We start from the raw sequence: 263,895 nt of genomic DNA, 5'->3' as shown, positions 1-263,895 counted from the left end.
ACTCCTCTGAAGAGGTCTTTATTTTACTTGGGCTTCAGCTTTAATTTGATAGGCACTCAACCATAACATCATGATTATGAAGCACTTAGAACTGTGCATCTACAAGATGCTTTCTATATATATCTTGTGCTTCACCCTCTAAAGTCTTTAATCTCAACTGTGCTCATGTTTTTAACCCATTTTGAGAAAGATCCTTGAGCTGCCATGGAAAAAAGAGGCAATTGGATTTGGGAATTCAAAGATATTTGTATATTTTACTTTTTTTTTTTCATTAATGTGACTGACAGATTCAGCTCTAGTGTCAGATAGTTCTCTTTCAACTTCCTTCCTGTGCCAATGACTGAGGTTTTAACTTGCTCGTGACCTGTGGATTCAGAGGACTGAACCCCCTTGCCCTTTTTCTTTGACAACCAAAATGGGTTCTATCATTATGAAGATTAAGCAAACTTTCCTAGACTCTGTCCACAAATTGAGGGTTTTCAATTATTAATATTCTTTCCAAGTTATAATGGCATTATTTGCAACCACAGCTATTCCTAATGGGGCAGAATTTAACTAATGATGGGAGATCAGGGAGAGTCACAAAGGTCTTAGACAGCTGCAGAATCTACCAACACAGTAGTCAGGCATCAATACAAACAGGAAGCTAGGGAGTGAGTGATCTCTCTTATCAGAATATAAAAGCTATTTGGATGCGTTTACCTTAGTTCACTTTCTGGAACAAAAGCTCTTTGACAAAGAGTAAAGCCTTTTTCATCTTAGTGTATGTACAATGCCTAGGACACAGTTTTTAGTAAATGTCTGTTGACTTGTTCAGAATTGTCTCAGAAACTTGTGCACAGCACTTTGTTTAACTTGGAATCTATTGTCAGAGAAGTTCAAGGAAGAAAGAATTGAATTTTTCATGTGTGATTCAAACCTCCCAACTTTCCAGTTCAGTGCTTTTTGTTTTAAATCATCCTTAGCATTCAGGGAGCTAAAATGTATTATACAATAGCTGTGATGTACTCATTGTCCTCCTGAAAAACTTTAGTTATAACTCATCTAATCTCCTTGAGGGCTCCAGAGCTATTCACAGTACCTGGCTCATGTAATGGACACTCAATATAATTTGCTGAGTGATTACAATGACTGAAACATCCATCTCATTGGGAAAAGCTTTGCTATCAAGGCCCATTTCAGTGGCAGAAGCTGCTCATTGAGTCCTATTCTGGATGAAACTGCTGTTCTTTGCAAATACTTATGATATGCATGCTTCCTTGCTTGCCTTCAGTTTTTTCTTCAGAGAATACTGCAAGGGGTTGGAGGCTAGCCTTTTGACCTTTTAAGGCCTGCTAAATGTAGTTTTTAATCCTGGATTAAAAATATGCACACAAGAAAAGAATTATCTTAATCTCATAACAGCACAAAGAAAAAACTCAAACTAGTAAAGAAGAATCCATGTTAGGGTCTGGAATCCTATGACTAACATATAGCTAGGATTTATGGGAACTCAAACATATTGGAGCAGATAATTTATCTTGGTCCTTCTCACTATAGAGTCTTCAATCTCTTTGCAAGTCGCCTCCATCTTCCCTGGGGGAAAAAGTTTGTTTATTTTTGTTTGTTTGTTTGTTTTTAGGGGCTGCTTCCCTGTACCTTCAGCTACATTTAACTTTGGGGTGCTCTAAAGCCAATTCTAATACAGATTGAATATGTTATCCAAAATACTTGAGAAATGTTTTGGGTTTGAGCTTTAAAAAAAAAAATTTCACATCTATATAATGAAATAGCTTGAAGAGGGAACCCAAGTGTAAGTATGATATTCACTTATATTTTATATACAACTTATAAATACAGGCTGAATGCAATTTTAGGAAATATTTTTAATAATTTTGTTCATGAAACAAAGTTTTATGGTGGGAGACTCTCTATGTGGCCTCATGTTGGCATCCAAAATTTCAGACTTTAGAGCATTTCAAATTTTGGATTTTTGAATTTGGGAGGCTCAACTTGTACGAATTCTATTCACTGATTTATTCAATCTCTATGTTTCAACTTCCATATTTTCTGGGAGTTAGGATTCGAATGACTCAATTGACTTACAGGTCCACTTTTGGTCTAATTACCAATGGGACAAGTTAAACCTTTTTCAGGCAGGGTTCTTAGCAGGAAAAGTTTTCAATTAAAGAGTGTTGGCAAGAGGAAATGATGGACAAATCTTCAAAAATTACCATATAAATCTATCTTTGCTAGAAGGTGATTTTGAGTAGATTAATCATCATGAAAACATTTAAAATAAAAATAATGAAAATTAGTTTCAATCTTTGTACCTAATACTACCTCATTTTTTATTGCTAAACTACCTCTTTATCTATGAATCTTCTAGTTCTCTCTCCAAAATTATCTTTAAGAGGATAATATTGTGAACCTTGACCTGAACGTCTTATATTAGAAGCCAAACAATAAGGATAAATCCTTTGAACATTTCTTGTTGCTTCTGGTAGCTTCATTTGTAATGACTATTTGCCCTAAATTAAAGTGAGGTTGGGGAAAGTAGAAATCAAACTCCAGGGAAAAGATCTGAAAAACTGGGAATACTTTTGAAGCTTAAGAAGATGAAAGAGATTGTAAGTAGCCTCAACCTTTTTTTGATAATTTACTCATGTAGAAATCTGCTTTCTTCAAAACAATGCATAAATTTATTGAAAAATGAACTTTGAAAAGTATGGGTAATCTTATATCTTAACAATTTAAATAAAGATGGCTATAAATGAATGGCAATTGAATTTTTAAAAAACTTTAATGGTCTTGATTTGATTTAATTTGATGTTTAAAACTAATAATGTAAATACCCTATTACCAAGATTTTGCTTCAGTTGTACCCCAAATTTACCAAGCTTGACATGTTTGCAGCCCCTAGCGAGGTGAGCTCTATTGAGAGAATGAGAGCGCATGTGCGAGGGGACAAGGGCGCACAGTCGGCAGCCATGTTTCCATGCTCAACTCTTCCTCACCCCCTGATGATTGGACAAGGAGAGCGAGCCCAGCCCAAGGCTAGCCTATATATATATAGGCATTGAGCCAATCAGATTCTCTCAAAAATGTGAATAAATGACAACAGAAGAAGTCTAGGAAATATTATTAAGAGCAAAAGGTGGCCCATTATGGTATGTAGAGATTTGATTTCCATTGGGCTATGCAAAAGCCAAACAGAGAAGAAAAAATGAATCAACAGAGGAAGCCCACCTAGAAAGAGAGAAAAACAACTTCTTAGTGATGTAATCTCTTTTAAGAGATGGACAGCCCGCTGGTCCCTGGAGCAGCCCTAGTACAGTTCATGTTTTAATGCAGGTGGAGACTTGCAGCAAAACCTCTGTTTTCTACAACTCTCTTGAGTATCTCTGTCCCTTATAATTCAAAAGACCTAACTTCAACACCATCTTATCCGGGGCTCATTATGAAGGCTAGGGGCTCCCAATTTGCATTAGGCAATGGAACTCAATAATTTGACATTTAGGAAACTGACATGGATCCTCCCAATAATGAAATTTGAGCAAATTTGGAGTTAGCAGAGATGAAAATATTTGCATATTGGCTTGCTTTCTTGGGTCAAGTTTGTCTCTCTCCCTCCCCAGTACTAGTGTAGGCAAGTCTAGCTGTGGTCTAGGGCCTCATCAACAGAGAACACACACCCAACCTGTGTCACTTGGAGGTCCATTCCAGTCCAGGGTCTATTGAGAATTATTTGGGGGATAATTTGGGTGGCATTTCCTCTCTCTGAACAAGGAGGGTGATTCCTCAGGAAGGCCAGGAACTCTGGTCCTCAGTGAGAGGAATTGGAAGGGCAAAGTTGAAGAAAGTTTTTTAGTCACCTTGCATATAGCAGAGTCAACTTTAGTACCTGGGCTGGAGGTTATCTGGGAATGAAGCTGTGACAGTAAGGAGAGCGAATGACTTTTACACTCTCTGTGTGTGTGTGCATGTGTACACACATATGTATGTTGCTGAGGCAGCAGAATAATGAGCAGAGATGGAACTTTGAATCATGCCTTTCTCAGGAGAGGGATGGCTGCTGGTGAGCTCAGGGAGAGTATTGGATGCTTAATCTGGCCTCAGGAACTTGAAATTCACTGGAGGGTTGACCAGCACAGACTATGATTCCCCCTTACAGTGCCTTCAAACCAACATCAGAGGCCCTGTGATTTTTGTTGCTTTGGAGCAGGGAGATACAGTAAGTTGGTTTAACAATCCTTCCTGCTAGTGTATTATGACAAAAACTGATGACTATTGTAAACATATAAAGAACATGCAGAAAATATTGCCAATAGGTATCAAGTAAAAATACAAAAAGTTTTTAAGAGGTGCCATAGCATATTGTTACAAAAGGCATGAATTCTGGAACCAGACATGTTGGGCCTAATGCTGAGTACTATCAACTTATTAGCTGTGTAACTTTTAGCAGGACACTTAAACTCTCTATGCCTCAATTTCTTCTTCTCTGTAATGGGGGCAATAATAACAATAGCCAATACTGCATTCAGTTATTGTAAGGATACATGTAGTTTTTGTGTGAGATATGTACATGGCTGGTACATAATAAATATTCAGAGCTGGGCACGGCGGCACATGCCTGTAATCCCAGTGGCTCAGGAGACTGAGGCAGGAGGATTTTGAGTTCAAAGCCAGCTTCACCAACAAGGCCCTAAGCAACTCAGTGAGAATCTGTCTCTAAATAAAATTTTTTTAAAAGGGCTGGAGGATGTGGCTTAGTTGCTAAGTGGCCCCTGGGTTCAATTTCTCATAGTAAATAAATAAATAAATATAAATATTCGGTGTTAGAGATGTTATTATTTACTGCACTTCAAGAACGAGGTATAGAGCTGGGTACAGTGGCATACACCTGTAATCCCAGTGGCTCAGGAGTCTGAGGCAGGAGGATCCTGAGTTCAAAGCCAGCCTCAGCAAAAGTGAGGCACCAAGCAACTCAGTGAGACCCTGTCTCTAAATAAAATACAAAATGGGGATGTGGCTCAGTGGTCGAGTGCCCCTGAGTTCAATCCTTGTTACCTGAATGCGGCATAGAGATACACTTGTTGAAGGTCATGTGGTGGTCCCCTGCAAGGTTAGGAGGAATTTAAATTCTGTTTGACACTGGTTCTTTTTTTTAAGACACTACTATAAAAACCAAGCTTTGCATGCATCTTGAAGGAAATGCAATGTGGACCCACACTTTATCCTCAGTTCCAGGTGAGAAAACTAAGAGAATGAAAAGTGAGATGTGTCTCTCTGATGTGTCTATTTCCGTGTCGCTGTGTGGTTCTGACTTTGCTGGTGTTCTCTGCAGTAACATGTTACTGTCTCAGTAACATGCAGCCCTGGAATCCTTTGCCCCACCCCACCCATCCTCCAGGCAGCACATAACATGCACATGCTCTAGAAGTTCCAGTTAAATAATCCCAGGGCTCATCACAGGGACCTGGCACATAGTGGATACTCGAGGAGTCTTCATTTGACATGAACGAATGTCAAATTTGCTCTTGCCTCAGAAAGCTTCCACATGACCCTTCTTCTTCAAAGTCAACCATTCTTCCTATGTTTCAGTTCTTTTGGTGGCTAGCCCTTCACCATTGTTTACTTACTTCAGTGAATGAATCTTCTCTGACCATGTTCTTCTTACCTATCTTTATCCTTCACATAGTACTAAATATAACTCCTATGCTTTAACATTTCAATATCCATACTTCAATATTCTGCTTTCTTTCCATTGGAATTATAGTTGGAGTGGACAACTTAGAGGTGTTTTCCCAGTCACATATGGTCTTCTCTAAAAATTGCTCTCATGGTAGCTATGTTTGAACTGCATGACCATGACGCTTAACCCTAGCTAATGGGACCAGGAATGACCACTTGGGCCATGCTAGGCCAATCAAATTCTCTCCTCCTAGAATCTGGAATAGGATATGAGAGGAACTAAGCAGTCTTTCTTCATCACAGGAGATAAGGTCATGTAACCCTGGAAGTATAAGGTAAGGCAGCCATCCTCTGTCAGGTAAGTGGAGAAACAGAGAAAGGTGACTGAACAGAGATAAGAGAAAAAGAAAAAGAAAAAGAAAGAAAATTCATGCAGTCAGTCTCAGAAGAAGACAGAAATTAGCTGCCTTCGTTGCTGGTCAGATTTTTCATTTTCTGATTCCATCCCCGAGGATGCCCAACTTCGCTTCTGCCCTTATTTTCTGTAAACTATCTACATAACCTTGTTATAAATTCTATGTTTAATTTTTTTCTCTTTTTAAATTTATTCTTCTTAAATGTATATGACAGTAGAGTGTATTTTGACATATTATACACACATGGAGTATAACTTATTCTAATTAGGATCCCATTCTTGTAGTTGTACATGATGTGGAGTTTTCTATGTCTTTATTTAAGATTGGCTAAATAGGTAGTTTTCTGATACTAGTCACCAAAGACCCTTAAAAAAGACTATAGTAAATAGAAGGATAATGTAACTTATCTTGTTTCTTCTGTTACTGGGTTATAAATCACCCCAAAAGTTTGCATATAGAAAACAGTTCTGAGACTAGGGGTGTAGCTCAGTGGTAGAGCATACACAAGACTCTGGGTTCTATCCTCAACACTGAGAAAGAAGAAGGAGAAGAAGAGAAATAATTCTGTAGATCAACAAATAGTGCTGAGATCAGCAGGATTCTGATGGTCTTACCAGGGAAATTTCATACAGTTGCTGGCATCTGACTGTTGTAGAGGGCTGCACTTGCATGACTGGTGTTGGTATTGGCTGTTGCCTGGGTGCCTCAGTTTGTTTTTGTGGGTGCTCATCCTTCAGTAAGCTAGGTCAAGCTTCCTCTCATGCTAGTGGAAGCACTCCAAGAGCAAGCCTAGTATGCAAGATCTTCAGAACAGTAGCCACTGATCACAAGCAGCTATCAATCACTTGCAATGCAGCTACTATAACTAAACTACTGAATTTTTAATTTTATTTAAATATAATTCTTTTTCATTTAACTGGATTCATGGAGATAATGGTAACTGTATTAGACAGTGAGACTAAGTAGTTCTATTTAAAAGCAGAAATTGACAGAATGGTATAAGAAGACAATACTATTGCTGCATACAATAGACATACTTTTATATAAAGACAAGTTGAAAGTAAATGAATGGAGAAGATTACAGTGTGCAAACAGAAGCATTTGAAGACTTGGGCAAGTACTTTAATATCAAAAAAGATACAAAACAAAAAGTGTTCCAACTTCAGTGCCCTTTATAGCATATCAAAACAGACCCCTTATAATGATAAACATGACAATCCATCAGGAAAATATAATTCAAAGGTATATGCACCCAATAACAGAACACATGAAGAAAAATGACAATATTAAAGGGAACTAGACAACCCTACAATTACAGTAATAATTATAGTAGATTTTAACAGTATTCTTTGAGTAGTCGAGAACTAGACAAATATTAATATAAACAACAGTATCAAAACTATTGAGCTTGATATGGTGGCCCATGATTATAATCCCAGAAACTCAGAGGGCTGAAGCAGGAGGATCTTGAGTTCGAAGCCAGCCTCAGCAATTTAACGAGACTCTCAGCAATTTAGCAACACTCTGTCTCCAAATAAAAAATAAAAATTGCTAGGGATGTAGGTCAGTGGTAAATCCCCCCTGGTAGTTTTCTGATACTAGTCACTAAAAACCTTTTAAAAAAGACTATAGTGAATAGAAGAATAATGTAATTTATCTTATTTCTTCCTACTACCAAAAAAAATAAACTTAATTGACTACTGCATCTAGTAATTTCATATACATTCTTTCAAAGTACACAATACATTCTCCAAATAGAACATGCATAGAGCAATAAAATAAGAACAATAAGTCTCAATATACTTAAAAGAACAAAATAATAGAAAGTGCTTTCTCAAACTACTACAACATTAAATTAGACCTTAGTAAATACATATTAAGGAAAACCCTGAATATTTGAAAAATAAAAATTTTAATTATTTATTATAAATAATTCATGGCTCAGACAAAAATATCATAACAAAGTTGACATGAGAAGAAATACAAAATTCCAGTAGTTCTATGTCAAACAATAAATAAATAAATTTGTTATCAAAAACAAACTTAATCCCAAAAGACAGGTATATGCCCAGATGACTTTATCAGTGATTTTCATCAGATACTTTGGAACAAAACAGCATCAATTCTACACCAACTTAAAAAAAAATAGATGTGGGATCACTGTATAATCTGTTTAATGCAATCATCATAGCCTAATTAAAAGTCTGATAGAGACATTCCTGAAACAGAATTACAGACCAATTTCTCATTAATATAGTCGAACAGATATGTAACAAAATATCAGCAGATTACATTCAATTATATATAAAAATAATAATATAACCAAGTGGGACTTATTGCATACAATCAAATTTAATTTAACATTTGGAAAATCAACCAGTGTAACTAGTATAAAATAAAAAAGAAAAACCATAAAATCATCTCAATAGATGCAGAAAAGGCAGTTGATAAAATTCAATGCTGTACTTTAAAAAAAACTCCCCCCAAAATTAGGAATAATAGGGAACTTATTAAAACTGATAATGGGCACCTAACAAAAAACTTCAGCTAACATTATATTTGATTGTGAAAGGTCCAACTTTTTTCTCTTGAGGTCATGAACAAGGTAAAGATGCCTGCTTTCATCACTTCAACCGTACATTTTCTTAATGTCATTGCCATTTCAATCAGTCAAGGAAAAGAAATAAAAGGCATAAAGATTAAAAAGGAAGAAGTAAAATTGTCCCAATGGTAGATGATATTGTTTACACAGAAAAATTCAGAGACTATAAAACAACTATTAGCACTGATAAGAAAGTGTAACAAGTTCAAAAGTCATTATGTAATATTTTTTAAAACAAATTTCATTCTCAAATATTAAAAAATTTTAGAAAATCTTATTAACAGTTGTGCTGAAAAGACCCTTACAGTGCCTGGGAATTTTTTTTTTTAAATCTAACTAACAGAAAATAGTGCTCAAATGAAAACATTGCTGAAGAAATAAATCTCAAGAAATAGAAAAAGAATCATGTCTATAGATTGCAAATTGAACTATACAGGTTTAACAGGATACCAACCAATATTTCAATAGGATATTTTGTAGAAATTAACAGGGTAATTCTAAAATGTATATAGAATACAAAAGATATAAAATAAATCAAAGTAATTTTTATCTGGAAAACTTTTCCTATCTAATTTTATGACTTACTCTTTAGTTAATCAAGACAGCTTAGTATTGGCAAAAAACAGACATACAGGTCAATGGAAAAATAGTCTAAATAAGGACACATGCATACAGGAGCAATTCATTTTTGGACAAAAATGGTATGTAAATGGAGGGCGGGGGAAGCCTTTTCAACAAAATATTTCAGATCAACTAGATATCCGAATGGGAGGAACAAACATTAACCCTTACCTCATACCATATAAAAAATTAACTTGTCGTGGATTGGAGACATAAATATGAAAGTTGAAATTGTTATACCTCCAGAAGGACATCAAGGAGAAAATATTTGTGACCTTCAGATATGCAAAATGTTCATATCTTTCTTCCTGTAAATAATCACATGCAACTAAAAGAAACCAAATGATACTTTTAACATTCTGGCTGGAAACTTCCTTGGCTAGATGCACAAGTTCATTAGGTACATTTTTTGTTTGTTTGTTTTTAGTCTTCCAAGTTTCCTTGGCAATGTTTTTGTGAAGTGTTGCTGCCACTGCATGATGCTGTTTTGTCCTTTCTTCCATCCTCGAAGAGTACTTTCCTCATTGCTATTCTAGCCTCCACTAACAGCCTCCTCCCAACAGCCTCTTCCTTCTGTCCTCCTAGATTTTGTCTTCAGTCCAGTTCCAAAGCCATGAGCTTTAAACGTTTATTTTGGCAGCACCCCACTTACAGATATCAATATCTTATCTCACTCTTGAACTTGGAACTTCATGGCTCACCCTTTTGGAAAACTGTTACCTTATAAAGAAGCCCAGTAAGTGCCCTTGAGGCTGAACCATCTTGTGGAAAGAGAGACCACACTGAGAGAGAAAAAAGTCCCACCAGTGACCTCTTCTAGCCAATCCAGCTGAGGCTCTGGACATGTGAGTGGCATCTGGGACATCCAGTACCCAGTTGACCAGCACTTGACTGTAAATGCAAGAGTGAGCATCCACAAAGGATGGGAGCAGATCAACCAACCAGCTGAGCTTGGTCCACATTTCTGACTCAGTCTCTCATGAAGAAATAAATGGATTTTGTTTTAATTTGGAGAGTTTTGTCTGCAGTAATAAATAATTGATGTAGTCATTATCCTCAAAAGTTGCTTAATGAAATCTAACTGTGAATAAAAATTTACTTACAGCATATTTCAACTTAATATCCATATGATTTTATTGTGAAAAGATTATTGCAAGAACTTTCTCTGCTGAATATGATCTATAGTACAAAACATATGGTAGGTCTGTGATAAGCACAGAAAGATTGTGAATTTTAAAATGCCTAGAAGAGGAGAGAGAGGGGGCAAGTTTTGAGTTTTTAAGTTTGAGTTTTTAAGTTTTTTTTTTTTTAAACTGGCTTTTAGCATTTGTTTTTCTGGATGCAGAAGAGGATAGAGCTAATAAAATGTTTAACATTTAATAAAATGCTCATCATTTCATAAAAGAAATAGATTAGCTCTTTTCTTTCAGAAATGAATCTCTCTTAAGTCTTGGAGCTCAGTTAAGAGATTTCCCCTTCCTTGTTGCATATTTGTAACTTGTTTTTTGTCAACAGCAAATCTTTCTGGCATATTGACTTTAGCCAATCATGACACAAGAATAGAACATAGGAGGGGAAAGTCTCCTCAGACAATTGACTAGTTGCCAAGTGAGAAGAAAGGCAATAGGAATTTTAATAGGAATTAAAATTTACCAGGCAAGTGGATGTTTTGTGAATTGACAGTTTTGATTTTGTGGATGTTAAAGTGTTTAATTTTCCCATTATTGTGGTTAAGCTTCAATCTTGGCTTAAGTACTTTCAAAAAGAATGAAAATGTCATTTTGTCTTACTATTTATCTTAAGGGAGTAGTTATACCTTCTACCTGTTATCTGGTGCTCATTCCTACTTTAATGGTTGACCATAGGGGTCAGTTCCATCTGTGCTGAGCTGCGTGTGTCAATGTGCCCTTGGATTTTTTTTTTTTAATGTGAACTGGCACATGGGAATGGAGATTAGGTCACTCTGGTTGGTATGTTGGTTTTGCAGCTAAACACACCCACTGGCTTCACATGTGCATAGTAGTGGTTGAATTGAAAAGATTATAGAAATGTAAGAATAAAATGATTGGATACAGCATCATTTAAGGTCAAATGGACGTTTATTAGCTAGGTGGAGATGACCGATGTATTGAATCAAAATTTTAGCTCTAGTTTCCTGATATAAGTTGATCTCTCAGTACTTCCTCATCATACTATTGTATTTCACCTCACAGATTAGAAAGTATTCTCATTTGGATTCATTACTTTCTTTGATTCTGGAACATTTTCACAACTAGCAGGAAAACTACAAGATTGTGTGGATTCTGCCAGCCAGAGAAAATTAAATTATTTCAAAATGTAAATGACCTCAAAAATATAAGCCCTTGGGACTCCTAGATAACAGCTGTCTTATTTGCAGCTGTATTGTTGATGTAACTATCACTGTGCCTCCAACATCATAGACACTGAATAAACATGTATTAAGTTTGCTTATTATTATAGGGCTACTCATTATCAGTACAAGAAATTTTCAACACATATTTACTAAAATGTTATTGTTTAATAGTCCCACATATTCTTTCCCATAATGTTGTTCATATAATTTTATTAAACAACAATAATAATATACACTTTAACACTTTGCAGTTCAAAAATTACCATCACATGCATTATCTTATTTGATTTCCTCTAAAACCCAGTGAGCTATATTACTACTATTTCACAGATGGGATAACTGAGGCAGGCATAAGGAGATTAAGTGATTAGAACTGAGTCTCTGACTCTGAAGCCAAGCCTCTCTTCCCTTTATTAGGGTGCCTTTCTCAGTGGTGAAGATAAGGAAAGCTTCTCTCAGTACCATCTCACTGTTACAAGTTTGTTTCCTTATTGGTGGTAATTTTGGCCTTGGGCTAAGAACATAAGAATGAATTCCTTTATTAAAGATAGTTTATTATGTAGCTTCTAAAATGTGTACCCTGATTTCAGCAGAAGCATTTTATGGTTTTTCATGATATCTATGTAGGTAAAATTGTTAGATGATTTTTTTTAGTGTTTAAATAACTATACACAACCCTTCAGTGATTTCCAATACAAAAGGGAAACAAATTGAGTTGGCACATCATTACCCTGAAGGCTCTGTCTGGTCTGGCTCCTACCCACTTCTCCAACTTTATCCTATGTTTCTTTCCTGCTCATTCAGTGAACTTCAGCAACATGAATTTTTTTCTTTATAAAATATATGCCAAGCTTGTTCCAGTCTCAGGGCATTTGTACTGGCTGTGCTTTCTGTATGGAATGTCTGTAGTCCATCAGATCTTGCACAAGTAACTCTGTTGTATCATTTTCTCATCTGCTCAAAGGCATCCTTGGAAAAACCTTCCCAGTCTCCTTGTTGAGTGCAAAATGCTAGGAACATAACAGTGTGCTTCCATGTCTGTATCTTTTCTTAAATGTTCGTTATACAAACATATACACATACATGGAGAATATTGCTGGAAAAATACACAAGAAAGAACAGTGGTTTTACTACGGAGGAGAACCATAGGATGAAAGTAAGAATAGGTATTTTTACTCTTTTGTCTTATTTGAATTGCTTATCATCTGTATGCACTAGCTACTGAGATGACTAAAACATCTTTAAAAGAATAAAGAAAAATTCATCGGTTTGTCTGAGACTCAAAAATTGGAAATAGAAGAAGAATAAATGTTTAATATTTCACTTAGATTCAATAATTCAACTGTGTAAGATCTAGTAAGATAGATCATGTTTAAAAGCTATTCATTTAAATTAAACTAATATTTTATTAACCCAACCACTTCACTGTGTTGAATGTATCAGCACCAGCAGCATACATGTTCTTTTCAAGTGCACACAGAACTATCTATAGGAGAGATCACATGTTTAGGTCACAAAACAAGTTTTAACAAAAAATTTTAAATATATATATTTTGTACCAGGGATTGAAATCAGGAGCACTCAACCACTGAGCCACATCCCTATCCCTATTTTATTTAGAGACAGGATCTCACTGAGTTGCTTAGCACCTGCCTCACTTTTGCTGAGGCTGGCTTTGGACTTGTGATCCTCCTGCTCAGCCTCCAGAGCCGCTGGGATTATCCATGTGCCACCACGCCTGGCTACAAATTTATAATTTAAAATAATGCCAAATATCTTCCCCAAACACAATGGGGACACACTAAAAATCAACAGCAGAAGGAAAGTTGGAAAATTCACAAATAAACATGTATTAAACAACGCACCCTTGAACAACCAAGGGGTCAAGAAGAAACCAAAAGAGAAATTAGAAAATATTTTGGGACAAATAAAACTGAAAACACAACATACAAGACTTATCGTATACAGCAAAAGCAGCACTAGGAATGAAGTTTATAGCAGTAAAAACCTACATTTAAATATAAGGTTCTTAGATAAGCAACCTGACTCTAAATCTCATGGAACTAAAAAAAGAAGAATGAACCCAAAGTTAGCAGGAAGAAGGAAATAATGAAATTGGAGCAGAACTTAATAAAATAGAGACTACTAAAAAGTGGGGGGAAATAAAACAGAGTTAGTTATTGAAAAAATCAATAAATTGATAGCTAAATTTTTCTAAGGAAAAAAAAAGAAGATTCAAATAAAATCAGAAATGAAAGAGGAGACATTACAACTGGTGCCATAGAAATGAAAAGGGTTGTAAGAGCCTACTATGAATACCTGTACACCGACTATTTCACAATCTTATGGTTTAGATGTGGAATCCCCTGAAAGCTCACATGTGAGACAATACAAGAAGGTTTGGAGGAGAAATGACTGGTTATAACCTTATCCTAAATAGTGAATTAATCCCTAATGGAATCAAGTGAGTGGTAACTGGAGGCAGGTGGGGTATGGCTGGAGGATGTGGTTCTTTCCCCCAAAGAACCATGGCTATGGGAGATATATATTATCTCTCTCTCTTGCGCACTCTCTCTCTCTTCCTCTCTCTTCCTCTCTCTCTCTCTCTCTCTCTCTCTCTCTCTCTGTTACCATAATGAGCCCCAAGGAATGAAGTCTGCTGTCTATGAATTGAGATCTCTGACACCATAACCCCTAAACTTTTCCTCCTCTACAATTGAGCTCATCAGGTCTTGTAGTTACAGCACAAAAAAAGCTGACTAAAGCAGATGACCTAGAAGAAATAGCCAAATTTGTAGAAACATATAATCTCTACCATGACTGAGTCATAAGGAAATATAAAATCTGAACAGACGTACAACTAAAGTAAGGAGACTGAATAATCCAAAACCTCCCAACAAAGAAAAATACACCATCATAGGCTTCACTGGTGAATTTTACCAAATAATTTATGAACCAATGCCAACCCTTTCCAAAAAATTGAAGAGGAAAAAATACTTCCAAACTCATTTTATGAGGACAGCTTTACCCTGATAGCAGAGCCAGAAAAGCATATAAGAAAAAGCAAACAAACAAACAAACTATAGGCCAATATCGCTGGTGTATATACATGAAAAAATTCTCAACAAAATACTAGCAAATTGAATTCAATAGTACATTAAAAGAATCATACATCATGATCAAGTAGGATTTACCTATGAGATGCAAGGTTTTTTCAACATATAAAAATATTGTTTCAGAATTGTGTTACAGAATACATTATGTTACAGAATACAAGACAAAAATCATATGATCATCTCAATATATGCAAAAATATGAAAAAAGTCAACACCCTTTCATGATGAAAACATTCAACAAACTTGGAATACGAGGAAACCATCTGAAGCTATAAATAAGAAAATAGTAAATGGAAAGTAGTAAAATTATCTCTGTTCATGGATGACATAACTTTACACATAGCAAATATTAAGGATGCCACAAAAACAGCTAATAAATTAATTCAGTAAAGTAAAAACCTTAGGAATAAACTTAATCAAAGAGGAGAAACACTTGTACGCTAAAAACTATGAAGTCACTGAATAAAATTACAGAAACAAAAGATATCTCATATTCACGGATTGGAGGATTTAACTTTGTTAAAATGTCTGTATTACCGAAGACACAGATTCAGTGAAATGCCTATCAAAATATCAATGATCGTTAAATAGAAAATAACAATGCAAAATGCAAAAATTTATATGGAACCACAAAGGACCCTGAATAGCCCAATCCGTTTTGAGAAACAAGAACAAATCTTGAGGTCTCACAATTCCTGGTCTCAAAACATATTCAAAACAATATGGTACAGGCATAAAGATTGACACATAGACCAATGAAACAGAAAAAAAGCCCAGAAGTAAACCCATGTGTTATGGTTAGATATGGTATGTGTCCCCCAAAGGTGCATGTGTTGGAAGCTCAGTCTCCACTCAGAGGTGATAGAATCTTTGAGTGGGAAGGCTTACAGGATCCTCAGAATAGATTAATGCTGTTCTTTCAAAGAAAGTCCTCATGGGGTGGTGGGCTGTTATAAAAAGAGCAAGATTGATTTTTCACTACTTTCTGACTTCCTATCTCACCATGTGATCTTTTCCTCTTGCACATGTTTACACTATTGTAATGTCATATCGCCAGGACTAAGGAGAAGCTGGTGTCAAGCTCCGGGATCTCCAGAACTGAACGATAAGACTCTTTTCTTTACAAATTATCTAGTTCATGTATTTTGATACAGAAATGGAAAACAGATAAATACATAATGTGGACCATATGTATTTGGTCAGCTAATTTTTGACAAGGGTGCTAAGAATACATTCTAGGGAAAGGACAGTCTCTTCAACAAATGGTGTTTGAAAAACTGGATATAGAAATTCAAAGGAATGAAACTGGACTTCTTATCTTACACCATTTACAAAAATCAACTCAAAAAGGATTAAAGACTTGAAAGATCTCAAACTGTAAAATTCTCAGAAGGAAAAAGTGGGAAATTTTCATAGCATTCATCTTGCCAATGATTTCCTGGATTTTGACACCAAAAGTACAGGCAACAAAAGCAATAATAGGCAAGTGAAACTCTATCAAACTAAAAAACTTCTGGGAGAAAATTTTTGCAATCTATATATCTGGAAGGGGTTAATTTCCAAAATATATAAGAAACTTCTACAATTCAATAGAAACAAACTCCACCAAAACCCCTCCCAAAAAAACCTGATTGAAAAATAGGCAAAGGACTTAATAAATATTTCTTTGAGGAAGACATATAGAAAATAGATATATCAAAAAATGCTCAATATCTTTAATCATCAGGGAAATATATACAAAAACACAGTGAGGTGAAGCCTGGCATGGGGTGCATGCCTGAAATCACAGCGGCTTGGGAGGATGAATCAGGCAGATGACAGGTTTGGGACCAGCCTCAGAAACTTAGTGAGACCCTGTCTCAAAAAAACAAAAAAAGAAAGGAAAAAAAAAGAGTCTGGGGGATGTAGGTTAGTGGTAAATTGCTCTTGGGTTAAGTCTCCAGTATCACTGCCCCCCACCAAAAATCCACAATGAGATATCACCTCAAATCTGTTCAGATGGCCTTATAAAATAAAACATAACAGATAATAAATTTTCTTAAGGATGTGGAAAAATTTGAACCCTTGTACACTGCTTGTAAAAATGTAAAATGGTTTATCTACTATGGAAAACAGTACGGAGGTTCCTCAAAAAATTAAAAATGTAACTACCATATGAGCCAGAATCCTCACTTTTTGAGTTTTTATCAAAAAATAATTGAAATCAAGATCTCAAGGAGATATGTGTACTCCCATATTCATTGCAGCATTATTTACAAAAACCATCCTAAATGTACATCAAAGATGAATGGATAAAGAAAATGTGGTGTATACATACTATGAAATACTATTCAGCCATGAGGAGGAGGAAATCCTGTCATATGTTTCAACATGAACGTGGAAGCCATGTGCTCAGTAAAATAACCTATCCCCAGAAGGACAAATACTGTGTGATTCACGTATATGAGGTATTTAAAATAATCAAACTCATCAAAGTAGAAAGTAGAATAGTGGTTGCCAGGGGCTAGAGGGAGGGAGAAAAGGAGAGTTGTTGTTCAAAGGGTATAAAGATTCAGTCATGCAAGATGAAAAAGTTCTAGAATCTGCCACAGACTATGGTGTTGATAATTAACAAAACTGCAGTGTACACTTAAAAATCTATTAAGAGGGTAGGTCTCAGATTCTGTATTTTCTTTACCACAATAAAAATAGTGAATGCCCTGCACAATAATAATCACAGAAATGCAAATAAAAAATTATCACCTGTCAAATTAGTAAGAATTTTAAAATGCTGGTGAGAGTTCCCTCAGGCAGGTTCTCATTTAGTGCAAGTTACAGGATAAATTGGCAGGCACAACCGTTTTGAAAAACACTTTGGAAGTACACATCAAAAGGTCTTAAAAATGTTTATACCCTTTGATGTAAAAATTTTACTTGTAGAAATCTGCTTTTAAGAAATAACAGCAAATATAAATACGTTTATTATTTATAATAGCAAAATTTAAAATTACTCCAAATGTCCCATAAAAGGAACATGGTTAATAAATGTTGATAATTACTATTTTAAAAGTTTATGAGGTTTTAGTGACAACAGAAAACTTTTTACAGCATAACACTAAGTGGAAAAAGCTAGGATAAAAAACTTCATAAGAGATATTTACACATAGTATTATCACCACGTTGTCAAAGAAAGAGAAAAAGATGTAGAAAATACACAGAAATGAAAAAAAAGGGGGGTATTTCTGAGTAAGGAGGTTATGGATGGTTTAAGACAAGGGTTTTAAAAAATCCTTTTCCCATGTTTCCCAAACTTTTGACAAAGAACTTATATTACTCTTTCAATCAGGAAACAAACAAAAAAGATTTTTCCATCTTTTTGTTTGTTTCCTGATTGAAAGAGTAATATAAGGTTTCACAGAAAAATATATTATATCCTGATCAAATCTATATTTTTCAAACTGTATTTACTCTTTACTCTTTGCAAACACAAATATAGGAGATAAAATGTACAGTGACCAAAAATTAAACTCTTCATGCTAGAAATACTTGGAGGTATTTTACTTAAGTTGGTTAAAATAAACAAACTTTTTTACTAAATCTTTGAATTCTAAAGCAAAAGAGATAGGCATATCAGGAGAGAAAGCAAGAGAGAGCATTACATTGTTTGTATAGTAAACATATGGCTTCTGGTAGCCCAAGGAAATATCATTGGGTCCCTGTGGGATACTATGTGCATCCTCTTCAGGAGAGTGGTCTGCAGGGACGTTAATGGCATGACCAACAGGAAGAGTAGGGAAGGGTCTGTCCTGGCAGCAAGGACAGCCAAACCCACCATGGCTTTCAGTGGATTGGCAGATGGCACAGCCAGATTGTCCCACCAGCCTGGAGCTACTAACTAAAACAATTACATTCAAGAGAGGATAAATTCATGCTACAGATTCCTAATATTAGCTGGGATGGTGGGGGTCATGTTTCAATTGGTTTGGGTTGTGAGCAGATAATGAATAAAGGATGGGCCAAGAGAGGTGCAAGCTGGCTTCTTTAGGGACATAAGCCATTAACTCTGAGAAAATCAAGTTTACTGCCATGGCCCCAGTCCTCCTATTTGATGCCACTTGAGAAGTGTTCTTTTACTTGTACTTACATGTTTCCTTGAAATCAGAGAAAGTCAATTTGGAGATTTTGGGTACAACTTAGAAACTTGACATGGTTTTGGTGGGCCTATGAGATATTTAAAGGTGTGTGTACTGTGGTTGGTGGTGGGGAGCTTAAATGTGTTGCTGACAGTTCAAAATTGAGAAATTTTGGCATAATCAGGATTTGGAGTTCTTAAACAAGATTAAATCTATCAAGGGTAAGCTGTCATTGCCACAGACCACCAGTATACCACAGTTTTCACTCAGTTCATTATCTCATTTGGATTTTCATGCATGGAGTCTGTATGTATTCCTAAACCCTGATCAATAGGCTTGCTCTTACCAGTAGGAAGCTTTCATCGTTCAGAGAGACTTGACAGAAAAGGTCTACTCATAAGCTCTGAGCTGCCTCTGATAAAAAGCTTCCATTGAGAGAAAAATTCGTTCAAAGCAACACTACCTGTAAGTAACTCTGATAAAGACAAACCTGATGAAGCACTATAAAAATGCTCAAAGACTCTCTGGGGGATAAGAAAGATGCCCCTCTGGAAGTCATGGGTGCCCTATGCAGGTAGTTAGAATGGACAGGGCTTTCAAGGAAGATTGGGACAGACTGTGGGATGCTCACAGTTTAGTATTTGGAACTTAGTAGGAGGTTAATAAATATTTGTTTCCATCTTCCTAACAGCAGATGCAGAGCACAGCAAGGAAGAAATGGAGCCAGAACATGTAATGCAATGCACAAAAGCACAGCATGCCAAGAGAGAAGGAGGTAATTGTAGCCTAGAGATCAGTAGATGCACTAGAATAGACCTCTAGTAGTTAGGATGACAGCTCCAGGTACTGTAGTGATGGGGACTGCAAAACTGCAGCATGATTCTGACGGATCTTTGATAGTTATACATCTACATGGTAAGTTGGAGCATAGGATAGATGAAAACAAGCAGAAATCAAGCAGAAATTTAGGTAGAAATCACACCAACACTGGTGTGAGGAGAAAGAACTCAACCCTTCAGTGAATGATGGTTTGTTAAAATCATAACAAACTCTTTATAACATAAAAATATAAAAAGTATGTAAAACATGCAGGATAGACATATTCAGTTTAGGTACAGGATTCCAGTAATTAGTGGAAATAAGTTAACTGTTTAATAAAATTTATTTTTGGCTTATTGATGGTGCAGCTTGTGTCACTTTGGAATGATTTATTCCTAAAGCCTCAATTTAAAAAAAATCAGTTACTAACTGAAATAAAACCATCAAAAGCTTCATTGTTACTACAGTAATAACCTGTCAGAGAATGTTACAGGAAGGGTGTTGAACAGCAGAATGGAAGGTTACAGATGCAATTATTTCTTCTCTAGGTCATAGCCAATCAGTCGCTGTTTACACACAGGGTAGCTTCTGCACTATTTATTTCTTTAAATATTTAACAGTTTTGAGAGGCAGTGACTGACAATAGTCTATAGAGTTTCTAGCATGTTATGAGTGTTTAATAAATGTTAAAATATTTAATAAAATTCCCTATGATGAAAAACAGCAGTCAGTAAAACTGTTATAGCCTACAATATTTTAATGCCATAGTAGTAACTATTTAAAAATATAAAAAGCAAACAGTGCATTGACTAAACCATAATAAAAAGGAATATTTAGAGTCACCAAAAAAAAAAAAATCCACCTAGGTAATTTCCTCCTAAATTCCTTTGGGAATCATAGGAAAGTGCATAGAAAATGGATTTAAAAAAAAAAAAAAAAACTTCTTTGGAAAGGAGGTGAGTGTGTGCGACACTTCCAGATGTAAGCCGGGTCGCAGTGACACGCAGAAAGCCAATGCTCTGACACAGCAAGGAAGTTCTTTATTTCCGTCTAATCCTGGGAAAACGTCCGCTAGGCTTGGTAATCCTGACTACAAGGTTCCCGCATCTCCTGCGCAGCCCTCAGCCGCTGAAGTCCGGGGCGGCGAGGGCTGAGGACCCCGCTCTCTAACTTTAGAGAAGGAAGTAAGGGGAAAAACAGAGCTGCTCCTTTAAGAACTCCCCTTCCCTTTTACTCTATGTTTACATAACACGGGGCCAGTCCCGGGCCGCCCGTGGGGGCAGGGAGGGGGCGCGGGCGGCCCCACGCGCTGGGGGCGGGGTCGGAGGGCGGGGGGGCGTCGGCGCTCGCGAGGGCGGGGCCCCCCACCTGCCCGCGCCGGCGGGGCGGCTCCGCGCTCTGGCCCCCGCCCACCCCGCCTCTCGCGCTCGCTCGCTCCCTCCCTCCCTCCCGCGGGGCTTCGGCGGCGGCGGCTGCAGTGGCGGCGACGCTAGGCGCTCGGCGCGGGCAGGTCCCCCTGCTGCCCGGTCCCATTTGTTGCCGGGTCTGGCTCGGGGCGGCCGCGGCGCGCGGAGCTCCGGGGAGCCAGGCGGGCAAACGCGCAGCCACGACGGAGCAGCCGCGGGACTGGCCGCCCCGCGCCCCCTTCGCCGCGGTGCCCTTCCCCGGCGCGCTCACCCCCTTCTCGGGATGGGATTGTAGCGGCGGCGCGGACTCGGCGGGGATCGCGGCGGAGGCGGCGGCGGCGGCGGCCGAGCGGGGCTCCATGTTTTCCCCGGGCCAGGAGGAGCCCAGCGCCCCCAATAAGGAGCCGGTGAAATACGGGGAGCTGGTGGTACTGGGGTGAGTCCGGGCAGACGGGCGGGCGGCGAGCGTCCCCGAGTGGGGCCGCGGGGTGGCTCGGGCGCTCTCTGGGGACCGTTGAGGCGGCGGGAGCGGCTCGCCGGAGGCCGGGATGCTTTGGTCCGCGCGCGCGGGACACTGCGGCGGGCGCCGGGATGTGCGGCGCCCGCGGAAGCGACTCTGGCGACCCCGCTGGGCACTGTCTGGCGCTCCCGGACCCAGTCCTCGGCGGTTCCGCGGGGGCCGGGGCTTGACTTCTCGCCCTGTGGCTGCCCTCTCAGGGACCGGGGAGGGTGAGCAGGAGCTCGGGCACCTCGTGGAGTCGCTTCCCTAAGCTGGGGAGCCAGCCGTCGCGGCCCCTGGGGGTTCTTAATCTCCCGAGGACCGTTGGCCCCGAGCACCCGTCTTCGGAACCCCGAGTGCGGGCTGTGGGCTCGCGCCGCCGCGGACAGTGGGGCTGCGTTTTGCATATTGTTATGGTGACCGCCGCGGGCGGTGAACTGTCTGTGACCCAGGCTAGCAGGCTAGCCCTGGCTTCTCAGAGTAGGGAGGGGACGAGCAGGGACGCTGCCTTGAGGGGCCTGGACACCGGGCGCGGGACCGCACTCCTCCAGCCCCCGGCCCAGGGCCTCGGCCTCGTGGATGCCCTCCTGGCGGCTGGGCAGCGGCAGGGAGCGAGCCAGCCGCCTCTGCTCCTTCTCCGCTGGTGAAAACCACATTTTGAAGATAGTAATTATCTACAATCGTTAAACGGCAGCAATTAGAGACTTCATCTACTTCCTGATTTTCCTTGTGACATTTCTATTGTTTACCCTTAATAAACCAGGAGAGAGGCTTCGCGGGATTAAAGCAGGATAAAGTGGGCAGTGAAAGGGGAGTGGAAGGGGGAGGAGAAAAGTGCAGGAAACTCGGGAGAAGGAGCAGCTTGGCTTTAGTGTTGGAGGAGAAAGGATTATTTTTCCCTTTGGATGTGCCGCTCCTGGGAACCCGCGCTTTTGTCTTCCTCTGTTGAAAGACTTGTATTCAGAGCACCGTGAGTGCTGATAGGTGGGTTTAGCACACATGTGAGGAGTCCTAGCTATGGAAAGACTTATGGGACTTGGAGAAACGTGTCTTGATAACTTGAAGTAAATGCCAACTTAAAGATAATTTTAAAGAGAAGCTCCCAGACACAGCTGCCTACTCTTCCTCACTTTGTTGCTAGAGTAGTAAATGGGATAGTGCTGGAAATCCCATTACTGGTCTCGAAACTGTCTGCAGCTAAGCGTTTTTCACACCTGCATAGTAATTGCACTTAAAAAGACAGATATCAGGGTTCTCTAGACAGAAGGAGGAGTGACAGAGAAAAAGCCACAGTTTGGTCTGTCTTATGTAACTTCAACCCAACCTAATTTTGTGAAGTTTGGATTTATTTGTGTGGCTGGCTTCAAAGTATGTTTAACACTGTGAACTTGACATGGAAGATTAACTTATGCCAGAACTTTATTTCATTATTTCCTTTTGAGGCAATCATTGTTGAGATGTTTCAGAACAGCAGTGAGTGGGCCTGGAGGAGATTTTGTGTTCATAGTTGGAAGTGAAGGGCATTCCAAAGCCAACAGAAGGATTTATATTCTGGATTGTCCTGGTGTCATAGGCTTATTCCAAAGTAGGCTATGTAAATCCATTGCTAGTTGCATATGAACTGCCTTTTACTAATGCTTTCCAAGAGACATTAAGTCTGACATTGCTGCTGTTTACCTGACAGTTGGGGTCAGACAGGCAGAAGTTATTTGTGCACCTATTTGTGCCAGCTCTTTGTTTAGGCATTGAGGATCCAGCAGTGAACCAGGAACTTTCAGTTTAGTGTGGAGTGACAGGCATAAACAGGACCAAAAAAAAAAAAGTGAATAAATTAATAAATGACAACTTCAGGTGTTGCCAAATTCTCAACAGAAAATTGGTTAAAGAGTGACTGCTGGGTTTTGCTTTCTTCAGTTAAGTCAGGGAAGGTCTTTCGGAGAAAGTAAAGTGTGAGTAGAAGATGCTAGTTGTTTTTTATATAACTTGAATTGTCTTTGTTTGAGAGTAGGTTTCTGACTCTAGCAATATTAAACTTTACAGAAAAGGTAAAATAGTGAATAAGTGGGTATTTTAAAGAGGCTCTTATTGAATTATATCCTAATCTCAGGACTTGAGACAGTGTCTTCCCTTTTAAAACAACAATAACATTCAAAGAACAATCACTATCACCATTGCATGTCTGATCTTCTAGGATATATATATATATATGTGTGTGTGTGTGTGTGTGTGTGTGTAAATAGTCTATTAGATTTTCTTGTTATTTTTGAGGTTAAAAAATGCTTAGTGTTTTATATTGATGGAATTCTTTGCTTATACAGTATATTGTTTTTTGTTTGCATTTTCTAAAAGTTGTTGTGACTGTCCCTCTATGCTGTCTTCTGAATTTAATAGTAAAATCTTACCAGGAAATTCTAGAGGTCAGGCCGAAAGGTTGATAGATATCTATATCTTTATATAGTATTCTGCATCTTTTCATATGTTACAATATTAATTAATCCTATGCAGTTAGGATTTTATTGGGTTATAACTTTTTGTCAGATTAGTGAAATTTAAATTTTTTCATAATTCCAACCAGTTAATGTATCACAGCCACACTTTTTTGTTGTGCCCACTAATTAATTGAATGTGCAGGAAAATGTCTACTCATTGGGTCTTTCTTGCTCTTAATTTTAAACTTGACTAACATTTTAAGGTTGGGGAAGTGGCTTAGGATTTGAGAGGCAGTTGAGTGGGGTGGGAACAGCATACATTCACAGTTAGGGAACCTGATTCAAGTCCTGCATTCTTGTCAAGTGGCTTTGTGATTTTGACTTACTTCCTCCCTGTTTTTTTAGCAATAACAAAATATGATTGGATTAGATTTTCATCAAAAACCCTTGGTCTGTACTCTGGAATTTTGTCATTGGCTCAAATGTAGAAAATGTATAGTTAAGTTACATTGTCCAAATTGCTTGACATTTGTTGATTTTTATGTATTAAAGTGATGGTACTAGAATTCGAATAGGCCCACATCCTGCATCTGTAGCAGAAAGGCTAATGCTATGTTTGTTTTTTATGAAGTAGACATACATAAAACAGGCTTAAAAAAGTAATATTACACATATACTTGATTTCTTGGTGGTAGGTTATGCATGAGAACATTCAAATTGGGTAAAACTTGCTGTCTCAAATTTAAGAAAGGCAAAGATGGTTTGAAGTCAAGCTAAATAGATTGAAATTCTAGCATAAGGAGGAGATAATCTAATGGTAGAATTTAGGACTGGAACGGGCCTAAGAGGTATTGGTATATATTCAGCCCTTTTATTATTCACAAACTGGGGATTTGGAAAGGAAATTTTTTTCGAGTTCCTACTTCTTCCTATCTGAGCTGGGTCACTGTATATACTGTTTCCCAGTGCTATCAGCCCCTCAAAGTACCCTTTTTGGATTCAATTTGAAGCATGCGGCTCTCTTGCTGACTAATGGCCCATCATGGTTTTTGGAAAAATAATGCTTAGTTCCCCTCACCTCACAGTTGAATGGATAATACATTTTGTAATACATTTTCATTAGATGCTTCACAAAATATATCTCAACCAAGGGTTCCTAACTGAGGGTCCACAGATGGAATTCAGGGAATCTACACATGTGAATAGGAGAAAAACACATCTTTATTTTCATTGAATTTATTAATTCAGACATTGTATTCAGATGTATGTAGCATTTTGCTTTATTATCAGCATATGAGACAAAAAGGTCTACTGCTAGACTTGTCATTTAATGCCTCAACATAGAAGTACATGTATGATTTTTTACAATTTAAAACTACTTGGATAACTCGGTGTAACTGATTTCTTTGGTATTCTGTTTTATACATTGAAAAAACCCATTTGTCTGAGCAGAGTTGAATAGGCTTCATCAGACTACCAAAGAGATCCTTGGCACAAAAAGAACTTAAGATCCTTTACAAATTAAGTTTATAAATATTACTGAAAAAAGAAGTTAAGTATCTTAATGGAAATATTAAGTATTACTAAAGAGGGGAGATACCTGCCTTGTTTCCTTTGGATCATGCAGTTGCCTGTTAAATAAAACAAAAAGGACTATTGCTTGAAGAAGTTATGTGTCTTTCTTTTTAAAAGGTGGTCTCCAATTTTTATATGTTTTTCTGTTGTTCTGTAGGGACTTTGCCTTGATTCTGCCTCCCTTTGGTGATAATAAGGAACCTTAAAATGTATCCTGACACTTCTTATTTTCTGATCCTCCACTCTAATTTGGGCACATAGACTTCAAACACTAGTATCTTTTATAGACTTAAAAGCCTTTGAACTGTTTTTTTTTTTTTAATAAAACAAAATCTTTTTTGTCACTTAGCATGTGGGGTGATCTGAAGAGTTCAGATCTGTTTATGTGGACATAGTGTCTCATTCTGTAGGGCTATTAAGGGTTATGATGTTACTGACTTTAGGTTGCTATATTTTTCTTTACTAACTTTAGCCTTGTTTGGAATATGTTGCTCTCTGTGTGACTTTGTGGCTTCTGGTCTGACTTTCTCAGATTTATTTGGTTCTTTAACACAACAACGCTGGAATTTTTATTAGGACTTTTCACTTTGGGTCATATTTCATCATGTGGGGATGCTTTTTATAAACAAATAAAAGCAGCTTGATTCAAGTTCTAACAGCTTGACCAGACATTTTACCTGAAAGATAAAATGCAGACACAGAAGACCAGAACAGAATAAAACATAGCAGTTGCTGTATTGGGGTGACACTGATGTTTTGGACCTGGAGCCATTGTTCTGTGACTGCTGTGCAGGGGTGGCAGTGTGGCCTCCCTGAAAAGAGTATGTGAGGCTGTAGTTGGCTTTTGAATGGAGACAACAGCAACTGGTGGACCTCATTGGTATGGGAGAAAAATAACTGTGAGAAGGAATTTCTAACATCTTTGAGTTATTGAAGGTTTCTCCTGGGGTGTGCAGTAATCTACTTTACAAAAAGAAAAGTGAAGGTTTGAATGATTCAGTTATTAGTTCTTACTGAGCTTATTGTCACCATCTTCTGGAAAATAAAATAATAAGAGCAGAAAGTGCTTCATATTTCTTAGCATTGTCTAAACCAGCTGTTCTCAACCACTATCTCAGCCATCTCATGATCAGTCTTGAGGTATGTAGCCAGTAATTTATGACATGTAATAAAGTATGGATCTTTCAAATGATTCAGGGATGTTTTAGTAATGGCATTTTTACCTACATGCATTCTGATGTTTTCTCAAGTGGGAGAGAAGGGGTGGAGTCACAGTAGGCAAGCTAGAAATTTATTCATTCAGCATATATTCACTGGGTATCTTCTAGGTTCGGGGAATACAGCTGGGACAAGGCAGACGGATTCACTGCTCTGGTGAATTGCTAGATGTTCTTGTCATAACCCTTAAGTGAGCAACTGCTGATGTATAGTGTGTATGTATTACCCAAATATTCAGTATATATAAATGTTTGTCAGGTTTGGCATTAAGGGATACACAGACAGGCATGGTTACAGCCACTGTGGAATTTACAGCCTAGTTGGGGAGAGCGAAAGGCTGTGATCCTGGTATGTCAGTAGGCTCACATAACCTCTGCCTGAATGCAAAGGGGGTGGCCCACATGCAGTTTCATGGGCAAGAGAGCTCTAGAAAGAGTATGCTAAGACCTATGGGCAAGCTGCTGCATGTAGCTCCTTTAAAAAGCAGGGAGGAGCCCTGAATGCTAGAAAAGTGTTGTTGAATAAAATAATGGGAAAGATGAGACGGAGGTAGGTGAGGAGGGGCTTATAAACTATTGGAAGGGTTTTGAACTTCATTCTAAGGGTGTGGGAGACTATCACAAGGTTTTCAGAAGTGAGAGGGGTGCAGGCAAAGCCTTCAACCAAGAGGACACAGTGGAGATGGAGGGAGGAACTGGGGCTGGAGCCCACCAAAGCAAAGAATGGAGTGAGCCAGAGGCGGCTATCTGGCTTCCAGGTCCTACTGCCTGTCCCTCTTGAGACTGAGTTGCCTCTCTTGTGCCATGTTTTGTGTGGTTTACCAGAAAGTGCTGGCTGGGGATCAGTCCTGTTCTCTGATCCTGATGCTGGGTTACAGGCACTGTCCCTGCCTGCCTTCATTTATCTCACCTTTATTGGGAGAGATGGCAAGCCAGCAGGTAGATAGAAAGTGGAATTTCAGAGAGTGCTGTGAAGAAAATACAGCAAGATAGGGAGAAGGAAAGCTGATGGGAAGGGCTGAGGGGACTAGCAGGGTAAAGTGGTAGTGATAAGGTTGCGGTGCTTTTAAATAGAATTATCAGGAAAAGCGTTCCTAAGGAAATAATCCTGTGTCTTTTGGGAGTCTCCGTCTTTTTCAGTGTTCATTTACACTTTTTTTTTTCTGGTTCAGCCACTTAGATGGGGTTCTGCTCTTACAGCCAAAAGATACTGAATATTCCATTAGTTAAGAAGCAAAATGTATAAGCAGTTTACAAAGGGAATATAGAAGAACAAACAGATGTAAGGACAGATAGTTACTGTTCCTCCACATAGACATGGTTCAGTGCATAGTGCCACCTGCCACCAGCCCAGAGTGATAGTTACATTCCACCAGAGTTCATTGAAACTGTCTTCCCTTGGAGTTTGCCCTTGGGGTCAGGGATGCCTGCCTGACTCCACCCTCTGTGGATTGTGGGCACACCTTTCTGGCACACAGTGAGCATTCATGGATGTCTTTAGGAAATGGATTTTTAGGGACACACCCCAGCACCCTGCTTGACACAAGTGACACCAGGTTTAATAGATGTTTCTTAATTTGGAAGGAACACTGCTTCTGTAGTACAGTTGCGGTTCTATGAATAATCCTGCCAGCCTATAGGGCTCACGTTAAAGATTCCTCAAGATACTAAGCTACTTTACTGACATCATCTATTCCAATTTCAACTTCTGTTTGTTTTTCTTTTCATGAGTTACCTAACAGTCATTTTGTCACCTGCAGAAAGTTCTGCCTTGAAGGGAAGTGGGCCATCTGTTCTAATTCCACCAGCTGCTGTGAACTGCATTGCAGTGCCACGGTGGCATTGAAAGGCTGTGGCCATTAATGCCTGTTAATGATGGCTGGAGATACTGTGGCATACAAGACTCTTAGATGACAAACCTAATAAATATGCATCGGGTATTTTCAGCAGTGGGTTTAAGTCTCGATTGAGGTTTTCTTTGCAGCCATCCACATAATGCTTCTCACTCTCAAACACTTAACTCTGCTTATTCCCTGCTTTTCTGCTCATGCAGAATCTGTTTTTAGGATAAGAAATCATTATTTCAAGCTTTGTACTTCCATTCTAATTAGTACCAGTTTAACAGAATCCAACCACAGCAGGCGGTTGTATGTTTAGTTTCTAGACTATTGGTAGGAAACGGGGTTTACTATTGCCAAGTGCTTCTGAGGAGCCTGGGCGGCTCTTCCTCCCTCCTCATTTGTACCTGCTTCTCCCGCTTCCTGCTCCTCATTTGTAGAACACTCTCATTGTAGTGAGAACTTGTGATAGGTGTGCAATTAAATTTTCCTGAGGCACTTGATTGATTACTTTGAGTAAAGGTCATTTCTGTACAAGGACCATAGACACAAAGGAATATATGCTTTCACACCAGATCCCAGAAAATTATGCAGACTAGATTCTTATACTTCTCAAGATAGTTTTTCACACATTCAAACTATTTTCACTTGGTAAGCATTCAGTTGTTTGACCCTTCAAGCCATCTGTGAAAGAATTGTAATAAAGGCTGAGTTACTAAGGTGGAGATTACCCAGTTTTTCTATTTGGTGTTGTTGTAGATGGTTGGAGATCATATAGGCAATTCAGGTTTTTTACTTCATCTCATGTTTTTCCCAGCCACTGAGAGTTCTTCCTATCCCTGTGTATGCATTCCAGACCTCCCATCAGAAGAATCCTCTCTTTGAAACAGGTCTGGTTCTGAAATTGCATTGATCCCTCCACTTGGCACAAGTGATTCTGTGTGGCTTCTGGGTGTTGCCTTAAGGGATGTTGTAGCCTGTCTTTGCCCTCCATATCCATAATAAAATACCACTTGCTGGGGGCTTCAACAACAGAAACTTATTTTCTCACAGTTTTGGAGGGTGCATTTCAAGATTAAGGTGTCAGCAGGCACCTGAGACCTCTGCCCTTGGCTCACAGATGACCACTTTCTCACTGTGTCCTTACATGGCCTTTTCACTGTGCATGCATATCTGGTGCCTCTTTTCTTATAACACTAGTTATACTGGATTAGGACCTTCCCATGTTACCTCATTTTAACTTTGGTTTTCTGAGAGTTAATACTTAATAAGAATTTTAAGGGGTTACAGTTCAGACCAAAATGTTCTGTTAGAGGGCAGCTGACTTATCACAAAAGTCTGACTACCTTGCTGAAGGTAGTTGCTCTGGCAGATGAGAGATTATAAAAGGGGAGGAGAAGTTCTTCCATCCCACAGCCATTCCAGCCATCTCAGCTGAGGCAGCAGACCTGTGATTGAAACCATCATGGGTCCTTTGGCCCATCAAGCTGCGAACCCATATCATACAGAACAAAGATGAGCTCTTTCCACCACCCTCTACCCAAATGAAAGCATCATGAGCAGATAAGCAGCAGTTGTTTTAAAACACTTGTTTACAGGAGATTTGTTATATTGTAGTAGACAAAACACCAGAATACTATGTATGCAAATGGTTCTGTGGTCAGATTTGACAACTCTAACATGAAATAAATTACTCATTTCTTATTGAATTTTTTTTGCTTCTTTCAGATTATTAATTACTTTAATATGCACATTTTCAGCCTTTTGGATGAGTTATTCCAAACATGTACTGTGTGGTTTGAAAGTCTTGGCTGACAAAAGCATTTGTGGAGTGATTTTATCACATGCAAGTCACCTGCAGGTTTCCGTGCATTCCCCCTCCATAATCAGTACAGTCTCCCACAATTCACTGAGCAGTTGAATAGCCCAGCTGAGCTGAGAACCCTGATTCTGGGAGACTCCCACATAAGCAGCTTTCACCCAGGACAGCTAAGTGCATGACACAGATTTTCAGGCTATTAAAGGTCACCTGACATGAAATAATAGAACTAGCAGAAATTTGAGTAGGGGAAGTAATCTATATCAGCATTCTGCAGGTATAGGGTGCCAAGTAGACCAAAGAATGTTTTAATACTGCAGTCAGGTGGTTAAATGACAGGATGAAAAGCTCATTTATATTGGTTGTACCTGTCTGTGACTGCAGGCAGTAAGAATGTAGGATAGCTCCTGAAGTACTTCACATGTCTCATGCTTGAAATGGAGAACAGTTTTGTGTCAGTTAAGAAGTAAGCAAAGGCAGAAGATTGCTCTGGTGCTCCCAGTTTTGGGTGGGCCAGTATACTCTGTTCACAGAAGCCAGGTGTCCTAGCAATGCTGCTGCCAGCCATCTGCACAGCATCATGGGTGGAAGTACCTGCAGTCATGGGAGTCACCACCTCCTTCCAAACTGGACATGTCACCATAGAAAGAAAAGGGACTCCTCTTGTAGTTAGCTGATGAGACAAATGTAGCTTCTAAACCTTTCCAATGGGGAAATTTTTCATTTTTAATCAGAGAGAGTGAGAAATGCAAAATCCAGACTTTGCCTTTAAAATCGATCAACTATGTGTTAAACTTCCAGGGATGGAGTGTGTAACTCAGTGGTAGGGCACTTGCCTCACAAGTGTGAGGCACTGAGTTCTGTCTTGGCACCACGTGAAAACAAATAAAGGTACCAAGTCCATATACAACTAAAAAAATAAAAATAAAAATTTAAAAAATGATAAATTAAACTTCCAAATCACATATTTTGAAAGTTTGAAGCTTTCATAATCTTTTAGATTTTAAAACAACTATGGTAAGACTTTTGGGACTATATCGTCGGTTGTGAATGGGTATGTCTAATTAAAAACGGAATCCACTGTACATCCAGAAATTGAGCAGTCTAAACATGTTCACCAAACATGAGCCACTCGGTTTGTGCTAGGTGATGCTGTTGCTGCTTCATAATGATGATTAGGGGACCAGGGGTGCCAGAACTCACATGTCATATGAGGAAATGTGGAGCAATAAATTGTGGCTGGAACAGAGGAAGGATGGTTAGAGGGAGCCGCTATTCTGGGAACACTGTGTGCCAGGTTGTGTTAGGTGTTTTATGTTGTTGTTCCAGGAACTGTTTTTTGTTATGTGGGCAGTGAGGCTCAAGCTTAGTGACTTGTCCAAGTTCATTCCACTTGTGGGTGGCAGAGCCTGGTTGAAAGGTAATCTGTGTGACTCTGAAGCTGATTCCTTCTACCAGGTGAAGGTGGGAGGCGTGTATATTGCTGGGAGATTGGAAAGGATTTCCCAGGGCAGCAGGCTTTGAGCAGAATTTTGAAGGGTGACCTGGATTTTTATAAAACAGTAGTTATGAAGGCAAAGGGCTTTTGGAACATGAGGAATTTTGCTCGTGGTTGAAATTGGGAAGGAGATGAAGTAGGATCAGGGTGTCAGCAAATTCTTGTGCTCTTTGTGCAGACCATCATTTTGGTCTAGGGCAGGTTCTTTCCTCTGTTGCAGGTCTCCACTGCCTTCGCTCTCTATTGCTGAGCTGTTATAGCAGTAGTGTGGGACATGTGGGCCTGCTGTCTCACCCCCAGACCAGCCCTCTGATGATATAACGGAGAAAATTTCTCGTTTTTGCCATTTGCTTGCCCTGGCCGTGTACTCTGCTCAACCTCTGCCTTATCTTGTGGTGTGCCACTCACTTTTGAATTGAAGTGAAGCTTCCTGAGTTTAAAATCGTCATTAGAGAGGAAGTATTAGGATCTGAGCTTTTTAATTTATTTTCCTACTGAAATGAGGGAATTCCAGTTAGAGTTGCTCCTTAGTGGCCTGATTCTGCTTCCTCTTGGAGGTGCCTAGAGGGCTGGCTCACACAGGTCATGATGATGGCATCTGTCCTTCCTTGAGAGCTTTCTCTCAGCCAGGTCCTGTGCAGAGTGTTGACTTCTCTGTACTATAAGGGAAGTGGATGCCATCACTTATCACTCCAAGTGAGGAAACTGAGTCATGGTGCCTGAGAAACCTGTCCAGATCCCTGGACTGACATATGACTAAGCTCTGATTTGAACTTAGGCCTTTCCGACTCCAACACAGTGGTTCTTAGATCCTGCCTTTACTGTATAGGTTCAGGAACAGTTTTGCACTATTTTAATTACCTTTTTTTTAGCCAAATACTTGCATCCTGGGTATTCTCATTAAACACATGACACAAAGCTTCCCACCTTTAATGAAGTTACTGGCAAGGTTACAAAAAAGTTTTTTTTCTTATATTCACAGCCGAGATTAACTTTTTGGGAAAAAAGTTTGCTTTTTTTATTGTGTTTTTGTATTGTATGTTTAAACATTATTAAATGTATGTTTTCCAGGGAATAAAAACTAATCCTCATAATATCTGCCTTCTTATTTTTCTGAATGTTATTACAGTTGAATTAATACTTCAAGAAAGACCTGCCTTGATCATGTAGAGGAATTCAAAGTTTATTCTCCTAGTTTCCAAGATGATTTATTGAGTTATTCTTCCCCGACAGAACAGCTCTGTGATTGCACAGTATGGCACAGCCCTTGAAGTCTTGCCTTTGTCTTTGTTGGTGGTGATAACTTAGGGATTTCAATTTGACCCATAGCCTGGAGAAAGAGCTGTGAGGGTTTTCCCTCTCCAGTAAAGCCTGGGATCTGCCTGGAGACTAATGCTACTACATGTGGAGTTTTCTCTTTCTGTCTCTTGATCTTCCTGTTAGTATTGATTAAGGGGAAAGAACTTCACAGCTTCTGTCTCCTTGCTCACAGTACTTTGTACAAGTTGTTCCAGTAATGGCACTCATTCAGCTAATCTAAAAAGTACAGGCCAACAACTGTCCAGGAAAACTGCCTTTGTTTGCTTATACTGAGTGTTAACTTAGACCAGATGAGAACTTCAAGGCTTTCATGAAATTCAGTTGATGTAGACCCTTCTGAAAGCTGGCATAGCTTTATGTGTTACAGTTTTAACCTTCCTGTGATGGCAGTGAAATATTTTCAGTGACATATGTTGGGAGCTGCATATGACCCAGGGTTTCTGAAAAACATTCTTAGCAAACAGACATCCTAAGATATCAGATGGTGAAATACCAGAGGACAAATACAGCATCTTGATAATCAATATTAGATGTTATATGGGGAAAAAGCAGAGACCTGAAGCACTGCAGGGAAGTAATTCAATCAGCAGATTCTGATAATGTAATAAACTACACAGGGTGAAACTTGAGTGGTTTACACACACCAGAATGCCCTTCAATTGAATTATTGTCTCATAATACTTGTCTGCTCATGTACTACTATTTTAAATATTAAAAGACAATGCAAGTAACTTTTCCCCCTCAGATGAAAAAGAAGACACAAATCTTCATCACTTTAATAATTTATATGCCACCCCCATGACCGTCAGAGCTCATGTTTTGGATTTATTAGTTGGAAATCCTGTTTGGGAGAGCAGAGCATGCAGACTCTGTATTGTGTTATTTGTAAATCTGCTCCTCCATTGTGCAGATGCCCTGGAGAGTTGCTTCTCTCTTGGTGAGGAGGACAGAGTGGAGGGCCCTTCCCTCACTGGGTTTTCTGGCTCACGTATAGTTTGCAGCTAGGAGGCAGGCATAAAGAACCTCCTGGGGCAGTCATGGCTTGAGAGGCATACTAAAAGCCTGTGTGGCTGCCACAGGCTAGGTGCTCCATTGCAGTCCTGGAGGAGGTGATGGAGGCAGGGAGGCTGAGACCTTGAGAGATTTAGTGTGAGGATGCACATGACTGTAATGGATTTTGAAGTTCAGGAATTTGAGTCTGGATCTCAAATTCTAAAGTTCATGCATATTCTGCTTCTCAAAACTGTAGATACATCTTAAGCTTGTAAAAGGGCTTTCTAAGACTGGACACACTGCACTCTGAGGCCATGTCGTTATCAGTGATAACTTTTGAAAATTTATTTATTTATTTTAATTAGGTATATATAACAGCAGAGTGCATTTTGATTAATCGTACACAATTGTAGCACAACTTTTTATTTCAGTGGTTGTTACATATAGCATCATACCACACATAGCATCATACCACACATGCAGTCATATCTATACCTAGGGTAATGATGTCCATCTCATTCTGCCATCTTTCCTGCTTCCATGTGCCCTCCCCACCCTCTCTCCCTTTTGCAGTAATAACTTTTGATAATGACCAGAAAGGTATAATTCTTCAGGTCTGGCATTAAGTACAAGAGTTGTGATTTTTAACTAGAAATGCTGGTGTAGTCCCCACTGGACCAGGGATGAAGTGGGCTGCAGTATAGGCTGACAGTCCTGTGGAGCAGCACCTCCCCTTTTGATGGCTCCACCTGTTTACATTTCCCTTTCTTCTCTTGCCTGAGGCCAAGGAAAGGGTTGGAGGATGCCTGCCCCTGTTTTTCCGGTTACCTCCACTCACATCCAATTCGGACAATAGAGCTCAGCTCCCTTGGGAGAAGAGCTTTCTGTAGTCCTTTAACTCAGTCTAAGTGAATCTTTCTCTGCTCTAATTGGGTATTTTTATCCATTTGAACAGCATCATGATAATTACACAAATCACACCCTCTTCCATTGGATTTGTAAAAAATTTTTTATCCCAGTTTCTTCTAGGTTAAACTAGTTTCAAGTTATATATCATGAATTCTTATAATTTTTAGATGTTAACATTAATTTTTAACACTAATTATATAGCGTTCCTTCACTGAAAAATTTGTAAATGAAATTTTTTTTAAAGGTAGAACATTTGCATTCAGGTAATATGGTATTAATTTAAAAAGCTGTATGCTGAAAGCATATATAAAGAATATTAAAAAAAATTTTGGAAGAGGGAAGAAAAATCACCCATGATGCTAATATTCTTTTCTTTGTTTTCTCACACACCTACCTCCATTTATGATCCATATATGTCAATATTTTTATATACTTCATGTTATACATGGTGCATATGCTTATTTTTAAAGTATCAGCTAATTGACCTTCATTTTTAGGAGAATTTGATTACTAAAAAAAAAAAATTTAAATAACCAAATATATTTTTTTTGATCAAATCGGGTATGTGTTAATTGGTTATTTAACACAAATTCTGCTCTTTTGGAGGGGCATCAAGATTTGCTCTCTGATTTTAAAGGTCTCTATCTGTTCTAACAATGTATGGAAGGAGAAACAGACTGGTCTCTGTCTTACTTGAGGTCCCCAAGTAGAGCAGCCTGTATGTGAAGGGCATGGCTCCTGAAAATGTCTCCTAGGTGCTGAGAGGAAAGGACACTTTTGAGACAGTAAATTCTATACATGTGTTGTCCATAATAACTTATTTCTTGTCCTTGGAGCTTTCCCCTGGACCTCTGTGATGTGTCTGTATAACTTTCTTCCTTCTCTTTTCTGCATCTTCTGTGCTTTTTGCACATATAGTTCCCTCTGCCTGCCTGCGGTTCAGTTCTTTCTTCCGCGTTTTGCTCACCTGGTTATGTAATTCAGGTGTCACCTCCAGCAAGCTGCCCTGGTTCTCCTCTGTTTTCCTCCATCCAGAACCAGGGATTTGTAGTGTCATTCTGTGCCGTGGAAATGTCTCCTCCTTATTGGGCTCCTTCAGGGTAGGGCCTGGGGCTTGCTCAATGGCTCTCCTTCTCAGCCCTTGGTGTAGTACCTAGCATTGGGTGGATGGAGAGAAGGATGAAAAGATGTTCTCCTGAAGGAGGAACATTCTACTGGGATGGTGTTTTCCCCTTTCCTTTGCTTCCTGCTCCATTTTAAAAGAATTCATTGTTAGTTCTAAAATAGGTATTTGGTTTATTGGTATTTCTTTAATAAACTTCCTAAAGTATTCTGTTTGTGTCTTCCAACGTAAGCTAGATTATCAATTTTTTCAGCACACAAACATAATGGGTGTTCATTTATGATTGGCTGACCCTGAAATGAGGTGGTAATGACTTTAAAATTTTTCCCTTTAAACTTTTTTTTTTTGAAATTTTTTGTAGTTATAGATGGACAGAATGCCCCTATTTTGTGTTTATTTTTATGTAGTGCCAAGGATTGAACCTAGTGCCTCTCACATGCTAGACAAGTGATCTGCCACTATGCTACAGTCCCAGCCCCTTTCTTTAAACTTTTAAGAAAGAGAAGGGTTAAAGCGGGTGAATACAGGATATGACTGGAAGCTGACAGTAATTTAAGCTTTTGACTTAAAATGGGCTTCCTTACTGTGTAGTATTAAAAATCTCTCCAGAAAAATCAACAAACCCAGTCACATTTTGACAGTGATAAATCTTTATTTTTATTCAAAAGTTGTTGCTCTGAAAAAAAAAAGTTAGTTGCTGTGGTTTCTTATCTTTTCACTCAAAAGTAACAGATAAATATTTTTTCCATTATTTTTTCTTGATTCTTATCATAGTCGCTTTTGGGTCTGTGTGCTGGCTGGGCTTATTTGTGTGTGCTTTCACTCTGCATCATCTACATTTCAACTTCTCTCCTTTGATTCTTAGAGAACTCTATGCTTGCAGTGCATATGTGATGTTTGCTGTTCATCCAGTTTCCAGGTATTCTTTTTTCATATCCTTACAGACACACTTGCTGTTGGTTGACCCCCTCTCCCCCATAATACTGTGTTGAGTGCCACTTGTTATATATTTGCAGCAGGACAGCTGGGGTACTCTGAAAGCCAACTTGAGTTTGTTTCTCCCTTTTTTTTCCTTTCTTTTAAAAAACATCTTAAACATTTTAAAATGTGAAATTATTATATAAAACTTAAAAATTTTGTGATTTTATTCTTTGACTCTAAGAAAATGTTTTTATCAGACAACCTTTCCTTAATTCCCTGTCTTAAATTTTTAAAAAAATGAATCCATAAAAACATATACAAAAAAGAAAAAACCCTCATTATTATGAGGAACCAGAGATCTGGGCATTAAACTATTTATTTTTGCTAGAGAGGGTTATGTGTAGCAGCGAAATATAAGGCATCTTTCCTTCTGATTTTCCTTTTTTTGTCCCCCTTCTCCCCAGTGCAGTCTCCTACCCATCCTCCACTTTGTAGAATTCTCAAATGAATATTCATCTCCTTTCTCCATTCCCACTCCAGTTCTTATAAGCAACACAATATACAATGAAATGTCTAAAATTTAGATTATTCATGGGATTTATAAGAAATAAAAAGAGAATGTGATTTTTTTTTTAAAAAATTACATATACATTGGAGAGCAGCATAATAGCATAAATTATTGTGAATTAAGGTTTTCGTTCCTAGTGGTGTCGGCAGCCCTGAAGCTGTATTCTAAGTATAAAACAGACACAGACACAAACCAGCCTCTGTGAGCACGTGCACTGCCTCATGACGTGCCAGCAAGAAGAAGGGAGATGGTCTGCTGCTCAGTGTGTGTACAGATCTTTGGGAGAAAACTGCAATCCAAATGATTTGTGAACTGTGGTTTTGTAAAGTGGCTTAATGAATTTGTTCATTTGGTTTGATTGGATTATAAGAGACTGTCTTATAGTGTGGATCTGGCTGATTATTTTTGCCTTGTATATTTTCTTTCTGGGATATTATGGGCACATGCTCAATAAAAAATGACCCAGAAATTGCAGGTATTTTCTCAAACTGAGAAATAATGCTCAGGGGTGGTTGCCCAGAGACTTGGTGGAATATTGGTGGCCAATGAGTCAATTTATTGCTGATGATCTCTCTAAAGTGAGATTTCTCTAAGAGCTGACATTTTTTGGCTTTTTGTTATAAATGTATTAGCTACATATGATGACTATTATTAAATTGAAAATAGCCTTTATTTTTCTGATAGAATATATTTCAAAATCTGAAACACTTATTTTCCTGAACTAAAAGTAACTGGAATAAAAAAAAAAGACCAAGGCCAAGAGTATAATATGCTGAATATATTGCTCACTATTGAAACTGAACAGTCAATAGCCTCAGTGTTACGTAGTAAAGACATCCAGTTAGAAAATGCTACAGGAGTGGCCTGCTTGTGGACCATTGAAGTTCACGTTAACTGATGATTTAGCAGAAATTTCTGTAGAGGATTATTATTATTTTTTAAATTGGTTCTTCTCTTTTTCAGATACAGCATTTGGAGTTTACTTGAGACTTTCTTTGATACATGGGGCTTGTCTCATTGACCTTTCTGCACATTAGGGATCTTTGAATAACTTTGTAAATTTAAAAAACAGAAAACTGGAACTCAAGAGAATCCAAACATTTCATTCTACAAATAAAGTTAAAAAGTAAAAGTTAAATGTTAATTACAAATTTGATCTCTGTAAGGGCAGAATGTGTGGAGGGCATTTCTGTCACCCAAGGGTGTCATTGGTTCACTCATGTTCTTCACAGTTGAGTTTTTCACTGTCTCTGAGGGGGTGTAGTAGAGTGTTGAGTCCGCAGTGTCTTGATCATGCCCTTAGATAGTGTGGCAACAAAATAAACATGTTTGTTTAGTCCTTTTGTGGAGCATACAATTTAGAAGCATCATTGTTAACTTCTAGATTGTATTTTTAACCTTTTGAACTGGCAGTTTCTTGGAATGTGTTGAGCTTTTGAAAATGAAATTAAATCAAGGTTTCAAGTAAGAACTGGGACCAGAAAGCAAAGCTGTAGATTCCATATGTGATCTACCATTCTCTAGAATTGTTCAGTCAGAGGGATGCCTTTTGTTTAAATAAGAAGAAAAATAATAACTGACTACTTTGGCCTGCTGACCTTGGTAATTATTAGCTCCTCTGATGTAATTTATTAGTGTAATTTATTGAGTGCCAGGGGTTTCAACTGATGTATGAAGCACAGATTTATATGGGACTCCTGCCAGGGTCTCACTCTAAAGTCAAATACGGATCTTTCTTTTCTTTCTCTCTTCTCTTTCCCTCCTCTTTTTCCTCTTTTTTCTCTTCTCCGCATTGTAGGTATGCATGCTGACTGACATCATTTCTTTCCAGTAGACTTGTTGGTTTGCCTTTTGCAACTTCTAGGAGTCTTACATGGAGAAAACCTTACAATGCAGAATTTGTTTTCCAGCTCCCCCTTTGAAAAACCTTTTCACACTTCTTTGCTTTCTGAATAGAGGTGGAAAGTATTTTGCCTGACTGGTGTGTGGTCCCACATGAAAGGTTTGTTTGGGCATTTAGCAAAACAGTGATTTTTTTTTTTTTTTTTTACCTTCCCAGTAGAGACTTATTTTCATTTACTTATACCATAGGAGGTGGCAACATCAAGTTTACAAGAAAGAGTAGAAAATAAGTTTATAATACCTTTCAGAAAGTGTTTTATATCTTATATTAACATAAGAATCCCATGTAATTTGTTTCCTTAGAAGGGAGATACCATTGAATGTGCATAGTAAGAGGATTTTCTCCCATGAAATTTGAGAAATTGCTTTCTTAGTCACTGATATAAGCAACAGAGGAGAAAGAGCTTTTTGGATCTTGTGACATGTAATTGCTCTGTGTCTGGATTAAGAAGCGGAGTAAGAAAAGGCAAGCCCAAACTACCTAGAGCTTAGCAGGTCATTGGATCCTGTTTCATTGTTAGGATAGCAGACTTTTCTAGGTCCCTTGTAGGGTGTCCTGGCTCTGGTTCCTTGTTACCTCCAGAATGTTGCTGACCTGAGAGTCTTAGGTTTGATTCTTCTGCTGCAGGTAAGGCTTGTGTGTATACAAAGGAACAGTTTGGGAAAGGTGGGTTTGTGCATGCCTTCTCCCACTTTGGGATATTTAGCAGTACAGTTAATACATGATAAGTGATCATTCAACATTCATGTGTGGGGTTCTGACTTTGTCATCCATTTTTTAGAAAGCAAGACTGTGATCCAATTTAAGGCTGTTGGTTTGAATTGAAGATATTAAACTGTTCCGAGTTTGTATAAGTTGCTGATGTGCTGTAGTGAGTAAAAAATAGATAATCTTTGCAGAGGAGTTCAGAAACTATATGGTTTGGAGCTAGTGTTCCACAGTCTCGTGTGTAGAAGGTTGATGTCTAGTCTCCAAAGCTGTAATGTGCAAAGGTGGAGCATTTAGGAAATGATTGGGTGAGAGGGCTTTAACCTCAACAGGAGGGATTAATTGATTTGATAGATTAGCAGTTTGGATGGACTACTGGTGGTGCGAACTGTAGGCAGTTGGAGGAAGTTGGTCACTGGGGGGCATGCCCTTGGGAACTACATCTTATCCCTGGCCCTTTTGCTTCCTGCCCTATGAGCTGAGCAGCTTTCTTCTGCCACGCCCTTCCTTGTTTCTGCCTTGGAGTCAGCCAGCCATGGACTGAAACCTCTGAAATTGTGAGCCAAAATGAATGTTTCCTCCTTTAAGTTGTTTATGTCACATATTTTTGTCACAACAATGAGAGGCTAACACAGAAACATTTACATTAATGCTTGGGTCATTCTCACAGAAAAGTTATTTGATTCTGAATATTAGTTCTGAATATTTCCTCTTGAAATGGGACAACAAACACACCTTCTTGGGCTTCTTTCCTTGCTGGATGTCACTTCCTTACCTGTAGAGTTACCTGGGCTCTAGGAAGTGTTTTCTGGGAGGTCTTGGGGGCTGCCTTGCTGGAGGCATCCACTGGAGGAGGCTGCTTCATGAGCTCTCAGAGGTCAGAGATGAGAATCGGCCAGGCCATGTGCCCTGCCTCATGCTGACCCCCTCCTGCGCCATCTCACACTGACTCCTGCCTCTGTTATGTGCTCACCAGAGCATTGCAGTGCTCAGAAAATTGCTTTCTCCAAGAACTGGCTGTTTTTGTGTAAGGTAGTCATTTTTCATGAGGAGGTAAAAGTAACTTCAGGAATATTCTTTGAAAATTGCAGATGTAGTTAGCAAAAATTGCAGTCTCAAAACATAGTATATTTTTACATAGATTTTGACACAGCACAATACATTTGGAGTTATGGCCTTATTGTGGGATTAGAAAAGGCATTTTTTTTTTTTTTAGGATTTAAGCATTTCCTGGATTCAGAATTTTCTGGCAGCTTTTAATTAAATATAAGTACAGATGTCACTATGGTTCTTTTTGTCTTTCAAAAACTGGAAATTATCATTAATTTTCTATAATGCCTATCTGTAGCAAAACACTAGGGTGGCAGCTGCTGAACAGGGGTGTTACATAATAAGGAATTTGCTCAATTTGAATTTGTCAAGTTCAGACTTTAGAAATTCTGTAAAATGTCCTCTTTGGCACATTTTTAAAAAAATCAAGTTTTACTGTTAAAGATATGGGAAAAATGATAGCATATTAATTTTTTAAAGATTTGATTCACCAAACTAATCTTAGCATTTATTCCATTTCTCCCTGTAAATGATTTGTGACATCACTGAAAGAGCAGATTGTTTTTAATCTATTGTCGATCAAGTCTGTGCATTCACTCAATTTCTTTGAAATGTCAATAGTGGGATTGTGGAGACCTTTAGTTCATGTTGAAACAATTCTTTCTCATGTGTTGTTGGTGAGTTTGTTTTCTCAGATGTCTTTTCACAGCCTAGCTTTGGTTCTTCCCTGCTGACATAATTGATGAGCATGTGGGGAGGTGGTAGGAAAGAAGTAGGGTTATATGTGATTCAAGCTGGTCCAGCTGATAGGGACAGGGATATGGAGGGATTTTCAGAATGTGGCAGCACATTTAGAGGGACAACTGGGTAGAGGTGGAATCATTGGATAAGCCACAGAATCCTTAATTATCTAACCTAGTGCCTTGCCTCTGGGATACCCCAACTGGTAGGGTATTACATAGAATGGGGAAGGTGCTGACCGGGACTGGGAGGGAAAAGAAGGAAGGAAAGAAAGACAGATGGGCCAGGGAAGGGGGAGGAGAACTGGCAAAGGATGTGACAGGAGGAAGTCTGGGTCTGCTGAACAGAGTGGGGTTTATTTGTATTTGGTAGTTTCATGATTTAATTGTCTTTGACTAATTATGAAGCTATGTGAAAACTGACCACTATGTATTTTGTAGGCAATTGCTTATTTTCTAAGTAGAGTTCACCCTGTGATTTCTTGCTTAGAACCATTGAAGTTCACTTCTTACAGAACCTCACTCCCTGACTCTTCCTGTTGTTGCTTCTTTTATCATTGTTTACCTTTCCTTTTCTATCTTCTTCTTTGGGTACATTTTTGTTTTGGTTTATTTTTAAAATCTTTGATTTACTTGAGTCAAGTGTCTGAGAGTTTTTTTTTTTGTTTTTTTTTTTAATGCTGCCTTTAATGCTTGAGCTTGCCACCCCCATCCCCCGCAAAGTTGCAAAAAAACTTTTTTAGAGTTAATTTTCTAAAAATATGATTCTGGTACCCCATGAGACCCTACTAGCACAACTGAGAAACAGAAAAGCTGGGGCCAGCCAGAAGTCCTGAAAATAGACCTGTCACAAACCACTCCTATGCTGCAAGGTTCTATTTGGTAAAATCTGGCTCCATTCTTTAAAAAGGGTGGTGCAAACCAACTTCTTTACCAAAAGGAAAAGGTGGGATTTTGATATTTGAGCCTGGCCCTTGGCAAGGCATTTAATTGCTGCTAAAATTGGCCTTTATTGAGAATGGGTCTTTCCTCCTTTATGTATGGAAATGAATATGCAATTCAGTTGATTATGGCTAAATCATGCATTGTGCCTTAAATCTGTTTAATTCAAAACTGAGTGCCTTAGTTGAGTGTTCTTGAGTCTGAAAGATCTGTACTTTTACAGAACTGATGCATCCCTCTCATTAATATTTTTAGGACTTGTAAAGAACATTTAAATAACAATCTACTTTCTCCAAAACAAACTCCTACCCATTTGTAGTTATTCATTTAAAATGAGTTAAACAGTATCAATGTTTGCTTTAAATGAAACTCATTTGAACATATTTGTTAATTGCAAATTAGTTTTTCAAAAGTAGAGCAATAGTAACCACAGCTATAATATATCCTTAAGTTTTTTTTGCCTTTATGATATCTAAAAAAACATACTAACTTTAAGCAAACCTTTGAAAATGACTCCTTAGAAAAGAAGTTTCTTTTGAAAGTTTCTTAGTAAAAACCATTAGATTAATGGGTTCTGTGCAGATGCAGCACAGCCAATAGAATCACTAACTACCTATGAGGGTAGTTACAGGGTAGTTTACAATGAAGATGTTTAACATTCTCCAGACATTAATCTGTCTGTAGTGTGTATTGTTGAGTGCAGTTAGCCTCTGTTTATGAATAGCAGTAGGAAAAGACAATGTTGAAGACTTAAATTTATTTATTTAAAATACAATTTATTTGTTTTATTCAAAATTTTCCTATATGGAGATGCAGGATGGCCTTAGAATTTTGCTCTTTGGCTCATTAAACTTATTTTTAGTTTTTAACTTTATGTTGAGGACCTGATAGTGTTTTCGTTTTGAAATTCTGATTTAACCACAAGAAGGGAAAAATTGATGATGTAAGATGATGAGATCAGTTGGACAGGTAGAGATTGACTTGGTATCACAGGAGCTTTCTAGTATATTCAGAGGCCCAAGAGGGATGGCTGAGTGTTTTAGTCAGCTTTTTCATCACTGTGACCAAAAGACTTGACAAGAACAACATAGAGGAGGAAAAATTTATTTAGGGTTCCCAGTTTCAGAGGTCTCAAACATAGTTGGTAGAGTCCATAGCTCTGAACTCTGAAGATGAATATGAAAAGAAGAGCAAGGAATAAGAAAGTAAGCTTTGGACATAACAATCAGAAAGTAGAGAGAGAGAAAGACAGCTCTGCTCATGAAGGACAAAATATAAACTTGAAAGGCATGCCTCCAGTGACCTATCTCCTTCAATTACTGGAGACCTGCCTATATTTACAACCCAGTTAATCCATATCAGTGGACTAATCCACTGATTAGGACCCCGTTCATTAATGTAATCATTTCATCTCTGAAAATTCTTGCATTATCTCACACATGAGCTTTTGGGGGACACCCCATATCCAAGCCATAACACCAAAAGAATGGGGCAGATGTGTTGAGCTGGCAGCTTTGCTGGCCAGAGCATGTGGATGCTGACAATGCAGCTGAGCACTGATTTCTAGCCTCTGTTCCTTGACACTTTATTATTTAGTTATCCTCTTAATCAAGGAGAACTTGAGTGCAGTAATGTACAACTGGAGTTTGGGCTGGTTGGTTTGGAACTTCAAAGGCTGTTGGCAAGGCTTGGGCCAGCAAGCGGGCAGTCACATAGTTCTGAGCTGTTTCCTAGTAAGTCTGAGCTTCCCATGGGTGAGATGAAAGTATAACTTGTTTTAATTGACTTAAGACAGAGGAATCATTTGATTTACAATGAAGATGTTTAACATTCTCCAGACATTAATCTGTCTGTAGTGTGTATTGTTGGGGAAAATTAAGTGGAGGAAGAAATGTTGTGAGACCAGTGTCTTTTGTGGTGCCAATGTGCCCCTGTTGGCTGCCTCAGAAACAATCAGAGAACTGGCAAAGGCTCATGAATGGCAGATAAGCAAACCAGTATCTGCTCCTCTGTGTCTGCTGTCATCTTTCTAAGGCAGAATTTGCCTCATAGTTTTTGGGAGCTGATTTGTGTCATGGACCATATTCCTGTATTTGAAGTATTTCATTACAAGGAAAATGCTTTGTAGTGTTGTACAAAGGCATTGGCAAAGCTTAAACAAATGCAGTGTGTGTTGCGTCGAGTCATGCAGTACAATGTCAGCATAGTTCTGATTGTTTCCAGTTCTAGAGGGTTCTTTCATGAGTGCTGATCTCTTAATTTACTGTGGCTTGAACCTGCCCATCCTTCCATAGTGGCCTTTACTGTGGATTCATGAGCAGAGCTTCAGATACTATGCTAGTCTCTATTTTGCCCCCAATTTTTTTGCTTACTCTTTAAAGTTTAAATGAACTCAACTTTTCATCAGATAATTAGGCAACAGATATATCACTCATTTATAAATCTGTGGGCCTTTCTGCATTCTGAATGATATTATTTCTAATAGGGTCTTGGTCCACTGCACAATCTGAGGGCAGCTTTCAAGAAGAAGCTTCCACCTATCATTGTACTCTCACTTGCTAGTAATTGTCTTGGGATATCTCACAGTTGATAAATTTTCAGAATTAGAAGTTTAAGGCTTCGAAGTGATAATTTTCTCAACTAACTCTGACCTTCTTAGCTAAGAGGTATTAGACTTTAGAAACTTCCAGAGTGTATTTCATATAAAGTCATTTATTTCCAAATATGAAAATGAAATAATTTTCTGTTTTATCAGGCTCTTGAATACTATTATTAGAGAAAAAGGGCTATAATAGAAAATCTCAAAGTTACTAGAAATCTATAGTTATAGCAATGGCAAATTGAGAGATCTCCATTTTTTTATACAAATAATTATCTTTCCTTAAATAAGCTTTAACTTGTTCATTGTTGAAGATGTGCTAAATACAAAATTATATGAAGAGACAGACCATAAGTCAACCAGAACCCAGCTCTTGGAGGAGGCAACTACTACACTGGAAGTGTTCTTCTGGCCAGAATGGGTTTCTTCCTGCTCCCCTGCTTTGCTGTACTACAGGGCAGCTTGGAGACCCTTTCAGAAGTTGAATCAGATCTGGTCATTTGCCTGCTTAGCTAGTCGGGCTCCTAAGACCCTGGTGACCTGACATGTATTGTGTATTCTCTTGCTGGCCTTTCGGTCTATCACAGCATACTGTGTCCTTAATAGACCATATCTTAGTTTGTGAGTTTTTTTTGCTTTTTGTCTTTCTTTCTCATTGAAATGTGAGCTCCACAGATTTGGGGAGCATGTCCCAGTATTATCTTTGGCAAATATCTGTAATATTGTAGGGGCTTAGTAGGAGTTTATTAAACAATGAATGAATAAATGACTCCTTCAAGCCCTTCTCTTTGTAGACACATGTTCACATAATTACTTATACATTTGTCCTTTACAAAATTCTCAATTTTCTACTATAGTCATATTAACTTGGCATATTACAACTGACCATCCCACCTATTAATCTGCAAAATGTGGTTACAGAATTATTAATATTTATGGATATTACTGTAAGATTTTATAAAATTTTAAAGAATTATAAAGGTTACAAACTTGTTAGAATCTTCATTGTCTTCCCTATTTATGATTGTTTACTGTTTCTTTTCCTCACTGGGCTCCTATCCCTCTTTTCATGTATCCCCAGCACTTAACTAAGTGCCTACAGTGGCTACCTGTTGAGAGAACAAATTGAAGAAGGCTATCTGTTCTAATATTTCCTTTGTACCAACTTTCTCCTTTGCTAATATTTCCATTAAGATAGAAGAATGAAGTGGAAGAACCAATTTATAAAGAGGTTAGAAAGAGACCAAATGTGAATTTAGGTTAAATCCTGGATCTCAGGTAAATGTTTTTTAAATGTTCTCTTCACTTTGGGTTAGTATTGAAAGAGTTCACTGCCTGTTTATCCTCCCTTGCTCACCGCTTCCCACCATCCCTTCTTCAAGTTCTGCTTGGTTAGTGTTTATGCCTAACTCCCAGAGTTTTAAAGCTTCAAAGTAGGTTAGTTGAGGCCAGTATTAGGTAGTAGCATTTCACATTTTTGTTTTGGAATAGGAACATAATGCAGACTCATTTATTCAACCATGTTTTATGAGGGCTTTTCTTACACCATGCATTTGGGCTATAGAGAGGAAAAAATACAGACTCTGCTATTGAGGGTACTGTATTGTAGTATACTGCCTCTCTAATTTGAATAATAAGTGGCTCTGTTTCAAAGGGGGAAAAAGTATCTGAAATCCCTAGTATTGACATAGATTACTTTTGTTATAATGTTACTTAGATATGCAGAAAACTTGTAACTAGAAATAAACACCTTATGCTTATATTTCTTTTACAACTATAAACAAAAGCCAATGCATAATGAAATCTAAAACTATAGTCATTGAAATCCAAATTTACCATATTAATTTAATGTGACAAATGATGTTGTTTTGCTAAAATAAAAACACCGTTTGCAATACAGAATGCTGTGCTGACTGTGCAAGCAGGGTTTTTAAGTTTGGCCTCCTCTGCTGCCACAGGCTGCCACAGGTTTCCCACGTCTGTCTTGGAACTGCTGAAATATTGGTTCTTGGAGAATGTACTATGGTTTCATGTGGCCTTCTGTAACCCCAAATGCATCATATGTCCAGTAGGTCTGCTTCTGTTGTTTTCTTGTTAGTGCTGGACACTGAAAGTGGTAAGTTTGCCTCTCCTCTATTCAAAATGCATTACAAACTGGGATGTTGAAAAGAAAATAAAAAATGCTTCTTAACATATTGTGGGCCTCTAGGAACATGTCCATGAATCTGTCTTGGAGAAATATTGGTTCAGTAAAGAGAGGGATAGGAACACATAGGATACCACATTATGTGCTCATTGCTGTATCAGAGTGTACAGGTGCCATGTGGTGGTAGGAGAAGGTGTTAGATTTTATGTTGAAACCCTGAGGTAAGAGAGGAGTTTTTGTGGTTGACAGGTAGGGGAGGGCATTTTACACAGAACTATTGGTCTGTGCAAGTTATGGGCACAGAGGCTTGGATATTCAATTCAGTACTGTTTGAGTATCCTACAAAAGGAGAACTTTTGAAGTTGAAGAGAGCATTCTCACACATTCTGCATATAACATTCTTAGATTTACATGCTGACAGATGAATTTTGCTTCTGTTAGAACATTATAAGATTGAAGTCTTTATTTTTTGAGGTATGATTTATATGTCACACAGTTTATCCAGTGTACAGTTTAGTGGCTTAGTAAAATTACATATCATTTATAAATTCACCACAGCGAGGTACAGAATACTTTCAAGTTCCTCAGTGCTTCTTCCTCCCAGTTTGTAGTTAACTCCCATTCCTAGCCTAGCTCTAGGCAACCGCTGATGTGTTTCTTTAGTTTTGCCTTTTTTTTTTTTTTAAGCAATTTCATATAAATAGGATCATATAGTAGGTAACCTTTTGTGTCAGGCTACTTTCATTTAACATAATGTTTTCAGTGTTCAGCCATGTCATAGCATATATCTTTGTTCCTCCTTATGACCAAATTATATTCCATTACATGGATATACTGCATTTGATGAATTGACCAATTGATGGACCCTGGAGTATTTCTAGTTTTTAGCTGTTATGAAATAATACTTTTATGGACTTTACTTGTGAGTCTTTGGGTGGCTATGTTTCAGATTTTCTTTGGTAGGTACTCAATAGTAGAATTGATGGGTCTTTTGAGTGTCTGCTAAACTTTTTAAGAAACTGACAAATGGTTTTCCAAAAAAGCTCTTGCATCTTGCTGAGTGTATAGTCTTATTGGCAGCAAGCCATAATGTTGTCATTTGCAGTTAGGATGAACAGCCACATGTGTATTTGGGGTAGAGGAAAGAAGATGTGAAAGTTACTGTGGTGGGTTGGGTTCATTCTTTGTTTCCTACTTGGTATTTTTAATTTCTATATACCAGTGCCAAAAAGCATGGAATGGTGTTCTGAGGGTATTACTTTCTTAGTTCTGAAGTTTAATGTTAATAATAATTCCTTTTATCTTTATGAGCTCTGGTTTTATGGGAACTATTTGTTAGTCACTGAATTCTGGAAAAATTCTTCTGTAGTGATCCCCAACTGGGTTAAAACAAGACCCCCCATAACTGTCTTGTGATGGAATTTTCTGGCCCTAGCTTTTAGAAAGTTAGAGGAAAGCCATGAAGAGTGAAAGAGAAATAGCAAATATTTTGAAATATGTGGTTTGGGTGTGTGTCAAAAAGGGAAACTAGGTTACTGTTACATTATTACCCATGTGGTATTTTGACCACAACATTATTGGTGTGACAAATGATCTTGGAATCAGATTTAGGACAAGTCTGAATGTTCTGTGTGTAAGTGGCTTAGGAACGGACAGGTTTAGGATGGTGTTGTGGTATTGTTTGATGGAAGTACAGACTACTTCATACCTTTGGTCACATGTGAAGTTCAGCACCAAAATCGTTATTTCTCCCCCATAAATCTGCCTCCTCCTTCTCAGTTCCCTCCGGGCAATTAGAACAATTCTCTGTGCCAGCCAGAAACTGGAGGTCAGCCTGGATCCTTCTCTCACCTCTCACAGCATGTGTGTGCATCATTGAGTTTTTAAAATTTTCTTTCTTGCAGTCTGACTTCTCCTTCCTATCCTGGCTGTGGCTGTAAGTCTCCTAATTCCTTTTCATCTTTTCTCTATTCCAGTGTATCCTTCACTGTGCTGCTGGAGAGATCTATATATCAACAATGAAAAACAATTTATATGACCTTGTTAGGATTTATGGAAAAGTGTGTGTGTATGTGTGGGGGGGTGTTTTCTCTGGGATAAAGTGTAAACATTCTATGATGTAAAAGGGCTTCATGGTGATGGCATGCTGTCCTCATCCTCCTGCATCCTCAGTACAGTCTGCAGCCTCATGAAATGCTTGGGGCTCCTTAGTTGTTCCCTGCTCTCTCATTTTCAGGTATTTGGGAATCCTGCTCTGGTTGTCTGGGAAACCTGCTCTTCCCCCACCTTTGTCTGCGGTGAGCATGTAAGTTCATGCTTCCAAGACAGTGTACCTCACCTACCTGAAATCTTCACAGACTTCACCTGGGTTCTTTTTCTTCCTGGGTTCCCATGGTACTTTCCCAAACTTTTCTACTCAATTTTGTCCCTGAGTAGTGCCTTTGCTCAGTTTCCCTGCTGGACATACACTCTTTGGTTGCAGGTACTTCTTCTATATAAAAGAAGTGCAACCCTGGCACCTAGTGCAGTGCTTGCCACCAAGTGTGCACTTAATAGGGACTTGCAGATGAAGTGGGAAGAGGAGTCAGAGCTAAAGGGAGGTGGGAGCTGCAGATACTTGTGAAAAATGAGAAACAGTCTGTGAACATCAGAGGAAGTGTGTGGGGTCACTGTCTTCCAGGAGATGGAGACCCAAGCCATACACTGATTGAGAGAGCTTCATAAGAGATACCACTTTCTTAGATGACTTGTTTCAGCAACCAGAAGAACTCATGCCTGGAAAACAGACTGATACTTTACCAAAATCCTTTATACCAGGGTTTAAGCCTTAGTATATATGGATCCTTCTGTGAAAGCAGAGCAAACTTGTAATAAAACTTGAATCAGACTTGTAATAAAATTGAAACAAGAGTTGTAAAGTTAGATGCCTAAGTGTGTGTGAACCTACTAGATGAGATTTAAAGCACATGTCTGTGCTGATTGAAAAGTGAGTGCTTTGCAGCAGTGTGCTTTTCCTGCTGAACTTTTCATAGTTCTGCTGTGTGTATTCTGGCTAGGTAATCTGCATACTGCAGTTCACTCTGTCCTTTTTTTTATTTCTACAACTTGCCAAGTGTAATCATGCGTGGAATTATGCTTTATAAAGCAAGAATGCCTGCCTGAGGAAGCAGGGGAGTCCAAGAAGAAACATTGTTGGGGAAGAGTATAGGGATATTTTCTCCATTTTAGTCACATAGTTCAGTTTCCTTGGAGATTGGAGCCCACCTTGTACTTTAGGGTTTTTTTTTGAACCACATTGCAGCAGTGATGGCTTTTTATCATTCTCCATGGCCTTCAGGACTCATGTCACCTCTATTTGTTTCTGGATTATTTTCATTCTGCAGCAACTATGAATAAGATGTTGAGATCTCTACTTGAAATATTGTATACTTTGTATTTTTGTTCTTGTCTAAGAGCTCAAGTCTTTCATGGAATAATGCAAATATTTTGTGTTTTACTCTTGATATTTTAAAAAGACATTTAACATCTTCCCTTCCATGATCGGAACATGCATTTTTCCTGCCTCCTTCCTTTTTTGGTGCTGGTGAGAGTCTCAACAGGTCCTGCTTTCCTATGATTTTTTTTTTTTTTTATGCTGGCCTCAGCTGCATTGTGACAAGATTGATGACTTTTCTAGAACTCTGTGGCATCGCCAATATTGTCATTAAGAGGAAATTTGAATAGCATAATCCTCCCTGATTGCACTTGCTGCCTTCCTTCTTAAGGCAGAGGTGATAATAATTGAAGAAAAGTGTTTTGATAGCTTCAAAAGCAGAATATTTTAAGGAAGAAATATTGTAGGGATTAAGTCCCTGGCAAAAAGCACAGTGTAACTTTAAAGTGTGGCTGGTGGTTAACATTAAGATCTAGTGTTAACTGCCAGCAAACCAACATGAAGGAAACCATTTCCCCACATAGAAGCCAAAATAAAGAAATTCATTGAAACAGATTTTGAGAATGAAGATGTATTTCACAGAATGCCCTGTGTGTTGATTGATCCAATGTAATCTCATTATTGATTCCATTATCTGTTACCATTATGATTATTGCTATCATTATTTTATCATTTTTAAATGCTTTCAGTAGTCACTTTAAGATAAGCAATTTTTTTAGATTAGCCTACTTTCTAACATAGTAGAATATTTATGAGTGAATTTTAAGAATATGTAACAATGTTTAAATATCTGATTACACATATTTGGAGGTTTTATAGCACTTGGAAAATACCTTACAACCTTTTATTTTTAAGATTCTAAATATTTGAAGGATCAGCTTATATTAAAATAGCAAACTCATTTTTGATTGTTAAAAAGACTTGATACAAACACCAGGAAAATTACAACAAAGAAAGCAAATTGAATTTAACCCAAGGAAGACCCTTTCCACAGACTTGGGCCCCGCCATGAACTGGCCTTCCCTGTGACTGTGTTCCAGTAGGGATGGCTGGTCCATCCTCTGTCTCAGAGCTAGCAGAGTGGATACATGGTAGCACTGGAGTGGCTGGACCATGTGCCACACAGTTCCTTCAACCCTAGATCCTGAGAAACCTGATAACCTGATATCGGTTTATAGATAAGGTTGAACTCTATTCAGATTGAATGATTTTGCCTTTCAAATATAAGAACTTAAGGAAATGAGAGGTTCAATCACCTCTGGTGATTTTGTAGCTATTGTTATGGTTTAGATATGGTGTCCCTGATGTTTGAAGCTGGAATTTAGAAAGAAAAAGTTAAAAATGAGATTTCAGGTTAAGTCGGCACTGCCTTCCAGTATTCTGGCAATGTTATCTGCTCCCCCCCCTCCCCCCCACCTGCAGTACCCTGTGTAGCCTCTTTTAAGCATCTTTGGTAGTTGTAGGAGCAACTGTAGGAGTTTAAAGCCTCATAGCCTTTGCCTGTGCAGTTCCTTCAGTTTCTACTTCCCTGCCACCTGGTGATTATTATTATTTTTTTTTAATTTGCATCCAGCACGTTGCACTAGGGTCATCTCCTCTTTTGACCCTTGTTTATCTTTTCTGTATGCTTACTGGTTGTCCTTAATGGCCCCAGGTGCTCTGACCTTGGTGCTCCTTTAGTGTTGTACATAGAGCTATTTGAGAAAATCACTCTGTATTTTAAGTGTTGTACATTTCTCAAGGGGCTGAACTTCCTGAATAGGTTTCACGACCTTGTTGGTACCTCAGCCATTCATATATACCTGTTCAGCTATGACTTGAAGTGAGAGTGTTGGGTTTCTATTCCAGCTCTGCCACTTCTTACCTCTATGATGGTGAACACATCATCTAACTGGTGCCTCAGTTTCTCATCTGTTGGATGAGGATATTAACAGGTTTGTTATGAAGACTACTGCTAAGTTGAAAATCAAATTTTATTAAGAAACAAATTATTAGTAGAGTTAAAGAAGGGAAAGAAAGTTTGGAGCCAAACAAAATGAGATTAAGCGTCTTTTAATAGATATGCCCCAAAGTTACTGAAAATGTATTAGGGTTCTCTAAAGGAACAGAACCAATAGAATATACATACACATTATAACTGTTTTAGTTAGCGTTTTCACTGCTGCAACTAAAAGACCTGACCAGCACAATTTTAGAGGAGGAAAGTTTATTTGAGGGATCATGGGTTTAGAGGTCTTAGTCCATAGAAGGTCAGCTCCATTCCTCCAGGCTCCAGGTAAAGCAGAACGTCATGGCAGAGGATTGTGACACAAGGAAGCAGCTCACATGATGATCAGAAAGCATAGAGAGAGACTCCATTCTCCAGTTAACAAAAGAAATACCCCATAGCCAGGCCCCCAGTGCTCTACCTCCTCCATGCACACCCCACCTGCCTCCAGTCACCATCTAGGTAATCCCATCAAGGATCAATTCACTGATGAGGTTAAGGCTATCACCCATTCATTTCTCATCCAAACCTTCTTGCATTGTCTCACACATGAACTTTTGGGGGACTCTAAACCATAACAATAGCTACAAGAGGGGATTTATTATGTTGGCTCATACAATCAGAGGGTGGATGGTTCCACTGTGGCTGTCTGTAGGCTGGAGAGCCAGGAAAACTAGTAGCTGTTCAGTCCAGGAAACTGGAGCCTCAGGGCAAAAGGGACCAATGGTGGAGTCCCAGTCCAAGGCTGAGTTCTTGAAAGCCCCCTGGAGAGCTGCTCCTGTGAGTCCATGTAGGCTGAGGAGGCTGGAGTGGATGTTTCTTCTGTGTGTCTTCTGGACCCCCCCAGCATGCTGGTTGATGCCTCCCACATTTAGGGTGGATTTTAATCCTTTAGTTTGCTGTCCCGAATGCCAGTTGTCTCAGGAAATATGCTCACAGACACACCCAGAAGGGATCTTTATTTATTTCATAGCAATCTCTCAATCCAGTCAAGTTAACAAATCAAGATGGACCCTCACAAGTAATATAGGTGGAATTTCTTAGGTGTTTCCTCTGTATGAATTAGTCCAAAGTTTAGCAGTCCACTGCTGCTGGCATCTAGAGGATCATTCAGATATTCTGCGTCCTTTAGTATTGTTACTTTCAGGAATTTGGTCTCACATGGTAGAAGCTGTCAGGTCGCCAGTCTGTTCCAGCCCGCAGGGCAAAGAAAAACCAGAGGAAGTGGTTTCAACCTTAAAGAGAAGAACCAGAAATTTGAAGTGTCACTTATGGTCAGATTATCCCATATAGTCACATGACCACACCTAATAGCAAGGAAAATGAAGGGCATTTCTTTCAGATGGGCTGGTTAAACCTGGGATTTGGGAAAATTTCTTAACCTCTATGCCTGTTTTCTTTTAGAACTGGGAGCCAGTAGGAGTACCTGCCTTATAATGTTATGGTAAGGATTACATTGTTAATACACATGAAGCATTCAAGACAGGGCCTGAAACAAGGAAGCATTAGATAAACATTAGTGATTTTGATTATTGTTTTACTTAAAGGAACAAGGGAGAATGAGCATTAGGGGACAATGAACAGTCTCTCCATGGGAGAAAAACTGGAGGCTGGTGGCCACAGGCTTATAATTACTGTTGGTCCCAGGAACTTTTTGTTTCCTCCTAATTCTGCCTTGCTGTTAGGTCTTATGTAGGCCTCCCTTGGGTCCATAAGAAAAAGGTTTATCTGTTGTTTATGGTTTTGACCTCTCAATTTTCATTTCTATTTCTTCTCTCATTGTAGCTTGCCATTAGTATACTAAGGAAGTAAATGAAAAGAAACTTGCTATTTGTAACTATATTAATTTATAATTATAACTTTAATTCTTCCTTATATGTGTAAAAAGATGGCTATAAAGTTAAGTTTTATATATTGAAACTTTTTTTTTTGTAATGGGGATTAAGCCCAGAGGTAATTTTACTGCTGAGCCATCCCCAACCCTTTTTATTTTATTTAATTTTGAGACAGAGTCTCACTAGGGCCTAGCTAAGTTGCTCAGGCTGGCCTTGAACTTGTGCTCCTCATGCCTTAGTCTCCTGAGTCACTGGGATTATAGGCATGTGCCACCCTGCCCAGTTTTGAAACCCGTTTCAAATTGCTATCAATGACAGAATGTGTATTAGTAGGCAGTATGCAGTATAGTTGTTTCTAACTGCTGCTCTCTCTTTAAAGCAACATCCCATGCCTTTGTAGTAACATGGTGGACTTCATAGTATATATACACACCTTTCTGACAGTCCCTAACTTCACTGTTGAGAACACTGTTCTAGGAATGCACCATGGTAGTAGGATAGTAAGGCGGGTGAATTTGGTGTCTTCCACTTGGTGGTTGGTAGAGTATATTAGCATTTGTATATGTTTTTAAAAAGCTGTGAAAAAGATGATAGAAGAAAAGTCTGTTGAATTTTGTTTAGTTCATTCCACACGCTCATTTGAAAATGAACATGTTTTGGCTTGCTGATTTGTTTTTGAGGTGCACCAATGGGACCCTTCTAGGAAGCATGCTTTTTCTGTGTGCTGGTTTTGGCAGTGTGAGCAGTCCTGATCCATCTTAAGATGTTGTTCATACCACACTGCTTACTCTGAGTTGCCTGCACTTTCTGCCCTTGTCGTTAGAATTCTAGTAAATAGAAAGCCCATACCCTGTTCATCTAGAGAGGGCATCAGGAAGGTGGTCACTCATGAGAAAGATGGCAGTTTGAGGTTACCCAATTTCAAATGATGAGCATTCTGTTCTAATTTTAGGAACTAAATGGGAAGCACACTTTTCAAAGTATATCTTTAGACCCTAGAAAACAACTTGGTACTCAATTTCAAATTACTGAGTTAAAAATTTGACTAAGATTCTATATGATAGAATGAAACATATTCACATCAAGCATTATCTGTGGTAGAGGCTGAACATTGGGGAGTTTATTTGTTTATTTGAAAAAGAAAGTATGAGAACAATAGATGTGCAGAGTTGTTTTTGTTTTTTGTAGAATAACCATTTTTCCAATGGTGTGGTATGTTTAAAACGGACAGCATCACTGTCCCTTATGCTCTGCTTGTGTGCCAGAGGTTATCCCTGTGTAAATGGTGTTAGTGAATGTGGCCACTTAACCACATGTAGAATGTGGCATGCTACAGTGTGGAAATTGAAATTTTCTTCTCATTCTAAGGGTTGATTGTATTTCTGGGTTTTCTTTCAAATCTCAGATGAGTAATACTTAGAAATTTAAACAGGACACCTTATTTAACAAAATGCACATTTTAAAAAATGTTCTAATTTAAAGAAATATACTAAATATAAACATTTAGAAAATCCGGAAAAATATACATCAAGTAGAGTCACAATTCTTTCTCAACCACAGCTAGTATTTGGCATGTTTATTTCTGTTTGTCCTATGCACATTAAACATTTTCAGAATATTAAAGATACCATACACATCTTGTATTCTTGGGTTTTCATAATCTCTTTTCATTACTATTAAGAATTTATGGTATATATTTTGTCATGTAGAATTATACAGCCTAATTAATCTGTCGGGGGGTTTTTACCCCCCCCTCCCCGCGGGTAAAGCTGGGCCCACCACCCTCCCTCCATCGCCTGAGGATAATCAGATGCTTCAGGGAGACTGGTGGAAGCAGGATCTCATTTATTGAGGAAGTACACACAGCTTATATACTGCACAGGAGCCAATCAGGATAAAGGTCAGAGGGGTGGAGCGAGTTCACGTGTACACCCATCCCATAGTCCATAAGGGAAGGCATGAGCTGTCCACGAGGGCGGAAGAGTCCTGGACCTATCCTGGAGGTGGTCCACCTTTTCCGTCACCGCCCATAGCTCCACTTCCTGGCTGATCGCCAGGCGCCATCCCAGCCACTTGTGGGGCCCCAAGACTGGGAAGCGGGCAGCAAGTCATGCCCTACAATTAATCCATTATTATTGAGCATTTTTGTTATTTGCTATATTTTTCCATTACAAATAATGACATAATTAAACCTTTGTGCCCAAAACTTGGTTTTCATTTCAAAATTATGTCTTAGATGATCCCTCAAATACATGGGTCAAATACATGAATACTTTTAGAAGGGTGTTGATGTGTGTTTCTAAAATATTTTGTGGAGAGATTATGCCAATTAACATTCTCTCCAGTGGCATAGTAGAGCACTGTGTCATTTGAGCAGAAATTGGTAATTCGATGGGCAAATAATGCATTTTTTTTATTCCTGACAAGATTACACTTTAAAAAAAAATATGTCCACCTAGTCATTGTTTTTTTTTCTTTTCTTTTCTTTTTGGTACTTGGTATTGAACTCAGGAGCATTGAGCCATATCCCAGCCCTACTTGTATTTTATTTAGAGACAGGGTCTCACCAAGTTGCTTAGCTCCTTGCTGTTGGTGAGGCTGGTTTTGAACTTGCTATCTTCCTGCCTCAGCCTCCTGAGCCTCTGGGATTTCAGGCATGTGCCACTGCACCTGGCTAGTCATTGCTATTTTTTCTTTTCCTCAGCTAATTGTTCTTTGAACATTTTTCTATTGTGTATCTATGGGGATTCTGTGTTTTCTCATCCTTTATTTGTAAAAACATATACCTATTAAAGATAGTATTTTTGTCATATTATTACCAATATTTTTTCTAGCTTTGTTGAATATATAGTTTTATAACATCTGATAAAGAAATTTCATAATTTTTACATGTTCAGGTGTACCAATTCTTGATTTTGTGTTTAGAACATTACATCTGATTTAAGAGTCACATAATCAACTTTGTTTTCTTTAATTCTTTAATTGTTTTTATATTCGTCTTTTGAGTATTTTAGAAAGTATTGTGTGGTGATGTAAGATGCAGCTATGAGTAGTGTTTTTTTCTTTCTTTCTTTCTTTCTAAGGAGCTTCAGTTTCCTCAGCAAAGTTGATTGAATTACCCAAATTTATTTCTCACTGAATGGTGGTCCTTTCTTCATTGCATTACTTATTCTAGGGTCTATTTCTGAAGTATATCTTCTGTTTCATTGGCTAGCGATTTTTCTTCTCAAGTAATACATTGTTGTAATTATTGTGGCAATAACACTAGTTTTGTACCTTCTTCACCACAGTTAATACTTTTGCTGTCTTATCCTTGAATAATTATGTGAAAGAAGTATTCTTTTAGTCTCTTAAAAACATTAATCTGGAAAGGTAAAAAATTTTATCAAAAGCCTTTTTGGTATTTGTAATAAGTATGAATTTGGAAGTTGTTTATAAAGTGAATTTTTATGTGTGACTCACACTTTGTTAGTAACTTACATTGTAAATTCCAAAGTGTATCCTTAGAGGAAAATGCTTTGGCCCCAAACAAAATATATTTTTTGATGCCAGAATATTTCATTTCCTTCAAAAGGTAGGAGAACATTTTCTTAATTACCAGTCAGAGAAAAAACATCTTCAAGCAGAGAGATGGAGTTTGAGAATGTCTTCCAGCCCTGGCATTTTTCCAAGGAACTTGTTTACAAGTATAGTGTCCAAAGACTGTCAAATTCTAGAAATCTTAAGGATAAAATTGAACTAGCATTCAGGGTCACTCTGCTGATTGGCTCTGTGGCCTCAAAGATGCCTCTTTACTTGACCTGCTTGAAGGTGGATGCATGTGTATCTAGTAGGTCTTTTGTTGAAGATGAAAGTGTTGAATCTGTCAGCTGTCCAGGGAGGTAGCCATTGGCCACGTGGCTCTTGAGCACTTGAAGTGTAGCTAGTATGACAAACTGAATTTTAAATTTTATTTGATTGTAACCAATTAAAATTGAAATAGCTACATATGGCTTTTGAAAAATATAGATCTATCAGTAAGTCTCCAAGGTCATATACAATTCTTGAACTGTGCCTGTGAACACTGGGAAGATTTTCTAAGAATCTTCTTGTATTTTAAGAATTTGTAAATTGGAAGATTTGGGGGAAAAATCTCTCGAATTGGTAATATGCATAATCTATTCAGATTATGTGCATGGTTGTTGACTTCTAGTAACCACATAAATATATGATTTGTGATAATTGATAATTAATTCTATATTTATTTTCATGGTGAACATGAAAGGTTTTTTTTTTCCACTTTTTGTAGTTGATGTTGTTGCAGTCATTGGGTTAATGCTTCAAACGAAAATTAACTTCTAGGTAATATGCTTCTGTAGCACTAAAGAGTTGGTTGCGGAAAATGCCATTTACTACTGAGAGGCTGAAAGCACTTTTATGTAGTTAACGTTCTTCACCTGCTACTTTGCAATTACAAAATGCAGCTTTAAAGAGTGCTTCCATTTCTTGAAATAAACTTGATTTTGTATATATTTTTATTTCTAATATTTTCTAATCTCATGGTTCTGCTATTAGTTATTTGTAAATGTTTTGGAAGTAGAAAAATCTTCTTTAGAAAATTCATGAAAGGGAGTGACTCCATGGAGCATCAACATGCTTTGTTTAAAACCATGAATGGCTTTATGCTTCATAGCTCATTAAAAATATTTATTTGGTATAAAGTAACTTTCCCCCCTGAATTCTGCCGTGGATAATTGAACAAAGCTAAAATATCTTGTAACAAATTGCCTTGAGAATTTATTTTTACATATAGTAAGCAATTATCTATTTCTTTAGTAAATAATTAGGGCATTGCCCTGTAATGTTCAGAGTTGAATTTTCTTGCTCTGAATTGTATGTATTTCTAGCAATTTCTAAAAATTGTTTGTGCTTACATTAAAAATTTGAAGTAAATAGATATTAGTATTATTATTTTAAGAGTAGCAAGAGGGGCATGCCTTGAAATTTTTAAAAAGGAAGTTGGAAGTAATTATTTTAATAGTTTGGATTAGGATACAGAGATTTTAATGCTAGTTTAAATTTCTGGCTTACTACTTACCTTCACACTTTTTGGTTTGGGGGAGTAATGAGTTTTCTTGATACCATTAAGTTTCTTTATTTGAAATATCTGTAGCTTAATACATGTTAGATGATGAGGCCAATGCTAATTTAGGCAGCTTTTGAGATGCTTATTTTTAGAGGTTTCTTACTATAGTAGAAATTGTATATACACGGATTTAAAAGAATCAGTGTTTTGCTAGATAATTACTATCTTAATTCTTTTGTCTAAATTTGATATTTAGAGATTAAGAACTTTGTAGACACATTATTTGTCTTATTTGAGGAAATGCAGATTTTAATGGACAGATTTCAATAATGATTTATTGAAAAGAAAAATAAAATACATACAATTTTGTATTGCCATCCTTTTTCTGTTTAAACAAGTATGCATTTTTATTTTTATTTTTTGTAATATTGGGGATTGAACCCACACATGCTGGGCAAGTGCTTTACTATTGATCTATATCCCCAGTGCTTTTTAAAAAATATTTTTACTTTGAGACAGGTTTTCACTAAATTGCCCAGGCTGGCTTCAAACTTTTGATCCTCTTGCTTCAGCCTCATGAGTAGTTGAGATAAAGGTGCATACCACCTTGCCTGACAAAAATTATACAATTGCAAAATCTTATTTTTTATAACTCATTTTAAAAGGGATGCATTTGAAATTAACTCCAATTTTAGATTTCTTCCGATTCTTTAGATTTCAAAAGCTATGTAAATTTATGTTTATTTAGCCCCAAATATTTAGGTACTAAGGGAGTTACTTAAGTTAATTTGCCTTTGAGATGCACAGTATCAGTTAATTATTGCCGTATGCTCTATATAATCAATCATCCCAAATCTCAGTGACTTAAAAACAACAATTATTCTCATGTGTCTGGGGCAGTTGAGGAGACTGCTCTGGGCTATGGTGAAGTGGCTGTCCTCCACATTGCATTTCTGTGGTTTGGTGCTCCTCCAGGTTTCTCTCATTCTCCTTGGCATGGCAGGCTGGCTGGACAGGTTCTCTTATGGCCATGGCAGATGTGTTGGAGCATAATTTCAAGTATCCAGCACATTTCAAGCCCTGTGACCTCACTTTTGTTGGTATCTCATCTATGGACCACAGCAAGTCACATGACCTAATCCAAAGTCCTGAACAAGGAAGTGATAATGATAAATCTACCTAATACGTGAGTTGTACAAGTCATATACTATCAAGTCCATTTCTAATTATGCCTCATTTTTTTTCTTTTGGTGTGATATTTTCTCTTCATGAAATAAAAAAATTACTGCAAGCTGAGCGTGGCAGTACATGCCTGTAATCCCAACAGCTTGGGCGGAGGATCGAAAGTTCAAAGCCAGCCTCAGCAACTTAGTGTGGCACTAAGCAACTCAGTGAGATCCTGTCTCTAACTAAAATACAGAAAGGGACCGGGAATGTGGCTCAGTGGTTGAGTGTCCCTGAGTTCAATCCACAATACCTCCTCCCCAAATTACTGCAGGATAGTACTTAAAAAGTAATTTTTATTCATATAATACTCTTTGACATAAAAAATGTAATATTATATTAAAAGAGACTTAATTGGAGATATTTTGAATTGTTGGAGCCAAAGGTAGTATAAAAGTAATAGTCTTGAAGTAGTCTTGAACAGTGACATAAATAGCCTTCCCCATTCCTGGCAGTTTGCCTGTCTTTAGGTGTTCATTGAAAACTATTTGCTGTTGGCTCTCCAGCAGTGCTCAAAAATCAAAGATTCAATTCATTAAAACACGCACACACACACACACACACACACACACACAAGTCAGTGACAGTCCCATTGTGAAATGAAAAAAGGAGGAAGAAGACTTCAAAAAAGCAAAGAGCTCAATATAAGATGATATTACTCTTTTCATAGACTGTTAATTTTTTATTTTAGGTACACTGGATTTGCTTTGCATACTTTTTATTTTTGGTGGCCTGATTAGAAGAAGAAGTGGGGAAGTTTGACCTTCAAAAATCAATAGGAATTGAATAAAAGCAGGAAAGAACACTGTGTTTGCCCTGGGATCAGTGTAGGTGTGGTGCTGATGAGGCTGGGGTCAGGGGTTGAGGCTTCTCATGAGCTGGTTAGCTTTGCCCTCAAATCCCACCACCATACCATGCCAGAATCCAAACTAGAGAAGGTTACGCCATTCTAGTTTATGGGGAAGGAAACTGAGACTCTCAGAAGCTAAGGGACTCACACGAAGTCAGATAGGAATTAGAGGTAGCACCAGGCTACAGGCTTTTCCCCCTCACATAAAGCTTTTTGACACAAAGAGCTGTTGAGTAAACCCAGGAAGAGTCCATGAAAGTCTGCTGAATGCGGGTCCAGTACTATATTTTTGATATCAAAAACTTTTTAATGGCTAGCCTTAGGAAATATTTTGGCACAAGGAAACTAGAAAACTTCAAGATAAGAAAAAAGACTACCTATAGTAAACTGGCATTTCTCATTTGTCATGAAGATATGGGAGTCTTCTGTACAATGTGATTGCAATATACATCCAAGATGAACTTTACTCTTTTTAGGCAGGATGCAGGTATTTTAGTTGGCTAGGAATACCTTCTGTATCCATATTGAGAGAGATTTGGGAATCTCTTTAAACACTGTATTTGTAACTTTGAGGAATCAAAGGCCCATCTTAATTAAGATTAGGTACCTTCACATCCCTAGCTTAAGAAAAGACCCAGGGCTAGATTTCCTTTCTCCATTCTTCCTGCACTGATGTAGTCACCGTTATTATTGAGTCATTCTCTGCTTCAGGGTTCCAGGTAGAGGCAAAGGGGGATATGAAAGAAACAGGGAGCTGCTCAGAGAGCACCCAGTTCAGAGGTGGAAGGTAAGTGGAAGATTAGTTTCTGTGGTCACACAGGTCTGGTATAGAAGACTTTTATTAAGGTACCATGGACTGGAATCACATGTGTAGGACATGTCAGTAAATACATCTTCAAAGACACCAGGGCAGTATCCTAATTCAAAATTCAGGGTCTGTGGTGTAGCCCAGGGGTAGAGCAGTGCATGTGTGAGGCCCTAGGTTTCATTGCCATAACCAAAAGGCAAAACATAATAAAACCTAAAAACAAAACTTGCTGTTCTGATTTCTCTTTTATTTTTTTTCCTATTGTGTTTTCTAAACCATTTCTGTCATCATTTACCAGGGTTGGTTTGTATCTGTCACCTTGGCTGCCTTCCCACATGGCTGAATTCATCAGAAGACACGGTGTCTTTGTGTCTCCTTAGCCCTCAGCCTGACACACCCCATGCACCACTCTGACTGATTCATTTTGAAAGAATATATGTATCTCTCCACCGCCCCCCCCCCCCCCCCCCCAATGTTCAGTAGGTCGTAAGTGGCTCCTTGGAGCAAAGACCATTTCCAAACATAAATGGGGACTTGAGAATCTTCCATGTAATGCCAAGGCCAGGCAGATTTTCTGAATGAATTGATGTTTACAAAGCTGTAATAGGTTATCTTCAAAGGGGATAGGCTGTTATGTTGCTGACATAATTAGTTCTTTGGCTAGAAATCAAAGTCTGCCTTTTATTTTATGAGACTCCATTGTGAGGCATTTCTTAGTTAACGTTGTTGTGTCCCTGAGCTTTATAGTTCACTGGGGCAGGGAAAGTCCACATATATGATAGATTAAATAATGAGGGAGTTGGAACTATAATTATGTAAAACCAGTGTTAGGTATTTATTAGTTTATGTGCATTTTCTTACGGTTGCATTTGTACAGAAATGGGAGTTAGTTTGAGCTGCCTTAAGACAGGTGCCACATCAGACTCTGTGCCCTGCCTTTAAGTCTCTTGCTTCTAGAGTCACATCCTGTTTATCTGGAATGTATAGTCTCCTTTGGGTACAGTCGTTGCCTGTGATTTATTGGTGTAAGTGATAGAGATGTTGTTTCTGAGGGAGGGCAGAGCCTTCAGTCTATAATGAAAAGCCTGGCTGCTTCTGGAACAGGCTCATTGGATGCTGATGACACCTCCACTGTTGGAGCCCATGGCTATTCTGTTCCACATGGATGCTGCTGTAGGAGCTCAAGCTAGTTAAGATCATATGGAATGTCTCAGATGTGGCCAAGAGTCCTGGCATTCCTTCTCTTGTTGCTGTTCCCTGTAGGAAAGTCTTTCTGTCAAATGCATTTTTGGTGGCAGGCATCTTTTCAAGACTTTATCTTTGCATCATATGCCAAGAATTGCAGTGTCAGTGTTGTCTTCTAGAAAAAAAGTATGAAATTTGGTGTTCCACCAGACTGAATATGGCTTTGGGTCTGTCTGGCCTTTCCTAGCTGTGTCTGTGTGTTTCAGCATTCTGAATCTTTCACATGTCTACCAGGAGCAATACCCCTTAAATAGTGTTTCTTGACCACAGCAAATGTTATTTTTCACATTAATATGTCAACTCTAGATTGTTGATCAATAATAATTCTGTATTACTTGGCGAGGTGTTTTCATTATTCTTTGCAGGTTCCAAATATTTCTACTATTAAAACCGTTTGTTCTCCACATATGAAGAATTAAGTTTTCCTCACACATTTACTAAATAAATGGGTATTTTAAAAAGTCTTCAGAATTAAAAAAAGAAAATTGAATCTTGAAAGTACCCCCCCATACCCCCCAGCTGCTCACAAGCTATGTCAGCAGCACATAGAGATTTTATTTCTACACATTTATTGACTAAAAGCTTGCCAGACCAGGGAACATTCTGACCTCCTTTTGTAGAACAATAATTTTTTGCCTTTGTAAGCAGAATTTCAACTTTACACCTGGACCGTACTCTACAGAAGATGGTCCTTCTGTCGGCAGATGGTCTGGAGATTTCAGTGCCTAGTGTGTAACCCTCTGCATTGGCCAGGTACCTTACTTTCTTGGAATCAGGAGGCAGATGGGCCAGGTGGGGAGGTAAGGAGGACAGAGGGGAAGAGCTGGTGATGGTCATCAGGAGTAGGTGACTTGGCTTCTAACATATCAGGGACCAATGCAGAGGCTGTGGAGCTGGGGAAGTGAAAGTGTGCTGAGGATTTGGGGCTTGTTGTTCCAGGGATCTATTAGTGCATAATCAACTACCCCCAAACTTAGTTGCTTAAAGCAGCCACCATTTTATTTATTACACAGTTCTAGTCAGGAATTTGGGCAGTTCTCTCATTTGACGTCATCTGAGGTCACTTGGTAGTAATCAGGATGGACTTATATGGGGAGGCCATAGTGGCCTCAACCCATTGCACACCAGGATCAGCTGGGACTGCAACTGAAGTGCCTTTGTGTATCTTTCCTAGCATGCCACTCCCAGGGTAGTTGAGTTTCTTATGGGGCAGCTCAGAGTCCTAAGAGAAGGACTAAAGCAGAAGCTACAGGGCCTTTCCACATCTGGTTGTAGAAGTTTAAGACCACTGCTTCCTCTGTATCTTGCTGGTAAGCAAATCACAAGTCATGGGGGTCAGTACATATTTAGAAACAGCACATATTTAGAAAGAGGAGAATTTGATTCCATCGATTCGCAGAGGTAATGAGGAATTTGTGGCCCTTTTTCAGCTGCCACATGGTGTTCCTTGACGGAAGATTCACTGCAAGAGACTTTAGGAAGTGATGGAGGGATGCTGGTGTATATGATCAAATGTACTTTTCACATTTGGTGGCCAAGATCAGAAGACTGAGGCTGAGGAGTAGGCAGAGGCTGCGAGTGGGATAGCAGGCAAGGATTACTTTTTCAGGATTCTTGGTTGTATGTGGAAGATGGGAACGAACCTGGAGGCTCAGAGGAAGGTCTGGGTTTGGAGGGCTTGTGTGCTTGACTTTGTTTCATTTGAAGATGGGTGAGGTCACCAGTGGCTCATTGTTGCAGATTGTGGGTGTGCATTTTCATTCTCATGGATGACTGCTGAACCGATGAACCCTTGAGGGAATTCTGTCTGGTCTTTGGTGATATAACTTTCTTCTGGTCCTAGTCCTTCTGCCTGTGTTCAGGAAAGGGTTGTTTCTTTTAATGGTTGTATTTTCTAAGTACTGTCTCAGTCTTCTTGCTTCCTAATTCTGTGCCCTTTCTTTGAAGTCCCATTTATTCCTATGATTTTAACAGACACATATGATGAAGGCCCCCAAATCTTATTATGTCCAGAACTCTAGCTCTGCCTATCGAGTTGCCTTCTGCATGTCTCCCCTGAATGGCCCTTTAATTCCTGTTCCTGTTTCTAATAATTTCATTACCTTGGCCAGGCCAGATGCCTCCTTGATTTTCCTTTTATCTGTCCTTCACCCTCTGCATCCAGACAGGTCACCAAGTATTGTTGATTTTGGGGTTCTCAATTGTGGCTGCACAAAAACATTACCTGTGGGGTTTTGCAAATGCAGACCTGGAGTCCATTCCAGACTTCCTGAATCAGAATCTCATGGGATTTAACTTTCCATATTTTTATAAGGCTTCCCAGGTGATTCTGATGTTTACCTCACATTGAAAACAACTCTAAAACTTTTCTTTTAATACGTCAGCTCATTTCATCATCAGAGCTTTAATTCAGATCTTTTTAGTTTCTTGTGGCTCCTATAACAAATTACCACAGTTTGTTGGCTTAAAGAGCGAAGTTGACCAAACTATGCTTTGCACATTGAATATATTAGAATCCATTCCAATTTTGTATATAATTATAATGCACCAGTTGAAAAATGAACAAACAAAAGGAAGACCAGTGGAGCAGAGAATGGGAATCAGGAGGAGGGAAGAGGGAGGGAAAGAGGAAATTGTTGGGATTGAAATGGAGAAAACTATTTATATGTATTTATGAATATGTCAAAATGAACCCCATTATTATATGTAAGTATAATGTAATATTTAAAAGTAAACAAACTATTTTTTCTGTCACAGTTTTGGAGACCATGAGTCTGAATCAGGGTGTTAGAAGGGCTATGCTATCTCTGAAAGTTCTAAAGGAGAATCCTTCCTTACCTATTTCAGCCTCTGGTGGGTCCAGGTACTCCTTGACTTGTGGTTGCATAACTGGAGTCTCTGCCTCCATTTTCACATGGTCACTCCTTTGTTTCTTGTGTCTCTTAGAAGACATTTGCTGTTGGATTTATGGCCTACCAGTAATCCAGGGTGATTTAATCTAGAGACCCTTAATTACGTCTACAAAGACTTTTTCTAAAAGGTCATATTCACAAGTTTCAGAACATGGTCATATCTTTTTGAGGGCTAGCATTTCCACTACCACATGCTCCCTCTGGCTATGATGGTTCTCCCAGCTGATCATCTTGCCTCTAACCTGGGTATATCCTCAAGTATATTCATCATGTGATCCATTTGCTTACATCTTACCAGACTTCCCATTCCCTTTGGGGGCGTAAGTCCTTTATCCTGGAGAACCTGGCGTCTGTCTGCCTTTCCCATCCTTTACCATTGATTCTTATGCTCTTAAACTTCAGCTCATGGCATTGAACTGCCTTCATCCTCCCTGCCTTATGCAGGCACTTGCCTCACACTTACAAGTTCAGAGTTCTGGTTAGATTCAGGACAATGCAAGCAGCATCTTCCCATGAAGCCTTCCCTAAGTCCTCTCCTCTGTGCACTGTGCTGCTAGTGCCTCGTGTTCTGCGTGTTTTTTTTTTTTTAATTTTTTTAGTAACATTTGTTTTTGTGCCTTTTTCTCTAGGCAGAGAGCTCTGTGAAGGCAGGAAAGCTGATATTCATCATTGTAGCTCTAGTACTCGGTACTATAAATATTGAATAAATGGTGCTGTAGCTTAACCTAATTAGCTGCTCGTCTCATCTTGATTCTGGTTTTGCCACCAGTACTTTAAGTTTTCCATAGGATTTTTCACCTAACATTATCTAGACATGTAAGTAAGTAGGCAACCTATAAGTAGACTGACTTTTTTTATTTCTTTAACATGCAATATTTGTGCACTTCTGTGTAAGTAATTTAAATTAAAATGTTTCTGCATGCATTAAGGTTGACATTTCTGGACCCTCCTTCACTTTATGTTAGAGATGGCTTTGGAGTTGTTAATAGCAGAAACAAACTTGAGTTAGCTGAAACTAAAAAGAAATTTATGAACAAGGATCAGAGTACAACTGGGCTAATGGATTCTTTCTATCTCTTTTTGCTTCTTTTCTGTATTCATCTGCTTCATTCTTCAATTTATCTGCTTTTTCAGCCAAATACAGGTTGGGACATGCCCATGGCCCCCATGTTTACAGAGACAAGCAGCCACCCACAGAGGCTGGCTTGGTTAGTTGTTTCTCTTCCCAGTTTTGTGTTTTCCAGGATGAGGATGTCATTGGCCAGCTTGGGCCTTATGACACCTCTGGCCAGTCAGCTGCAGGGTGGTGGAGAGGATGCTGGCAGGGCTGTCTCTTCTAAATGTGGTGCTGGAGCTCACCCTTGGGAATTAAGGGCTGGATTCCAGAGAAGGAAGTGCTATTGTGAGAAAATAGCCTAAAAAGAGCTGGACCAGAGGTGTGGTTGAGGGAAAGTTGTAGCAAGGGCTGGGTTAAAACCAGGGGCACAGGAAACATTTCTAGATCTTGTCTTAATTTTCTGTAGACCACAGTAGTGAAAATGGTTTTCAATTGTTTACTGTCTTGACTTCATTTGGTTTGCATATGTTTCCTTTAACAGAATGTTCATCATGAATAAAGTGGTGTGAAAATATCTTAAAACAAAGTGGGTTTATGATGTTTGTTTAATTATGGATATTCCATAGTAGTGATCACAAATATGTTTAAGAAAGTAATGTACATTTTTCTGTCTTGCCTGAAAAGGAGAGTAATAAGACTTGAAACAAATATCATTTATTCTAGAGACATTTTTATATAGCTGACATTCCTTTTTGATGGGAATGGAAACAGATTACAAACACAGTGGGAATAACTTCTGCTGATTATGTAAAACCATTGTCAGACTGCAGATACTGACTCAATTCTTAAAACACCCTAAATTCCTTTGTTCCAAAGTCTGTGGTTCCCAGTGGCCTCATGTCCCCTGTTCTCTACCCTGGTGCCCATCTCCTCTTCTGGGTAGAGCTGGAGAAGTGGAGAGAGCCCAGAGATCTGCTGGACAGGACCCTTAGGTCAGAAACAAGCTACCAGAACCACTGTACCCTGACTTTGGTATTCTGAGGGAGCTTTGGAACAGCCATATTTATCTATGTGCATTTTAAATGATTCCTTTCCCTTTTCTTTTTTTGAAAGGAACTTCTGCCAGTGTAGGCAGAGAATGAATAGTCATGTTAGTGTGGCCATAGGGGACAGTGGTCTGAATAGTCAGGGACAAGTTAATTCAAAGTTAGAATATGCAGTCAAAAATTTAACTAACTGCAACCTTGCCTTTCTTTTAAACTCTCATATTAGCAAAATATATAAGAAATCTGTTTAAGGATATTATGTGTTTTCCTGGTGACTCTGTAAATTTTTGACAGTTTATGGACTATAAAATTCAATGCATAATTTGTATATAAGTTATTTTTTGCTAACGTAGCATTGTAGGGTTCAGTGAGAAATGTGAGTGAATATATTCAGAACTTTAAAGAAAGCAGGTAACTATATTTGATCTTCTTACAAATAAAAATCTTATCGACAACATGATTTGAGAATGAGGTGTGAGGTTTAATTAGTATGCTATTTTCTAACTAGTTCATTTAAAAATATTTCTTAAGTTTCTCTGGGGTCCATTAGAATGGTGCTAGCTGAATTGAGCCTTTTCTTAATATGGCCTCTGCAAAATCTGCTTATTTATACTCTGTTTCAAAAAAGATTGGAAGAGTGACTCCATAGAATAGGAAATTTATAATTACTTGTACATCTCTCTTAAATTAAGTTTCTGGAAGTGATTTGAATTTCATTACAGCTAAAGTCTGTTTTGTAACCCTTTCCTTTTGTGAGTGGTTTGGTGGGCAGTTCTTTAATCCTGTCTTTTCCATTATTTCATCTAACTTTCATGCCTAAAACTTTTAAAATCCACAAATAATTGAACTATCTCATCTCTGTTCTTAGGTACAATGGTGCTTTACCTAATGGTGACAGAGGAAGGAGGAAAAGCAGATTTGCTCTCTATAAGCGGCTGAAGGCTAATGGTGTTAAACCTAGCACAGTCCATGTGATATCCACACCCCAGGCTTCCAAGGTAGGTGACTTTGGCCTATTTGGGAGGACCTTGCAAACGGTGATTTATGATTATTCCTTATTAGCTGCTTTCTTTCCTTTACTCCTGTTCTTGTATAGGACATTTTCTCAACCATCTAAAGCAGGGTATATGTTGGGAGGGGCTGTGCTATGTGCTATAGAATATTTAGCAACATCCCCAGCTTCAACCCACTAGATGCCAGTGGCACTCTCCTCTCCCCACCCCTAAGTTGTTCAAAACCAAAACAACTTGACATTGTAGGATGTCTTCTGACGGGGGGTTAGTAGGTAAAATCTGCCCCATTTTGAACCTCTGCTTTATGATGAAAAGTAATTACCATTGTATCAAGTTAGAATTGCTGTGACTGATTGTATATTGTGTGCATGCACAAATATGTAACAACAAATCCCATCAGTGTGTACAACTAATGCTCCAATAAAAAATGTGGGGGGGGGGAGGGGAGGAATAATAGCTGAAAGATATATAATGTTCTTTATTCTAAATAGTTTTTGTATTGAATCTTGGTATAAACTGCAAAGATTTGTAATTTTCATTCTATTAATTGGATATATTTTGTGTTTTCACATATTCTCCATGAGCATGTAATTAAATTTGTGTGATTATTGGAAAGATAGGAAGAAGACAGACCTAAGTGATGTAAGTCCACTGTACCTATTTGAAATAAATAAAATACTATATTTTAAAAAAGGATTATTTAATTTGCTTCCTGATATACAGCTGGGGGAAAATAGGAGCTTTCATTTTGGTTGATATATTTTTCATTAGACTTAAGAAAGTTTTTTTTTCAATAAGATGAATTATTTGAGGTATATAAAGTTTCGTTTTGTAGAAAATAATTATATGTACCTGTAGTATTTTATATGGGGCTACTAGCTGTACATGTTTATCCTCATGGGTTTTGGTCACTTGGAATAAATCAGACTTGATTCCCATCTTACTGAAAACATGTATTGAGGGAGAAATGATGGCTTCTTGGAAGCAGGCTGGTGTTTATATGGTGATAATAGTATGGATTACCTTTGTGGGTGCTTTTATTTTTAAAAAGCCCTTATTGTTCCTGAAGCAGAGCTATGGAAAGAGTTTGTTAGAATGTACCAGTTAAGATTGTCTTGTACTAATGAGGGAATGACTAGATAAAAAATATCAAGCTCCAGGTAAACAGAGGAGAAGAGTTTAATGTGGGCAAGTTTTCACCAGGGAAAGAGAAATAAAATAAATATTTTAGGGAAGAAAGAATATTTTATAAGGAAAACAAAGGAAATCCAGCTTTACAAAGATTTTGAAAAAAGAAGTCAAATAGCAACAAAATCTTGGAAGGTCAAGAACTAGGAGAAACATTTTATGTAAACAACAAAAATATTTGGTATAGAAGAAAACCAAGACAAATGTTTTTAAGCATGTTTTGAGTGTCAAAACTGTACTGATACTGTAGAGGTGGTACTTATAATTTTGCATATTTGTTGACATTCATCTGTGTCTGTACCTTGTTATTGGCTTTTTAAAAAAAGTCTAGGTCTGTAATAGAATGGCTGACATTTAAAAAGTTAGGAAAATAATTGTTTTTCAGTGAAATATTAAAATTTACTACTATAGGGATATCAGTGGTTTTTATCATTCCCTACCTCCCACATTTCCCATTTTAGCCGAAGTTTCACCTGTATATCTAGATTTTACTTGAAGTTACTTAGATTATACATCTTTTTGTCTTAAGTTTGTGTTTAAACATATTACCCACAGTACTAAGAGTAAGTCACATCAGGTTTTGGTCTTTACCTTTCTTATGTTGTAATCTGGGGAAAATGTATTCTAAGGGTCTTAGATTACTCATTTATTAAATAAGCAGATTGCCTACAGGCAGAAACAATGTTGAAACAGATAATACACTTTGGTTATAAGCAACAGAAATTCTGAACTTAAATAAAAAGCAAAAATGGGGAAATTCTTACGGGATAGAATAGGAATAGCTCTCAGAATCAAGGAAAAGTTGGGTAACCAGGTTTCATTAAGAGGAGAAATGGAGTATCAACAAGAGTTCACTTGGATATTCTTTTCATGTGCAGTGACTTGATTTTAGTCACCTTCTGTCTCCTCAATTTTCCAAGAGAGAGAATCTGATAGACTGCACCTGGGTCACCCAGTGCGGTAAAGGGAGATGGCAGACCAGGCATATTTATTGTGAGTTGACTTCCCAGTGCTGTCCTAACTTCATTCATCGTTGTGCCTCTACCTTGAGGTTCTTGTACTTAGTAAGTACTGAATAATGGTTAGGACAAGGAATAGGTACTGAATCTATTTTCTTCTTCCCTACATGAATTTCTGACCTCAATTACAAATCCTTTCACTTTCTCTGGTCCCTGCCAAACTGGCATCACTCAGCAGCTTGGCCCTACCACTCCTCCTGCTAGGTTTGCTCTCTTGGCCCCTTTCACTTTGAAGCCCCATTCAGATGTAAACACAGCCTCTTGCATATTTAACTTGATCTGATTGTATTTACTATGCACTTCTTATTTCCGTTTCTTGTAGTTCATAGAACTAGCAATGATTCTATTTTGCTACTCCATTCCAGTCTCTTCTTGTTGAGATTATTCATCTAAGCTATCTTTCCCCCAGATTTGTGGACCTTGCTGACCTATAGTTTGCTTCTGTGTATTTTGGTGCCCCAGTGCAGCCCTGTGTCTTTCTCCTGGACCCTGTAGCTTCTCAGATTCATTGTACTTTAACTCTTTCAATTTCAGAAGCTGTCACTTCTGCTCCACTTTCCCACTCATACAGTACACTTTACAGCCAATGTCACTTGGAAGTGAACATAATATTCTATTCATTCTACTTGTGCATACACACTTTCTTATCTACTCTCATTACACATTCCATTCTTCAGTCTGTCCCTATTTGCTATGGTTATTGGTCTACTTGGCTTCTCCAGTTATATGTTAATTTACCCCAATTTCTCTTTCTTTGGTGCTTTTTGGGACCTTTCTCCCTGAGTACCTGGCTCCAGGCTCTATCCAGACTCTGCTGGACTGTTTTGTTTGTCCTGCTTGTTGCTTACACCATGTCCCATGAGAATGCCAGTCCCATGGCAAAAACTATTTCACCTGAAATGACAGTAGTTTGCATGTCCTAGAACTTTTGATTCTTTAGTATTGGAAATAAAAGGTTTATCTTTGATTAGGGCTGTGAAAGTGAAATCTAGAAGGGTGGGTATGTTAGGACTTGAGCACTGTGCCTTTTGTCTATGTTCTTTCTTTCTTTGCCCCATAATGTAGGGCTGAACAAGGATGGATATCCCTTTGATGACTGAAGAAGCAGCTGGGAAACAGGACCTTTTAGTCTCCTATGCATGCCAATGTCCAAGCAAAAGCAGATTAGGGTGGCAAACATGTGCCGCTGTTGTGTAATCTCTGTTTGTATAGTCTTTATTTGTGCACATAATTGTTCTTGGAATAATACAGGTATTTTTCTGATTATTTAATGCATCATTTAAAAAAAAATCAAATGTCCTGTTTTATTTCTGGCTGTTCTGTTACATAGGCACAGGGCCTTTAGTAATGTATTCACCCACTCATTTACTCAACAAATATTTATCCAGCACCTTCCATGACTAGGCATTATGCCAAGTATTGGATAGACTGCAGTGAACAAACACATCAGTATGGAGCTAATCGTCCAGTGAGTAGGAAACAATAAAGAATTATGTGAATACACACGAAACTGCACATTGTGAAAAGAGCTGTGAGGAAAGGGGGTTCAGAATGGAGACTGGGTAGACAAGGAAGGATGTCTGAGCAAGTGGTGTATGAGCTGGAGGGAAAAGGGATTGACCAGGACAGCAGAGGGATTCAGGCTATTGTGGGCCTGGCTGTAGAAGATTTGAGTTTTTTCCCAAAGGGAAACATTGAAGAGTGACATGCTGTGAGTCAATTTATATATGCTCATTTACTTTTTATTATATAGGGCATCTATTTTGCTATTATTACTAGTGAATAGTGAGTGTGACAGTTGTGGTTGTGGTGATGATGATGATGCCTGTGCCTGATAGGGGAATATTTTGCTAGCAGCATGGTTGAAATTTAGCTATGGGAAACTCTCTTCCATATGTTTTTTTTTGTGCTTTTTAAGATATATATGACAGTACAGTGTGTTTTGACATATTATATGTACAAAGTATAACTTACTGTAATTAGGATCCCATTCTTGTGGTTGTACATGATATGGAGTTTCATCGGTGATGTAATCATATATGAACATAGGAAAGTCATGTCCAATTCATTGTACTGTCTTTCCTGTTCCTGCCCCACTTCCTTCCCTTCATTCCCCTAATCCACTGAACTTCTAATTCTAATCCACTGAACTTCTACCCCTCTCCCCTGTTGTATGTTAGCGTCTGCATATCAGAGAGAACATTCAACCTTTGGTGTTTTGGGGAAAACTCTTTATCATGATTTCCCCTTCCTAGATGATGCTTTAATGAAATATCCCTTTTAAAGGTATTTTTGCCTTCAAAAAATAATTGAAAATAATTTTATTCCAGTTAGCATATTTCATAAAGGAAAATATCAGTGGTCTTTAAGTGATAGTTTAGTGAAAGATTAGTACTACTTAATATGATTGCCATGACCAGGCTGAATCCTGTGTCTTTCTACTCTTTGTGTTGCTACAATATAGTACCTGGTACTAGGTACTTTATAAAGAAATTTATTTGGCTTACTATTCTGGTGGCTGGAAGGTTCACATAGTATGGCACCTGCATCCTAGTTGTATCACAACAAGGCAGAGAAGCAAAAAGGGAACCAGCCAAGATATAAGATACAGGCAGGGAAGCAGAGAAGGGCAAGGCTTGTTTGTTTTTTTTTTTTTTTTAATAACAGCCAGCTCCCATGGTCACTAACCCAGTCTTCAAGACCTCATCTACTCTGTGAAACCAGCATTAACCTCTGCCCCAGGTGGTACCCCCATGACCTCCTAATAACATTCTGCTAGGTTCCTCCTCTTAGAGATCCACATCTCTTAACACTGCCAGACTGGGCACCAAATGTTCAGCACATGAACCTCTGGGGAAAAACCACATCCAAACCATAGCAGCCTATTTGAGCTAGTATGTCTCTACTGATTAGTAAAATATTGAAATTCTTCTGCGTCAGTCAATGAATGGTAATAATAGTAACCACAGAAAGTAGTTAAACTAATACAATTTTCAATGTGAACTCATTACCCCAAGCTAATTTTGCAGGATGTAGAGAGGTCCACTTCTGAAGCCCTCATTGTCTCTGCAGTCTGTATGTATCTTGGTGCAGTGGATCTCCACTGCATATTCAAATGAGGCTGGAGCCTTCTATGATTTAGGGCAGTCATCCATTTATCAGTATTCTCAGACTTTCTAATTACTCCTTTTAAAGAATTTGGTTTTATTTTATTTTATTTTTAAAGGAAAGATAGTTGTAACACATACAGCAAAGTTCTTAAATCTTTTTTTTTTTTTTTTTTTGGCAGTGCTAGGGATTGAACCCAGGGTCTTGTGCATGCAAGGCAAGCACTCTACCAACTGAGCTGTATTCCCAGCCTCTAGAATTTGGTTTTTAAATAGTTGTTATTTTGGTTTCTTTCATAGTTCTTGTGTTGTAATTCTTGGGTAAGTAATTTTGGTATTTGTTATTTTTAAGTTCAGTACATAATTTGATGAAGTAAATTATACTTTAAAAAATTAATTTAATGAAGTATTTTATTATAAAAGGGCAATGTTTAGATAAGGTTTATCCTTTTAGATATCATAAATATGAATATTGTGAATCTGTAAGAGAATAAAAAATAATAAAAAATAAGAGAAGAAAAAAGAAAAAAATAATTAATTTAATAATAGTAATTACAGCCCATAATATCTTTTGATTCCATGCAGAATACAAACCTAAAAATAAATCATTTGTATTTCCAGAATGAGAAACAACTATATTATTTCAATAAAAAAAAATAAGCAGTATGGAGATTCCTTGGAAAGCTGGGAGTGGAACCACTATTTGACCCAGTTATCCCCCTTCACGGACTAAACCCAAAAGACCTAAAAAGAGCATACTACAGAGATTCAGCTACATCAATGTTTATAGCAGCACAATTCACAATAGCTAGACTGTGGAACCAACCTAGATGCCCTTCAATAGATGAATGGATTAAAAAAAGTGGCATTTATACACAATAGAATATTACTCAGCACTAAAAAATAACAAAATCATGGCATTTGCAGGGAAATGGATGGCATTAGAGCAGATTATGCTAAGTGAAGTTAGCCAATCCCTAAAAAACAAATGCCGAATGTCTTCTTTGATATAAGAGGGGCCACTCAAAACAGAGCAGGGAGGAAGAGCATGAGAAGAAGATTACCATTAAACCGGGACGAGAGGTGGGAAGGAATGGGAGAGAGAAGGGGAATTGCACGGAAGATGGAAGGAGACCCTCATTGTTTTACAAAATTACGTATAAGATGGTGTGAGGGGGAAGAAAAAAGAGAGAGAGAGAAATGTGTTACAGTAGATGGGGTAGAGAGAGGTGATGGGAGGGGAGGGGAGGGGAGGGGGCATAGGAAGGGCAGCAGAATACAACAGACTCTAGTATGGCAGTAAGTTAAATGTGGCTGTATAACCAATGTGATCCTGCAATTTGTACACGTGGAAAAATAAGAATTCATACCCCATTTGAATCAAATGTATGATATGTCAAGATCATTGTAATTTTTGAGCAACTAATAAAAAAAGAAATAAAAAAATATATAGAAATCGGTTTCCAAGATATTGGAGTAACAACTTTCAAAACTTTTTAACAATGAATATTGATAAAGCAAAGGCAAAAACATTCAGGAACTATCAATATAATATGCTGTGAGTTAAAAATAATTTTCTGACTTAGAGTATATATTAGGACTTAGTTTTATAGGACTGTATCATGTCAGTTTAAATTTATGGTCCTGATTGTAGCAAAACATCTATCTACTGAGATGAAAAAGCACTTTCTAAGAGATTTATGTATCAGGGCAGTAAAATTTAGACATCATTGACAAAGCTCCAAACATTTTACCTAGACATAGTTGAATAATTTACTTAAAATGCAATATTTAAGACTTTGAAGATAGTATGATGGTTTTTGTTGATTCCATGGAGCTAAAAGGAACATCTGAAATATATTAAGCTTTATTGTCATACTCAAAAGAAATTGTTTCAATGAGAAATATTTACATGAAAACCTTATGAATTTTGTACAGATGGTACAAGTATAGTGCTGGGGAGAAGAATTGTTTCAGCTGAAGTTCTAGGAAAACCTTTGGATGTTTTTGTTTGATTATGTCTTATTTGTCATTTTGTTGTCTCTGGATGATTGAAAGTTAAACCAAGTAAACCACTTACCATTTTTTTCTTGAAAATTTTTGTTACCTTACAGCAAATAATTACTAGAGAATTAATTAACATTTTTAAAATTTGAAATTTCAATAATGAAGTATTTGAGCATGTGGTACTACATATAAATTCAGTTTAGAAATTGTGTGGACTTAAATATGTGAGATAGCAGTTGGACAATTAAACATTTTAGAGATTTGGCTTTATCACATGATATTCTAACCAATATCAAGATTTTCCTTGGTTTTAAGAGAATGAAAAATTTCAGTTATTAACATGGACAGATTAGTTGACAAATAATTGTGGCAGGACATATAAACCAAATACAGATTCAATTCTCTCTCCCCCTCCCCACCCCTTATTATGGGTTAACTTCCACATATCAGCAAAAATTTTGACTTTTGGTTAGCTATATAATTATATCAAAATGGATTCTACTGTCATATATATTTAAAAAGAACCAATGAAAAATACAGGAAACCATGATAAACAATCAGAATACTAGAGAAAAACAAATTTAAAATAAAACAAGAGTAATTCTAGGAGAAAGTCTATCAAGTTATCCAACAAATTATAGGAATATGTGCTTATTTGGTGACATTTATGAAGAAAACAATTAATTTTAATAACATACTTTTAATTTATTGATTCTTACAACTTGGCCAGTTTATGTTTTCAAAGCACCATAGGTTGAAACTGAGTTTCATGGCATAGGTGATAACAGAAATGGAAAATATAAAAACCTCAAGCAGGAAAGCTTGATTCTAGCACTCAGCATATTAATTATCAGTGTAATTATCTGCATTACTGATATACAATAATAATTATAATTTTGACTTGATGCATGTATCAGTTGGAAAAATAATTTAATTTGTGTTGTCCTTAAAGCACAATTTTATTAATGACTTGCTTTTAACATGTCAGTGTGGGAGAATACTTATATTTATATTTATAATTATGCTTTAATTCAAACTTATTTTAATTATGACCCTGATTTAGATACTTGCTTTTTTTTTTTTCTTTTTTTGGGTGGAAGAAGAGTCTTTTTGCTATAACCCTTGCTTTTCAAAAACAACATTAAAGTTGGAAGGAGCTTTTATTCAGACCATCTTCTTGAGAGGAACTTTAAAAAGCCCTGAAGAGCCCGCACTAAGCTGGCTGTGTTGCCAAGGACCCAGCAATGTTGGTTAGTGTTGGTTTTGTGTGTCCTCTCCACTGCTGCAGGTAGTAGGTGGAAATGCTCTGAAGGGTGGAACCAAAGCTGGTTCTGTTTCTCTTTCCCTCTTTCTCCCACTTCCTAGGAGTGTGACTTGAGAAACCCATAAACTAGGACTGCTGTAATGATAAAGTTGATTAATGTGGCACTTGTCAGTAAAAATCAAAGTTGCTTTGTAGACTTATGGGATAGTAGTACTGTTTATGAAATCAGGTGCTCTGCAGAGAGCCTTTTCTACAAAAAAGAACGATGATGGTGGCTTGAATTTAAGTAGCTGGTTTGTTTATAGCGGTGGTTATGATAGCATGTAGTGGAAAGTACAGTGAAATAGAATTCTGTACAGTGGAAAGGAAGTCACAAAGGAGGGTCATGGAGGTATCATTAGCTGACTTGGAATTGTTAGTCCTCTCTTTTGTTACTCTTTTGACATTAAAGTGCATGGTGGCCCTTATCTTTTCAAGAAAGTACTGTGAGCCTCTTGAAGTGTACTAGTTATGGATGACTTCATACGAGTGTTTACATACAAGCTCTTGATTGGTTGCACCCATGTTCCAGAGGAGGTGAAATGAGTGGCTTCAGGAATTTTTGGTTTTGTCCAACTCAGGTTAGAGTTAATGGAGGCCTTAGTGAAGCTGGTTCAGGTGCACTCAGATGGGCAGCTCATTTGTGCTTCTTTCTTTGCTTATTCTGCTGCCACATAGTCCCTGTAGGCTTCCCCAATCTTCTGCTCTGTATTCCCAGGTGGCCATGTTTTCCCTCAGCTGCATACCTTTGCTGGTGATGTTCTCATTGCTTAGGATGTGCTCCAGCCTCATATAGTAACCTATACTGCCACCACCCTTTATAACACAGCCCATATGTCCTTTTCTTCCAGAAAGTCTTTCACTCCCAGCCGGAGGCAGTGTATGTCTTCTTTTTTGAAGCTCTAGAACATATTTTGTGTGTCCTCTCCATTGCTCTGATTTTGGGTTAGAAATGTTAGCTGCCTTATTTTGTTATCCTGGACAGCAAGCTCCTTGAAGGCAGCAGTCTTGCATTTCTGCACTTTGGCTGCCTGGCACAGTTGGTTGACCTGCCTTCAGAATGTGCTGGACAGCAGGTGGTCCTAGTAGTAATAGCTAAGTGACTTAAGATAAACACTTGGAACATATCATATGTCTACTACATGGTAGCAACTGATTAATGTTAGATAATGTTATTAGTGATGGTTTCTCTGGAAAGAATTATCTGTTATAAGAAATGATGAATAGGCTCAGGATATAATGAGACATAGCATGCATACTTACTTATTTGCTATCAGTTATACAAAAAACCTTTCTAGCTAAAATACACTAATAGATTAAACATTAAAACTGCATCTTCATGACTTGAATACAGGCTTCCTTTGTAAATTTCACAAGTTAAATTTATTGTTTTCTTTAGATCACAGCAATGAAGCTTTAATAATGAACATAGTTTCTGAATTATTGAGCCCACTGACTTTGAAAGTCAGAGCATTTCCTCACTGGAGAATGTACTTATCATTTAGAACATTTTGATAAGGCATTCTTATTTGAAAATGCATCTGGCTAAATCGGTTTAGTTCCTCATGTATTCTTCAGCTTGCCAGCATTAGTTTCATTCCTTGTGTTTTGAACAAAGGAGTAGTTCTGTAATTTTTTCAATGTAAATTTAAGCCTTTGTTTCATACGAATAGTTAGGTTTAAAATTTTTTTTTCTTAAGTTGTTTTGTAGTGCCTTGTTGAAATTGTTGACATGAATATCAGCAGTCTTTTCCCCAGCATTTAAAAAAAATCATTTTTGTTATTTTCTCCTTGCAATCTAGTATCATAAATCCAAGAATGTCATATTTTAAAACTTCTAAATAGGATTGATGTTATAAAATTAAAAAGTTTTTGCCCAGCAAAGGAAATAAGAATGTGAAGAGAGAACCTATAGAACGGAAGAAAATCTTTGCTGTCTTCTTTTATGACAGGATTAATAATCAGAGTACATAAAGAACTTAACACCAAGAAAAGCAAATAACCCAATTAATTAATGAGCAAATGAATTAAATAGACATTTCTCAAAAGAAGAAATAAAGATGGCCAACCAATATATGAAAAATGTTCAACATCATTTAGCAGAGAAATATAAATCAAAACTACACTGAGATTTCATTTTCCTGTAGTCAAAATGGCAGCTATCAAGAATACAAACAACAATACTTGCTGGAAAGGATGTGGAGAACAAGAAACACCTTTAAACTGTTGGTGGGATTGTAAATTACTACAACCATGTGGAAATCACTATGGAGGTTCATCAAAAGACTAGGTATGGGACCACTATATGACCCAGCTATTCCTTTTTTTTAATATCATCTGTTATTTTAAAAAAAATTTTAAATTGCTTTTATTTTTAAAATACATGACAGCGGAATGCATCATAATTCTTATTACACATATAGAACACACAATTTTTCATATCTCTGTATATAAGGTATGTTCACACCAATTCATGTCTTCATACATATGCTTTGGATAATGATGTCCGTCACATTCTACCATCATTGCTAACCCCATGCCCCCTCCCTTCCCCTCCCACCCCTCTGTCCTCTCTAGAGTTCATTTATTTCTCACATGCCTCCCTCTCTCTACCCCACTATGAGTCAGTCACCTTATATCAGAGAAGACATTTGCCATTTGTCTTTTGGGGATTGGCTAACTTCACTTAGCATTATCTTCAACTGCATCCATTTACCTGCAAATGCCATAATTTTATTCTCTTTTATTGCTGAATAATATTTCATTGTCTGTATATGCCACATTTTTTAATCCATTCATCTACTGAAGGGCATCTGGGTTGGTTCTACAGTTTAGCTATTGTGAATTGTGCTGATATAAACATTGATGTGGCTGTGTTCCTAATGCTGTTTTTAAGTCCTTTGGGTATAGTCCAAGGAGAAGGATAGCTGGGTCAAATGGTGGTTCCATTCCAAGTTTTCCAAGGAATTTCCATACTGTTTTCCATATTGGCTGCACCAATTGATAGTTCCACCAGCAATGTATGAGTGTCCTTTTTCCCCACATTCTCACCAACATTTATTATTGTTTTGTCTTCATAATAGCTGCCATTCTGACTGGAGTAAGATGGTATCTTAGAGTGGTTTCGATTTGCATTTCTGTAATTGCTAGTGAAGATGAACATTTTTTCATGTATTTGTTGATTGAGTGTATATCCTCTTCTGAGAAGTGTCTCTTGAGGTCCTTGGCCCATTTATTTATTGGGTTATTTGTTTTTTTGGTGTTTAGATTTTTGAGTTCTTTATATACCTTAGAGATTAGTGCTCTAACGGATGTATGAGGGGTAAAAATTTGCTCCCAAGATGTAGGCTCTCTGTTCACCTCACAGATTGTTTATTTTGCTGAGAAGAAACTTTTTAGTTTGAGTCCATCCCATTTATTGATTCTTGGTTTTAATTCTTGCGCTGTAGGAGTCTTATTAAGGAAGTTGGGACCTAATCCCACATGATGAAGATTAGGGCCTCTCTCGTTGAAGGAAGAAATATTCTATATATGTCAGTAAGTCTAAGTTATTGATTGTATTATTGAGTTCTATAGTTTCTTTGTTGAGCTTTTGTTTGGAAGATCTAGTGATGAAAGAGGTGTGTTAAAGTCACCCCAAATTATTGTGTTGTGGTCTATTTGACTCTTGAACTTGTGAAGAGTTTGTTTGATCAAAGTAGATGCTCCATTGTTTGGGCATAGATTTTATGATTGTTAAGTCTTATTGGTGTATGATTCCCTTGAGCAGTATGTAGTGTCCTTCTTTTTCCTTTTTGATTGACTTTAGTTTGATGTCTGTTTTATTTGATATGAGGATGGAAATCCTTGCTTGCTTCCACAGTCCATGTGAGTGGCATGATTTTTCCCAACCCTTTACCTTCAGTCTGTGTATGTCTTTTTTCTATGAGATGAGTCTCTTGGAGGCAGCATATTGTTGGGTCTTTTTTTTTTTTTGATCCAATCTTCTAGTTTATGTCTTTTGATTGGTGAGTTTAGGCCATTAACATTCAGGTTATTATTGAGACATGATTTGCATCCCCAGCCATTTTTGTTTAGTTTTGGTATTTTTTGTGACTTGGTTTCTCCTCTGATTTCCTTTAGTGTAATCCCTCCCTCTGCTGATTTTTATCATTGTTTTTAATTTCCTCTTCTTGGAATATTTTTCTGAGGATGTTCTGTAGTGCAGGCTTTCTAATTGTAAATTCTTTTAACTTTTGTTTATCATGGAAGGTTTTTATTTTATCATCAAATCTAAAGCTTAGTTTTGTAATGAACATAGATGCAAAAATTCTCAGTAAAATTCTGGCAAATCGAATATAAAAACATATCAAAAAGATCATGCACCATGATCAAGTAGGATTCATCCCAGGTATGCAAGGTGGTTCAACATAAGGAAATAAATAAACCTAATTCATCACATCAATAGACTCAAAGATAAGAGTCATATTTTCATCTCAATAGACGCAGAAAAAGCATTTGACAAAATACAGCACCCCTTCATGTTCAAAACACTAGAAAAACTAGGGGTAACAGGAACATATCGCAACATGACCCAGCATTTCTATTCCTCGGTATTTATCGTAAAGAAGTAAAGTCAGCATATTATAGTGATACATGCTTACCAGTGTTTACAGCTTCACAATCTACAATAGCCAAACTATGAAACTAGCTTAGTTTTCCATTAGCAAATGAATAGATAAAGAAAATATGGTATATAAACACAATGGAGTTTTACTTATCCATGAGTGAAAGTTGTGTCATTTTTAAGCAAATGGATGGAATTTGAGAACATTATGCTAAGCAAAATAAGCCAAACTCAGAAAGTCAAGGGTACTATGTTTTCTCTTATGCACAGGAGATAAAGAGTAAAAAGGAAAAGAAAGTTATGTGGGGGTCTCGTGAAAATTAAAGAGAGATCAGTGGAGTAGAGGAAAAGGCTCAAGGGGTGGAAGATGAGGCATGATATTGGCCAAATTATGTTTACATTGCGTGCATGTGTGAATATGTAACAACAAATCCCATTATTATGTACAACTGTATTACACCTGTAAAAAATAGAGGAAAATGTTCCAGCAAAAAAGTAAAACAAATAAATGAATAAAGAACATTGATATTTAAGTCTCATAAGCTAGGTAGAACTTTGTTTTTAGCAAACAGGTCTTATTTAGTATTTTTAATTTTTTCTTATTTATTTGGTGGTGCTGGAGGAGTCAAACCCACGGCCTCTTATATGCTACACTGAGCTACATATACAATGCTAATAATTTTTTATTTTAAGACTTTGTTTAAAATACAAATTCTAAAGTGTGGAGTTTGATGAATCTTCATAAAGTGAACATGCACATTTATATATACAGTACTCTGACCAAGAATCTGCGCATCTTACTCCCACTCCTAGTTGCTATCCCTGTCTCCCAAGCAGTAACCAGGTATCCATCATCCTGCCTAACACCAAAGGTTGTTTTTTTCTTGCTTTATATAAATGGACCCATAGTACATACTATTCTGTTTATGACTTCTTTTACAAAGCATATTTTTGAGTGAAACACCCCACTGCTTTTTAATATTCTACTGTGTGAATACTCATTTAACACTTAATATGCTTTAAAGTTTGATAGCCTTAAAACTTCAGTTAAGTTTTTGTAAATTATTAAATATATTCTAAAAAGTTATTTTACTGTAGGATATGAATTCAGAATAAATAGAATTCAATACTAGGTGCCAACATTCACATTTGTAGGTTGCAGCAATTTAAAATCTAGCTGTTTGTTGTGCAGGTGAAGACTGTATCCTCACTTAGAAAATTGGTTGGCCTGCTAAAACAGTGATGATTTTACAGATTTTATAGAATTAAATATTTGGGAAAGAACTAGAATTTTATGCTAACCTTTGAATTTTATGGTATATTTTCTTTTCTGAAAAAAAAAACATATAGCTAATACAATAATAAATGTTGGAGAGGGGACCTGAATATCAAATTTTCCTTAGGTTTTTACATTTGTGAGATAAGGAGGTAGCCTGACAGGGGAGACAGGAATGACATAGACTTTGATGTCAGGTGAACCTGATTGGAGTCTTGTCTCTGCTCTTTTGCTAGCATGAGACCTGAACACAGCCTTTGAGTACAGTCATAGCCTTTTCAAAGTTGCTCATGAGAATTAGACAGGATAGATAGTATACACAGCTCCTGTCTGGGGAATCAGTAACTGTTCTTTTAGTTACTGTGCAAAGATATTCCAAAGATATGATGAAATCATGTGATCTTTTGAAAACCCCTCTATACTGAATACCAACATAAACATAATCAATGCATTGAGAAGACTTCAGACTATTCCCTTTCTAAGTATATAAATTCTCATTCTCGTTGCCTGTGTAGCTCATTTTCAATATTTAAATATAAGCAAATCCTTAATATTTGCTCCCTTGATTGAGCACCAAAAAAAAAAAAATCTTTGAAACTTTATTCTAAAAGGTTAGTGGCAGTCCCCAGAGGTCACTTCCACGTGAATTGCTGTCTTCTAGGGTTTAGTCCCCCTTCCTTTCATGAGGCTTGGCAAATCTCCGTTCCCAGCAGATTATAAGATCTTGTAGGCAGGTGCCTTGAGGGGACTTTCACATAACTGATGGAATGAACAATAGCCACATATGATTTAGAATCTCTTGCTTTTCCCTCAATTGACATGATTTTTAAAGTGCAAAGGAGTTTATTAACTTAGGACCAGAGTCAGAAGTAAGCTGTTCTCTCAGCAAACACGTTTCTAGCGTACCGGACGTTGAATTACTTGAAATATTTTCGTTTTCTTTGTGAAAATTAATCATTGCCTGACATCCATATGAATTCCTCACATGTGAAGGGAGAGTGAAGTATGGGTGGTTGGTAGCAATAATGAGTCACAGGAGGAGGGGTCAGAGGGTTTGGACAACAAAGGTCATAATTCTGCTGTGAATGTGCTGACAGATTATCTAGCTGCAAGGGCTGGGAGGGGTCCTTGCCTGCAGGGTATTGCTAGTACCCACAGAGAACTGCCCTCAGGCCTTGCCTGCTCTCTGTGCTGTGAGATTGGACAGGGTCACTATAAAATTCTTTGGAGCTGCTAGAGCTGCTATGGCACCATCATCTTAGCTTGCCAATCCAAACTGCAATTTGAGAACCTTTCCACTTGAACCATGATACAGAACTAGTTTCTTAAGTTTGATGCTAGTTACTACGTTTTTTTTTTGTTTTGTTTTATTGATGTTTAACAGTGTTTTTGTTTAGTAGAAATGTACATTTGTTTGTTTTTCAAAAATGAATAAAAATTTTCAGCAGAGATTTACTGAACTTTTCCCCACTAGTCTTTTATTATACTGATGCATTTCTAGTGTGTGTTCCTTATTGTTCCCTAAACTGAATCATGCTGAATGGTGGTAAGGAAGACTTGGGGAAAGTTTAGGAATATTATTTCTAATTGAAGGCTGAGCATTTCTTAGCCTCAGCAACTGTTGACAGTTTGGGCTGGATACCATTGTGACTACCAAAAATATCTCCAGAATTTACTGAATGACCCCTTTAGACTCTTAAGCTCTGGTTAAGTATGGAATCTGGTTAATAATTCAGGCCGTGGAGTTAGAATCCCTGTTTGAAATCCCAGTTCTTCATTGGCCAAGTGACAAACACTCTGACCCTCAGTTTTCTCTTCTCTCATTGGGGAAAATAATATTATTAAACTATTAGGTTGGAATAACTGGTTTAGTACACATGAAGTTCTTATTCATAAATAACGGTAGCTCCTGGAGCATTGTCAGTGCTCAGTTAATGTTAACCATGATTATTATTATTACTACTTACAAGAATACCAAGTATCGTAATTAGATCTTTCCTTCTTACTTTTTCACCATGTCACAGAGTGGAAACCTGTGGGGAAATCAGAAGTAAGAAAATTTCTTAGCAAATTCATCTTCATTTAAAAAAGCTGCATCCCCATTCCTTTGGTAGGCAGTGTGGCAGAGTGAATGGATATCAGGCTCATCTGACAAGTTCCTTTTCTCTGAGTAATTCAGTGCTGCTTAGCAGAAACCATTGCTTAAATCAGGCTTTGTGGAGATAAAGGGGGATTCTTTACAATTGACTTCAGTATGGGGTTAATCTGTCTTTGGCCTGAATTAAGAAGCATTGGTCTCAGTTCTGTGAGCCTCTGCCTTCCCAGGGTTGGCAGCACATTTCAAGACCTGTGTTCCTAGCCCAGAACAGGGTAGTGAGAAGCCTGTGGGTGGGAAAAGGAGCTGGAAGGAATGTTGATTTTCTCTATTGCTCAGTCAGTGGAAGCTGCCTCCTCCCTGAATTCAATCCATTATCTGATTTGACAAGGATGAATTCATTTTGCCAAAGACTTGATTGTGGCAGTGATTGCTAATTTCATAGAGTGAAAAGAGAAGGATTGGGTGGAGGAGAAAGAGCAGCAAAGATTATGTGGAGAGAAGAAAGTTTTCCTAAAGTTCAAGGATGGAAAAGGAAGAGGAGAAACTGCAAATAAATATCAGTCATACAAACCAAAGAAGACTTTAAATAGTTTAAATTAGCAAAACATCTCCGATGATACATGCAACTGAATTATACTCTCTAGTTTGAAGGTTCAAAAAATCCACAAGAGTTCACCCCAAATAGGTTAATGACATGTATTCTTTTAAAATTTTATCAATCTTCTGACCTTTTTTTTTGTTAAATAATTAAAATTTTCAGTAAGCTTTTAAAGGTGACTTTTGACTCACACAGCGCTTGCTCTCTCTCTCTCTCTCTCTCTCTCTCTCTCTCTCTCTCTCTCTCTCTCTCTCCCTCTCTCCCTCTCTCCCTCTCCCTCTCTCCCTCCCTCCCTCTCTCTTTGTAAATATAAAGGAGTGCAGTCAACCCTTGCAATCCATGGGGGATTTGGCCTAGGACCCCCCTGCCCCCTGCAACCACAGGTACCAAAATCCAGGATGCCTTTATATAAAATCCAGGATGTCCCTTATATAAGATGGCATAGTATTTGCATAGAACCTATACACATCCTCCTGTATACTTTAAATCATCTCTTAGATCAGTTCTAATACCTAACGCAATGTGTGAAAGCTTTATGAATTGTTGCTGTACTATAGACTATAACAGGCCATTTGTGTACATCATTTATGTGGATTCAAGGTAGTGCTTGAAAATTAAAGTTTTGCTTTTTGGAAACTTCTGAAAAAATTTTTTGTCAAATATTTTTTCCATTGGTGGTTGGTTGAGTTCACAGATATGGAGGACATACTGTATATAATTTGCTCCTGGTTCAGACTACGTTTTTAGAGTGTAACCTAAGGAAGATTCTTGTTCTCCTGCCTATGTTTCCTAGTGTGAAAACTAATGTCTAGAGTTTCATAGACACTTTCTAAGATTGCTTCTCTGGCTTGAGCTTCAGGCTCTTATTTCTGTTAATTTTTTTTTTTTTTTTAATGTCTGGAGTCTTTACTTGGTGTGATAAGTTGATAAAAGTCTTTTAACCACCTTTTTGTTTTTCAAGTAGTAATGGTTTCTAAGCTTTGTAAACCAATATGTGGCACTAAGCTGAATGTGAGGCATTGACCTTGAGCAACACAGTGAACTTACTACTGTAGTAGCAGTGTTTTCAGTGTGTCTCTGCCCCTTTTCCTGCTAGAGCAAGTACCTGTCCCTGACCTCAGCATCTTTGGTCTTTGGTGACTTTTCATCCTGCTTCATAGGCTACATAGGAAACTTGGTAGCATGCTTACAGTTTTCTCTGTCTCCACACCTAGGACCCACCCCATCAGGAAGTCTCCAGACCCTGCACAGTCTGCTTTTACCCTATCACAGTCTCAGGCCTCAGCATTTGAAATGGTAGTTCAAGGATGAATGGATGGTTGAAACCCTAACAATTTTCCCTTTGCCTCAGGACATAGTTTATTCATGTCTATCAGGGGTGACTCTTAAGTGCTAAATATGCTTCTAAGATTACTTTCCTTCACACTCTTCTAAGAACTCTTTCCTTCACACTCTTGTATGTCTTGCCAGGCTGAAAACCTTGACTAATTCTCTGGTATGTACAAGATAGGGCCCCAAGTCCAGGGAATGGCACACAATCTATACCTAAGTGGTCTCATCCCTTTCTGACCTCCTTTTTCCATCATTGTGCCTTTTTGCTGCTTCAGAATTCAGTCAGTGGGGAATTGTTAGAGCTTATTAGTACGTTTAAGATCTACACTTTATGGAGATGAAAATAAGGACTGAGTGTTGTCCCTGTTATTAGAATTCAAGAACCAGCTGTGTGGAATTAAAATACCCCATCCCTCACTTTGCAGTGATGACCCTAATGAAAGCAGCAGAATTCACTTTCCACTGATGGGAATTCAATCTAAAACTATAAATTGGATGTTCATTAATTTAATGCTTTTAATTGACACAGCTTTCTGCAGCTTTTGGTAAGATGTTTTTAGGCATTTGCAGATGGAAGGATACATGCCAGCCATAGGTAAATATGTCTAAAAATGAACAGTGTATCTTTGGTGTTCCTTGTAACCATCCCTGTAAAAGAGGAGCCCCTGCCCACATTCCCAGGGCTCAGTCTTTGCACTGTTTGCTTGTAATGTTGTTTCTTTATATTTGCTTCTTCCATTTTTCAGTTTCCTCGTTTCTGGTGGGGATGTGGACGTGGAGAGACAAACACTGAAAGTCCCGGGGAGAGGTGTGTTTCTTGGCCCCCTCCAATTTTTCTTATTTACCTTTGTTGTTCCATGCCATCATCCCTTTGCCTTTACAATGTGTGTGAGGCCGAGGCAGTTTTCCACAGCACCTGTTCACCACAGCAGTTCTGAAGCTAAGCTGGGCGTTGTAGTGGCCATAAAACAGGTTGCTGTGTGGAAGGCTGATAAGCTGCCAGCTAAAGGCCTTAGAGGCACAGAGATGTTTTCACTCACCAAAATTGGTGCTAGCAAAACAGGTAGGGTTAACTGTCCTCCAGATGTCAGCACCTCCCGTATTAAAATCCCCCATACCACCTGTCAGAAGAAACTCTCCTCCCTTTGTTGTTTCATTTATGCTACAAGGTGTCTTAGGTTTGGGAAAATTCTATGGAGACCTTTTGGTTTTTAAAATGTGGTTCAGATGTCAGAAAGCCTGATCTGTCCAGCAGGCAGGTGGGAACCCCATTCTCATGGGCCCAGCATGTGGCTCTCAGGAGTTGGGATGGCCTCCTCACAGGAGCCACCTTCTCCACTATTCCCAGTTGGAGGAGTAGGACCTTTGATAAATTCCAAAATGTCAACTTGTGATTCCTGGGGGTAGGTGACTCTGATGGGGGAAGTGTTTATTCCACTTAACAGATAAAGCAGTAGAGGACAGAAATGCTTAAAATGCTATGACTGATTTTCAAGTATAATTTCTAGGATTGCCAAGGTGACATTATGTAAATAGGATTAATATCAAGTGAATTTAAAGGTTAAGAGAGAATGAGGAAATTACTTATAAATGATTTCCTTCTTAAAACAACTGTTTCCTTTCAAAGTATGTTTTTGTTGTTTTTTTTTTTTCTTTGTATGTGTATGTGTTTTCTTGTGTGCAGGTGGTAAATCCTGTGTTTTAATTTCTGAAGAAGCTGCTTCTAAACTCGTGTTTCCTGAGCAGTGTGAGCCATAGAAAAGTTTTAGTTCTTGATATCCTGACATCTGGCCTTGGTGGGAGTTCTGTCACCACCTGTGTTGGTCATTTTTCCTTCAGGAATGGTAGATCCTCTGCTGCAGACACACTTTTCATTTTTATTTAAAAAAATATTCATTTTAATTTTTGCAAATCTGATGCTTAAGATTGGAATCTGTTGATCTCCTGGCATTTATTATTCTTTGTCTGCATTTGAACTACATTATTTGACTATTTTTTTGTTTTAATTTGTAGGATCTCTGTTACATGTGTTGCTGTGTTTTGTCTTTTAACTTTATGACTTATTTTTATTTTTTTAATTTTTTATTGTGGGTTGTTCAAAACATTACAAATTTCTTGACATATCATATTCCACACTTTGATTCAAGTGGGTTATGAACTCCCACCTTCACCCCATACACAGATTGCAGAATCACATCAGTTACACATCCATTGATTTACATATTGCCATACTAGTGTCTGTTGTGCTCCGCTGCCTTTCCCATCCTCCACCCTCCCCCCTCCCCACCGCTCCCCTCCCCTCCTCTCTCTCTACCCCCTCGACTGTATAACCCTGAGGGTCTCCTTCCATTACCATGCAATTTCCCTTCTCTCTCCCTTTCCCTCCCACCTCTCATCCCTGTTAAATGTTAATCATCTTCTCCTGCTCTTCGTCCCTACTCTGATCTTAGTTACTCTCCTTATATCAAAGAAGACATTTGGCATTTGTTTTTTAGGGATTGGCTAGCTTCACTTAGCATAATCTGCTCTAATGCCATCCAGTTCCCTGCAAATTCTATGATTTTGTCATTTTTTAATGCAGAGTAATACTCCATTGTGTATAAATGCCACATTTTTTTTATCCATTCATCTATTGAAGGGCATCTAGGTTGGTTCCACAGTCTTGCTATTGTGAACTGTGCTGCTATGAACATCGATGTAGCAGTGTCCCTGTAGCATGCTCTTTTTAGGTCTTTAGGGAATAGACCGAGAAGGGGAATAGCTGGGTCAAATGGTGGCTCCATTCCCAGCTTTCCAAGAAATCTCCATACTGCTTTCCAAATTGGCTGCACCAATTTGCAGTCCCACCAGCAATGTACAAGTGTACCCTTTTCCCCACATCCTCGCCAGCACTTGTTGTTGTTTGACTTCCTAATGGCTGCCAATCTTACTGGAGTGAGATGGTATCTTAGGGTGGTTTTGATTTGCATTTCTCTGACAGCTAGAGATGTTGAGCATTTTTTCATGTACTTGTTGATTGACTGTATGTCCTCCTCTGAGAAGTGTCTGTTCAGGTCCTTGGCCCATTTGTTGATTGGGTTATTTGTTCTCTTATTGTCTAATTTTTTGAGTTCTTTGTATACTCTGGATATTAGGGCTCTATCTGAAGTGTGAGGAGTAAAGATTTGTTCCCAGGGTGTAGGCTCCCTATTTACCTCTCTTATTGTTTCTTTTGCTGAGAAAAAAAATTTTAGTTTGAGTAAGTCCCATTTGTTGATTCTAGTTATTAACTTTTGTGCTATGGGTGTCCTATTGAGGAATTTGGAGCCTGACCCCACCGAATGTAGATCGTAGCCAAATTTTTCTTCTATCAGACGGCGTGTCTCTGATTTGATATCAAGCTCCTTGATCCATTTTGAATTAACTTTTGTGCATGGTGAGAGAAAGGGATTCAGTTTCATTTTGTTGCATATGGATTTCCAGTTTTCCCAGCACCATTTGTTGAAGATGCTATCCTTCCTCCATTGCATGCTTTTAGCCCCTTTATCAAATATAAGATAGTTGTAGTTTTGTGGATTGGTTTCTGTGTCCTCTATTCTGTACCATTGGTCCACCCGCCTGTTTTGGTACCAGTACCATGCTGTTTTTGTTACTATTGCTCTGTAGTATAGTTTGAACTCTGGTATCGCTATACCGCCTGATTCACACTTCCTGCTTAGCATTGTTTTTGCTATTCTGGGTCTTTTATTTTTCCATATGAATTTCACGATTGCTTCCTCTATTTCTACAAGAAATGCCGTTGGGATTTTGATTGGCATTGCATTAAACCTATAGAGAACTTTTGGTAATATCGCCATTTTGATGATGTTAGTTCTGCCTATCCATGAACAGGGTATATTTTTCCATCTTCTAAGATCTTCTTCTATTTCTCTCTTTAGGGTTCTGTAGTTTTCATTGTATAAGTCTTTCACCTCTTTTGTTAGGTTGATTCCCAAGTATTTTATTTTTTTTTGAAGATATTTTGAATGGAGTGGTTGTCCTCATTTCCATTTCAGAGGATTTGTCGCTGATATACAGGAATGCCTTTGATTTATGCGTGTTGATTTTATATCCTGCCACTTTGCTGAATTCATTTATTAGCTCTAATAGTTTCTTTGTAGAGCCTTTTGGGTCTGCTAGGTATAGAATCATATCATCTGCAAATAGTGATAATTTAAGTTCTTCTTTTCCTATTTTGATGCCTTTAATTTCTTTCGTCTGTCTAATTGCTCTGGCCAGTGTTTCGAGAACTATGTTGAACAGAAGTGGAGAGAGAGGGCATCCCTGTCTTGTTGCAGATTTTAGAGGGAATGCCTTCAGTTTTTCTCCATTCAGAATGATGCTAGCCTGAGGCTTAGCATAGATTGCTTTTACAATATTGAGGTATGTTCCTGTTATCCCTAGTTTTTCTAGAGTTTTGAACATAAAGGGATGCTGTACTTTGTTGAATGCTTTTTCCGCATCTATCGAGATGATCATATGGTTCTTATTTTTAAGTCTGTTGATGTGGTGAATAACATTTATTGATTTCCGTATATTGAACCAGCCTTGCATCCCAGGGATGAATCCTACTTGATCATGGTGTACAATTTTTTTGATATGTTTTTGTATCCGATTCGCCAGAATTTTGTTGAGGATTTTTGCATCTAGGTTCATTAGAGATATTGGTCTGTAGTTTTCTTTCTTTGAAGTGTCTTTGTCTGGTTTAGGTATCAGGGTGATGTTGGCCTCATAGAATGAATTTGGAAGTTCTCCCTCTTTTTCTATTTCCTGAAGTAGCTTGAAAAGTATTGGTATTAGTTCTTCTTTAAAGGTTTTGTAAAATTCTGCTGTATACCCATCGGGACCTGGGCTTTTCTTAGTTGGTAGTCTTTTTATGGTTTCTTCTATTTCCTCAATTGATATTGGTCTGTTTAGGTTTTCTATATCCTCCTGACTCAATCTGGGCAGATCATATGACTTAAGAAATTTATCTATGCCTTCACTATCTTCTAATTTATTGGAGTATAAGGATTCAAAATAGTTTTTGATTATCTTCTGTATTTCTGAAGTGTCTTTTGTGATATTGCCTTTTTCATCCCGTATGCTAGTAATTTGAGTTCTCTCTCTTCTTCTCTTCGCTAGCATCGCTAAGGGTCTGTCGATTTTGTTTATTTTTTCAAAGAACCAACTTTTAGTTTTGTCAATTTTTTCAATTGTTTCTTTTGTTTCAATTTCATTAATTTCAGCTCTGATTTTCATTATTTCTTGCCTTCTACTTCTTTTGCTGTTGTTTTGCTCTTCTTTTTCAAGGATTTTGAGATGAAGTATGAGATCATTTATTTGTTGGTTTTTTCTTTTTTTAAGGAATGAACTCCAAGCAATGAATTTTCCTCTTAGAACTGCTTTCAATGTGTCCCATAGATTCCGATATGTTGTGTCTGTGTTTTCATTTATCTCTAAGAATTTTTTAATTTCCTCCTTGATGTCTTCTATAACCCATTGATCTTTCAGTAACCTATTGTTCATTCTCCAAGTGATGTATGCTTTTTCCTTCCTTCTTTTATCGTTGATTTTCAGTTTCATTCCATTATGATCAGATAAGATGCATGGTATTATCTCTACTCCTTTATATTGTCTAAGAGTTGCCCTGTGACATAATATATGATCTGTTTTTGAGAAGGATCCATGTGCTGCTGAGAAAAAAGTGTAACTGCTTGATGTTGGGTGGTATACTCTATATATGTCAATTAGGTCTAGGTTATTAATTTTGTTACTGAGTTCTATAGTTTCCTTATTCAACTTTTGTTTGGAAGATCTGTCCAGTGTCGAGAGAGGTGTGTTGAAGTCTCCCATGATTATGGTATGGTGGTCTATTAGACTCTTGAACTTGAGAAGAGTTTGTTTGACGAACATAGCTGCACCATTGTTTGGGGCATAAATATTTATGATTGTTATGTCTTGTTGGTGTATGGTTCCCTTGAGCAGTATGTAGTGTCCCTCTTTATCCCTTTTGACTAACTTTGGCTTGAAATCTATTTTATTTGATATGAGTATGGACACTCCTGCTTGTTTCCGAAGTCCATATGAGTGATATGATTTTTCCCAACCTTTCACCTTCAGCCTATGTATGTCTTTTCCTATCAAATGCGTCTCCTGTAGGCAGCATATTGTCGGGTCTTGTTTTTTGATCCATTCTACTAGCCTGTGTCTCTTAATTGGTGAGTTTAAGCCATTACCATTTAGGGTTATTATTGAGATATGGGTTGTTGTTCCAGCCATATTTGTTTATTTCTGTTACTAAACATGGTTTGTTTTCCTCTTTGATTATTTTCCCCCCCTTTACTGTCCTACCTCCCACTGTTGGTTTTCATTGTTATTTTCCATTTCCTCTTCCTGTAATGTTTTGGCGAGGATGTTTTGAAGAGATGGTTTTCTAGCTGCGAATTCTTTAAACTTTTGTTTATCGTGGAAGGTTTTAATTTCATCTTCCATCCTGAAGCTTAATTTCGCTGGATACACAATTCTTGGTTGGAACCCATTTTCTTTCAGTGTTTGAAATATGTTATTCCAGGATCTTCTCGCTTTCAGAGTCTGTGTTGAAAGATCAGCTGTTATCCTGATTGGCTTACCCCTAAATGTAATCTGCTTCCTTTCTCTTGTAGCTTTTAAAATTCTCTCCTTATTCTGTATGTTGGGCATCTTCATTATAATGTGTCTAGGTGTGGATCTCTTATGATTTTGCACATTCGGCGTCCTGTAGGCTTCTAGGATTTGGCATTCTGTCTCATTCTTCAAGTCTGGGAAGTTTTCTCGTATTATTTCATTGAATAGTCTGCTCATTCCTTTGGTTTGGAGCTCTGTACCTTCCTGTATCCCAATGACTCTTAAGTTTGGTCTCTTAATGTTATCCCATATTTCTTGGATGTTCTGCTCATGGTTTCTTAACAGTCTTGCTGAGCTGTCTATGTTCTTTTTCAGTTGAAATACTTTGTCTTCATTGTCTGATGTTGTATCTTCTAAGTGTTCTACTCTGCTGGTAGTATTCTCCATTGAGTTTTTAAGTTGGTTTATTGCTTCCTGCATTTCTAGGATTTCTGTTTGTTTGTTTTTTATAACCTCTATCTCCCTGTATAGTTGATCCTTTGCTTCCTGGATTTGTTTGCGTAATTCATTGTCGAAGTGATCTTTCATTGTCTGGTTTTGCTGTTTAATGTCTTCCTTGATACTCCAGATCGTCTGAAGCATGTATATCCTGAATTCTTTATCTGACATTCCATCTGCTGCAGCTGTTACCTCTTCTAAAGTTGCGTTGACCTGCATTGCTTGTGGTCCTTTCTTTCCTTGTCTTTTCATACTGCTTGCGTATCTTTCCTGCAGGCGCGGGCGGCGGCTCTGCTGTCTCCTTACTCCAATTGGGGTGTCGTGGCTACCACGCCGGCAGGTCACTGGGCCTGTTCTGGGCGCTGGCGGCGGCTCTGTTCTGCCCCTACTCCAATTGGGGTGACGAGTGTACCACGCCGGCAGGCCACCGGGCCTGATCCGCCGGTCGGTTGCAGGTTTGCCTACCCTGCAGGCGCGGGCGGCGGCTCTACTCTGCCCCTACTCCAAATGGGGTGACGTGTCTGTCGTACCGGCAGGCCACTGGGCCTGTCCCGCTGGTCGGTCGCAGATCTGCCCACCTTTCGCACGGGTGGAGGCTCTGCTCTGCCCCTACTCCAATTGGGGTGTCGTGACTACCCCGCCTGCAGGACGCTGGGCCTGTTCCTGGCACGGGCGGCAACTCTGTTCTGCCCCTACTCCAATTGGGGTGACGAGTGTACCACGCCGGCAGGCTCCTGGGCCTGATCCGCCGGTCTGTTGCAGGTCTGCCTACCTTGGAGGCGCGGGCGGCGGATCTGCCCTGCCCCTCCTACCACGCCTGCGGACCCCTGGGCCTGATCTGCAGGTTGGTCACAGGTCTGCTCACCCTGCGGGCACGGGTGGCGGTTCCGCTCCGCCCCCACTCCAATTGGGGTCACGTGACCACCACACCGGCAGGGCCTGATCCGGGCGTGGGAGAAGGATCTGCTCTGCCCCTACTCCAGTTGGGGTGACGTGTGTACCACACTGGCAGGCCACTGGGCCTGACCCGCCAGGCTGTCACAGGTCTGTTTACTTTGCAAGCGCGAACGGCGGCTCTGCCCTGCCCCTCCTACCACGCCCATGTACCACTGGGTCGCTGGTCTGCCCACCTTGCGGGTGCGGGTGGCGGCTCCGCTCCGCCCCCTCTCCAATTGGGGTCACGCAGTCACCACGCTGGTGAGCCACTGGGCCTGCTCCAGGCGCTGGCGGCGGCCCGGCTCCTCCCCTCTGGCTCGACGACAAATTGAGGAGACTCGGGTGTCTGTGCCTTACCCCCCCTACTAGAAGACCAACTGTTTCTGTCGCCGCTGGTATTGATGAAGTTCTCTCCTCTGCCGCTTTCTGATGACATCAGATCTCTGCAATGTTGGTATCCTATGCGAATGGCAGCATTTTGTTCCCCTTGCCAGGCAACCAAAGCAACGGGTGAGTCCTGACCGGCCCTCAGCAGGACCCAGACCGAGAAGCAGTTTCTGCGGGCTCCTAGCCCCGGGCCAGGGAAGTTCCGGGAGCCGGAACTCGGCCGCTCCGTGCTCGGTGTAAGCTCCTATAAGGGTAGGCTCCAAGAAGCAGTCCCCGCGGGCTCAGTTCCGGGAGCCGGAATTCGGCCGCTTAGTGCTTGGTGTATGCTCTGATAGGAGCAGGGTCCAAGAAGCAGCCTCCGCAGGCTCCGCAGCCCTGAGCCCGGGCGGTTCCGGGAGCCGGAGCTCGGCCGCCCCGCGGTCGGTGTTCGCTCCGATAAGATCAGGTTCTAAGAAGCACCCAGGCACTGAACCCTAGCAATCTGTCTGCAAGCTGCAGGCGAATGGCAGCCTGAAATTACCTGTTCTATGGCTGAATGAGCTGCGGTCAGTAGAAAACAGGGATGGTGACGTCCAACTTTATGACTTATGATTCCATATTTGAAGATTTTTTTAACCTCAATGCAATAAAACACATTTTTTCATTTATGATTTATTTCCTGTTTTGATTAAGAAATACTCATTGATCCAAAAGGTTATTCTATTTTTAAAATACATTTATGGTTTTAATTTATATATTTAGATTTTTCTTTACTTAATTTTTGTTGTTGTTTATTTAATATTGGTTGAGCATTCCCTGTGTGCCAGACCCTGGGCTCAGCATAAGATTGAAACAAACATAGTCCCTGCACTAGAAGTTATAGTTGCAGAAGCAGGCAGTAAAGAAAGCAAGTAAATATATACTCATTTGTGCTTGGTTCTCTCAGGAAACAGTAGTGGAGAATCCTGAGAGGACCAAGGACACAAATTATGCTGAGTTATGAAGGAGTACACAAAATTTTGTCTTGCAAAGAGAAAGGGGCAGAAGTGTAGCTGGCACCATACTCCAAGACCCTGAGACTGACCTGAGGGCTGGAAACTTGGAGCCTGGGATGAGGCAGGGGTCCAGAAGTAACAAACCCTTCAAGTCTTGGTAAGGGGCCTTGGTATTAATCTAAGGGCAGCTGGAAGCTGTTGGTGGTTACAGGGAGATGTGTGAAAAGATGATATTCTGGCTTTAATATGGAAAGTAAAGATGGAAACTGAGACCAGTTAGGCTATTGGAGGGATTAGACCAGATAAGGTGGCTTAGAGTAGTATGATGGTTAATTTTATGTGTTAATTTGGTCAGGCCTTGGTGCCCAGGTATGTGGTCAGCCATTACTCTGAATGTTTCTGTGAAGGTGTTTTTGGATGCATTTAATGTTTAGATCTCTGGACTTAAAGCAGATTGCCCCTTGCAGTGTGGCTGGGTTTCATCCAATCAGCTGAAGACCTGAATAGACCTCCCTTGAGCAACAGGGAATTCTGAAGCAAACAACCTTAACACTCACTCATCCTCAGTGTCATTGGCTCTGATGGACTCCAGCCTTCCTGCCTACCCACACTGCAGATTTTGACTTGCCAGACTCCATAATCATGGGAGCCAATTCTTTAAAATAAATCTCTCTATATATTCATGCAGCCTATTGGTATATTTCTCTGAAGAACCCTGACTAATATGACAAGAGTGGTAGCATGGAAACAGAGAGGTCAACATGTTTTTGAGGAAGAAGCAACAGGACTCTCTCAGAGGAAGAATTTGCTGTAATTAATGAATGGCGATGTCATTCACTGAAGTGAAAGTAAAGGAGCCAGTTTAGGGAGAAATTTAAGAGTTTGGTTTGGGCCAGTTTAGTTTGGAGTGCCCAAGCAATATGAGTGGAAAAGTCAAGGATGCAATTGGATATGTGATTATGAAACAGGGTTCCCCTGTACTGTTTCCTGGAGGAGCCATGTGCCTCAGCCCTTTATTGAACAGTCCATCATTTCTTCACTGACTTTGCATGCCTCGGTTCCCATATGTTGAACTTCCACCCACTGCTTGGATCCTTCTCTGGCCCTTGATCATGTTCCCCAAACTCTTCACCTTTTGTGGTGCTGACACACTGCTTTGCTATTGGGCACAGCAGTTTCCCCCAGATGCACAAGCAGTAGTTTCTCCACACCTGCCACCTAGGTGAGGCTGCATGGTAAGATCTAAGTTCATCCTCAGTGTCATTAGCTATTGCAGTATTGTCTTTAGAATGTGTGTAGCAGTTCACAGTTCTACCAGTAATATTTCTACTTCTTCACATTCTCAGAAATGTGGAGATGTTATCAGATTTCATAGTTGTGTTTTGAGAAGAGATTTTGTTGATCTCCGTCTTTCTGGGAATCAGAAGTCTTTAATTTTTATGCAGCCAGGTAAATTTGTCTCACTACCATCACTTCTGTGGCTTGGGCTTCTGCATCTTGTTTAAATAATCCTTCTCTACATTCATGTCATAGAGATCATCTGATATTGTCTCTTAATGTTTTAAAGTTTTCCTTTTTGTAGGTAGGACTGTGAACCATCTACAATTTATTTTGTGTAGGTAGTTCGTAAAGATTCAGTGTTTTATCATGTAGATAAAGCAATTTTTTCAGAACTTTCTCTCATTAACTGGTAATAACTTTTTCATCATGTGCAAAATTCCCACAAAAACATGCGGAGACCCACATGTATAACTCTGGATTCTCAATTAGTCTGTTTATCTCTGAACCAACACCACACTATTGTAATTACTACATCTTTATGAGGAATCCTCATATCTGGTCAGTGCAGTCCCACCCACCTTGCTCTTGAGGAATTTCTTGACTACTATTGACTCTTTTTCTCTATGTGAACTCTGGGATTAAATTGCCAGATCTCAGCAAAAAGCATGTTCCAGTTTTGATGGGAATCGCATGTAATTTGTAGATTAATTTGGAGGAAAACTGTATAGTATTGAATCTTTCTATTCATTAACTTGATCTGTAGGTCATCTTTTATGATTTTTAATAAGGCTTTACTCCATAGATATCTTCTATATATTTTAAAAGATTCAGATAACTAATGGTTATGATTGCAATCAAAGTGTTTCTGTTAAGTTATTATGTTTTATAGTTTTTTGTTGTTGGTAACAAGAAGTGCTGTTGATTTTTATATATCCATGCATAAAGTTAGTGATTCTTGTTTTCTGGCTATTTTTGTAAATTTGGTTAGTTTATGTTTTGTTGGAAAATCTTTGCATTTACTAAGTTATAATAAAAAACTTCTTTTAATTATTCATGTCTATAATCACATTTTTTTCTGTTCCTAATATTGTATATTCTTTTCCCTTTAACTTTTTTCTTTCTTTCTTTCTTTTTGCTTAGATAACTTTTTACTCATTTCAGAAGGGCAAATTTTGACTTCACTTTTTTCTACTATTACTTATTTTCTTAAAGTTTATTAGTTTTAGCTCAGATCTCTTCCCACTCATCTTACAATAATTCTCTAAACAAAAATAATTTTATTACAGTCTTATGTAAGCCAAAAGTTTCTGTGTTGCTGCCCAAAGTCTTTATCATGAGAGGGATCACATGATGCTTCTGAGTCATCTTGAGCGACTATCCTGGATGTCTCCACATACCCATGTTTGGGAACTGAATGCAGCAGTGCATCCTGATGGCTATTTATTCTGTTTTGTTTGTGTATATGCAGGAAACATTTTAGCTGGGTCACTTCTCTTCACATGTTGCTGCTGAGACAGAGTTCAGTTAAAGAACAAAGAACTATGTGATTGAAAGTGTACCACTAATCACAGATGGTAGATTCCCAAATGTAATTTTAAAAACTGTTCTTTATTATTAGGAATATTAAAATGGAAGAATATATTTAAAATAACACATTAATTAAGTCCACCCAATGCTTCATGGTTCTTTCTGTTGATTTCTCAGAGTGTGAATACAGTGAACCAAAGTTTATAACTAGCAAGTCAGAGTGAAATGCTCCTTATAATTATGTTTAATGGCCAGTTTGGTATAAGTTATGGTTTAAATATGTCCCCCAAAAGCTCATGTGTTAGTCAATGCAAAAATTTTCAGAGGTGAAATGATTGGGTTATTAGAGCATTAACCTCATCAGTGTCTTAATTCACTGTAGGCAGGTAGGGTGTGACTGGAGAAGGTCAGTTACTGGCGGCATGTTTTGGGGGTTTATATTTTGTCCCTAGTGAGTGGAGGTCTCTCTGCTTCTTATTGCCATTTCCTAAATTGCTTTCCTCTGCCATGGCCTTCCTCCATGATGTTCTGCCTCACCTTAGGCTTAGAGGTATAGAGTTGGTTGATTATGGTATGAACCTGTGAAACCATAAGCCAAAATAAAATTTTCCTCCTCCATGTTCTCAGATCTTTTGGTCACAGCAATGAAAAAGCTGACTAAAACAGCATATTCATCCAGATTTAAATATAAACCCTACTTGTTATATAGACAGATAAAAGTTGTTTTGGAAATTAAATTATAAGAACATTATGATAGACCAAGGAGGTATTTCTTCAGTGTTTACATGTAAGTTTCACTTAGCTTGCTAGGATTCAGGGATTTAATCAAGTTGTACTACAGGTTCTGTTTCGGGGCATGCCATATACACAGGTGGTGCTTGAGAGATCTTTGCTGGCTTGATGTTGATTGAGTGTACCTGAAAAAAGTTTTCTAGGTCACTAGAGAAAGTCCTCTATCTTACAGAGTGGTAGTATCGGGTATGTTCACCTGGTAGCCAGCAGGTCTGTATCAAGCTTAGGTTTTCGGGAACTCTATAGTCTGAATGATTAGTAAAGAATGCTACCAAACAAAGGGATGAGTTAGAGCCACAATTCAAGGCCTTAAAATGTTTCTAGTCTTAGTGATCTGTGTCATATTGCATTTTCCAGATATTTGTTGTTGTTGTTATTTGAGGAAAACAGGATGTGACTCTATTGACTTTTTTTGTACTACTGTCACCCATACTGTCCTAATAATAATGAGAACTCCTTCATTGAGTGCTACTCCTGCCAGGTATTGTGCCAAGAGGTTTCAGGTATTTCTTTATTTTTCCTCACAACAGTCTGAAGTAGGGATTTTATCATTGCTATTTTCCCAGTAAGGAATCTGAGTTGATTCAGTTACTCCTCAAGGTCACACAGCCCGGGAGAAGTGGAGGGGGAGACTCAAGTCTGAGGCTTTTTGGCCCAAGCCTGCTTTCATAACTGCCACAGTCTTCTGTTTCCATATAGGTAATGAAAGTATTCCCCAGATGGGAAGTTATGCTTTTAGAAGGAAAGAAATCTTATTAAAAGGTGGTAAAGTTATCAGTAGAACCACCATTTAACCAAAGATACATACTCTTGTATTGAAATACTGAATTTTTTATTTTTGGACTGCTAATGCTTTTAAACTGCCGGTCTACAGTTTAGGCAAAGATTATTCTTATTTGAGTAAATGAATTCCTGATTCAGGTGTCTCCTTATTAAAGTTACTTTCAGACTAGTTTTTGATATTTTTAGTAGGACTTAGCAGAAGAACTCTGGCATCTTTGTTAATTACCTTACCTTTGCGTTTCAAGCAAATATGTTTAGCTCATGGGTTTTGTGTGATCTAAAAGCTATTAGCGATCATTATTCAGTGAAACTGTCTAAAGATTTCACAAGCCATTTGGATTTCATAGGTCTTCTTTTTTACATCAAAAGCCATGCACAGTCATCTTTAATATTAATATACTTTTGATCTAGGCATAAAACACCAATTAAAATAACATTAAAATTGGTCTTTAAATGTGAACCCTAAGAAGAGCACTGGCCTGTGAATTTGAAAGCCTGGAACTTGCTCCCTGCTATGATGTGGTTCCAGACAAATGGTGTACCCTCTCCAAGGACACTGTAAAGTGCAACTGTAAATAAGTCCCATTTCCGTGCAGTTCTTCACATTCCATTATTCTATCAAAGGATGATTCTGAGTTTGCTGGTTGTTTTTCCATGAGAGCATTATTAGGAGAAATGCAGAAGATAGAAAGATTAACTAGAAACTGGGACATAGTATTTTGTTTTTCATAAAGTAGGCCTGTAAGCCACCTTTCACTTATTATAATTGTTTTCCCAGAGTCTTGAACAACAATGGTACCCATAGTGACAGTTATCCAGGAGAGATGTATGTATTTTAAAAAGTATAGCGGTAGTACTCTTAAGTGTTGTTTCTGTGAAGAAAGGATTTTCATGCATTCAACTAACATTTTAAGGGCCTTCCATATAGATATTATTTTTGAAGAAAGAAAAAATATTGCCTGTATAATTTGGTTGAATTCTGTTGTCGAAGTAGCCATTCTGTTCTCTTAGGCTTTCATCTACTTGATTTCAGAATAAGGTGAGGTGCTGCATTTCAGAGTAAGGTGAGTTGCTAAACTTTTGCTTTAGTGGGTGGCTCAGTTGTACTTGGTTTACAGAGATACAGGAAGGATTACTTAACCAAGAATTCAGCTCTCTATTTACAAAAATCTCATCCATGATAAATCAGTATACATTTATTTTTCTACAAAAGTTAAGTCCTTATGGTTCAAGTCATTTTAAAGTTAAAAGAGGCTTCTTAACCACAGTTATTAATATTAATAGCTCACCATGACTACAGAAGTACATTGAACACTTCCGTGTGCTAGAATACCATTCTAGCACTTAACATGTGCAAACTTGTTAATTCTCACAACCCAGTGAGATTATTCCACATGATAAATAAAGAAACTCAGGTAGAGAGATGCATGAGATAACCTGACAGTGTCATACCTGGTGGTTTCCTGCCTGTGAGGTTACATGCCAGGTCTCCAGAGCTCATAGCCTAACCAGAGTTAAGATTATTCAACTGGGCCATATAAGATGTTTTTTAACAAATAAATATGACTTTATACCTCTTGTCCCACAGAAGTGTAAATCTCTCTTTAGCACAGTCTAACTTATCAGTGATCTGTCAGTTCTCCTCTTCTCTTTGGAAACAGCCCTCCTGCAGCCCTGCACTCCTGATCTGCTCGCAGCCAGCATCCTGCTCATTAGAGGCTCTCCTAATCACCTGTTTGCACTTGGATGTCTGTTCACATGGAAGGCCAACTGAATGAAACCTGGGTACAGGGCTCCTGCAGTCTGGGCTTAGTTGCACTGTGACTGAGTAGGAACAAGACTGTGTCTTTTGGGGAATGTGTCTCCTGATGTGCTGCAATGTGAAGTACACAGCATCATCTGCAAAATGTTGTTAATAGTATCTTTAACCTGAATTGAATTCTTATGATACAGCTAGACAAATAACAGACCAGGCAACATTTTACAAGTCTCCTGGCCTGAGCTCTTCAAAAATGTCCATCATGGAAGACCAAAGTGCTAAATAAAAATAAAAGGTAGAGCATCTACTGCAACTTATGCTAAAATAGTTAAGCCAAAAAAAAAGAAAGCATGTTTATGCACATGTATCTTTTTTTCTTTGTGTGTACACATGCATGTGCATATATAAAATATGTGTGCATTGTTTGCATATGGATGTCTTCTGCATCTGTGACATTCTGGGAATTATTTATTATGAAAACATTATTGTTTATTTTTCAGAGTTGAAAAATGAAGGACAAAGCAGTGAGTCAAAACACAGGGCAGTTAAACCATGCTGTTTGTGAGGCCATTTACTAACTTTATAATTTATTAAACAAAGATTTATGAAGTACTTGCTAAGGGTGCCCAGGTGCCTGAGCAAGGTTGAGGCCTAGTCAGCCTCAAAGCCCAGTTTTAAGTGTATATAAGTTATTATGGCATCTGTTTTGGAAAGGGATCATGGCTGTATATAACAGTGGCTCTCACCCTACTCTGAAGTAGAAAGAACTGGCTTATAGACAGTGACTTTTCAGTTCAATATTCCTAAAAGAAGGAGTTAACTGTGCCAAATGGGGAGTTGTACTGGAGGATGGAGGTGAAGCCCTGTATGAGAAGAAGATGAGCAGTTCTCACACCCAGAAGCGGTCAGATAGAGAGCAGAACAGGAAATAATGCTGAACTCCTAGAAGAACTTGTCAATCCAGGCATCAGGCAGGCACTGGAAGGCTTTCAATAGGAGACTGAACCATGGTGTTTACTTTCCATTTTAGAACAGTTGGTATTCTAAAAGTTGATGAATACCAGGAGATACATTAGAATTGTTGTCCAGACAAGGTGATGTGATGCTATGGATTGGGTTGGTGAAATGAAAATAGAGAATAGCAAACAACTTAAAGTGATATTCACATAGTGGATTAATCTGGGTGCTTAGCTCAGTCTTCAGGCTGGTTGAATGTCGTGGATAAAAGCAAGAGTGCTAGGATGACTGTAAACTTTGATTTTGAGGAAGGGGAGGTACACTGTGAGTCTTGGGGGAGGCCCAGGGTCTTTTAGTTTGGGGCAGCAGAGGGTGAAAGGAGTTGGTTTCAGTTTGAGATATGCTGAATTTGAAGTGTTGTGAGACCTACAAGTGCTGGAATTCAGAAGGCTCTAATATATATGGGTCTGAAGCCCAGAAGTGAGGTTTGGGTAGAATTAGGGAGTTTCTGGCATGCAGGTGATATTTGGAGAAAGAGGGAATGAGCTCCTCTGGAAGAGCATTTAGACAGTTTAGAAGAGAAGACTGTTTTAGTTGAGGGCCTGATGGAGAAGGAGGTGTCTGCTAGGTAGACCCCAGAGAGCAGGGAGAGAACTTGGGGGTGTCAAGGCCAGGGAGCAGGCAGTAGATTGGAGCTGCAAGAGGCCAAGCAGGACAGGACTGAGGGAGCCCACTAGCTTCACCAACATGAGGAGACATGGAGTGCTGGGTGGTGCTGGTACAATTGGACTAAGCAAACTGCAAGCAGATGGGGAAGTGGAGGCAGAGCACAGGGAAGCCATGTATCTGAATAGATGAGGATGTGATTGGTGGGGAAGGAGAGTCAAGGAAGAATATACTTATAAATATGTTTTAATATGGAGAGTCTTGAGCGTCCTTCAGCATGAAAGGTGTGGACCTGTGGAGATAGGGAGGTTGAAAAAGAGGAGGCAATAGACTGGGCAGGATCCTAGAGAAGATGGGAGGAGTGGCTGGAGTTTGGTCAGAACTGGCCTGAGGAAGCATAAAATTTTCTCCTGTTGGAACAGGAGGGCAGAGGAAAGCTTGGGTGCGTAGGTGAAGGCATTGACTCAATAGGATGTGAGAGTGAATATTTACAAGCAAAACCATTCTGTGATTTTGAAAGTAAATAAAATTTGCTCCTTCAGATAGTATTCATGTAGAGCCATGATATGATATGTACTCTTGCCAAACATAGTATGGCTCCCAGGGGGTGCTACAAGGCCCTTTGGTGGCTTTGCAGGACCCCTATGCCCAGAGGAATCTCCTATTGCACATACCTGACCCTAGCCCCACATTTTGGAGTTAGAAAGTAGTTTGGAAAGGGAAGAGGGTAATTAATTAAATGCACTTGGACTAAAAAGTTGTTCAAAGTATTATGGGTGTTTAAGGAATAAATGGAAAGTTGGATTTTTTTCCCCTGTGAACTAATCAGTAACCATTATTTTGATGCAAGAAAAGATCACAGATAACCAACCAAACAGCAGTCAGCTTTCCAGTGATGCTTCACAAGTACATTGTTGTTTGAAAAGGTTGAGTACTGAAGTGACACACTTCATTTACTAGGGTATTTGCAGTAGGAAAGTGACCTAATTAGAACAAATGGTAACCTTAGGAACTTTCTCATCTCCTGATTATGGGGTCAGTGCCTCTGATTATTTGCCTTTATTTGACCAAACAGATTAGCTGTGACTTATTTTTAGATTTAATTCCAAAGTTATATTGGAATATATGTGTAGTCCCTACTGAAATCCCAGCTACTTGGGAGGCCCACCCAGGAAGATGGCAAGTTTGAGGCCAGTCTGGGCAAAATTCAGATCCAAGGCTGTCTCAAAAAATTTAAATGAAAGGCTGGGGATATAACTTAGTGGTAGAGCATTCCTGGGTACAGTCATCAGTACGGGGCTGGGGAGTGTAGAAAACGAAAAGGGGTTTGTGTATCATCCTTCCATTTCCCTTTTAAGGAAAAAAATTAAGTTATTCTAAGTTGATGAAAGTGTTTCTTCTACCTTTTCTCACCTACAAAGTTTCCTTTGCCAAATGGATCATGCTTCCTAAGGCCTTCCTTCAAGTTTAACTTCACTGTTTAGAAAGTTGTCATTTCAGAATGCAGTAAATGACTCTTAATTTGCTAGTCTGGATGTGACATTTTTGCTTCTAATTTTCCACAAAGTGCCACTTTGTTTTGCTAATAGTTCTCCATACCTAGAAAACACAGTGTTTCCCCTTCAAATGTTTTAAAATAACATAAAAACCCTGGACTTTTTCACCAGTCCTTGCAGTAGTCTGTGACTTTTCTCTTTCTTCCTTGAACATTTCCTTTGTTTCCTGCTGTTGGGTGTTTTATCAATCTAATAACAATTTCCCTCTCAGCGTATAGCTCTCATGCACTGGCTGTTAACCTTTGATATGGAACTCTGTCAAGTGTTCTCTGAATTACAAGATCACTGCCACTCCTTTTATTAAACTTGTTGGTATTAAGCTCAGGGGGATTTGCTGCATGTTATGTGAGAATGACTTGCTATTCCTGAAAGCAGGTTGGCTGTGCCTCATCCAAATGTACTCAAAAAGTTATCAAATAAGGCCCTTAGTTTTCAGTGATTACATGGCTATTGAATTGTAAGTCTTCAGTGAAATCCTGGGGAGACAGAAATTAATAACACAAATTACTACCCAAGAGCAGAGTGAGCCCAGAGTCTTAAGATTCATGAATCGCATCATTTCTCATTGCCCTTAGACACATGCTCAGATTATTAGATCCTAATAAATAATATGCTTTACACATTGCCAACAAGGCCAGTAGAGCAAAAAATTACTATTCTCTGTATAAATCCTAACATTCTTGTAATTGTCATCACATCAGAATCAGAACAACTTCCCTATGGACTGCTTGCTGACTGTGTCCCAGTCACTGTGTTAAGAACTTGTGTACTTTATCTACATTAATTGCTTCAGCAGATATTTTTGAGTACCTACTTGTATCAGGTACTGTGGTGGGTACTGGGAGTATTATGTTCAAACCCTAAGGGATTGTAACTTGATAGGAGATTCCAGAAAAAAAAATTAGAAGTACCATAGAAGACAATATTATAGGGATATATTAGGAACAGAAAACTGGGTGGAGTTCAGCACGAGCTACAGGCTAAAAGAGGTAGGAACTATCAAAAGACTGTTTTCTATGTGACCAAAAAGTAGGGAGACCTGCATTGGTAGGGACTGTTAGTATGGAGCAGCAGCCCTGACCAGGAGTGGACCTTGGTGCCTTCAGGTATCCTAGGGTCCTGGCTATTGTGTCTTTACTCTGGATTGACCCTTGGACCTTTGCCCAAATGACAGGCACATGGGAAGTTGCCAGGCATTCAGACTGGGACTCAAAAGGAAAATATAAAATTCTAATCATTGTTAGGTATATAGGCAATAAAAGCCAGATTCTTCTTTCATGGGACAAGATGGCATTGGTGCCTAAATTCAAAGTACTGTATTATCAAGGTGACTCGGCCAGCTTTATAGAGAGAGCTTTAACATTTAGGAGTCAGCCTAATCTTTCTTGCGTGCTTGCCAGGATGGATGCAGGTGCCACTGGGAAAGGGAGTGTCTCCTGGCTCCTACTTAAGCCCACTCACCACTGCAGACAAGTGTTATGGAAGTTCCTGGGAGGGCACCTGACCTCATCTCAGGGAAGTGGAGAGGGCTTTGCAGAGGAGATGACATTCAAGACCTGAAAAATAAGTCAAGGTTGGGTAGAAGGGGAAGGAAGAGAGGGAAGCAATTGTTCAAATAGGCACAGCAAAGTTTGCTACAAGAATTAAAGGTGTCTCCATTTGCTTGGGAAGTGTAGGAGAAGGAGGGCTGTTAGCTTTTTGTCACATTTTACTTTCTCCCTGTGTTGGCATTTGCACTAATGGTTCAGAAGCAGTGGTGGGTAAAACTGCTGGCACTTTAGCATGAATCCATGTAGTGGCTCCAAGCTATAGTCATTTTGTTCTTCGTTGCCACAAAATACCTGCAGTTTTAAAAAATGCAATTTTACTTGTTGAAGCAGTAAATATTATTTTTCTTAGACTTCTACCCTTAAATACAAGTCTTTATTTTTTGCATGATGAAGTGAGACGTGCGTACACAGAACTTCTGTCATGTAACAAGAGCATGAGAGTTATCTCTTAAGAAAAGTACTTGTACAGTTGTTTGACTTGCAGGCTGCACTGGCCACTTTCATAGAACACCATTTTTACCTGAAAGAATGATAAATAAATAAGGTTATTCATACTTGGATATTTGGCAACCAGTTTCGAAAGGGAAACTATGCAGGACTTTTGTTGGCAATGTTATAATCAAGCTTTCAAGCAAAAATTAGGATGTTGACTTGAATCTGCTACCCAGAACTTGACAGTTTCCAGTAATTAAAATTCTTCTGATGAGGTTGGTGGTGATATTAATAAATATGAGTTTTTCATATATATAATGAAATATGCCATCATTTGGAAGATCTATATAACTCTTTGAACTATTTTCCCAAATGACCAATGCATGATGAAATTTGTGGAATCATACATAGTTAAAAGATCCATTCAGTGTGAAATTTAGACCAATGGATTTTGATACAACAAGGTAAGAAACTCTCATCGCTATAGTTTCAGATTCCACATTATAGCTATCTTTTAAGAGAGGACTGGTTGTTAACTTTTAGTGCATTATCACAGAAGTATTTATAATTATCTGAAAAGTCTATTAAAATTTTCCCTTTTCCAGCTACCTATCTATGGAAGGCTAGGTTTGCTTCATGTACTTCATCCAAACTGTTATATATCACAACAGGTTCAGTGCAGAAGCAGATGTGAGAATCTAGCCACACACAGACATTAAAGAGATTTGCAAGAATGTAAAACAATGTCACTCTTGCCATTAAATTATTTTTTCATGTTGTAAATAGAAAATTGGTTTTCATAAACTATTTTGTGATAATATGTAGTGTTTACTATTGTTATCCAGTGAATTAATGAATATTTAAGTTTTTTTATTAGTTGCACACGACAATACAATGATCTTGACATGTCATACATTTGAATCAAATGGGGTATAATTTCTCATTTTCTGAGTGTACAGGTTGCAGAATCACATTGGTTAATTTATAATATGGCAAATGCCTTTATAGATACAATACATGAACAAAAGCTTTGGGGGATTTTTCAATAGTTTTTAGAGAATGTAAAGAAGTTTTGAAAACCCTCAAAACTACAAAAAAAGAGAACCAATGATCTGAATATTTAAAACTGAAAAAGATGTAATTCAGGGAATTAGATGCTTACCAAATAATTGACAATCTGGAGGAGCAAAGATCAGGGAGTATCCTTAGTAACTCTTAGGTTTACCTAAGTTCAAGGAAGTGAGACATCAATACTGAAGAGGAGTCAGGAGCTATAGGAAGTTCTCAATGACTTATACCAGATGAAGGGAGATGAGGAGAGGAAGCAGAAGAATGAAAAGCCTACTCAAATCCTGGATTGGATTGATATGGGCATAACGGGCAATTTTATTCAAGCTGTAAAATAGACATTATTACATTAATGTTAAATTTTTCTGAAGTGTGTAATGGAACTGTGATTATGCAAGTGTCCTTGTTCTTTGAAGCAATCTAACGTATTTAAGAGTGAAATGCCACATTTTAAATTGACCAAAAAGAAAAGATACGTATGTAGAAAGAGCGGATGTCGTAAAATGTTCACAATAGATAAATCTAGTTGAAAGATGTTTTTTTTGTAGTTTTGAGGTTTTTCAAGATAAAATGTTGGGGAAAAGTATAATGCCAGCATAAAATAAATCAAAGGTTTAGAAAATAAAAGGGAAACTATCTCTTAGAATGTAGAACAGAAAAACAAAGTAAGGAAATTAAGAAGGAAAATTAAAAATTAGAGGATCAATCTAGGAAGTCTAGCATTTAGTTAGTACAAACTTATAGCAAATGGGAAGAAAAGAGTTAATAAAGAATAATAGAATAAAATACCTCAGAACCAATTAAATGAATCTCCAGATTTAACACTCACACTAAGAGCCCAACAGAGAAACTGAAGAAAAGAGCCACATCAAGGCATATAATTGGGAAATTCAGAATACCAGAGATAAAGAGTCCTAATAGCCTCCAGAGAGAAACTCATCACATATAAAGGGCCAGGAATTAGAAAGTCTTCTCACCAGCAACACTGTGAAGCAGTGTTTTCAAAATTGTGAATAAAAATTATTCCCAGCCTAAGATTCTGTTGCTTGCCAAATTTCCAGTCAAGTATGAGGATAGAATGAAGACGTCTTCAAATATGAGATGTGAAAATGTAACTGCTCTGTACCCTGTCTCATGAAGTTACTAGAAGGTAGACTGTCTAAATGAGGGAAGAGGGAATGCATGGGATCCAGAAAACATTCTACACAAGGGAGAAACAAAGGATGTCCTGGGATGACAAGGGAATCCCAGGATAGCAGCCCGAGAGCAGACCTAGAGAACAGTCTATCCAGGTTAAAGCATTAGACTTAAGTTTTATTTGGAAGTGGGAATATCAAAAGCAAAAACAAAAACAAAAATGCAACCAATGGATTATCTAATGCATATAACTATATTGACAGAGATTTATACTTTTATAGGAGAGTTGGGGTTCATTAGTCATTGATAACAAATAAGCAAATCAAAAGTAAAACTACAGGTAAAAGAAAAAGTTGAGGAAGGGAAACTTTGTCATAGTTCACTGCAGGGTTTGGCTTTGAACAATGTTAGTGTGGTCACAATAATATCAAAATTAATATTGATTTAACTAAAAATTGTAGTATAACCCTGTTGGAAGAATAAAAAGAAATATGTGCGCATATATCTATCTATCTATCTATCTGTATATCTATCTATCTATCTCTATATATATATATATGGATGAGAGGGGTGTATCAGGAATAAGAACAAAAGAGATCATGTGGTTACTGTCTGAATTTGAAAAATATGCTGTTTAGAATTACAAAAGTAATTAACCAAACAGCCCCAAGAGTTGAATGGAATTAACTTTTTGGAAGCCTAGGGAGAAGCACATTTCATAGGCAGGGCTAAACTTAAGAAGGGAGGCAGGAGACAAGCCCATGGGGTAGTTTAGGGCAGTTACCAGAGCGGGGGTCAATGCCAGATTACAGAGAACAAAATGAAAAAAGAGCAAAGATTGAAGGAATGTGAGGACTATTTTCCCTAAGAAGCTTGGTGATTTGATGATAAAGGGAAGAATTTGGGTGATGGCAGTGTGTTTTAGGATGGAGGGAGCACAGATGTGCTGAGGTGAAGTTGGTAAACCTGTGGTAGAGACAGGAATTGAAGTAACAGGAGAGGGGCTCAGAGTGAGCAGCATTGATCATGAGTAGGAAGATGCCAGAAAGGAGCATAGGTTTATTTATTTTGTTGGCTTTCTATCAGTTTTCTGAATGACAAGTATGTGCCTTGTATGTGTTAATTTTTAAAGTCTCATTTATAAAGCTTGTCCTAATGTCACTGATATAATTCCCCAAAACTCACAGATCTCAAGCTGGGTTCCACAGGGAAGTATACTGTTAAGTTAATTGTGATACAGGGCTAGAAAATGTATCTTGTTTTCCCATCTTGAAGGGATGGGAGTCTGCAACTTTGAGGGAAGGAGGGTGGTTGGAGAGGGTGGGGAGAGAACCAGAAGGTGATGAATCCTATGCTGTGACTTTTACAGGTACCATGATGCATTTGGGACAGGAAATGATGCTCTTCTTTCTCTTGATCCAGTTTTGGATGTTGGTGGTATTCCCCAGTTGGATTAGTTTGGTTTGGGGAATATTGTTTTACAGTATCTACAAATGATATGATAATAAGCATGTGCCATTGCTCTGGTATACTCTCCTTACTTTTAGTTTTTCTTCCTCTCCTAGACTTTGCCCTGAGCAAGACCAGTCGGGAGAATTTTATCAAGTGGTTTCTTTATTCTCTTGGTAGGAAGAAGGTGTGGGACCTGTTTGTCCCACAGAGAACTAAGCTACTTCTCAATGACAGGGGAAGCCCTGAAAGGGACTGGAGGACATATGCAGCTCAAAGACCTCCGGAATTTAAACGATAGATACTCTTCCATTTTGGGTGGAATATTAACTGTTCATTTAATATTCATGCATAAGATATACATTGTACAGCACAAAAGAAGCATTTTGAAATTCTGTGACCAGTAGGGAAAGGAGACATGTGCCTTGAATGCCACAGGGAGGTGTTCTTTTAGACTTCTGGGGCAATATGCCAGGGAGAGAAAGTCTAAGAGAGCTCTTTCCCTCTGGATGAGGAGGTGACTGCATGGGTTTGTGCTATCCAGATCATCCTGTTTTTTTTTTTTTTTTTTTTTAACTTAGAGATGCTGGACATTTTAATAACTGTTTCACTTAAGCCTGTGTTTTTGAATTAATGGACATAATTGCTTAGTAATTTGAGAATAGATTTCAGTAATTAATATTAGTGTTTTACCTAGCTTCAAGATGCTGACACATGTCATTCATGAATCACACAATTGTAATTATGTGCATAACATTCTCACTTGGTAATGTAGATGACAGTGAGACAAGCTCTTTATCAGTCTTGACACCCAGTCCTTGGGATTACTTTCTGTTCTATCTTTAGAAGTGTATTTCTGTCTAGGAAACACTGCATCTTACAGGCTAAGTCCTGTTCATGAGCATAAGGGGCTTTGGGGAGAAGGCGTTTAAAAGTGGATGCCCTTTTGTACTGTTGCTAGCAAAACACAGCTCATTGGAAAACTAGCTGAAGGGAAATGTGGCTGATTGTATTGTAGGCAAATGTACTTTGGAGTTCTTTTCATGTGCTTTTCAGTTTCCTCAGTAGGCAAGTAGAAGGAAATTATCCTTATTTTCTAGCTTTATGGCTTATTTCTAGCTTTGTAGAAACATTATTAGTTCATGAATCAAGTCTAAAAGAGGTGACCAGAAATAAAATAACTTCAGTCAGTAGTTGAAATTTTGTAATTGATGTTAAACTGTAATAAATTTTCAATTGAACTCTACATTTTGGTAGCAAAACACATGAATTAAGGAGCATGTTATTTTCAAAATTAACTAGGTCTTAAGAAAAAAATCCAAGTCTTGCAATATAGCCTAGTTTTGCAGATAAATTTTTAATTAAACTCACTGTTGCTTAATGATGCCTGTCCAGATTTGTCACTATCACCAGTGGTACAGAATTTAGGTACCTAATGCCTGTGGTCATCAGTAGGTAACCTAAAACACATAGTGTGACCACAAAATAATGACACTGTTGGGGCTTATAAAAATTGTGAAGTTTTATGTTGTCACATATCACATTATGATGCTGCGAAATTTTATTAATTACATTGTAGCTATGGCTGTAATTTTATTTTTATGTGGGAATGTGTGCCAGTACTGCTCAGGAATTTGCTTAGTCTGGTTTATATTTTGCAGAGATGTCATCTCTGGGCTTTCAAGGTAGCAATTAATTTTGCTTCATTCTTTAATCGACATTATAGGAAAGGCAAAACTAAAAGCCATATGATGATGCATTTTCTTTTTATGTGACTATGAAATGATTAATCTTTTATTTGGTTTAGATTTCACTGTAAGTGTATGAGTTCTTGAGTGGGGGTAGGGTGGAGCTTGTCAAGGTCATTTGCACTTGTGGGGTTGTAGCATTATTTGTTAAGGCTCTTTGCTGTTTCATTTTCTACTTTCTAAGCCAGTTGTGGAGTTCCACTATGCCCAGTCTTGTTCTCTAGCATCATTTCCCAGTTCATAATAAAGGCGTATTAAACTACTTGTTCAACAGAGTGTAGGCTAGTATTGTTGAGTGTTCAGGCTGCACTGTTATTTTGTAAAATACACATACACCTTCCCAACAAATCATAAGCTATTTTGTGCTGCAAACATGGTCTCTCCTAAAAGCAGATATTTCACATAATTCACATCATTTTTGTCAAATTACAATTCTTAGTTGTAGTGACTGAGTTTTATACATTTGATGATAGTCTTTCTGTGTACACTGGTAGGTGGTTTATTATATACCAGTTGTAATTGTATTCATTATAACGTAATTCATTGGCAAGAAAGGAACAAAACTCTGTAGTCAGAGGCTGTGTTTGGAGCTCCATTGCTATCGAGATTCATGTCATCAGGGCTCAGTTTTCTGGCTCCTGAAAAAGCTAATTCCGTTTCTTCACTTAGCCAGCAGAAAATTGGCTCTTTGCCAGGAGCTGTTGACAGTTATTGCTTCTCTTTAGGCTGATTAGCATGCAAGGTTACAGTGTCTTTAAGAATAATTTTGCTTTCCTATATAATAATTTAAGAATTTAATCATTTCCAAACATGTTCTAAATTATTCAGCCCTTTGTCAGCATCTCAATTCAGATCTAGAAGTTTTTTTCATTTTTCTTTTTTTTAAGTTCCCCTTGGTTGTAGTATGTTAAACATTAAGGAAAGTGTTTCCAAATAGGTTGTTGTTTCTAACAATAGAGTTTCTTACATTTCTTACGTGTATTATAGTTATATATACACATCTCCTTCGAGGGTGATGACAGTCCTCTGAGTTAGAAACATCAGTGACGTGTCCCCCCTTCTGTTGACAGAGGGTGGACTGGGTCCTAGAGCATAAGGGATTCATCCAGAGTCATGTAGCTCCCCAAGTATTGCAGGGGGTCTGCAGGCCAGACCGTCTTCCCTGTCACCTTCAAGCAGGCCCACCCAGGCTTTCCATCTTTGTAGAGAGAAATTGGCATTGGAATCAGCTAGAAAAAGGAAAGAATGAAAATGTCCTGTTGAATATCACAAGGTGTTGCAATGACAGTTGACCTCACAGATGAGATGGGTTAGTTATGCTGTTATGGTAGGAGGAGGGCTCCTCTGAGGCCGGCACCCTGTTTGGCCAGGGGTCCACCCTCTGTCACTTTCTGTAGCGCTCTCTGGTGGCTGGGGAAAGGTTCACTGCATCAGGAAGTCTTTCACATGTGCCACATTAGAGGTTTGTATTAGACAAATGTTCAAGACCCTTTTTTTGTGCTCTATCCTGGAAATTTTATTACAAAGACAAAAAAGCCAATGATTTAAAAAGGCAATTGGTTTATCATTTTCTAATCTCTGGGTTTTTATGTATTGACAGGCACTCTGTTCATATTCTCTGTGTCATTTTTCTCTCAATTTTGGTCTAATGTGGCATTGTTCTTTTTGTTAGACTTGCCTTTCCCTCTGCCTGCTCCTTACCAGTGTCATCCTACCCATCTCTCTGCTCTTTTATTTATCAAACATCTTTTTTGTATTCAAAAACTCCTGCTCAGCTAATAAGAGCTACTTTTTATGAAGCATCATTCCCTAGTTAAGCACCCTGTCGAGTACTTTTCAGACAGGATCTCATGCAGTTCCTCCAAGCATCTTCTCAGCTGGGTGTACTAACGTCCCAACTCATATGAAAGGAAATCAAGGTACGATGAAGAAACCTGATCAATGTTACAACCCGGATTTGAACCATGTCTGACTCCACAGACAGTGATTTAACAAATGAACAGACTCGTTGTCTTCTTCCTTGGCCAGATTACATAGCCATGCTTTGCCATTATTTTCTGGAACATCTCCTTTCAGAGAATGTAATCTTAGGAGTTTTTTGTTTGTTTTGTTGTTATTGTTGCTCCCAGCTTCTGCACTTTTCCTGGAAGTAGTCTGGTGTTTATAATATAAGCCAAGAGTTGCATTTTCTTCTATGTATACCTATATAGTCCTAGAGAAGATAAATGGTTCCAGGTGGATCTCCTGGTAATAAAAATGATTGGTGCTGAAGCTAACATTTGCTGCTGCTTTAATTTTTGTCTGTTTTTTTTTAATATTTATTATTTAGTTTCAGTTGGACACAATGTCTTTATTTTTATATCGTGCTGAGAATCGAACCCAGTGCCTCACACATGCTAGGCGAGCATGCTACCACTTGAGCTACATCCCCAGCCCTTGTTGTCTGTTTTGACACAACTAAATACTGTATAGCCAATGGTGTAGTCAAAAGTATACATGTTAATATTTTGTGCCACATTTTAAGATTAATTTCTTGCTGCCTACTCTTATACCTCCCAAAATATATCCTTTATTTCCCCCAAGAGATGACCATGGAAATTTTATTCCTCTTTATCTTTGTGGGCAATACCTTAAGAAAATCATACCTTTTGCTTAAGACCTTTGTGTGTTTGCACAAAGCATGGAGAGAGAGAGAGAGAGAGAGAGAGAGAGAGAGAGAGAGAGAGAGAGAGATCGAGACAAGATTAATTTTGCCCAGATTATACTACTAAGAAAATGCTGTGTATGTGGTGCACACTCTGGTTTATAGACACAGAAAAGTTGGTCAAAGCTAAATATGTTGGGAGTTTAGTTCTCAAAGATGGTTGAAAACTTAGCTATGGGATGTTGGGCACACACCAGAACTTCAAGTAGTGTCCCTGTGCTGCTTTTGTCTAGGTTTTAAAAGATGCCTAGTCCTTTCACTTTCATGGGCCTGACAAGATCAATGCCTTGTGTTTTCCCTTCACCCCTCTTTTTCTAATAGTAAGCAGAGTTGTTGGAAATGAATGCATTCAAGTAAAAGCCATTATAGGGTATTCTTGTCTCTTCATTCTGTATAAATTTTTTTAAAATTAATATTAATTTACCTAAAGCTAAAGCTTGTCTTCAACTCTGAGCACTCCAGTTGTCTTTAACTGACCAGGTCCCCTCCTTCTTACCATCCTGTCTTTTCCCCGTGATGGCCAGAGGCTCTGTTTGACCCCAAACACTCAGCTTTCATAGGCCCGTCTCTGTCTCCAGCATCCTCTGCTTCCATCTGGAGAGGCTCTGACAGTGTCTGCAAGAAGTCAGCTATGGCTTTGGAGCTACAGTCACTCCTAAAAGGCCTCCTTAGTCCCACCCAGGACACACTTGTTCTTGTTAATAGTCCATTCTAAACTGACTGGTAATTCCCTCCCATTTCTGTCATCAACTTAAAAGCTGAAAATTTTGATGGGGAAATGATACGTTTCTTGGTAAACTGAAAAGTGGCATGACACACATTCCTTCTATTTGGCTCCAGACATTTGTTTACTTTCACATTTATAATTTGCCCTGATGCACAAAGGACTTGAGGCCACTGCCATCCTTACAGAGAATCCCTTGTTACATCTTTAATGGATACGGCCTCCTTAAAGGAGCTCGGGATTGAAAAAAAAAAAAAACTCCTGCAACAGAACAGATAATTTAAGTGTTCTGCTAACACTTTTTATTGCTTTATTAATGCTTGCCATGGGAGTCATTGGAAGCAGTGCAGGTGAACAGGAAGCTAACAGCAGACACCAAGAATTGTGCTGTCTCACAGATGTGTGTCTTATCTGCAGACTGCAGACACTGAGCTCCAGCTTGTGCCTCACTTCTATCTTCATAAGGCTCTGAACAAGAGGTGCACAGCAAACGTGTCCCTGCTGTTGATGCCTGTGACAGAGTACCATCACCAGCACCAGGGTGACTGCAGTGGGCCATGCCGTGGGAATAACTGTTTAACTCTCTGCAGCTTTAAAATCACATTGATTTCATTCGGGCAAAGGCACATCGGCAGGGGTGTATTTTACTGTTTGACACACAGATGACAATCTAGCTGGAAGCTAGTATTTTGGAATAAAATACTGAAAAGAAAATGATGGTTATGAGACAACATAGTTATAAGACACAGCGTGTATCTATATTTTTCTTCTGAGAAAAGTCAAATTTTCACCCTGGAAAAACACCCAGAAACCAAGCAGTTGCATCCCTGTGTTTTGGCATTTATATAACAGTTTATATGAAAGAAAAACACAGTAAAAAGTCATTCCAACACTGCGTGCTAATTTGCCAGAGCCACGAGATGAAACAATCAGCACATTTGCACTTTTGTGTTGAATATTTGAGGAGTGTGACAGTACAAAGGGAAAAATAGGAGAAACTTGCCCTGCCATCGAGGAGGACAGGGCTGTGGCATAGCTTTGCTCCAAGTTGCTCCATAACCAGTGTCCAGAGAGGCACAACCAGGAGAGGAGAGAATAAAGGAGGTGCTCAGGAATGTGGAGACTGGCTAGGACAAGGCAGCAGGCACAAAATGGGCCATCTTTGGTGACTAAAATCCAAATCACACAATAACTTCCAGAAAATAAAAGCAGTTGCACAATTCAAGTTAATATGCATATCACACTTACTCAAGAGTTTTCATAAGCACACGATTCTGTCCATCCAATAACACTATGCAGGCGAGGCATACAGCCCCAGTTTATAAACCAGTTGCAGTCAGGCCCTGTGAAATGCTGGAACAAGGACAGCTGCAACCTACTTAAGACAAAGTCCCCCCTCAATACTATCCATGCTCTCCGGAAAACTGAGGTGAAGTTCCGTAGTCCACACCTGAGAATGGGAATATCTGATCCTGAAAAGAACAAACGTCATATGAGGTGCTTAATTTAGGCAGCTGAAAAGGAGAAGAAAGGCCTGCCTAGGGAGAATTTGGGCCTAGGGAGCGCTGCTTAGTCCTAGAGACAAAGGGAACAGCAGCAGCTGGCTAAAGAATGAAGGAGCAAGTAGAAGCAGGCCCACCAGTGAAGGTCCCATAGAATGTGGAGAAGGGGTTCCGTGCTTCAATTGTGGGCACTTGCAGTACTAGAGACAGATTCCAAGGATTTGCCTGTCAGCTGTGGAAGCTAACAACTTGGGAATAGGCACACACTTTTCTACCCCCAATCTCTATCTAACCTAGTGCTCAGGATTAATCACCTCATTTTATAAAACAAACTATAGAAACTTCTATTTGCCAGATTCTAAATTAGGAATGAGTACCTTCTCTAAAATATCTTTGCAGCCAAGACAAGTTCTTTTACAACTTGAGGAGCCAGGCTGAACACAGCCCCCTGGGTGCCATATATACTATTTAGCAGAGCCATCTGTCCTTTTTTGTGTGTAGATGCACAAAGGGAAACCTTATTGGTGCAAACCTTGAGTTTTATAAATAGTTGATGGTGTGAACATTCAGATTTTCTTTTAACCTTCTTTTGAGTGTTTCTATCCTTCCTTGAGACCAATCACTCAGGTCCTTTTATATGGAAGAGGAATAACAACTCTCAGCTGTTAGAACTGTGTTGAACTTAGCATACACATCCTGATGATGTGGGGGCAGCCATGGGAAGAGCTCAGTCAAGGTTAGTTTCCTGCCTTATGCCTTTCCCGAAGAATGCAGAGCAAGATGTAGTGGACTTGAGTACAGTTATTTTGCATTAAAGTATATTTCCTCTATGCATAGTGGCCTTAGGCTGCTATTCATTTTTAGTTTCAGATTGCTATTTAATAGTTTCTTCACCTCTTTAATTCTTTTCAAAATGTACTGAACCCCTGCTATGTTATGCTTGAAGTTTTATCTATCTCACCTCATTTAATCTTCATAGCAAGATGTCCTTTTCATTGACCTGCACATGTGTAGCTTAATTCAATACATTTTGCAGCTGTGATCCATTTTTTTCAAATTGCAGAAGTCATGTTGTTGGATGTGGATCACTCTGTCCATGGGAAAAGATACTAATGTAATAGTGTCCCTTAAAATGGCAATTTAAAAAAAAATATATGGAATGCTTCACAAATTTGCATGTCATTCTTGTTTAGGGGCCATGCTAATCTTCTCTGTATCATTTCAGTTTTAGTATATGTGTTGAAGAGAGCAAAACAAGTTTGTTTTTTGTTTTTTTTTTTAATCAAAGGCAATTTGAAAAGTATTTGTTTTGTCGGGAAGAGCTGCCTTTTTAGTCCACATGATTGCATAAGAGGGTATAAAGCAGAGCTAACTGTAGTCCATACAAATTAGAAAATGATGCCCTCTCTGGGAAGATACTATCCTAAGGCACAAGACTTGTGCATGGTGGTGCTTTTGCACAAAATGGACCAACGAAGGCGTCTCTTTAGGTGGGTAGACACAGCCTGAAGCCATAGTGTGTGGCTCAGAGAGCTGACAACAGGATGGCTATAAGCTTCTTGTGCACTTTGTGCATTGCACAGCCTGGCCCAACTACATTATGGCTGAGGTGTGTGTGTGTGCGCGCACACACACACATGGAATGTTTGAAGGGAGATGGAGGTATTGATGGTGAATGGGAGAGAATGAATGTCAGTAAGGGGGAACAGATACAGGACAAAACAATAGATCAGCAACTGGTAAGTAATCAAAGAAATTTCATAGAATTAGAAGGGGAAAGAGAGAGCCTATAGCTGATTCTTGCTCAGGGCATGCAAGGCAGTTTGAAGCCTGTGGCCAAAAACTCAATGGAAAAAAAACAGCAAGTCATGCTACTTTTACCACCACCATTGTCACTGTCAAGGCAGTCTTTGTTAACTCTGACTCCCTCTCCTGGTGCTAATTTCTCCAACTGTGGCATTTTAATGCCAAGCTTGTTTTTAGGGAGTGAAGCTTTTTTTAGGCCCCTGAGTCTCTCAGTCAGAGCACTTAGAGATGATGGAGAAATGGTGTGAAATGCTCTAGAGCCTGGACGCCCTCCCCTTGATTCACACGGGGAGATCTCCAGAACAAACAGACCCTGCAGCCCTGTTCTTCAGCATGTTAGTGGTGAACGCTGTCCCCTGGCCTCTGAGGAGCAGCCTGCTGTCTACTCCCATATTACTCTGCTTCTTGTAGACAGCAGATGTGCAGAGAAAGGCCAAAATGATGCGTCTGTGCAGTCATAATAATAGGAAAGCCAACTATGGAAGCAGAAGTGAATGGAATGTGCAGAGAAGAAGATCTATTTGTTAAAAGCCTGTTTAAAAATGGGGTAATATCTTATTTTCCTTCCTTTCATACTAGAAAATATTTGATCACTTATTATTATCTTCATTAAGAATTAGATACAGATTTGAATACCATGCTTAGTAACTTTCAAAAGTTGCAGAAGGGTAAAACAAACCACAGTAGGTTTTTGTACATTTTTTTTTACTCTAATCATTTACTGTAATTATACAAGGATTGAAATCTGCTAAAATTCTAGAAGGAGGTTACTTTACCAATTCGTGTTATATAATACTTGTTTTCCTCCACCCCCATACCCATATGGCAAATATAAATATATGAGGATGCCAGAAGTGGTGGTGAAAGTCTATAATCCCAGCAACTTGGGAGGCTTAGAGGATTTCAAGTTCAAGGCCAGCCTCAGCATGCTAGTAAGACCCTCAGTAACTTGGCAAGATTCTGTCTCAAAATAATAAATAAGAAGGGCTGCAGATTGTAGCTCAGTGGTAAAGCACCCCTGTGTTCAATTACGTGTGTGTGGGGGGTGTGAATGAGATATAATGTATATACATAGAGAAAAGGTAGAGATCAATCTACTTTAGATTGTATTTTTGGGAGCAGATGATTTCATAGTTGCAGAATAATGGAACAGTATAAATTGATCTTATTTGGAAATACAGACGAACGTGGCTTTTAAAAGGAGACTGATGAATGTGTATATGTACTTTAAAAAAATATGTTTTAGATGTTGATGGACCTTTATTTTATTCATTTATTTATATGTGGTGCTGAGAATTGAACCCAGTGCCTCACACATGCTAGGCAAGCGCTGTACCACTGAGCCACAACCCCAGCCCCTTTTAAAAGTACTTTTGAAAGTTCTGGTTTAGAAATCACAGTGGGCTCATATGTATCCAGAATAATACCTGGATTGCTTTTGATGTTCATTTGAATGCTCTGATTTCATTTAAAGGGCCCTTTCAGTCACAGTAATACTTGCTTCAGTAAAATGTTTTTTGCCACCCCCAAACAGGCATGGGCAGCTGAACTAAGGTCGCTCATGTGAATTTGCAGGGACGCAAAATAAAACAGAAACAATTTACCTTTACACAAGCTTCAGGATGGCTTCCCCGGCTTTCAGCCTCAGGCTCCCCAAAAGGAAGAGCAAGAGAAAGGAGAGAGAGAGAGAGAGAGGAGAGGGGAGGGGTGAGAGGGAGGGGGTGAGAGGGAGGGAGGGAGGGGGAGGGAGGGGACAAACACGTTTGGAAGTTAGCTTTTATTGGGGGGACACTGTTCTTAGGAAGTTCTACCCATAAAAGGGAAGAAAGGGTAGGACTACAAGGGAACAGGTGAGTGTAACTCAACCCTAGGGTTACACCCCTTGCTATCCCAGTGGGTCATTGCCCAAGCCACAATGAATGCAATGGTTGGTCAGAGCCTGATGCATCAGGACTGGAAGGTATGGTCATTTAGTGTGGCTCCCCACAGATTTTATGTTGCTTGCAAATGTAAAGGCTTATGATTTAGACCCAAGGAAAAGGAGATTCTGGCATTCATTTACTACATCTGTCCCAAATCTTATATCCCACTTAATAGTGACTATGACCTAGTATGATCTGCACAGTTAATAAGTTGTAGTCTTCTAACTTGGAAAGTCCACTATGATTTTTGCCTACCGGTGGCTTTTTAAAAAGTCATTAATGGCTTACTGTGAAACCTAGCTAGTAAAATTGTTGCTCTTGAGAACAGGGTCATCTGTTCAAAGTTCAATAGAGATAAAACTCTTAGCACAATATAATGTGTTTTGAATCTTTCCCTTCTATTAAATACTGAACTTACAGACAGGTTCTGCCCACTGTAGTTTGTCAGAATTTTGTTTTCATTATTAACTCATAAAAGCAATTCATACCCTAAGTAATATATTTTATGTGTAATTATTTCACTTCTCTGTGTATTCAGGAGGGAGTGTTTTGTACATTTGTGCAGGTTGTGTTACATTTTAGCAAGGAAATCTTTTCTTCATTGGACTTGGGAGACTCATAAAGATGTCAACATGTAAAGTATGGTTGAATCTGAATGCAAAAACGTGGACCCATACCCATACCTGCCTTCTCTGTGTCTCCTTGTGCTCTGTATGCAATCCTGTCATAGTTCAGAAGGTTCATAGCCTCTCTGCTGTATAATTGCTGATTCACCAGTTGTTTCTCCCTGAATGCTCTGCCTGCTTTGAAAGTCTTGGTATGTGAAGATAACTGTGCACCTTTAGTGCGTGTATTCCCAGAGCCGACTGAGATGCTGGGTGCTTAGCACATGGAGAGTAAATAAATAGAGGTGAGCACATACTGATAGAATCAGTATTTAGTACAGATGACCAGTGAGAATGGAGGTCTGTTCCTGAGAAATGGAGAAAGGAAAAGTCTGGTCCAGGAAGTCCCAGTATTGTTGTTATAACATATTACAAAGGCAATTAAACTGTTTTGCTGAGTTGCTAAACTCTCCATGTAATAATAATACCTCATTCATTGTTGTGGTCATCTTAGGTAACATGAGCTGTGTCCTTGTAGTTATTTAGGGGAAATATAACTTTATTCATCTTCATTTCAAGATGGATCTAAAGTTAAAGACTTTCTGTAAGATATGTGTAAGACTGTCTGTATTTTAAAAGTTATCTAAGGAGACCACTCATACCAGCCTGCTTAGGACCAGGCTCTCAGTAGGCCCAGTTCACCCTTCCAGCAGACTACATGGGAGGTCAAGCCTGGTGGTCCAGATCCACCCACACCAGCCTGTGCAGGTCCCAGGTGCATAGCAGGCCTGGTCTACCCCTCCCTCAGCGGGACAGACACCTCCCAGAGCCAGCCTAGCCTCTGGAGTGGGACCGCCCCTTCCCACCTGAAAACTACTGCGGGAGGTCAAGCCCATAGGCCCATATCTACCTACTCCAACTTGCACAGGACCCAGATCCAGGATGCAATAGCATTCATTGAGGGACACCAGCAGGGTCTGGAAGCCCAACATCAAGGTGAGGTACAGACAGTCTGCATGGGTACTACAAGAATATAGGGAAGAAACTGTAATAGCTCAGATCCACACTGCAAGAAAGAAAGACACATAGACAACATGAAAAAATAAGGGAGGAGAGTGCCCCAAACTAATGAGGACACTATAATAACAGAACCCAGTGACAACGAAGTTGATGAAATGTCAGAGAAGGAGTTCAGAAGGTTCATAATTAAAATAATCTGTGAATTAAAGAATGACCTAAATGAACAACTACAGGCAAAAATTGATCACTCCAACAATGAGATAAGAGAGAGCAAATACAGGTAACAAAAGATTACTTCAAGAGAGACAGACTCTGAAAAAAAAAAAACAAAACAGAAATCCTTGAAGTGAAGGATACAATAAGTCAAATAAAAAACTCAGTAGAAAGAATAACCAACAGACTAGATAACTTGGAAGAAAGAATGTCAGATAATAAGGACAAAGTATACAATCTGGAAAATTAAGTTGATCGCACAGCAAAGATAGTTAGAAACCATGAACATAACATCCAAGAATTATGGAACAGTATCAAAAGACCAAATTTAAAGTTATTAGGATAGAGGAAGGCATAGAGTTTCAAACCAAAGGAATGCACAATCTCTTGAATGAGATAATATCAGAAAATTTCCCAAGCACACACAAATTGGAAAACCAAATACAAGAGGCTTATAGGACACCAAATATACAAAATTACAACAGATCTACACCAAGGTACATAATAATGAAAATGTCTAGCATACAGAATAAAGATAGAATCTTAAAAGCCACAAGAGAGAAGAATCAGATCACATATAGGGGGAGATCAATTCATATCTCAGCAGATTTTTCAGCCCAGACCCTCAAAGTCAGGAGATCATGGAACAACATATACCAAGCTCTGAAAGAAAATGGATGCCAGCCAAGAATCTTATATCCAGCAAAACTAAGCTTTAGATTTGATGATGAAATAAAAACCTTCCATGATAAACAAAAATTAAAAGAATTTACAGTTAGAAAACCTGCACTACATAACATCCTCAGAAAAATATTCCAAGAAGAGGAAATGAAAAACAATGATGAAAATCAGCAGAGAGAGGGATTACACTAAAGGAAATCAGAGGAGAAACCAAGTCACAAAAATGGCTGGGAATGCAAATCATGTCTCAAAAATGACCTGAATGTTAATGGCCTAAACTCACCAATCAAAAGACATAAACTAGCAGATTGGATCCAAAAAAAAAAAAGACCCAACAATATGCTGCCTCCAAGAGACTCATCTCATAGAAAAAGACATCCACAGACTGAAGGTGAAGGGTTGGGAAAAATTATACCACTCACATGAACTGTGGAAGCAAACAAGGGTTTTCGTCCTCATATCAAATAAAGCAGACATCAAACTAAAGTCAATCAAAAAGGATAAAGAAGGACACTACATACTGCTCAAGGGAACCATACACCATCAAGACTTAACAATCATAAAAATCTATGCCCCAAACAGTGAAGCATCTACTTTGATCAAACAAACTCTTCACAAGTTCAAGAGTCAAATAGACCACAATACAATAATTTGGGGTGACTTTAACACACCTCTTTCATAACTAGATCTTCCAAACAAAAGCTGAACAAAGAAACTATAGAACTCAATAATATGATCAATAACTTAGACTTAACTGACATATAGAATATTTCATCCTTCAACAAGAGAATGTACTTTCTTCTCAGCAGCACATGGATCCTTCTCTAAAATAGACCATATGCCACAAAGCAACTCATAGCAAATATAGAAAAGTAGAGACACTACCCTGCATTCTATCAGATCATGATGGAATGAAATTAGAAATTGATGATAAAATAAGAAATAAAATCCACTCCAACACCTGGAGACTAAATAATATGCTACTGAATGTACAATGGGTTACAGAAGACATCAAGGAGGAGATTAAAAAATTTTTAGAGGTGAATGAGAACAGAGATACAACATACTGAAATCTCTGGACACTATGAAAGCAGTTCTAAGAGGAAAGTTTATTGCATGGAGTTCATTCCTTAAAATAAAAAAAAGTCAACAAATAAATGACTTAATATTCCATCTCAAAGACCTAGAAAAAGAAGAACAAATCAACACCAAAAGCAGCAGAAGACAGGAAATAATTAAAATCAGAGCTGAAATCAATGAAATGGAAACAAAAGAAACAATTGAAAAAATTGACAGAAGAAAAAGTTGGTTTTTTGAAAAAAAAAAAAATAAATAAAATTGACAGGCCCTTAGCCATGCTAACGAAAAGAAGGAGAAAAATCACTAACATACGTGATCAAAAAGGAAATATCACAACAGACACTACAGAAATACAGAAGTTAATTAGAAATTATTTTGAAAACTTGTACTCTAATAAAATAGAAAATATTGAAGGCATCAACATATTTCTAGAGTTATATAATTTGCCCAAATTGAATCAGGATGATATACACAATTTAAACAGATCAATTTCAAGTGATGAAATAGCAGAAGCCATCAAAAGTCTACCAATCAAGAAAAGCCAGGACCAGATGTATACACAGCTGAGTTCTACAAGACCTTTAAAGAAGAACTAATATCAATATTCTCCAGTTCATTTCAGGAAATAGAAAAAGAGGCATTCTATTAGGCCAACATCACTTTGATTCCAAAACTAGGCAAAGACACATCAATAAAAGAAAACTTCAGACTAATATCTCTAATGAACATAGATGCAAAAATTCTCAATAAAATTCTGGCAAATCAAATATAAAAACATATCAAAAATATTGTGCACTCTGATCAAGTGGGATTCATCCCAGGGATGCAAGGTTGGTTCAACATATGGAAATCAGTAAATGTAATTCATCACATCAATAGACTCAAAGATAAGAATCATATAATCATCTTAATAGACGCAGAAAAAGCATTTGACAAAATACAGCACCCTTTCATGTTCAAAACACTAGAAAAACTAGGGATAACAGGAACATATCGCAACATCATAAAGGCTAAGCCCCAGCTCTACATCATTCTAAATGGAGAAAAACTAAAGGCATTCCCTCTAAAAACTGGAATAAGACAGGGATGCTCTCTTTCACCACTTCCATTTAACATAGTTCTTGAAACACTGGCCAGAGCAGTTAGACAGATGAAAGAAATTAAAAGATACACATAGGAAAAGAAGAACTCAAATTGGCACTACTTGCTGATGATATTATTCTATACCTAGAAGACCCAAAAAGTTCCACCAGAAAACTCCTAGAACTAGTACATGAATTCAGCAAAGTAGCAGGATATAAAATCAACACCCATAAATCAAAGGTATTTCTGTATATCAGTGCCAAATCCTCAGAAAGGGAAACGAGGAAAACTGCCCCATTTACAATAGCCTCGAGAAAAATAAAATACTTGGGAATCAACTTAATGAAAGAGGTGAAAGATCTATTCAGTGAAAACTACAGAACCCTAAAGAAGTCAAAGAAGACCTTAAAAGATGGAAAGATCTTCCTTGCTCTGGGATAAGCAGAATTAATATTATCAAAATGACCATACTTCCAAAAGCACTATACAGATTTAATGCAATTCTGATCAAAATCCCAATGGCATTTCTCATAGAAATAGAAAAAGCAATCATGAAATTCATCTGGAAAAATAAGAGACCCAGAATAGCTAAAGCAATCCTTAGCAGGAAGAGTGAAGCAGGTGGCATCACTATACCGGACCTTAAACTATACTACAGAGCAATAGTAACAAAAACAGCATGGTATTGGCACCAAAACAGGTTGGTTAGACCAATGGTACTGAATAGGGGACACAGAGACTAACCCACAAAACTAAAATTATCTTAGACAAAGGTGCCAAGAACACCTTTGGAGAAAAGATAGCCTCTTCAACAAATGGTGCTAGGAAAACTGGAAATCCATATGCAACAAAATGAGATTCAACCCCTATCTCTCACCGGTCACAAAACTCAACTCAAAATGGATCAAGGACTTAGGACTACAGCCAGAGACCCAGTGTGTAATAGAAGAAAAAATAGGTCCTAATCTCTAACATGTGGGGATTAGGCCTCAACTTCCTTAATAAGATTCCTATAGCACAAGAATTAAAACCAAGAATCAGTAAATGGGATGGACTCAAACTAAAAAATTTCTTCTCAGCAAAAGAAACAATCTGTGAGGTGAATAGAGAGCCTACATCTTGGGAGCAAATTTTTACCCCTCACACATCAGAAAGAGCACTAATCTCTAGGGTCTATAAAGAACTCAAAAAGCTAAGCACCAAAAAAACAAATAACCCAATCAATAAATTGGCCAAGGACCTGAATAGACAATTCTCAGAAGAGGATGTACAATCAATCAACAAATACATGAAAAAATGTTCATCTTCACTAGCAGTTACAGAAATGCAAATCAAAACCACTCTTAAGATTTTGTCTCACTCCAGTCAGAATGGCAGAGTTGAAGACAAACAACAATAAGTGTTGGTGAGGATGTGAGGAAAAAGGTACACTCATACATTGGTGGTGGGACTGCAAGTCGGTGCAGCCAATATGAAAAGCAGTATGGATATTTCTTGGAAAATTGGGAATTTGACCCGCTATCCCTCTCATTTGATCCAACTATTCCTCTCCTCAGTCTATTCCCAAAGGACTTAAAAACATCATACTACAGGGACACAACCACATCAATGTTTATATCAGCACAATTCACAATAGCTGAACTGTGGAACCAACCTAGATGCCCTCTAATAGATGAATGGATAAAAAGAAATGTGGCACATATACACAATGGAATATTACTCAGCAATAAAAGAGAATAAAATCATGGCATCTGCAGGTGAATGGATGGAGTTAGAGAAGATAATGCTTAGTGAAGTTAGCCAATCCCTCAAAACCAAATGCCAGATGTTTTCTTTGATATAAGTAGGCTGATTCATATTGGAATAGGGAGCGGGAGCATGGGAGGAATAGACAAACTCTAGATAGGGCAGAGGGGTTGGAGGGCAAGGGAGGGTCATGGAGTAATTAATGATGGTGGAATGTGATGATCATTATTATCCAAAGTACATGTATGAAGACATGAATTGGTGTGAGTATACTGTGTATACAACCAGAGATGTGAAAAAGTATGCTCTATATGTGTAATAAGAATTGTAATGCATCCCACAATCTCATATAAATTTAAAAAAAATTTTATCTAAGCTGTACTATTTACATTATGACCTTGTAAAGTACATTTAAGGTATATATGTGTATTCTTAATTTCTAAAATAATGTTAGTTCCTGTAGTCTGCTTTCCAAATTTTTTTGCAGATCTATGGAATGCACTTATAAAAAGAAGTCTATGTTATTTTATTTTATTTTATTTTTTAAGTACCAGCTAAATGATGGTGGGGGCTCCAGACGCATACATGAGGGTAGTTGCTAGACTGTTGTTAGGACAGAGGGACTGACTGCTCCAAAATTCTAGGCATCTGAGAGCACCACCTGAGCACAGGGTTGTTGAAGACAAACAACAATAAGTGTTGGTGAGGATGTGGGGGAAAAGGTACACTCATACATGGTGGTGGAACTGCAAATTGGTGCAGCCAGTTTGAAAAGCAGTATGGAGATTAACTACAAGGTTGAGGTTAACTACAAGGACTGACAGTGACCTCAGTGCTGTCAGGGTTAGAGGAGCTAGGAGCCCACATCAGGCTTGTGAACTGCTCTCTAGGAACTCCCTCAGTGATGTGAGGTGGCTTCTATGAGCTAACTGAGCACATTTGGAATGTGGCCCTGTGCTAGTACCAGGATGCAGGCTGTCCTCCATGGGGCACATCAGGCGGCTGCAGTGAAGAGGGTCAGTGGTCATAACTCCCAGTAGTGTTTTCCTTTCAGGAGAAGCTCTGGTTCTTCTGTTTTTATTGTCCTTGAGGAGGAATAAACTCTTAAGAAGGGCACTAGGGGAAATCTATGTGGAGAAGTCTCCGACTCAGGGCAGCCCCCAGACTACTGCCCAGGCTCCTTCCCCTGATCCAGCTCACCAGCAGAGTGAGGCAAGGGGCTCCTTGTTCCATTAGTCCCCGTTCTGGTGGTTAGGATATGTATTCATGTTGGAAACTGAGGTACAGAGAGGTTGTGGACCTTGCCCAAGGTCACTCAATCAGTACACTGTGAAACCTGGACTTGAACTCAGTCTGGTTTCAGAATCTGACCTTTTAACCCTAGTCTGCACTCCAAAGGAACTGACTGTCCCAAGCAGAGTTGCTACGGAAAGACCCAGAAGACCAAAACAAAGCTCCTGTGGCCCCCAAAAGTTAGGTCGAGGAGATTAACTCCTAGTAGACCAGACTTCTAAATCAATATTTCCAGGAACTTAAATAACCCTAAAATTCTATTGATTGCCATATGTTTGCACTAAAATTATGTTATGAATTCCTAGTTTAATCCCCCTTCCAGACTTAGATGCGTTGATTATTGTGTTAAGATGACTTTTTGTAATCCATTAAAAACTTCCTGAATGTGCCCTTTAGTTTATTTTACTGAAAAAGATGATAATGCTCTGGGGCTTCTGCATTATAGAGAAATGGTGTTTTGTTTGTTTAGGCACTATAAAATCCTGGAGTACATGGATGGTGTTTAGTGTGATTCATCTCTTACTTGGATACTAGCACTTAAAAAAAAAAAATCATGTTTGATGAAAAGCAAATTTTGCAGAATAGCTACATTAGTAGGGTTTATTCACACTACAAAATGACTTTCTGCCTTATGAAATGACTCACCACTGTGTTCCTTTAAGTGGAAGGCCTCAAGGGCTCTAAAATGGAATTTCTATAAAAGCTTAAATGGAAATTTTCAGGAATGTACTATTATATAAACTGAAAATGAACCACCTAATAAAATACTAGTTATATTTTATTTTAAAGATTATTACCAGGTTTTTATTCCCTCTTCCTCAGTAGTTTACCCCAGAAACCATTAGGTGCAACTGGGAAGGGTACCTTTGTATGGGGGGGACCATGGTGGTCCCACTGGGGTACAGGAGGGCTGCCCAGCACACATTTTAGAGCCAAGTGGGGGACATTGGTTATGGCCCATTGTGGGGTGAGGAGGACACTAGGTGTTTGATTCTGAGAGGGATGAAGTGGGGTGTGTGGGTGGTGTGCCATGTGACAGTAATGAGTTTGAGTCCAGGTAGAGTAAGGAGAGTGCCTCACCTGGACCAGAGGCTCAGTGGCAGCAAGCAGTGGAATTGAGAAGACATCAGTATAGCAAAGATCAGATACCCAGATTTTTCACTTCATAGAAAAAATATATATAAATAGGAGGAAAAAAAACTGGAATGAACACTGTTGTAGTAGATTTTCAAATGGGAGGTATCAGCATAAACTTGTTGATTTAGCAAATGTAGATATATGGAAAATGATTTATAGATGTGCACGTGTATATATGCATATGCACTTGTAGATTTACCTGTAGTCCTTGGTAGAGCTCTCAACAGCAGCACTCCAGTAGCAATAAGCACACCTAGCATCCAGATCTTGGATTGTAAAGGCCATTCTCCCGAGAGGAACCAGGGCTCCTTGGAGAACTAACTTCAGGGCTGGGAAAGGATAGTACAAAATGAGTCTGGATATCATACTGTACTAAAAAGTAAGGAAGTGCTCAGAAATTATAGAGGCCTGTCAAAAGGGCTCTAAAGCCAGGTTGAAGGAGCCCTCCAGCATATCTGGACCGTTATGAACATCAGATTAAATTAGGATGCTCCTTAAAGAAATGCTGGTCCAAACTGAGAAATGAATCTGTGCCACTGCTAGAAATGGGACTAAAAACCAGGGCCACCTCATTTTTGCTTATGGGAGTCTAGTCTAAATATATCACTGCTAACACACACAGTACAATGTTTTAAAAATAGAATCTGAATTGAAGAAGGCCTTACTTCCAAAGAATCCCCCCACCTTGTAACACTGTTTCAATTTAGAAGTAATTTGATGCCTAAAACAATAGGTGCATGTAAAATATATGTATTTAAAATAGGTATTCAAACATTTCTCATTTTTGACAGGGACAGTATTAGATTATTTTATTATTTTAAGCCAAACATAGTGGCTTATGTTGTGGTCTGTAGTTGTTTTTTCTCAGCAACGTAGAAACACCCTTTTAATACCACTCTGGGGACCTGTGCCCATATATACTGTAATAAAAAACAATTTAAAAATTGAAGAGTTAAACTTTTGTACTTTACTATTTTTCTATAAATTTCTAGTTTTAATCAAGCATACCTAAGTAGAATAACTTACACATATTTATCTTGTTGACAGCTGTGCTTTTGCTGTTAGGTAACTAACTTTTGTGTGTAACAGGAAAAACAAAATACAAACTTAACCTTTTATAAAAGCTAGAATTTTAAAAAAATTAGTCTACAAAATTCACATTGAGTTAAGATTAAAAAAACTAGGCAGACCTGGGTGTGTGGTGTCATTTTATAGGAGGACTGAAATGAAGGGAAGAAGACACTGATATTGGAATAGTCTGGAGTATGTAGATCTGGTGAGCAAGGCCACCCACAGGGACCCACAGGTCTAGCTGTAGAATGTTGGCAGGAGCTTATATTACCCAGACTTGACATCAGGGACTGGGGAGTATGGTTTTCCCAGTAGAGATTAGTATGGATCCTTCCACTTATATTCTGGGGAGACTTATTTGTTTCACCTCCAAGAAAATTGAGACAAGGCTTAGGAAAATATCTCAGGAAAAAAAAATGGTAATCCCCATCTCAAAGTTTCATAGTCAATATTCCTTTACTATAACTACCTGGGGAGTGGGGGTGTAATGTTCTAGTGAATACCTGCTTCAAAAGTAGTTAATACAAAAACTATTAATAACTAATAAAAAATAGTATTATAGTACAATGTTGGGGGGTCTATCCTCCAAGTATATGGGCACTTTTCACAGAAATCTTTGAAAATATCTGTATTGCTGTCTTAAAGGGAGCCCAAGAGACCTAATGCCCTCTATCACTTTATTATAAGGTCATCTCTTCAGTGGTGCTGTGGGGTAACTTTGTGAAGGTTTACTCTTTTCAGTGTTTCTAAACAGTCACACATGTGTTTTCCCAAGAAAAACTATCCTACCTTTGATAAAAAAATAACATAAATATTTGCTGTTTCCCAGCAAATGGTAATTTCCCTCATTAATTGGTTAGAATATTAGTGATCCCTAATGGGGTGGATCCCTGTCCACCTTCTCCTTACTCGAATAGTGTGCAAGGTGTTGAGGATCTCTGTAGTCATCTCAGTGAAAGAAACAGGTTGAGATTACAGAGCTGGTTACTATGGTGTAGTCAGGATTTCTTTGATGCCAGAAGAAACTCACTGGAGTTGGGTCAAGTGGAGTTGACAGAGGGTCAGGGTATCATGGGGAGAATTCTGGTGCCACTGGGCTCTCATTCTTTCTGATCCTTCTTATGAATCTATTTGGGTCTCCTTTCTCTCTCTGTCCCTATCTCTGCTTATATAGTTACTTCATTCTTATGCTTTCAGCCTGGATGTGGCCCACCGAAGATTTCTAAGATCCAGTTTACCTTGTCATCTTTCATCTTCTCTTCTACATGAAGGGGTGGCATCTGTCTGTGTTGTTTAAGTCTCATGTGAGAGCCAGGCCCAGAGAGAGCTGCTGCCAGAAGTGCTGCAGCCAACTGTGCAGGGACTGGCCCTGCCATCATGCCATCCAACATGGGACAGCAGTGGTCTGAGCTGTACTTGTTTGTAGTACATCATGTTCATGGCAGAGCTAGATCTCCCAGTTTTATAGAAGGATACGGAAGGATGGAAAGTGACAGAGCATTTCAAATACATAAGTACAGAATGGAGCTCTCTGTCCAGTTTTGTTGTTGGCTCGTCTCACTCCAGGGAATAGTGTGACAGGCAGTGCTGCAGACAGGTATGATTCTGGATGGGGAGACTACTCTCTGCTCTGTGTGCTTACGTAGTTTTTTAAAAATTTAGTTTCATTTGCTGTATAATTAAAGGAATCAAATTCAGGAAGTAATTTAACTCTTTCTTGGTCCTTAAAATTTACTTTTTCTTGTGGCTGGGGTTGTGGCTCAGCAGTGGAGTGCTCCCCTAACATGTGTGAGGCTCTGGGTTTGATCCTCAGCACCATATAAAAATAGTAAAATAAAGGTATTGTGTCCATCTGCAACTAAAAAAAATTTTTTAAATTTACTTTTTCTTATTTTAGTGTTAGTGGGGTTTCACTCCTTTCCCTTTTCTGTGTGTTGCTAGTTATTTAGTGGGATAGTGGAAGAGTTGAATTAGGAGCAGTATAGCTGGATACCCTTTCAAATTTGAGCATTCTTTTGAAGGTTTGAGGCTCTGTTTTAACATGTGTTCCCATGTGTATTGCATCAAAAGATAACTTAGAAGCTTTGATTCATCCCTCTGATTCATCACTATCAACTTTAAGATTAATAGTGTTAGAAGTGTTTAGACCTTGACCAACCTTTCTAGTATAGGAAACATGTGAGGCAGTGCCAGGTTCTGAATTTCTGGCAGCATTAGATACCTTTTCTTTGGGTTATTGAAACCTGTGGCCCAAGAGTGATGCTGTCCTTGGATGATCTTGCCTGACATGTGTTTAATAAATGCACATTAGCACTAACCTGTAAAGAGAAGGGAGGAAGTTCTGGATAATGGAGAGCCAAGGGGGAAATGGTCCAGACACTGCGCTTTTTTATTATTGTAAACCTGGACAGCCTGTTTATTGGTAATAGAATTTCCTCATGTTTAGTTTTTATTTAGTCTCACATTCGATTGATTGAAGACTAATTCAGAACCCATATTGATAGGACCATATTCCACCTTTTCCTCGGTAAAAGGGACAGATGGGTTTACAGTAGAGCATTCCAGTTTCCAAGTGGCAATATCTGTTGCGGAGTTCATGTATCACTGTAAAATGTTTGTGTATATTGTGATAATTTTTAGTCTACTCCCTTGTGAAGTTGATAGAATTAAATTTTTAGAGTGTATAAATTGGACTACCCTTTACTACTTTAGCGTGTTTCAAAATAAACATACTTGTTGACTTGAAACACATTTTTCATGCACACAGGCATGTATGAACAAGGACTTGTGCAGCATTATTCTAAGTTGCATCTCTATGCAGAGATAAGCTGTAGCATAATGAATGCCTGGAGGGAGGAGACTTCTGTTCGCGGGTTTTAATTACACTTGTGCAATAACTTTTGTAGCATTTCTAAGGCTCCACTATTGAGATGCTTCTGAAGAGCAAATAAGGTTTCAGCATAGCCTGCTTGGCTTTGAGTATGCTGTGTGTGATGTATGTGTAAACGCAAAAGGCTTTCACAATGCTGATTCTACTGTCTATTTTGCTGACTCTTACTCGTGGTGCCTTGTTTTTCTGTGTATTTACTTCCAGTTTTTTACCCTGAGTTCATATTTCTTAGTTTTTTTTTTTTTTCCTGTGGCTGTTCTCTGGAACCAAATCTGAGGGTAGATTGCTCCAGAGGGGAATTGCTTACTTCTCAGGGGTAGCTGGAGTCACTGCTGACCCAAGGACTTCTAGGAACTCAACTGTCAATTTGAGATTTGGGGAGCCCTAAGTTATTTCTGGCTACAGAATTACATCAGGGCTGGTTTGTGATGACAAATGGATCTCTCTCCATTCACTTAGTATCAAGATTTGGGACAGGCAACTTTCTTTGTGATCCTGATGTGTTAGCTTAATCCTACTTCTCCCAAATACAGGGGCTGTGGTCCTCTGGTATATCCTATTAGATGTTCCACTTTGCTGAGGGTTTCCCCTGCTTCTAACAGTGCTATGAGACTGAAAACCAAAGCTAAAATCCATCCTTCCTTCCATAAATGCCCCAAGGTAGGAACCAGTATTAATCCCCTTCGTACCTCTGGAATTCTCGTCTTCACTTAATCTTTTTTTTTTTTTAAAGTTTTAAAAATTTATTTTTTTTTAAATTTTTTATTGTTGGTTGTTCAAAACATTACATAGTTCTTGATATATCATATTTCACACTTTGATTCAAGTGGGTTATGAGCTCCCATTTTTACCCCATATACAGATTGCAGAATCACATCAGTTACACATCCATTGATTTACATATTGCCATACTAGTGTCTGTTGTGTTCTGCTGCCTTTCCTATCCTCTACTATCCCCCCTCTCCTCCCCTCCCCTCCCCTCTTCTCTCTCTGCCCCCTCTACTGACATTCATTTGTCCCCCTTGTATTATTTTTCCCTTTCCCCTCACTTCCTCTTGTATGTACTTTTGTATAACTCTGAGGGTCTCCTTCCATTTCCATGCAATTTCCCTTCTCTCTCCCTTTCCCTCCCACCTCTCATCCCTGTTTAATGTCAATCTTCTTCTCATGCTCTTCGACCCTACTCTGTTCTTAGTTACTCTCCTTATATCAAAGAAGACATTTGGCATTTGTTTTTTAGGGATTGGCTAGCTTCACTTAGCATAATCTGCTCTAATGCCATCCATTTCCCTGTAAATTCTATGATTTTGTCATTTTTTAATGCAGAGTAATACTCCATTGTGTATAAATGCCACATTTTTTTTTATCCATTCATCTATTGAAGGGCATCTAGGTTGGTTCCACAGTCTTGCTATTGTGAATTGTGCTGCTATGAACATCGATGTAGCAGTGTCCCTGTAGCATGCTCTTTTTAGGTCTTTAGGGAATAGACCGAGAAGGGGAATAGCTGGGTCAAATGGTGGCTCCATTCCCAGCTTTCCAAGAAATCTCCATACTGCTTTCCAAATTGGCTGCACCAATTTGCAGTCCCACCAGCAATGTACAAGTGTACCCTTTTCCCCACATCCTCACCTTCACTTAATCTTTAACTTCTAATATTCCTTACTAATTAGACAGGTCACATTTACCTGTTGATCTGTCCTTAATGCTTTACTCAACTTTTTAGTTCTCAGTGTGAGAATCAGTCAGAGTACCTGCTTAGACATATCCTCAGAAATGGAAGTCCTTCATTTAAGATTGCTTTGGGCTCTTCCTTGTTTAGCCTATCTACCTCCCACTACAGGAGCTGGAAGGATTCACAGAATTTATAGCTGTGAGCTCTTGGGACCCTGCTTTGTACTCAGTACTCTCTACTTGTTCAGAAACCCAGGTGAATCAGGCAGTTTCCATGTTTTAGGTGCTTTTTAAAAAAACAAAAACATGGAACTAAATTCTATCTCCTTAGAATTTCTCCCAGTTAATATTTTGTACCTTGAAGCAACAAAGATAAATGTCCCTTTTTCATGTGGTGTCTGATATTTTGTGCCTCTTGTTTCCCCAGCTTTGCTAAGCTTCCTATTCTCTGGGTTAACTTCCCTTAGTGTCTCCAACTATATCTTAGGCAATATGATTGCCATCTCCATCTCCATTTCCTGTCATCCATTAGGACTGATAATGATTTCCTCTATTTGGCATCTAGTTTGTGTTTTCTCAGACATTGCATGTTCATAGCTACACACAATATTCCAAATATGACCTGATTGTGCCAGAGTACTTTTTCTAATGCTATCTTTGTAGCCTTGTGTCTTTACACTTGACACAGCTAATAGTCGATCACTTCTCCCCTCCTCACTTGTTACTCCTTTTGCCCCTGACCCTGATACCTTTGTTGTATAAACTGTTTTAAGCTGGATCTTATTCATTTTGGAACTATGGATAATATGCCTTTAAAAAAAAGTAAATGAATGGTATTAGCTCAAACTAAGAAGTTTCTTCATAGCAGAGGAAATAATCAGCAGAATTAAGAGATAATCTATAGACTGAAAGAAAATGCTTGCAAACTATTCATCCAGTAAGGTATTCTAAAAAGGTGAACACCAAAAAAAATCCAATTAAAAACTGGGCTAAAGAACTAAACAAACACTTCTTATGTGCATATATGATTACATGACCAATGTAATTCTACGTCATGTACAACCAGAATGAGAAGTTATTCTCTGTATCTGTATGATATGTCAAAGTATGTTCTACTATCATGTATAACTAATAAGAACAAATAAAGAGGATATATCATTGAGCAACAAGTTTATGAAAAAAATGCCCAGTCTCACTTAACATCAGGGAATTCAAATCAAATCCAGAATGAGCATCACTTCACTACAGTTAGAAGGGCTGTCATCCAAAAGGCAAAAAGTATTACAAAGCTGGAGAGGATATGGAGAAAGGGAAACTTGGAAAAAAAGACTGTTGGTGGGAATGTATATTAGTATGGCCATTTTTAAAAATATATATATTTATTTTTTAGTTCTAAGTGGACATAATATCTTTATTTTACATTTATGTGGTGCCGAGGATCGAACCCAGTGCCTCATGCATGCTAGGCAAGTACTCTACCACTGAGCCACAACCCCAGCCCCAATATGGCCATTTTTGAAAAGAGTATGGAGATTCCTTTAAAAACTAAATATAGAACTACCGTATGCTCCAGCCATTCCACCACTTGCACTCCCATGTTTATTACAGTACTACACACAATAGCCAAAATACAGAATTAGCCTAGATATGCCTATCAGTAGATGAATGAATAAAAAAATGTGGTATATATACACACTGGAATATCATTCAGCCATAAAAAAAATGAAATTCTATCATTTGAAACAAAGAGGATGGAACTGGAAGCCATTGTGTTAATGAAATAAACCAGACACAGAATGACAAATACCACACATTCTCATTTGTGAAAACTGGAAAGTCAGTCTCCTAGAAGAACAGAACAATAATGGTCACTGGAGACTAGGAGGGGCAGGAGGGAGGGGCAACAGCAAGAAGATGGATAAGGGGCCCTAAAACAGAGGGAGAATTAGCGCTGGTTTTCCTGTAACACAATAGCAGGATTATTGGTTAGAATAATCTTTGATATATTTCAAAATGACTAAAAGAGTATGAAAGAGTATGAAATTCCCATCCCATAAAAAAAGAGATGGAAGTGTTTTATCATATCAATCATATCAGGGGTGATATGATTATCACACATTGTGTACACGTGTCAAATTAACCAAAATATGCCCTGTGAATATACAAATATTATGTCTCAATTCAAGAAAAAATAAACCGAAAAAGGTAAATGATATGCTGCTATTTAATCAATTTTTGAATGAGCATATGAAGCCCTGATATAATTCTATTTATCTATTTATCTTATTCTTAAGCAAAGAATACCTTGAATAGAATATTATCTTGAACCACAAAAATCCTAGGGTTGTATAAAAGCTTTCACTTGGATTTAACATGTTATCAATAAATTCTATTTGTAGAAGGTGATAGTTATTCAGGTATAATTAATAATAAATTCATTGATTTAATATGCCTGTTACAGTTATATTGACTTTAAATGATTATATTTTACAGAATCATTTCATTTACCATCTTTAAGAGATTAAAATTTATAAAAACTCATTTTTCCAACATTTGATGTCAATTGTCATTCTATATTGACAACATTAATTAGATTTCCTGTTGAGTTCAGTCTTCTAGTACATAATATATCAAAAGGTCTATTAGTTATAATTTAGGTTCTTGTCACAAATGTTTTCAGAAAGCTGTTGTAGCAGGGGTAATAGTAGTTAAAGGTGTTCAGTGTTCTTAATCCATCTCTTACAATGGTTTTGTGCTTCTCAAAATAAAAAACCATGTCTCCCTTGCTCAGACCCTTTGGGTTCACTGAGTTTTGACTGTAGGACTCCTAGGTTGAGTATAATTATTGTGATTACATTAATAATAAAAGAGTTTTGTAAATTTCAGACGGTGAATTCAGAGTGTGATTAACCCATTACTGGGAGGATTCATGACACTCATTGTGCAAAGCATGAAGTGTGTGTCTGAAAGCCAAATGAGTGAGCACAATTGACAAAGATGTTTACCCAGGAGGATTTGTGGGTTAAACTTACTTTGAAGTTCACGTGAAAGGATTGTTCAGTGAACTTGAGAAAAAAAAAATCCTGTTGTAGAGTTAAAAGATGGTAGAAGAGTAACAGATTGGGAAAGTAGCTGAAAACTTTCTTGATGTGATTAAACCAACTCAAACAGTAAATTAAACATGTTTTTTGGTTAATGGTGAAAAATGTTTTTTTCAGTGGTTCTGATTGGAAACATGAACTAACTAGTCTTATCACGTGTTTTTCAGAGAGAACTTTATATGCCAATAATTGTAAGTGAACTGGAGATACTGTTTGAAAGTATGAAATGATTTTCATAACAGTGCTAAAATAATTTAAAACATTATTTATTAAGCTACAAATGATATTTATTGCCTGTCTTCATACAGTTTCATAAGTATGAAACAGTTGCTTTGTTGGTTTTATATAGTCTAAGTTGAAGAATATTTATGTGTTCTTTCTTTGCAATTGAAAACAAGGAAATAATCCTCAAGAAAATCATAATTTAGAATATCTTCTTCTGAAAATTCCCAGTGGGGCTGGGGGTGTATACAGCTCAGTGACTGAGTACATTCTTAGCACACATGAGACCCTGGCTGAAACTGCAGCTGAGGTTCCATACCTAGCACCAAAAATAATTCTCAGTGGACTGCACTGGAGAACCTAGCCTTATCTAAATGAACTTAAGTGATTGATGTTTGGTGGTCCTGTGGACAGGTGAGAACTTACTGTTTAAGCATGGAGGAATTTTGGATTGGGCAAAGGGGAGGGCAGGGAGGGTTTATGAGAATAAGAAAGATGGTGGAATCAGTGGACATCATTACCTTATGAACATGTATGATTGCATGAATGGTGCATCTCTATACAACCAGAGAGTTGAAACGTTATACTCCATTTGTGTACAATGAATTGAAATGCATTCTGCTGTTATATACAACTAAGTAGAACAAAGAATAAATAAATAAATATAAAAAAAGAAAAAAGAAAGAAAGTGAATGGGTAAGCCAGAGAGTAGAAAGAAATTTGCAATCCATATCTTGTTCATATATGTACTTAGATATTTATGAATATATTCATATATATGAAAACACATATACATATATACATGAACTCCTGTAAGTCAATAAGAAAAAGACCACCCAATAGAAAATGAACTTCACAAAAGAGGCTCTACAAAATATCAAAAGACTTATGAAAACATTTTTGCCTCATTTGTAAGAAGACAAATGCAAATTCATACTATTTGGAGATGTTACTGTATGCCCATGAGAATAGCTTAAAAAATAACAACATGACAATATAAACAGGAATATATATCATGAGTAATTACCATACACTTCTGGAAGGAGTATAAATTGATAACAGTCTTCTGACAGATATGGTCTGCTTCTACTGCTGATAATAATCTGACATAACCTATTAAAGATGAGCAAACAAACAAAAAGAATAAATGGGTTTACTGCCATGCTGTTTTGTTAAGTATGTTCTGGACCTTTGCTTTTAAACCTGCCTCTCTTAGTACTAATTGCAACATATGTATAGGGTACTTTCCTGTTTCTCTACTCATCTGATTTCCACAAGTTTGGGGATTCTGCTTCTTTAGTGAAATTATTGGGGCTCTTGATCACCCAGTGTCAAGAAAGAACTGAAAATTCAACATTTGGTAACCAAAGATTAAAGCAGTTTTAATGATAGGAACATAAAGATGAAATAAACATCCCAGAAATTAGAACAATAAAAGAATATTTGGGAATTAATCCAGGAAGCTCAATACCCAATTAATAATGATTTCCAGAAGTAATGGGCAGAAAATTATAAAGAAGGAATTCAGGAAAATATGTGTACTTCCCAATTGAAAGGTCTTGGCAGACATGAGCACATTTGTTGTTTATTCTATCTGTGTTCCTTAAGTATCTACTTGGACAGGCGTTGTTAAAGGCAGGAGGACTGCACAAATGAGGTAGGCCAATAGTCTGTGCCATCATGGAGTTTACATTTTGTTGGAATTACTCTGGAATTTAAAAATAGCTCATACCAAAGCACTTCATTGTGAAATTTCAGAATACCATGGATAAAAGGAAGATAGTAAAAATTTCCACAAGGGAGAAAAGTCAGGTTGTATTTAAAGAATCAGGAATCAAACAGAATTGATCTTCTCAATAGTAAATCTCTGTGCTGTTCTTGAGAACAAATGAGTGCCAGCCACTAGTTGTATGCCCAGCCAAATAATTACATGTGAGAATAGAACTAAGACATTTTATTTTTTTTTATTTTTTTTTTTTTTTGAATGGAAATTTTTTGAACTAAGACATTTTAGATAGGCCAGAAATATAAAAATATTTAGCCACTGGGGATGTGCTTCACAAATAATGAAGGAATGAAATTCTGAAAGAGGAAGACAAAGATGAGATGTAGGAAATGAGACCTAACACAGGAAGAAAGCAAAGGGAATTCTGGGAAGTCTGGAGGGCATGCAGCTCTCTCATGGTCCTAGGGATTGGGACACCCAAATAGAGAGAGGCAGAGGCCTCTGGATGAAATGGCCGTTTGTGAGGGGTGTGGAGACAAAAGGACTCACTCACTGGTTAACCACCTTGTGGGTTTCTGTACAGAAAAGGTTTATAGTTGTATCAGAAGGTTTAGGAATAATTTAGTAATAGGAAGATAGCTAATTGACAATTAACAAAGTTATAGTTTCAGCAGAAATAGAGTTATCAAGAAAGAAAATACACTGATGATATACTACAGACATAGCTGTGAACTTTATAGTCATAGTCATAACCATGGAAACAATGAATTTTTAAAAACCAGTATATTAGCAGGATAGGGAAGGGGGAGTCTGTGAGTAAGCTGGTTGCACCTTGCAAAGTAGGAAATCAAAAATAGCACGTCAAGCCAGATGCTGTGGTGCAGGCCTATAATTCCAGCTGCTCGGGAGGCTGAGACAGGAAGATTTCAAGTTCAAAGCTAGACTCCTCAATTTAGTGAGTGGCAATTTAACAACTTGGTGAGACCCTGTCTCAAAACAAAATACACAAAGGGCTGGGGATGTGGCTCAGTGGTAAAGTGTTCATGGGTTCAATTCCTGGTACCAAATAATAATAACAACATGTCATTGAAAAATCAAGAAAGAGATTAACTTGGTAGGTTGTGTGACATTGAAACGACCTGTCAAGGAATTCTGTGTAATTTTCACCCCAGTGTGACTTGAGACACAGGATAAAAAGCCATAATTCAGGAATGTGGCCTTCTAGGGTCCTTGGCTAATAACTTCCACATCAGACAAAATCTCTGGGGGAGGTGGGATGGTCCCTCATGGAGCAATCCAGGGCTTCTGAGGGCAAGCTGGTTTCAACAGATTCCTGTGAAGGGCTCCCCTTGGGCTACAAGGACAGCATCATGTCTTTGTTTTAATTTATAAGGCACTGATCTCTGTCCTCATTTGAGATGGATTAGAGTGTGGCATAAGTCTGGTCCCAATTTCTGGCATTTTGTGACCCTGGACAAGTGAAGTCACATTTTAGTTTTCCCATCTGTAAAATGGAGATAATACTACTACCTCCTTCCTAAGGTGGTTTTGAAGTGTAAATCAGTTAAGATGTGTCAAGTCTTTCAAAATAGTTGATGGAACACAGTAGACATACTGTGGTATCTGGTTTATTTTTACCTACCTTTGTTGACCTTTGTGTTTGTTGTTTGTTTCTGTTTCTTATTCTTCTCCTTCTCCTTCTCCATTACTATTGTGGTATTTTCTTTATCCAATTCTATCAGTAATTTAGAAATGGTTCTTTGAAGTATAAAAAAGAGTGACAAAAATAAGAATTAAATACTACTACAGCTCAAAATAACATTATAAACAGATAGTGAACAGAGACCCAGAGTAAGTATAGGCTGTGAATCTTGAGTGTCCAGGGACCAGTGAATCTGCCAGATTGATCATTTCACTCAAGTAACTGAAAAAGGAAAATCGTAAGTAGAAAGTACCACAGTGACTCTCTGAAAATTGAATTTTACTTGGCAGGTGATTTATTTGTGCATAGTCTCCAGTGCTTTCTCTGTTATGAAACTTTGTCAAATAGTGGTATGAAACCCTGAATGCTTTTGAGTCATTTTCAGACAAAGTACAGCAGTCTCTCTAGTAAACCAGTTGAGTTGTCCCAGATCAAGTTCAAAATAGTATTTTCCAGGGTGAAACTGATTAATTCTGTTGCTGAGGGCCCAGAACAGAACAAAGCCTAAAAGGCATCATTCAAAGTTACATTCCTCATGGCAAAAGCAGATTTGCTGAGAAGTTTGCAACATCAACCCCAAAGCTGATGACAAACATATTTAAAGGGAAAGAAGAAGTTTTTGGCAGAATCCTTTATCAAATACTGTTGTTGCCTGTCATGTAATGTCAGTGGTGTGCATTATGAAGAGCAATCATTTGTGTGAATGACTGTTTCACTTTTTAGTTTTGTTGAAATCACTTGTGTGCAGGGTATGCATCTGCCTTTGGCATATGTCTGGTGATACGTATGAGGGAGAAGTCTTCATTGACTTTTCATGTGGTTTGTCATTGAAAACCTTTACTTATTTTGTTGGCTCCCCTATTGCTGGGGAAGTTCCTTGACATTCCCAGCAACAGGCACCAGCTGAGAACTAACTCAAGGAAGCTGCTGCTCAGGGAATTCTCATCCACACCCCACTTCTCCACAAAGATGGTGATGAAAGCTCCCTCAAAGACCACGTTTCCACTGGGCTGTATGAATTTCTCAGCAAGTAGATACCTTAGCTCTCCTATGTTGAGTTTTGCTAGCTGGTGAGGAAATCTTTTTCCAAGAAGGTATGAAATATTTCTTCATGGTCCTGATGCAAGTAAAGAGCATTTCTGTGACATTGGATGGCTTAATCCAATGGCATAGTGTGTACTTTTATCTTCTCCCACTGAATCTGTCTCTTCCTGGTCAGAAATAAGATAATGAGAATTTATAAGAACTGCATGATGATGCTGATGACTGAATCACTAAGAATTGATTCTTTACTAGCCTGTTCTGATTTTCACTGAAAAGTGGGTGATAGTTGGCTATGTTAAAAAAAAAATGAGGCAAATAACTACTTGATTGAGGTATCATGTACTTCAAGCACTATTCATCTCTTTCCCAAGTTGAAACTTTCCATCTCCCACCTTTTAAGGATAACTTAGGTTCTGGTAGATACCAAAGGAAGCCTTTTAATAATAATACTTACAAAGTATTTGGGTTCATTCTTTCTGTGTTTGTTGGGGGGGGGGGGTGAGGTACCAGGCATTGAACTCAGAGGCACTGGATCACTGAGTCACATCCCCAGCCCTATTTTATATTTTATTTAGAAAAAAGGTTTCACTGAGTTGCTTAGCACCTCGCTTTTGCTGAGGCTGGCTTTGAACTTGTGATCCTTCTGCCTCAGCCTCCTGAGTGGCTAGGATTACAGGAGTGAGCCACGTACCCGGCGTCTGGGTTCATTCTTGATGCAAATATTTAATGCTACCTACCAAAAATCTGGATGCTACCTACCAGAAATTGCAACAAGTCCCAGCAGTCTGTACAGTACAATGGATTATAGTCTTCCAATTGTTTAAATTAAAATGTATCAATTGGCTTAAATATGGAGATAGGCTATTGCTAAAGGTAATCATGTCTTGAACACAGAAGAGAGATTGTGCTGAATATTTGTAATTTTAAAATATTATTTGTCACCAGTATTTAAAAATTAGAATGAGCATTTAAAAACTATTGATTACAGTAAAATCATCATACCCAGTGAGTGAATTCATAGTTGGCAAAAGTTTGGAATGTATTGCCTCAGGAGTTGGAGAGTTATTATTCTGGTTTGATGTTTATATGTCTGATGTTTATGTGACTCCATACAGGTAAACTGTCTTCCTTTGGGAACTATTTCTTCGTCTATAAAAATGAGAATAGCTAGACAGTTTCCCATATCAAAATGGCAATTCTTACTAAACCAGTAGACATTTTCAACTGAACAGCTTCTCTGAATGTCACAGGTCCTGTAAATCTTAGTTACAGGAGACTTTAGAAGCAATCTAGACCGCCTTCCTTGGTAAGTGAGAATTCCTCCGCAGCATACCTGGTGTAGTCTCGGAGCTTTCCCCTGTAGGGCAAGCAGAGGATGTGAAGCTTTCTGTGACTTGGGAGGGATGGAAGTCCCATGCTAGGCAACTCGGAGTCATTTTCAACAGCTGCAACTCAGATGTAAGATTTATTTCTACCCAGATCTGTTCGTCTCTCCCTATAATGTTTATGTATTTATTTCAATTCTGTCCATCTACGCCAGACTGAAAAAGATAAAATTTTCTTTTATATTAATATCTTCTAATTATTTAAGTTAGCTACTAATCCTCTGCCCTTCTAGGGCAGAGTGCTGTAGTTATTTCAACAGCTCCTCCTGTGTTTCTAATCTCCTGTCCTGGCCCCTTTGTGCCTCTTTAGAGTACCCTTCAGGACAAATGTGATCTATCTATATAGATCAGTGATTTTTTGTTCTGTAAAAAACACTGTTTACTAAGATAGACCAATCATGTGCCAGGACCTTCAGGCTTGGCCCATGCCTATCTTATTTTATTTCAACAACTTTGCCAGAAGGTTTGATTATCTGTAGTGTACTGATATGAAAACTAAGACTCAGATATTAAGTTAATTGCTCAAGATAGCTAACCCAGGAAGTAGCACAACTGTGACTTCTGTTCCTTTTAATTATAGCATCACACCATTGACTCATATTGTGCAGTCATTCTCATACATGCCACCTAGACACATTGCCTTTGTTGGATTTTAAAAGTATTACATTCTTCTTAGAATCTTTAAATATACAGAATTATGTAAGAAAACCCTTCCTCACCCCAGTAGCTATGCTGGTAGTGTAACGTGTGATTGTCTTTTACATTCTTGTCCTACCACTTACTTTCAGAACCTGAACAAAATGGAAGCATGAATCTATAACTGTTCTATTAGAAGAAATGAATGAGTTAATGAAGTACCTGCCAAACAGTCCTTGGTACATAGTAAGAGCTCAAATGTTGCTATTGCATACACAAATGCACAAAGTACATGCATAATGTGTGTGCGAAAATAAACACACATACTTAAGTGGAATTCAAAGCAAAAACAGTAGGAACAGTCTGTTTATAATGTCCTCAACATTCTTTTATCACCCAAAATTTATCACAGCATTCTTCCATATCATAATAATTCAGTCCACTGTAGTATTTTTTTTCTTTTTTGCAATTACAAGATATACCATAGCCCCTTAATTTCCTTACTGATGGATGTTTAGGTTCTGTCCATGCTATAATAAGTAATGGTTCAGGATATCATCTTGAAGTGCATCTTTATTCATGAGAACTGATTTTCTGAACCTACACTGGGAAATTTACATTTATCTCTTAAAAATGGTTTGTCTTGTTATATTTGGCATGCTTTCATAATATATTGTCACCAAACATATTTTGACCATGTTATCCAGTGGATTCACAGAGTTTGGTTTTACTTGATTTTTTTAAGTGGTGATCAGTCTATTCTCCTTAACATCTTAAAAATCATGGATTTAAAAAGGTTGAATTCAGCAGTTTAGGACAGAATTCTGTAGTTGCCACCAGAGGGCTCCTGTTATGTTGCAACTGATCTTTTTTTTTTTTTTTTTTACTTTCCAGTAACAATTTATTATTTATTTTTATTTTTTTTATTGGTTCAAAACATTACAAAGCTCTTGACATATCATATTTCATACATTAGATTCAGGTTGGTTATGAACTCCCAATTTTACCCCAAATACAGATTGCAGAATCACATGGGTTACACATCCACATTTTTACATAATGCCCTATTAGTAACTGTTGTATTCTGCTACCTTTCCTATCCTCTACTATCTCCCCTCCCCTCCCCTCCCATCTTCTCTCTCTACCCCATCTACTGTAATTCATTTCTCTCCTTGATTATTTTCCCATTCCCCTCACAACCTCTTATATGTAATTTTGTATAACCATGCGGGTCTCCCTCCATTACCATGCAGTTTCCGTTTTCTCTCCCTTTCCCTCCCACCTCATGTATCTGTTTAATGTTAATCTTTTCTTCCTGCTCTTCCTCCCTGCTTTGTTCTTAGTTTCTCTCATTATATCAAAGAAGACATTTGGTATTTGTTTTTTAGGGATTGACTAGCTTCACTAAGCATAATCTGCTCTAGTGCCATCCATTTCCCTGCAAATTTCATGATTTTGTCATTTTTTAGTGCTGCGTAATACTCCATGGTGTATAAATGCCACATTTTTTTAATCCATTCATCTATTGAAGGGCATCTGGGTTGGTTCCACAGTCTAGCAATTGTGGCAACTGATCTTTTAGGAGTAATCATTCACCTAGGTGTAAATCTACTTGGGATATTACCTTATAATTGTATTTCTCCAAGTGTGTGTACACACTTGTCATAACAGACTTGACAGGTGCCTTCATGGGATTTTGTTAAGGTTGTCATTTGATGAGCAGTCTTTGCTCTCCCTCGTCTGGAAGAATGATACTGTACTCTATATTTGGAAAAGCTTGAAATATAAATGACAGACGTCTATTCTTTGGGAAATGTTTGAAAAAAAAAGTCTAAATTTTCCAATTTTGTTGCCCAAAAAATGAAAACAAAAAGTGTAAATGCTATTTTGCTTCCATTAGGCAAGCTGCCACATAACTGGCACCAGTATTGATGTTCCACTTGGAAATTTTTTAGCAAGATCAGATGTAATATCATCGTCAGTTAAAATATATTTCCAGATTACTGGATTGGTTGAAACCATTAAAATTGTTGCATAAATGTGAAGTAAAGTACAAAAATAATTTTCAGTGTCTACTATGCTAACATGACAAAGAGCCAACTAAGAATGTGGCATCATCACTGAACGAAGTAACGAGAACATTAAGCTTTGTGTAGATTTTTATTTATTCCTTAACTTCTTAAGGTTTTAGAGATTAGAGCAACCATCTCATTTGAACCTTTCAAGAACTCTGAAGTGACAGAGTACAGATGGTTATTATCCTTTTTTTAGTTGAAAGGATTGAAGCACAGAGTAATTTTAAAACTGCCCAGAGAAAGGAGGGTGATGCATTCTGATCATCTGGAGAATCTTGGAAAGAGTTGTCACATAAGAGGTTGTCATCAACCAAGGTTTCATATTTTGTGAAGTGAGAGCATGACAAGAGGCATCTGGCTGAACAATGGAGTGCTTGGGAAGTAGAAGGAAGGCATGTGGCTGGCATGCCTTGGGAGGCTGGGCTGAGAAGGTGAGGCCAGTAGGCCAAATCATAGAGGCCTCAAAGCCATGCTCCAGAGTGTGGCCTTCAGTCTGTAACCTGGACAAGTGAGGGGAGGAAGGGGAACAACACTAATCAGACTGTAGAGTGGATACCATGAGGATTGCTCTGCTGCTTCTCACCCCCTAGGCTTCACTGTTTGGAACTCATGGGATTTCACCAAGTACCATGGAGAGGGGTTGTCAGTGTGTCACCATATGGAGTCCCATATCCTATTGGGAAAGGATGTGGGTTTTCCTCTAAGTGAATTCCTGAGACATGGTTAATCGTCAGTTCAAAAAATGAAAAGTACTATCTCAGTGTCTACCTGGACCTGTCTTTGAGAGGGCCTATTGGGCTTCTTGCATGGAGGTCTGCATCATTCATCAGTCAGTCCCTGAGGTGATGGTACTGCAGCTTGGCCATAGGAGATGCATTATGTGAGCTTATATTTGGTTTTAAAAGGCTGATATGGGTCCAGGTATGGTGGTGCACTGCTATAATCCCAGAAGCTTGGGAGCCTAATGCAGGAGTATTTCAAGTTCAAAGCCAGCTAGGTAACTTAGTGAGGCCCTTAAGCAACTTAGCAAGACCCTGTCTCAGAATAAAAAATAAACCAGGGCTAGAGATGTGGCTTGGTGGTTAAGTGCCCCTGGGTTTAATCCCTGGTATAAAAAAAAAAAAGATTGATATGGGTATCTTTTACTTTCTGGAAATTCACATATGAGAATTCTAAGCATAAGGAATTCATAAAATTTAAGCCATGGTGAGCATTCACTCTATACCAGGAAGTTGGGGATGAGAGGAAAGAAAAGTAAGGCCAATCTTACTTACAATTAACTATTCCTATTTTTTCCCCATTCCTTTGCATGTGTTATACATTTGCCAATCAGTCCTTATCACAATGTTTGGTGATTCTGTCTCCATCACTGTGAAGTCTGTCTTTCCCCATACCTTTTTGCTCCCATCTACTTCCTGCTGCCTCAGCAAGGAACACTTCTTCCTGGAATTCTTATCCAGCTCTTCCAAGATGTAGTCAGTTTAATTCAGCAGATACTTCTAGAGCAATAGTTCTGTGCAGTGTCCTATGTGACAAGAACTGTCCCTAACTTGATCCGTATAAGCCCAGTTCTCACCATGGAGCAAGGCACATAGCAGGGGCTCCAGGTGTGTCTCATGAGCAAGAAAGGAGCTGGTGTTCTCTTGAGGAGGCAACATGCAGACACACACCAGCGAGTTAAATAGCATGTGGGACAGCATATGGCTGACAGAGTGTGTGGCCCATGTTCAGTGGGAATAAGCTCATGACTGGAAAGGATTGTCATGAGAAGTGCATTTCTCTGGTCTGTCCCATTTGATGTATGCCTTGACTCAGTCATACATCAGAAGGTCATGCTGACCAGGTGCTGCCCAGGGATCATGCAAATCTCAGTGTCATTTAAATACTATGGGTGAGGAAAGTGTTTGTGATGGAATCACTTGAATAGACCAGAGGGGAGTTTCCCATAGGGAGAGAGAAGGTGTTCTCTGGTATTTTCCAGGGGACATAAGATGGTCCAAGTGGGGCTCAATCTCACTGAGGATGCTCCTAGTGGGGCTCTATCCTCTCCTTCCTGACACCATGTTCCCTGACTAAACTTGGTATCAAGCATTGGCTGAACTTGTGGGGCACTGTCTTATACATGGTGGTTCCTAGTGAAATTCTGGGCCATGCTGGAAATGTTTCCATATGCTGATGGTTGACAGACCAGCCAGATAAGCCAGCCCTAGAAGATAATGGTGGTGCCTTAGATCAGGTTGCCTAGAAACAAAGCCTGTAAAGTGCTGAGGAAGTGCTTTCAGGAGAAGCTAAGGAAGAAACTCATGCCCTGATCCCCCAGGAAGCTCTGAAACATGAGGGAGACCACACAGTTGTCCCACCTTGAGGCAGAGGCCCAGTTTTCTTTTCTCTTTTCCTTTGTATTGGGCTACAGGTTGCCTCAGGGGAAGGGCGCCATCTCCCAGGCATTTGTGGATTGGCTGGTCCAAAGAAAGTTCTTAAGAGAAGGGCTTGGCTGTGAATCCTCAGCTGTCCATATAACTCCCTCAGCAAGTGAGCAGGTGCTCCGCACAGGCCCAGGAACACCATCCACAGAGGCACCTTCAGAAATCAAAGTTGTAATTCTTAGCCTTAGTGTTCCACTTCTCATTCACAAATAGAATTCTCTGAGGAAGATAGTGGCATAATATTCATGCAAGGATGTGGGTTTTCCTTTCAATTTAAAAAGCCAAGAATTCTTATTTCATTTTATTCCTGCAACAACCCAGTGAAGTAGTTAGGGTAGTTACTAATCTTTTGCAGTTGAGAACATTGCAGTTTTGTGAAAGATGAGTGACTTAAGTTCAAGTACCAGTAGTGTTCTCTGGGTATTCGTCTGATCCCTGCAGCAGCTCTGCAAGGTGGGTATTCTTATTAAGCCCATTTGCTGGCCATGATTCAGGCAGATTAGGTGACATGCCTGTGTTCTCAGAACTGATGTATAGTAGAGCTGTAATTTTGACTGCTTGGGTGACTCTTTGCCTTATTTTAGTCTCACCATACCCTGAAGCATCTGCAATCTGTAGCAAACCCAAATCCAAAACCCAATTTTTGATACCTAGAATCTTGGAAAGAGATCTTTGGGCATAAATGATGGGAAACAAAGATGTACAATATTAGCTGTGTAAATTGTTTAAAGCTGGTATGATATATCAGGATAAGTTGTTAAAGTTTTACATTAAGAGCAGTCACAAATGTGATGTTTTAGTTATTCATTTATATTCATCTTGTGCTGTCATTTAGGTTGACATGACAATGTGAGGTACCAAATGTATGCATCGTAATTCTTTTTTATAGTAAGACACTAAATTGATTATGAGATAAGTCTCTGAGAACTGTGAACTGCTTATTTAAGAATAACACAGGGTGGTAACATCTCAGGCACCTGGAATGCTTGAGAGGGTAGTATATTCTGTTCAGTAATTAGTGTATCCAGGAAACACTGAACACCCTGGGCACCATTTATGCTCTGTGCAGCTATACCGTGAGAAGGTGACAATGTATTAGCAAATGAATAGTTACCACAGCAGAGGGTCAGGGTGCTATAATAGTAGCCAGACTTGAGAAAAAGGGGTATAGGCCTCTAAAATTATTGTCTTAGTTAATGGTAGCATACCCCTTTTCTATCATATGATTTTCCAAAGCAAAACATTCCCACACTGTTTTCCTTAATAGGTAAGTGTCTTTATTGGGGCACCTATTGTGTGTAAAGTACCATAACCAAGTCTGCCACTTGCTGAGTTAAGCAGCTTTGCATGAAGTCTTAGAAAATGCAATTGTAAAATTATTTGTGTAAAAGCACTTTTAACCTATGACTCACCATATGACATGTTGGTGGTCGTGATGGAGTCAGTTTGGGTTAAGCTAGAAAAAGGATATCATTTGCTTTAAAATAAAAATTAGTTAGAAATGTAAGAAGCCAGGTGTGATTCCTAAGAGTATCTACAAAGCACTACTTATTGAATCTGATTTAAGATATAAATGAACTTCATTTGTTTGGGAATTTATACAAAGATTTTATGTAGAGACTAAATCTGTTTTGTTTATTTAGCACAAAATGTAGTTAGAAATTTCAGGTCTTCAAAATTTCTTCGGAAATAACTAATATGTAGAATAAATAAAATTCCTTATTAACCTCCCTTATAACCTCTTAAGTAACCAAAGATTTATTTGAAGATAGATTTCAGACATTTCTTCTCCTCTGCCCTTTATGCTCCAATTAGTACAGGTCACACTTTTCTAAAGCTTTTGAGAACATGTGTTCTGTTCTCAGCTTTTAAGAACATATATTCTGTCTTCAATATGTAGCTTCCATCTTCAAATTCACACTAGTGAATGCTGCTGGAAGGTGCCAGTTGCCTGAACATCTACATAGGATATTGTGAATCATTGCCTATTACTTACTTTGATAAAAATTAGTACTGTTATTTTTCCTTTCAATATGTTTATCTTTCTTCTTAATATTCTCCTCTTCTTGTGTAGGACCCTATTTTAATAATATATGGTGGGAATCAAGGGTAAAAGTAGGGTATTATTGAACTAAAATTAGTTTTACAATAAATATATTTTCTACAATGTGAGGGGTATTTACCAAGTCAAAGAATAGATAGATGTCTGCAGTTAAGTAATTGTGTTCTATGGTATGCCAGGAATTATTCTGTAAACTAGAGATAAAAGCAATAAACAGTATAGAAAATGACCCTACCCTCTCAAAGCTCATATTGCAATGTGGGCTGAGAGAAAGACAGTAAATAAGTAAAATAAGTGAATATAAGCCTCTATTAAGTGCTTAGAAGAAAATAAAAATAAAATGATTGAGGCATTGCTTAATATTTGATGTTAATTAGAGTGTAATAACTCAAGAACTTGATTTGTTTAAAATTTCCATCACTTTAGGTGTATTGGATTTTTTCTTCCTCTTGCTACATATGTATGCATTGGGGAGAGGGCAGAATCTAAAATGTGTGCAAAACAAAATTTCACTTCTACCCATGAAGATTAATTCTGCTGCAAACAACTGGAACACCAAACAAAATATATTAAATAACTGGTTGCAGACACTGGACAGCAGGTAGATCAGGACTGTGACCCCTGAGAGAAGGCATTAAATGAGGTGAACCTCAGATTACTGCCTGAAAGTTATTTCAAGGCCCAAGTGCAGGGATGAGGAACCAGATAGTCCTGTGATTGCACTGAGTTGAGGAGACAAAGATCAGTTTGAGGGGCTAGGTAACTAGAACTTGTCAAGGAGAATACCAGATATAATCTTCATGGAGGGAAAGAGCTTATATAGCTAGGGTGGCTACTTCTTGGCTAAGTACTGCTTTGCTTGTGTGTGAGGTGAAAAGTGTTAGACTGGAAAGTGATAGACTGAATAATTCCTGTAGCTCACAAAGGGCTGGAATTAGCTCATGTTCCCACCTGCAGAGTGGAAAGACCTAATAATATGAGGAAAACAGGTTAGAGTCTGTAGAAGAGCATCACCTAAGTAATGAGAGTGAGTTAGCCCTAGATCAAAGTCTGTCCTGGACTTGCCCAAACAAAACTTAAAAGCAATCCTTGAGAGATAAACTGATCTGAAGAGACTTAACTGCCTGCCAGAACAAGCCCAACATCCTTAACAAAACCCAGCACCCAAAAACATAAAATTAACCATGTCCGGCATCTAATCAAAAATTACCAAAACTGCATAAAAACTGTAAAATCTGGCCCTTTACCCTAGGCAGGGGAGTCAGAGAGTACAATAGACACAAACCTAGAGATTATAGATGGAATTAAAAAACAAGAAAGTTAAAGCAGCTGCTAAAATATATATTTCCTGGGATCCTAAGGATAGAGGAAAACATGTATATATTAACAAGAGAAAAGTAAGAAAGAATAAGGCTGAAATAAAATTTCCAAAATTGAAATCTGAATTATCTGAAATGAAAAATACACTGGACTTGGCAATAGTACATTAGAAACTGAAGAAGAAATCATTATAGAACTTGAAGATAGAGCAATTGAAGTATCAGTATGTGGCAAGAGAGGAAAAATACGGAAGTGAAGAGAATCACAGTAAATTTTGGAAAAGTATCTAGTTCTCTCAAATTTGTATAATTGATGTTCTAAAGCAAAAAAATGAGGATAGAAGAAGTGGGGGAAATGCTTAAATGTGATGAGAATGATAAATTTAAGATCTTAGAAGCTTAATGAACTCTAAAGAGAAGATAATCATCACAACACACATCACAATCAAATTGTTGAAAAGCAGTAATAAAAAGAAAATCTTAAAGGTACCCAAAGAAAAAAAAGGTGATATGTACAGAGGAACAAGGATAAGAATGAAAAATAAAAATAGAAACAGTACAAACCAGAATACCATGGATCAACATCTTTGAAGTACCAGAAGGGTGAGACTACCAATGGAATTCTTACCTAGCATAAATTTTTTCAAAAGTGAAAGAAAAATGAGAATTTATTTCAGAAAAATGAAAGCTTAAAATTATTATCACCAGCAAACCTGCACAACAAAAAAAAATATTAATGACTTGCAGGCAGAAGGAAAAATAGTGTGTTAACAGTTATAAAATTTGGATTTACACTAAAATTTAGAGTACCAGGCATGGTTAAAATAAAGGTAAAAGACATTTTTTTCTTATTTTATCTTTTTAAAAAACAATTGTGTAAAGCCAAATTAATGATAATGTATGGAATTTGTAACATTTTTTTTTTTTAAAAAAGTGGCAGTAGTATCAAGGACAGGAGAGAGGAAACTGTTAAATTCTTGCATTGTTTATCCTGGGAATCAGGGTTGGTTCATCATTCAAAAATCAGTCAATGTAATTCACTGTATCTGAAAACTAAAAAGAAAATGACATGATCATTTTAGCAGATGTACAAAAAGCACTTGGTGAGTTAAAACACTCACTCACCATAAAATCTTTCATGAAGCAAGAAGTAGAGGAAACTTCCTAACTTGATAAATAGTGGTCTATGAAAACCTGCAGATAATTATACCTAACAGTGAAAGAATTAACGTTTTACCTTTCTTAGACTGGAAACTAAGAGGAAATGTTTGCTTTCACCATTTCTACTTAATATTGTACCAAAGATCTTAGCAGTGTAGTATAGCAAGGGGAAAAACAAAATAAACATGATTGTGGGATAAAGGAAGTAAAAGTGCTTTTATTTACAATATGATTATATATAGAAATCCTACAATAGGTACAAAAAACAAAGAAACATACTATTCACACTGATAAATAAATGTAGTGGGCTTGTAGGATTCAAGACTGATATACAAAAATCAATTATTATTGAGAATGGAAACTTTTAGAAAAAAAATCATTTAATATACAAGATGAAATATTTTGGGATAAATTTAATGCAATATATGCAATACTACACACTGAAAACTGCAAAAACAATGCTGATATAAAGAAGACCTAAATAAAATCCATTTTATTTTCAGATATGAGAAGATGTACCATGTTCATGGATTGGAGGACTAGTTATTTAAATATCAATTTTCCAAAAATTAATCTATAGATTAAACCCAATCCTTATCAAATTCCTAGATTGATTTTTAATGGGAAAAAAGTTAGATGTATATTTATCATATGACCCAGCAACCCTGTTCTAGTTATTTAACTAGAAAAAATGAAAACATAACCATAGTTATATTCATGATGGCCCCAAACTGGAAATAATCTAAATATCCCATCAATTGGTGAATGGAACAAATAAACTATAGTATATTTATATAAATAAATAACCACTAATAAAGAAAAAGGAATAGAGTGCCAAAACACACAATAACATAGGTAAATTTTCAAAGGTTTTAGTATTTAAAGAAGTCAAGCTGGGTGCAATGGCGCGTGCCTGTAATCCTCCCAGCAGCTTGGGAGGCTGAGGCAGGAGAATTGTGAGTTTAAAACCAGCCTCAGCGATGGCGAGGTGCTAAGCAACTCAGTGAAACCCTGTCTCAAAATAAAATACAAAATAGGGCTGGGGTGGGGTTGTAGCTCAGTGATTGAGTGCCCCTGAGTTCAATCCCTGGTACCAAAAAACAAAAAAGCAGCTAAATGCATATGACTAACATATTAATGTTTTCATTTATATGAAAATCTAGAAAAGAGCTAACTGTCATGTCAGAAAGCCTATTACTGGTTTCTGGGAAAGATGAAGGAGTGATTATTGGATACAGTCACAAGGGGACTCTTTGTGAGGACAGAACTATTCTATATCTTGATAAAGATCATGGTTCCATGGATGTTTTCATTTGTCAAAACTTCTCAAATTGTATACCTAAAAGTGATGAATTTTAGTAAATACTAGTTATTAAATAGCTGATTTTTACCACAGTGATACTCCACATTATGTACAACCACAAAAATGGGATCCTAATTAGAATAAGTTATACTCCATATATGTAAAATATGTCAAAATATACTCTACTGTCATGTATATCTAAAAAGAACAAATAAAGAAAAAAGCTGATTTTTAAACTTTAGAAAATAAATTTTTATGAAGTAACTTTATAGTTTGATATAATACTCCTTGTGTGGGTAAATAGTATGATGGGTACTTCACATACACTCACACGAGGAGAAATGAATGCTGCTTACACTAAAGTGATGAAAGCAGAATTGTTGAATTTGCTTCCAGTGGCACATGTGTTCTGTAAAGGAGACTTCAAAATGAATGTAGACAGACAGATCTGTGTCTGAGAAAGTAAAGGAATTTGAAGCCACGTGTTTTGAAGAAAATAACAAGGCAGGAGGAAAGATCCACTAAGAGAAGCAAATACTGGAAGTAAGGTTCAGTGTGCTGAGGAGGTCTCCAGCTATATATTTGAAGGACTCTAATATGGGAAGAGATTGGGCTATTTTTTTCCTCCCTGAATATCTGACCACAGGAAGACAGGTTTCTATCCACCACAATGCTTTCCAGCTTATTATATAATTTTTTGGACTGAATATATTGATATATATATATAATAATAATATATAAAGAAGATTCTAGAAACCTCTGAAGAATAAGCTTGCCGTGGCTTGTGTTAGTAATTTTTAACTATGTCCCTAACTCCACAAATGACTTGTATCATTTCTCCTGAGTGATCTCTCTACCCCAGCTGACAGTTGGGACTGGTGCTTGTTTTTATAACTCATTCTAACCAATTTCACTTGCACAAAGCCATCCTTTGCTTGTTCTCTTGCTTTTTTAATGATAGTTCCTTTCCAGTGATGAAAAGAGAGTTTGATAGGTGACTGAACTGCATCACTTTCTAAGTGATTCTCAATCTTATGATCTCATAGTTGTGAGTGATTATGCAAGTTTACGTAAATCTTCTCTCTCCTGAACTTAGAAGCTCTTCTGTTAAAGAGAAATGTGATGTAGACTCACTTATTCACCTGGAAATCCCTCCAAGTGAGTTTCCTTGTTTTTTTATAGTAGAGATAACTATACCCACTTCATAGTTGTGGGGAATCAAATAATTAAGTAAAATAATATGTATGAAAATATCGTACCTTGAAAAGACACTGTATAAGCAGAAATTATTACTAATTTGGTTATGAAGGTGATGTTTATCATTTTATAAATTTGTTTGGGGTTTCTTTTTGTTGTTACCTAGAGTTGTATTCAAATAGGATTTTATGTACCCAGAATGCTAATCTAATTAAACTTAACAGATGAGTATCTTGATGGAATAATGCTGAGTTTCCTTGTACCATAAATAAGATTTGTCTTCTGTGGTTCTCACACAGCTTTACTCTCTAAAAGTTACTTTAGTAGGTGGTATCTTTAGAGTTCACCATTGAGCACAGACTTCACCCACAGATAGCAACACATTTATTTTATTTGTCAAATTTATTTATATCCTGTCCCTTCCCCCAAAAGTACTAGAGGCAGGGCAGGTTTATTTTAAGCAGCAATTTGCAGAGTTCCAAGGCAGATCTGTCCTTTGATTTGTCTTCCTTTACCTACATAGTAGTGTAAAAACCCACCATTGACCCTGGTCATTTTTAGCTGCAGTTCTAAGAGTTTTGTTCCTCAGCATCACCTGAGGAATAAACATTGTGTTATCCAATGCATGGATAGACTTTTTAATCAGTAGTAGTAGTCTTTTAAAAAATATTTTCTTTTCTTTTTTTTTTTTAGTTGTAGTTGACACAATACCTTTATTTTATTTATTTATACGTGGTGCTGAGGATCGAACTCAGGGCCCCGCATGTGCTAGACGAGTGCTCTACCACTGAGCCACAACCCTAGCCCAGTAGTAGTAGTCTTATTAACTTAATAACTGAATGGGTTCTGAATCCCTGGTATAATTCAATATCAAGCCATTTCATCTTTTCTGCTGGTTTTTTTATGATAGATTATCTACAGATATTTCAGATCAAACTGTTTTCTCTAATATGCCCCTCATCCCCTATTCCTATCTTTTAGTCTTTTATTTATTTCTCAAGAAATATAAACTTCTTTAAATATTTGAAGTTGGGGAGGAGATTATAAAGATAATTCTTCATGATATATAGAATGTATTCTCACAATGGAAACTAACTTTTAACAAGTGTGCACTGTTCTCCTCTTACCAACTAGTAAGGTTTTAGTTGCATGATTGTGATTCACGTTAACTGATACAGGGACTGAGCCTTAGACTGTTGGACTCCTGTCCTGACATTCTCCATTGGCACAATGTGTCCTGGGCTTATTGATTACTATGATATGGAATATCCCTGATCATTTTGGGTCATGTCCTTGACAAATACAGCCAGAATGTAAACGTTTAAATATATTATGCACAGCAGAAAGCCTTTTTGTGTATGGTACCTTTCACTTTTTTTTTTTTTAAAAGCAACTGTTATCACCTGGGGGTTTTCAGAAGCTTCCTGCCAATGGCTACAGGATTTGATTCTCTGACTCAGGGAATTCATAAGCTAATGACTCAAAGTTTCATTACTTACCCCAAATTTTTGTTAGATATACAACCATTGAGCAAGTATTGATGAACCCACAAGAACTCAGGATATAAAATGTTTATGGCCCCTTGCTGAAGGAATTGCTGGAGGAGAAATTTTAGCAACGCCCCCTCCCCCCAAAAAAAAATATGAAAGAAAAGAGGTGACTGGAGTTCCTATGGCAAAGGGACTGTCATTTAAGTGGTGAATTCTGCTTCATCTGTAGGACTAAAACAAAGCAGAAAGTGATTACTTCTGACTAGAATGTATTATAATTCTGAAGTATAGAACAAATACAATTAGTAAAAGATGGGAAAGAAGGGGAGAAAAGGAGAGAGGTAGTGTGGGCATGCTAATTATCTTCAGATTTTATAACCAAGAGACAAAAACTTATCACTTATGAGAGGTACATATATATATATATATATATATATATATATATATATAAGTATTTTTAAAGGCAAAAAGCAATCAACCATAATCAGTATAAGAACAAAAGTGTGTAGAGGATGGTAAGGAGAAAATGAAATTATTCTTATTTATCATTGCTTTTAGTAAAGTTAATGGATACAACCATATTTTATAGTTGTATACATAAAAATAACCACAAGAACAGAAACATATCCCTTCTAAGTAAATTACATGAACTAAGAAGATAAGGCAAAAAAAAGGACAGATCATAATGCAAAAGATTTTTCAAAAGGTAACAGAAGTTCAGAAATGGAATTTTATCATTTACAAGTGTATCAAAAATGTAGAATATAATTGATCCTCATTATTTGCAGATTACATATTACAAATTCACCTACTCACTAAAATTTATTTGTAACTCCAAAAACAATACTCAAGGCCCTTTTATAGTCATTTGGCAAATTTTTTGAATGACCTAACATTCACATTCCCAGCTGATGTACAACAAAGCAAAGATCTCTTCCTTTTGATTCATCTCTATTTAAATAAGTATCCTTTACCTAGTCTATATAGTGTTGGGTTTCCTTGTTTTTATGCTTTTTCTTGGTAACTTCTTAAATCATAGTGTTGACATGATATCAGGTATTCCTCAGTATAAGAAAACTGTGGTGTGCCTTTCAGAAAAAAACACGTGTGTTAGATAAGCTTTGTTCAGCTAAAGTGCTGTTGATTGACTGTGAATTCAAGAAGCTACTCCAGAAAGTGCCAAAGTAAAATCTTTAGTATATGAGTTAACTATGGAAAGGTGGCTAAATTTATGGACTCATGAAAAAGCATAGTAGTGGGTAGCATTGTTGTGAGGTTGAAAGCCAAAAAAAACTTGTAATCACATTACCCAGGATCAGGAACATGTTAAACCTTTTTATTATGAAGAATACTTTATATAGTTGTTTGTAAGAAATATATAGTAGATGGGGTATATTTAAACAGAAACATAAAAGCAAGGTTGTGTATTGATCACTTGATGAAAATGTTTTTATAAGATACTTAAAGGAACCTAATCTTAATCCCAGGAAAAATTTCCCCTAGGAGCAGTGGCTTAATATTCACTAATTCAATATTTGTGGCAAATCTGTATAACCTGACTACTGAGAATAATTATGATTGATCGTACTTAGGGATAAATTGAATAAAAGACATGGAAGACCTTTATGCTCGAAACTACAAGACATTGCAGACAGAAATTAAAGACCTAAATATCTGGAGAGATATGCCATGTTCATGGATTTGAAAACTAAATATTGATGTGAATTCTGCCAAAATTCATCTGTAAATTCAACATAATCTCAATCAAAATTTCAGCAGATGGTTTTTATGACAATTAACAAGCTGATTCTCAAATTCATTTGAAAATGCAAACCTAAAATAGCCAAAACTACATTACAAAACAAGAACAGAGTTGGAATATTATTGATTCCAAGACTTATAAGTCACAGTAAATAAGATAGTGGTATGGGTATAAATAGGTCTTCAGAATAGAGTCCAGAAATAGGTCCACATATATATATGGACATGTGATTTTTTGACAAAAGTTCAAAGGCAGTTCAATTTAGCCTTGTATTTATTTATTTTATGTATTTATTAGTTCTAATCAGTTATACATGACAGTAGAAAGCTCTTTGGGGCTGGGGTTGTGGCTCAGTGGTAGAGTGCTCGCCTACCATACACGAGGCACTGGGTTCAATCCTCAGCACCACATAAATGTAAAATAAAGATGCTGTGTCCATCTAAAAAAAAAATACTTACGAATAAATATTTTTTAAAAAGAAAGAAAGCTCTTTGATTCATTGTACACAAATGGAGCAAAATTTTTCACTTCTCTGGTTGTGCATGGAGTCACACCTTTTGTGCCTAGGGTAATGGTGTCCAACTCATTCCACCATCTTTCCTATTCTTTGCCCCTTCCTCCCTTCCCTTTTGCCCCATCCAAAGTTCTCCACTTATTCCATACCCCCGCCATATGGATTAGCATCCACTTATCAGAGAAAACATTCAGCCCCTAGAATTTTGAGAATGGCTTATTTCACTTGGCATGATATTCTCCAGTTCCATTTACCTGAAAATGCCATAATTTTGTAGAATGGCCTTTTAAATAGACAGTGATTGAATCTCTTGGGAATTCATACACTGAAACATGAACTTTGATCTGACCTTTTGATCATCGTTTTAGTCTGCTCTTGTGTTGCTATTACCAATATACCAAGAGCAACTTAGAAGAGGAAAAATTTATTTTGGCTCACGGTTTCAGAGGTTCAGTCCATGGCAGGCCAACTCCATAGCTCTGGGCCCAAGGTGAGGCCAAACATCATAAAGGAAGGGAATGGCAGAAGAAAGCTGCTCAGGACATGGCAACCAGGAAGTAGAAAGAACACCTGCTTACCAGGGACAAAATATAAACCCTAATGGCACACCTCCAGTGACATCCTGCTTCCGGCCACACCCTACCTCTCTACAGTTACCACCCAGTTAATCCATATCAGTGGAGTATTCCACTGATTAGGTTATGCTGCTCATAATCTGATCATTTCACCTCTGAAAATTATTGCGTTGTTTCACAAATGAGCTTTTATAGAACACCTCATATCTAAACCATAACAAACATATACAATAATTAAATCTAAATGGATAATATACCTAAATAAAACTTTTAAAAGAAAACGTAGAAGAAAAATCTTTGCACCTTTTGGTTAGGCAAAGTTTTCTTAGACATAAAACCAGAAACACGATTCACATAAGAACCAACTGATGGACTGGTGTTGTAGCTCAGTGATAGAGCACTCGCCTAGCACGTGCAAGACCCTGGGTTTGATCCTCAGTATCACATAAAATAAAAAGTAAAATAACAGGTATTGTGTCCCTCTAAACTTAAAAAAATATATATTATAAAAAAAGAACCAATTGATAAGTAGACATCAAAATTAAGAACTTTGGCTCCTTGGAAAAAAGCTATTTAGAGATGAAAATACAAGGTGCAGACTGGGAGAAAATAATTACTTATTATTTATTATTTGAAAAAGGATTCAAATTCAGAATACTTACAAGAACTCAATAATAAACTAATTTTTGAGAATTAGCAAGTTAGACTGAGCCTTCATAATACATGAATGGTATATTAGCATATGAAAAGATTCTTAGTGTCATTTAGTCATTAGGAAAATACAAATTAAAACCCTAATAAGAACACTACACACTCATGAGGGTGGCTAAAATTAAAAGACTGACTGTCCCAAAAGTTGGTAGGAACTTACATTCAGTGTTGATAAAAAAATGCAAAGTGGTATAACCAATTTGGAAAATAATTTTTAATGGTTTTTTTAAAAAGTTAAACATGTACCTGCCATGTCTCACTGTTCTACTCCTAGGTATTTACCCAAAAGAAAGAGAAATGTACATAGCATCTTCATGGAACTAATCCAGTGTTCATCAACTGATGAATGGATGAGCAAATTGTAATAGATCCTTATAATGGACTACTTCTCAGCAATATAAAGTAATGAACTATTGACACACATGTGCTGAAAACAGAAATTATACTTTCTTTATAAGCACCATCACTAAAAAAGTTTTCAAGTAATATTTTTTAATTTGAAAAGTAAAACCCTAAATATATTAAAGAGAAATGAAGAATTAATTGCTTATTCTAAGAATGAGAAAACCCTTTCAGTTATGAAGGAAAAACCCAGAAATCATAAAAGAAGAGACTGATAATTTTGTATAGAATTCTTAAAAATCTGCATAGGAAAAAAGTACTTAATGTGGAAACACAATGAGTGGGAGGATCAGCAACTCCTGTTGCTAAGACAACAAGCCAAAAGAGTAATGGGCAAAGGATAGAAATAGTTCATGGTACAAAGAGATAACTTTTAATATTCTTAAAAACATGTTAGCCTTATTAATAATAGTAGAAATGTTTTTTGAAAGCACAATGAAATTGTTGTTTGCATATCAGAAGGTAAAGATTGTAACAATAACTCCTTGTTTTGATGACAGTGGAGAATATACTCTCATATATACTTCTAGTGAGAAAGTCAATTGATACTACTTTCATGAAAAGTAGTTGGATCATAGCTTTTACTATTAAAAGTACACATACCACATTTCATTTGGTTCAGTAATTTTATTTCTAGGACTTTATCCTATAGGTATATTAATTTAGTTGTTGATTGACCTTTATTTACTTATATGTGGTGCTGGGAATCCAACCCAGTGCCTCACTCATGCTAGGCAAGTATTCTACCACTGAGCCACAACCCCAGCCCAGGATAGATATATTAATTTATATGCAAAAGAATACCTGAATATTTATTACAACATTGCTTATGAAATTTCTTTCTAAATTTTAATGGCCACCAATAAGAGTGTTAATAAGAATACACACACACACACACGAATGAGATAACAATTTACACATTATTGTGTTAAGGGAAAGAAGCAGTAACAGAACACTACAGTGTGCTGTCATTTCTTGCCTAAATTCTGCTAATATAGATGTAAAATTTTCTCTGGGAGAATACACAAGAAACTGATGATGGTGGCTCTTTTGATAGGCTGGAATTGGAAGGAGTATGCTATTTACTGGTTATATTTGGTACTTTGTACACATTATACCTTGTTGAAAATATTCTTTGCCTCATAAATGCCATCAGTACCCTGGAAGACTCCATAAAGTTATTAAATTCTCTAATAGAGTTTACACATTCTATAGTAATCAAAATAATTGACTATGAGACTAATTGTGTTGGGCATTGTAGTCTGGGTGCTTTACAAACATCATCTGAGCTTTTCCAGCAACCCTTGGAGATAGTGGTAATACTTTACAGGTTAGGAAATTCAAACTACAGTCCAAGGACGTACACCTAACATGGAGCTTTGTAAGTTCAGTTTAATGAGACTTGAGGCATATAACATCCAGCATACCTAAACTTTTGTCAAAAAAGAGTTGCAAATGGTTTGGGGTGGTAGCAGGTACTCCAAGGAAAGGCAGCTATTGTCTTACAATCTTGTGTGTTAAGATTGAAATTTGCATGATGTTAGCAGGCTTAACATCTTGAAAGTACCACCTGCCAATATACCTGTTGTCTTGTGAAAAAAATATTTTGATGTTTCTATATAAGTAGAATTTCAAACTTATGTAGGATGATTCCATAAAGAAAATGAGATTCTTCAACAGATGGACAAAATTTAAATATAGGCCAAATCGTCAAACACACAAAAAATCAAGTTTAATGAGGGAAAAAATTTGAACTTCTCCCTTCTTTTTTACAACTTTTAAATAAAGACTTTTGCTTCTATCATTATAAATAATCAATAGGGTTTTGTATTTTGTTTTGTTTGGAATAAGAGTAATTTTAATCTTTTTATTTCTTGATACTCAAGAGATTGTTTGAACTGCCAATAAACTGGCCTATATATTAAAATAATTATATGGTAGATCTTGGGTTATCTTAGTATAAAATCAATTTATGTCAGATCCAGTTTATAGCATCTGGAAATCTGCCTGCTCAGCCCAGCAAATTTACTACTGACTCACCAGAGCACACAGCATATGTGGATGCCTATGTATTTCTTCTCCAGTGCTCTTTGGAAATAAGATATACCTTGTGTTATGGTTTAGATGTGAGGTGTCCCCTGAAAGCACACACATGAGACAATGCAAGAAACCTTAGCTGGGTTATGAGAGCCTTAACCTAATCAGCGCATGAATCCCTTGGTAGGGATTAACTGGACCAGGCAGGGTGTGGCTGGAGGAGGTGGATCCCTGGGAATGAGCCTTTGGGGGATATATTTTGTCCTTGTTGAGCAGAGCTCTCTGTCTCTGCTTCTTGGTGCTTTGCTCCCAGCTGCTTTCCTCCACCACACACTTCGTGGTATTCTGCCTCACCTCAGATCCTGAGAAATGGCATTGGCCACTTATGAACTGAAACAATGAGCCCCCAAATAAACTTTACCTCCTCTAATTGGTATCATCAGGTCATTTGTTCACAGCAGCTGAAAAGCTGACTAAAACACCTTATGTTACCAAACAAATGCATTATTAAATGAGGAAAGTTATTAACCAATGAATTTTGCTTTTTCAGTGTCGTCATTTGCAAGATGCTTTATTCTTATTTATGATTTATATTTATTAGAGTTTAGTCTTTCAATGAGCTTTGCTTCTTGGGACAAGTAGCTATTTATCTGCTTGTATGTAAATATTTAGAGAAATAAATGTTAGAGATCATAGCAGACAGTTTTACATACATCCTTTAAATATCTTCCTCTAAAGTTTAACAACTCCTGTTTTTATATGTACAGTTAGGTTCCCCCTAACTCCAGATTAATCTTAAGGTATTCAACAATGAGAAAATACTGTTTTATTTTCACTGAAATACTTGGCACTTCACAAGAATACTGCATCTTCATTCTCATGCTTCTTGCTCCTGGCTAGAGCTGTAAATGTAAGAGCAAAGGCACTGCTGTTTCAAAAGGAGTCCGTTGAAAGTCACTTTCTCTACCTCTCACTAAGAGAGGCTCCCCCATCCCCTGCCCCTCTGGTGACCATGCACGAGTGGTCTTTGTTGCAGAATCAAGCCCTGGGTGGCCAGTAGTCCTAATGCCTGGCCTCCAGACCATTGCCTTCTGCCATGGATATGGTACTCAGGACCTCATGCTTCCTCATTCCCTCCTGCTCTGTCTGGTGCCACCACACAGACAGTGGGGGAGATGTTACCAAGAAGCAGTAGAACTTTAAAGTCTTGATTTAGAATGGACTGTCATTTTATGGTAACTAGTGCACAGTGCGTGTTGAGCAAGGTGAACATGTTTATATATGTAGACATGTGTCCAAGTCAAGGAGGTTGCTTTAATAGGAGGAGATTAGCTTAATAGGTTTAGAATCACAGTGAAGTACTCCATACAAACTTGAGTAAAACCTTTCACTTGTTCAGCACTTTGTGATATACTTGGTGGATACAGAAGTAGCTGAAACATCTCTGCTTTTCTATAGCAGTGACTTTCCTAGGACAAGACTGCACAATGATAAAACCAAGGCTCAGAGCACTTGAGTAACTTGCATAGAGTCCCATAGCCAGCTGATGATACAGTGGCAATCTGGCCCCATCTGTACTATTAACCACAAAATATACTGATGGAATTGGAGGCTGATTTAAAAAGACAGTTCTTCCCTCCAGGAACTTTTCATATGGCTAGAAGTTGTATAGTTCCCAGGGACAGATCACAAAGCATATGAACTTGATCTTGCTCAGTTCTCTAGCTGTAGCCCTTGGTGTTCTTATCTTCCAAACTGTGTCTGAGTCAGGTCATCTATCTTTATAATCAGAACCATCAAACAAATTCAGCTTCATTGTAATCAGGAGTACCCCCAAATTAGAAACAGGGTTCTCCTCAAATGTTCTTACCCTTAGGCATCTGTGCTCACTGATTCTCTCTGCCCCACTCCTGTCCAGGCCTGTGCATGCTGTAGGTTCTCTGCCTGGTTTACTGAATAGCTCAATAAGCTGATCCAGGATGGGCATAGGAGTGGCCCCCTGCCAAGTTCAAAGCCATTGCCTCTAACAAATAGACATATCATTTTTATTTACTAGGAAATACTGTTGATTTTTATAAAAAAAAAAAAAAACCAAGTTAACATTCAGTGACTTTTGCTACCATACCCATGGGCAGGGCACTCATTTGAAATCTGGTTCCTTGGAAAGATAGAATATTTTAAAGGGATGCATGTGACATAAATTATAAAATTTCTTTAGCCACCTTCTCTCTTTAGAAATAGTACTCATACATATTTTATACATAAATTGACAAGGATGGCAGAGACCTCATCTTCCCTGTAGCAATTTGAACCAGACTGATTGAGGATTTATTGCCTAATTATACCTGTCATCCTGACATAAAAGTCATTAGTTCTGGAAAAACAAGTTTGTCATGCCAGGATTATCCCTAATTAATACAGTCAATAGCTAATGTATATTTAAAGCCAAGAGAATAGTAACCTCCGAGTAATATGTTATGGACTACAAGGAACTGATGGAAAACATCTTTGGGTCATGAAGCAGTGCTCAAAAGTACAGATTTGCATCTGAGGGAAGAAAATGCCACTTTACACAGCGTTCCTTTTGCGTTGAATATAGTGAAATTGGTGCAACTGGCATTGACCCCATTTGTTGATGAATTATAAAAGTAGTAACTGAAGAGTCAGAGAGGTTATTTAATTTGGTTTTAATTGATGAGAACCCAAACTAGCCTTCAAGCCTGATCTACAGTGGTGTTTCCTCAGCATTGAAATCTACTAGCCAAGTTGATCTTGGCAGTATCCACATAGGGATTCTGCTTTCCTACATGTAAAGTTGGAGCTCAGCAGAATAGACCAAGTAATCATAGTCAGAGAGCCACTTTGGCATCAATGGTTTTTTGTTTGTTTGTTTGTTTGTTTTTTGGCCTGATGTTCTGGCATGCGCTGGATTATCAGTGGATACTGCAGCCAGTGGTCCCGTTATACATCCATATGTGCTCGATAATCTCTAGTACCCACACTGCTCTGCCCAGCATCACAGTGTACATGGGTTTTGGAATGGGAAAAATCATGCAGCAGTTATTTCCAGGCTGCCATAAAAGTTACAGCAAAATCATTTATGCACATTTCTACCACAAGCATACATATCAAAAGTTGTTTTTGAATTAAATTCATTGGCCCCATCCAGACTTATCCCCAAACAGTTTTGTTATTGTGTTTTCCACAGTAGTTAAAAAACTTCTCCAGCAACATACTCTGTTATAGACTGTTTGTGTTTAATAACCAAAATTTCATGAGAGGTCAGGATAGTTATTTTTCTAATTTTTATCAGGTCTTTTCTGCAGTTATCATTTTGTATAGCTATTTATTTTCAAGTTGTATGATGGATTGAAATATTTTATTGCAAATAAGAAATAGCAGTTAAAGTGGGTGAAAATAAAGTTGCCCTTTAAAGTATGCAGACTCCTCAGCAGGGGAGCCTCTAGTTGGCCCATCAGTCCTAGGCAGAGGACCTCATTGTGCTCATCATTTAAAGGCTGTTGAACACAAGTTTAGATTGTTTTTCTCCATGGACCCCAAATGACAAAGGGCTCACAGCTCCCAGAGTCAACTATGAGGAGACGTGTCAGCCTGAGAGTGCCTGCAACCTCTCCCCAGAGAATTAATGATGGGCGGTGGCAGATGAGGGGCCCTGGCTCTGTCCCAGCTCAACTAGCCCACCAGCTCCTTCTTCCCAGGCCCTGGTAAGGGACTCAGCAGCAGTGCAGTGGGTTCCATTACCCTCACACATCTGAGGCAGAGCTCTCACACTGCTGTGAACACTCAGGATCTAGCTGGGAAAGGCTCCTTCAGCCCTTGGTCCTCTCTTCTGAGAAGCAAATACAGCGCCAATTGTGCTTACACACAGAGAAGACAGTGCAGGGCAGGCTTTTCCAGGAATTGTCATGTGAGTTAGTCACACCACTGTGTGCCCTGTGGTTCTATAGTAATCAGCATCCAGGATGTCTAGACAAAGGCATTGTTAAACCTTCGAGTCATTTTGTTCTAAGGAAGACAGTAATAGACAAATTGGGTGTAGTTCTGAAGAAAAAGAATTTCATTTCCCTTCGTTCGAATCTCTCTCTCTCTCTCTCTCTCTCTCTCTCTCTCTCTCTCCCCCCCCCCATTCCCTTAAATGAGGCAGACTGTGGTTTAGAGAACATACACTTTTAGTATTCATAACGCGTGGAGTTTGCCAAAGTTTGGCGTCATCATTTCTAAAATAAGAAGTTATTTTCTTCTGCTTTCTTGGTGTCCCCTCTATTCCTGCTCCAAATGTGTAAGGACTAAAAAATGTCCCATGTGACATGGTTGGTGGCTTTTGCCTCCTCTGACAATGCTTTAAAAGAATGCCTTACAGATAAATTTCTTTTATACATACTGATATATAAATATTAAGTTTAGATAGTGATAAAAATTTTTCTTAACAAGTCTTCTAACAACTGAGGAGTACTACAGTACAAATTTATATTTGTTCTAACTGTAGACAGTCTTACCACTTTCAGGAGCCCACACTACTTCTCTCGGTAGCATCCCTCTGCTCTGTGGGAAGACTCTGCTGCCCACTGTAGTAGATACCCTAGCCCTCACCCTTGGGTGTAGGTAAGCTGTACACAAAAAGTCATAATGTCTTCTGTGATGAGTCACAGACATAGGGAAAAAAATGGTCTGGCACTGAGTCACCTTGGAAACTGGTTGTTCCATTTGTCTCTTGTGTGGCAAATTATTCCCAAATTTGGTGACTTTTCAGAAATCATTCCATTGTGTATTATTTTGGGTCAAGGCTGTCACTAGTCTGCGTGCTGAGTGCTGGGGCAGCTAGAAGGGAGTGTCCATTCCCAAAGTGGCATCCCACTTGCATGTCTGCATCCTGGTGCTCCTTGGCCTCCTTCTCCCCCAGGGCAGTTTATCCAAGTCAGACTTCCTAGCTGCAGCTTAGAACTCATGTGGGAGCTGAGGGCTTCTCCATACCCAGCCACAAAAGTTCCAGGTGTCACTTCTATAGCATTTTGTGGTTTAGGCAAGTTCCTAAGGCAGACAGATTGAGAGGAAGACAAATTAGATTGCACCTCCTTGTCTAAACAGCAGAAAGTTATGGGCCATAAATAGGAACTGATAGAAAACTCCTTCAGGGGATGAATGTTTTGTAAGTACTGGTTGCCCAAGAGCTACTTTGTATTCGAGGAGCAAAAGTAAAATGTTATACGTTGTTTGTTCTGCTTTGTGTTTGAGTTTTGCCTTAATATCCTGAAATCAGTGAGGCTGGCTTTGACTCCCTGTTGATTAATTATGATGGAATGGCAAGAGGGAGCTCATAGGTGGGAGAAAGTTTTTTGGAATGAGGGACTGGGAATCTGGCAGTGCTGTAGACTAATAGGAAACCCAAGAGGAGAAGGGTGTTTGACCAAAGTATCAGGATACTTTAGACTACAGGTAACAAAATGCAAAGTGCCCAACCAAAATCAGCCTAAAATACACATTTCTATTAGAAGACTGGGGATAGGTAGTTCTAGGTTTGGCTCAGCATCTCAAAGATATCATGCTGTCAGTCACCTTTTCTGAGTCTTTTGACATACTGTCAGTCAACTTCTCTTGAGAGTCTTTTGATACCCCTCTTATGTTGCAAGATAACCACCTCAGCTTCATCACCATATCATTATAGTAATGACAGAGAAAGAAAGAGTCTCCTCTGATGTCTTTCATCCCCAGGAACCTGACAACAGATTTCTGTTGAGTCCCACTGGCCAGAATACAGCTACATGTTCATGGGCTAGCCTCGGGGAGAGCTGGGTTAGAATTGGTCAGGCTTTCCCAGGGAAGCGAGGAGAAAGACATTAAGTGGCACCAGCCTGGCTGCCACAGAGTCATATGCCCCCTACCCCAAATGGGCAAAGTCTTAACTGGTTTCTAGAAAATATTAATTTTTATAGTTAATTTCTCTATTGACTTTCTCTTGTTTACTTTGTGTTTGAGAGCTACTCCCATTTCCTCTTAACAAATAAAAGAATTAATTTTTCCACATACTTTAAAATTTGAATGAAAGCTCTTTGGCTGCCATGAAGATGGGTTTCCTGGTGATATCTTGTAGGATTGCCCTCCTGCTGTCATTACTTACTTCATACCCCTCTAAGTGCCTTTGTGTGCATATAGGTTTACATAAGGAAGGACTCTAGGCAGGAGCATGCTTGTTTTAGAGTCTGGAGACTTAGAGAACTCCCTGACCTTTTTTAGTTGTAAGTTGGACCAGGACACCAATTTTAACTATTCTAATTCCTGAATGGCAAAGGCTGGCTGAACTGAGCCGAGTCAGTAACACAGTAGCATAGAACTGAGAAAACCCAGATCCTCAACTAAGAAGAAAACACCTTGATCCAAAAGGGCCTGGTGTGGGAGAGTGGGGAAGGTTGCTGCCTTCTCTGCACAGCTGCATGAGAGAAACGGTGTCTATGTCTATCCCACATGCTGCTAGGGCCCATTTTCTTCATGATGTTAAAAGGCTGAGCTTTCAAAGTAAGCTTGTAGGAAGATCATAACATTATGTTACAGAAATTGTACTTGAACTGAATTACAGTGAATGTCAAAAGAAGGCCTATCTACCTATCCTCCTTTCTGATATTTCAGAAATAGATTTCAAAACAAATGTTTTGGAGAAATTTTTATTTCCAAAATACCTGAAACAATTGACTCACGTCAGTGATATCTATTTCTAAAAGTGATTTTTTTTCATTGCCATATTTCTGATTAGTATATTATAACTGTACATAATGGTGGGATTTGTTGTTACATTATTCATACATGGACCCAACATAACAATATAATTTGGCCAATATCGTTCCTCAATATTTCCCCTTTCCCTCCCCTTTTCTTTCCCCCTGCTTGGTTTCCTCTACTATCTCTTCCAATTTTCATGAGGCCTTCCCTACCAGGAAGTCATATTTTAAGTGTTAAAAAATATTGTTAAAAAATTGATACTTCTAGTAAAAGAAGGGGGGGATGAATGCTTTATGTACTTGTAGACCACTGTATAAGATAGAACCCAAGTGAGAAAGTGAAAATTGATCTCCGGCTAGATAGCTCCTACACTTTCCCCAAGCCACCTAAATCTGACCCCACCCTAGTGTTTAATATACACAGACAAGATCATGCAAGCCCTAAATCATGTAATCAGGGAAATCTGCACCTCTCCATCAACTTCTGAGGATCTTAGTGGTGGCCTTAGTTTCCCTAGTTTTGACTGCCACCTTTTGCTCCAAAATTTCAGTTCTGAATTAAGTCTCAGTCTTCTCAGGCTAACTCATCACCATACTCTGCACCATGCAGGTGCAGCTGGTATGTGGGCTTCTGAATAGGCAGGACTCCTCTCTGGCATTGCCTCAGAGAAATCCCTGCCAGAACTGGAAGGGACTTCCAGGTGGATGTCACTGACTCAAAGTGCACCAGCCAGCCCCCTACAAGGCTTGCATTATGTGTGTTGCCTCAGAGCCACTCACCACTACTTAGGGCTTGTGTCTCTCTTCTCTCATTTTCCCATCTTCCCCAAATCTTCATATTATAGTTTAGCAGTCTTCCCCAGCTTTACTGAGATATAACTGAAAATTGTATATTGCAAGGTACCCAGCATGATGATTTGATATATGTATACATTATAAAATGATTTCCACAATCGAGTTAAATTATATGTCCACCACGTCCACCTATGTCACATTGAAAATAGTTCTTTATAAATTTGGCTTTCAGACAGTGTTACACCAGCACTATGGAATTTATCTGATTCAGATCAATGAAAAGTTAGAAGATTTTATTTGTTAATGAAGTTAAATAGTTTAAGAACTATTTTTCAGATTCCTGAACTTATTAAAGATCTGTATTATCTTTAATACTTTTATTATCTTCATAATAACATGTAAAATAAAACATCAATTCAATAACAAAGTTCCTTAGGGCAAGTGATTAAATAACCATGAGATTAACCAGGTTCACTTCAAAGATGATTTGGAATGTTGTACTATTTATTGCTCTAGGCAATTATAGTAGTCAAATATAAATGTTCACAGAGTACATTTTCATTAACATGCTGTATATATCCAGCTACTTCCATATGTTTTCTGGATGTCACACAATGTCATCATTAAATAAATATTTAATAGAAAGGTTTATTAAAGTTTTATTATACTTAAAAGAGTAGAAATGAAGATAGATTAAGTTAAAAGTAATGGAGAAATGTAATTGAAATAACTTGGAAGTACAATTTAAATTAATACCTTTCTTAATTTAGAAATATTAAAAGTATATGACCACAATTTAAGATGTGTTTAAATATATCATTATGGAGAAAATAAGAGCAATATTTTATCTCACTATTTCTATGTTATTTGAATAAGAATATTAATTGTTCTTAGTCTAAAACAGAAAAAAAGACAAGTTAACTACCTTATTTATCAACTCATTAAATATATTGATGTGGCTGTCATTAGCACATGTGTATTATTACATAGAAATCCTTACAGAGCATTGACAATTTTTTTCAGTGCTTATAATCAGTGCTTATAATACTGTGCTTACAATCTCTGTAACCTAGGAAAAATAACATAATGTTATTGACTTACCTATTGTGTGAAATACATTTTAAAATTTTAAATAAATCACTATATTCAGTTTAAAAATTCTATCATTGAGTTTATATAAATGGAGAAACTATGTTTCTGTGGAAATGTTAAATCAAGTTGTGCAAGCTAGTAAAATAGCTTTGATTTGATTTAAATAAAATATTGTTCACATCAGGATATATGAAAAAACTAGAATTGTGACTATTGGCTCCTCTGTGATCCAGGGGACAGAGCACAGGGATAGACTCTTTGACTATGAAGAAAATGCTGTCCTGTGCTAGGTTTCCTGATAAAGTAATGAATCCTAACAAGAAACAGATTGTAATAATTTGTTAAAATGAACTTTTGATAAGTGTTTTATTTATTTGTTTGTTTGTTTGTTTATTTCATGATCAGGCTATCAGCTGCAAAGGTCAACACAGCATATCCTACACTTTGTCGAGAAATCAGACTGTGGTGGTCGAGTACACACATGATAAAGACACAGATATGTTTCAGGTAACATCTTTCTTTTCTAATTAAAGTGTTATTTTGCATTTTCCCTTTACTTGAATATTTTGATATGTGACTAGAACATCCAACACAGTAGTGTTTGATGATGTTGAGGGGGAAGAAGTTAGGATAATATAAAACTTATTCCTATTTAGTTTTTAAAAAATTTAAAAAATTTTAAAAATATAAAAAGAAATTATAAATGCCACATTGTCAGATCTCAGTGCAATAAAAATAGGTATTAATGAGAATAAAAAAATTTTAAGCCAACCACTTTGAAAGCTAACATGAATATATTTATACTTTCTAAGTAACACTTGGGTCAAAATTTCAATTCTAGGCCTTTTAGAAAAAGCTGTGGGAACACTTTATAGTAAAAGTCAACATGATATAGCCAACATCTCACTTGTCTTCTAGAAAAACATAAAACTTAAATATTTTCATTATTAAAATATAAGAAAATAAATGAAGATAAAGGTACAATTCATTTCAGAAAGGTTTTTTTAATGACAATAATAAAATAATTAAGAACCTGGTTAACTAAGGATGGGCTCAGAAATAGTTTTAGTAGTACATAATTGCAAATTCAAAAATATACCAATAGAAAGCAAAAGGAAAGAAAGTCCTCAATTAATGAATAGAATTGATAAATAAATCCAAGATTTGGCACTTTAAAACAACGAAAATCAAAATTTGGGCTAATAAAAGAAAAGAAGCAAACATAAGTTGCAAACAATTAGGTTTTGCATTCTATGTGGAGAGTTAAATTCTTAAATAATGATGAAACAAATGTCAAAATGTTTGCTAGATACTGATGTCATACCCTATGCCAAAATAAATATTAAAGAGAGTAAGCATTTAAATGTGAAAATGAAAGAACAAAAGTCCTAGAACAAAATTTAGCTGAATTCATGTTTTTGGAATGGGGAAGATTTAGTAACAAATGAAAACATAGATTTTGCTACACAACTTCTTTGTGAATGTCAGGAAATTGAAAAGCATTTAAACTAGGGGACAATTTGGGCAACAAATCAAGTAGACAAAGGACTGGTGACTATAATATATTAACTGCCATTCACTAACCTGAAAAAAATGGACAATGAGCAAAACATGTAGTTCTCAAAAGAAGAAATATATCCAGGCACAGTGACGTACACCTGTAATCCCAGTGACTTGGAAGGCAGAGCTAGGAAGACTGCACATTCAAGGCCAGCCTCAGTAACTTAATGAGACCCTGACTCAAAATAAAAAATAAAAAGGGGTGGGAATGTGTCTCAGTGGTTAAGCACCCCTGAGTTCAATTCCTGGTATTAAAAAAAAGAAGAAGAAGAAAAGAAGGAAGGAGAGAAGGAAATGAAGGAATATAAATAACTAGTAAATATATTTGAAATTTTTAAAATGCCAAATAAATTAATAGTATAATACTTGATTACCTGTTAATTGGAAAGTGTAAACATAGCACTGTAAAGCCTTGTATGGAAATGACACAGCATTTGGCGCTGTGAATTTTGCAGTGTTACCAGTAATTTAAAACAATCAGACCTACTGGCCCAGTAATTCTATCACTATCAAGTTTTTATGCACAAATAATTAAGGAATATGAATAAAAATTTAACTACAAAGATATCCACACAGCATTGCATATGCTAATAAAAATCTAGAAATAAATTGATACTCCAGTGTTGGATGAGAATGGTTACAGTAGGGTACCTTTAAATGCAAAATACCATGTAGCCATTGAATGATTATTAAATAAGAAATACAATAAAATGAGTTTAAAAAGCATATGTACACACATATACGTGGATAAACATGTACATGAAAGAGAAATGTACTGGAAAGAAATGCCCCAGCTCTTTTACCCTATTTTCTGTAACATCATGGAGTGCATTCCTAACCTGGACCACCTATGTCAGATCTTTTAAATGAAAGAGAAATAAAAATCTAAAATAAAATTGTCTGCTTCCTTTAAAAATTCTCTCAAAATTTGGGAGTAATACTACTTTTTCTTTTGTTCATCAAATTAAAAATTAGTGGCAAAAATGCAATAAATTAGCCACCTGGTGGAAAAAATGTTTTAGCATTTAATGCCATCAAATTTCAAATTAAAGATTCAAAGTATTTTTCTAAAAAATTCAAAGTATTAGAAGAAAACATGAGGAATTATTATTTAACTTCAAGTTAGGAAGAACTTTCTAATTCTTAAACAGAACCCACAAAGCACAAAAGAAATGATTAATAAATATTGGGCTTTAGATAGATAAATTTCTGTGTGGCCAAAATATAATAAAAGTAAAAAAAAAAAGATAAATGGGAAAATATTTACAATTCATATTACAAAGGGTCTCAAACATGTGAGGTCCTCCTAGAAATCACTAAGAAAAGACCTACAGTTGAATAGGTTAATCAGCAAGGAACCAGACAGGGGAAAGGAAATATGTCTTAGAAATAAGAAAGTTCATTGAACTTCACTTTTTAAAAAAGGAAATGTGAAAAAATCACACAGAGATAATATTTTTTACTTACCAGATTAGAACAAATCTAGAAGGTTTTGTCAAGGATTTGGGGAAATAGACACTCTTTTATCTGCCATAAATTGATATAACCTCTGTGGGATAGTGATTTAGAAATGACTATGAAAAATATTAAATACTTACATATGTTGACTCAGCTCCTGTCTTTATAATGCTCTTCTATTTCTCGAGACTCAGCTCAGAGATATCAGTACATAAATGCAAAATGACTTTGTACAAAGTTCTTGCTCAAAGCATTTACTTAAAAAGCACCATGGAAGTGTTTCAAGGAATTAATTAATTTAAAAATATGAATATGCTATTCATTTGCATTTTGTGGTATTTATAATATTTTAAATTTATAGTTTGTTGTGATTTTTTATTTATTGTTAATAGATGCTTTCTCTCATTAAAAAAAAACTAAAAACTAGAAACAACTGTAAAGTCCTTTAGTAGGAGACCAGGTCAGTAAATCTGAGAAGAGCCGTACAGTGGACTTCTCCATGACTATAGCAAAGAAAGGCTCTATGTATAGACTCAAAAAAAAGTTCTAAACATATGAAATGGAATAAAATTAATATTATTAAATACATTGAGTCCTACTGATATGTTAGATTCAATTAAGATTGTTTGATGTTAAATATTAGTAAATAATGATGTTAAATGTTAAATATCACATTAATAATAAATATTTCAACAGTTATTAAATGTTAAATTAGTATTGTTAATGGTTTAAATAATGCTTATATGAGTTAAAAATCTCCCAAAAGGTAAACAAGACATTCGCAAAGCAGTGGGGAAGGGGGCCTGGGCAGAGGGTATGCAGGAAGATAGTTCATACTTTTTGATTTTGGAACCATATGGATGTGTTAGTTGTTTTAAAAAAATAATCTTAGATGAAAGACATGGTCATAAAATAAACATAGTATTCTAAGTGCCACTTTGGACTCAAAAGTAAGATTCATCTTATTTAAGCAAAATGGTAATGGTAATTTTACTCTCTATGCCTTTCTATTATATAACCTTCTAAATGTCCTTTCTTCTCAATCTACCAAAGAAAACTTCTTTCTAAATAGGAGGATACTCTCCTATTCTTCCCTGATGGTATTTTTATGGAACTTTATCATGATTTTTTAAATATTTAACAAAATTATGCATTTTCTACTTATAAGCTTTTTTATAGTAAAGATTATAAGATTTTTATGTAAATAGGGGAAATTCCTACAAATGAATCAAAACTATGTTACCATTGTCACCACTAAAATCAATAATTTCAAGTACTACTAAAACATAAGACATTGAATTTTTTTAAAGATTACTTAGCAAATTTCATGTAGTATTCTTTAGTGACATGTTGTGACATAGTGTGTTCTACACTATTATACAATTACATTCTATTCTCATTATTCACTTCCTACCTTCTCATCTCTGCAGAATGAATTAAAGTTTTAGTTGGATTTTTTAGTTTCCTGTTATTAATTTTCAAGTGCTTCATTTTGTTACACAGAGTATTAGAGCACTCAAGATTTAATAAAATTAATAGGCATTTTTTTAACTGCAAGTGCATGGCAGCAAAGATTGCAGTGACCATTAGCATACTCTGGTGTACTGCCTTGAGTTGCTAAAGCACTTTCTCTGTTAGCCACTGTAGCTTTAGCATCCTTCCTGCAAACACCAGTACTGGAGAGGCAGTGGCAATCTTTGTATGATATGGACCTGGATCCCTTGACATGGGCTAAGGGACAACCCTCAAGGTTTCGTGGACTGTGCTCTAGTTTACACCACCTTGTTAATTTCATAGATTAGAAATATGGTTCTTCAAAAGAAAAAGTAACTCAAATTAAACTCAGAGAAGGCATTAGTAACAGCAATAAGATTTAGGTCTCCTGAGTTCTTGGTCCTCTACACAGTACTAATGCAACCTCTTTAAAAACATAGTAAGCTGAAAAGAATTCGTATATTTCTTGAGACATAACATGTTTTTCATTTTTACTCAAGTGATCAGATTCCATTCACAGGCTAACTGGATGTGTTAGAGGATTAATGTCAGAACATTTGAAGTAACTCTTAGAAGACCTTGAGAAGGCAAGCTTGTTTTCATGTTTACCTCCTCATAACAAGTTATATGTCCAAAGCCCAAGTATGGACCTTGATGTAGAGAGCCGTTCATGTTAGTTGCTCCCGTTAGAGTGATATCTAGGTTAACTGAGTATTTAAAAGAAGAATACCAGAAAAAGACCTTGTACTGCATGTCCCATAGTGGAAGCAGAGAGTAGGCTCAGAGCTTAGCAATATTACTAGCTGAGGGGGGAAAAGAAAATCAAAATTAGCTCTGGATTTAAGGGAGCAGGATTAAGGGCAAGAAAATCTGAATTAATATGGTCAAATAAGATCTTAGTAATTATTTTCTGGAGTAGAGGTAAAAAAAAAAAGAAAAAGGAGTCTGCAATAAAGTAAAATATAAACAAAGTTTGTGGGAGGGATCAGAGGAAGTGACAGATGTCTTACCAAGTCCCTCAGGTGAAGTGAGATACCACATGAGGTCTGACTCCACAGCTGGGGCTAAGTGCTTTTTCCCTCTGACTTCTCAGTTTCAGTCTGTGAACCTGGGTGCTGCAGTGCCTCACATTTTGGGTTTCTTCTTGTTTGTTTTTTAATTGACTTGGTTTATTTCAGTTTGTGATGATAGCATTTAATTAAGATCCATTTAGTTAGAGAAAATGTTAAAGAATATCTGCATTTTTCAGTAGTTATTTCTTTAAAATGTACTTAAAATTGCACCTCCAGGGCTCATGTGTATGTGCATGTATCTCAGAGGATTCAAACTCACTGTCAGAACCCCCCCAGTCATCATTGTATTTCTTGGGCATCTATTGTGTTGTATACTCATCTGGGTCCTGCAGCTAAAAAGCTGAGCCTCCCTCTTGTGCATGCAGCCTGTGTTCTGGAAGAGGGAGAGAGACATTTCGTTAGAGAAAGTAGCAAGTGGAAGAGCTCCAGGTCAAGAGCAGAAACAAGGAAGAGGGAGTAAAATTAGATGAACTTGGAGTAGCCAATAGAAGCTGAGAAGGAAGACCTTCAGGTCAGGTCAGGAGTCTGGGTTTTATCCTAGGAGTTTTAGAAAGCTGTTACAAAGATTTTAAACAGGAGAGATAATCTCTTTTTTATATTTTTGAGATATCTCTGTGTATGGAGAATAGTCTAGGAGTCAAGGATGAAAAAAGGGATTTGGGAGGCTAAGGTAATGGAGTCCAAGTAAGAGATGGTGATGACTGGATGAGATGGGGAAAATGGGAAGATAGAAGGTATAATTGGAGGTACAGTGGATGAGGTTTACAGAGGGATAATGTGGACATGGAAGAATGAGAAGAATCAGGATAATTCTTAGGTTTTTACTGAGCTAATTGAATGCCAGTCAGTTTTTGAAAGGGAAAAATCTAAGGGTTGAAGGTGGATCAGTGTTCTGTTTGAAGCATGTTATATTTGAGATGCTTATTAGAACTAAGTGGAGATTGGGTGTGTCAGTCTGAAAACTCAGGGGAGAGATCAGGACTTTTTGACTAATGAATGGAATTTGATGAGATTGCCTAGAGAAAGAACAGAAAGAGGAGGAAGGTGACTGGACATATTTTGCCACTTTAATACCAGGGACAGATGTGCTGGCTGATTATAACCTCTGGATTTAGCAGTGTATTAGTCATGGGAACCTTAGTATGAGTGGATTCAGTAGAGGTGAGGGGAGGGAATCCCAGCTGGGGTGGGTTTAGGAAGGAGTTAGAGATGGGCAAGGAAAAGGAGGTGGTATCTGATGACAGATTTCCCAGGAAGTATTGCTGATCAGTGAATCTGAGACACAGGAGGAGGAAATCTTTCTCAAGAAGAGAGATTAGTGTTGCAAAGCTGTTGTCACTGTGCTCTATGAGCAGCAAAATGTTTGTAACAGTACAGAAAGTGATAGGCTGGAAATTGAAATTTTTATAGCATTTTGGCATTGCTGAGACATGCAAGCAAAGAACCATTTTTCTACTGCTTGTTTTTTATTATTTTTTAAAGGTATCAGTGAATTTTTAACAAAAACAAGTCTGCTCCTCCAGCCATAGTTTGAGAAGTTCCAGAGATAGGATCCAGTATGAAGGAGTGGGTAGTAATTCAGGAGAGAGGGACAAGCAGAAGCAAAATCCACAGGAAGGGAAGACTGTTGACTACCAGGCTCTGTGCAGAGATGGGTCTTGGGTAGTAGCAGCAATAGTTGAGTCTTATCATAAGAGTGAGGCTGTAAAATAAAGGGGGAGGGGAGGAGAAATGAGGGACACACTCCCAGTGCTTCATGCCACCCTGCTTGAGCTGGCCTCAACCAGCATCCAGGCAAACCCTTACTTTTCTGATGCGCGCGCGCGCGCGCGCACACACACACACACACACACACACACACACACACACACACACACACACACACACACACACACACACACACACACACCCCTACCTATATATTTTAAAATACATTGGTTGGATGGTTGGAGTAAAATATTTGCTACCACTACTATTTGAAAACTAGCACTCTGACTCTCAGAATGAAATTCAGAAGCATTTTGGCCTCTGTACTATATGAATATCAGATGAAATTCATAAACATCTTGGCCTGTCTTACAAGATTGCCTTTAAAAAAAAAAGAGAGTGGAGCTGATCTAGCAGCGAAAAGAAAGGCATGCTGCAGACTTTCCACACTGAGTGAGTTTTCAGTAGGAAAGTAACTTAGATATTTTTTTGGACAAAAGCAGCATGTGGTTTGTGTCCTAAAGTATAAATTTTACTAGAACTCCAGAGGTTAGATGTAAATGAAAGTGAATTGATGAAAAAATCTTATCTGGCCAGTCAGATAAGATCATGGCTTAAAATAATGGATCCTAGCAGAATGTTCCAGTTGGATTAAATATCACGTTTTAGAGTCAATTTCCTTTAATTCACGAAGAAATTAATGTAATAAATTTGGATGAATTCAAGAATGTGGCCTTCTAGAGGAGAATAACTTTTGTAGACAGGAAGGAGCAAAGGTTGAGGATATAGATCCATAGTAGAACACTTGCCTAGCATGCATGAGGCCCTGGGTTCGATCCCCAGTGCTGTAAATAAGAAAAAATAAAATAAATAAGAGAGAAGAGAAGGAGTAATTGTGTGGCATTCTAAAAGAGCACAGTTTAGCTTTGAGCTTAAAAATTGAGAAATGAACATGGCTTGATATAGCTGTGCCTTAGAAGGCAGTTAGGACACAGACTGTCATTTGTGGGGCCTCCTGTTTTGTGAGATGACCAGGGGATTTTGAACTTTTCAATTTATTTCACTCCTAAACTATATTGAAACAGAGGTTCAGGACAGGTACTGGAGTAGGCCTTTTTTTCTCCTATATGCTTTTCTGTGTTTGTTAAATATTTTGCAATAAGTATTTGTTACTTTTCTAATTGTTTTTATTATAACTTTTGTGGAGGAAAAAAAATCACAGCATCATGAACCAATAGAAATACCGAGCTACACATCCAGCTTCTAAATGAATCTAGCAAGATTGTACAATCTGAGAAAGATAAATTGTATGATTTGAGTTTATAATCTCCCTAATTTAGATGTTGTATTTTTTTAACGAGTCATATTTTTTTAAACCTGAAATGCACATATTCAGGCATTATACATCTGTTCAAGTTGATGAGTTTCAGTAAAACCAGAGGTTTAGTTTATTCCAGGCACATTTCATTAGAACAAGAAATTAAGAGTTGTAAAAAAAAAAAATGAGAAAATCGAGCTTGTTGTTTTGGTTTTATAGGGTTAGACAATGCATGAGAAAGTGTATGAGAGATTTAAAAAAGAAACAGTAATATTGTTTCAGGAAGCAAGCAGAGCTAAGTGATACAGGATATTTTCTCTTTACTTCATTCATTTGGATAAAAAATTATTTTACATTGCTTATGTTTTAAATGGAATTTTATGATAAGAATAAAAATACCTTAGAAATTGACTTTCAGAGCCTTGTACATATATCTCAGAACTCTGGTGTACCCTCCATTAGCAACTTCAGAATCAATGTTGCTGAGAGAGGACATTAAAATTATATTTGGTGAAAAATTCTTCATTTACATATAAGTGATTTTTATTTAAGAAGGCTTTTTGGTACATAATAACATTTATCACTTTTCAAGTTATACATTCATAAAACATCATTATAAAAATGTTTTAAATTCTATCTTGAGGATTTCCTTAGTTTAAACAAATACAATTTCCTAGTTCACAGAGAAAGCAGTACCTGTTTTATTTGAATTTACTGAATAGGAAAAGCTTTGTTAAAGAACTCTTAAGATCTTCCTAATGAAATGTATTCTTTCTGGAAGCATTTAAATCTTGCCAAGCAGAGTAAACCAATATAACAATATTAGCAACTTTTTAGATTTTCCCCAGAGAAGTGTTTTTTCCCCAAAAAAATCCAAACTTGAAATGCCAAGACCAGCTTTTTAAGTAAGTCTTTTATTTGGCTACATCCCAAGCTTTTGGCTGACTTGTATAAGCCCTTTATATGATTCTCAGACACACTGAGTAATGGCAGTAGACATTTTTACTCTGCATGTAGGTACGGGCTGTTGCTGCTTAGTGCTGTGAGTCACCATTGGATTTACTTAGGAAAGCCATTCTCAGGAGCTGAGCAAGAAGAGGGAGGCAAGAGTTCCTTTGTTTATTTAAAACTTGCTTTTCTCTAGATATAGAAAAAATTTTTTTCAAAGAATTATTTGCTATGAAAGTGCTTTTTCTACCCAGAACCAGGAGATAATCTAATGTGTGGAGGATGATCTAATATTTTCCTCCAGAGTAGAAAATTAATCTTTCTCTTATTATTTAAAATCTGATGGTCTAAGCAACAGGCATAGCATTTCAGTTAAGAAAGATAAAAACATTCTAGAGATCTGCTAAATGATATGTGTGTCTGTGTACAATAATTCCAGTATTGTGCATTCAAATATGTGGTGAGGGTAGATCTGATATTAAGTTTTCTTACCACGATAAAATAAAATTGATAGTTTTTTAAAAATCTAGAGATGGGGTACCATAATTTCTTTCCCTTAGTTAAATAGGAAAAAGAACACAACTGAAAGTTTTTTACTAAATTCCGATCCTCAGGGCAGAGATAATGAATGTTGAAGGGCGTCTGAACACCCATCACATGTGAAAAAAGTATGGTAACCTGACTTTTTAAGCAAATCATGAGTGTGTTTGATTCACTCAGGTGGGCAGATCAACAGAAAGCCCTATTGACTTCGTGGTCACAGACACCATTTCTGGTGGTCAGAACAATGATGAAGCCCAGATCACTCAAAGCACCATATCAAGGTTTGCTTGCAGGATTGTGTGTGACAGAAATGAACCTTATACGGCGCGGATATTTGCAGCTGGCTTTGACTCTTCCAAAAACATATTTCTTGGAGTAAGTACTGGTAATAATTACAAATTTCAGGAAAAATACTCATTATTAGATATAGAACATTTAATGGAGACCAAAAATTTGCTTGTGATGCTTCTAGTTAGATTTTGAGATTTTAGTTTTCAGGTGGCCAGTTTGAAAAACTGTTTTTAAAAATTCATTTAATCTGGCTCCAGTGGCTTAGACAGGAGGTTCACAAGCTCAAGACTACCGTCAGTAATTTAGCGAGGCCCTAAGAAACTTAGGGAGACCCTGTCTCAAAATTAAAAAATAAAAAGGGTTGGGGATGTGACTTAGTGGTGAAGATCCTCTGGGTTCAATCAGCAGTACCAGAAAAAAACTCTAATCAATGATTAGATGATTAATAGTGTTTTGTAAGAAAACAAAATGGCTACAGCTTGTTGGCTTAATATATTTTGAAATTTTGTACCTTTAATAAAGTCATTTTTTCATGATTATTCTTTTTCCTATATCCAAAGATTAAACAAACAACAGTCATTGCTTGTTATTTGTTATGTTTGCTCTGTCAACTATAATATGTACATTAACTACTTTTTAAAGTGTATATATTACCATTATGCATATGTATTTATGGTGGATTTAATAGGTTTATTTCAGGAGGAAAAAAGTAGCCAGATCTAGATAATTACAGTCCAAGGAAAATGTTAGTGAGTTATTCATTCACTCATAAATGTTTTCCTAAGTGTTTTCTGTGTTCCATACTGAATTATAGATATGGTCTCACCGAGAATTAAAAAGTCCATGCCTTTATAAGTTTCCTTATAAATGAGCCCCCCAAATTTTATTGAATGATCAGTTTTAATATACTTTCCTCTCAAATCAATATTATTTTTGCAGGATAGGAAAAAGAAAAGAAGAGGGGAATTGCAGTGGCACAGGCAACCAAGAGTGTCTGTCTTGCCACTTATGCCTTCTGCTTTTGAGTATATAAATGCTGATTTGTAAGAAGACAAAATGGCCACTATTTGTTGGCTTAATGTTTTTTGAAATTTTGTACCTTTAATAAAGTCATTTTTTCTTGACTCTACTTCTTTCTATATCCAAATAATGAATGCATGTAAAGCATTTTTAGGAAATAGGATAAAAGCACGGCACAAGTGCAACCGAAGAAAGAAAACAGATTCTTGGATTCATGCAGGGTATGGGGGAATCTGATGGAGAAGCCCAGGCATCAGGCATTTTTCTTAAGCTCCTGAAGTGAATATAATGTATATCTAGTGATAAATAATTTATCTATTTTACCACATATTTCATATTGTCAGAATAATTGCATATTTTATCCTATTATTATTAGCTTTAAATAGCTCCCCTGTACCCCTACTAGTATTTTAAAGAGACCCCCAATTCCCTCATTTTGAATGTTACCTTAATGTATTTTTTTATGGTCTGTGATGTACTCTCCAGGAAAAAGCAGCAAAGTGGAAAAACCCTGATGGCCACATGGATGGGCTCACTACAAATGGTGTCCTGGTGATGCATCCCAGGGGGGGCTTCACTGAGGAGTCTCAGCCTGGGGTCTGGCGTGAGATCTCTGTCTGTGGAGATGTGTACACCTTGAGAGAAACCAGGTCAGCCCAGCAAAGGGGAAAGCTGGTAAGTGGGTCCTGCTCAAGGACACATACCAAACTACGGAAACTCACTTTGGACCGTCATTTTCCACTCCCCTGAAGCTCAGAAAACCTTTGTACAGGTCTAAGTGCCAAGCCCCCTGACCCACGAAAATGAGAATTCTTAAGTTCCGAAAGTTAGAGGGACATGGCCATCCTTGTGTTAATGTTTAAACTCGTTCATAGTGGCTGTAACTTACCTTTTGCTCCTTAGTATCTTAAGAGCATAATCATTTATTACCTACCACACTACAAAATTCTACTTAAATCCACTCTAAGGAAAATGAACTTACATTTAGAGTAAAGCTTTACTGATTTGCAAAAATCCTGAGTAATCCAGGACAAGTTGGTGACATTTTTTAATTAAAGAATGATACAGACTTTCTTGAACTAAGAATCAATTAAGTTTGCTTTTTACCCCTTAAGTTCATAGTAAGAAATGAATATAGAATTTGCTATATAATTTTTTCCAAAGTCATAGTTACAGCTTTTTACTTGATGATTCATATACTGTATTGACCTGGCTTGTTAATGCTTTCCTGCAGTTCTCACCACTTAGAGTCAGGCCCTAGAGCAGTTGGTTTGGAGCCGTTTCTTCTCTGGAGATTAATTATAATACCTTAAATGGGAAGCTTTTGGTTTCTGATCTTGCCAAAAGTTTGTGGCACAGCTTCCAAATAGTTCTTAGTACACTTCACAGTTTGGACTTCAGTTAATTGTTAAGTTGGAGCAAGAGGAAACAAATGCCTTTTCTAGATGCTAGAGAAGAGGAAGTTCTTCAAGATTCCCTTAGAAAAATATAGAGAATGGAGGATGTGAGCTAGCATTTTGCAGGGAGAAAAATGATAATCAAATATTTCTATTATAGAGAAGATGGGATTCTTTTGCAGACCTGGTTTGCTGTTCTCTCCAAGGTGTTTGTTTTAGCAGAGTTGTTGCTGTTATTTCTATTTCACACCATAGTTTAGCCATTGGCACAGCGTCTGCATCTATAGTAAAGCCTAGTCTTGGAGCATCATGGCTGAATGCATATGAAAAGCATTTTCCTAGAAAAGCCAACCAATTCAATAAGTTTTGATAAATACTTTCCAAGAAATTATAAATAGGAAAGGTAATATGAATGCAATTTTTTCAAAAACCTTTTTTTTTTCCTGGTTATCTGGTAGTTTTATATAAGACTGACCTAGATCGGCCGAACTGGCTATTAATCATTACAACAGCAAGAATTAGAAAGCAGCAAGTGGTTATTGGGTACTGGCATTATGTCAGCACTTCAGACTTCAGCTCATTTACCCTGTACCACAGCTCTCTAAGGAAAGAAGAATCAGTCCATTTTATGGCTAAGGAACATTTGGCATGGATAAGTTAAATGCTTCCAAGCTTCACAAGATTCAGAGGTGGCTATAGACAGGGTTTAAATTCAGCTCCTCCTGGCTGAGAGTCTGTGGTCCTAACTACCACTCAGTACCATCCCTTGGGAAGCCACACTTAGCTCTCACCAAGAGGGTTTGCACAGAGCATTTGCCTCCTGGTGATTAGAAAGCACATCCTGGACTCCACAGAGAGCTCCTTAGGTCAGGAGGGCATGCCACAGAGTGTTCCTTATCCACTCTGGTCCTTATAACGTAGTTTAGGTAACTGTGTATGCCAGGAAATTTTGCCAATGCTGCTGAAAAGAAGCCACTCCAAAAAATGGCTTCTGTTGATGGGTGGGTTGTAATAAAGAGAGACTAATTTTGAAATTAGTCCCTGTAAGTAATACATAGATATGTGTTAAACTGTAGACATCTTCCTCAAATCAGGCGTTCACAGCTCTTAGATTTTATACTTGAACATCCATTCCCTGTGCCTCTTAGCTATTGCCCCCATGGTATTCTTGGTTGAGGCGCATTCATCCTCTTTGCCTAGAAAAAGAACCCACCCTAGCTGACTCTACCTCTTTTCCTAATCATTACAACAGCAAGAATTAGAAAGCAGCAAGTGGTTATTGGGTACTGGCCCCTCCACCATCTTTCAAACATGCAAACCGATTTTTACAAGGCCACCTAAACCTCCTCTGACTCCCTCAGGCATGCAAGACCAGCCAGCTCTTCAGCCTGGCCCAGCTGTGCCAGAGCCCCAGCCTGGTCACCTGGCTTTGACCTCAAGTTAACTGTTGTTCCCTCAGCACTTTCTGCTGAGCATTCTTGTGCTTCCTGCACGTGTGCCTTCCTTGTAGCCCACCTCCTGACTCCTGATGTCTTGCTCAAATCTCTGTTCAAGGAAAACACTTTTAAAAACCATTGCTCGCCTTCTAACTTCATTAAAGTAACAGCAGCATCTGTTTATGTAGTATTTACTGCTTGCCAAACCTTATCCTAGGAACTTTATTTGTATTAACTTATTTAACCCTCATGATCGCCTTTTCTAAGTTTTACAAAGAAACTAAGGGATAGGGTGCTTCAGTAACCTGCCCAGGGTTATACAACTGCTAGGTGACAGAGTCAGGCTCAAACCGAAGTAGTAGGCTCCAGAGTCACAGTCTGAGCCACAATGAGGCTGTGGCCTCATGGCTTTTGACTGGCCCTTACTCACTCCTGGGTCTAGGAACGTCTGCTTCCCACTGAAGAAGAGGACTCTGTTTTCTTGATTTTGGTACCCTTAGGGCTTAGCATTATCTGGCACAAGGAGGCAGAGGTCAGACTCCTGCTGACCAGGTCCAACAGTGCTGCTGTCAGCTGGTCATCAGTCTTGTAAGCACTTGGTACACAGCATAGACATCCTTTGAAAACAAAGGCTCATAGTGAAAGCTTCAGCTTGGTCCTTAGAAACGAGGATGAAGGACAGATTCAAGGTATGTGGGAAGCTAAATGTCGCCAGGAGAGTGTCAGACACTTCAGTAATGATTTCAGCCCCAAAGGATCTTCTGCATTGGCTCTGGTCTAAATGAGTATGAGTCTTTTCCACTTGTATTGGTGGGACATCTCTGTCCTTTAATGAGATCAATGACTAATTATATTATCGACTTAAGGAGTAAAAAAATAAGAGTCTAAGCTGAGCAGGGTGGTAAATGCCTGTAATCCCAAAAACTCAGGAGGCTGAGGCAGAAGGATCACAAGTTCAAGGCTAGCCTGGGCAATTTAGCAAGACATTGCCTCAAAAATGAAAATAAAAAGAAGTGCTAGGGATGTAGGTCAGTGATAGAGCACTTGCCTAGCATGTGTGAGGCCCTTCAATCCCCAGTAGCACCAAAAAAAATAATTATTTTTTTCAATTTAAAGAGATTTGTGAAGTTCATTAAAATAACCGCTGTATTAACTGAACCTAGGTGTTTTGTGCTCAAGGCTTTGCATCCTGGACATATATATTGTCTAATATTTAAATGAGAAAACTGAAGCTCAGGGGGGGTAGGTTACTCCCCTAGACCTGCTTGAAGTGAGATAAATTTCCTCCCTGGGTCTTCTTCAAAACTGGTTTTGTATTTATTTTGAGAGGAAAGTCAGAGTGATTTGCTCCATGGTTTTCAGGATTTTGCTTTTAAAAGGCATATCTGTCAAACCCATTGTAGGTAGAAAGTGAGACTAACGTCCTGCAGGATGGCTCCCTCATTGACCTGTGTGGAGCCACTCTTCTGTGGAGAACAGCAGACGGTCTTTTCCACACTCCGACTCAGAAACACATCGAGGCTCTCCGGCAGGAGATCAATGCTGCGCGACCCCAGTGTCCTGTGGGGCTCAACACCCTGGTCTTCCCCAGCATCAACAGGAAAGAAGTGGTAGAGGAGAAGCAGCCCTGGGCATATCTCAGCTGCGGCCATGTTCACGGGTACCACAACTGGGGCCATCGGAGCGACACAGAGGCCAACGAGAGGGAGTGTCCCATGTGTAGGACTGTGGGCCCCTACGTACCTCTCTGGCTTGGCTGTGAGGCAGGATTTTACGTAGATGCAGGACCACCGACTCATGCTTTCACCCCCTGTGGACATGTGTGCTCAGAAAAGTCTGCAAAATATTGGTCTCAGATTCCTCTGCCTCATGGAACTCACGCATTTCATGCTGCCTGCCCTTTCTGTGCCACACAGCTGGTTGGGGAGCAAAACTGCATTAAATTGATTTTCCAAGGTCCAGTTGACTGATGCCCTTGACAGCCATCTACTATTAACAAGTTACTGTGAAGATTTTGCCACTAACTAGAATTCTACCTTTTTGTAATGCTGTTTATTAGGGAAAGGGTGGACTGAGACTGGGAAAAAAGGGGGGACACAGTGATGAAACATGGCAGGAGTTGAACAGATACCAGTGGTATCTTGCATGCTCAAAACAGCAGCATCGTCATTGAAGTCTGCTTGATTAAACCATAATATCTGTGTAATAATTGGATTTCAACTGCCATGCTTTTATTTTTAACCTTGGGCTTTTAACCAAGTTTTTTTTTTCCTTTGTAAACTTGGACAAGATTTTACAATATAGAAGAAATTTATTTGAAAGTCACTGTAAACGTGCTGTGTGGGATGGCGTTACCCAAAACATGTACGGTGTCTGGAGTGCCTGACGCGGCTAGGGTGGCGCTTTGCACAGGACTGGTGAACAGGAGACCTTAGGAACAGGGGCTTGTTTTGAAATCCGGGGCATTTTTCTAATTTATTTTTCTGACTCTCTTGGAAGGACAATATTCATATATTGTGGGATTTTTTTTTAACTTCAGTGGAATTCACTTACATAGTCACTCATCAAATACTTGGCATTTCAAACAAAGAATTTTTCCATAATTTCTTAGTCTGCCTTTTGTTACTTCTGCCTGATGTGGTTTGTCCCTTACCCTCATCTTATATGGCCAGGACTGTTTGATTAAAAAACAGCAGCTCTTAAAAGTTCTTTAATGGAGGGTGACTATTACAGCAGTAGTCATGGCCTAGGTACTATAATACCAACTTTATCTGCATATTGAATTATTTAAGATTTAAGAGTGATTAAAAATACACTGTTACTTTTTAAAACCACTTGTTTGGGTTTTATAGGGTTTCTTCTTCTTCTTCCTCCTCAAGAAAGCCAAAATTCTATGAGCCTAAAAGCAACAAATCACAATGATACAGTCATTTTTGTTCAGTCGCTTTCCCTTGCTGTGAAAGGAGCCCTTTAAGTTTTGAAAATGTTTGCAAATCAAACTAAGTTTAAATGTGATCATTAGATATACACAAAACCAAGTGATACATCTGCAGAGATAATTTGAAATTTCTGATTTTTGAGAGCAAATGAGTGTTTACTGAGGAATAATTAAATCAGAATTTCATATGAGCTCTACCATCCCTCTCTGTTAGTTTCATTTCATTTTGATTAATAATTCTTGGATGCTCATTCTCTGTGCTTGGTACCAGAGTATCACTGCTCCCAGAATGCAGAGAATCTGTAGCTAATATAGGCCCCTGCTCGTGGAGCAAGCATTCATTTAAACTAACATCCTCATACATGGACCATCAAAGATTTGATTTACATTTTCTAATCTTTGTAAATATATGTAATTTATATGATTCTAATGTACTATATTCATACTTGAATTGGTTTTTCCATATTTTGCCTACCGGCAAATAGTTTGCCTATTTCCCGTCATTCTAACCTATTTGAATACTCTTTTCCTTAAAGTGATAAGATTTATTACTCTTAATTGCTGCTGCTTAATTTGACTTAATATTTTTAAAGTTCAGCCTGTCAGTTTTAAAATAGCTTTATTTTTCAACGGAGATCATTGTTGAGGATGAGGTATTTTTGTTTTGGGTTTTCTTTTGGTAATTTTTAAGTGATGTAAAAATCCTACAGCAGTTTTCTCATTAGTAGCTTCCTCTATTCTGTATATCTTACTCTACCTGCAGACAGAAAATGAAAGGAAAAGATGAAATTGCCTAGAATAGTGTATTAAGTGCCATCTGATCTAGCCAGAATCTCTGATGACTAGCTTTGTTGATAGAGTTGTCTTTTCAGCCTATGAGTCTATGGGCTCTGAAGAATGATAAAGGAGGTTCTTGTCCCTTTTCTTGTTTTATAGCTAGAGAGTGGTTTGAGGGTTCTTGATACTCCAGGATCATCTTGTAAGGTAAATGGTATTGTACCCAGAAAGGCTGAATTTCACCTACCAAAAGAAACACAACTTTTTTTTCTAGAAAATTATGCTTTGATATCATAATTTTCCACATCAAGGACTATTTATAAATCTAGTACTTCTGCATGTGATATATGCCCAAAAGTAAGCTTACCATCTGAAGTTTCTGACTTTTACTAAACTCAGCTTAAGTGCAAGTTGAAATTTGGGCAGTAAATTCCAAGCTCTTGGAACGGGTGAGAGTGCCACCTGCTATGGCTACACATCTTTTCCTTTGGCTTCCAAATGAGGTCCTCTCCCACCCAGTCTAAGGAACCTCAGAGAGGTGGCACATCTGTAAAAGGAAACCACACTCACCTAAGCTACTCATAAGATTCCCTTATAATTTTGACTATTGAGATTTTTTTTTTGAAGACTTGAAAGCAACTTAGTTTGTGAAAATAAAAAACTCTAGCTCACCAAAGTAGAGTAATACAGTTGAGTAAAGGTCATGTCTCCAAGGTCACTTCTTGCTTTTATGTCTGGCTTTTATGCCCTGCTGGCAGCTGGAAGTTTGCTGGGGCCCCAGCAAACTTCCAGCTGCCAGCAATGCCCCACTCGACCACTTGTACACATAAGGAATCCAATTGTCCCGGTCTCAGCCTAACCGAGATGCCTTTTTCAAATAGGTTTCCAGAAGCAAAACTCCAGTGATGTATTTCCATAGATATTTTTCTTTTCAGTTGTTTATGTCAGTTTACTACAAAAAAAAAAAAAAGGATTCAGAGTGGATGGGGTACAACTCTGAGTATTTTTCTAGACTGAAATTTTTTATTAATAATCGGTGCTGCCGGGTCATGCATGCTGCAACTCTCAACATTTCCCTTATTTGGTTCAGCTTTTTGCAAAAAGGGCTACAGGTCACACTGCAGAGTATTAAGCTTTCTGGTGGATTTTTTTTTACCCCAACTATGGCCCAAAAGAATTAAAAATCTTTTAATATAAATAGAGAACATATTTATCATTCCTCAATAGTTAATTAGAGTTTGGTACCTTTGTGCCTCAGGGAAGCCACGTGATATAACTGGTTATAGAATTTCAGGGTTAGGGTTTAAGGAAAGGAGAAAGCCATTGGAAAACTGATGGGCTCCATTAAGGAGACTAATGAATCTGGATGCAGAAATATGCCAGGAACTGGCATAAACATGATTGTAGTAGAATTTATTTTCTAGTACCAATAGGAAAATCATTTTAAGTTATTATATATACTGTATTAGGAAAGTTGAGGTGAACTCTTCCTAAAGCTTCAATGCCTTTTGTTTTTGCTGACATAGAAAAATCTCAAACCTTTGTTATTTGGGAGCTCAGTATTGTTATTTGGGCACTTTTGAGAGTTTAAGGAGCACATTTTCTACTTAATTTATATGTACTATATATTATAGAATTGTTACCTGCAATTCTTGGATTTTGCTCCACTTCTTTTCTTTTTGAAAGCCATTCTGTCCTTTGGATGTTCACAGGAGGTGTGGTCACACCATTCATTGTGCTGGATGAACACCTGCTAATGTCATGTGATCTTGCCGCATAACAGTGGCATTTCTGATAGGGGATTTTTATTTTAAGCCAGACGCAGGTCCATTCCCTTGGGTGTTACTCTTATGTCCCCATAGATTAGCCTTTGTGGGGCAAGAGAATGAAGTTCTTCTGCAGCTATGGACAGAGAACACCACCCTGTTGTCATTTATGACCCAAAGGTCAATGAGACAACTTCAGGGTCTTTTTAAAAGCATTGCTGAAGCAGTAAAACAAAAGAAGGTTCAGTATTTTCTTTTTAATAAAACTTACACCCTTTCAAATAAATTTTCACCCTCGTAAAGAACCCCTAAACGAGGATGGGGGCAAATATTTTTCCAGTTGTACGTAACCATTTCTTAACATGTTTCTAAGCAAACAAAAAATAAACTCAATGAAAGGGAAGTGTTTCATTTTTAGCTAAGATGGCAGATTGCTTCTCTGTATTGAATAGTCTAGAAGTTAAGGGGGTGGTCATATTTACCATGTATAGTGTTATGAGCAGTTAAATTTTATGAATATATTTGTAAAATTGTTCTTTTATATTTCATGTCAAATTAAAAAGTTTATTTCTTCACTATTGTACCTGTGGAAATACAAGCCATTTTACAGGAAAAATCTTCAAAAACTATTAAACAGATCTCACTATGTTTGTGAGTCATTTGTCTTCAGACTCTGGTTGTCATTGGGTTCATCAGGATAGTAGGAGGAAGATACAAATGTAGGCTTGATTTCTGCATTTCTCAAACTTCCCAGTTAATCCCAAATAGTTGAGTTTATTGTTAATTGTTTTATACTCTGCACAATACATATTTAAATCTGGGTTCTGAAAATCAAAAATTTATTAAAGTTGGTGCTTGTATCATCGTTTCTTGGGACATTTTATCACTGTCAAATAAATCTAATTTCTAGGAAAATTTAACCTGGATGATAGAATTAATTTTCTTCATGGTCATTATAGTCATGTTACTGCTTTTGTAACAGTCTCTCTTCATTTTTAACATAATAAGGATTGTATTAAAGCCTTCAAGCCTTAAGATGGTGTTTCTGTCATAAGAAAATATATGCATGTATGACAGTTTTTTCCTCATCCCATTGATATTCAATGATTCTTAGTATTATTGAGGGAAATAGATTTTTATTTCCCAAAAAAATGCACTTATATAATAAGGTTTTTATTTTAAAAGGTAAGTGTTCCATACTTTTATCAAATCTAAGATGCTATGAATTATAAGATGTGTTACTATAGAAAAACACATCCAGTTATAATTGTAAGATACATCCCATTCAGCAAGGCACCAAAACTGTGTACGGTGGGGGGCTGTTAACAAATGGAGCTAAGACAACTGGATATCCACATACTGAAGAATGAAGTTGAACCCCTACCATTGACCCTAAATGGATCACAGAGCTACAGCTATAGAGTTCTTAGGAGGAACAGGGGTGTGTGTGGAGGGGGAACCTTGTGACCTTAGTCAATGATTTCTTAAGATTCTACACCAAGAAAACACAACAAAATGAAAAAGGAGGTAAATTGGGCAACCAAAATTTTAAGTTTTGTACATTATTAAGAGAGTAAAAAATTCGTAAAAAAGAAAAAAGAAAATATGTAAATATGTGAAGCTCAGATTGGCAAGGAACTTGTGTCCAGAATGTGAAAAAAGTCTTACAATTCATTAGTTAAAAATACAACTCCATTAAATAATGGTCAAGTATTTCAATAGACTTTTTACAAAGAAGATACACAAATGGTCAGTGAGCCCATGAAAACATGTTCAACATCATTAGCCATCAGGGAAATGCAAATTAAAACAATACAATGCCATTTTATATCAAGATGACTAAAATAAAAAAGGAAACAATAACAAATGTTGGCAAAGAAGCTGGAATATTAGCACCCCCAAACACCTGGGATGGTAAAATGATGCAGCTGCTTTGGAACAAACAATTTGGCAGTTCCTCAGAAGGTAAAATATGCAGTTATGTGATCCATTAGTTCCACTCCTTGGCATATACCCAAGAGAATTGAGAACATTTACACAAAAACATGAACACAAGTATTCATAGCATTCATGAGAGCAAAACAGTGAAAACTAATCAACTGAGGAATAGATAAGCAAATGTAGTATATCCATAGAAATAATATTTGGCTATAAAAATGAAGTACCAGTACATACTACAACATAGATGAACCTCAAAAACACTTAATGCAAGAAAACAGATTCAAAAGGCCACAACTGTGTATGTCAGAAGTAGGGAAATCCATGGAGAAAAAAAAGTAAGATTAGTGATTGACAGGGGTTAAGGAAAGAGGAATAAGAAATGAGTAGTGTTAAGTACAGAGTTTATTTGGGGGTAATGAAAATGTTCTAAGCTTTTGTGTGATTATTCAACTATGTGAATGTACTAAAAACCACTGTACACTTAAAAGGGACACTTTTATAGTGTATGAATGATATCTCGATAAAACTTACTTAAAATATGCATTCTAAACTCAAAGATGTTAGATTGTGACAAATTTTGTCTTAGAATCAAAATACCATTTTATAATCTTAGGTGATTTCAGATGAAAATACGCAGAATCTTTCAAATTTTGCCTAATTTGAGAGATGTTTTCCATAGTCTTCAAACATAACTCATTCCACTTTTTTGAAAAATGAGATTTATTGTTGCATATTCCTCCATGCACAAAATATAAGAATATAATTTGGTCAATACCACCCCTCAGTGTCTCTCACCTCCAATACTCCCTCCCCCAGGCCTTTTGCTCTCCTCTCCTGAGATCCTGAATACACATCTTTTTTCCCTGTTTTCTCTCTAGTTTCCCCACAGGAGTAGCTCACTCTGTCACACTGGTACTTGCCCGTTAAAGAAAACATAAACATAAGTCTTCCAAAAACAAAAGATTAGAAGACAGCTTCATATTCTTATGGATCGACTGCTTTTTTTTCTTCTTAGGATGAAAGCATAGAATGATATTCTGAAAGCCTTCAATATCTTCATTACTAACAAACTGTTGTTCTAAGTGGAATAAAGACTAATACAGAACTATTGTAAAAAATCTAAAACATGGGAAATATAAAGAGGAAAAAGCCACTTATGATCCCATCACCCAGAGATTAACACTTCAAATATTTGGAAATATATCTTTCTAAACAAAAAAGGAATTTTTAGCTGTGATGTCACCTTCATTTTGGTCTGTTTGTCAGTTATTTCACCAGAAAGACTGTTATATGTCAGTTTTGAAATGTGGTTTTGGGAACAGAGGGAAAATCGATTAGGTGCGCATTCACAGACTTTGTGTCTTACAAAAGGAGGCCACAATTGTCCTGGCTGCAGAGCTGTAAGCCTTAACAAACTGCTTCGAACTATTGTGCCACCCTGAAGAAAATTATGCTGCACTGGGGTGCCCAGAATGTTCTGAAGCTTCTCGTCATTTTTGTCTTCTAAATGGGTTCTAGTTGAAGAATACTAAGGTCATTGTTGTTAGATAAAAGGGGTATTATGGTCTTTTTCTTGCTTAATTCCAGGTCTGAACTTTAAGCTTCCATCAGTTTCCTGAGACTTTGGCTTTAAGTAGAGATTCTTTAGCTGCATCTACAAAGGCTACACTCTTGGTTTCTAGGTCTCTCCAGTGTCCCCCAAAAGCTCATGTGTGAGATAATGCAAGAAGGTTTAGAGGAGCAATGATTGGGTTTTAAGAGTCGTAACCCTATCATTGAATTAATCCCCGGACTGGATTAATTGAGTGGTAATGTGAAGTAGGTAGAGTGTGGCTGGAGGTGGTGAGTGAGTGGGGGTATGCCTTTGGGGTATATATTTTGTATCCAGCAAATGGTCTCTCTCTCTCTCTCTCTCTTTCGCTCTCTCTCTCTCTCTCTCTCTCTCTCTCTCTCTCTCTCTCTCTCTCTCCCTCTCTCTCTCTCTCTCTCTCTCCCTCCCTCTCCCTCCCTCTCCCTCCCTCTCTCTCCCTGCCTGCCTGATCATCATGTGAGCTGTTTCTCTCTGCCACATTGATATTCTGCCATCTTAAGCCCCAAGAAATAAAGCCAGTTATCTATGGACAGAGTCCTCCGAAACTGTGAGTCCTTAAATAAACTTTTCCTCCTCTAAAATTGTTCCTGTCAGGTCTTTTAGTCACAGCAGGGAAAAAGCTGACTGAAACACTCCAGGGATTCTCACTTTGGACAAACCACCTACAGAACAATGCAGGTGATCCATGTTCCATACTTTAAGAAATGCTTCTTCAACTATCTGATGATACTCAGCATATGCCTCTGCTGTGCTCATCAATTTGGGCAGACCCAGCATGGTTTCCTGGGAATTTGAGGTATGTGGCCCCAAACAATCAAGTGTCCTTCCTGCTCTGTGATTCCAGCTGCCATTTTCTCTCAGGGAAATGGACATGACTCTAACTCTTGCATTCCATATCCTTTGCCATTGGTTTCTTTAGTTCATTTCTTTAAGTATTTCCTTCCTGCAGAAAACAACCTCCAGAGATTTTCAAACTGGTTTGAAGAAGTTCAGAGTTCAAGATGAAATTTATACATAATTCTGGAAACTTGCTGAGTCCTCAGAATTCCCATTAACATGATGAAAACTTGCTTAGGTCAGCAAACCAGATCTCATCAGTGTACATTTCACCAACTTTGGGTTTCTATCATCTAATGACAAAATTTGGAAAAGGAATGCTTTTTAAAATTTCAGTATTTGATTCTCCATACATTCTGAAAGTGTCCTATTGCTTAGAAGTATTGGGTTACATTTCCTCATCTCTAAAATAGAAGTATTTCTTCTTCTATAAATTAGAAGTAATAATCGTGCTCCCCTCCTTAAATATCTTATAAAATTAACATAACTCATGCATTGTGATATATAGTAAGTGCTTAATAGATGATAGTTGCCTATATTACTTCCTTGCAAGAACATTACCTGAAGAATCTTCCTTAGAACTTGAGTCTCAGAAATACCCTGCCAAAAGGGTCATCTTACAACCTTGAGAAATAAACTAGTACATCCCTTTATTTGACCACAGACTCTTTTCCTTTGTATTTTGTATGTTTAAATCTTGATGAATGCTAAAATTTGTGGGCTTTTGCTATTCTGGAACTATTGCTTCACATTCCCAGTATTACTTTTATTTTAAATGATATTATTATGAACCCAGTATTGGCTATAGCTATTCACATAGCTCTAAATCCTACTCTTTAAAGAAAACTACTGTTATTGCTCATGTACAACTCTTCATCAAGCCTCTGTGACTCTAATAAGTTTCACTTGATATTGCTAATGATCATGGAAAGACTATTCTATGAAAAGAAATACACAGCAAATATAATTAAGTATGTATTTAAGAATATAAGACTATTGACAATGTACCACTCTTTCAGTTGCTAGTGTTTATCAATTTTAAATGTATTTTTATAACTTCAAATATACATTCTGTAACTTAGAACTAGCTTATTTATTTGGAAAAATGCATCTTTTGAATTAGGTGGATACTGAGCTGAATTATCACCCATGGAAAGCCTCAGAATGCCTGACCAGTTCTCTTGTTCATTTCTTCTGTAGAGAAAGAGTGAAAACTCATGTAAATTCCCACAACCTTTGCTATAAAATCCAATAAACTATCCAAACTTGAAGTTCCTGCAGGCCACCAACATTTCCCTATTTATCTGAACCAATTTATGGTAGGCTAAAACTTTTAATGGATTGAATTCTCAGTTTACATTCATGAATCTTTAGGTTGAAAACTGCTTTAGAATAGAGATTTCAATGATAAGTTTAGTCTGAATCAGCATGGCTGAAATCAGAAAATGCAAAATGTGGTCAGTGGGAAAAGCACTGAGTTAGGTATCAGTTTCTGATAATTGTGTGATTTCTGCTTAATCATGTGATCTGATGCAAGTTACTTAACCTCTGCTTGATTTTTACTTTGTGAGATGATGAAATTGGACTAAATCAATAATTTTCAAATTATGGGTGTATGTGCACAACATCTTTGCAAAATCAAATAAAATTGCATGCAGATTCCCAATATGTAAAGACATAAAAATGATATTTTAGTGGTATAAATTTTGTGAACTCAAATAGATAAAATTATCTAATGAGAAAAAGACTAAAACCTAGTGTTAGGGAAAATAGTTGTGTCAGCCTTATCTCGTGTCTGTGTGTGTGTGTGTGTGTGTGTGTGTGTGTGTGTGTTGGAAAAAAAGTGATTTGTAGCTCATCTAAAACCTTAATACTCATTCATCAAAATCAGAAGCTTGAAAGAGGAGTAATAGAAAATTTCTTTCAAAGTTAAATCATCTACAATATTTAACAATTACATCCATTCTTATTAATATTCATGTCAGATAAAAATTACCTAATAGAGTAAGTGTAAAATCATCTATGATATAATATCTTGGCATAGCTTACAAGTGTAGGTGGGCACCAAATAGACCTGAACTCCATTCTTATTATAGGGCCCAAATTTTTAAAAAGATAAAGAATGATATTCATGGAGAACTCATGTTGGTAGAATCCTTTGTATAGTGTCAGCTCTCAGCTCTGCTGTCCAAGAGCCTGCTGTCTAAAGTGGCCTTACCTGACACATAATTATGCATGCAATTGTTAACCCATCATTTGAGAGCTACTGATAACTCAAACAGGACAAGTTCCTGCTTATCAAACCCTTTCTTTTCCACCTAAATTGATGAATGAAGATAGCAAAGGAAAACTTTAAATGCTTTAAAAAGACTGTTTTGAGCATGAGATAAAATATAATTTGTATTAAATATATTAAAAAGGAATTAAATACTTGACTAGATATAAATATTACTATTCTATGTACATGCAATGGTGATGTATGTATTCACTATTACCCATTCTTTAGTATAAAATTTAATCAGTACTTTAAGATAGTTTAACTTGATTAGTGTTTACATTATCATATATTCAAGTACACTGGAATACTCACACTTTGCTAATGACATCTGCACCTCATTCTAATAACACATGCTACAGAATGTCTTTTCTGACCTCTACTTCACTTCCTGTGGGATGGACCACTGCCCTCCATTACTTTTGGAAAACAGTGACAAATGCCAATGGCATGTCCATGCTCACAGCTAGCAATCCACTCCCTCTCCTAACAGTCTTCAGCTTCCACCAGTTGAAGTTCATGCTTACCAAGAGTCAATTATATTTGTTCCCAAACTTACACCAATTGTCCTATTGATATTATGTACTTAAGTATTATGTAACCTCATAAAACAGGAATATTTTTGATATCAGAGTTGTTTCATTTGTGAAATTTTTTAAAAAGCAGTTTCCAGTATGGGCAAGAAAACTAAAACATTGGTAAATGCATGGGGTTTTGTGAAGTTTTTGCTTAGAGTGTACCTGGTGTCTTTTGGTTCTCACTCTACTTTAAGGAACTGAAAATCAGAAATGATTCCTTGTAAATGTGGTTTATTTAAGAAAGAACACTTGGATTATTGGCCAATGGACTAATACTGAAAGAAAAGGCTTTGGCACACTGCCCAAAATGTTAGTATGCAAATGTGCATTTGTGTTCTAAAGTTAAAGTGAGACATTACAATAAATGCAAGAAGTATGTGTTCTTTTTTATAGATTTCAATTAACTGAGTAACCACCCTTCCAAACTATTTGGATAAGAGTTTCTGCTATGGTTCCAATTAGTTTTTGTGCACTCAACTACAAAACTGTATCATGATCTGTTTTCCAAAGGTAAGTTGGATGTCGAGCTTGTTTTTATTTATCTCCTTCATTTTCAATTCTATCAAAAAATATCTAATACCACTATGTTCCAGGTACTATGCCAGAGGCTTGAAGAAATAAGGTATGTACAGTCTGTGGCCCTAGGTTAACTTTTCAGACTGGCAGGAATACCAGCAAGTTAAAAGCAAGCACAGAGCCAGGTATCCCCTGAAAGGAAGCCTGGCCTATATTTGGAGGATGGGAGAAATAGATCAATTATCGGAATTGATTTATTTCCCATTCTTACTCTTGGAATTGGATTAAGTACAATTTTTTCTTTTTGTGTTTTGTTTGGTTGGTTGGCTTTAGTGTTAATTATTTCCAGTTTAAAAAAAAATCCTTCTTCAAAACTCTTTGGCCTGGAACCAAATAACAATTATCTTTGACAAATGATTAACTTTCAATGTATCCCTGTGAGTTCTGGCATTACCAATTTTATAAGCCACTACCATACACTCTGGAGGCCAGCTTTTTACACACAGATGCACACCATACACCTTGGCACTGTTTCCCTGACTGCCTGTCATGACCGTGCCCCCAGGAAACCCGAGTTCTGCAAATTCAGAAGACACATGACAGCTGTTATCACACTAATTACCAAGTGTGCTGCTGGTGATTTTTGATCGTGCTTTGAACGTTGTATATTAAAAGGAGAAATGCAGACTGCAGCTGTTCCCCTGCTCTTCGGGAGTCACACTGCCCTTTGCTTGGAACTGATCAACACTTACTATGCTGAGTCAAGTCTAGACTGATAAGGCCTTCAACAAAGACCCTGATTTATTCACCTTGTGGATCCTGAACCATAATCCTGTTTCCTAAGCACAGTGATGAGTAGACCATTCTTTACAGAGGGTTTTTGCTCACATTTTAACCTTCTGTTCTGTGAAAACCTACCGTGTACCAATCAGTTTTCTGTCTCACCAGGATCTTGGCCTCTTAACTTTCCAATTTTGTCTTTTTTTTTTTTTTTTTTTTTTTTTGAGCCCTGCAAGTCCAGAGTTCAGCTGTTTCCTCCACCTCCAGTAGCCGACAGTTACTTCACATAGCTGCAATCGGTCCCAGTGTGAAAGAAGCTGTGGACCTCTTAAGAGCCACCTCTCTTCAGACCCTGGCCTTTCCAGTCTTCCATACACCAGCAACCCTCCTGTGTCTTGGGCCAGAGTTTTAATTTCACTTCATGTGGCCTTTTTAATTGTTCATGGTGGGAGCATTAGTCTGCTCCATAGTATCCTCCTCAGGGGTAGGAGGAAACCCTAAGCCTGTATTTGAAACCTCAGAGAAGGGACTGTGTTCAAACACAAAGCTTTTATTTATCCAGTCTCTATTTAGAGAGAGACTGTGAGCAGTGTGCTTCTCTGCTCACAGTTGACGTTCCTCAAGATTTAGCAAACATCCCAAGGTTCATCTTTTTCCTCCTTTTAATTCCAAATGGTGAGATTTTGTTACAAAAACATTCAATCAAACCCCACTTGGTGATTCTACTTTAAATGTTCAGTGAGGATTTGTGAAATCCACTTCATTTTAGAGGGACTTACAGACTCACTTGAAATGGACCAGAATTGATTTGGTTGGGGAGATGCATCCTTTCTGTCTCCTGAAGAAGCCATTGTGCATGGAAGCAAAAAGATGATCCAGGCTTTGGTGTTTAGGCACCAGGAGAGCCGCTGCAGTTGGTGAGTCTGGTCACTTGTGTGAAAAAAGCCAGTGGACTCAACTGTGGGGAGCCTCCTTCTCCCAGACCTCTGACCATACAGATCATACTGTCCTTAGTGAATTCTCAGCCATTAGCCTTCCTTTGAGGCATGGCAACATGAGGCAGGGCAGAAGTCAGACCCACACAGAGAACAGATTACCCCAAGGCAAAGCCCAAACAGAGCAGAGGACTTGCAAATCCTGTCGGACAGCTTTGCTCCTTGGCTTACATTTACTTTGATCTAGGACCTGGAGGATATCAGAGTGTATGTCAATTTCTATTAAGAAAACAGAAGAAAAATGCTTCCATATCCATATTCCTCTCTTTCTGATCCTGAGTTCGTGCTGTTACTTATCAATCAACTGCCAGGAAGATTCCCCGGGCTGGCAGGAGCCTCTAGAAAGATCATTGCATTCTCTCCATAAGTACTCCTCTGTTTAAGATGCAACCTCTTGACACCCCACTGCAAAACATCTAAAGGTTATAAACCACGCCGCTACTTTTAACATGTGTCCTGTGCCTCTGCACCATGAGTCAGTGACATCTCTTTTTAAAAATACTTGGCATCCCTCAGAGGAAAGATACACCCATTTAATGTTCTCAGTTTCTACCATTCTAATCTTAAAGTCAAGAGTTGCTCCTTTTCTTGGCTGTCCTTGGAGCCTGGGAACTGTTGGGCCTCTCCCCCTCCCCTCCCTCTCTTCTCTCTCTCCCCCTCCCCTTCCCCCTCCCTGTGTTACTGCTCATTTCAAAGGCAATAGCCAAGGCAAATGCAAGGAAGGTGCACTGGTGCTCATAAATTCAAGCAGCTAAAATAGCAACAGCTGTGGCAATTTCAGGATTTCAGCAGGTAATCAAGTAACTAAGTGCAAAAGCTAGATTTGACAATTCTACAGGGGACTGGGACAGAGGGCAATGAGAAATTGAGCTTCAAGGAGAATCTTCAGGAGCTATCAACAAGAAATATAAACCCAACAACTTCACCCAGGGAAGTGCACGGCCTTCGCTCTTGACTCTAATCCCTGAGCAGTAGGAATGCCATTTCTCATCTCCTAGCATTTGGCTTTCTTTGGTATGTTCATCCCATATTATATACTGCAGTTCACTCTATATTTGGGGTTACATTTTCGCTGGTTTAATAATATCTTTCAACAGACTCATGAAAAGATGGTCATGTGCCGACTGAGGTGAAGCTTGTGAGTAGCATTTCTTCTAAAATGTTCTTTTCAAGTCTAGAGGGCAGTGATTCTCAGATTTGTAATGGGTGTTCCAGCCAAACCACACCTGTGGAATCAAATCCCCTGGGAAAGAATGGTCCTAATATCAGAGGAAAGTGGTACTGGGGGGTAAGGTTGTGCAGTCTGAAGCCATAGATCCCGTCTGCAGCTAAAAGGAAAGGACCTTCATTCTTCTGTATAGAGATGGAAAATATAGGAAGTATGTTTCATCTGTCATGCCAACATAGAAAAATTGCATGTGAGCTCCTAGAACACTGTATTGAAAAACATTCTGAGGTCGCCTCCTTGCTCAGACAAAACGATGACCTGCCAAGGGTATGGTTTGAGGTCAGGGAACACAAGCCAGGTGATAACTGCCTGTATAATGCCAATTGAAGAACACTTACCCACAAACTAAGGACACCACTCTGAGGGACTTTCAACCAGAACCACATGAGCTTCCCAAGCACAGAGCTTTCCAATGAGAGCTAATTCAAATTGGCCACCTGACTGCTAAACCTGGCAGGTTATACACCTGTGAAGCCACCTTACAATACCATACACACTGACCCCTCTCTATTAAGAAGACAGAAAATGCTGATTTACCTCTTTCAAAATCTCTTGTATTGGCCTCTCACAAAACTTACCTTGAGATTCTTCACCAAAAAAAAAAAAAAAATAAGGACAAGAATGTAATTTAAACTCTTTAATTTTTCTTTCTTATGGTTTTATACTTGAAATGAGATGGTATCTATAGTGTTGTGCCAACTCCTAGGTGTGCTCAGTGCTCTTTAAAGGTAGTTCTTTTATGATTATTTTCACAAAATTTTTCTTTCTTATAAATCGTGCATTTTATCACTAAATAAAAAGTGAGGACACCGTGCACCCAAATGTAGTTGAAAGATTTGCTTAGAAGATTTCAGAAAAGATTCCCCTGTATTAATGATTTTTTTTTTTTTGGTGTTTTATGCTTTGTCACTGGGGGCCTGTGGATTTGGGAGGGACTCTACCACCCCCTTCCCCTGCCCAGAGTTAGCTAATTCTTAGCTAACTTTGTCTGTCTGCATACCTTTCATTTACAAATCAACTAATTCACAGTTCATATCCCCAACCACCTTTTTTATTTAAAAGGGCCCATATTTCCCTTCCCTAAATCACCCCAGGGTCAAGGACCAAACTGGAAACTACCCCTATAGCTTAGAGCCCACTGAAATTATTCCAACTATCCAACCCTACACAGCTTAATCCCAGCTACCCTGCCCCTCCCATTCTTTCCCATAGAAACGACTGCAAAGGCTTAGTGTCCTGCTTCTGCCTCCTTGTACCTGCCACATGAAGCCCTGCCTGACATGGCATGCCCCTCCTCCTGGGAACTATAAGCAATACACTCTTCTTTCAAAGGCAGTTGTTTCTGTCATCCTACTACAGCTCATTATCACAAATCCCAGGTACATTTTTAAGCCCCACTCCCATGACCACAAACAATAGGGTTGAAGAATAATGGAGGAAGAAAAAACACTCCCAAAATTGAAGTCAAAAGAAAAATGTGGGAAAAGGAAAGACTTTGAATATAAATGTGTTGATACAGTTATTCATTTTCTTTCTATAGTTTTGTTTGGAAAAAAAAGTTATCAAAACCCAAGCTGATATATAGAATTTCTATAGGAATAAGTATCTATTTGCTATTGTGTTTATGCCAGAGTTTGAACAAAATTATGGACAGTATTAACATTTACAGAAGTTATCTCTGGGTTGGGGATGTGGCTCAAGCGGTAGCACGCTCGCCTGGCATGCGTGCGGCCAGGGTTCGATCCTCAGCACCACATACAAACAAAGATGTTGTGTCCGCCGAAAACTAAAATAAATAAATAAATATTTTTTAAAAAATTCTCTCTCTCTCTGTCTCTATCATTCTCTCTTTAAAAAAAAAAAAAAGAAGTTATCTCTGATATGATCTCTAGCAATTCCACAATCTCATGAAACACATTTGAACTTGGAACCATCAATTTTTTTTTGCATTATTCTTATTTATTTTCAAAAAAAAGTTTAAGTGATTTCTTTTGTTTTAGTGGAAGTTTTAAAACACCAAGCTCTTGTGCTCTATGTGACATACTCACGTGTTAAGTTAAGCATCAGAAGAACCAAGTTCTAATGCTTTTTAGAGTAAAGAATGGAGAGGGGAATCACGATGAAGAAAAGGGTGGGCCTACCCATCACCACAGTGTGCACAGGAGGGAGCTCCTCCTCAGGGACCATGCCAGGGGCTGTAACCGGAGAAAAGAGAGGAAGAGATTTCCAGGCTGAGAAAGACCCGATGGAAGCATCCATTTTTGGATAAACCATTTGTACTAAAGCAATGAACACTTCCTAGAGAGCCACTGGGGGAGGCAGATGTTTAGGTAATATATGGCTGCTTTGCATTTCTACAACACCTTTCATCTAAGAGCTGCAGAGTGTAACACAAACATTAACTAATAAATTAAGCCTGGTGGCACCTCTGCATGATCGATAGACATAATAGTCATTTTTATAGTGTAGCAAAGGCAGCAACCTGCTCACAAGTGCTCAGGTCATTTATCCAAGGTCAACAAGAGGGAAACTTTCAAAATAAAGGGCCAGTTCTCACCACACTCAGACTATGGGCTTTTTCTCACTTAGCAGATAAGACACTTCAAGAGTGTGGTTCCCTCCACGAGCATTTGGTGGGCACCAAGAGGGGGCTGTGTGTACCCCGGTTTCCAGTGATTCACTTCAGGAGGTATCTCTTTAATTTAGCTTGGAGATGATTTGAAAATGGTAAGTCTTAGATGAAAGCTTTAACTCCTTTTTCTCCTGTTGACCCAGGAATTAATTTGTTTGCTAATGCTGGTCTCATTCTGGGATGATGGTGACTAACTCTAGAGTTATGTGTTCATGTTACTTAATCTCATTATGCAAAGGATGTAACATAATCCAAGAATATCAAACAACATGTATATTTAGACATTAATGGAATTATTTAAATCACTGTTTTAATTTCTGAAAACTTATAAAATTGTCATTGGAAATAGTGGAACTTCTCTATGGAAGTCAATACCACATCCCTAACAGAATCTAACTGGTTCATTTGTTCAGTATGTGATTCTTTGGTCCGACATCACTGTATTCCTTTGTAAGGAATGCTTCTTTCCACTCCCACAAGCAGGACTCAGTAATAACCTATCCTATAGTGAGATTGTTCCACCTTCCCTCTCTATTAACCACATGGTTTCTTCAGTAGTATAATCAGAAAGAAGGAAAAATAATGCGAAGAAATTTAATATAAAAACTCGGATGCTCACGCTCCCTTTTCCAAAGAAAATGGCCAATTCTTTTAACAAAGCGACTCTGATTTCTACCTCAGAACATGTCACCAAACTTCTCAAAGAGGACCTGACTCACCCCTAAGTCACTCATGTTCTTAATTTCCATTTTTATCTTTTGAAGATGTTTTAAGTGAAATAAGTCATGATGTGCAAGTGGCTGTTCTGTGTTCAGCCTCTTCCTCTTGCAGATCCTGTCCTTCAAGAGTAGTGGCACTCACGTTGGAGAAGTCAGGTACTCTCAACTTCTGCAGATTGCTTTGTATGATTCAGCATGTCCCCAACCTGTCCCCACAACACCAAAGTGCAGACACTGACTTGGTGTTGTAAGGTGATTTGATCCTTGATCCTAGGTGGCAGAACCAGTCTGGTCCCCATTTCCTGGTTTCCAGCCTGAGCCCAGTACACTGGAAACCACGGGGAGTGGAGTCAGACAATGCTGGATACAAACACAACTCTGGGAACTGGTTCTTCTAAAAAAATAAATAAATAACTCTGTTACAATGCCCTATTGTCTCAACAAAAAGTGGGGAGCTTATCCAGATGGAAGAGTATATGAGTTTGTGGAGGAATTCCCATAGTTTAGGAGGAAAAACACACTTTTAGTGATTCTGGTACAGCCTTCTGGGAGGCTCGTTGGAATCATCCTCAGGGACAATGTAGCTCTTTTAAAGCAGGGTTTGTCTTTCATTAGGATGTTAATAAGCTTTGGTGTACAATCAACTTCTGATACAGGCAAAAAGACAGGATTAAAGAAGAGCAAGTTATCAAAAACATCTACCAGTCAACCAGCAGTCCTGGGCCTCTATAGATTTAGGGTTTATTCTTCCGGTCCCCCTGAGTTCCTCAGATTTCTCTTGTTTGTTGAAATTGATAAAGAAGGTCCAAAGACCTTAGAGAAGAGAGAACCACCCCAGAGCCCTTTGGAGTGAGAGTGAGGTCATTCTCAGTGTGGGGCTCTGTGGTTTGGCCTTGGGAGCCTGGGCCCTACCAAGCCTGTGGCTCATTTGCCTCCCTCTGGAGGAATAACCCAGGGTCGGCTGAAGGAACAGCCCTGTTGCTCTCACCCTCATTGTTAAGGCTTTTAGGGAAAAGATGTGGTCTCTTTTTCAGGAACTCCTACTGCAGTCTTTAAAGCAGCCAAGAGCATGAAGCCAGTCCTTCTGATCTACCAGCGCATTCGGGTTGTGATAGAGAACTATCCCTGCTCACTGGAGCCTCCGCTCCACCGAAAACGGACAGGGTGGAATGGTTTTGTAACAAGGGAGGAAGATTCAGTTAAGATTATGACTTGGTGACAAAACAGTTGAATTCTCATTTTGACTTGGATTTCAAGTGTGATTTGACAATGTGGGCGTGATGAAATAGTTTCTCTCTGTATTAACAATGCAAAACACAGAGTAACAAGTTAAAAAAGAATTACTAGGAGGATTTTATTGCAGAATTAACAGGAGGACTGGACAAAGCAAGAAAATGGGCAGGAAGCAGAGGGTACGAGACACAGCAGAGCTGCCTGCCTGCCGCTGGCTCAAGAGAAGCCTGCAGCACCACCCTGTCACTCACTGCCCGCCCCCACTCCATGGCAGATCACTTCTGGCTCAGCCTCATCTTTGGTCCCTCCCTTGAAATTTAGATTCCTGGTCATTAACACTCTACCATCTATTCCCAAATGCCACCCTTCATTTCCATCTTGAGATTCCTTCAGAGTAGAAAAGGGTGTTAAGATGCTAGACTTCCAAACACTAAAATGTCTAGCGTAGCACAGCACATTTTTGTCCCACCACACATTTCCTGCCTCATTCTGGAGCCTGCCTGTCTCTGTCTCTGTCTTTGTCTCTATCTCTGTCTTTCTCTCTCTCTGTCTCTCTCTATATATCTATCTCTATATATAAATTTTATTTATTATAATAAATTTTATTTATTATATACATACATTTTATTTATTTAATTTATTTATTATTACAATAAATTTTATTTATTATATATAGTAATTTTTATTTATTTATTATAAATTTGATTTGTTATATAAAATAAATTTTATTTACAAAATTTATTTATATTTAGCCAAATATATACAACAGAGTTTACCATTTTTGCCATTTTTAAATGTATCATTTGGTGGCATTAAGTACATTCACAGTGCTGTGTCATCATGCTCTATAGCAGACTAATTTCAGTCAAGTTTTTTCCTCCAGTGAATGTGGTCAGAGGAGACTGGAGGCAATCCTGTGGAAAGCCATGGAAAGTGACCTAGTGCAAGGAAAGATGCCTGGCTGCACCTTTTCATGCCATGCGGTACCAGCTGACAGACTGTATTTATAGAACAGCCACCCCTTTTATTACTACTGTGGCTTATCAGCACCTAGCAGTTGTTTTGTGTTGAAAAGTAGACTGTGCCCAGGCAGAAATATTTGGTTCAAATATGGCCACCTAACTTAGCACTTGGGTCCCTTTCCAGGGCCCATTAGTTTTTTCATAAATGATTCCCAGTGCAAAGTTAGGAAGTTGAATAAATTCCTAATAAATGAAATACTTTTCAGAGTAACTCCAATTAATACTGGAATTGTGGTAATTAGAAAATGAATTGTTTGCTCACATGTTATCTGTAACTACATTCTAGACATCTTCATCACACTTATGTATAACCTGAGAACCTCTGCCACCGTCTCTGCCACAGTTCTAATGTCACCTACTTTGCTTAAGAGCCTTGTCCACATACTCCTAGTAGAGAAGGAGCCTTCCTCCAGCAACAGCACAGCACGGTGGTGCAACGGATTCCATTGTTCCTAAGCCTTGGAAACTATATAAGCTAAATAATTTAGAGCCCTTCCATTAATAATATCCTTGAGATTATTTTGGTTGTTCACATTTCCTGACCACATTAGGCGAGTTATCTACTCAGGAAGTAGATTTTATAATCCATCTGCTTTTATTTTTTTAAATTAGAGCTTTATAGTTATAGGTGGTAGTTGGGTTCAGCCCCAAATCCATCAGTTTTTGTACAACTAGTTTAAAAAGAGAAATGGAAACTGTTAGTTGCAGAGCAGGCTGAACAAATGTCGGCTGCAGGGTAGGCTGAACACTGGACCCTCACCTGTCTGGTTCCTTATCGCTTGTTTGCCTCAAGTCTGAACACTCAACCCCACTCAAGATTGAACACTTGACCCTCACCTGTCTGTGCAACAGAAACCCACATCTGACCCCTGCCCCGTCTGCCTGAAGGCAGAAGATGACAACCTTAGCAACTACTGTATGGTCCAATCACTGTATGCCAACAAGGCAGCTTGCAGACCTGAAGACCCCATTAGATTTTGGCTGTAAAAACTCTCCTGCCGGGCCCCCCTCTCTTGCTCTCTCTTTATTCTCTTTCTTTCTCTCTCTCTTTCTCTTTCTTCTTCTTCTCTCTCTCTCTCTCTCCTCTCTCACTCTCTCTTTTCTCTCTCCTCTCTCCCTCTTTCGTCTCTCTTTCCCTTTTCTTTCTCTCTCTCTCTCTCTCTCTCTCTCTCTCTTCCTTCCCTATTAATCAGACACTACTGCAATAAAGATCTCTTGGTTGCTCTGAGTGTCGTAGTCACTTTCCTTTCAGAGACTGTTATGAGGGTGTGAACAAAACAGGGGACAGGAGGGTTGGTGGCCAGCCATATGATCTCCAGAAGCCCAGGATGGTGTGAGTTCTCAGGGTCAGATAATTTATCATCCTGACTGGGGAGGAGGGATGGGAAGGGAGAGTGTGAAACTGGGTGAATAGGCAAGGTAGAATGGTTTGTGACAACAGAGAAGGATTCAGTTAAAATTCTCACTTGGTGAGGAAAAAAAATTGAATTCCTATTTTGACTCGGAGTTCAAGTATGACTGGACAATGTGGGGGTGGTGCAATATTTTCTCTCTGTAAAATTATCATCAATGTTCCAAAAGAATTTCCACTCTTTGGTTTGGGTTGGTTCCGCATTGTTCATGATTGTTTGTTGAGGAGAGGGAATGGTGGGTTCTAATCTAAGGATTAAGTAGAATCCTTCCCCTGGGAGATGCACCTGTCTCCTGCCATTTTCAGAAGCAATAAATTAGGCCTTCTTTACACTCATTGGTTGATGACGGTGGCATCTCCCTGCAATCTCTTCCCATTTCCTTCTCTGCTGAGAATCAGCTATAGAGTGGAATAGGCAATTTTAGGGAGCTTCGAATTGGAATCTCTTGTGCGTTCTTACAACCTATTTTTCTTCCAGTTGGTGAATAGCTGGTAAACAAAAAGGCTTAAGTTACAGAGGGCTTAAGTCACAGATTAACTCCATATCTGGAGCTGGTATCTCTCCAAATTGCCTGTCTTCTCCTTTCTAGGCTCTTGCTTTAGGGAGGTTCAGAATTACAACTGAATGAGTTACCATGGCAATCTATATACATTATATTTTAAATGTTCCACACCCTAGTTTGATTGCAGAGATTTTAATTAATGACTTCTGTGTTTTGGATAATAACATGCTTTTTAAATTAATGAATTGCAAACAGACAAAGGTAGTTAAATTGGTTTTATTAAAAGATAGCTTATGTAGATATGCTGCTCAAAGAACAAAGCATTATTTCTTCCCAAATCTGTACCATGAAAAATACTGCTATTCACTTCTGTCATCACTTCTATCCTGGAAACCCACAACAGAATCCTCATAAGTAAGAAAATCTAGTGATGTTGGCTTTGCCATGTTGATATCTAAAATTGGCTCTTGCTGGTTGTCTCAGGATGCTATCTATGATTGGTAAATAATGAACTTTATCAGCTAGACATGGTGATGCATGTATAATAATAATCCTAGAGGTTTAGCAGTCTGAGTCAGGAGTATTGCAAATTTCAGGCCAACCTCAGCAATTTAGGGAGGCTCTAAGCAACTTAGCGAGACCCTGTCTCAAAATAAAAAAATTTTTAAAAGGACTGGGGATGTGACTCAGTGGTAAAGTGCCCCTTCAATCCCTGATAAAGAAAGAAAGGAAGGAAGGAAGGAAGGAAGGAAGGAAGGAAGGAAGGAAGGAAGGAAGGAGACCAAGGAAATGCTTAACATGTTTTTTGAGGGACACAACAAGGACAAAGCATAAACCTCTTCCATGCTATTTCACTTGCTTTGCAAACATATTCACTGGTTACAGGAAAAGTGCTTAGAACAGTGCTTGCCACTTTTTAGGCACTTGGTGCATTTCCATCAGCACTGTTTGCCTTTATATGCTGACTCTCGCACAGTGGCTGGCCATGTGAGGCCTGTGGCCTTCTCACCAGTTATATCCTACTCTTGATGTTCTCTGCTGTGAGCTCTTGATTCAAGTGTTCACATACCTTCTTACCATGAAGCCTGGATGGTAACTTTTAAGAGGTTTTTTTTTTTTTCAAAGAAACTTAATAAAAAGAACTTCACAACATTTGAAGTTGTAATCTTCTTTGGTGGTTAAAGTGAATGTAATTTGGGTTGTGCATGTCACTAGCTAACCTAGAGAAGCCATAAAGAAGTTGCATCCTATTGTCTTTAGAGTTTTTTTCCTAGTGTTCTCTAGACCCACTGGCATTTGTCCCATTGCCTCCATCCAAAAATGGTTTGGAATGGAAATGCACCTTACTGGAGGGTGGAGATGGCAAGAAGAGCTTTTTGCTGAAAGGTCAGATAATTCTGAGTGGGGCATTGGTCTAGGAGGAATAAAGGTTGAAACAATGAACAACAACAATTGCCTTAACTCTCCTCTTAAACTACAAATGGAAAGAACCTAAATACCGACAGCCATGACCCCAGCTTCCTGGGGTATTAGTTCCCACCACTCTCCACTCTCGGGCTCCTCTGACTTCTTCCACCCTAACACCTCAAAAGCAGCCTCTCCTCTCAAGAAAGGAAGAGTAGGAGAGCCCCTTCCTCTTGGTGTTTCCACCAGTCTTTGTGGATATTTTCTTCCTGGGTGTTGTAAGTTCTGGAAGAAGATAATGATAGTTCCAAAGCACTAGGCAAACTGGGGCCCAGTATCCAGAGCAGTTGTCTTCCTCAGGTGGGGACCTGCAGCTAAGGTCAACATGATATTTTTTCTTAGAGTCAGCCACCCACTTTCAACTCAGGGAAAGAATGTCTTCCATTGCCTTGACCTCCATCTTTCTCTTTGGATATAACAGGCCCCACTACCCATTCCTTTCTATCCAGAGCCATGCTGCTTCTTTAGAGAATCCGCTTAATTGTCAATGACTGTTCTTTCCCTTTGTGGGTGGGATGGTTTGTGCTAATGTCCCTCTTTAAATGATTATATCCCCTAGGATGGTCATGTTGTGGGAGAGTATTCAAGAAAGGGGTTCATTCCATCACAAGGCTAAGAGGGAAAATAACCCTTTGAGCCTCTAGCTGGGAAGGAGAGGAGGTTCATGGACTTTGGTGACAACAGGGAACTCTGTGGACAGGGTATATGCACATAACCCAACAGGTGCCTAGAGAATCTTATGCCTCTAAGTTCAACTACCTTCTTGGACATTTCAGTGCTTCATTGTTTCTCCAGAACGAAGAGGAGAAAAAAATGAAGGGGAGGATAATATGATTTTCCCTGACTTTGGAAACAATGGGATGTCTATTTTAAGACTTTTGATCCACATGATTGGCTTATTGTGGGAGGCCATCCTCGCACGTGATTTGAGTTACCTCCCTGTCTGGGTGAGAGGCACTTAGACACAGCTATGTTAGAGCTTTCCCCACCCTTTCCCAGGTCTGAGGGCTTGTCCATGTAGAGGCGTGTCTGGCCACTGCCCGGAAGACCCAATCTTCACCCCTGACCTTGGGATGCTGCCCCTCTTAACCTTCATTGAATGGGATTTTCCCTTGAATTTTTTGTTCCCCAATAAAAGTCCACTCCCTGGCATGTTCTGTCTCGCTAGTCTCTTCTGTAAACCTCGCTACAGCATTAGGTGGCTGGAGGCAGGAGCTAGGAGAAGCCATCCAGGAGCTGGTTTTAAAGGTAATTAGAGTCTTGTCTCTTTAATTTAAAACTCCCTAGCATTTACTCATGAATCGAACCTTGTAAATGAAGCCAGCTTATCGTGGTAATGGTAATGAACATGATGCATTTATAACTTTTCCTAATGTTATGTTTATCCTTGTCTTTGACTTGCATCGGATGACAGAATGACTTTTACCTCACTTATGGAACATGAGCCCATGGAGAAATCCACAAGTGTCACTGACTTGCTCCTATGCAAGGGCTGGATGTTTGAGAAGCCATGTGGTCTGATGGGTGGCTCCACAGTTACCAGAGTAATTAGGCCCTAGGGAAGATACCATATAAAAACCTAATCCAGGCTCCACTGTTCTAGGATCTTGCAATCAAAGCTAACTATATGGGTAGCTATGTTGTGTCCTATATGGGACTACTGCTACATGCAAATTAGGTGAATAAACAAAGTAATACAACTACACAGGGAGTTCACACTGCCAGCCTACCTCTGCCTTCTTGCTCAGCCCCATCCATTCTTGTTGATGAATTTCCTCTGAAGGTTCCAGTCCATGCTGGTCCACAAACCCCACCTACAACCACAGTCACATCTGTACAGCGAAGGCGATCCTGCCATGCCACCCTCTCATCCCAGGCCTAAGTGTGATGGAGAAGCAGGCAGATGAGAATCTGTGACTCAGACTGCCAGACCTTCCTCTCTGAGATCCGTTCCACATGGAAACTTGACAGGGGCCAGGAAGGAGGGCTCCCTAGTGCAATATCAATTCAGAACCAAGCAGCAAAAAAAGGCTGGTAGCTCCACAGAGAAATGGTGTGGCAGATGAAGCCATTTGTTCCTTAATTAATGTAACAGCTGTAAGCAGTATCTCCCCACCCCCATAATCTTCCTAGCAACTCTGGTGGGTTCTACCTGTCTGTTGGCTGTTGGTGCTGTATGTTTCAAAGAATTGACAGTGTGATTTTGTCCCCAAATATACAGCACGCTTTATTGTGAGTATTCACTTAATAAGAATTTAATTTGTGTGTGTGGGGGGCGGGGGTGTGGTACTGAGGATTGAACCCAGGGCCTTGTGCATGCGAGGCAAGCACTCTACCAACTAAGCTATATCCCCAAACCCTTTTAAAAATTTTTGACACATTTTTAAAATGTATTTTTTAGTTACAGTTGTCAATATCTTTATTTATTTATTTATTTTTATGTGGTGCTGAGGTTTGAACCCAGGGCCTCATGCATGCTAGGCAAGCACTCTACCACTGAGCTACAGCTACAGCCCAAATCAATGGTTCTGATGGAAAGAACACACTCATTGGCTCAGTAGCCATACATTACATTAATTTGCTCTAACATATCACATCTGGCACAGCACACTCAGAAGGGGCTACTATATGGTCGACCATGGCAATCTATTGCCATCCTCCAGGATCTGATCTTTGTAAAGTTTTGACAGGTAATTCAATGGAGATGTGATGGGGACCTCAACCCTGCACCCCTAGGTGTTGCCCAATTAATTTTATTAATTGCTGTCATCTCTCCTGGGATGCACTATTGTTTTTTTAAATTTATTTATTTATTCTAATTTGTTATACATGACAGCAGAATGCATTTCAATTCATAGTACACATATAGAGCACAATTTTTCATGTCTCTGGTTGTAGAAAAAGTAGAGTCACACCGTTTGTGTCATCATACATGTACTTAGGGAATAATGTCCATCTGGTTCTACTTTCTTTTCTATCTCCATGCCCTCTCCTTACCCTTTCCTCCATGTTGAACTATTTAAAGTTTCTCCATTCTTCCCATGCTCCCTTCGCCACCCCATTATGGATCAGCATCCACATATCATAGAAAACATTCAGCCTTTGGTTTTTTGGGATTGGATTACTTCACTTAGCATGATATTCTCCAACTCCATCCATTTACCTGCAAATGTAATGATTTTATTCTCTTTTATTGCTGAGTAATATTTTATTATGTATATATACCACAATTTCTTTATTCATCCATCTACTGAAGTTTAAGGTCTGGTATAGTGATGCCACCTGCTTCACTCTTTCTGCTATCTAGGTTGGTTCCACAATTTAGCTATTGTGAATTGTGCTGCTCTAAACATTGATGTGGCTGCATCCTTGTACTATGCTGTTTTTAAGTCCTTTGGGTGTAAAACTCCACACTGTGTTTGAGTTTTGTGCATGGTGAGAGATAGGGGTTTAATTTCACTTTTTTGCATATGGATTTCCAGTTCTCTGGATATAGACTGAGGAGAGGGATAGCTGGGTGAAATGGTGGTTCCATTCCCAGTTTTCTAAGAAATCTCCATACTGCTTTCCGTATTGGCTGTACCAATTTGCAGTCCCACCACCAATGTATAAGTGTACATTTTTCCCACATCCTAGTCAACACTTATTATTGTTTGTCTTCTTAATAGCTGCCATTCTGACTGGAGTGAGATGTTTTGCATTTCTCTAATTGCTAGAGATGATAAAAATTTTTTCATATATTTGTTGATTGATTGTATATCCTCTTCTGAGAAGCATCTATTAAGGTCCTTGGCCCTTTTGTTGATTGGGTTATTTGTGTTTTGGGTGTTTAGCTTTTTGAGTTTTTTATATACCCTAGAGATTAGGACTCTATGGGTAAAAATTCGCTCCCAAGACATAGGCTCTTTGTTCACCTCACAGATTGTTTCTTTTGCTGAGAAGAAACTTTTTAGTTTGAATCCATCCCATTTATTGATTCTTGATTTTAATTCTTGCACTGTAGGAGTCTTATTAAGGAAGTTGGGGCCTAATCCCACATGATGAAGATTAGGGCCTACTTTTTCTTCTATTAGACACAGGATCTCTGGTTGTATTCCTAGGTCCCTGATCCACTTTGAGTTGAGTTTTGTGCATGGTGAGAGATAGGGGTTTAATTTCATTTTGTTGCATATGGATTTCCAGCTTTCCCAGCGCCATTTGTTAAAAAGGCTATCTTTTTTCTAATGCATGTTTTTGGCACCTTTGTCTAATAAAAGGTAATTGAAAATTTTGTGGGTTAGACTCTGTGTTCTCTCTTCTGTACCATTGGTCTAAGAGTCTGTTTTGGTGCCAATACCATGCTGTTTTTGTTACTATTGCTCTGTAGTATAGTTTATGGTCCAGTATATTGATGCCACTTGCTTCACTCTTCCTGCTAAGGATTGCTTTAGCTATTCTGGGTCTCTTATTTTTCCAGATGAATTTTATGATTGCTTTTTCTATTTCTATGAGAAATGCCATTGGGATTTTGATTGGAATTGCATTAAATCTGTATAGTGCGTTTGGAATTATGGTCATTTTGATAATATTAATTCTGCCTATCCCAGAGCAAGGTAGATCTTTCCATCTTTTAAGGTCTTCTTTGACTTCTTTAGGGGTCTGTAGTTTTCATTGTATAGATTTTTCACTTCTTTCATTAAGTTGATTCACAAATATTTTATTTTTCTTGAGGCTATTTTAAGTGGGGTAGTTTTCCTCGTTTCCCTTTCTGAGGATTTATCACTGATATACAGAAATACCTTTGATTTATGGGTGTTGATACTTTGCTGAATTTATGTACTAGTTCTAGGAATTTTCTGGTGGAACTTTTTGGGTCTTCTAGGTATAGAATCATATCATCAGCAAGTAGTGCCAATTTGAGTTCTTCTTTTCCTATGTGTATCCCTTTAATTTCTTTCATCTAATTGCTCTGGCCAGTGTTTCAAGAACTATGTTAAATAGAAATGGTGAAAGAGGGCACCCTATGTTGTTCCAGTTTTTAGAGGGAATGCCTTCAATTTTTCTCCTTTTAGAATGATGTTGGCCTGGGGCTTTGCATAGATAGCCTTTACGATGTTGAGATATGCTCATGTTATCCCTAGTTTTTCTAGTGTTTTGAACATGAAGGGGTGCTGCATTTTGTTAAATGCTTATTCTGCATCCATTGAGATGATCATATGATTCTTGTCTTTAAATCTATTGATGTGATGAATTGCATATATTGATTTCCACATGTTGAACCAGTCTTGCATCCCTGGGATGAACCTCACTTGATTGTGGTGCACTATCTTTTTAATATGTTTTTGTATTTGATTTGCCAGAATTTTATTGAGAATTTTTGCATCTGTGTTCATTAGAGATATTGATCTAAAGTTTTCTTTCTTTGTTCTGTCTTTATCTGGTTTTGGGATCAGGATGATAACTGGCTTCATAGAATGAGTATGGAAGTGCTCTCTCTTTTTTCTATTTCATGGAATAATTTGAAGAGTATGAGTTCTTTTTTGACAGTCTTATAGCACTTAGCTGTGTATCCATCTGGTCCTAGGCTTTTCTTGGTTGGTAGGCTTATGTTGGCATCTTCTATTTCTTCACTAGAAATTGATCTGTTTAACTTGTGTATATCATCCTGATTCAGTTTGGGCAAATCATATGACTCTAGAAATTTGTTGATGCTATTGATATTTTCTATTTGAGTATAAATTTTCAAAATAATTTATGATTATCTCCTGTATTTCTGTAGTGTCCATCATGATGTCTCCTTTTTAATAATGGATGTTAGTAATTTGAGTTTTCTCTCTCCTCTTCATTGACATGGCTAACGGTTTATCAATTTTATTTATTTTTTAAAGAACCAACTTTTTGTTTTGTCAATTTTTTTCAATTGTTTCTTTTGTTTCAATTTCATTGATTTCAGCTTTGATTTTAATTATTTCCTGTCTCCTACTGCTTTTGGTGTAGATTTGTTCTTCTTTTTCTAGGGCTTTGAGATGCAATGTTAAGTCATTTATTTGTTGACTTTTTCTTCTTTTACGGAATGAACTCCATGGAATGAATTTTCCTCTTGGTGCTACCTTTATGGTGTCCCAGAGATTTTGGTATGTTGTATCTGAGTTCTTATTTACCTCTAAGAATTTTTAAATCTCCTCTTTAATGTCTTTTGCAACCCATTGCTCATTCAATAGCATATTATTTATTCTCCAGGTGTTGGAGTGGCATCTATTTTTTTATTTTATCATTGATTTCTAATTTAATTTCATTGTGCTCTGATACAATGCAGGATAGTATCTCTACTTTTTTGTATTTGCTAAGAATTGCTTTGTGCATAATATATGATCTATTTTAGAGAAGGATCCATGTGCTGCTGAGAAGAACATTTATTCACTCACTGATGGATGAAGTATTCTATATAAGTCTGTTAAGTCTAAATTATTGATTGTATTATTAAGTTCTGTAGTTTCTTTGTTTAGCTTTTGTTTGGAAGATCTATCCAGTAGTGAAAGAGGTTTGTTAAAGTCACTCAGAATCATTGTGTTGTGGTCTATTTGACTCTTAAACTTGAGAAGAGTTTGTTTGATAAATGTAGATATTCCATTGTTTGGGAGATATATATATATATTGTTATGTCTTGATATATATATAAATTGTTATGTCTTGTTGATGTTTGATTCCTTTAAGCAGTATGTAAGATCCTTCTTTATCCCTTTTGATTAACTTTGGCTTGAAGTCTACTTTATTTGATATAAGGATGGAAACCCCTGCTTGTTTCCGCAGTCCATGTAAGTGGTATGTTTTCCTGTGGATGGCTTTTCCTATGAGATAAGTCTCTTGGAGACAGCTTATTGTTGGGTCTTTTTAAAAATCCAATCTGCCATTCTATGTCTTTTGATTGATGAGTTTAGGTCATTAACATTCAGGGTTATTATTGAGACATGATTTGTATTCCCAGCCATTTTTGTTTATTTTTGGTATTTAACTTGACTTGGTTTCTACTTTGATTAGTATTTCCTTTCATGTAATACCTCACTTTGCTGATTTTAATGTTGTTTTTTATTTCTTCCTCATGAAACATTTTGCCAAGGATGTTCTTTAGTGCAGGCTTCCTAGTTGTAAATTCTTTTAATTTTTGTTCATCATGGAAAGTTTTTATTTCATCATCAAATCTAAAGTTTTATTTTGCTGGATAAAAGATATCCATTTTCTTTCAGAGCTTGGTATGTTGTTCCAGGATCTTCTAGCTTTCAGAGTCTGGATTGAAAAATCTGCAGAGATCCTAATTGGGTTCCCATTATATGCAATCTGATTCCTTTCTCTTGTGGCTTTTAAAACTCTCTCCTTATTCTGTATGCTAGACATTTTCACTATAATATGCCTTGGTGTAGATCTGTTGTGATTTTGTACATTTGGGATCCTAAAGTCTCTTGTATTTGATTTTAAAATTTATTCTTCATGTTTGGAAAATTTTCTGATATTATTTCATTGAATAGATTGTTCATTCCTTTGGTTTGGATCTCTATGCCTTCCTCTATCCCAATAATTCTTACATTTGGTCTTTTTATGTTATCCCATAATTCTTGAATGTTCTACTCATTGTTTCTTACCATCATCTTTATTTTCAAGATTATATATTTTGTCTTCATTATCTGAGGTTCTGTGATGATTTCTATTTAGTTTTTAATTTGGTTTATTTTTTTCTTCATTTCAAGAATTCCTGTTTGTTTGTTTGTTTGTTTTTCAGAACCTCTATCTCCTTATTGAAGTTATCTTTTGCTTCCTGTATTTGTTTATGTAGCTCTTTATTGAAATGATCTTTTGCTGTCTGTATTTGCTCTCTTATATCATCCTTTAATTCACTGAACTCCTTCTCTGTATTCTCTCTGTTGTGCTGGCCTAGGATTCTAATAATATAGTATCTTGGTTTGTTTGGGGCACTCTCTTCTTTTGATTTTCATGTTGTTCCTGTGTCTTCCCTTCTAGCACTGTGGATCCAAGGTGTTACAGTTTTTACTCTATAGGCTTATATTGTCCCTGTAGGGTTCCAATACGACTCCTTTAAAGTAGAGAACAATATTAACAGATCCCAGTACAAACAATATACAGCCTTAAACCAATTAGCTGCTATTAAGACAATGGTTTTGTCACAATATACAGAAATGGTTAGTTCAATTATTATCTACAATATAAACAGTTGGTTTGCAAAGGGTCTACAGTTTCTGATGGTGGACAAAGAGAGAACTGGGAGTGGGATGTAGGATGAGACAGATGTTAAGGAGGGAGGAGGTGAGGTTATAGAGTTATTAAATCTTAGGAAGCTTGAAAGAGGAATCTAAAGAAGTTGGCTAGTAACAGGAGAAAAGAGAGAAAGTGATTTGGGGTGGACAAGTAATTGGAAAGATAATAGAGAGCGTTAAAAAACATAAAAATTAATAAAAATTAAAAATAGGAGATAAAAGAATATATAATACCACTGTAACATAAAATACTTGGTTTCACAAATGTTAGAGATGTGAAGGTGGGAGAAGAGAGAGGAGAAAAAGAAGGGGGAGAGAGAGAGAGAAAGAGAGAGAGAGAGGGGGAGAGAGAGAGAGAGAGAGAGAGAGAGAGAGAGAGAGAGAGAGAATCTCGAAGGAAAATGTAAGAATTGTTTTTCGATGGAGATCAGTATCTTTCCTGCTTCCCTTCTCATCCAACAGGTGGGGTTGTCTAATGTTTGCTGGAATCTCCACCCTCAGGATGGTGAAGGTTATTAGGGTGGGAAGGTTGGTCTTGGGGGTGGAGCTCCTGGAGGTGGGGTATTGCACTTGCCAGTCCCAGATGGGAGTCTGCACCCTAAAGATCTCCTTGGGTCCCGCTTGTGTGATATGGGTGCCTGGTGTTATCTACTTATATCGCCTGTACACCTCACAATTCCTGGTCTCTAATTTAGTCTCTAAACTGTATCTCACTCACCCCTTCCCTTTCTACTTCCCATTCAGGAACCTTTCTCTCCCGAGTTCTTATGGGCTGTGCTCTGGGGGCTGTGCACCTGCCTCGGAGAGCTGTTTTGTATTGGGCAGTTCAGGGCCAGGCTCTGCGAGCTACAGACTGGTCACATAGCCACAAGCACTGTACCAGGTTAGTGGCTGCGGGGGAGAAAGGGGGGTTGGGGACTATAGGTACCTTGATATTGCTTCTAGGCTCCAGCAGGTGTCCCAAGCTGGGAATTGTCCCAAACAAAGATGGCGACAAAGGTGTTCCAAGATGGAGGGGACTGCTTTCAGAGATGGGGTGTCAGGTCCGTTTGAGTCAGGTGGTGTTGTTAGGCGGCATATTCAGAGATGCAGCTCTGTGGCATGCAGTGTTGTGGCTGGCGGCTGTCTTCAGACCCTGTCCTGTGTCCCCAGGTACAGGCTACCATGTGTAGGGCACTATGGCAATGATTTCAGTATTCCAAGATGGAGGTGACCAGGGGAGCCCTATGTTGGTAGATGAGGGTCCACATGGGAGTGGCAGCCAGAGGTACTGCACTGCATGTGGGTAGCAGGGAGCAGCTGTTGGGGGTCCTCTAATGACTGACAGAGAAACAGTATTTCCACTACTAGAATCTCAGGTCACGGAGTGACATAGAATGCAGCCTCTCTCTAGCCCGCCACCTTGGATCCACCCTTAATAAGGATGTTTTAAAAGCCTTTTACATGTCAAATGTTCTTCAGATGCAGAACCATCTTTGGGTATTAAATTATACTCAATAATTTTTTGTCTTATCCCACCATGCCAAGAAAGATCCATGGAAAGTTTCAGGCTCTGTGGCTTAGAATTTCTCTGGTTTCTCCTAATTTGTTTACTTTGTAAAGGTCAGCTATAAATATTGATGATAATTATGTGTCAAATGGAACTACATTCCTATATCCACTTCAGAGAGATTATACTCATTCAGTTGCCAGAAATCAGTTGAACTTCATAGTATTCAATTCTTGATTGGAAACTGAAAAAAAAAATTAAAGGTAGCTTATGGTTTAAATTGCATGTTCCTCTAGAGTTTGTTTCTAGCTATTTGAAAATGTAGAAATATATATGTATGTAATCAGCAGTTACATCACATGTAATATATAGAATGCCCCTAACTATATATGGTAGCTCACCAAAAGTGACCTGGCATGTAATAGGCATTGAATGATGATCTGATGAATGAATCCAGAACATATGCTATACCTGATGGGATCATAATCTGATTCTTGTAGCCAAGGAAGTGCAGGAGTCCATGGGAGGGAATGCCAAATGTGGCCTAGGGAGGCAGAGCACCAAAAGGAACAATATCTTACAATGTGTAAAACTATGCTTCATTACCTGAAGAAAAATCAAGTGGAGTCAGCCACAGACTCATTCCTTGTATGGGTTTTGGCTTTTTCTCTGTACCCCTGAAGTTGGCCAGGCTCAAGCCACTCAACTCACTCTGCTGATTGCCAGGGATGGCCAGAGAGGCTGCCTGGATGGTATTGAATTCCATCCTAACAGCCTGGGCACCCTTCTTCACTAGCCTAAATTTCAGGAAGGCAAAAATAAGCAACATACAGTTTGAGGCACAGAAAGTGTTTATTCTGCAGCTTGGGGGCCACCACAGAAGGCATTGGGAAGGTAAAAGAGGTTTGCAATTACAGACAACAGACTGCAAACATTTAAGAATGAGGGAAGGGTCTAGGAGCCTGTGGAATGGTGTATCCCCAGATAAATCTCCTCTGAATGGCAATCCAAGAACATAATAATCCAGGGAACCAAGTGTAAACACCCAATGACCTCAGGATCCTCATAGCAAAGACAAAGGTAAGCACTGCACAAACCGTCATTTTACATATGTGGCAACCAAGACACAGAGTACTAAAGCACCTTGCCCAGGTTATGTTATTGACAGGCAGTGCTCCCTAATTTCAGATCTAAATGGCTGGATTCCAAAACAGAACTATTAATACCTCAGTAATGTGCCTTTGCATAAGTAAGGGAGTAGCTCCTGAGATATTTCTGTGACCATGTGGCTACAGACATTGCTACTCCAAGCCCTTTGCCATACCTTAGCAGAGCATTTACCTTCAACTAACCACGTCACCCTGAGAAAAACACTGAGTCTGTGAAAGTTCAGGACAGCCTCTCCATAGTAACCACTGCTATATTTTGGATCTGAAATGTCCCTAAAGGCCCATGAGTTGAAGGCTATCTCCAGAGCGGCAGTGTTAGGAGATGGTAGAGACTTTAAGTGGCAGGGCCCAGTGGGAGGTTTTCTGGTCTTTGGGGGCATCTCCTTGAAAGAGATAATAGGATCTGCCCCTTCCTCTTTCTCTCTTTGTTTCCTGGCTGCCAGGAGGTGGGCAGCTTTGCTCCACGGTGCACTCCCTGCCACAATGTGCTGCCTTGCCAAAGGCCCAAAGCAACGGGGCCAATGGGCCAATTGATCGTGGACCTCCAAAGCTGTGAGTCAAAATAAACCTTTCTCTTTTTTAAGTTGATTTATTTCCGGTATTTGTTATAGTAATGGAAAACTGACTAACACACCCACTGCCTGCATGAACCATTTGCATCTCCAGGCCAGTTCCTCTCTAACTCCTCGAATTATGCCTCTTATCATCTTGGTGTCCCTTTCTTCCAGCTCTGCTTCCTGCTTAGCTCTTCACCTAATAGATCTACCCCTTCCTTTAAGGTCCTTGAGAAATTCCTGAAATTTCCCATGGCCAGCCCAATAGCAGAAGTGACTCCTGATTTTTTCGATACTGTACACATCCACCAATTCAAGTCAATGAATATTTATCAATATGCTTTCAGCATCAGAGAAGGCCAGAAATATATGTTAATTAGTCTAGAAGCTTTAGTCCTATTTTTTCAGCATATCATTTAAAAAGATTTTTTGGTGAATTCTTGACTCTTCTTCCTCTTTACGGTGGCTTCATCTTTACTCTTGTAGAAAGATGAAACAGAGAAAGTAATTCTGGAAGCAGGATATAGATATTTCCTTGAAGCCCCTAGCAAGCTTCTCATTTATCTGATTTGAGGGACATGCATAGTCCTGAGTGGTCACCAGCAAATGGAACTGAAGTATCTCTGGTCCTTCCCTGCTCACCCTTGGAGCCAGGAATGCGGTTGGCAAATGTGAGAATGCTTAATTCCTATGTGTAACTCCTGAAATTACATAATTCACACTCCCAATCAACACTGGTAGTATCTTCATTTTAAGTGGGGAATCAGGGGATCAAACAGGTCATCAGTCTACTTGTGAAACTGAAATTCAAAGCCAGGTCCACCTACAAAGCCAGTACATTCCTACTCTGCCGTTTTTATTCTTGCATTAGTAACCTGTAGCATGGCAATTGGTTTCTACATCCTAATACTTGTGTTCCGGTGACTTGTCATTGAGTAGAAATCTATGCTCCTGGATCCTCCACAGAAAGTAATTGGAATTCTGCATAAACAGAGACACTTCCTAATGGTTTCTAGGGAGAAACATTTAGTATGGTTTTATTTATTCAATTTTTTATCATGCTTCTATTGCTAGAAGGTGTGCATAAAAGGAAAATAGATTCAAATATTACATTAAAGGAAGCCACTAAAAGCCCCAGTAAAGGGGAGCCAAATACCAACTGTTTGAATTGCTTAATCTCATTTTTAAAACCTGCTCACTTTTTAAACACCTGAGCCGTAAAGCCAGAGATGCTGCCCCCCCTTCTCTGTGCTGACGAGTTTCAGGGGCACTTCTGTAGAGATGTATTTCAGGGACTGACACTCAGGTACTGGGAAACAAGTGATGAATGAGCAGACATTATGTGGGCAATGCGATTTTCAGCCAGGGCTGCAAGAGAATATATTTGGGGATGCTTCTGTTGGTATTTAACTTAGAGACTGTATATGCAGTAAATCAGGAAGGCCAATAATACCATACATAGGAGGATGTTTTATGTATGGTTCTGACAATGTACAATGACTGCCTTGGTGGAAGGGGTGTGGATTTACAGTCCCACACTTACAGATGGTGGCAGCTAATATGTACTGTGGTTCTCTATCTGTTCCTGAGAGTATTCATGTTTTGGTTCAAACTGAGGTAAAGGAAAAGTATAAGGAAACTTTAGACTTTTTGACACAAGAAATACAGCCTGTGCAGTGACTACATAGTTTTTTAAAGGATGGAGAAAGAGTTTAATATAGCATGCTTGCTTGTAGCTCAGTTTCACACAGCATAGGTATGGTTTTTAGTCCCTACTGGAACTCTCTCACTTTACCATGGGGCAGGGAGGACTTATTCAACATGCACAGTAGGCACAGTGCCTGGGCCCACAAAATATATTTTAATTTTAATTTCCTTTAAAATCAGAAGAATGAATATAGTAATAATGAATATATAATGGTGGGTCCAGAATAGATTACACTTGACTTTATACCAATGAAGTCATAAGTTTGTTTGTTTGTTTGTTTTTTAACAATAAGAGCTCACAAAAATTCAGGTGTCTAAGGTCCATGAAAGTTTTGAGTCTCTTTTTGGAGATCATACTAGGCTTATAATCTAATATCTTCACTTTTCCCCAGGCAGAACCAAAGACGGCCCATGGCATTAGGCATTTGATGAGAGCTGCTTCTGGTCTACAACTCACTGCAAAGAACCCCAGGGAGTGGGTAGAGGCTGTCTGCAGGCAGCTCCCCAATTCCTTCCTAGCCTCACTCCTGCCATCTTGGCTCCACCTGTACCCTGCTCACCCCAGCTGACACCATGAGCTTTCAGATGCTGCCTCCAGGCTTATTCCCAGCTTAGTGGTTTCTGAGAGCGGTTGGAACAAACCAGGTAACTTTACTCAACTGTAAATCTCCCATAGTCCTCAAGACTAAAATTCCAAATCAAAGTGTTATCAGGACTTCTCCTAACTTCTAGTGGTTTGCTGGCCATCTCTGTCTTATAGAAGCATCAACCCAGTTCTTCGTTTCTCTGGAGTATTCTGTCTTTGAGCATTCTCATGTCTAAATTCCCCCTTTTGCTGAGGCCCCATCTCTCAGCCGCCACCATTAATTCAGAAAAACCAGCGAGGTGGGGCAATCAGAAAGACCATGATTCAAATCACTGCTCTCCACACGCTTTGTGTAAGAAATGCATCATATTGAATTAGGGATCACTCCACTGTGACCTTCTGCAATGGCTTGAATATGGTTTGTCCCCTCTGAAACTCATGTTAAAATTTTTTAGTGCCCATTGGGGTGGTGTTGGAAGGTGGTATTGGAAGGGCTGGCTTTTAAGAGGTGATTAGGTCACTCTGCAGGCTATCTGCCTCTCTTCTGGGGGTAGCTTAATTCTTGAAGGAATGAGGAAGTGAGGAAACACAAGAGGGTTGTTATAAAGCAAGGCTGCCCCTCGTGTTTTGATTCTTTCACATACGTTTCCTTGCCCTTCCACTTCTCTGCTATGAGATGATGTAGCACAAGATCTTTGCTGGTGCCATTGCCATACTCTTGGACTTCCCAGCCTCCTGAACCATGAGCCAAAATAAACTTCTTTTCTTTATAAATTACCCAGTCTGTGGTATTTGGTAATAGCAACAGAATACAGGCTAAGACACCTCATGTTAACTAAGTACATCTGCCCTGTTTCCAAATAAGGTCACATTTTCTGAGGTACTGGGAGATAGGATTACAACATCAAATATTTGAGGGAGGCAATTCAACTCATAACACCAGTGCACTTGATCTTTGTGTGGGCCTGGAGTGTGAGTCCCTTCTGCCTGATGTTCCAGAAAGCAGCTCTGCATGAGCCATCTGTCCATCTCTTATTTCACTCTTCTCCCAACTTCTACCTCAGGGGAGTGTGTGCATACTCACTTGGAGCAGTGTAATCAGGAATCCTTGTGCCTGATGCCAGGTGGGAATTGAGGGAACAGGGGTCTCAATCATGCACCTCCAGAACCCCAAAGCTGGCTGTTCAGCAAAATGAAGAGGGTTAAGAGTGGGCAGAGAAGATAAGATGAAGCCAAAGGTTGCCAGACATGAGAACAGAGGAGGAGGTGGCAGACCGGCAGGACTAGAGCCAGCAGGCTTTATCTGATTGCCTCTATGTCAACTACCCACGACTCTGCTCATTAACAGGGTAGAGGATCCAACTCAGGCCAGGGTCAGGACATAGATGCTGAGTTGGAAGAGTGGCTGTGGGTGGGCAGAAGGTGGGAGCTTTCAGGTTTGGCACCAAGCCCAAAGATGTGTGGGAAGCACTCCATAGTTCTCCAAAGCTGCTATGGGCAGTTTAGTTAATCAGCAGTGCAAGCCCCCAAGGCTCAAGTCATCTTTGTACCAATGTCACAATGAGCAGGAATGGGGACAATGGAAAAAGAACAGGCTTGGGAGTTAACACCACTTGAATTTAAATTCCAACTTCTGAGTCCAAATCACTTTAACTTTCTGGCCTCAAGTTCCCACATCTATAGATATAACAACAACAACAACTATCTCATAAGGTTGTTGTGAAGGCTAGACATACATATATGAGAAGTAGAGAGTCCTGGCATGTGTAGTGATGAGTAAGTGGTAGCTAGTAATGACGTGAGAGAATCTTGTATCAATCAAATGGCAGCACCATTCAAATTACATACATGAGGTCAAAACCAAAGCTTAAACTTCCAGAAGTTGTTCTTTAGTTAATGGCTTAAAATGCATACACAGGGTCTCAAGTATTGTCCCTGGGTTAAACATCTTGTAAAACAAGTACCACTTTTCTCTCTAGTGGATACAAGTAGAAGAGGATCAGGATTGTGCTAGAAAGTTTACCCTTAATCATTATTGAAGGGACCCCTGCCTTAGTAGGGGCTTGGTGTTTTGACCTATGTTCTGTTCTGCTTTCAAAAAATGAGTGGGAAGGTAATGTTGGTAATAAACACATGCCCCATGTGCTGTTTTTTTTGTTTGTGTGTATTACCTTATTTAATCCCTCCTACAAACTTACAGGGGAGGGTTATTGTTATAACCCCATTTTTACAGACTGAGGTATAAGAACAGGAGTGGTAAGGTCTGGTGCCAGAGTACCTGCTCATTGTCACTGAGCTGTACTGCCTCATAACTATGTTCTCTGTATTCTGTGGCTCTGCTGAAGTTGTGTGTGTGTGTGTGTGTGTGTGTTTTCACTCTCTGGGATGTCTGAGAGTTCCCAAAACTCACCTCCCAGCCCAGCCTATGCAGGAGGCAGGGCTGAGTTGCTTCATTTCGGCTGGTTTTTTTTCTGCTTTTTGAAGAAATTATTATCCTTTGAATGATATTAGTATAGGAAATGAATATCAGTGGTTTCAAAACAAAATTGTGACCATGACAACTTCCATCTTATGCATGTCAGGTAAATAGGACCTCATAGTCATAAACTCGTTGGTACCAGGCCTGTCTCCCTGGAATATCAAGTACTCTGGCACCTTCTAAGTATCAGTGACGTGACTCATTTCCTGACTGTGTTGTAGCCATCTGCTAAAGTGGCTCACTTCCTTTTCCTGTGTTACAGTGATACAGAAACTCTGTGGACTATTAGGTAGCTATTAAAAATGGTAATTTAAAAAATTTTAGAAATGAAAGTGTAACAATGTGCAAAACTGTATATAATATAATGTGGAATGAAACGCTACATATGTAAGATAGATATGCCTGAAGACAAGGCCTAGAGGGACAGGGAAGAGGCAAATTGTGTCCAAAATATTAGACATTTTTTTTTACTTACTTTTAAAAATGCCAATAGAACAAGATGTTTACCTGTGTAATTTATTTTTGTTAATTACAAATAGTAGGAGCTGAGGATAATAGCTCAGTGGTCAGAGCACTTGCCTAGCATGTGCAAAGCCTGGGTTTGGTATTAAAAAAAAGAAAAAAATTATGAGCACTATGCATTCATAGAGGTTCATCGTTTATTTTTGAGCTGAATAGGCCTCTAAGATTGGTAAGAGACTTATTAAATAACAGGTAATACTGGATGTCAAAAAACTCATCATAGGACAAATGTGTTTTCCTTATCCTGTTTGGAATTCTTAAGTAGTTGGAGAAATTGTGATGGAGAAGAAGAAAATGAAGATATAATCTTGTCCCTAGGTACATTTTTCAATGAACCTAAAATCCATTTGATTTTTTTAATTTTATTTTTTAGTTGTTGATAGACCTTTATTTTATCTATTTATTTTAATGTTATGCTGAGATGGAACCCAGGGCCTCACACATGCCAGGCAAGCTCTTTGCCACCAAGTCACAACCCCAGCCCCCATTATTTTATTTATTTATTTATTTTTTAGTTTTTCACTTTATTTAGAAAATAAGTCTTATTTGTCCTTTTTGCTTTGTTCTGTATTTAGTTGACTCTCTGAATCATCTTTTGTCAGTTTTGGGCACTTGAGGTTTGTTGGAGTGAAATGAATTTTTTATAATTCTACTCTATTTATTAACACATATTTTTAAAGATAGATATTGCATATAAAAGTAGTTGTTGGTAGAAAAAAAAATCCAGGCCCATGCCAATGCACAGCTCTTTCTTGTTTGCTCTGTTGGTCTGGTTCAGCCAAGATTCCAACACATCTTTCTTATTGATATATCGCAGGATTGAAGGAAATGAATCAACTCCATTCCAAATGAAATTTCATTCCACACCAAGTGTGAAATCATTGATAAATGCTATCCCCAAATCCAAAGTGATGTAAAAGGAAAAATGTAGATGAAATGACTTGGAACAAATTCAGTCCAAGGCTAAATTTAATTCAAGGTAGGCCCATTGTTGAGATTAGAACTAGATAAATGCATTATCATCTGATGCTTTCAGGCAAATCCAGACATATGTTTGATTATCCTGTTGTCAAAGTCCCTGGAACAAGCACTGTTTCCTGAGTCTCCAGGAATACTTTGAATAGTAAGGTGGTCCCCCCACCCAGGGAAACCAGTGACAATGATGAGTAATAATGGAATGAAAGGGCAGTGAAGAAAATGTACTTGCTTGAAGGACCAAAATGCACCCATTGTTCCAGAATGTTTTGTTCCTTAATTAAAAGATTCCCAAAACTATGGCAAGATACAGGTTCTGATGGTTAAGAAGAACAATCACAGTGTGGAAATGCAATGCAACTTCCAGAGACTTTGTTGCTAGTCGGCAGGTGCTGCTGCTCTAGTCCTCAAACTGTGGCCCTTGGGGGAGTATGGCTGTCCGTCTCAGCACCACATCATGTGAAGGACTATTATAAATGCCACGAGTACCATGGACATTTTTTTTTGTCTGTTTTCTCACTTGCAGCTCCCTAGGATATTTAACAGTGTCTACAGCACATAATTCCTGGAAGAATGAATTTCTTGAGCCTGATCCAATATCATTGAATTAAAAGTTTTAGAGACAGAGGCCCCAAATCTGCATTTTAACAGGATCCCCAGTTGGTTCACTGGTATAATTGTGAGACCACTGCCCTACTGTGCATGGACGTTGGCCAATAACTAGACCCTATTATCTTGGTGCAACAGGAATGCACCACAAAATCTAAAAGCCTAAAGATGAAAGAGCAACCATACCTTGGTTTCTGTACTAAAAGTGACAACTGTCCTCTCATATTGTATAACACATTTACACCCATTACCTCTAAGTGTTAGTTTAGACAGTTATACTTATCCCCATTTTACAGGCAAAAGAAACTTGGACATATTCAAACTCAAATAATTAATAAGAATCAAAACCTACTCCATTAGGCAGAATATAGGAAATGCTTTTAACTCCTTGGGCAAAAGTTACCACGCGTATTCCCAACATTATTATTCTCAATATTTGACACAGCATTAGATCACTTTCCTATAATCACTCCATTCTCTTTTATGAGACTTGAAGTTTAATTGGAGGTTCCAATAAGAGATTTTATGTGTCTAATGGATTTTGATGTAATAATCTGAAATGCTATTCTGAAGGCCAGCTGACTTCTAATGAAGCTTCACTGGGGGAACAGCTTTTTAGAATGCTATTATAAGCCTACTGAAATAGAGACAGAAATATTTAGAAGAGAATATAAGGTATCTGGTTTATTCAAAACCTTGTTCAAAAACTGACAAGCACTTGTACCCTAACATCTATCGTTGGAACAGGGTACTTCTGATGAATGTTGACTTGTAGAGCAGTCTCCTCAATTTTGGGAAAGGATGGGGATGTTTGGATAGTTTCAATCCCACTGGTCACTTCTGGGGACCCCAGAGATTGGGTTCATTTCCTTTCCCTGGTACCCCCTCCTGAGTCCTCAGCCTGGGGTGCTTTTCCCCCTACACTGCCCCCTACAGATTGGACCAGACCTTCCAGCCTCCCTACCGGCACCCACTCAAGTTTTTTTAATGATTGCTTAAGGAATTTTTTCAACTGGGCACCAAAAGGAAAATGGAATTAAGAAAAAGAGCAAGAAATGAGGGAATTAACTATTATGGGAAATCTTATATTTATAGCTGTATCAGAGCCATTTCCCTGGGAAATTTCATACTATATTGCTGGCTAGGCATTTTCTTACTTTCCCAACCCTCTTGGGAGTATTTTAAACACCAGACAAGCACTCTTACCACAGAGATATATTAAATTTAATATACTTAAAATACTATGTAGTACATATCTGAAATATTAAGTGCTTGGCACACATATGGAAACCGACAATTCATAAGTGACCTCACCCACAACCAAGGACACTTTGCCCTTCCTGAAGTGGAAGTGTGAAACATGGATGCTCTTTGCTTCTTCCTCCTGGCCACACAGCTTCTGGCCCTGCAACTGCACTGATTGCCCCTGCCTTTCACCAAAATGTGAAGGATGCCAACCAGCCTTTTTATACCCCTTTTTCTAGATTTGGTGAATAGCAGTTCTCAAATGTGAATGTGCATGAGACACAGCTAAGAAATTCATGAAGAATTCAGAGTCCTGGTTCCCAATCCCACAAATTGATTTAGTAGGCCTGAGAGGGGCCCAGGAATCTGAATTTATGACAAACCCCTCCTCCCTAAATGATTCTGAGGCTCACTCTGAGAAACTGAACTCCACATCAACCTCTCCTATCTTCATTGGACACTTGGGCCACAGCTGCTACCCTTCAAGATGTCCATTAGTTCTCTGGGTCACTGCTTGAGGCCCCATGCATTCCATAGCTACTTGAGTTTTGGGGGGGTCAAACTTTGAGCTTGTGGATGAAGAATTCCTTCCTGTGCAGAATTTCCAAATCTTCCTTTCATGGGCCAGAGGATACTCTGTATTAATAAGGATCATTAATTAAGCTTCTTTACCTGACTTAAAGGGCCATGATTATTTCAATAAATTATCTAATTTATCAGCAACATTTATTCCTATTTTGGGGCTATGGAACTTGGTTTCTCCTTTACCTGTTTTTCTAGTGGTCCTCACACTTGGATGGGCATCAGAATCTTCTGCAGAGCTTTTTGAACATAAGATACCAAACTCACCCCCAGGTCTACACAGTCCAAATTCCTGGTGTCTGTGGATTCTGTGCCAGGGATTCTGTGACTCTGTATTTGACAAGCTCTACTGGAGAGTTAAGATGCCACCGAACACTTGAGAATCATTGTGTAAACCAGTTGTTCTCAAATGTCAGGGTGTATCGATCTCTTAGGGAACCTGTTCAACTACATCACTGATCCTACCCCCAAACATCTGGATTGGTAAATCTGAGTGGGAGCTGAGAATTGGAATTTCTATCAACTCTCCAGGTGATGCTGATGCTTAGACCAGGGTCCACACTTAGAGAATCACTGAGAAGCTAATACCTAGGCCCAAGTTGTACTTGTAGCCATATGGTACCATCATACCAAACATCAGTGGCCTTAAAACAGCATCTTATCAAGACAAACAGTTCCATTTCAAGTCTCTACATTCCTGTGTTCAGCCTGAGAGCCTTTTATTCTCAGATTACCAGCAGACTAGCAAAGGTGGTTGAGAGATGCCTTCTGTACAGATTATTGCAGAACCTATAACCCATAACTCATCTGGAGAATGATTAGCTTAAAATGATGCTGGCCACAACCATGATACACATGGAGCACTGTCCCTCACACTTTGCTGGTTATTTTACACGGTCCAGTGCATGCCTAGCACATGAGAAGCTCCTTGCTCCTGCCTTCTGCTCATGCGCTAGCACTTCCTCAAAGACTGGGTCCCTCCTCAGATTTGCTCTTCCCTACCCCAGAGAACTCCAAAAGCATTATGTTGATTTTAAAGGAAGTTTCATGGAAAGACGGAAATGAGATTATAACCACACACCGCACAGCAAAACTTCGTCCAAATCTCCACCTTAGTTGGCTCCTTCTCCTCTCACCTCCCTATCTCCTGCCAGTTTTTACTTTCTTCCTTTCTCTTGTTGTATAGAATAATTTAGGTGCCCTTCCCCTCCAGTTTGCATCATCTCCCTCAACCGCTAAGGGGTCTTCTTTGGGATCCTTCCTTCTTAGAAACCAGGAGGGCATTATAAACATATATCCCCCCCAGTGTTAGTCAGCTTTCTTTCACTCTGACAAAATCCCCAAGAGGACCAACTTAAAAGAGAAAAGGTCTATTTTGGCTCATGGTTTCAGAGGTTTTGGTCCACAGACATTGGCTATGTCATTTTGGGTCTATGGTGAGGCAGAACATCATGGTGGGGAGCGCATGGTGGAGCAAAACTGCTCACCTTATAACAGCTGGGAAGCCAAGAGAAAGAGGAGGGGGCCGGGGTCAGGTCCCATTATCCTGCTCAAGATCCCCCAATGACCTAACTTTCTTCCACTAGATCCCATCTCCTAAAGTTGCCATCACCTCCCCAGAGCAGCATAGTTGGCAACACAGACTCCAACACACGAGCCCGTGGGGGACATTTAAAAGCTAAACCACAGCATTCCCCTGGCTCCCACTTCAACCCCTAATCCAGTAGAGAAAGCTGAGAGGTTCACTTTAGGGAGTACATGTGCCTTTGGGCAGTATAGTTTATCTGTGATCATCTTCCTGCACCATACAAGCTAGCCCAGCCACAGGTAGAAGTTTATCTTCTCTTCTAGAAGGTCTATGAAACTGACATGCATTCTGCCCTGCAGAAAGACCTGGTGATAGAACATAAACACCTCGAGTAATTGGAAAGAGGTGAATATGTACTTAGCAATGCAGCAGGAACATCTAGAGCCTTCGCAGGAGGAGGTAGGGGAGATGCATCTCCACATAGACACCTGCCTCCCATGGGATAGGGGTGGAATGGGGTTCATTTGGAGAGGAGCCCTCAAATACTTTGAGAGACATAGATTTATCCATAGCTACGCCTCCCTCATCACCCAAAAGTGTGGATGCCTCTGAATAGGCCCTCCCCTCTGCCACTCCCACTGGGGTTCCTGGGCAGGACAGCCTGCCTCAGATGGCAAATTAACTGGCAGCCAGACACAGAGTTTCAGCTTCTTTTGAGTCTCCTGCCACAGCACAGTTGCATGACACAGCACAGAATGACTCCGTGAAGTCAAAGGAGGGCAGGGAAGGCAATCAAATGCAATTACAACATTTAACTTAGAGCGATGAATATGGGCCATTATTAGAAAGTGGCACCAAGTTCAAATTGCCAAAGATGGCAGTGCCACCTGCTGCTGAGGTCCCTTTTGTATTGTTCTTGAAGTGGCTCCATTCTTGCAGCTATTCTCCAGGCCAAAACATGGCCAGTGTCAGGGAGCACTGGACACGCTCTTGTTATCTTCAGAAGAGGCCATCTTAGGGTCTCTCTTATGCCCTAAGGGAACCTCTTTTCTGTCCTCAGGAACTTGAATGATCCAGGACTCTGAAAGATCTACAACTGTTGAAAGGTACTGAAGGAGTTGAAAGGAAAGAAAAAAAAATACTAAACCTGGCAGCTAAAATATTCCCTTTAGATGTTTTACATGTTCCTAAAATTCTTTAAGATACCATAAAATGATCACCAACTGAACTGGTAATGTGACTGTGTCCATTGCCCTTTGCTTGTGATCCCAATTGCAAAAGGCCTCTCACCACAATCCAGCTCATCAGTGGAGCAGCCTAACTGTGGACTGGGATTAAGTCCTCTTTGTTTTTCTCTGCCCTGTGCTTATAGACATTAGGATCTTCAAATTTGCTAATGAAGAGAATCCTCCTTTCCATGAGATGGCCATTGTTGGCTGTTTATGTATCAATTTATTTCAAACAAAGATTAATTTCAAGATAATAAAAGAAGCAGAAATTAAATTCTTACACCTCTGTCTGAAGACCTTATTGCTATATGCATTTCTGTGCTGGGTGAGTGAAATATTTTTCTCTGGGCACTAAGGTTAACTTTCTTCTTTCTCGTCTCCTAGAAGTGTTAACCAGTGGACCTTTGTATAACAGCTTCTGTGAAGCATTGTGCTCTGACAAGTTGCTTGATGGATGGAGCTGTCAGCATATCCTCAATGCAGAGATGAGGAGAACATTGCCTCACCTATCAACTCGATAAATCAGATGAATAAAAATTAGTACCAAGCTAGGCCCAGGGATCCTCACTCATTTTAGTATTCTTGGTAGATTATAATCTTTGAAATGTGCTCCGGGAAAAGAGAAAGAAAGAATTTAATGTTGCTTTGCTTGGAAAAAAAAAAAAGCATGATTTACTTTATAAAAGAACTGCTCATGAGCAATCTGGAAAAATCTGTATTATATGCACGAACCTGGCCTCTGTAGGCTGGAATAATAACTTAGGGATTGTGGGTCTGCTTTGAAGTGCAGTGAGGGAGATGTTAGGGGAAATTCCAACACCAAAGCAGGCCTGGGCAGAGGAGGAAGGAAAGAGATGAGGCATTGAAAGGAGGAGACCCAGGGTACCCAGGAAAGAGGTGCCCGGAAGAGAAGAACCCCTTTCCACTCCCATCTCAGGAGACTATTTCCATAGTTCACAGGGTATTTCTTTACAGATCCACCTGCTTGTTGACATATCAGTTCCCCTGGTAGGCTCTGAACCCCTTGATGCTAGGAATAGAGACTCATTCACCTTTGTGTCCCCAGGTTCCAGCCTTATGCCCCACCGTAGAGTTTGTTATGGTTTGAATGTGAGGTGTCCCCCAAAAGCTCACATGTGAGACATTGCAAGAAGGAGCCTTTACCCAATCAGTGAATTAATCATCTGATGGGATTAATTGGATGGTAAATGAAGGCAGGTGGGTTGTGGCTGGAAGAGGTGGGTTATTGGGGGCGTGGCGTTGGGTATATATTTTGTATCTCTCTCTCTCTCCCACTCTCTGATCATTAGGTGAGCTTCTTCCATCCACTCTTCCACCATGACGTTCAGCCCCACCTTGAGCCTCAAGGAATGGAGTCTACTGCCTATGGAGTAGTATGAGACCTCTGAAACCATGAGCCCTAAAATAAACTTTTCCTCCTCTCCTGTTGTTCTGGTTGGGTTCTGTAGTCACAGCAGAGTCCCAGAATGAATGAAGGGTTCAAGCATGTTAGCAAAATAATTATGGTCACTCTAGATGAAGAAAGAACTATAGATAACCTGGCAGAAGTATTCTGGAAAAATCTATCCAGAATTATGAATATGTAAAATAGATTTATGGAGAGTAAACTTCACCTATAAGCATGGGATCTCATACCTTATTCTCGGATAAGGGAACAAAATCCTTCATTGATATACAAGTTCTTCACTGGAGAAAAAAAGAGCAATTAGGGCCTACATTTTTCTAGGTCACTGCAGTTGCTGTTTTTCCCTGCTTGTTGAGAGCCACAGCCGAAGGGGCCCCAGCAAACTTCCAGCTGCCAGCAAACTTCCAGCTGCCGGCTGATGATTGGCTCACAGCGGCCCCAGCAACATCTAGCTGATTTGCTCCTCTGCGGTGATGCTCATTGGGCTGTTTCCCTGCCCTTTCAGACCACGGAGCTGCTCATTGGGGGAATTTTTTGGCTCCACCCACGTGACCCAGCCAATCGGCCTCAAGAGCAGGAGGATTGTGGGAGGGGGAGAGAAGCTTGTGTGGGAGAGAGAGGCTTGTGGAAAGCCGGTGGTGGCAGTTGAGGCTCTGAGGGTTTTTCCTGAGAGGCTGTTTTGTTTGGCGTGTGTGGTTCTAAAAATAAAGTTAATTTCTTTTGACAAGTGGCTCCTGATTGTGCCCAGCCAGACTGCGGCACCTGCTCCAGGTTGGCATTCACAGAATTGGTATTCCTTCCCATTTCCCTAATGGCCATTTGTCCCGGCCTTGGGACTGGGGGTAGTTTTAAGTCAACAGAGGAGCTCTCTCCAACTCTGCGTGGCCCCGCTGCGTTCACATCACTTAGGTTTCAGGGTCTCAGCTTTTCCATCTAAAACATGGAAATGATGACACTTGTGCTTGGCTGCTAAGCAGAACCAGAATAAAAAGTAAAATGTTGTCAGGGAAGCCTGGGAGGCATTTGCATGGCACAGGAGTAAAAATAGCCAAGAGACAGATAAATGGAGTCGAACATTTTGTCATTTGCTTTGCCTTAAATTTTTCACTACTCTTCAGGAAAATGAAAAGATGTCCTTTTGCAGGGTGTCAGCTGCTGTTGGTTGCAGGAAGCTTCTGTCTGCCACTGATAAACAAATGACAACTTCCCTTGAATGGTCCATATATTGCCCGAAGCAGATTCGTGATTAATTTTTTGCTGGTCTCTCTTTTTTTTTTTTTTTTTTTTGACCACTGAAAAAGATTTGGCTGGAATGGGTATTTTTCCCCTCTTAACCAAATCCTTTTGGTGTTTTGAAAACTTTCCAAGTGAGAAAATAAACCCTTTTACCCAGCTTGAGTCAGATGCTCAAAACACAAGATAAAAATAGCTGCTTGGGAAGCTGTCGCCTGCTTTGCTCTGCCCCCAGCATGGTTAACCCTTCAAAGGGCCTTCAACACAGCGAGACAGCTTCTGGCTTTTGCAAGAGTTGGTCCTCGCTTTTCATTTAGTTTGTCCTTTCTATGACCCATGGGAAGTTGCTTGTGATTATGGACAGAAAAGTTGAGGGTGATCCAAGTGTCAAAGTGCTCCTTCCAAACCATCTGCACTGAAGTGCTTTTCCCACAGAAGGGGTCAATTCTGGGACTCAACTCTGAACAGTAGTTTATGGCTTCACTTTTCTCTCTAGGACAATTTAGCTAATATGATTAGTTGGAATATCCATTGTAAGAAAAAAATAGCATACTTGATATTAAAAGCTAACATTAATGAATATACATCAGGCACTTCCTATGTATATATAAACATCATACCATTTAATCCTCATAACAAATTCATGAAATAGATGCTACTAATAGCCACCATTTTATGGATGGGGGAAAATAAGACTCAGAGAGGCTATGTGACCTGCCCAGAATCTCATTCCTCAAAAGTGACAGGCAGAAATTTAAACTTAGGGCTGTCTGCCCAGATTCTGAGCCCCCAAACAGTGTGGCATGCTGAGTGAGTAGTGTTGGGCCCAGCATCCTCTGGGCCCACCTGCCCTGAAATTCTGAATTCCACTTGCTCCCAATGTAAGGGACCAGCGAACAACGGAGGAAGAGACCACCAAGAGACTGACTCATGCAACAGCAAAAGGGGGTTTATTGAAGATCCAGCATGCTGGGGCACTGTGCTCAAAGGAGGGAGAGTAGCCCAGAGCCCCGAGAACAACTTGAACAGGGTTTATATACATTTTTTTAGGGAGGGCAGGGACTTTACATACATCACAGTCCCCTTCAACAAATCACCATACACCGCGGGAAAATCAAACTACAACTCTCGAACATGATTAGTACATTCATTGGCAGGAACAGGTTGGGCGGGGGTGATAGGTCAGTCCTAAGAAGGGGGGTACATTCAAACTGATTGGTTTGGGCCCTGAATGCCTACGTGCCAAACTGCACAGGGCCCAGGTTATTTAACAACTAAATGGTCAGGGGGAATATCTACTGGGCAGTTCCGTGAATTGTCCTAACAGCTATAGGAATTTCAGGTTTTGAGTGTAGCATAGGAACTTAACAATACCTGGTCTTTTACATTTTAACTCAGGCTTTGCAGCTTAGAAGCTTTACAATGCCTGGTCTTTAACTTCAGTTTCTTTCATCCTTTCATTAACAGACCCCTTCAGGCTGTGGCTAGAATAAATGTCACTGTCTTAGCTGCAGGTTTCAGTTAGTATAAAGTTCAGGTAGCTGAAAATCTAGCCCCTGCACCTCCTGGAGTGGTGAACCTCACCACTGACCTTGAGAAGTGGAAATCACTAAGAACAGGAGGGGCCTGGGGGTCAGCATTGCTGGGTTGGCTTTATTCTTTTTGTTTGGAAATTTGCTTTGCATTTTGGATACTCATCCAATATCTCTGAGGCTTAATTAATTCTTGAAGTTCAGGAGGCTGAATCAACTGACTCTGTGGGCAGGAAATTTATAATCCAGTAGAGAAATCAAAGTGGGCCTGAATCTTGTGAGATGTAGGGGAATTTTTCTCACATGGCTTCTTGTTCATTCCCTACAGTTCTTGTTCGAAGTTTTTAAAAAGGACAGGACAGTCAAGCTAAAAGGACCAGGCCATGCTGGGCAGTCTAGAAAAGCTGGGAACTATTTACAAGTGAGGCCACCCACGGCTGACGGCCAGAGCTGGTTTCCCTTGGTGGAATGGATGGATGGGGTGTGAAGGGGGCCTTTCCTTCATGCTGGGAAACAGGGGCCAGGGGAACTGCAGAACAGGCACAGGTGGCTGACTGGCTGCTACACTAGGGAAGCAGCCATATTAGCACTTAGGGAGTCACTGTTTCATCCCCTGGGTCTCCAGAAAAAGGGATGTCCCTTTCAGGATCCCACGAATAAACTACACCACTGGGTTCACCTAAACTGTCTTATTTAAATTTAAAAAATAAATAAATAGAAGACATAAATAATATAGTTAAGTCCCTCTTTATTTTATTTTTTATTTAGTTAGTTATCATGGAAGTAACAGCTTTATAAAATACATTCACAAGGCAGTGACAGTTACAATAGGACAAATAAGCCCTCCCCCTCCCCTTCATCTCTAGGCCACTAGTCACTGCCCAAGGTGATCTTAAAGATAGATCCTTACCCCACCTCTTCTCAGCCCTGAGGCCCTGCCTCTCTTCAAAATCCCAGATTTCAGTTCTTAGGGAGTTTTATATTATGCCTGCAGGTATTCAGCGGGTGCCGCTTCCTTTGGTCAACTTTAAATATTATGTACTGACTTCCTACTTCAACAGATGAAAACTTGGCTCATTCATACCACTGTTTTCCTACCCCAATATATCAATTGCTCTTTCACATGCCTTGTTAGATTGCTCTGGAACATAAATAATATAGTTAAGTCCCTCTTTATTTATTCATTTATTTTTGGTATCAGGGATTGAATCCAGAGGTACACAACCACTAAGTCATATCCCCAGTCCTTTTTTATTTTTTTTTTAAATTTGATTTTGAGACAGAGCCTCACTAAGTTGCTAAGGCTGGCTTTGAACCTGAGATCCTTCTGCTTCAGTCTCCTGAGTCACTGGGATTACAGGCATGCACCATTGAGCCAGGTTCCTAAGCCTCTGTTTCTAATGCTGCAGTGATGGGCAGTTAGCTTGACTCCTCACTGTATAATATGAAAATACAGTGGAGGTGCAAACCTTTGCACTTAGCATATGGATCAGCTGAGTATAACTGAAGAGGGAAGTGGGCGTGGAGAGAGAGGGAGAGGGGGGAAGGCAGGAGGAAGATGGGTTGAGGAATATGGGAGAGACAGAACTTCTCAAGGAATCAATGATTTCTCCTGCATCTGCATCTTGTCCAATAAGTGAGGTGAGATGAGACCACCTGGTCACTCAATCTCACCCCCACCAACCACCTGCCCCATTCCACACCCGCTGAGCCAGAAACTCAGGGAGGAGGCCAGCAAGTCTCCCCCAATTCTGATGCTCAAGTCTAAGAAAACTATTCTGAGCTGAGGTAATTACAATGTTAAAAATGCATTATTTTTCATAAAATATAATTTCTAAGCCCAAGATGATTACTGCTACTTTGTTTTGATAGGGAGAAAACAGTGATCCCTCGATAACACTGATGTATTGTTCTAAAATCATAATTAAGTCTTTCACATTTTCTTCATAGGTTGCTTCTTGAAAAACTAAAAACTAGTTGCATGTATTTATAGTTTATAGTATGCAATTTTTTTCACCCTGGGGGCTGAGAGGAAATGGTTCCATTTTTTTCCTGTCTAATTTCAGTGTCATTACCTCAAAGAAAGCAATGCAATGAGATTTTCTTTTCTTATATCATCATGCCACAGTAACTTTTCGCTTCATCATTGAACCATGGCTTTCTCTTAACTGGCTGTTGTCCTGTGTTCAGGAGGCTCATGATTGCCTTTCTCTTTTTAGTTGTTGGAAAAAATAGTCATATGCTTTCATTGTTGCTGTTCTTGTATCTTCTGGTTTCTTATTTGGGCTCTCTCTTACATATGCATTTTATTTTTCCCTAATTCCATTGACTTTCAAGTACTTTTATTTGGATCATAGTTTATATCATTTTTAATTTATCTTGGATGCTTTAAATGCTTTCCTTCCTTTCTTTTTCCTTCATTACTGTTCAGGTATTCTGAGTGGTCAGTATTCTGGCAATGGATTCCACTGGGGTAAAACTTTTGCTTCTAAAAGAAGTGACACAGATCCAATCAATCTATCACTTTAATTTTCTCAAGAGTTTAAGAGTAAATTCATTAAGTTTTATATGGTGTATGTAGAAGAGGTAAGTGGGAGCCCACAATTTCTTCTAGAAATTGAAATAAAGGGACTATTCCTTTGCTGTTTTCACATTTTCATAACTCATCCCCACTGATATTTTATTAAAATATGAATAAATGTAGAATATCCCAGAGGCAAGGCAACGATGCACAAGATATGCTTTGGGAATTTCTGTTTTCCTAGGTCAGGACCTGTTCAAAACCATAAAGTTATTTGTCATCTTAAGAGAAAAAGAACTTCTGAATAGTGGTAATTATAAATTTGTTTGGCTCAAATAATAATAGCAGCTAGGTTATTCACCATGATTAAGAGGGATTTTAGCCTCATTAAATCAACTCAGCTTCTTCCTGTGATTTTCTTGTGAAGAGGAGAGAATGGCGGAGGATGTACTAATGGATGTTTCTTTTTAGATGGAAATGCTTTGTTCCTGTAGTAATGTACTCATGATTCTCTGTGTACTGGGGCTGCTGGGCTCAAAAAAGCTTAGAGATTACCAAACTGGTGCTCTTAAGCCAAGCATCCATTCTCTATGCACACACTAGAATCACAGACACTCCACTTCCAGTTGCAAGGAGCAAAATAAGCCCATTTTAATTGGAAAGAACATGAAACTCTGATGTCATGGAAATCACTGGTGGATATTATAGAGAGGATCCGAAGAGCTCTGATGGTTGTTTCCAAGCACTTACTATTTATGTAGTCTGTATGACTGAGGGCATTCAAGATATAATTGAAAGAGATTGGGGCTGGAGACATCATGTGGTAGGTATCATACTGGCGACCTATGTTGATTCATATAATGAGGAAGGCAGTGTGAGGGGGATGGGATTCATTTAGGTGAGAGGTTTAGAATAATACACTTCCATCAAGTACTTCATAAAAATCAGCCTCATGGGCCTACCCTAACTGGATCCAAGAACTGCTTCAATTGGGCCAAGAAAATTCTCTTCAATCAGAAAATCTGCCGAGTACGGCTGCAGCAAAATAACGGGGGGGGGGGGTGAGGAATAACTTGTGTACGTTGATACAGCAGGAGAGGGAGCCGTTTATTGCAGGACAGGAGCAGTATTTATACATTCCACAGAGCTTATCTAATTAGCATAAACTAGATACATCAGTCAACCAATAAGGAATCTCCACACTTAATGGCTTGTTTTTGTTACTTCTCAAACCACTCCCTCTGGCATTTTGCCAGGCACCATCCAGACTTGTTTACGAACTCTTAACATTCCCCTGGCTAAATGCCAGGTGTTATTTTGACTTGTTTACAGACTCTAACAAAAATCATTCAGGAATATTAAATGCATACATTACTGCCAGGCATTTGTACATGAAGAAGCCCTCAACACAATGTTTGTAAACTTGAATTTTTCAAGGATCTGGTATATATAATGACTTTGTTTAAATAGGATCTAAAAAAAGATATCAACTCAATTGTTTTTGCTTTTAAAAGTCGATTTGTAATCTAAATTTGGGATCTTAGCATAATGATAGTACTGAGGTTCATTGTGAATTCAAGAAGCAGTAGCTACCTGTCCGTGGGTACTAAATCATATTTTCCCTAAATGGAGTTAATGGGAACCTCCAACTCAAGTACACTCCAGGGATACATTTTTATCTTGTGTTTCTGAACAATCATTTTTTGGAAGCCTGTTTTGCTAATGGGAAACATAGCTAAGAACCTGAAAGGCAACAAAAAACACCCTATAGCAGCAAAAGAAAGTTCATGAAGTCCAGGCACTCGAGGTCCTGCCCTTTACCTTTCTTAGGTCTCAGTCTGGCCCCTTTATCTTGCCCACATATCAGTGAGTTGGATTATCTGGTTATAAGAATAATTGGAAGCAGCAATTGAAGAGGGCAGCCAAGTAGTTAGTACAGATGTAAGTTGAACTCAGGAGTAGAAAGGAAAACTAAAAATGTAGAAATAAGTATTCCAAGAGCACGGTGGGCAGAGGTCACTTCATGGACTGGAGAACAGTTAACACCTCAGATACCTCAAACTCCAAGGGCACCTATCATATCCTCATATTGGCTTGTTCATGATAGCCCTAAGGGATCAGGGAATTGTCTGGTGTTCCCTTTCTGGAGAAGAGTGAAGGATATTTTAGAAAGATTCCCACCTAGAAAAGCAAAAACTAAAATAAGCAAATAAACAGGTCAAATGTTAATTTTTTTGGAAACTCCTCATGTATCCAAATGAATTTATTTCCCATGAATGTCCAATAGCCAATATTTTACTATGTAAGATTTTACCTGAGAGAGAGAAAAATTAGAAGCATTACTATTTAACATGGTTACAAGGTATGTGTATGTACAAACATATGTTCGTTAATTTTTCAGCATATGTGTGATTCTATAGAAACACATAACATTCTCATACTATTTAGAGTAATTACATATGGTTCTGTAGAACTGACTTTGGAAAATCTGTGATCAGGTGTTTTAATAGTGTAATAAAGTTTTAAGAACAAGATATCAAAATCTGGTTCTACTTTCAGTTTTGCTTGATGATTTGGGCTATTTGTTGTAGCTTCTTCCTGACCCTTATGAAATTGTATTTTCCTCACATTTTATGTCTAAGGTTCTTTAAATATTCTATACATAGGTTTTGAAAATAATATATGTAGACATATTATATATGCATGTTACATACACACACACACACACACACACACACACATATATATATATATATATATAGAGAGAGAGAGAGAGAGAGAGAGTTTATCTTACCAATAAACATCTGAACTAAGATGTAGAGCTATAGTCATAGTAATAATACCAATGTTTAACAACTTGGTTTTTATTAAGTACTTTTACCCATTGATGTAGCCTTAAGCCTATATTATATTTATGATGACTAAATTATTTTTTTAAAATCATCTATTTTTTGAAAAACCTGGTTTGTTCATCCTGTGGTGGAATCTCACAATCTAGATTTGTCTGAGTCCACATGATGTCATTTAACAAATTCATTTATTCCTCATTATTAGGTAAACTAGTATTTATCTCTAAAGACTTGGTTCACCTCAGATATTTTAAAGGATACCTCATAGTGGGAGGGCTATAAAGTACCCATTAAATCATATCAGAAGTCCCAGAATGTCTGGCTGTCTTTCCACAAATATCTTTAAGATTAATTAATCAAATCAGGCTGTCAACTTAATCCATCCATTATAAATTTTCCCATCAGAATTTTACCTAATGCTTCGAATGGTCATTGATCATTGCCTAGAATAAACCCTTTGTTTCATTGTGTGTTCCAAAATGGGATTTTTCTAAAACCATTCTTCCTTTATACATTTAATAGCTAGAACTCTATCAGAAGGACCTTGTCCTTGTCAATTAATTGAAAATCCTGAAATGTGCTCAATGCAGGAGAGGCAAGAGATAGTCAGCCACCAAGCTATGCTGAATAGATCATGCTCTCCTGGCATCTGAAGACTCTGGCTCCTGGCTTTCCTCATCTAAGCTCCCAGAAGACTCCATCCAGATTGAAGTAGGATTCCTGTTGGAAGACAAAGTGAGAAGATAGGGCCAAGTTTAAGAGAGATGAGGCTGGAAAAGTTACAGTAGGGTTCAGGCCCTACCCCAGGAGGGTGGTGTAGGACCTCAAGACCCAGGCCCAGCATTAGATGACCAAACCCCTAGGCCTCAAAGCTGCAAGACACATCCTCACCCAACCCCCATGTCAAAACCCCTCCAGCAGCATGTAGCACCTCAGGTGTTGCACAATGTTACCACAAGATGTTCCATGTAGATAACCCTAACGGGCCCCCTATCACAAGATGTTCCTTTTAGACAGTCCTACTGGTTAAACTTGAGAACTAGGTTTAAAAACAGGAACTGAAAGGACAGAATGCAATTTTATGGTTTTTCTGAGAACAAAAAGTTGAAAAACAAGTTTACCCCCCTAGGTGACTCAACTGCTGAATTCAGAGGGACCAATAGGAAGGCTGTTGCTGTGCTAAGCTAAGACCTAACCCACCTGTTCCCTATAAAAGATCTATACCCCAAAGCTCGGTGTGCCAGCTCATCGAAGCTCTGGCTGAGGTTTTGCTGTGCACCCGCAGGCGCCTGTGTGAGAATAAACGCCTCCTGCTTTTTGCAGCCAGTGTCTCGTGTGGTTCATTCCGGGTTTGGGATCTGTGGATATTTCATTGTGGAGGTTCCACCGAGATCCAAGATCCCGGTTCCGGTTCCGATCCCGGTCCCTATCCGGAGGACACCCGACATCACTGGGAGGTAAGCTGGCCAGCTCAAACTGACTGTCTTGTTGTCCTGTTGGTTATCTGTTCTTTGTTCCGCGCAGCGTCTGTAAGACTATATGATCCTAGGCATAGTCATTTAGTATTCTGAGTATTCTGAGGCAGTTCTGTCATTTAGTATTCTGAGGCAGCTTGAGAAGGAGTTGACGAACTCGGACTTCTCCCCTGCCACCCTGGGAGACGTCCCAGGGATCAGAAGGGTCCATTTCTTTGGGGCCCCCGGTGTTTCCGAGGGTTACACCATTTTTGTAGGCGACAAAGAAGTACAAACTTCTCCCAGGCCATCTGATTTGTTCGGTTTCCACCGAAGCCGCGCAGCGATCTCACTGTTTGGTTTCGTTTTTGTGTCATTGTGTCTGTCTCTCTATTTCCTCTCTGAAAGTAACATGGGACAATCACTAACAACCCCTTTGAGCCTAACTCTAGATCATTGGCAAGACGTTCAAGATCGGGCAGACAACCTGTCCGTGGCAGTCAAAAAGAAAAAATGGAAAACTCTCTGTACTTCAGAATGGCCAACATTCAACACCAGCTGGCCAGCAGAAGGGACTTTTAATACTGATCTTATTTTCCAGGTGAAAACCCGAATCTTCACCCATGGTCCTCATGGACACCCTGACCAGATACCCTACATTGTTACCTGGGAGGACTTAGCCTCCAACCCCCCCCCTTGGGTTGCTCCTTTCTCTCCACCCAAACCCCCTCTCCGTCCTCCCCTTGAACCCTCTGCTCCCCTCATTCCACTTCCCCCTCCCCAAACCTCTCATCTTTACCCTGTTCTTAACAAATCTGAGACCTCAGTTAAAACAGGGACAACACCAAAGAAGGTTCTACCGCCGGAGGACTCAACTCTAATTGACTTGCTGACTGATGAGCCTCCTCCCTATCAGCCCCAGCCCTTACAAGCCCCTGAACCTGATCAAGCATCCTCCGAGGACGAGAACCAAGAAGGCCCAGTCGCCAATGCTCCCCCGGATCCTTCTCCCATGGTGGGACGGCTCCGGGGACGCCGGGATCACACCGCCTCAGGAGACACCTCCAGAGTTCTCCCCCTGCGACAGACGGGAGGCCCCAATGGCCAATATCAGTATTGGCCTTTTTCTGCCTCTGACCTCTATAACTGGAAAACCCATAACCCTTCCTTTTCTAAAGACCCTACAGCTCTAACCTCTTTGATTGAGTCTATCCTAGTAACTCATCAGCCAACATGGGATGACTGCCAGCAGCTCCTGCAAATTCTCCTCACTTCAGAGGAGAAACAAAAAGTTCTTTTGGAAGCTCGCAAAAATGTGCCAGGGGACGATGGGCGTCCCACCCAACTCCCAAATTTGATTAATGAAGCTTTTCCTTTAACCCGGCCAAACTGGGACCATGCGACTGAAGCAGGTAGGGACCACCTACGTCTCTATCGCCAGTTACTCATAGCGGGTCTCCATGCAGCAGGGCGACGACCCACTAATTTGGCTCAGGTAAGACAGACTACCCAAGGGGCAACAGAAACCCCGACAGCATTTCTAGAAAGATTGAAAGAGGCATATCGGAGGTTTACTCCTTTTGATCCTGATAGCGAGGACCAAAAAGGAAATGTATCTATGGCTTTCATTTGGCAGTCCGCCCCAGATATCAGGTCTAAATTGCAGAGACTAGATAACTTGCAAGATTTTTCTCTGGCAGACTTACTGAAGGAAGCCGAAAAGATATATAACAAAAGAGAAACTCCAGAAGAACGAGAGGACAGGATCAGAAAGATGCAGGAAGAACGAGAACTTAAGCTTAGAGAGGAATCAGACAAAAAAGAAAGGGAAAGAGAACAAAGGCGTAACAGGGAACTAAGTAAAATATTGGCCACCGTAGTTCAGGCAGGACATCAGGGAAACAAAGTAAACAGGGACAGGGAGCAAAGCAGACCCCGTGTAGACCGAGATCAATGTGCCTACTGCAAGGAAAAAGGACACTGGGTAAAAGACTGCCCAAAGAGACCCCCCAACCCCAGGAGAGATACCAACCGGGCTCCCCGACTGCTAACATTAGATGAGGATTAGAGGAGTCAGGGCCAGGAGCTCCCCCCTGAGCCCCGGGTAACTCTACAAGTAGGGGAGCAACCTGTGACCTTCCTAGTGGATACCGGAGCCCAACACTCAGTGCTGACACAGACACCAGGACCCATGAGCCACAAAACGACGTGGGTCCAAGGTGCCACTGGGAGTAAACCCTACCGGTGGACCACCACGAGAGAAGTACACCTTGCCACAGGTAAGGTTTCTCATTCGTTCCTACACGTGCCTGACTGTCCGTATCCACTGTTGGGAAGAGACTTATTGGCTAAATTGAGAGCCCAAATTTATTTTAAAGATGGGGGCGTCTCCATCACGGGGCCAAACCAGACTCCATTACATATATTGACTTTCAAATTGGAAGACGAATATAAACTTTTTGACAAGCCCTCGGTACCTATGAAAGACATGGACTATTGGCTTAGTTCCTACCCGGAGGCCTGGGCTGAAACCGGAGGAATGGGATTGGCAAAACAACGGCCCCCAATAGTCATTCATCTGAAGGCCGCTGCTACTCCCATTAATATCAAACAATATCCTATGTCAAGAGAGGCCTATCAGGGCATCAAGCCGCATATCAAACGCCTCCTAGACCAAGGCATCCTAACACCTTGCCAATCGCCCTGGAACACCCCACTACTACCAGTTAAAAAGCCGGGGACTAATGATTACAGACCAGTCCAAGACTTAAGGGAAGTTAACAAGAGGGTATGCGATATCCACCCCACAGTGCCAAATCCTTACAATCTCCTTAGCACTTTGCCTCCTACTCATACTTGGTATACTGTTCTGGATCTGAAAGATGCTTTTTTCTGCCTAAGACTGTCTCCCCAAAGTCAGGCTCTCTTCGCATTTGAATGGAAAGATCCAGAAGGGGGAATCTCTGGACAGCTGACCTGGACGAGACTGCCACAAGGATTTAAAAACAGCCCAACACTCTTCGATGAGGCTTTGCATCAGGATTTGGCAGACTTCCGTGTAAGGCACCCTTCCCTAATCATGCTCCAATATGTAGATGACATCTTGCTGGCTGCGACCTCCGAGGAAGATTGCCAGGCAGGTACGGAGAAATTATTGCAAACTTTGGGGCTACTAGGGTATAGGGCGTCAGCAAAGAAGGCCCAAATCTGTCAGACAAAAGTTACCTATCTGGGCTATGAACTCCATGATGGTCAACGATGGTTGACAACTGCCAGAAAAGAGACTATCTCAAGTATACCAACCCCCCAGAGTCCCAAGCAACTGCGGGAATTCCTGGGGACCGCAGGTTTCTGTAGACTCTGGATTCCTGGGTTTGCTGAGATAGCAGCCCCCTTGTATCTACTAACTAAGCAAGGTAACTCCTTTGCTTGGACTAAGGAACATCAATTGGCATTTGATAACATCAAATTGGCTCTTCTGTCAGCCCCTGCTTTGGGCTTACCGGACATTACCAAGCCCTTTGATCTGTTTATAGATGAAAAACGGGGATATGCAAAAGGGGTTTTAACCCAAAAACTAGGGCCCTGGAGGCGACCTATAGCCTACCTGTCAAAGAAATTAGATCCAGTGGCAGCAGGATGGCCACCATGCCTCCGGATGATTGCAGCTGTGGCTCTGCTGATTAAGGATGCCACTAAACTGACTTTGGGACAGCCATTAACCCTGTTAACCCCTCATGCCATCGAAACTGTGATTCGCCAGCCGCCTGATCGCTGGATGTCAAATGCCCGACTCACCCATTACCAGTCTTTGTTATTGGACACCGACCGAATTCAGTTTGGTCCCATGGTGACGCTGAATCCAGCGACCCTCCTGCCGCTCCCAGGAAAAGCCGATCCTCACAACTGTCAGCAGATTCTTGCAGAGACACAGGGAACCCGGCCGGACCTCACCGACCAACCGATGAAGGATGTGGAGCTGGTCTGGTACACAGATGGAAGCAGTTATCTGCTCAATGGAGAACGACGAGCAGGAGCAGCCGTCACCACCGAATCTGAGGTAATATGGGCGAGTGCACTTCCGGGCGGAACATCAGCTCAGCGGGCAGAACTGATAGCGCTGACTCAAGCGTTAAAGTTGGCAGAGGGGAAGAAACTAAACGTGTACACTGACAGTAGATATGCCTTTGCTACTGCTCACATACACGGAGAAATTTACAGACGCCGGGGTCTACTAAGCTCAGAAGGAAAAGAGATCAAAAATAAGGCTGAAATATTAGCCTTACTTAAAGCTTTATTCTTGCCTAAAAAGTTAAGTATCATGCATTGCCCCGGTCATCAAAAAGGTAATACTCCAGAGGCCAAAGGGAACAGATTAGCAGATGAAACGGCCAAGAAAGCAGCCCTAGGGCCACAGCTTTTGATAGTGACTCTATTGCCCCAACGAGCAGACCCACCACATGATGACCATGAAGAACACTGGGTCTATGAAGATAAAGATTTAGATGCCATACAAAAACTGGGGGCCACTTATGACCCCGGGAAAAATGTCTGGAAATATCAAGGAAAGACTATCATGCCCCTCAAAAATTCAAAACAATTAGTAAAGTCCCTACACAGACTAACACACCTTGGGGCTAAAAAGATGAAGGAGCTCTTAGAGCGTGGGGAAGGTACTTTATATCTTCCAAACAGGGATCAACTTCTGCGCCAAGAAGCAGAAAACTGTCAAGCATGTGCCCAGGTAAATGCTGGTAAGATCAAAATTGGAACAGGGATCCGGGTAAAAGGCCATAAGCCCGGAACCCATTGGGAAATAGACTTCACTGAAATTAAACCTGGTATGTATGGCTACAAATATCTTCTGGTTTTTGTTGACACTTTCTCTGGATGGACCGAGGCATTCCCAACTCGGCATGAGACTGCTAAGGTGGTTGCAAAGAAATTACTGGAAGAAATCTTTCCCAGGTATGGAGTACCCGGGACCATTGGGTCAGATAACGGGCCTGCCTTTGTCTCCCAGGTAAGTCAGATGGTGGCCAATACATTGGGGATTAATTGGAAATTACATTGTGCTTATAGACCCCAAAGTTCAGGACAGGTAGAAAGGATGAATAGAACCATCAAGGAGACTCTAACTAAATTAACGCTTGAAACTGGCACTAGAGACTGGGTACAACTCCTACCTTTAGCTTTATACCGGGCCCGAAACACCCCAGGCCCACAGGGGCTAACCCCATTTGAGATTTTGTACGGTGCACCACCACCTGCTGTTAACTTTTATGAAACTGAAACTTATGCCTCCCTCACCCCATCTATGCAGACTCATTTGCGTGCCTTGCAGTTGGTCCAGAACGAGGTTTGGAAGCCTCTAGCCGCAGCATACAAGGAGGAACTCAAAACCCCCTCGCTGCCACATCCCTTCAAAGTCGGAGACACCGTCTGGGTACGCAGGCACCAGAGCAAGAACCTCGAACCGCGGTGGAAAGGACCTTACACCATCCTGCTGACCACTCCCACTGCAATCAAAGTGGACGGCATCACCGCTTGGATCCACGCTTCCCACGTGAAAGCTGCACATCCGCAGGAGCCCACAGACGCCTCTCTGGATCCAGAATGGAAACTGCAACGCACCCAAAACCCGCTAAAGATAAGACTTACACGTTGTTAATCACTCTTGCTCTCTACGCTACTCCCCTCGTCCTAGGTAGTAATCCCCATACCCCCATGAAGTTGACTTGGCAGGTGTATTCCGAAACCGGAAAAATAATTTGGTCTATTACAGCAGCCCACATCCCTGGCACATGGTGGCCTATTTTGACCCCAGACTTTTGTCAACTAGCCGCTGAATCAGACTCTTGGGATATTCCCGGCAACTCACATGACCTCAGTACTTATTGTTCTACCCCCATAACGAGATGCAGACTGGGTCAACATGACTTTTACGTTTGTCCCAAAGAAGGGAGAAACCGAACCCAAGCACGTAGATGTGGAAATTATAAAACATACTTTTGCTCCTCCTGGGGCTGTGAAACTACAGGGGACGCTCACTGGAAACCTTCTTCTGATAAGGAATTCATAACAATACTCAAAAACTTCACTCCCCATGGTACGCGCCCCTCTGATTGCTATCCCCCCCCTACATCTTACTACCAAGGGGACAAATCATTGCCCTTACGGATACAGTTTACAGAAAAAGGAAAAGAACAGCTAGATCCCTGGCTCACTGGGAGAACATGGGGCCTTAGATGGTTTATGAAAGGAGATGATCTCGGTGTAATTCTCAGAATCAAATTATCTCTAACCCCAATTTTGATGAGCCCAATAGGACCTAATCCTGTTCTCGGGGACCAAAGAGCTCCCTCAGTTCCCAGACAATCAAAAAGTCCGCCCAAAGTACCTCCCAGTGAGCCACCCATGTCTCAAATTGTAACCATAGACTGTCAAACCTCTAGTTACTCCCCCGAACCCACACTCCCTGAAACCGAAAACCGATTGTTAGATTTGATTCAAGGAGCCTTTTATGCCCTCAATGCCACCAACCCAGACCGCACCCGGGAATGTTGGCTCTGTCTCACCTTCGGCCCACCCTACTATGAAGGAATAGCAATAATGTCTGACTGGAACAGTAACATAAACCCTGATCCTAAATGTATGTCCCTGCCCGGCTATAAACTCACCATCACTGAAGTTTCAGGACAAGGGATCTGTGTAGGAAATATACCCCTGTCACATCAACCTCTCTGTAACACCACCCTCCTGACAAATGGCTCACAAAATAACTATTTGTGGGGTCCCCCCGGAACTTATTGGGCCTGCAACATTGGACTGACCCCCTGTATTTCCACGGCAATCCTCAATGCCTCCACTGATTTTTGTGTGTTAGTCCGAATCTACCCACGACTATTCTATTATTCCTCAGAGGAATTTGAAGGACATTTCATGGGCAGGATTCGATACACCCGAGAGCCTATCAGCCTTACCCTGGCAGTCTTGTTAGGAGCAGGAGTATTGGCAGGAATTGGGACTGGGGCTGCAGCTCTGGTTGAGGGCCCCCGACAGCTAGGGATTCTAGAAGCTGCAATCCAACAAGACCTAAGAGCAATAGAAACCTCTGTAACTGCTTTAGAAAAATCCCTAACCTCCTTATCAGAAGTTGTCTTGCAGAATAGACGAGGTCTGGACCTATTATTCTTGAAGGAGGGAGGACTTTGTACAGCCTTAAAAGAAAACTGTTGCTTTTACACCGATCACACAGGGGTAGTAAGGGAGTCTATGACAAAGCTTAGAGAAAGACTAGATGCAAGGGAAAGGTCTCTGCAAAGCTCCCAAAGTTGGTTTGAAAGCTGGTTTAATAACTCCCCTTGGTTAACTACTATATTATCTACTGTAGCCGGTCCCTTAATTGTATTGCTGCTGATCTTAACATTTGGGCCCTGCATATTTAACAAATTAATGCAATTTATAAAAGAAAGATTGTCTGTAATTCAAACTATGGTACTCGCGCAGCAATATCAAGTACTCCCACAGCACCCTGAACCATCAGCTGAGCAAATACCGGACTCTGAGCAGGTAGATCAATGGATATAAGATTATATCCCGGATAAAGAAAAAGGGGGGAATGTAGGACCTCAAGACCCAGGCCCAGCATTAGATGACCAAACCCCTAGGCCTCAAAGCTGTAAGACACATCCTCACCCAACCCCCATGTCAAAACCCCTCCAGCAGCATGTAGCACCTCAGGTGTTGCACAATGTTACCACAAGATGTTCCATGTAGATAACCCTAACGGGCCCCCTATCACAAGATGTTCCTTTTAGACAGTCCTACTGGTTAAACTTGAGAACTAGGTTTAAAAACAGGAACTGAAAGGACAGAATGCAATTTTATGGTTTTTCTGAGAACAAAAAGTTGAAAAACAAGTTTACCCCCCTAGGTGACTCAACTGCTGAATTCAGAGGGACCAATAGGAAGGCTGTTGCTGTGCTAAGCTAAGACCTAACCCACCTGTTCCCTATAAAAGATCTATACCCCAAAGCCCGGTGTGCCAGCTCATCGAAGCTCTGGCTGAGGTTTTGCTGTGCACCCGCAGGCGCCTGTGTGAGAATAAACGCCTCCTGCTTTTTGCAGCCAGTGTCTCGTGTGGTTCATTCCGGGTTTGGGATCTGTGGATATTTCAGTGGTACAGGCCCAGAACTGGGGGTCCCATGGGGAATGGAACAGAGACCCTGTAATGTGTGTGGAGCAGGCTCGCTGGGTGAGCTCAAAGGAGGGAAGAAGAAGATCATCATTGGAAATGAAAGAGGCTGGGAAAGAAAAGCAAAAAGGAAACAGCCTGTTGTGGCCGGGCTTCTTGAAAGGCCCAGGGAGTGGAGAATAAACTGGAGAGCAACCCTGGAGGGGTGTTCAGAAGGTCTTTATGAGGGGCTTAGGTTTGGGTGATTCAGGGTTTTGCTGTCCCAGCTGGGACCAGAGATGACTATGCCTCAGATGGTTTGGCACCAGACTGCTCCACATGGTCCTAATCGGAAATTCCACTCTTTTCTGTGACAAAACAAAAAAGAACTGGCTCCCAAAGGGACAGAGCCAGAGGAAATAGGGCAAATGTTGACTTTATATGGACAATATATTCATCACTATTTGAAACTGGTCCCCAGCCAGTGAATCCTCCATTCTATTTTTGCCCACATATGACCCTGCTCCCAGTTCCAATCACATAAATTCCCCCAAAAAAGCAGAGTTGGAGCATTTCTGATTTTAGAGCCATCCTCTGCAGGCCAGACTGACTAAGATATGTAAATACAAAGACTTGCCAGGGCCTCTGCCCATCCTCTTGGCATCTGACCATGCTCCACTGGAGGTTCCAGGGACCCACACCCTCTATTATATTTAGGAATTGACTGCTTAAACCCAAACCACCCCAACCAATTAAATAAAATTTTCTTTTATTTCTGCATTACTTACAAGAGCATCAAGAATTATTTTTGGACTTACAAAAAAAATAGCAGTTTGCTGGCACTTGCCATCCAATTTGTAACAGATTTCCAGAGATTAACACTTGCTAGGTTTTTGGCCACATTTAATCACAAAAGTAATTCTGCATTCCATCAATACGCTTAGCTCAAGGGATAAAAATAGCTCTGCAATCTGGTTGGGTGAGTCTTGGCCAGGGGGCTTTGCTTTCCAGTTGCTGTTTTTAATGTTCCAGAATTGCTACCCTCTTTCAAGTGCATGTTTGCAAGGGGCACACAAGGGTGAGACAGTATCTGATGTGCTGTTAGGCCCAGCAAGGGCCTTAGCATGCTAGAAAAAGAGATTTTTCCACAGAGCAAATGAAGAGCATAATTGTGTCTGATTATCTGGCCAGATTTTAGGACAGAAAAGCCTATATAGTACATGCTTTTTAAGAAATTACTTTTGATAAGAAGTATTTTAGGAGGTGAAAACTACTTCATGCAGCCACCTTGGATCCAGCATATCTTTTCATGTGGATTGGGTCACTAACTAACCCCTAAAGAGGGAAGGAAACTCCAGGGAAAAGTACATAAATCAACACACACATTTGGTTTTGTCTTCCTGTATAACCAGTTGTTCAGACCTGCTAATAAGAAGCTTCGGTGGCTTGCAGGAAATAAATGTCATTAATCAGTTAATATGGGTTATCAGCCTCTAGGGAAGATTTGTTTTTGGCCTCCAGAAATTACTAATCTTCTTGGATCTCCATAGCCCTGAAGAGTGAATTTTCAAAGCATGAAGAAAGTACCCATAGCTGCCTCCAGAGAAAAGCACCCCCCGCTTTTCAAATGGTACCAGGGATTGAACCTAGGGGTGCTTAACCACTGAGCCACATTCCCCAGCCCGTTTTATTTTTTATTTTGAGGCCCCTTATTTTGAGAGAGAAATTTTAACCCTCTGTGCTGTTTCTGCAGCCTGTTAAATGATGTCTTGTTAATTGCTCATTTTGTGTTATTTCACAGATGGTTTTGGTAGCAGAACTTCTTAGCCCTTAATATATATATATATAATTTATTTGTCCAACATCATCCCAGGGAGACAACAGATCCTCTGTGTTCACAGCTAAGTTTACACACACACACTCACACTGTGGCCACTCCATAAGCAAATGAATTGAGGTCCCTGGAAGAATGATAGGCTTTCCTCTTGACAGTGTCCCCTGTGTCTCCTGCCTCCACTGCCTGCCCACCTTTCCCTCCAGCCTTCTTTTCTGCCATCTTCTTCATGAAGCTTAGATAACTCTAATGTCTGACTTTTCGGACTCTATAAGAAATGTATTAACCAATCAATTAGACAATATCTAACATGGATAGACTCGATTTTTTTATGAAATCAATATTTTGGAATTGGGGGAAAATTCTTAAAGAACATCTAGCTCAGCACGTACCCAAAGTATAATCTGACAACCCCGAGAAGAGAGATGTTATAGAAAAAGGATTTCACACTCAAATGCCTTTAAAGAACACAAATGAGAATTCCTAAGTGACGCTGGCTAAATTTCAAAGACGCTAAGAAGCCTTGGTGGTAACAAGTTAGTCTAGGTGTATTTAACCATTATTTTCAAAACATATTTGATTTAGAACTTTTTCCAGATGTTTTGTATTAAATTTCTATAGAAAATAATCTAGAAATGCTAATCCTATCTATTCTTTTGGTTTCACAAGTGAGAAAACTGGGGCTTAGGGACTCAAATGATTGGCCTAAGATCATTTTGTCAGTATTGGAACATTATGGTCGTGCTCTTTTGGACTTATAAACTGATTAAAGCTATGTCTCACGTGGTCCAATCTCAGAGTTAATGCACTGTTAAAGAAGCCCAGTTCAAGAAGGAATTTTGTTATTTCCTTGAATCTCTTAAAGGAAATCAAAGAGGATCAAAGTAGTAACTTCATCACTTTCCCAATTGTTGAGCACACCAGGTTCTCAGGAACTTGTCAGTTACCCAAGAACTTACTGGCTAAACCGTAGCCAACCTACTTCTGTTACCCCAGCCCATCCAGCCCCCACTGTGTTCTCTCTTCTTCTCCTGCCCTCCTCTTTACTGAATGTTTTATTCCACTTCTTTCTAGAAATTTCTACAATCCTGCTTCTGCCTCTCTGGGCTGTTTCTGATATATCTCTTTTCAGATTCAATATTAAAATGCCAGAAGAACTTACCTGGCAAAGATAAGCTCTCCTTGCAGGGGAGAGTGAAGAGAGGGAGTTTGAAATGGCGACAACAGGCTTCTTTCAGGCAGATGGGAGATGGGAAGGCACAGGCCACTTTCATAGCAATAGATGGAATCTTATTACACTTTTTTTTTTTTTGCTACAATATTCTCTGTAAGAATGACACGAATTCCCATGATTTCTTGTTCTGTTTTCTTTTTCTGTATTACATCAATAATCATTTCATATAAGATTTGCTTATATTTGTGACTTTTATTAAATTTGTTTCTCATTTTTTTCAAAGTATTTTACTATCTTCATATAATTTTTTATTCTTTTTGATTCTAATTTATTATACATGACAGCAGAATGCATTTCAATTTATAGTATACATATAGAGCCCAATTTTTCATGTCTCTGGTTGTACACATAGTAAAGTCACACCATTCATGTCTTCATACATGTACTTAGGGTAATGATGTCCATCTCATTCCACTGTCTTTCCTACCCTCATGCCCCCTCCCTTCCCTTTGCTCTATCTAGAATTCGCCTCATCCTCCCATGCTCCACCCCAACCCCATTATACATCAGCATCATTATATCAGATAAAACGTTGTTTCTCATATTTTTTTAAAAAAAATCTATTTTGCTTCTTTTCATTGACAATGCATAGTTCAGGCATAGTTTGGGGTTTTTTCTAATATTCTAATTATTACATATTTTCTAAAAATCAGCTATCTCTTATGAAAGAAGGGTCCTGTTGGAAGAAATGTTAAGTCTCCCCAGATAAACCCTCCAAGACCAGGGACTATTCATATAGTCCTGAAGTGCTTTGCAGATGCCTGGAATGGATGAGTGGTCTCAGCTGACCTTCGTGTTCAGATCTAATGGCTTGTTTGACTGACCACTCATTTTGCACTTGGAAAACGGTGCTTGTGGAATTTCTTGTTTATCCCAGGTGAGGGGTATTTAGTTTCCAACTTTGGAACCTCTTTTTAAAAAATTCTTTTGTAGTGGGGCACAGTGGCACATGCCTCTAATCCCAGCAGTTCAGGAAGCTGAGGCAGGAGGTTTGCAGGTTCAAAGCCAGGCTCAGGTAAAGCAAGGCCCTAAGCAACTCAGTGAGACCCTGTCTCTAAATAAAATACAAAATAGGGCTCAATGGTTGAGTGCTCCTGAGTTCAAATCCATGGTATGCAAAAAAAAAAAAAAGATTTTTTTGTTTGTTCTTTTTAGTTATTACATGACAGTAGAATGTGTTTTGACATATCATATATACATGGAGTATAACTTCCCATTTTTGTGGTTGTACCTGATATGGAGTTACACTGGTCATGTATTTATATATGAACGTAGGAATGTTATGTAGGATTCATTCTACTGTCTTTCCCATTCCCATCTGCCCTCCTTTCCCCCCACTCCATCCTGTCCAATCTGATGAACCTCCTCCTCCCCCATCCCCCACTTAAATTGAGTCAGCATCAGCATATCAGAGAGAAAAGCCTTTTTGGAATTGATTTATTTTACTTAGCACAATAGTCTCCGATTCCATCCATTTACTGGCAAATGCCATAATTTCATTCTTCTTTGTGGCCAAGTAATATTCCTTCATGTATAGATACCATATTGTCTTTATCCATTCATCTGTTGAAGGGCACCTAAATAGGTTCCATAGCTTATCTATTGTGAATTGAGCTACTATAAACATTGATATGGCAGTGTCACTATAGTATGCTGATTTTAAGTCCTCTGGGTATGTTCCAAGGAGTGAGATAACTGGGCCAAATGGTGGTTCCCTGCCAAGTTTTCTGAGGAATCTCCATAGTGCTTTCCAGAGTGGCTGCACCAATTTGCAGTCCTATCAGCAATGTATGAATGTGCCTTTTCCCCCACATCCTCGACAATATTGTTACTTGCATTCTTGATAATTGCCATTCTGACTAGAGTGAGATGAAATCTCAGTGTAGTTTTGATTTGCATTTCTCTAATTGCTAGAGATGTTGAACATTTCTTCATAGATTTGTTGACTGATTGTATTTCTTCTGGGAAGTGTCTGTTCAGTTCCTTGGCCCATTTATTGATTGGGTTATTTGTGTTTTGGGTGTTAAGTTTTTTTTTTTTTTTGAGTTCTTTATATATCCTGGAGATTAATGCTTTATCTAAGATGGAGGTGGCAAAGATTTTCTCCCATTCTATAGGCTCTCTCTTCATGTTCTTGATTGTTTCCTTTGCTGTGAAGAAGCTTTTTAGTTTGAAACCATCCCATTTATTGATTCTTGATTTTACTTTGTGTGCTTTAAGAATCTTGTTGAGAAATTTGCTACCTAAATCGACATAATAGATAGTTGGACCTACTTTTGCTTCTAGTAGGCACAGGGTCTCTGGTTTAATGCCTGGGTACTCTATCTACTTTGAGTTGAGTTTTGTGCAGGGTGAGAGATAGGGATATAATTTCATTTTGTTACATATGGATTTCCAGTTTTCCCAGCACCATTTGTTGAAGAGGCTATCTTTTCTCCAATGTGTATTTTGGGCATCTTTTTCTAGTATGAGATAACTGTATATATGTGGGCTTGTCTCTCTGTCTTCTATAACCATTGGTATTCATGTCTGTTTTGGTGCCAATACCAGGCCATTTTTGTAACAATTCCTCTGTAGTATAATTTTAGGTTTGATATAGTGATTCCTCCTGCTTCACTTGAAATTTGAAAACTGGAAGGCACCTTCTCAAACCATTAATGAGAAATAAACCTAAGGCCTTCTTATAGACTACCTGGGTGGACTGAGGAGGAGGAAAGGGAGGAGTAGAGGGGCTGAAAAATTAATGATGATTATTTGGCACAAAAGTTTCTTGCTTCTCACTCCAGAACTTACTCTCCTCTGGAGGCTTCACTATAGCTTGGGCTCCATGTGAAGCAGGAGAGAAATTTGAAATTACCTCAAATTATTTATTTCATTAATACAGATTGTTGCTTAAGAAACTTTTAGAAACAACCTCCTAGGTGAGCAAAATGTTTAGGCAGGAGTATAGAATGAAAACATTTATGTGAGTTGTGAGTTCCTTTTTTTTTTTTTCCTATTTAAAATGCACTTTGCAGAACTAGCAACTAAACATGATGTTGTATCCTGGAAGGAATCCTAGACTAGAAGAAGGACACGAAGGAAATCTGAAAAAGCAATGGACTTTAGCGAGTCACAGTGTATCAATTCTGGTTCATTGGTTGTGGTAAGTATACCATATTAATAAGATGTAACATTAACAATGCAGGGAATGGGGGCATGGAGTATGGGAACCCCCTGTATAATTTAACAACTTTTCTGTTAATATGAAACCATTCTAAATTTAAAAGTTTATTTTAAAAATTCTCCTTAACAGCATATTAGGATTTGCAGGCAGCTTTTTGGAACTACCAAGTGCTCAACATGTAACTGTTATCAGAGCCACATCCCAAAGGGGATGACTCACCCACCCCGTTTCTCTTGTAGAGAGATGCCAGATCCAAATTCCTCAAAGCAAAATCTTTTCTGCAGTAGTTTTTAGATGCCAACAAGTGACTTGGTGATCTCCCAGCACAATCCCACACGGAGGAAGAGTTGTGGAAGTCTTCCCACATGTGGAAGAATTCAGTGTAGATTTCTACTGTGGTTCTGCCCAAATCATTTTTGGTAAGGGGCCGAA

The 263,895-nt window shown here is 38.6% G+C and overlaps 2 protein-coding genes and 1 non-coding gene across 3 annotated transcripts; 2 read left to right on the top strand and 1 right to left on the bottom strand.

Annotated features, from left to right (window-relative positions):
• Positions 1 to 21,221: 21,221 nt before the first annotated feature.
• Positions 21,222 to 196,062, top strand: Peli2 (pellino E3 ubiquitin protein ligase family member 2). The gene is made up of 6 exons (XM_046461501.2): positions 21,222 to 21,575; positions 70,267 to 70,396; positions 176,073 to 176,174; positions 185,946 to 186,143; positions 187,566 to 187,754; positions 191,316 to 196,062. Exons 1-6 carry the CDS (start codon positions 21,499 to 21,501, stop codon positions 191,880 to 191,882), a joined length of 1,263 nt encoding a protein of 420 aa, XP_046317457.1. The 5' UTR covers positions 21,222 to 21,498; the 3' UTR covers positions 191,883 to 196,062.
• LOC124104866 (U6 spliceosomal RNA) lies at positions 121,127 to 121,233 on the bottom strand. Its single transcript, XR_006855550.1, has one exon. It is a non-coding gene; the product is annotated as a U6 spliceosomal RNA (small nuclear RNA).
• Positions 196,063 to 248,420: 52,358 nt separating the features above from the next.
• On the top strand, positions 248,421 to 255,090 carry LOC124104690 (uncharacterized). The gene is given in 1 exon segment (XM_046461756.2): positions 248,421 to 255,090. A coding segment is annotated over 1 exon segment (5,259 nt). The 5' UTR covers positions 248,421 to 249,465; the 3' UTR covers positions 254,725 to 255,090.
• Positions 255,091 to 263,895: the final 8,805 nt, after the last annotated feature.

This window comes from Marmota monax, unplaced genomic scaffold (assembly GCF_021218885.2).
Source record: "Marmota monax isolate L192 unplaced genomic scaffold, Marmota_monax_Labrador192_F-V1.1 WCK01_AAM20220418_F8-fsc00001, whole genome shotgun sequence".
NCBI lineage: Eukaryota > Metazoa > Chordata > Mammalia > Rodentia > Sciuridae > Marmota > Marmota monax.
Note: the sequence above shows the minus strand (reverse complement) of the source record. Positions and strands in the feature narration are given on the sequence as shown.

Coding starts and splice junctions, on each gene's coding strand:
- Peli2 (XM_046461501.2), top strand. CDS start 21,499: ATGTTTTCCCCGGGCCAGGAGGAGCCCAGCGCCCCCAATAAGGAGCCG. Junction 21,576..70,266: donor GGGGAGCTGGTGGTACTGGG/GTGAGTCCGGGC, acceptor CTCTGTTCTTAG/GTACAATGGTGCTTTACCTA. Junction 186,144..187,565: donor CCAAAAACATATTTCTTGGA/GTAAGTACTGGT, acceptor TGTACTCTCCAG/GAAAAAGCAGCAAAGTGGAA.